This window comes from Triturus cristatus, chromosome 4_2, assembly GCF_964204655.1.
Source record: "Triturus cristatus chromosome 4_2, aTriCri1.1, whole genome shotgun sequence".
Classification (NCBI taxonomy): domain Eukaryota; kingdom Metazoa; phylum Chordata; class Amphibia; order Caudata; family Salamandridae; genus Triturus; species Triturus cristatus.
The window spans coordinates 38262104-38550461 of NC_140586.1; the positions used below are offsets into that span (position 1 = coordinate 38262104).

General features: G+C 45.9%; 3 protein-coding genes across 3 annotated transcripts; all 3 read right to left on the reverse strand.

Annotated features, from left to right (window-relative positions):
- Positions 1-2910: 2910 nt before the first annotated feature.
- CS (citrate synthase) lies at positions 2911-118201 on the reverse strand. The gene is made up of 11 exons (XM_085600330.1): positions 118049-118201; positions 97439-97486; positions 76928-77035; positions 70113-70178; positions 69839-69970; positions 68508-68696; positions 23978-24177; positions 14129-14258; positions 13946-14047; positions 6321-6530; positions 2911-4630 (listed from the first exon to the last, which is right to left on the reverse strand). Exons 1-11 carry the CDS (start codon positions 118085-118087, stop codon positions 4457-4459), a joined length of 1398 nt encoding a protein of 465 aa, XP_085456456.1. The 5' UTR covers positions 118088-118201; the 3' UTR covers positions 2911-4456.
- A 20376-nt stretch (positions 118202-138577) lies between these two features.
- On the reverse strand, positions 138578-197927 carry CNPY2 (canopy FGF signaling regulator 2). The gene is made up of 6 exons (XM_085600331.1): positions 197680-197927; positions 171403-171534; positions 167130-167245; positions 143476-143673; positions 140943-141039; positions 138578-139473 (listed from the first exon to the last, which is right to left on the reverse strand). The coding sequence occupies exons 2-6, from the start codon at positions 171500-171502 to the stop codon at positions 139430-139432; spliced, it is 555 nt and encodes a 184-aa protein (XP_085456457.1). The 5' UTR covers positions 171503-171534; positions 197680-197927; the 3' UTR covers positions 138578-139429.
- Positions 197928-229352: 31425 nt separating this feature from the next.
- SKIC8 (SKI8 subunit of superkiller complex) lies at positions 229353-264790 on the reverse strand. The gene is made up of 11 exons (XM_085600333.1): positions 264659-264790; positions 264101-264147; positions 263985-264012; positions 261118-261223; positions 259539-259711; positions 259213-259361; positions 258669-258762; positions 257941-258034; positions 253881-253973; positions 231641-231719; positions 229353-229582 (listed from the first exon to the last, which is right to left on the reverse strand). Exons 2-11 carry the CDS (start codon positions 264110-264112, stop codon positions 229493-229495), a joined length of 918 nt encoding a protein of 305 aa, XP_085456459.1. The 5' UTR covers positions 264113-264147; positions 264659-264790; the 3' UTR covers positions 229353-229492.
- Between the last annotated feature and the right edge of the window lie 23568 nt (positions 264791-288358).

Genomic DNA, 288358 nt, shown 5'->3' on the forward strand with positions numbered 1-288358 from the left:
GCGGGTAGAGATTATCATGAGTCACCCGTGAGAGTAACACGATAAACCATTGTCCTCTTGTTATTCGCCCTAATAAAAACATGTGAACTTTTATGCCAGAAGAACTTCCTGTACTACAACTTAAGCCGCTACCTTTAACCTCTCAAACGCTGTATCTTTTGGGACTAAAAATTATAACTAATACACCGTCTGTGTGGCGCTGTCCCTCCCCTGTGCCCAACAAAAGGCTGAAAGTACACACTGCCGAGGCGCACACGGGAATATATGTACTAGGGATTAGAAGAATAGTTTTGTCCTGTGGGTGCTCGGTAAATAAACAAACCCTTACTTTATCAGAATGGATGGACGAGGAAGAGATTGCTTCCCTTTTAAGGTCCCTGAAATATTTGCTGACCTCACGTTGCATTTGTGGTGTTCTCTGTGAGATGGGGAGCGCTGTGGAATTACACATTTCCTGTGAGGTCATATGACTGTGTGTGGGGCCCATGGTCAGTAATCCGTGAAATAAAACACATTAGCGTGACATGTCATATGTTGGCCTGGGGTGGAAGTGAGCTTTCCTCCTGTGACAGTTCCCAGAGGCCGTGATGCGTGCACGTAGCTGGTGTCTGCGGCTTGTGAGCGCTGCGAGACAAGCAGCGTGGCTTAGGAGAATATATTGTGAGTTTATAGGGAAATTATGAGGTTGCAGGTAGTTAATGCATTCTAGTAATTTAAAACAGTGCACACAAAAGTTTAAAATACGTTATGATAATAACATAAAATGTCTATCTGTAAAGCGCACGTTCAGCCCTAGGCGCTGATAGGAGGTGTTTATTGTATCCCAACTCAAGTGTACTTATTTCATTTTATTAATCTCTTAATGATGAAAGGATGAGTAAACCCGCCTGGATTTGAACCTATGGCCAGGAGGGCAAAAGCTCCGTGGCGTGAAAGCAGTAGTCCACGGAGACACTACATGCGGCTGTAATAATTAAAAAACTTTTTTTTTTACAAATAAACATTATGTGGGGAGCTAGAAGTCACCCACCAATCCCACTCCTCAATCCCCTACAATCATCCAAAATACAAACCCCAAAATTGAATACACGAGCAGTTTCTAAGCGCTACCTAGTAACACATCGCATGTCTGTCAGAGGTTCAACTGTCCCAACATATCCACACCTGGGTCGCCTATTTTTTTGCTCAGACTCCACGATTCAGATGTAACGTGTCCCCACAAAACACAGACATGAAGCGAATTCATTTACACACAACCATAAACGCACAGCTCTCAACCCCCTACCCGAAATCAATTGCAAACTGTTACGAAATCGTTTCAACACCGATCTGACTACTAGGGTGAAGAATGTGTACATTCCTAGATGAACAATCATTAATTTTCTGTGTTTTGCCCTTTTGGTGTTTTCAATCCCCCAAGCCCCCTCACATTCCAAAGTTATATTAAAATCTCTGAGTGTACCGCTCTGCGGGTGCATTTCTTTCTGCCGTTGTGTCTGTCCTTGGGACAGTGTGTGCCTTTAAGAAGGGAGAGCTGTCCCAGTGGAGGAGCAGCAGCTTGGGGGTTACAGCAGTTTATTTCCTGCTCAGTGTGCGCGCTGCTCCCCACCCCCTCCCTGTTGTTTGCACTGGGTTGTCTCGCTGCTAAGGGGGGGGGGATAACGTGCATACACTTGGCAGCGGCCCAGGGAGGAGTGTCCTCTCTCTCTCTCTCGCCGCAGAGCACACTGACATCAGGCAGAACCCACGTGGTCCAGCCTCATTCACAAAAAACAACAACTCTGCCTACCGCTCGATTCATATAACAAGCGCTTGCCATAACGTATTTGCTCGGCTTTCTCGCCTGCTAAAAGGTTTCTTGTCTTTATGGGGCCATGTGTATGGCCACATAAAGATAAGAAACCTTTGGCGACAAACGCAAAGCAGGCGAGGCCGTTCAAATGGGACGGCTGAAAAAGCCGAGCGAATACGTCACAAGCAGCTCTTTTCCAATGGCTGGCCACCATTTAGCATAAACGGTGATGCCAGCCAATGGAAATGGGGGGGGCGGGGGGGGGGGGGGGGGCTTAATACCCTTTACTAAAAAATCTCCACATCATTAAATCTCGCCAGCGAGACTGCGCATGCGCGCAGCCTACGCCAGGCGAGACCTAAAAAGGTTGGCCTGGCAACTGCAAGAACGCTGAAATGGCAGACAAGTAACCTTTAACAGAGCAAAGCCCTGCTGAACCAGAGAAAGAACAGCCAATAAAACCTGGGATTAAGGGGGCAGAAAAAGGATCAATATGCTTGGATGCACACCATGCCACAAACCTGTCCCACTGGAAGGCGTATACCTTCTTGGTGGAGGGACTCTCGGCTTGCAGAATGACATCACAGACTTCGTAAGAAAGGTCAGAAGTTGATAACTGTCGCTGCCTAATCTCCAAGCATTAAGACTGAGTTTGTGCAGGTTCTGGTGCAGGACCCTGCCCTGCTTTTACGACAGAAGTTCCACCCGAAAAGGCAGCTTGAACTGAGGAAACCTATGGTAATGCTCAGGAGCTTGGGATACCAGATTCTCCATGCCCAGTACGAAGCAATAAGAATGACTTGGCCGTGTCTGAGAACTCTGGGCAGGAGTAGTATTGATTATGATGAAAAAGGTGTACACGAGTCCAAAGCTCCACTCGAGACAAAAAGTCTCTGCGCAAGATCCACCTTGGAAACTCCAACAAGCAAAACTGCTGACATTGCTCATTCTTCTTGGTGGTGAACAGATCTATGAAAGATACATTTTTGGAGGAAGTCATAGGTTTTCACACTTATAAGTATGGTTGCTATAAAACTTTACAGAAACGCAACTATGTGGGAACGCTGTCTCCACAAAATGAGACAGTCCTTATTTCCCAGTACATCACACATTATGGATAGAATTATTAATAAAAACATTTATTTTGTGTTGAGCAGAACAACCTGAAGTCTGGAACAAACCAGAAAGCCATCCATTCTTTATACAGTGTTGAATTGTACAATAAGAGTATTCATATTAAACAGAGCCACAGGCGGATACTGAGTTTGGGAACATGTTACAGGAGTGTATTAATCGCTGCCCCTCCTGCAGAAGGGACGGCTAAAAAGCCCAAGCTCATCTGGTGGCACGGCCAGTCATGCACAAACTGTCCCACAGACTAATCCTGAATTTATCAGAGGTTACTTCAAATTAAGATTACAAAATCTACAAAGATTTCGCCAGAGTGAAAGGGGCTCTGAAAAGCAGTGCTCTAGACACAAACGCACCCAGACTCATTTTGACACATACAAGCTTAAATTCCCACATAACCAGCCATGCTGAATGATCTGGAGTCTCAAAACCAAAACCCACTACTGGTTTGCGGGACCAGTCAGTTGAGAACTGAAAGCTCTTGATTGAAGAGCAAGGGGCTAAAAGAATGTCAATGTGGGCCAAACTGGGCACACTGATATAGAGCAGCCAAGCAGATGAGGAAATAGAAGTCGTCAATACTGCAAAGGGGTGAACCACAGTAGGCGGATCATTTCATCAACATGGATGCCGCATCTGGTGCGTTTGCACCAGCATCGAGTCCAAGGGCAAAGTTCCTGCAAGTGGGAGCGGGTGAAGTCTATATTTGACATCTAGAAGAAGCGAGTTGGGCATGCTGGCTCGGCTATAAGCAATGTGCTCCTCAATCATTTAGCGTGCCAGCCCCCTCATCTACAAACCAGCAGATTTCTGCTAAAAGATCGGCTTCTGAATAATTGCCAAAAGCAGAGCGCAATAGTAATAGGCCAACTAATGAGCCCTAACGAAAGGCATACTGGGATATTCAAGCAGCATGTGAGCAGTACTTTGAAAACAAATTACGAAAGTGTGGGTTTTACTGCAAGCCATTGCTGCACAAAGTGAAGTCTGTGTGCATTTCCACAAGAGTGTAAAGTGGGAAAGAAAAAAACATTAGCATTTGTCTGTATAAAATATAGAAGATTATTCAGGTTATTCTGTTTAGTCATGAGGGCACCTGGCATGGACTGCAATCTGTACAGAATGATGTCACCACCCGTCATCTATTTAAAGGGGCAGTACTTGCCTTCATGAGCCAAACCCTTCTGGAGAAAACAACAAATACAACAAAACATATACAACCAGTCTGAAGCAGTGTGGAAGCCCGCAGGGGCAAGAGATTTGATAACTTACATAGACACCCCCTTCTGCAACACAGGAAGGACATTACTAGAATCAACCCCCCAGGGTAAAACATTCCTGGCCAGCCTACAGGGCTGTTAAAGAATCTCCAATATCCCTCTCCTTTATTTACACCATAAATATCTAACCCTCTTTGTTGTCAATACTCAAAAAAGTAATGTAAGCAGTCTTTGAAGGCCCTTGGAAGTGAAAGCTGTACTGTCTCTTTAAGTTCCCTTGATGGTTGGTAAGACTTTCCCCTGGACAACAGCATTAGCCAGACTTGGTGCTACTGACGAGCTTCATGAGGCCATCTGTGCTCATGGACTTGGGTCGTTCCAATGGGAAGCCCAGCGCACGGCTCCAAATAAGCTGAGCAAGGACACCCAAGGCCCGTGATACGCCGAACAAGACTGTATAGTAATTCATCTCCTTCATTCCATAATACTGCAGGAAAAGAGAAACCAAACATCAGGACCAGCATTAGACAAAAGTTACACATTAGTAGAAAGACATCACCATAAAACCAGCTATCATCAATGTAGTTCCAGCTGAAAAAGCAGACTGAAAGAAATATAATGTGTTTTTATTTGTAGGGACATCCCTGTAAGAAATACTGCACGTTGCTGGTCATTGTGGTTCATAAGAACTTGAGAAATTGTTGATTGCTTTGATGACTGGGGAAAACAAACAAGGTGAAGGGTTGGGGGGATAGATCAAGCATGTTGAACCAGATATGGTGGAAAAGTTAAAGACTAGCAGGAGGAACGACAGACTGGAGTATTGCAGTATGGTTCACGGAGCTGATGCAAATTTACAACAAAGGTGTTAATAGGAGGTCTTTACTATAGGCAAGGAGAGAGCTTGCTGAAATGTGTGTATGCTGTAAATGTGTGGTGTTAGTGGTTGCAGTACAGCAGATTTAAAAACAGTTTCAAGTCCACTCCAGGATTTATGGTTGACCATGAAGGAACACAGATGCAAGGGAAAATGACATAGGAGGAGGTATTGATACGGGTCAGCAAACAGTTGAGGTCGAACAGATTTTAGCATAGGAACGGAGGATCGTTCGGTAGCACAGGGCCATGAGGTAGGCTGATTATTTTGTCCGGAGATGAAGGTGCAAAACACTGAAGAGTCATTTCCAAATAAGTAGGAAATAACCCAAACACCGGTTTCTGTTATAAAATGAGAAGATAAGTGCTGGTGTTTAAAAGGTTAGGAGAGCAGTGGGGCTGGTGAGTTGGTTTGGAGCAGTATAACAAGGTACAAGGGAGTTTGAGGCGATAGAGAACAAGGAAGTATACTGGCTATTCACTGAAATAATAAGTAACATTAATTGAATTGGTCTACTGTCAAAGGTCACATGGAAATCAAGGTCAGACAGTTGGGATCCAACAGGCAAAACAAAAATGCTGCATGTAAGAAATAAAGAACAAATAGGGAAAGACTATGTTGATGAAGTGAAAGGCAGCATCTGAGGTCTTGATACTGAAATCGAAGGGCGAAAAGGGTAAGTAGTAGCAGCATTGCCAGCCTTGTGTGGTTCCAGTACTGATGTACAAGGGGTCAAGATTTGAGGATCAATGGCAGAATAGTGGGTGGGCCCACACTATTGGAACTGTACGTGGGTTTAGAGAAGTGTGTGAGTCTCAAATGACACTTTATATTGTAAATGCTTTTAATGTACGCAAAAGTATTAGTATATCGATACAGTAACAACCCTCTGAAGTCTCTAATTAATTTGTGTTGCCTTTTTAATAACATTTTAAGTTTTAAATGTGATTAATTTTGGCCCCATGTCACAGACCTTGTGCCACCTGTTCCGTTTTACTTGATTCTTCTATATGCAATGCTCTTGGTTTTAATGTATGTGATCAATTCTGGACCCATGTTGCACACCAGATGTTATTTGCTTTTACTTTCGATGTATGTATACTTATATGGTTGTTTAATGCATACCAAATAAAGTTTCTCGAATCGACAAAGGGGTAGTTCTGGGCACTGTTTTTTCACAGCCAGGTCTGTGTTGGAGTCTCAGCACTGCTGTTCGGTAAACTATATACAGGTTTTCAAAGATGTTTGTACAAAAGCTCGGAATTTCGGTCTCTGTATTGAACACCTTTCAGCTGCTCACCTGTAAGAGTACTCCGCTGTGGGCATCCACATTGGGCCAGGGGTTCTTGGCCTTGCCTTGCTCTAGTAGAACATCTGGGACTATCTTGTAAAGCTGAGATACCAGTTTGAACATGGGGTCATTTGGGAGATGTTTTAGGGCAAACTCTCTCTGGCAAGTGTAACGTGGGTCCGTCTTTCTAAGCACTGCATGTCCGTAACCAGGAACCACCTACAACAACAACAACAACAACAAAAAAGCAACATGAGAACTGGTCTCTGGGGCACGAGCAAGAGTCTATGCACAGCAAATAAATCTCAAACTTGACATGGAGCTGGAAGGGTTAAGGCCATGGCTAGGTTTGTGTCTGGAAGGCTGTGCATTGTGGCTTCAATTAGCATTTTGCAAGTAAAGAATTTTGTTCAACCACATGGACTCACTTAAATACTTGACAAAAAATAAAAAATATTATAGTTGAGATCGAGAAACAATACAAAAGCAAAACACCCAACATGCTAAATGGTATACAACCAGACGTTTGAAGATTGAGATTTTAACACTACCAGCTTTAATGATTCAGGTGAGCTACATGCCTACTTTGTCAACAGAGTTTCATCTCCAGTAGTGGGTGCGCTTTCCACGTAAGGCACAGTGGAATAGGCCTGGGAGAAATTGAAAGTACACCTTTACACCACATCATGTAATTACACACCATTTGTTCTAAAAAGTTACAGCGAAGTGCCTGCCCCTCGAAGTAAAAATTAAAATGCAAAGGCACAGGGATAACAGAAAGCAAGTGGCTGTTTTTTTCTTTTTCTCTTTGTTTTAGCACAAAATACATCTGTGCTCCATGAAGAAGTATGCTACCTTTTCCCTAAATGGAAGTTACTTTCCAATAGAGAACAGATCTACCCGTTAATTCCCCTTTACCAAGTTTCATCAAACTGGATCAGAAAGATTTTTCAGCAGTGGTTCTAAATGGTACCAGTTGGTCATGGGGTCTCTGACACGACTGAAAGCGATTCCATTAAAACACCAGCCACACTGGTGATGTCAGTACTACTTATTATGTTTCAATTCCAAAGAAGCAAGGATAAAAAGAAAAGAGCCAACAAAAGACACCCAGAGGAGAGGCGCTGGGATGAGGGTTAAGAATCTGCAGGAAGATTACGATTCAAGGACAAGATAATGCCACCCCTTACACCAAGAGCTACAGATGGAATGGCCTCTGGCCCGGCACTCAAGTTCTTGCATCAAAATGAAGACAGTAAAGTTTTCTGGTGTCCTCACATGTGCAGATATAGTGTGCTTACTCTAGCATGATTTGGCCAGATCATTTGGTGTTAGGTTCTTCGTCAAATCATAACTGCTTAATAAAAAGCACTATCCTTGTGCACATCTACTGTCTTTACACTTCTACCACTTTTAGACTCAGTAAAGCTAAAGTAAAGCAACATACTGTATACATGTTTTTGTTTAAAGCATGAGGAGTGGAGAACAACGATAGGAAAACCTCCTGAAACATGTAAAATGTATACTTTAACCAATAAGCGTGGCAGAAACCACATGTAGGAAGCCTTAGAAGAGAATGTTTAAAATTACCTACGCTATTCAGGCCCATGTAATTGCACTGAGGATAAACCTTTAAGGATGCGTTTTAAAGGACATAAAGGGCTTCAACTGCTCTCCCATTTAAAACATAAGCAGCAAATGTACTCTTACACAAAAGAAATAAAATATTTAGGAGGGAGAGAAGTAGGAGGCAGAAGGCCGGGAAGCTGGAAATACTGCCATGCCAAGCGAATTCATAAATGTATCAATTTGAGGAAACTCATCTATGCGCCAAAAAACCCATTCTAAAACCACACTAAAATAGGAAAACTGTACTGAGAGCATTTTAATTATCTGTGCAGGAAAGTGCCCCTTTGACATGGTCACCCCCACTTTTTGCCTGGTATCTGATACAATTTTGATAGAAGTACACTGGGTTCCTGCTATCCAGGTCCCCAGTGCCAGATCTCTTTCCCTAAAACTGTACAATTGTTCAACAATTGGCAATAGCTTCAGCACTCCCTGCAAGTCCCACGTAAATGGTAACCCTGGTACCTAGGGCATGGGGTACTAAAGAGGGTCCCCAAGGGCTGCAGCATGCATTTTGGCATCCTAAGAGACCCCTCAGCACTAACATGCAAACTGCCATTGCAGAATGCTTGCCATGGTGTAGAGAACAGTGAAGACAACATGCAGTGTAGGTAAGTCACCCCTACAGCAGATCTTACAGCCCTATACTCAGGACCACTGGAATTATGTGATTGTGCAGCCGAGATAATTGTCACATAATATAGATTCACGCATTTGCCACAATCCATTATCTGTAGATTTTAACAAAAAAAAATTTCTAGCTCAAACGGTTCAAAAGTTACTATAAATCCGATGACGCATGTTGCAGCGCAGTGGAAGGCTCTTTGCAAAGCTGGACTTGTCATGTTTCTACTGCTTATAACTATATCTGGGTGTTAAATTGGTACGAATGCGGTGCAACCACTGCCCCAGAGTGTTACCAAGTTTTAAAAAAAAAAGACAAACCCACGCATAATTTACTCATCGCGGCCGCATGATTTGGCCCTCTCCTGCCGCATATTTCCAGTGGCCCTGACTAAACTACATGTGAGGACATATCTGTATGAGCAGATACGCCCCAGTGATGTCTTAGCCCATTCTTCGATATTACAAGTGAACAGGGAAGTCATTTTGAGGAACATGTGAAGGGTATTGGTATTTCACGAGCTCCACAGCTACATGATGGCTTAGCCGAAACTAGAGGCGTTTGGTATCAAACATCTTGTATCAATAAACCCACACTGATTCCAGTGATGGATTTATTAATACATGCACACGGGGCACCTTAGAGGTGCCCCCTGAAAACCCAATGACTACTAATGTGCTGGATGTTGTCACCTTCTCCAAACAGAATGGCTAAGTAATCAGCATATCAATGCGACCTAAGGCTTCCCCAGACAGAAGAAATTCCACCCAGGCCCATTTGGCACCAGGGCAGGTGGGAAAATTAGCTAGTCAGGAGGCGTGTACTCCTTCCAGGCTAGTACCACCACTAGGGTGGGCTACCGGATGTGAACACGACTTTTAGAATTCCACCACCTTAGTTTGGCAGAATTAGGCTCTCTGGGTAAGGGTTATGCCCACTTCCCACATGGAGTGGTCATATAGTGGGTGTAGGCACCCTAAAAGTAAGTAGCCCATTGGCTACAACCCGTCACGCCCTGTAACACCCCAAAAATGAGCATTTAGGTGGCACCCACGACATCAGGAACTTAGATACGATGGATCAAGAAGATAGGACTTCGAAGAGCCGTGAGAAAAATGAGAACTTGCTGTGGACTTTTGGCACCAAACATTACCTGCTCCAGTCTTGGCAAACCGGACTAGCGGCTAGTCCTGCAGCTGAACAGTTTCCAAGAACCAGGGATACTGATAGTCCTTCACAAATTGCCAGAAAATCTTCCTTGGAGTAGAGGAGCTAATCCCCTGCAGTCTCGAGGCAAAAAAACGCAAAGTTCACTCTACCGAGTTGCCGCTCCCTGCCCAGCCTGACACCCAAGGCGCCCAGGGAGAGGACCCTGTGCTCCTGAAGGTCAGATCTGTCACCCTAAAATGTGAGAGGATACCAGGACCAACCGGAGCCACACAAGACCAATACCCAGGGTACCGGATCCCTTGCAGCAAGCACAGACCATGAGATTCCAAACCGGACACACATTGCACCAAGACCGAGCAGCCTTCAAGGGACATCAGCACTGCAGGGACCCACTTCCAGAGTGGTCCAGCAGCCCTGCTTTTTGCATCCTCAACCAACGTGACAGACAACTGCAAGTTTACAGGACGCACAGATGCCAGCTGACCTTTTCACTCTACACTAGAGAGCCACAGCCCTGGTACTGACGAACCAGCTGTGTCCCCTTGTCCCCGGACACTTGTTACACGAGACTCCCCGTTGGGAGCTCCCAGATACTCAAGTCCCCCTTTGCAGACTGTTTCTAGGTGGCCCCCCCACATCTTTCCACCGGCGTAGTGTGCACAGCTACCAACCCGACCGGGACCTCTGCAACTGGACGCCCTGGGGCAGGTAACTAGTAACTGCTGCTGGTACTTTGGACCTTGGCCCCCTATTACACTAAGGAAACCCCTAGAAACGGATTGGGAATAACTGTATGCAACATACACCTTTTCTCCCATAGGGAAGCATTGGGCTTAAAGACACATTGCACTGAGCTATTAAGTTACCTGTAAAAATTAATAACTATAAAAATACTTATTTGATAATAAAGTTCTTGGTATCAAAATTCATATAAAAATACAACATATTTTTCTAAATTGGTCTCGGATTTATTCTGGTTTCATTTATCGTCTCTGTGAGCACAACAAATGCTTAGCACTACCATCTGATAAGCCTGAAACCGCTCGCTCACACTACCATATAAGAGAGCCTTCAGTGTTATTTTTTGCCTTTGTAAACCAATAAGGGTTGCCTGGACTCTACACACTGTACCTCGTTTTCATCCAGTATATAAAGAGCCAGCTTCCACCAATCTGACAAGGGGATGAGGAGATACCCATTAGTTCTTGGCTTAGTATATGCAAACCTCATTTCAGACTCACCAGCGAATACAGCAAAAGTATTAATAATTTTCTAGATCTGTTACTTTACCCTGTAGTAGGCAAGTTGGTTTCGGACGTTTATAGGAAACCCACAGATACGAACTCCCGGCCGAATTTGACTGTTACCACCCTAGAGCACCTAAAGATAATCTCCCAGTAGGCAAAGTTCTACTTCTTAGAAGAAACTGCTCAAAACGGAAACATTCACTAAACCCGATGACCTACAGACTGCACGGCTGGGACAATGCTTCCTATCCTACTAGACTTCTGGAACAAAAAAACAAGGACCAAGAATAACAACAGGAAGGCCCTTTTGGAAATCCATGATACACCTTCTGTGGATAGACTGATTTTTCAACACGTTTTCAAGTTTCTCAAATAACAGAAAGAATCAATAAGCATCCGTACATACTCAACACAGGCACTTTATCATTACAAAAAACACTTTTTTCTTTATATGAAATACAATTTTAAGTGACCAACAGGTGCACACTTATCCCAGAAAGACACCTCCACACAAACAACCACCACTATGGTGTTTACCTAAAGTTGTGAGACATTATCTATGTGGTTCATTCTCCGTATGCAGATTCACAGAACCCCAGATTCAAATCAATTTGGGGCCCCACGCCTTCTGAGAAATCCGAAATGATTTCAATTATAATAGTGAAGGGGTGATCTGCATGAATACCTGCCCATGCCATTTAGATTACATAGGCAATATTACCAGAAAAGTACACAAAATAAGTCACTGAACATAGGAGCAACATTAGGTGCAAACACTCCATCACTAGTACAATAGAGACCGCGTGGATGACATCAAATGGAGTCGTTGATAAACACAGGTTTCATGGCCACCCAAAGGATGGTTTTAATTTCCTCCCAAGTGAAAAACACTGGGTTTATAGATCATGAATGGACACCATGATATTCCATGGACCTCTCTTTTTCACAGATGCAGTAGTAGAACCTGCTCAATCTGGTTCCGCTACTCATAACGCAAGGTTCAAAACGAAGAGCAGGATTTGTGTAATATACATTCACAACAGACCCTCTTGGGTGCTGCTGCCTAATGTGGAGGGTTTAGGTCTTATTCTTTTCCTGCATGGATATGCATTTACACAGAATAATAACTTTCCTGGTTGGAACCACTCTTCCCATAAGGATCTAGACCAGGAGCCTCCAACCAGTCGATCGCGTGCTACCAGTAGCTCGCAGACACCTTCAGAGTAGCTCACAGCCTTGAATTCATTTATAAATAAGCACAGGGTCACATTTTCCTTTTTAAGTTAAGGGAAGGCTGTGTTGAGTTTACATTTATATCAGGCTGCAGATAGCAGGGCCTGATAATGAGCAGAGCTCAAGTCATATTTATGACCCATGCTGGGGCACGGAGGTGAAAAACTAAAGCACTGAGGAATAAACACCCTTCTCAACTCAATATTAGAGCGTGAAAACATAACGATGCTTCTGAACACTTTTAAATGGGAGAACATTAAAATGAAAAGTTAGCTTAAAGATTAAGTTAATTCTTCATTTTAATTTTATCCCATTTAAAAGTGCTGCATTTACAAACAGCAGGACTCCTGCTCCCAGTGGCTAGTAGACACTGTCGTATTTATAACTGAGAAATAGTCTCTTTTTTAAATGGAAGTAATTTAATGTGAATAATAATATTTCTATGAAACATTAAGTCTTAATGTTTATCTCCATTTTCAATTACGTCAATTACATTTTAATATTTTAGGAAGCATGTTTCTTCACTTTAAATTCCTCCCATTTAAACACATGTCTTTATTTTCGGTTATAGATTTGACACCATGTCTACAGGCTACTGGGAGCAAGATGACTGAAGGTTTTAAATGAGACACATGGAAATGGAAGGACGGGAAATAGCACATCTGGGGTTTTCTTTGTCTTGTCCTCCCGACCCTCATCTGTTTTAGAAATGCCCTATATTCACCTGAAACTCTACTAGTATATATGTTGACGTATCTACTCTGGCTAACAAATTGATTGCATTTAACACATAGAAGTCATTTCTCCCTCTTTTTGAACCTCCACTGATACTGGTTCCATATGCATATATCCATTATCTTTTTCATGAATGCTTCGACATACTTTTATCACATAGAACCATGATCATGCCTAACTACAGTTGAGAAACTATTTTAATCCTTTGGGTAAGAGAAACGCGCAAGCCCGAATTAGGACGTGTGCATGTTGTGTCCACCTACCACTTACACCGTGGGATCTCATTGGAGTGCTCAACATTTTACAACTTATTGTTTTTCAGGTGAATTTAAAATCATTTACTTCCTTGTCCACGTTCAGGGAATATCAGCACATAAGGTATACAATCCTGCAGAATGCAATTACAACAAATTTGAGGGGGTCTCACAGATAGAAACATGCTGACCTCTCTGTATGGGTCGAAATAACACCCACTTTCCCTTTTTAATCTACCATTGGAAATATGAATAAAATTCCAGTTTTCACAATAGGTAGTTTGTTACATTTCCCCTTGCCTACTACTCCCTTTGACTACTATATACAGCCACGCCAGTTTTTCCATAGGAAACCACTCCTTGATTTGCTTCAGAAAAAAAACCAAAAACCAAGAGCTTCCATCTACTAGAGCACTGCTATTCAAACTCTTTCTGTACATGGTCTCTATTCCAGTTTCTTTGTGTTCAGCAGGAAGTGCTTTTGTGATGTAGTCAATGTTTGGAGGACATGCTGTCTGGCTTTTAATTCCTCTGTTTTCCCTCCTTTTTGTTAACTGTTCATGGCATGCTGGGAGCTTACGTAGGTGCAACATCTAACATATTGAGTCTGCCAAGTTTCTCCAGATTCAAATTCCATTACAGATCTCTGCTTTGAAGAATTTCCTCCCTGGTTTATGAGCTTTTTACAGAAACGCCCCAGGATTCACATCTTATGCTAGTCATTTGTATGTTTGTACTTACCCTGCCAGAGTTGAGGGTGTTCCATATGAATTCTTTCAGTTTTTCATCCGACACTTCTCCACCTAGTTCCTTCTGAAGGTTGGTTAGCCACACCAGCACTTCCTGTAATACAACAATGTCATGCTCAAGGCCAGGGACTCAACATAGGCTACGTTAGTCATAATTATTAGGACACTTGCATACCTGATTTGCCAGGCCATGGAGTGGTCCAGCCAGCCCATTCATGGCTGCAGAGAAGGACAGGTATGGGTCAGACAAAGCGCTTCCCACAAGGTGACTTGTATGGGCACTCACATTACCACCTTCATGATCACTGCAAAGAAAGACGCATGGATGATTAATGGAAGGCCACAGGAATTCACTCAACAGCAGATTAGGGCTAGCAAGCCATTTCGCCAGCAACTCCGAGTAGAGCTTATATCCAGTTTGCAAGCCATGTCCGTACCAAAGCAGGAGGTGGACTGCTGAACAAGGCACAGGTAAGAAGCATCACACATCTAATTTTGAACACGAATGTTCACCTCCAGCAAAATGACACGTCACACCAACTGACTAGCTTTACATAGAGGTTGCTACATAGCACACAGTATTCCAAACTGAGCCTTGCATTCATTCAGGGCATATTGGAGAGTCACTCTAATAGATATTCTATGTCAATCTACGTAGGCTTTGTATTATGCTTCTCTTTCTTTACTGAAGCAAATACAGCAGCTAATAACACTTTTAACTTGTATAGCCAGGAAGGACTGCCCCCTCCCCTGTATGCACCAAACACAGTAACCACACATAGTATAAATGTCTCGAACACCATGGTCCGTTCTCTTTCTTTGCTGCAGCGAGTTAAGTTCTAACATATTTCTTTGATTATCGGGACTGTAATGGCTGCTATAGATATTGATTAGTTATTGATTGTTGCGGTTATACGATCAGCGTGCATAGTGGTAATTTTTTTAGGGATTGTTTACTCCTGGCAGCTCGTGGAGCGGGAGCAACGCGCATTGCGCGCTCGAGGAGCAGTCCCCTTTCACTGGCAATTAACTCGCGCATGCGCGAGCAGCCGTATCGGCGAATAAACGGTGTAAGGCAGTGCCTCAGGAGAGCTTAGAGGGGTGGCTCCCTCCACAATATACATTCAGGCGAATTTAGACATTTAAAACAACCTGAAGACTGGGAACTGTAGTCAGTAACAGTCTAAGTAACACAATCGACTTTGTCACCCCTGGGTTGCCCTCATCCTGAACCTCCTCCACGCCTCCATAAGCACGATGGCGTACTACACCGAGGAGGTAGATCAATAGGCTGATTACAATGATTACGCTGAATATGAAGAGGTTCCATATGTGCACCAAATAGAGGAGCAGTTAGTAGAAGCTCTGAATTCCCATGTTCAGGGCTCAGTTAACAGGGCAATAAAAAGCTTTGCAACCCTTCACAAAACCCCTTAAAAGTTATGGGAGACATGCACTTAATGCATCATTGGGTGAACCATCATGCCACTCCTCAGCAGAACTCTTATCCCAAGTGGCGTCCACTGTCCTCAAGGATCATTGCTATGGCGGCTCCCTCCCTTAGGGCAACTCCTCTCTCATAAACCCAGAGGAGTCCTCTCCTGCCGCGCCGGACACATTAGGTTCAGATCACGACATTGAAATGCCCAATAGAACAGCTATGCGCAAACTGTGAGTACAAAAACCCATAATAAGAACCTGGTATTTGATCCTAAAAATATCATTCACCCTAGGTCAACGGAATGAGTGCCCTGCGTTGAGGTGGCGCACTACGTTCAGGAGAACCTTAGACAGGGTTTTGAGCACGAAGTACACACTACTCTGAAATCAGAATGTCCTAGACCCTCGCTTTTAGGCAAAGTGGCAAACACGCCAGAATTAGATCCTAATATGGCAGCCTTTATGAAAAAGTTTGCCAAAGACCCCAAGAAGGGCTTAGATAGGGCTTGGAGAGGATGCCAAGATAAGCTTTTAGACATATCTGGACCCCTCACAAAGATCCTGGACTTGGCAGTTATAGCTAAGGACTCCAATACCCCCCTTCACCCAAATGAAATATTGGAATGGGCACAAAGAGCAGTGTGCTTTTAGGGCAACGCGAACTGCGCCATTTCGACAGAGAGACTACGATCCTTCTTGATGAGAATAGATCCTTAACTGGAGGATATGGCCACTACCGAGGCCGGCACCTTGGCTAATGGATTGCTGTTTGGGGACAAATTCGTCAAATAATTGGGAAAATATGTGGCTACATTTTTGGCCCTAGACAAGGCCCAAGCTAACATTAAAAAGGTGTACAACTCTGGCCTTTTTACTAGGGCCTTCGGACGTTCGTCCGCCCCTTGGTGTTTCACCAAACTCCTCAAGCCAGTGGTACAATATCTCAGGGAGAGGGGGGCGAGACTTATCAGTTATCTTGACAACATCCTTATTATGGCACAGAGTGCAGATACAGTACTACTTCATCTAGCTTGGACGATCCAACTGCTACAGGATTTAGGGTTCGTCATCAATTCAGACAAGTTCATTCTGACTCCGGCCCAATTGATGGAGTTCTTGGGATTTCAAGTGAATTCGATAATAGCACAGTTGTTAATACCATTGAAAAAGAGAATCTCAATCAAGAAAGGAGTTAAGGAGAGCAATTGCCTCTCCGACTAAATCGTTGAGGATTCTGGCACGCTTAGTAGGCCTTTTAGCTTCCTCGATTCAGGCGATTTTCCCCGGTCCTCTCCATTACCAGGCCCTTCAGAGATTGAAGATCATGCATTTGTGCAAAGGTTTGAGTTATGCGGCGCAGATTCTGCTAGCCACAGAGGCCAGGACAGAAATATCCCGGTGGTTGGAACACATGGACGCATGGAATGGCAAAGCCATATTCGCCGATGGGGGTGGGGAGCCCGATGCGGTTTAGTGGAGACAGGGGGGGGCGGGCAGGGATAGTGGGGGGGGGGGGGGGGGCAGATGGTTCCTGGAGGAATTGAAACTACAAATAAATTGCCTAGAATTACTAGCAGGTTCTTTTGCGATCCGAAAACTTTCTCCAAAGAAGGCGAGTTGCTGTATACTCCTGCAGATGGACAATGTCTCAGCAGATACATCAATCGTCTGGGTGGCACGAGGTCTCGACTTTTGGTGGAAATAGCCAAAGATCTCTGGCATTATTGCCTGCTTAACCACATCTGAGTGACGGCGGAGTACATCCCGGGCAGTTCCAATGTGGTGGCAGACTGGAACTCTCAGTTCCTACGAGACTCCAGCAATTGGAGACTGCACCCCAGAATATTTATATTATTTATATTATATTAATATACGATTGGACAAAAAGTGGGGTCCATGTTCGATAGACCTGTTTGCGTCCAGACTAAACACTCAGCTTCCGCAATTTCTAGTATGCAAGATAGTGAGAGGTATCAGATTAACGAATCCTCCGAAACCCAAATATTCCACGTTGTGGGATGTAGATGTGGTACTTTGTTTTTCTCAGTAACAGGCCAACAAATGACGGCCTATCCAACAAACATCTGTCAGCATAGCTTACTTTATTGTTACGTTTAATCTTCTGCAGACGCGTTTCGGATGTACGTGCACTGGATTTAGAAGGTACAGTATTCACTCCTGCGGGAGTTTCCTTTACAATTTCAAGGAGAACAAAAACAAATTCCAAATCTATCACATATCCTGCTTTTCCACACCACAGCAAATTGTGTGTTGTACAATGCTTAAAATGTTATGAAGACTACTAGGGAACTCAGAAATGATGTAACAGGACAATTATTAATCTCATTGCAGAGACCTTTTCGCCCAGTCACTTCTGCGACTTTGGCTAGGTGGGTCACTTTTAAGCAGGTTTTGATACTTCGGCTTTTGGAGCTCACTGTGAGGGGAGCTAAGGCTACTAAAGCTCTATTGACTGTTTCTCATCTGGAGGACATAATGACTGCGGCAAATTGGTCTTCTGATTCAAGTTTTAAAACGTTCTATCACAAACCAATTGTTGATGTGGCATCTATTGAGGTCACTCAACTTTAAACTAACAGAATACAAAGCCTCCGTGGACTGACATAGAATAAAAGAAATTCTAGCTGACGCGTCATTAATTTTCAATTCTATTAAGGATACGGAGGAGAGGATTATCCCACCCTAGATTAGCATGTATATCATGGGGTGAATGGTTATGTTTATGACAGAAATGTGATTATGGTATTAATACATGTTAAGAGAATTGTTTATGGGTCTCCCGCCCAATTTTGTTGTTCAGGTTTATTCAGATATCGGAATATTAAGATTTATATTTTCTTTTCAGGAGACCAGTGCAAGCCTACTTGAAGGGTCTTGAGAAAATGGCCACAATTTTTTTTTTTAGTTTATTTATCAAAATAGCGACAAGTTTGGTTGTGACAGTTATCTCGAGTGAAGTTATGGTTCAAGTCGATGGACTGAAATCAACGAAGTTTGGGGTCGATGGTTCAAGTTACGGACTGTGTTTGATGATTTGCAAAGAAAGAGGACGGACCATGATGTTAGAGACATTTATACTATGTGTGGTTACTGTGATTGGTGAATACAGAGGAGGGGCAGTCCTTCCATGTTAAGCAAGTTTAAAGTGTTATTGCCTGCTGTATTTACTTCAGTAATGAAAGAAGCATAATCCTTCCCTCAAGTGTCCTTAATAGAATTTAAAATTCTTGACTTGTCAGCTAGAAAAAATATTTTCTTCAAAATTCTGCTCAGTGGTTCACTTCGATCTTGAAAAGATCTCCAGAGTGAAGTCTTTAAATAGAGGATGAAAAGCCTTCAGCTCCAGGAGGTTGTTCGATGGAGCCGGGCCTCACCCAGAGACGAGAGGCTTCTAATTTCCACCTCTCCCAGATGGCCATCCCAACCCAGAAGGGACACATCAGCCACTACTACAACTTCTGGGTGGGGCAGCAAGAGTGGTCTGTAACCGACTCAAACGCTGGCCCAGTAACCATCACTGCAAACCTTTCACTCTCCTCTGGACGTGGAAAAAGAGGTCTCCTTGATTGTTGGGCCCACTGAGACTTCAGATCCCACAGAAGAGCCCAGATATGCCACCTGGTGTGCTTGACTAGGAGGATGCAGGAGGCCATCTGCCCCAGTAGCCTCAGAGTCGAACTCACTAAAATCCTAGACAGAGACTGAAAGATTGGGGATCATAGACTGAATATCCTAGACAATCCTTTCCAGGGGAAAAGCACAAAAACGAACAGAACGAAAACGAACAGTGTCTAGCATGGTTCAGATGAAGGTGAGGACCTGAGAAAAAGTCAGATGTGACTTCGGCACGTTGATAGTGAACCCCAAAGATGAAAGAGGTGGCTGCCGACTGCCTGGGATGAGCTTGCCTTCAACAGCTAGACGTCAAGGTAGCAGAAGATTGGGACCCCTAATGTCCAAAGGTGTGCTACAACCACATTGTGAACATCTGAGTGGCAATGGTGAGATCACAGGGGAGCACTGTGAACTGAAAATGGTCTTGGACCACCATGAACCACAGGTAGTGCTGATGGGCCTGCTGGACAAATATATGCAGGTCCACCACCACCATCCACTCTCCAGGGTCGAGGGCAGTCAATACCTGGGCCAGTGTGAGGATCTTGATTTTTTTCTTCAAGGGGAAGACGTTGAGAGAGTGCAGGTTTAAAAAAAGGACAAAGGCCTCCAACCTACTTTGGCACTAGAAAGTAGTGGGAAACACGACAACCAACTCCTGGCGCAGGCACCCTCTCTATAGCCCCTTTGGCAAAAAGGGCATGCACTTTCTGCTGCAAGACAGACCAATGGTCTTTTATTAGTTGCGCTATGGACAGTGGAAGTTGCGGTCGAATGGCAATGAAGGGCAAGGTGTACCCCATCTGGACCTGCTGCAGGACCAAACAGTCCAATGTGATTATCTGCCAACCCAGCAAAAATCCCTGGATCCTGCCTACAACCGAGTGACTGTGCTCTACTAAGGGAATGCTAAAAAGGTTTGGCAGATGGGGCTTTGGGGACGATGGACTGAGTGCCTCGCTGACCTGGGCTGTGAGCCCTGCGGCCGCAAAACAGCTGTACACATTGCGGAGGCTGAATTGGCTGATGGAATAGGGTTCCTTTGTCAAAGATGCGAAAAGAACAGTAGGGCTGATGAGGCTGGTGAGCATTGTGGCCCTGTTCTCCTTGAACCAGGCCAGAGAGGGATTTGCCTTGCCCCTAAACAGGAGTTTCCCATGAAAGGGCATGTCCATAAGGGATAGTTGGACATCGCATGAAAAAAACAGTGGACTGCAGCCAGGTGGTGCAGCAGATAGAGACGCTGGTGCCAATGGCCCAAAGATGAAATTGATGGTGTACAAGTCACAACAAATTGGAATCTTGGCTGCATCATGACCATCCTAGATGTCTTGGGTCAGAACAGGTCTGCTATCGTACTGGACACCTGAGAAGATCTGAGCGACCAAACCCCAAAGATCATGGGGATAGCAGTCCAGGGGCAGTTAGCATTCACATATCTGAGGGCCAAGCTGGTGGAAGAAAATACCCTCTACCAAATGTCCCTACACATTAGGACTGCCTATCAGAGGGTTTGGCTGGGAAGGTATTCTGATTTGTTCGACTTGTAACCTGCCTCACTGAGCTATCAGGGGAGGGGCGCTGAGAGAAATGCAGGGCTGCCTGGAGCAGGGCAGTGATGTGTTGCAATATAGTGATTGACCGGGGGGGGGGGGGGGGGGGTAAAATCAGAGCAAGGTTTGGCCCAAGCCTCCAAAATGGTATCTGCAGGGCAGGATGGGCTCAGAGGATGTTTGTGCAGGCTATAGCACCTCTCTCAAGACATTGGCTTTGACCTCTAAGGTAGAGAGCTGGAGGGCAAAAAAGTTGGCTTCCCTGCGCAGGACTAATGCGTAAAAGTGCTCTTCTCAGTGGCAGGACCTGGGGGGTGAGAGGATGCCCGACTCAGGAGAGATATCAAGGTCACTGGCTTCCTGCAGGTCATCATACCAATTTTCCTCACGGCATGGTTGCCCTACTTCATCACCTGCATCATAATGGTCTGACTCCGTGCCAAATATGGAATGCAACGCATCTGCACTTCCTTGTGGAGGGTGGCATGTCCATTGGGGGAATTGGAACTTTGATGGAACCAGAACCCAGAGTTGGTTGAAGTCAAAGTTGTGCAGACTCTCAGAATTCAATTTGGCACCTCGACATCGGGCATTGATGCAGTCTGCAGCGGCATTGAATCCAAGCAATGGCATGGAGCGTAGCACTGGAGCACTGGAGTTGGAATAGGAGCCAGAGGAGGTCCACTGGTGGATTCGGAGGGTCCACCTGGTGCTGAGAGCAAACTTCCTGGCGGTATTCAAGATGGTGGACCTCTCGGCTCCTTGGTAAGGATCCCAAAAGTAAGAGCACGGCCTCTCTAAACTCTTCGATCTGCCTCCGTGTTGCAGGCAGCCCCAAAAACTCAGGTAGTGCAGGACAATTTGCAGTATAAACTCCCACACGGATCGACTTGGGGAGCGAGATCGAGAGGCATGGTGCACCCTTGCACCTTACCAGGTGAATCTGAGTGGCAGGAAGGGGCTGAGACCTGCTTGGATGTTTTGCATCCTTATTTCCGATTACCCAAACACTTGGAGCGTAATGACAATTGACCTCGGGAATGACTTCTGGTTAGGGAATGACTTCTGGTTAGGGAACGGAATTGGGACTGACTCCAACTTGGACTAGGCTCACTGCGGAGTCTTCCGGTGCTTGGTGACAGTTTCGCCCTGCTGTCTCATATGGCCTTCGGGTTCATCAATATGCAGTCACTGCAGGCCTTAGAGTCGTGGCTTGACCCCAGGCACCTCAGACAAACTGGATGAGTATCTACTACAGATATTTGTTTGCGACTGTCCTTACAGGGTTTGAATTTTGCAGTCTTGGGAGATTGACATTTCCCTGGCACACTGAAAATACTTGTCTCAGAGACAAGACGTAGTTCTAGATCCATGTCTGTTGGCATGGAAAAAAAGGAACTGACATCAGCATGCAGGAGTGGCAGTTCTATAGGCCTGCACGTAATTTTCAGAGTGGAACAGAGTCTCAGCCCAGTGCCACTTACCGGTGCGCAGAGGTACTGCTTAAAAGTTTTCCGATCCAGTCAGACGCCTGCGGTATATTCAAAAGGTGAGGAATCTGCAGTTAGAAGTCTCCATCAGAAATAATCACAATAAGGAGGTAAATCATCCTAATCATCTCTGGGTGGTGGTAATCTTTGATCAGAATGAGAGCCAAAAAGATAATGGAGCCTCTGACATCAAAACCGCTCTAGTAGGGTAATATAACTAGAATCTGGCTGTATGGTGATCAGCTGTACTTAAGGAATTTCATAGTGCAACATCAGTCGGCATCATGTTGAAGGTGGAAGGGGGTGGGGTGGGGGGGGGGGGGGGGGGGTCAGACAGCAAAACAAGCACTGGATCCTCCACCGCCAGCAGCGGTACCAGTATTTAAGTGGGAGAGACCTAGGAAAGCCATGGGGTCGAAGTGTGTACCAGAGCCGGTACAAAGCCCATAATGGGTCCAATGGGTTCAGTCGGCACTGAGGTAGGGTCCACCAGCGGAAACCAAACGGTTGGTCGCTGCAGATCCTTGGGGCCTGAAAGTATGCCACAAGGAGCTGGAAGCGTGTCAAATATAAGGAATATGGCCTTCTTTCAGGTCTCCAACTGTTGTCGCAGCATCGCTGGAGACCTGGAGAATTTAGGGTCAACAAGACCAAATAGGGAATTTAATCCGCAACTGGAGAATCAAAGGGAGACGGACAGGCATATTGACGCCCGCGTGCCTTCTCTTTAGCTCGAGAATGCAGGATAGTGTTTGTCCCACTTCGCCTTCTTGAGTTTGTTTGGACTTCGGTTTATCAGAGGACTTTGACCGCAAAGTAGACCTCTAGTGGGATTAATGGCAAGTCACTGAGGTGGGTCTGCGTCTTTGATTTGGATCGATTGGAATTTATGCAAGAACTTTGATTTCTTGTGCTTGGCGACATACAGCTTTGTTTTCCAGTCCCTCATCGCCTTTAAGTGCATGAGAAAGCATGGACTTGTGCCCCAAGGACCAGAATCACTTCAGGCGCACTGGATTTTGTTTAGAAGATGTCGGAAGCGTGATAAAATTGGGAGCCGAAATCCAGATTTGCTTAAAGACACAAAGAAAGGAACTGACATCTTGCAGGGGTGCCGCTTATGTGCTACCTAACATTGCTAAATTGTTATCTGGTCCAGTCTAGCGCATGGGGAATATACTTACGGTGAGGATTCTATGGCCAGATGTATCCATCAGAAAGAAGCCCACAAGGGATACAGATGGAAAATATATCCATTTGTGGAGTGCTTACGCCCAAAGAAAACAAGGAGAAAAACATGGAGGGAGATAAGCACACAGATGACAAAGCAACACGGAGCAGGAGGAGGGGGGAAAGAAGCAAACGAGGGAGAGAGCTGGAAAACACATGCACTCTTGTGGAATTCTTAATTAAAAAAAATAGTTCCCTAAAAGTGAGCAGTGGAGAAGCTATGCTCCAGGGAAAGAAACAACAAGATGAACAAGGCAAGCATTGAATGAGGAGCAAGCAAATGAGTGACAAAGGTAAGCAATGGGAGAGGCTTTAGGCCCACTGTAAGATCTAGTAAGCTTCCGATCGTTATTTTGCAACCAGATAGCGTGGGGTGTCTGGTAGGCTCGACCATAAAAATATAAAATACATTGACTCTCCAGAAATTCAAAATGGAAAGAACACAAAGCCATCTGTGTGACTTATTTCCTAATTAATAGCTAGGGGCTTGGGAAGCGAGGTGGTCCCAAATGTCATTGACTTTAATCAGACTTGGTCACATACTGGCACTTACCCACTTTGGCCAGAACAAAAAAGTTGAAGGCCACAAGTAAAGTCAAAGAATATAGCGCCAGAAGATATGGTGGCAAAGAAGGCAGATGCTTGTGTGGGGATAGTAAGGTAGAGGACACCTACCTGTGGATTGTGAGGTACATTCTCATCAGCTCTGTGAACTCTGGCTGGGTGTAACCCAACATGTTGGTGAAGTTGTGTGACCAGTCAAGGTTGGAGTCGATGGCGCCAATTCCGCTCCCCTCCCGGTACAGGTTGCGGTAGATCTTAGCAGCAATGCATGGCAGCTTGGCAATCAGATCCATGGAGTCCTCGTAAACCAACTATGAATAGAGGAGAGACAAATAATGCAAAGGACCCCGGTTTTATGTAACAAAAACATCATATATTTAAGGTAACTTTGAAATACCAGCAATAACATCAATTAGAAATGTAATTGCTTTTAAAAGGATGAACATTGTTACAGGCTTCAAGCCATGTACCGACTGTCCCCCCATTCCCAGTACAAAGCACCCAATACACTCACTTCATGTTCTGCCATTGGATTCTCTCACGTTTATAAATGAGATAATCAGAAAAACAGACTACATGAAAACCTGCCCATAAATTATAATATTTCCCACATACAACCTTTTTGGATTGTTTTAAAAAATAACCCAATCAGCCAAATCAGGCTCTTAATACATTTGAATGAAAAGATCACTCTTTAAAACAATTACTTAGACCAAAATGCCAAAGGAACACGTGCGACCAGATAGTACATGTCTGGTAGGCTGGACCTCAAAAGGGAGTTTAGAATGAGTAGCCTTTCTTCAGGCATATTTTCATTTATTTTAGGTTTTCAATAAGAAAAATAAATTCTAAAAAAAGTTTTTTGTGTTCCAGCCCACAGAAATATGGTCCCGTTTATGTTTTAGGAGAGCCTTCCCACAAGAGAAACTAGGATTACAGGTAATTAACGTTTTATTCCTCCTACAGTTGGTCCGAAGAGCACCAAACAAAGATGTGCAAAACCTATGAACAGTCAACTGTTTTTCCCCCAGATATTTGGTTAATCTTTGTCCCTGTGGTAAAGAAAGATCAGGCAGAAGTGACCGAGAGACAAGCAAGAGGGTAGACATCTTTTAATGGAAGGTGAAAACTGAGGCAAGTGATAAGCGCAGTAGTGGCCGGGTGATAGTGGAAATCTATTACAACAACAACACACATGCCAAGAAAGCTAGATGGTTTACCACCGAACTTCGAGAGTCCAGGCGCACCTGTCGCCGCCTCGAGAAGGCCTGGAGGAACTCCAAATCCACAGAAGCCCACAACAACTTCAAAGCCGACACCAACTCAGAAACACGAGGAAAACAGCGATCGAAGACAGAATCTCCACACATGCATACAACAGCAAAGAACTCTTCAACATCAAGGAGTTCGCCCAACCACCCCAGCGAGTCGACTGACATCCCTCCCTTGCAAGACCTCTACAACAAACTCAGCACCCTCTTCCACCACAAAATCAAGAACATCTACAACTTCAACGAAGACAACCAGCACACTGAACCATCACCAGCCACCCCGACACTCTGAAGCCAACGACTGACAGCTGGAAAGCACTCCCCACCGAAGACACACTGAAGACGAAGTCAATCCACTCCGGGCCCCCACCACATCTTCAATAGAGCTGTTGACACCATTGCACCCATGCTCCGCCACACCATCAACCGCTCCCTGGTGAACGCCTCTTTCCCCAACGACTGGAAGCACACGCTGAGATCAACCCACTCCAGAAGAAGCCCTCGGCAGATCCCACCGACCTCAAACACTACAGACCCATCTCCCTGTTCCTGTTCCTAGCGAAAGTCATCCAGAAAGCCATCAACAGCCAACTCGCCACCTTCATAGAAGAGCACAATATCCTCGACTAGTCCCCGTCCAGCTTCCGAAAAAACCACAGCACAGAAACCGCCCTCGCCGTAACAGACTAAATCCACTCCCTACAGGACAGAAGAAAAACAGTAGCAATCATCCTCCTCGACCTCTCAGCGGTCTTCGACAGTCTACCACCGCACCCTAACACGCAGACTCCACGACGCAGGGATACGGGACAAGGTCCTCGACTGGATCCGCTCTTTCCTCTCCGGCAGAACGCAACAGGTCAGACTCCCTCCTTTGCTCTCGGACCCTCACCAACCACCTGCGGAGTCCCCCAGGGGCCCTCCCTCAGCCCAACTCTCTTCAACGTCTACATGGCTCCACTCGCCCCCATCGTCAGAACCTACGAACTCAACATTGTTTCAAACGCAGACGACACCCAACTCATTCTCTCCCTATCCAGCAAACCCAACGCAGCCAAACACAACTTTCAAGAAAGCGTGGAAGCTGTCGCCACATGGATAAAAAGCAGCTGTCTACAACTCAACACCGACAAAACAGAAGTACTCATAATGGGCCCACACCCCGACGCCTGGAACAACACCTGGTGGCCCTCCGACCCTCGGAAGCACACCCACCCCCACGGACCACGCATGAAACCTTGGTATATCCTGGACTCGGAGTTCAAAATGGACCACCAGATCAACTCCGTCGCATCCTCCTGCTTCCACATCCTCCGCCTCCTACGTAAGACCTTCAAAATGGATCCCCCACGAGCACAGAAAAACTGTCACTCACACCCTTGTCACTAGCAGACTCGACTACAGCAACGTACTCTACGCCGGAACAAAAACCTCACCCGCAAGCTACAAAACATCCAGAATGCCGCCGCAAGACTGGACCTCACCCTGTCGAGACACTGCCACATCTCCCAGCACCTGCGCACACTCCACTGGCTCCCCATCGAGACTAGAATCACATTCCGCTGGAGAGGTAAGGGACAGGCATATTTCAGCTTGCAGTAAAGCTGCGGCTGTCTCGGGTAGAAGTTTTCAAAGAGCAGAGACTACAATCCTTCCCACTCTACACTTGCCAAAATAGTTTTTACGTAAAATGGGACCTTCATTTATTTTATTTGTACTGAACTAAGGTCACCACCCAGGCACTTCATAGCGCTTCGGTCCCCGGAAGTGGCAGCATCTGAACAGGTTAAGGGGTACACGATCCGAGGCAAGGCTGCTGAGACAAGAGCGCACGCACGCAGTCATCCATTTGAGACCTGCTAGTCTTGTCTGGTTATCCGGGGGTAGCACAAATCACCCTCTAGAGTCTAGAGTTTTAGGCAGTATCAAAGTTACGTTCGTTGTGCGTTAGTCTGTTGTATGGAGCTCGCTAAGATTAGAGTCGGCATGTTCCGCAAATCGTAGAGATAAAGCCGGCACACAAAGCGAAAAGGGTTGTTTGCCCCTTTCACAGATTTTCGGCGAGTCGGTTTCGGAATTCATAGCCAGAGGGAGTGGTTTAAAAGGTGTTGCGGTGCAGATGAGTGGACTATTAGTTCTAGGATGACTAGTGTTTCCTGGTTGGGCTCCAACAGCTTGGTGCGGTATCGCAGAACAGTCACGTGCAGATCTTGGTGCACACGATGCAGGGGGCTTAGAAATCTAGAACAAGGAACCGAGGCCAGGCAAGTGATGGAGGCGGTGTTTTTTGAGGAGGTGTCCCGTAACCTGGGAGCAGTATACGCGCAGGCGGCTAGAGGGCAAACCGTGCATTACTCAAAATCACACTTACAAGGTTATCGGAGTAATCAATGCTCCGCATAAAGAATACTTTACCCTTGTGGTAACCAAACAGAATATATGAGGTTTCCTCCACTCAGAACTTGTGGTACAGTGCCATCTTGTGGACAGAGACAGAACGAGTATGTCGCCTCGCAGCAAGAAGCCCGGTGGACCCTCAGGACAGTAACGCTTCATCTACTGGTACAGTCTGTAAATCTCGCTACAGATCATTCCAAAGAGAATGATCATTTCAAACAGGGCCAGAGCTGCGAGGTCCGAGGTTGAGGCCGGGGGAATCCTTATGCTCATGGTAATAAAGTTGCGACTGGAGAGGAAAATAGGTATATAGCATTCTTAAGAGAACGGGGCAGGATCGGACCAGGCAGACACCGTGAACTTAAAGCGCCTGCGCAGATCTTCAAACAAGCATTTGCAATGCAATATGTCTCGCATTATTATAGTTTGAGCTATTGGTGTTGCGTTATTTAGCAATGCCAATGGCTCAAACTTCAATAATGTGAGACCTATTGCATTGCAAATGCTTGTTCTTGCTGGTATCCTTGCTATGCGACTGAGTCCCAGCAGAGACAATCATTGACAGATGTTTCTTTGAGGTGATGGACAAGAGACAGCAGATTACAGTCTTTTGTATAGGATTGTAGAAGTGTTTGGTCTTCATTTGATTTAGGGGTCTCCTAAAGCTGGATTTTGCTCTTCAGACTTGCCAGTTTTTTGTTCCACTTAGGGATGCCCTCCCAGTTGCAGATATAAATATTCTTGTCTGGGCATTAACAATTACTTTCTAATATTAATAAGATTAGGGAATGTAAACCGCAGACTATGTGACCATAATAAGGACCTGTTTAATAAGGGAGCAGTAGAATATTTAATGAATGAGACTGAAGAGTATTTTTTTATGGTTGAATGAGACATTTTTGACCATGCAGGAATGTTTATGGTAGGCTTGTATGCAAGGTATTGGGGGTAGAGCGATGGGTGATATTAAACTGGCGTGTGGGAGTAGAGTGAAGAGGAATGAATGCAATTTAAAAGGAAGATTTTGGAACAAAAGATCAGAGGGGATTAAGACCCACCTGATTTCCGGCTAAGAGTGCTGGAAAGTAATACCAAATTACTGTTTGAAATCGCCGTGAATTTACCACAAAAGATCAAAAGTGCCTTGTGTCAGACAATAAGAGCATGGCGAAGAAATGGTTGCATTGCGTAGGAAGGGAGAAAAGAAGTAGATTTGTTAGAATGTGATAAGACTGGGGCAAAGAGACAAGAAAGATAGCTGAGATGTTTGTTCATAGTCGAAAAATAAGCTTAGTCTACTGATTTCATACACTGAACAGGGTGTAGGTGATTTTGAGAGATCATGAAAAGTTAGACAATTGATGGCAGAAACAAGCAACCGGCTCTCAGACGCCACTGTGGAACCCCCTGGTTCCATATGGAATTATTTTGGAATATTTATTAAAGTACTTGTATTCAAAGTATTAGAACTATGTACAGGTTAAGCACACAGACCTGTGGAGCTTCATGCCAAATAGATCTAGCAAGCATAGACTCAGAAGGCTACAACACACTGCGCCATGGGTGCATGCATTGGTTCTGTTAGAAGGTCTTGCATTAGATGCTGAAAGGAATATGCTACTTACCAGTATGCATCTGTTCTTGGCATGTAGAGCTGCAGATCTATACACTTTTGCATAGATCGCCATCTGGTGTTGGGCCCGGATGTTTGCAGTTTGTTTTTGTTCTTGGACAGTCTTTGGAAGTCAAGAGTTCGGTGACTCCTCCTTCGGTCCGTACTGTGCATGGGCTTCGGCTCCATCCTCAGATTGTTTTTCGCCAGCAGGGAAAAGATGGAGCGTAGTGATAATAGTAAGAAACCCATGTGTGTGTATCTAAATAAGATAGACTGGAACTGATACAGGTAGCCGGGGAGGCGGGTGGGCGTGTATAGATCTGCAGCTCTACTTGCCAAGAACAGATGCATACTGGTAAGTAGCATATTCCGTTCGAGGCATATGAGCTGCAGATTATACACTTTTGCATAGATTATATAGCAGTACCCAACCTTAGCGGCGACCACCGGTATCCGTTGCAGTGGTTTGAAAAAGTGTCTTTAGTACAGCCTGGCCCACACTAGCTTGTTGTTTAGAGTGCACGTCTACACAGTAATGTTTTGTGAAGGTGTGCGGTGCTGACCATGTGGCTGCTTTGCAGATGTCATCTAAGGGTATGTTCCCTAGAAACGCCATAGAAGCCCCTATCTTTCTTGTAGAGTGGGCTTTAGGTGGAACAGATAATGTTCTGTTTGCTTTTTGATAGCAAATTTGTATGCACTTTACAATCCACCTAGCTATCCCTGATTTAGAGATGGGGTTGCACTTATGCGGTGGAGAGAAGGAGACAAACAACTGTTTAGTCTTTTTGAAAGGTTGCGTTCTTTGTATGTAGTACAGTAAAGCCCTTTTAACATCAAGTGTATGTAGAGCCCTTTCCGCAACAGACTGAGGTTGCGAGAAAAAAACCGGTAATTCCACCGATTGATTAAGATGGAAGGGGGAAATGACCTTGGGCAAAAATTTGGGATTTGTGCGAAGTATCACCTTGCTGTGATGTATCTGTAAAAAGGGTTCTTGTATAGTGAACGCTTCTATCTCATTAACCCTTCTAAGGGAAGTGATAGCTACGAGGAAGGCTGTTTTCCAAGTGAGGAACTGTAGCTCACATTTATGCATTGGTTCGAAAGGCGGGCCCATTAGCCTTGTAAGAACTACGTTTAGATTCCATACAGGGGAAGGTGGTGCCCTGGGTGGAATTACTCGTTTAAGGCCTTCCATAAAGGCTTTAATAGCAGGCACTCTGAACAGTGATAAATGCTGTCTGTTTTGCAGGTAAGCAGCAATTGCTGCTAGGTGTAGACGTATGGATGAATATGCCAGGTTACACCTGTGAAGATGGAGCAGATAGCATATGATGTGCTGTATGGATGCATCTAAGGGGTCGATTGTATTGTTACGGCAGTAAACAACAAATCTCTTCCACTTTGCGGCATAGCATGCTCGAGTGGTAGGGCGTCTGGCTTCCCTGATAATGTTTATGCAATCAGGGGGAAGGTTAAGGTATCCAAATTCTAAGATTTCAGGAGCAAGATCGCAAGGTTGAGCTGAGCTGGGTCCGGGTGCCTGATTTCTCCATGGTTCTGGGTTAGGAGGCATGGGGACAGGTACATCTTTTGGTGTGGTACCATTGAGAGCTGTAGTAGTGTGGTGTACCACGGCTGCCTGGCCCATGTTGGAGCTACTAGAATGAGTCTGAGGGAGTGCTGTTGTAGCTTCCTTACCACTAATGGTATTAGTGGGAGAGGTGGAAAGGCGTATGCAAATTTGCCTGACCAGTTCATCCATATCGCATTGCCTTTGGACAATGGGTGTGGGTATCTGGCAGCGAAGCTTGGGCATTTTTTGTTTTCGTGGGTGGCGAAGAGGTCTATCTGAGGATGCCCCCACTTGTGGAAGAATGGGTGAAGAACTTGTGGATGCAGTTCCCATTCGTGCATTTGCTGCGTTTGTCTGCTGAGCAGATCTGCCATGGTGTTTTGTATGCCTGGGACGTGTTGTGCCAGGAGAAAGATTTTTTGTGGAATCGCCCATCTCCATATGCTCTGTGCTAAGCGGGAGAGCTGGGGAGAGTGTCCCCCCCCCCTGTTTTTGAATATAGTACATTGCAGTCATATTGTCTGTGCGAATTAGGACTGCCTTGGCTGAAATTTGTTTCTGAAACGATTTCAGGGCTAGAAAGATCGCCAACAACTCCAGAGGATTGATGTGGAGTAACCTCTGTTGTGGTGTCCATACACCTTGCACTGTGAGGTGTAATAGGTGCGCTCCCCAGCCGGAGAGCGATGAGTCCGTTGTTAGAATCACCTGAGGAACCGGGTCCAGGAACGGTCGCCCTTTGGAAAGGTTTGTGGTGTTCCACCACTGCAGAGAGCGATGGGTGCGACCGTCCACCAACACCAGATCCGTCAGCTATCCCTGGTTCCACTGGCGTGCTAGGCACTCTTGGAGTGGACGCATGTGAAGTCTTGCATGAGGCACTATGAAAATTCAAGACGCCATCATCCCTATTAGTTTCATGAACACTTTTGCTGGGAGAGAGTGCTGAAGAAGGAACTTTTGGCGCAGGGCTTGCATGCTTGCGATCCTGGCTGAGTTGGGATAGGCGATAGCTTTTGAGGTGTCTATAGTGGCACTGAGGTATGGCTTTGTGTGAGAGGGTATCAAGTGGGACTTTTGGTGATTCACCGTAAAGCCTAGCTGGTGGAGTAGTTGTATGGTAGTGTTTGTATTTTGTACACACTGGTGGTAGGACGCGGCTTTTATGAGCCAGTCGTCCAGGTAGGGAAAGACGTGAATGTTTTGTCTTCGGAGGTGTGCTGCCACTACTGCCAGGCATTTGGTAAACACCCGTGGTGCGGTTTTGACCCCAAAGGGGAGAACCTTGAACTGATAATGTTGGTTGTCCACCACAAATCGGAGGTACTTTCTGTGAGCCGGGTGTATTGGGATATGAAAGTATGCGTCTTTCAGATCCAGTGTAGTGAGAAAGTCGCCCTGACGGAGGAGTGGGAGAACTTGAAGAGTTACCATATGAAAATGGTCTGAATGGATGTATGCATTTAGAGGCCGGAGGTCTAAAATGGGCCGTAGGGTCTCGTCTTTCTTCGGTATGAGAAAGTACAGAGAGTAGACCCCTAGATTTTGCTGATTGATGGGTACCTGCTCTATCGCGTGTTTTTGCAGGAGGGAGAGTACCTCTTGTTTCAGAAGTTTGGTATGTTCTTGTGACATCGCACGGTGTCTGGGTGGAATATTTGGGGGGGGTAGAAGTTAGTTCGAGACAGTACCCTGACCGAATAATTTGGGTTACCCATTTGTCTGATGTTATGGCTTCCCAGGTGTGAAGGAAGTCCTGTAGTCTGCCCCCGACCGGAGTGGAATAGTCTGGGGGGGAGCGGGGGAAAGTCATTGTGTGGGCGGTGTGGCAGAACGGGCGGTGTTGGTTTTGCCCCTGCCTTTATTATTGTTTCCTCGATATCCACCTCTTTGGTAGCCCTTTGAGAAGGTATTTTGAGGAGGGGACTTGCAGGAAGTGGAGGAGTTATCGGAAGAGTAACCTCTGCCAGAGCCTCGAAAGGAAGAACGGCGAAAGGAGCATCTAGGGGTTTGTGATTGCAGGGTTCCCATAGACTTCGCCGTATCCGTATCCTTCTTCATTTTTTCCAGGGCTTCGTCTACTTTTGGGCCAAATCAGTGTTGTTGGTCAAAAGGGTGGTTTAAAATAGTTGCTTGGACCTCTGGTTTAAAGCCTGAAATTCTGAGCCAGGCGTGACGGCGAAGTAGGACACTGGTGTTTATAGCCCTGGGCGCCGTGTCTGCTGCATCAAGTGCGCATTTGATAGAGGTGTTGGTAATAATCTTCCCACCTTGTATGAGCTCATGAGCCTTATTCTTATATTTGTCCGGGAGATGCTGCATGAGAGCCTCCAGCTCATCATAGTGCGCTCTATCGTACCTTGCCAGCAGCGCCTGTGTGTTGGCGATGCGCCACATATTGGCAGCTTGGGAGGCAGTGCGTTTGCCTGACGCATCTAAAAGCTTGGACTCCTTATCAGGTGGTGGGGCCTCACCAGATGACAGAGTTGGAGCGCTTCCTAGCTGTGGAGACCACTAGTGAGTCTAGGGGCGCAGGTCCTTTAATATAGATAGGATCCGTGGGGGCTGCCTTGTACTTTTTTTTTCTATTCTGGGGTTTAAGACCCTAGCTCTAACGGGGTCTTTGAAAACCTCTGTGGCATGCTTGGTCACCCCTTTAAGAATGGGTAATATAGCGGTGGATTTGTCTGCTATGTCAAATGTGTCAAGAAGGAAGTCTTCCTCAACTGGATCACTATGTAATTCCACCCCATGGTAATGTGCCGCCCGTTGTAAGAGGTGGTGGAACCCCAGGTAGTCCTCTGGTGGAGACGGTCTGGATGGATAGAGATCATCCTGAGGCACATCTGGGACATCGGGATTGTGATAATCCTCCCATGGGTCAGGTGTTCCCGGAGGAGTGGGGTCCTGCGGGGCATCTGTGGGATCATAGAATGGATCTCCGTGGTCATCAGGGTCTGGAGACGGGGTTGGAGACCGGTGAGGCAAGGGTGGAGAAGGTGGGGGAGGAGATGGAGGGGGTGGAGGAGGCGGAGGAGGAGGTGGTGGGGAGGGTGCTCTGAACGGGGATGTGGCAGAGTCCTTCTGTTTTGGTGGTGGAGGAGGAGTTGGTTTGTCCAAAAGTCTTTTGACAGACAACATTAAATGTCCAGTCCTTGGATCGTTTGTTAAAGTCTTTTGAAGAGGATCCGGTGCGAAAAGCTCCTCCGGCACCGATTCGTCCATCGGTGCCGACGTTTTCGGAACCGAAGGCTTCGTCGGTTTATCCGCGCCATGCTTTCTCTGGATGTCCGATTTTTTGGTCAGCGCCGAGGCATGCTTCGGCACGGAAGCGTCGGTGCCGAGGGATTTATGTTTGGTCGGCACAGAGAGGCCAGGTTTCGACACCGATGGCTTCGGAACGGAACTTGTTTTCTTCGGCGCCGAAGAATGTTTGTCGGCGCCGCTAGGAGGCTGGCTCGAGCCCGAGCCGCCAGGAGACTTGTGATGCTTTTTCACCGGGCCCGAAGGTGGGGTGATGGAAGCAGTATGCTTTTCTTTCCCTAGGCCCGGAGGCGAAGGGGTAACCGGAGTCTCTTTCGGTATGGGCGTGGGAGGGGGTAGAGTACTCACGACCCTCTGCGCCGGTGTGATCTCCTCCACGTCGGAGTCGGCGGCCTCGGAAGCGCTGACGATATCTTCCTCCTGCTCGGTGTGCTGCTGTCCCGAAGCTCCGGTGTCTTCTCCGAAGATGTCAGGTGGAGCCGAGGTCGATGAGTGCGCCATGGTGCGTCGAGATAGTCGATCCCGAATAGTCTTTTTCGATCGAAAAGACTTGCAGGCGGGGCAGTCTCGGGCCTAGTGTTCGGGAGAGAGGCAGAGGTTGCACACCTGATGGAGGTCGGTGTGGGGAAATTTAGACCCACATTTCGGGCACTTCTTGAAAGGAGTCCTTTCCATCGGCCGAGACCGGAGTCGAGATAGGCCCGAAGGCCGCCGCCGATGTCTGGAATCGAGGAAGTGCCGAAGAGAGAGATGAAGAAGTCGATTCCGTCTAAAGAATCTCGATGGACGAGGATTTTTCGTCGAAGGTCGAACTGGAAAGGTTAGAAGCCGGAGCACGAAGTATTACATCCGAGCCCGATGGCGGGAAAAAACAATCTGAGGATGGAGCCGAAGCCCATGAGCAGTACGGACCGAAGGAGGAGTCACCGAACTCGTGACTTCCAAAGACTGTCCAAGAACAAAAGAAAAACTGAAAACATCCGGGCCCAACACCAGATGGCGATCTATGCAAAAGTGTATAATCTGCAGCTCATATGCCTCGAACAAAACCTTTCGGTCCCTAAACTGCGGATGCACGACACCTTTCCAATTAAGATTCAGCTTGTAGATGGATTCCTCAAATGGACTGAGTAATTGTAAATGGGACCCACTTAAACTGCTGGCTCTCATTTTAGAGCCTGTGGGGCCAAGCAGTATTGCTTTGCTATTCCCACTCAAGCCCTGTTGGTAGTTCTCAGCAGAATAGATTTGGGTACAGAAGAGGCATATTTCAATGACTGAGTGTTGTATACTATTATATCAGAGAGATCTGTAGTAGTTTAGCTCTGGCAGTGCACATACATTGTATATATGGTAATTTACCACGATTCTTAGCCTACCGGGGAAAGTTGGTAGTTTTACCCGTGTTGTAGAGGGAAGAGACCATCCTAAAGAACTGTTATTTGCTTGTGGGATTGGAGGATTTTAAGAAGCTTCGGGTCAAGGTGACAAGGAATATGCAGTACATATAAAGATTAAAAAAATTAAGCTTAGGAAAAGGAATGTAGCTCTATGCAAAAGACTCCCTCTCTGCATTGTGCAGAGGCTGCTATATTCAAAATTATATCACGCTCTAAACATAGACCACTTCAAAACACAGTACATAATACTAAAGGATTAATTCAGGGGGCTTCCAAAACTTATGAGAAAGGGATAATGAAAGAGAAGCATTACATAAAATGTACAGGACTTTGGCTCAGTACAGCAGTCAGCCATGAGGAGAAATACATTCATGAGGTAACTCCTTGAACGGTTATGGACAAAAAGTAATCAAACCTGTCTCCAGCACTTGAAGTGGCACATAGGACCATGGCGAACAAGATTAGGACAATTGGGGTGTAGGTGAAAAAACATTCCAAGGTTCAGTCCATTTCTTGGTGGGAAACTGAATGGCAAAATGGAGGGCTTTAATTGAGGGGATACAATGGGCATCTTCGAATTAGGAGACATGATAGACAAAGATCGGATTTAATCTTTTGAGGCACTCCAGAAAGAATTTGATTTGGGCCAAGAACAATTTCACACATGTCTTCAATCGTGGTAGGTACCTATGAGTTATCTTTTAGGTAGCCAGGAAATACCAAAATGCAGCCTGATGGACCAGGCTTTTGCAAGTAGAACTAGGAAAATGAAACACAGAGAGACTCCCTCCTTCCCCCAAAAAAGTAGTGAAGTAATTTTACACAGCTATATTACTTTTTCTTTGTTCAAATTTTGCCTGGTAAAACCTGGTGAGTTTTGCATGTGGAAAAAGGGGAAAACCTGAAGAGATCTGGTTGCTCTGCGGTGACCATGTTACACAACTTGACATAAGTAACCTTAACATGCACGATTAAGAATAATGACAACACCAGTGCATAGTGTCTAAGAATGTCATACCACAATGAAATGCCTCCTGATGAACAATGACTTCTCCATTATTATGCCTCGGGTGGTCCTGATTAGTCTAAGGATGCCCACAATAAGCCCGAAGTTTGACCTCAATAATTTGCCCATGGTTCACCATCGTCGGGGCAGTCACTATTATGCCAATGATGCTTGTCTTATAGGAATGATGTAGACCACTCTGCCAGGAATGGTCACCATTGTCCCAGAGAAGAACTTGATTGAGAGCGGGGGCATCAGGTACCCTTGTGATCTCATATGTACAAGTTTGCTCCTTGTGAGGGGGACACCACCAGGAACAGATGCAAACACACCCAGACTAGAGTGCATAAATGTCCACCTGTACACACGCGCTATTTCATGCAGCAAGTGGGACACGTGCCACAGCTCATGCTTAACCCCCCCCTACTTTTGGACATTTCCTACAGTCTGCAGGAACTCTCCACTCCAGCCTTCTCAGCTGCCACAGTTATAATTTTACGCACACTCAGTTTATGCGTCAGCATGGGAAGCTGAAATTGGTTTGACTGGCGGTCGGTCTGAAGGGTTAAAGACCCCTATACTAGGCAAAAAATAATAATCCCTACAAGTCAAGGGAGAGAGTGGTGGTTGCTTCTGAGATGGGCGGCGATGCTTGTTTTGAGGTGGATTTTGGTTTGTTTATGATGGGGAGGCTCTTGATGTGGGTATAGTTTCACATTCATTTGGCAATGCAGAGACTGGATTTTGTTTGGTACGTAATGTGATGTTTCAGTTTTCTGAATAAAGGAGGGGTGTTGGTTTCTGCCAACTTTGGGGAATAGTGTTAGTCTTTATTTATTTTTATTTATTGGTTTTTATTATTGGTCCTATTTTCTGCATGGAATGGAAAGTGTGTGGTAATTTATGGGTCTGTAACTGGTAAAGAGGCTAGTTGGAGTTTTGTGGGTAAAGGGGAAATGGTTTTGATTTCTCTTGGTAATGATGGGGCTAGAAATGGATTCCGATTAGGGACTGAAAACTTCATTGTTTTAATTAATGTAGTCTTTAGATGATTGTCACTTATTTTGATTAATCTAGAATAGCTGGTTTTAGTGTGTGTGAGACATGGAGACTGACTGGATTTGGGGTGGATGTCCTTCATCTTGGTAACAGAGTAGTTTTGATATAGACTGGTTTTGGGGTGGTTGCGCATTCTCTTGGAAAGATGGATTTTGATTTAGACTGGTTTCGGGGTGGTTGTCCATTCTCTGGCTAACTGAGAGATTGGTTCTGATTCGGACTGGTTTAGGGATGGTTGTGGATTCTATTGGTAACCGAGAGATTGGTTCCGATTGGAACTGGTTTAGGGGTGGGTGTGGATTCTGGTCGTAACAGAGGGATTGGTTCTGATACGGACTGGTTTAGGGTTGGGTGTGCATTTTCTTGGCAACCAAGAGATTGGTTCTGATTGGGACTGGTTTAGGGGCGAGTGTGGATTCTCTTGGCAACCAAGAGATTGGTTCCAATGCAAACTTGTTTAGGGGTGGTTGTGGATTGCTCTTATTTTGACTGGTTATGGGGTGGATTCTCTTGGTAACCGAGAGATTGGGTTTGCTTTCTGTAGGCGACGAGAGGGCGCTGGCAATTATGTTTTTGTTTAGTAGATTGAAGCATTTCTGGGTGGGATGTGGCTGACACACTGGAGGGGTTTGAGCGGGTTGTTGGACCGGTTGCTGCGCCTTAGATGGCGCTACAGGAAGAGGCAGCGGAATTCCCGCCCCACAGAACCTCTAAGTGCGTGCATCATGGACACCAGCGGGGCTATCCCCGCAGGGCCGGCAGGGGATCCCGGGTTGCAGTGTGTTCAGCACCATCCCCTGTCGCCGCCTCCTGAATGCCTGTAATAAGATGCAGCAGGCGGCAGTGTGGACGGAAGAGCACCCCCACTCCCTGATCCCTCCTCCTCTCCCCGGATCAAGCCGTGAGCTGCCGATCGCAGACAGGCTGCGGCTCACATGAGTCTCCGTGTACTGCTGCCGCACACTCAGCCCCCTTTGTCCCAAGCACTGCCCCGCCTCGGATCAGTGCCCCCGCGGGCTAGCACAGCCGCCGATCGGCTGCAATATGAATGGCCGAGCTGCAGCAGGCCAGGGTCTAGGTCTGCTGGCTTAAACAATGGGGCCTTTGCTGGCTCAGGGGGTAGAGCTGAAAACCGGGGCCGGAGGGCTCAGCTGCCGGGCCTCACTTCTCCCGAGCCGGGCCTTTACCTCACCCATAGCCGATTGTCGCACGTTCGGGTACGATGTTTTCAGATTAATGCTTTCTTTTCTAAGGTCTCTAATTCAGTCGAGATCTAGCAGATTTTACCTTTGGTTTTGGGGGGCGAGGGGGGGAGGGTGTGATGAAACCACAGAGTAGCAACAAAAGTATAGCTGGAAGTAACAAGCGCTCGCCATGACGTATTTGCTCTGCTTTTTCTGCCGACCCACTTGGACGGCCTCGCCTGCTAAAAGGTTTCTTGTCTTTATGGGGCCATGTGTTTGGGCCCATAAAGATAAGAAACCTTTTGCGACGCAAGGAAGGCAGACGAGCCCGTCCAAATGGGACGGCTCAGAAATCCGAGCAAATACGTCACCAACAGCTCTTTTCCAATGGCGGGCCACCGTTTAGCATAAACAGTGACGCCAGACAATGGAAAAGAGGGGCGGGGCTTAATGCACCTTACAGAAAATACCCCAGATCATTAAATCTCGCCAGCGAGACTGCGCATGCGTGCAGCCAACGCTAGCAAGACCTAAAAAGGCGTACATCCAGTGCCTAGACTCCCATTCAGAAGTGCCTTGAGGAAAGGTTGATGGCAAAAAGACTCGCTTCTGGCAGTAAATAGGTTCTTGGGCTGATAAACCATATGTTCATCCATTACAGGCACATTAAGGCTTTAGTACCCACCCGTTGCCCCCTCTGTGCCAGTGTAGTGGACTCCATGGAGCCCTAGTCAAACGCAGAGCAGAGTTAACCTTTCAGAGGACCTGGAACGTTTTGTTCAAAGAACAGGAGAAGCTGTCGGCATACGACCCTGCCCACTTGGCCGGTACAACCTTAGCAGCAGAGCAAAGGGACAACAAGCATTGGCATAGCCAATAGGTCTCACCTTTGGGACCTTTTAAGTGCTTAGCCATGCCTTTCGCCCTCACCCCTAGTACAGACAATGCGGTTTGCCAAGGAAGCTTGGTACCATCACACAAACACCCAGAGTAAACATCACCTAATCACAGATACATGTATTAAAGCAAGCGACTTACCAATATCCCACAAGCACAGGCAAAGCTGATAGATCTGGTATTAGCCTGCCCTCCTTTCGGCTATGCAAGTGCTTGTTTTGAGGTATTTTTTGTAAAACATTGTTCGGGAGCTGTCCTGATCAATACAAAAATAATACCACTAGCTTAAACTTATTTTACTACCGGTCTTGAAACCTGGACGACCCCACTCACTTCGATCCCGGGTGGCTGCTATAGGCTCGTGTCAGAAGGCACGGAGGCTCCGCTTCAGGTCTACGTGGACCCTCGCAAGGAGAGGAGCTTTCATGTGGTTTCTGAACGCCCCCTCTCATACCGGATATGCTGAGAAATAAACAGCATTAACTAACCCTTGCTTCAACGAGGAGAGAGAAAGCGATAATGCTCAAGTGGCTGAACTGCACACTGTGGAATCAAAAAACCTCAAATTGTGTGATCCTAGGCAGATATTGGATTCCTCTGTGCCTCATTTGTTCATTCTTTCACGAGCGAGCACCAGGAAATACTTCAGTTCAGAATATATTCTGTGCAAAAAGCTCTATTGTCTTTAATTTAATGGACTATAATGTTGCTCTAAATACAAAATGGATCTAGGCCAGCTGTCTGATGCCCCTGACAACTCACTTGCTTCTAGGTTCACTAATGGCATTGTCGTTAAGGGGGGGGGGGGGGGGGGGAGCATTAATGTTTAGAACTTCAAGTTAAAAAAACTTCCATTTAATAAATGCAGTAATGCAATCTAAAGCAGGGTGGTAAAACGCGTCAGGTGTTATGGAAATACACTGTATTGCATTTTGAAAGTTCCTTATTACATGTAACATGGATGTCTGTTGCAAGATTGTACAGCTGGCGGGTGCGCAGTGGTACTTGGCGCTGGAGCCCCGTGTGTCTGGCTGCATCTCGAGGTAGATGCTGCAGGTCCCGGGTGTTCAGGGACACGTTCTGCACAGGTAGGTGCCAGGTGGGATGTTCTTACCCGCTCCGGCCCCTGTCGCCCCTCCCTCGGGTGTAAGTGCTGCTGCCACCTCTAGGTGTGAAATACAGGAGCCTGCCCTTTGACCCTCATAACGATGGGTGACGCCCCGATTAAGTGCTGGTCTCCAATACAGTGCACCGCGGACCCAGTCAGCGCAGCACAGAGGCCACACTGACACCAAAAGAGAAGTCACCTGTACTATTCTAGAATGATCCACAAGAACTTGTACTTGGCACTCCGTACTTGAGTCCAGCCTCGCGCCTTTGTGAGAAGCTGGAGCTGGCCACATGCAGATGAAGTACTTTGCCCACGATCACACGTTTTGGTCAAGTGTGGAAATCCACGAAGAGAACTCCTTGTTTGGTTTCTGTATGTAACAAAATTTATGTGAGTACCTGTATTATTTATATCAAAGGAGCACTGTAATTAATCAGTCAATCTGGTTTCTTGTAAGCTTGGAGCAGGGCAAATTTAAAGCGCCAGCATGCCTATACCTGCACATAGTTGAAAGTATCGGCAGAGGTGGGAAAGGGTTAATGACCTGCACATGCTGCCAAAGTAAACAGAGACCGGGAACAGGTGGGTGGTGGTGGTGGTGGGGATCCGCAGTGAGATCTCGGCGTCGTCTCTCCAGTGTGAAAACCCAACAGCTGCATTCGGGCATGGAGGGTGGGGGGAGGGCTGCGAATAAGAGTTGGGGGGGGGGGGGGGGGAGAACGAAAAACAAAGACAGTGACGGAAGGGAAAGTTGAGGCGAGCTATATATGTCTGGCAGAGCATGTGCGCTGTGCTAGCCTCGACCTAAAAAGGGGCAAGTTCGGAAGAAAATAAAGGTGCATGGACGCTACAGTAAAAGCGTGCCGCGCTGCCAATTAAAACCAACAAGCAAAAGCAAGGCGCCTTGCGTGTAACCTGAGCTGCCACACTGCGCGCCGCTGCTTGCTCCAGAGAGCAAAACGCCGTGGGAGTGACACATTGTAAAGGAGATGGGACATGCACCTGCCTTTGGCCATTTGCGTGCTTTCATTATTGAAAGACACACGCAAAGGCCAATCCAATGTGTGGGAGGAGTCAGACCCACACAGAGAAGTGTAGAGTGCTTACAAGAAGCCTACCATAGAGCAGCGCATGCACACTGTGCTAGGCTCGACCTAAAAATGAAACCAAGGAGGAGGAGCAGGGTTTGAACAGGTCTACACGATACACAGACAAAGCATGACCTTCAGCAGTCACGTGCAGGTTACCGGGAGCGACTTCTTTCTAGGGCTCAATCCTGACAAACCATCCTCATTTAGCAGAAAATCAGGTACGGACCACCAAGTACATTAATTTATCCAGTGCTTTATTGTGGATTTCAGCAGCATGATGCGTTTAAACCGAGTTTCCCTGGTCTTGATCACACACACACATATATATATATATACACACACACATATAGATTACACACACACACACACATTTATATATTACACACAAACATATACACATACATATATCAACATACACATATATACAACATACATTTATAGATACATACACATACAACATATATGTATATATAACGAAGCCACAATCCTGACGAACCATCCTCATTTAGCGGAAAATGAGGAACGGACCAACAAGTACATTAATTTTTTCAGTGTTTTATTGTGGATTTCAGCAGCATGATGCGTTTCAACCGAGTTTCCCCGGTCTTGATCATACACACACACATATATATATATATATACACAAATACACACACACACACATATATATATACACATACATATATAAACATACATACACATGCATACATACACCTACACATACACACACACACACACACACACACACACACACACACACACACACACACACACACACACATATATACACATATACATACATATCAGTGGTGGCGCCACCCCACTGCTTTCTCGCAGTGCGAGAAGGCAGAAACATAAATGGTAATAACTACTGTTAGACCCGTCAGCCCTTTGGGTGGTCCCTCCTCATCATTATTTATTTTGTCCCACTTTTGCCTCAAACCCTGTTAGTATTTTTCCTTTTTGGGAACCACCAGACTTTTTAGTGTTGATGCAGGGTCAGGGAGCCATTTTCCCTACCCCTGGAACTTCTGTCTGAGGGCCTGAAACACAAAATGGTGGCCACCCATTGTCACCTGTGACATCACTGGAACCTACTAGTACCTTCCAGAACATTCTAGAACCCTGTGACAGTGTGAGGCAGGTTTAGAATGTTGGGAAGCCAGCTCAGAGTTGGCAGCTGGAGTTGGCAGTTGGCACCTGACTGGTGAAGGGAGAGCAGCACAACACTGAAGGAGGAAGGAGTGAGGCAGCAGGGGTGGAAACTTGTGCCTGGAGTGGGGTCCAGAAACCCACCCTTGATACTAGTCCCTACTGACTGAGCCCAGCCTAGAGCCCTGTGTGGGATAAAGTCAAGAAGAACCAACTCAAGGACCTGAACAGCCGGAACAGGCCTTGAAAGTAAAGAACAGCAAGTTCCTGACCTGTCTATTGGTATCTTCCTGGAGTCCGACGCCGAGAAGCCTAGAGACCTGGGGCCGGAGGTGAAGAAGCGGCGCTGACTGGAAAGCAGACGTCGTACCCGGAGCCGCCAGAGGTCGAGAGAGGGCGCCGACGGAGGTCGTGGAGACACCAGAGGTCGAGGAGGAAGTCACCTGAGGTCGAGTGTGCGGCGTCGACGGGGGAGTGAAGTCCGCCCTCCGGAGTCGCCGGAGACCGAGGTGAATCGTGCCGGAGGTCGGGAGTGGAGATCGCACTCCGGAGTCGCCGGAACCTGAGGAAAGGAGCACCGGAGGTCGGGAGTGGAGATCGCACTCCGGAGTCGCCGGAACCTGAAGGGAAGAGCACCGGAGGTCGGGAGTGGAGGTCGCACTCAGGAGACACCCGGAAGTAGGGAGATCGTGTCCCTGTGACGCCGGAGACCGACATCGAATCGAGGCTGCCCAGCGACATCGAGCCGAGGCCGTCCGCCGACATCGATCCGGAACCGCCTCACGGCGTCGACAAGAACTGACATCGAGCCGAGGCCGGCTAGCGACATCGAACCGGAACCGCCTCACGGCGTCGACACGACTCCGGCGGAGTCGGAAGTTCATAAAGAGGGCAGTAAGTGGAATAGAGGGCGCCTAAGGCCCTGTGGAGCCCTAAGAGACCATCCTAGGGGCTAGAGAGGTGTTAGGACCAGCCTGGGAGTGCCAGGGGTGGACTGAGACTGATACAGTGACCTGTGTGAGGGGTTGTGTAGTTTGGGAGAGCCAGATTCCTAGATTACCCTTGATCTACCTCAGTTTTAGCCTCAGCCTTATCCAAGTTAGGTGAGACACCCTCAGGCCATCCACATAACCACAAGCTGTGATTGGGCCAAATCAACCCTTAGTACCTCACAAATGTGACCTGATTTGAAAGTGGTCTGATGGCTTATATTTATTGAGAGTATTGTATTCTTTGTATTTATCCTATTTATTGTCTCACAGTATTTATTCCCTCGCAGTATTTATTTGCCTATGTATTTTATGCACATCTATTTATTCATTGATTATTTATGATCTGAGCTTATTTATTTGACCTACCCTTTTTACAGAAGAAGCTTTGTGTACTGTAAGTGTGTTTTTATTTATTTAACCTGCAACTAAGAGAAAACAAGATACACAGATATATTTTCATAAATTTTTACGGTGTAGTGTCGTTTTTGGAACGGATGCACGCATGGTTATTGTGAGGGTGTGACGTACGCTTAACACGGTGCCTGACCCCCGACCGCTCGAGCCAAGCTACCCCTTGTGCTGGGAAAAACCGGGTGACTGCTAACCCGGTTGCCCGGGGTTTTCTAACATAATTGGTGTTCAGCGGTGGGATAGAGCTGTGCTTGCGTCCACTCGACAATAACTGTGGGTAGTCCATAGGCCTACACCGGGAGTTCTCAAAGCGGACTTCCTAATTCTGAGTTTTGTTTTTTTCAAATTTACTCTGGTGGTGGGAGGAGGTATTACAAAAGGTACCCCCCTGCATAGCTTCTGTAAACACCTGTCTTCTATTCTGAGTGGGCAAAATGGAGTTTGTGTTGGAAGATTTGGAAACTTACACTGTGGCCCAACTCAGAGAGTTTTGTCAGCGAGAGGGGGTGTATTGTCCCCCGGGTGCCAAGAAGGCTGAACTCCAGACCAGCTTGAGGGCTTGGGGGGAGGCACGATGGGAAAGTAAGGCTGAGCAGGAGGACAGGGATGGAGAGCCTGTTAGCGAGGGGGCTGGGTTGTACCAACCTGAGGTGGGGAACCTGTTAGCGGGGCCCAGAACACTTTCCAGGAAGGGCAGCACTGTCTCTAGCGGTGGCTTATCAGAAGTAGAATTAACTGACCGGAGGGAGAAAAGACAGCTCACATGGAAGTTGGCGGAGCTGGAGAAAGAGAAGGAGGAACAGAGGATGGCTCACGAGTTGAGGCTGAGGGAAATAGATCTCCAGATCCTACAAGTCGGGGCACACACTGTTCCTAATGGTGGCAGCAAAGACAAAGAAATCACCAGGGAACCCAAACCCTATCTGCCAAAAGACATAGTAGCTAGCTATAGTGCAGGGGATGATATTGCCAAGTGGCTAGCGGCCTATGAGGTCTCTTTAAGGGCCCATGGGGTGCCAGAGAAGTACTGGGGAGGGGGATTGTACAAATACATGCCTCCAGCTGGTAGGGATGCATTATTGGCCCTAGAGCAGGATGAGCAGACCCACTACCCCACCATGAAAGTGGCGCTCGTAAGAAAGTTTGGACTAACACCCAAGAAGTACAGACAGAAGTTCCGGGGCAGGCACAAACTGGGCACACAGAATTGGGTGGATTTCCTGGACTATGCAAAGAAGGCATTAGAGGGTTGGATTCAGGGCAGTGAGGTGAGGGACTACGAGGGGTTGTTTGATTTAATGTTGAAGGAACACCTGCTCGAAAAATGTTTTCCTGAACTGCGTCAACACCTGGTGGATAGCAAGCTGACCAATCCCCGGAAGCTTGCTGAGGAGGCGGACATTTGGGCAAGTACCCGGGTGTCCACAAGGGGGACTGGAGGGGATACTCAAAAGGCCGGACAGGGCGCCCCCCAGAAGAAAGAGGGAGGGGAAAAGAAAAAGGAGTTCTCTAAAGGCCCCCAAAATAACTTCCAAGGAAAGGGAACAGGATTCACCCCTAGGGCTAACCCACCCAGAAACCCTAATCCTGGCCAGAGTCAGCAGCCAAGGGTTGCCCATTGCTTCGAGTGCGGTGGCGTCAGACACTATAAGGGAGATGCGAAGTGCCCGAAAAGACCACCCCCTCCCATTGGAGGAAAGGCCCCCGGAGTAGCTAGTGTAGTGCTCGGGGAGGAGATGCCCTTAACTAAGGGAAGGGAGTGGGCGGGTGTCACTTTAGTGTCCCTGGGAGAACGGGAGATGGTTCCTAAGATCCAGGTGCCCGCAAATACCATAAAGTATGGGCAGTGGGTCACCATCAACGGCCAAAGAGGGGAGGCTCTGAGAGACACAGGAGCCAGTATGACTATGGTACGTAGCCAACTGGTGTCTCCAGAGCAGGTAATTCCCGATGTACTCCACCCAGCCGCGATGGCTGACGGCAGAACCGGCCACTATCCGGTGGCCGAGGTTCCCTTTGAATGGGAGGGGGTTGCAGGTTCACTTCGAGTTGCCGTAAGCCCTGCCGTGCCGGTCGGTTGTCTACTGGGGAATGACATGGAGCACAATGCTTGGAAGGAGGTGGAATACCGGACTCATGCTGAGATGCTGGGTACACCTGACTGGGCCTGTGTTAGCACAGGGTCCGCGACTACCCGGAGAGGGAGTTTGTTTCGACTGGAGCCTGGAACAAAGGCACAGCCGGCTGCCGACCAAGGGAAGAACCGAGGACAGGAGGAGCCTGCCTCGGCATCCGCGCCCCGTGTGACGGATAGGCCACCGGAGGTGGTGGACCAGGAGTCCGCGGTGGGGGATGTTACCAAACTGGAGGACCTACCCATCCCGGCCGAGTGGCACGTGGAGGGAGGGCCGACCAGGGAGGAATTCTGCAAGGGCCAGAGGGAGTGCCCTACCCTTGAGGGACTGAGGCGACAGGCCGAAGCCCAGGCAGCAGGGAACGTTGAGGGGAACTACAACCTTTACTGGGAGGATGGCCTCCTCTACAGTGAACCCAAGGCACCCCTACATGGATCGTCACGAGCCTTGGTAGTCCCTCAACGTTACCGAGCCTTCCTACTGGAATTGGCTCACGAGATCCCCTTGGCAGGACACCTGGGGCAAGACAAGACCTTCGCCCGTCTTGTCCCACACTTTAATTGGCCTCAAATGAAAGTGTCGTCCGACACCTACTGCCGGACATGTGTGTCTTGCCAAGCCAGTGGGAAAACAGGGGTGAAGCTGAAAGCTCCCCTGGAACCACTTCCTGTCGTTAGCACCCCCTTTGAAAGGGTGGGCATCGACATTGTGGGTCCATTAGATCCGCCTACTACAGCTGGTCACAGGTTTATCCTGGTTCTGGTGGATCATGCCACACGGTACCCAGAGGCTATACCTCTAAGGACCATTACAGCACCTGTTGTGGCTAGGGCCCTGATGGGAATCTTTACCCGAGTGGGTTTTCCCAAGGAAGTTGTGTCCGACAGGGGGACCAACTTCATGTCAGCATACATGCGGGCCATGTGGAAGGAGTGTGGAGTGACCTACCGGTTCACAACTCCTTACCACCCCCAGACCAATGGTCTGGTGGAGAGGTTTAACAAAACCTTGAAAGGCATGATTAGAAGTCTGCCTGAAAGCCTGCGGAGGAAATGGGACGTCCTCCTACCCTGTCTATTGTTTTCCTACAGGGAAGTGCCACAGAAGGGAGTGGGCTTCAGCCCCTTCGAGCTTTTGTATGGGCACCCTGTGCGTGGACCTCTCAGCCTGGTGAGAGACGGATGGGAAAGAACTCCCAGAAAGCTTCCCCAGGACGTGGTGAGCTACATGCTGGCCTTCCGGAGCCAAATGGCTAAGTTGTGGAAGCAAGCTTCTGACAACTTGGAGGCCAGCCAAGCAGTAATGAAGGCGTGGTATGACCACAACGCTCACCCGGTGGAATTGGAGCCTGGCCAGAAGGTGTGGGTGATCGAACCAGGAGAGCTTAGCGCCCTCCAGGATCGCTGGTCAGGACCCTTTGAGGTATTGGAGAAGAAGGGTAAGGCTACCTACTTGGTGGAACTTAAGACCCCTCGTCAGCCCCTACGGGTGCTGCATGCCAACCGCCTCAAACCCCACCACGAGAGGCCCGAAGTCATTTTGATGATGGTGACTGACGGAGCAGAGGACGTGGAAAGCGAGCCTCTCCCCGATTTGTTTGCGTCTCAAGAGAAGGATGGGTCGGTGGAGGGAGTGATTCTCTCCCCATCTCTAACTCCTGAACAGCAGGAGGACTGCCGCCAGGTCCTGGGACAGTACTCTTCGTTGTTCTCCCTTGTTCCGGGTAGGACTCACCTGTGCGTCCATGATGTGGACACAGGAGACAGCCCACCTGTGAAGTCCAAGATCTACCGGATGACAGACAAGGTGAAGGCCAGCATTCACAGTGAAGTCACCAAGATGCTGGAGCTAGGAGTGATCGAACCTTCCAGCAGCCCCTGGTCCAGTCCGGTGGTGCTAGTACCAAAAGCCGCACCACCGGGTGCCCAACCGGAACTGAGGTTCTGTGTGGACTACCGGGGACTGAACTCAGTAACCAAGACTAATGCTCATCCGATCCCAAGGGCGGATGAATTGATTGACCGGCTGGGAGCTGCCCAATATCTAAGTACCTTTGACCTTACTTCTGGGTACTGGCAGATCTCTCTGACTGACGGAGCTAGGGAAAGGTCAGCCTTCTCCACGCCCAAAGGCCACTACCAGTTCTGTGTGATGCCCTTTGGGCTCAAGAACGTACCTGCCACGTTTCAGCGTCTGGTGAACCAGATCCTCACTGGAATGGAGAGTTTCTCTGCTGCTTATCTGGATGACATAGCAGTCTTCAGTAACAGCTGGGAGGATCACTTGCGTCACCTGCAAGCTGTTCTCCAGGCCCTGAGACAAGCTGATTTAACGATCAAGGACAGCAAGTGCCAGATCGGGCAGGGGTCGGTAGTGTACCTTGGACACTTGGTGGGTAGGGGAGCGGTGCAACCCCTCCAGGCGAAGATCGAGGCCATCATGGCCTGGGAACCCCCCAAGACTCAGACGGAGGTCCGAGCTTTTCTGGGCCTCACCGGATATTACCGCCGCTTCGTGAAGGGATACGGTACCATTGTGGCCCCCCTCACGGAGCTTACGTCCAAGAAACAACCTCGACGGGTAGTCTGGACGGAGGCTTGTCAGCAGGCCTTTGTAAAACTGAAGCAAGCCATGTGCGAGGCTCCGGTCCTACGGGCCCCAGACTTTTCCAAGGAGTTCATTGTCCAGACGGATGCATCGGCACATGGCATTGGGGCAGTGTTATCGCAACTCAATGAAGAGGGTCTGGATCAACCCGTGGTCTTCCTATCCCGGAGACTACTTCCCAGGGAACAGAAGTGGAGTGCAATAGAGCGTGAAGCCTTTGCAGTGGTATGGGCTCTGAAGAAGCTGCGGCCATACCTGTTTGGCACGCACTTCCTAGTTCAGACCGACCACAGACCCCTTCGTTGGCTGATGCAGATGAAGGGGGAGAATCCCAAGTTGCTAAGGTGGTCTATCTCCCTACAGGGAATGGACTTTCAGGTGGAACATCGGCCTGGAGTGGACCACGCCAATGCAGACGGTCTCTCAAGGTATTTCCGCCTTAGTGATGAGAACTCCCAAGGGGTTGGGTAGCTCTACCCACTTTCAGCTGGGGGGGGGGGGGTGGGGGGGACGCGTGTTAGACCTGTCAGCCCTTTGGGTGGTCCCTCCTCATCATTATTTATTATGTCCCACTTTTGCCTCAAACCCTGTTGGTATTTTTCCTTTTTGGGAACCACCAGACTTTTTAGTGTTGATGCAGGGTCAGGGAGCCATTTTCCCTACCCCTGGAACTTCTGTCTGAGGGCCTGAAACACAAAATGGTGGCCACCCATTGTCACCTGTGACATCACTGGAACCTACTAGTACCTTCCAGAACATTCTAGAACCCTGTGACAGTGTGAGGCAGGTTTAGAATGTTGGGAAGCCAGCTCAGAGTTGGCAGCTGGAGTTGGCAGTTGGCACCTGACTGGTGAAGGGAGAGCAGCACAACACTGAAGGAGGAAGGAGTGAGGCAGCAGGGGTGGAAACTTGTGCCTGGAGTGGGGTCCAGAAACCCACCCTTGATACTAGTCCCTACTGACTGAGCCCAGCCTAGAGCCCTGTGTGGGATAAAGTCAAGAAGAACCAACTCAAGGACCTGAACAGCCGGAACAGGCCTTGAAAGTAAAGAACAGCAAGTTCCTGACCTGTCTATTGGTATCTTCCTGGAGTCCGACGCCGAGAAGCCTAGAGACCTGGGGCCGGAGGTGAAGAAGCGGCGCTGACTGGAAAGCAGACGTCGTACCCGGAGCCGCCAGAGGTCGAGAGAGGGCGCCGACGGAGGTCGTGGAGACACCAGAGGTCGAGGAGGAAGTCACCCGAGGTCGAGTGTGCGGCGTCGACGGGGGAGTGAAGTCCGCCCTCCGGAGTCGCCGGAGACCGAGGTGAATCGTGCCGGAGGTCGGGAGTGGAGATCGCACTCCGGAGTCGCCGGAACCTGAGGAAAGGAGCACCGGAGGTCGGGAGTGGAGATCGCACTCCGGAGTCGCCGGAACCTGAAGGGAAGAGCACCGGAGGTCGGGAGTGGAGGTCGCACTCAGGAGACACCCGGAAGTAGGGAGATCGTGTCCCTGTGACGCCGGAGACCGACATCGAATCGAGGCTGCCCAGCGACATCGAGCCGAGGCCGTCCGCCGACATCGATCCGGAACCGCCTCACGGCGTCGACAAGAACTGACATCGAGCCGAGGCCGGCTAGCGACATCGAACCGGAACCGCCTCACGGCGTCGACACGACTCCGGCGGAGTCGGAAGTTCATAAAGAGGGCAGTAAGTGGAATAGAGGGCGCCTAAGGCCCTGTGGAGCCCTAAGAGACCATCCTAGGGGCTAGAGAGGTGTTAGGACCAGCCTGGGAGTGCCAGGGGTGGACTGAGACTGATACAGTGACCTGTGTGAGGGGTTGTGTAGTTTGGGAGAGCCAGATTCCTAGATTACCCTTGATCTACCTCAGTTTTAGCCTCAGCCTTATCCAAGTTAGGTGAGACACCCTCAGGCCATCCACATAACCACAAGCTGTGATTGGGCCAAATCAACCCTTAGTACCTCACAAATGTGACCTGATTTGAAAGTGGTCTGATGGCTTATATTTATTGAGAGTATTGTATTCTTTGTATTTATCCTATTTATTGTCTCACAGTATTTATTCCCTCGCAGTATTTATTTGCCTATGTATTTTATGCACATCTATTTATTCATTGATTATTTATGATCTGAGCTTATTTATTTGACCTACCCTTTTTACAGAAGAAGCTTTGTGTACTGTAAGTGTGTTTTTATTTATTTAACCTGCAACTAAGAGAAAACAAGATACACAGATATATTTTCATAAATTTTTACGGTGTAGTGTCGTTTTTGGAACGGATGCACGCATGGTTATTGTGAGGGTGTGACGTACGCTTAACACGGTGCCTGACCCCCGACCGCTCGAGCCAAGCTACCCCTTGTGCTGGGAAAAACCGGGTGACTGCTAACCCGGTTGCCCGGGGTTTTCTAACATAATTGGTGTTCAGCGGTGGGATAGAGCTGTGCTTGCGTCCACTCGACAATAACTGTGGGTAGTCCATAGGCCTACACCGGGAGTTCTCAAAGCGGACTTCCTAATTCTGAGTTTTGTTTTTTTCAAATTTACTCTGGTGGTGGGAGGAGGTATTACAAAAGGTACCCCCCTGCATAGCTTCTGTAAACACCTGTCTTCTATTCTGAGTGGGCAAAATGGAGTTTGTGTTGGAAGATTTGGAAACTTACACTGTGGCCCAACTCAGAGAGTTTTGTCAGCGAGAGGGGGTGTATTGTCCCCCGGGTGCCAAGAAGGCTGAACTCCAGACCAGCTTGAGGGCTTGGGGGGAGGCACGATGGGAAAGTAAGGCTGAGCAGGAGGACAGGGATGGAGAGCCTGTTAGCGAGGGGGCTGGGTTGTACCAACCTGAGGTGGGGAACCTGTTAGCGGGGCCCAGAACACTTTCCAGGAAGGGCAGCACTGTCTCTAGCGGTGGCTTATCAGAAGTAGAATTAACTGACCGGAGGGAGAAAAGACAGCTCACATGGAAGTTGGCGGAGCTGGAGAAAGAGAAGGAGGAACAGAGGATGGCTCACGAGTTGAGGCTGAGGGAAATAGATCTCCAGATCCTACAAGTCGGGGCACACACTGTTCCTAATGGTGGCAGCAAAGACAAAGAAATCACCAGGGAACCCAAACCCTATCTGCCAAAAGACATAGTAGCTAGCTATAGTGCAGGGGATGATATTGCCAAGTGGCTAGCGGCCTATGAGGTCTCTTTAAGGGCCCATGGGGTGCCAGAGAAGTACTGGGGAGGGGGATTGTACAAATACATGCCTCCAGCTGGTAGGGATGCATTATTGGCCCTAGAGCAGGATGAGCAGACCCACTACCCCACCATGAAAGTGGCGCTCGTAAGAAAGTTTGGACTAACACCCAAGAAGTACAGACAGAAGTTCCGGGGCAGGCACAAACTGGGCACACAGAATTGGGTGGATTTCCTGGACTATGCAAAGAAGGCATTAGAGGGTTGGATTCAGGGCAGTGAGGTGAGGGACTACGAGGGGTTGTTTGATTTAATGTTGAAGGAACACCTGCTCGAAAAATGTTTTCCTGAACTGCGTCAACACCTGGTGGATAGCAAGCTGACCAATCCCCGGAAGCTTGCTGAGGAGGCGGACATTTGGGCAAGTACCCGGGTGTCCACAAGGGGGACTGGAGGGGATACTCAAAAGGCCGGACAGGGCGCCCCCCAGAAGAAAGAGGGAGGGGAAAAGAAAAAGGAGTTCTCTAAAGGCCCCCAAAATAACTTCCAAGGAAAGGGAACAGGATTCACCCCTAGGGCTAACCCACCCAGAAACCCTAATCCTGGCCAGAGTCAGCAGCCAAGGGTTGCCCATTGCTTCGAGTGCGGTGGCGTCGGACACTATAAGGGAGATGCGAAGTGCCCGAAAAGACCACCCCCTCCCATTGGAGGAAAGGCCCCCGGAGTAGCTAGTGTAGTGCTCGGGGAGGAGATGCCCTTAACTAAGGGAAGGGAGTGGGCGGGTGTCACTTTAGTGTCCCTGGGAGAACGGGAGATGGTTCCTAAGATCCAGGTGCCCGCAAATACCATAAAGTATGGGCAGTGGGTCACCATCAACGGCCAAAGAGGGGAGGCTCTGAGAGACACAGGAGCCAGTATGACTATGGTACGTAGCCAACTGGTGTCTCCAGAGCAGGTAATTCCCGATGTACTCCACCCAGCCGCGATGGCTGACGGCAGAACCGGCCACTATCCGGTGGCCGAGGTTCCCTTTGAATGGGAGGGGGTTGCAGGTTCACTTCGAGTTGCCGTAAGCCCTGCCGTGCCGGTCGGTTGTCTACTGGGGAATGACATGGAGCACAATGCTTGGAAGGAGGTGGAATACCGGACTCATGCTGAGATGCTGGGTACACCTGACTGGGCCTGTGTTAGCACAGGGTCCGCGACTACCCGGAGAGGGAGTTTGTTTCGACTGGAGCCTGGAACAAAGGCACAGCCGGCTGCCGACCAAGGGAAGAACCGAGGACAGGAGGAGCCTGCCTCGGCATCCGCGCCCCGTGTGACGGATAGGCCACCGGAGGTGGTGGACCAGGAGTCCGCGGTGGGGGATGTTACCAAACTGGAGGACCTACCCATCCCGGCCGAGTGGCACGTGGAGGGAGGGCCGACCAGGGAGGAATTCTGCAAGGGCCAGAGGGAGTGCCCTACCCTTGAGGGACTGAGGCGACAGGCCGAAGCCCAGGCAGCAGGGAACGTTGAGGGGAACTACAACCTTTACTGGGAGGATGGCCTCCTCTACAGTGAACCCAAGGCACCCCTACATGGATCGTCACGAGCCTTGGTAGTCCCTCAACGTTACCGAGCCTTCCTACTGGAATTGGCTCACGAGATCCCCTTGGCAGGACACCTGGGGCAAGACAAGACCTTCGCCCGTCTTGTCCCACACTTTAATTGGCCTCAAATGAAAGTGTCGTCCGACACCTACTGCCGGACATGTGTGTCTTGCCAAGCCAGTGGGAAAACAGGGGTGAAGCTGAAAGCTCCCCTGGAACCACTTCCTGTCGTTAGCACCCCCTTTGAAAGGGTGGGCATCGACATTGTGGGTCCATTAGATCCGCCTACTACAGCTGGTCACAGGTTTATCCTGGTTCTGGTGGATCATGCCACACGGTACCCAGAGGCTATACCTCTAAGGACCATTACAGCACCTGTTGTGGCTAGGGCCCTGATGGGAATCTTTACCCGAGTGGGTTTTCCCAAGGAAGTTGTGTCCGACAGGGGGACCAACTTCATGTCAGCATACATGCGGGCCATGTGGAAGGAGTGTGGAGTGACCTACCGGTTCACAACTCCTTACCACCCCCAGACCAATGGTCTGGTGGAGAGGTTTAACAAAACCTTGAAAGGCATGATTAGAAGTCTGCCTGAAAGCCTGCGGAGGAAATGGGACGTCCTCCTACCCTGTCTATTGTTTTCCTACAGGGAAGTGCCACAGAAGGGAGTGGGCTTCAGCCCCTTCGAGCTTTTGTATGGGCACCCTGTGCGTGGACCTCTCAGCCTGGTGAGAGACGGATGGGAAAGAACTCCCAGAAAGCTTCCCCAGGACGTGGTGAGCTACATGCTGGCCTTCCGGAGCCAAATGGCTAAGTTGTGGAAGCAAGCTTCTGACAACTTGGAGGCCAGCCAAGCAGTAATGAAGGCGTGGTATGACCACAACGCTCACCCGGTGGAATTGGAGCCTGGCCAGAAGGTGTGGGTGATCGAACCAGGAGAGCTTAGCGCCCTCCAGGATCGCTGGTCAGGACCCTTTGAGGTATTGGAGAAGAAGGGTAAGGCTACCTACTTGGTGGAACTTAAGACCCCTCGTCAGCCCCTACGGGTGCTGCATGCCAACCGCCTCAAACCCCACCACGAGAGGCCCGAAGTCATTTTGATGATGGTGACTGACGGAGCAGAGGACGTGGAAAGCGAGCCTCTCCCCGATTTGTTTGCGTCTCAAGAGAAGGATGGGTCGGTGGAGGGAGTGATTCTCTCCCCATCTCTAACTCCTGAACAGCAGGAGGACTGCCGCCAGGTCCTGGGACAGTACTCTTCGTTGTTCTCCCTTGTTCCGGGTAGGACTCACCTGTGCGTCCATGATGTGGACACAGGAGACAGCCCACCTGTGAAGTCCAAGATCTACCGGATGACAGACAAGGTGAAGGCCAGCATTCACAGTGAAGTCACCAAGATGCTGGAGCTAGGAGTGATCGAACCTTCCAGCAGCCCCTGGTCCAGTCCGGTGGTGCTAGTACCAAAAGCCGCACCACCGGGTGCCCAACCGGAACTGAGGTTCTGTGTGGACTACCGGGGACTGAACTCAGTAACCAAGACTAATGCTCATCCGATCCCAAGGGCGGATGAATTGATTGACCGGCTGGGAGCTGCCCAATATCTAAGTACCTTTGACCTTACTTCTGGGTACTGGCAGATCTCTCTGACTGACGGAGCTAGGGAAAGGTCAGCCTTCTCCACGCCCAAAGGCCACTACCAGTTCTGTGTGATGCCCTTTGGGCTCAAGAACGTACCTGCCACGTTTCAGCGTCTGGTGAACCAGATCCTCACTGGAATGGAGAGTTTCTCTGCTGCTTATCTGGATGACATAGCAGTCTTCAGTAACAGCTGGGAGGATCACTTGCGTCACCTGCAAGCTGTTCTCCAGGCCCTGAGACAAGCTGATTTAACGATCAAGGACAGCAAGTGCCAGATCGGGCAGGGGTCGGTAGTGTACCTTGGACACTTGGTGGGTAGGGGAGCGGTGCAACCCCTCCAGGCGAAGATCGAGGCCATCATGGCCTGGGAACCCCCCAAGACTCAGACGGAGGTCCGAGCTTTTCTGGGCCTCACCGGATATTACCGCCGCTTCGTGAAGGGATACGGTACCATTGTGGCCCCCCTCACGGAGCTTACGTCCAAGAAACAACCTCGACGGGTAGTCTGGACGGAGGCTTGTCAGCAGGCCTTTGTAAAACTGAAGCAAGCCATGTGCGAGGCTCCGGTCCTACGGGCCCCAGACTTTTCCAAGGAGTTCATTGTCCAGACGGATGCATCGGCACATGGCATTGGGGCAGTGTTATCGCAACTCAATGAAGAGGGTCTGGATCAACCCGTGGTCTTCCTATCCCGGAGACTACTTCCCAGGGAACAGAAGTGGAGTGCAATAGAGCGTGAAGCCTTTGCAGTGGTATGGGCTCTGAAGAAGCTGCGGCCATACCTGTTTGGCACGCACTTCCTAGTTCAGACCGACCACAGACCCCTTCGTTGGCTGATGCAGATGAAGGGGGAGAATCCCAAGTTGCTAAGGTGGTCTATCTCCCTACAGGGAATGGACTTTCAGGTGGAACATCGGCCTGGAGTGGACCACGCCAATGCAGACGGTCTCTCAAGGTATTTCCGCCTTAGTGATGAGAACTCCCAAGGGGTTGGGTAGCTCTACCCACTTTCAGCTGGGGGGGGGGGGGACGGGGGGGGGACGCGTGTTAGACCTGTCAGCCCTTTGGGTGGTCCCTCCTCATCATTATTTATTATGTCCCACTTTTGCCTCAAACCCTGTTGGTATTTTTCCTTTTTGGGAACCACCAGACTTTTTAGTGTTGATGCAGGGTCAGGGAGCCATTTTCCCTACCCCTGGAACTTCTGTCTGAGGGCCTGAAACACAAAATGGTGGCCACCCATTGTCACCTGTGACATCACTGGAACCTACTAGTACCTTCCAGAACATTCTAGAACCCTGTGACAGTGTGAGGCAGGTTTAGAATGTTGGGAAGCCAGCTCAGAGTTGGCAGTTTGAGTTGGCAGTTGGCACCTGACTGGTGAAGGGAGAGCAGCACAACACTGAAGGAGGAAGGAGTGAGGCAGCAGGGGTGGAAACTTGTGCCTGGAGTGGGGTCCAGAAACCCACCCTTGATACTAGTCCCTACTGACTGAGCCCAGCCCAGAGCCCTGTGTGGGATAAAGTCAAGAAGAACCAACTCAAGGACCTGAACAGCCGGAACAGGCCTTGAAAGTAAAGAACAGCAAGTTCCTGACCTGTCTATTGGTATCTTCCTGGAGTCCGACGCCGAGAAGCCTAGAGACCTGGGGCCGGAGGTGAAGAAGCGGCGCTGACTGGAAAGCAGACGTCGTACCCGGAGCCGCCAGAGGTCGAGAGAGGGCGCCGACGGAGGTCGTGGAGACACCAGAGGTCGAGGAGGAAGTCACCCGAGGTCGAGTGTGCGGCGTCGACGGGGGAGTGAAGTCTGCCCTCCGGAGTCGCCGGAGACCGAGGTGAATCGTGCCGGAGGTCGGGAGTGGAGATCGCACTCCGGAGTCGCCGGAACCTGAGGAAAGGAGCACCGGAGGTCGGCAGTGGAGATCGCACTCCGGAGTCGCTGGAACCTGAAGGGAAGAGCACCGGAGGTCGGGAGTGGAGGTCGCACTCCGGAGACACCCGGAAGTAGGGAGATCGTGTCCCTGTGACGCCAGAGACCGACATCGAATCGAGGCTGCCCAGCGACATCGAGCCGAGGCCGTCCGCCATCGATCCGGAACCGCCTCACGGCGTCGACAAGAACTGACATCGAGCCGAGGCCGGCTAGCGACATCGAACCGGAACCGCCTCACGGCGTCGACACGACTCCGGCGGAGTCGGAAGTTCATAAAGAGGGCAGTAAGTGGAATAGAGGGCGCCTAAGGCCCTGTGGAGCCCTAAGAGACCATCCTAGGGGCTAGAGAGGTGTTAGGACCAGCCTGGGAGTGCCAGGGGTGGACTGAGACTGATACAGTGACCTGTGTGAGGGGTTGTGTAGTTTGGGAGAGCCAGATTCCTAGATTACCCTTGATCTACCTCAGTTTTAGCCTCAGCCTTATCCAAGTTAGGTGAGACACCCTCAGGCCATCCACATAACCACAAGCTGTGATTGGGCCAAATCAACCCTTAGTACCTCACAAATGTGACCTGATTTGAAAGTGGTCTGATGGCTTATATTTATTGAGAGTATTGTATTCTTTGTATTTATCCTATTTATTGTCTCACAGTATTATCCTATTTATTGTCTCACAGTATTTATTCCCTCGCAGTATTTATTTGCCTATGTATTTTATGCACATCTATTTATTCATTGATTATTTATGATCTGAGCTTATTTATTTGACCTACCCTTTTTACAGAAGAAGCTTTGTGTACTGTAAGTGTGTTATTATTTATTTAACCTGCAACTAAGAGAAAACAAGATAAACACAGATATATTTTCATAAATTTTTACGGTGTAGTGTCGTTTTTGGAACGGATGCACGCATGGTTATTGTGAGGGTGTGACGTACGCTTAACACGGTGCCTGACCCCCGACCGCTCGAGCCAAGCTACCCCTTGTGCTGGGAAAAACCGGGTGACTGCTAACCCGGTTGCCCGGGGTTTTCTAACAACTACCATTTATGTTTCTGCCTTCTCGCACGGCGAGAAAGCAGAAGTTCCTAGTTGGGGGTGGGCGGTCCTGCTCGAGTGCAGGGGGGGGGGGGGGGGGGGGAGTGGCTTGCCCACTGTTGTGGGTACTGACTGTTTGGTCGGCCCTGGGGGCGACCAAACAGTCAATATCCATAACAGTGGGCAAGCCATTCCCCCCTGCCCACGAGCAGGACCACCCACTCTCTTTTTCTCTATGTGAGAAAATGGCCCAGGTGGGGCACGCTCTGATGCGCCTCACCAATCACAACGCTGCCATTGCAGCGTTGTGATTGGCGAAGGGAGGGAGGGAGGCTGCCTTGCATGATCGCGAGTAAAGCTGCAGCCGGAATTGGAAAACGCAGGACTGGACGGCGGGAAGCTAAGGTGGCGCAGGACGGTAAGTTTAAAATGATTTTCTTTTTAAATTAAACCCCTCCCCCATCCCCTCCGCGACAACCCCATTTCCACCACCCCGCCTGTCGTGTCATGCCGTCCGCCATGTGTCACTGCAATTAAAAGTGTAATTAGGACACATCTAATTGCAAACAGTGTGTAATTCCAAACCTAGCAGTCAATGGGCTGCTTGAATACCACCCAGGATACGTGGCGCAGAAGCGCTGGCAGGCCCCACTGCTCGGTGCGGGTGCTCAACCCCACGGACCCCAGTTACTGCCGTGGGCCTAGCCGCGCTTTACCCACCACATCCTGTTTTCAAAAACAGAATCAGGCTCGCAGTAGGCTGGCAGGTAGATTTATTTCATTAGATATTTCGGGGTTACAGCGCTCTTCGTGGACTACTTCCTCCCTTCAGTCATTTTGTGAGAAAATGACCTTTCTCGCGAGCACAAACCTGAAGGAATTCTCCTTCTGTTAAGAGGCCGGCCGGACAAAAAACAGAACTGTGGAAAAAAAACGCTACTGTGAAATGCTAAAAATTTAAGCTGTGCTTACTGGAGGAGGGGGGCACACAGAAGCTTGAAATCGTTAAAATCATAATGTAACATTATTCAGAGGGTTGACAAATGTTAAATGGCATTGGAAACATACAACTTTGCTTTGCCATTTACCAAGCTAATTATGTGCCCACGGCTTTTTGTACAGCCAGAATTATTGCTAGGAATTTGGATTGCTCCTACAAAAGACACACGGGCATCATTAAATTATAGCTGTAAAGTTTTAAAGCATTAAACTGTAATTCATTAAAATTACAGTTTAATGCTTCCAAACGTTACAGCTATGAATTCCTTGAAAATTCAAGTCCTAAAGTTATCAATTTAAATTGTGTCTGCCTTTTGTTTTATGTGCTCTGTAAGAAGGTATTGAATAATTCTCAAAGCTTTCGGCGAGTGATCAATCTTTTTGGGAAAATGTCTCTCCTTCAAAGCACTATTACAGCACCGTACATGACGTCTGCCTTTTATTTCAAGGACAAGGGCATTGGAAGAGCCATACGCATTTTCTAAAGTATTACTTATGAGAGCATTAAGAGGGTGTTCTTTTACAGAGCCAATATTAAATTCTGAATGGATACAAGCATCTGTGCGCTAAAAGATAACAGAATTAAATTAAAATATCACTTACCAGCCATGTTTTCTTTATTCCTCACATGGTATATAAATGGGACCTTTTGCTTTCCGAGGCCCTTTCCTCACAGCCTAACGTCTCTCCCATTCCCTCTCTATCTTCCTCTCTTTCTCTCTCTGTGCCTTAGTCTCTCCAGCTCGTCATCAATGTGTCCCTTGTTCCCCCACTACCTGTTCCTTTCCCACCCTCCCTTTTGCAAATGCCTCCTGTGCTCCCTTTCCCTCATGACACATTTTCTTTTCTTAATGAAAACGTTTTTTGAAGGTCTGATAGCTGCAATTTTTTACTAGGTCACTTCTTTTTCTTTTAGTGCGCTTCCACACTTATTTAAAAAAAATGTTGCACCACTCCAAACTTGGCATCTGCCATCTTGGAAAAGTAAATTAAAAGTTAAAAAAAGATAGCAAAAATAGCCGAAGCATCATAACGCAGTGTGCACATGGATGGTGACGCATGTGCACATATAGAGCTTATACAAGCTTTTTTTTGTTTTTGGTGATGCTGTTCCATATCAGCAAACGTGCATTTTTTTTGTTTTTGCCAAATGCGGAACAGCGTTACCAATAAACTCAGGCAAAGCAAAGGGGCAGGTAATGGCATTGAAAGGGGAGGACATTGCTTTGCCAATGCTCACTGTGCAATGTGAGTCTCTATGCATGAAAGTATTTTGACTTGGACAAAAAGTGGAATGCCATCCAAAATTGTAGGGGTATAATAGATAAGAACGTGCAACTAAGGCGATGTTCACATGGATCAACTGAATCCCGTCAGTCGGTTCCTGCATCAGTGATGTCAGAGGGTGGAGAGTCATGTGATGTGACGAGAACATTGTGCTGTCCAAGCGTGATGGGTCATGGAACAGAACATTGTGGTGTCAGGGTTATAGGAAACAAGACAGATATTGTGATGTCAGAGGGTTATGGCACTCTGGTTTAGATGGTGCACTGTGGCTCACTTTGTCAATATTGTTTAGGAATGAGCATTGTTTTTATTCTGCAAGTATGATTTTGCTAAATCTTTAATTTTCGAAGTGCAGTGTGTGCGTGTGGTGTTTGCGCGTGTGTGTGTGTGAGAGAGAGAGAGTGTGTGGAGAGAGAAAAAATATATTTTTTCAGTGATATGTATGCTCCATCATGGTAGGGGTTCTGGTGACAAAGTACACAGACTTCTTTCTGTATTTGTTATACTGCATGTTTATTTCAGGTGCTATTAGCTTTATTAACGTATGTGTCTTTCGCAGAATAATGTTTATTGAAAACAGTATGAGAGACACTGAACAGTGCGGTTTGGTTGCAATTAGTAACAATACCAACATGTTCAGTTATGTTAGTCACAAGGTGGAGTTTTTCTGAATACTTTGAGACACCCATCTGTAGAAGATGGAGCATTTCTGGCAGGCCTTTGTCACTGAGCACTTGAAATGTTCTTATGGGGCAGTAAAACCACGGAAGACAGGATGCCTGGTCTGACGGCGTCATTGTGCAGGTCAGGCACAGCACTTTGTTCAGCCACTCATTGGTATTAACATTGGCGAGGTGAAAGTGGACATTTGCAAATTAGTCAAGAGGGGTTTCTGTGACCTCTAATTTGCTTGAAAATGCACCATTTGCCAACTCTTTTTTCAAATTTTCAATCTCCCCTTAGGCTGTTCGAGCTCGCTCGCTACCCTCGCATGCAACGGTATAGTATGACAATCATTTTACGCCTCACCAGTTTCAAATGTCACCAGCCACCACTAATACTATATATATTCACTTAAAAAACCATAGGTTTCACACATGTTATAGTTAGGTGGATATTTCACTCGTAAAAAACCAATGAAATTCCCCCGTTATAGTTAGTTCAGATAACTAACTCGCGCGCCCGCAATCCTCTGCTCATGACGTCACATATTACATCACTCATGACATGGTCAGTGGCATCACTCTTGACATCATCCTTGTGATAGAGTGGCGGTCGCGCGAGTTATAGTTATCTGAACTAACTATAACGGGGGAATTTCATTGTTTTTTTACGAGTGAAATATCCACCTAACTATAACATGTGTGTAACCTATGGTTTTTTAAGTGAATTTGCAAGGTTTTTTAAATGCTAATTCCTAACTATAACGTGTGTGAAACCTATGGTTTTTTCAGAGAATTTGTACGTTTTTTTAAATGCTAAAGTTATGTATGTATTTTTTTTTTTTATATTTATTTTACAATAAACTACGTATGAAATTATTTTTTTTATGGTTTCTTACCGTGCGCGCACCCCCGCGATTTTTTTTTAAAAATTGTTTTTTTTTGCCTTCGGGGTCCTTCAGGGACTCCCTGACAAAGGCTAGGGGGTCAGGAACTCTCTACCCTGCCCCCTTTTCACGTTCGCCACCTTCTTTTTCCACTCTCGCACTGAAAACAAACAAAATGGCGGCCGACACTTCCTGATTTCGACCGATTCGAACCTTGACTGACATGTAACCACCAATCAGAATTACTCTCGCGCACATTAGGGTGCGCGCACGGTGCGCAGCTATAGATATGTATGTTCTTTTAACTGCAATTTTCTCAGAAACTACTGAACAGATTGACTCCATATATGCAAAAGGCACATCCCTGACTTGAGGACTACCTCTCTGCCAAATTTCAAGTACCTTCGACTAAAGGTCCTAGGGGAAAACGCGTTTTGAGACCCCCCTTAACGAATCCCCCCCCCCCCCCCCCGAGACTTTCAGGGTAGGAGCCGAGCGCCCCATTAGTTTTGAAAATTTCGCGAAGATTCGTCAACCGGCGCCAAAGTTATTCAAAATAGAATTTTGAGATTTACTATGGAAACACGGTCCTAACTATAACTATCTACTGGCCAATAGAAAATAAATATATATATATATATATATATATATATATATATATATATAAATAAAAATTATCTACTGGCGGTCGCGCGCCGTGAAAAAGTTTTGTTTAAAAAAATATATTAAAAAATACATAACTTAGCATTTAAAAAACCGTACAAATTCACTGAAAAAAACATAGGTTTCACACACGTTATAGTTAGGAATTAGCATTTAAAAAACCTTGCAAATTCACTTAAAAAAACCATAGGTTTCACACATGTTATAGTTAGCTGGGCATTTCCCTAGTAAAAAACCAATGAAATTCCCCCGTATAGTTAGTGCAGGCAACTATAACTCACGCGACCTCAATCCGCTGCTGATGACGTCAGATATTACATCACTGTATTTAAAAAAACCTTGCAAATTCACTTAAAAAACCATAGGTTTCACACATGTTATAGTTAGCTGGGCATTTCCCTCGTAAAAAACCAATGAAATTCCCCCGTATAGTTAGTGCAGGCAACTATAACTCACGCGACCTCAATCCGCTGCTGATGACGTCAGATATTACATCACTGTATTTAGACACTTATTTACCCATGTCTTCTTCCATTCATCTTTAGCTATACATATATTACATTTTTTTTTTCTTTCAGAAAGACACATATGTCATCAGTGATGTAATATCTGACGTCATCAGCAGCGGATTGCGGTCACGTGAGTTATAGTTGCCTGCACTAACTATAACGGGGGAATTTCATTGTTTTTTTACGAGGGAAATGCCCAGCTAACTATAACATGTGTGAAACCTATGGTTTTTTAAGTGAAAAAAAAAAAAATATATATATATATATATGGTTTTTTCAGTGAATTTGCAAGGTTTTTTAAATGCTAATTCCTAACTATAACGTGTGTGAAACCTATGGTTTTTTCAGTGATATATATATTATATATATATATACATACACACACACACATATACACACACACATATATATACATACACACACATCTATACATATATACATACACACACACACACCTACATACACACATCTATACATATATACATACACACACACATACATATACACACATATATACACACACATACATATACACACATACATACATACACACATATACACACATACATATACACATACATATACACACATACATATACACCCATACATACACACCCACATACACACATCTATACACACACACATACATACACACATATGCACACATACATATATACACATACATATATACACACCCCTACACACACCCCTACATACACACATATACACACACATATACACACACATATACACACACACACACACATGCATACACATACATATGCATACACATATATATATACACACATATATATATATATATATATATATACACATACATACACACACACACACACACACACACACATGGTGGCTGCTAGATAACGGCAAACACCATTAGCTGTAATGAGGGGTCGTCGAAACATGCCCAAAAAACCCAAGAGGCCTTAGATAAAGCAGGCTAGCTGGGCTAACGTGACCAAGTAATACATACAACTTTAGACATAGCATAGGGACTAGTCAATAAACCTGTCTAGCCTTCACCATCCTCACAACTGTGCTTTCGCTTTTGTACACGTTCTGAAATAGTTTCACTTGCACAGACGTGCAGCACTGCATTTCCTTGTGCATCTTTTAGGTTCGAATGAGTACCATGAAAAGGCTGCTTGGAGAGGAAATGAAATGCTGGGGTGCAGGAGAGAGAATAAAACCAGCAGAAGACTGGGACTGTGCTACAACTGCATTTATGGCTGCCACCGGTCCAAGAGAAAACAGCCATTTCTTCATGTCTTAAGCTTCTGCAAAGCCAAACATTACACTTGAGTAGAACTGTATATAAAATAGTCTGTAATAATTTTTAACATACCCTTTCTATCTTTGCTTACTACAATTATGAGTCAGCGATCACCAATGCAAATCTAGAACAAATTTTAAAGTGCTTTCTCTTTGTATTTACTGTTTAAAGCATTTACCTATAAGCACACATTAATCATAGGCCTCAATAGGAGAAAAGTGTCCGGTTCTGAGGCAGTCACTTGGAGTCGTGTGTCTAGATCTCCATGCCACAACAAATTTGCTTCCCCTTTTTGAGGATGTTTTTTCTGGAGCAAAAGGTCTTTCACTGGCCCACCTTGGAGTAATCTGTTAACGCAGGACTGTGTTTTGAAGGCCTTTAACGATTTACTGTACCCAACAAAGAGGCCTAGATGCTTCCATAAAAACAAATTCCTAAAATGCAAGAGTAGGAATCCACATTGGCCAGTATGTTTCTTGAATACCGTGGAAAATGTGAAACCGCACCAGGCCTTTCAGTGCCACAATGTGCAATGGCTTGTTCAAACTTGACTGCCAGGTGGTACTTCCCTACACCTGCGATGTCACTCAAAAGTCTGAAGCGGTCACCATGCGCATCCTTAGTTGTAAGAAAGACCAGTGTCAACTAGTATCACAATGCAATCTCGGTCCACACCGGTCCTGGAGGCAAATAGCACCCCGGATCGGTCACTGAACAGGCTCCTCACCCAGCGTTCTGCAACGCGAGCTGGGTTCTCCCACAACCGACCCCGTGCACGCTTACCTTTAAGGTGTGTCTCTTCGCCTTTAGTGGCGTTAGAGCAGATCCGATAAGGAGTCACTGGTGCCGTCCCAATTGAAGACCTCCTCGGGTGCAGTACAGTTCAGATCACATAAATCCCGACGGCCGGCAGGCGGTTCCCTCACGTATGCATCCAAAATAAAGAAAACTCCTCTGTGAACCAGGCCCGTGGAGGGTGGTGCATTCGCCAGCGGAGACGAACTGGCAGTAAATTGTGCACTAAATTTCAAAAGACACGCACTCTCAGGCCACAGACTCAGGAAACGTTTCAACCAGCAACGAGTGGAGTGCATGCGCGCGCCACAGCGAGCCATGTGGTTTCAATTATCACTCCCGTGTTTGGGCACGATAATTGAAACCACATGGCTGGCGGTGCGCGTAATAGACACCAAAAGGCCATGGGCGGAGCAATGTGCCCGCCTTTGGCTAATTGCGTGCTGTCTTTAATAAAAAGATGCACGCAAAGTCCAATAGCGTGGCCCAAAAGGAAAAGCACACGCACGAGCGTGTGCGATTCCTAGCTCGATTTTGAAACCCCGTACAAGAGGTCTCTCGCTGCGCGAGCAGTGCTGCGCACTGCAACGCTAGGCGCGAGACCTAAAGAGAGCCGATTTTCCTAGGTCCGATAAATTGAAAAGCTCAATAGGATGGAATCCTCCTTTCGAGTTATGAAGTGGAGCAAAGAATGGTGGAAGGGTGTAGGACTGTTTTGACACCTTGGGCAGGAGTGCCGCCCTAGTTTGTAGCATCAGTTTGTCTGGAAAAAAGGAGGAGTAGGGTTGTTGGGACTGACCGCGCTTGCAACCCACTCACACGACTAGCTGATGTTAGCTCTATGAGAAAGACTGTCTTCAGGGTCAAAAGAAACGGAGGATAGTCATGCATTGGTTAAAATGAGGTACACATCAAGTAAGTGAAAACCATGTTAAGGTCCCATTGTCGCAATTAAACAATGACGGTTGATCTGGTAAATGTATAAAGGCTGGTAATGCCAACAAATAACCTTAAAACACTGGTCGCTGCACATTCTTGCTGGACTAAAACAAACAAATGGATTAAGACAGGCTTGCTTGGTGCTGCGCCCACTCAGACTTCAGATCCCACTGCAAGCCCACATATGCCATCTGGTATATTCCACAATCAGAACGGAGGAGATAAGGCCATGGAGCCTCAGAGCAGTTCTCACTGAGATCCAAGACAGAGGTTTATGCATCAGGATCACAGCACAAATTTCCTGGACTCATTGAGCTGGAGGAAATGCTCCAAGGAGCACAGAATCCAATACAGCTCTAATAAACAGGAGGCTCTGGAAAGGAATTAGGTGTGACTTCAACAGGCTGATCGAGAACTTCAAGGATGTGAGGTGGTTTGCCACTGCCTGGAGGCAGTTCACGAATGTCTTCAGTGAGTCAGCCCTAAGAAACAAGTCAGTCATCAAGGTATGCAAATACTGGCATTCCAAACCTCCTAAGATGGGCTGCAAACACAGTCATCACTTTCATGAACACCCAAGATTGAAAGGGAACAATGACAACTAAAAATTACCTTGGCCCACCTTGAACCTCCGGTAACACCAGCAGAACTGCAGGACAGGGATCTGAAAAAAGACATTCTGCAAATCCAGTCACCTGGATCCAGGGCAGAAAAAACTTGGGGCAGCGCGTGCATCTTGAATTTGTCCTTCTTAATAAAGAATTTGCAATGGCAAAGATCTAAAATAGGACGAAGGCTCTAGCCTTCTTTGAAACCAAGAAATAATGGAAATATGCTCTATTTCTGACACAGGACTCTCTCAATGGCTCATCTGGCATGGAAAACCTGAACGTCTTGCTGGAGGATGGACAAGTGGTACCCTGAAAGATGGTGTGCAATGGGAGGAATGCATGGTGGATCGGCCATGAACGGTAAGGAGTATCCTTGCCGGACAATCTGGAGCACCCATTGACCTGACGTGATGTTTCACCATCCTTGGAGAAAATGCTATTTCCTGACTTTAGAAGAGTGACCATGTACCAAAAGTGGTCAATTTAAAGCATTTCTTGTGGCTGCAACGGTGTAAGGGCATTGGGGGGGGGGGGGGGGGTGCTCTGTCCTGAGGACTTGGGAGTTGTCAGTTTGATCTACAGCCTCAAAAGGACTGGGGTATGTTGTTGCAGTAGGTTGTCCAGACGCTGTTAATTATGGAAACCCCTGCCTAAGCCTCAAATGGGGAATAAATGTTGGGGATACTGCCACACAGGTGCAAAAAGGAATAGTGAGCGTTCTGATTTTTTTTTTGGTTGAAAGGGGCTTTTCAGGGACAGAGAACCACAGCAAGCTTCTGTTACCTTGTGGTAGTACGAGATGCAAGAACATTAATATAAAAGCTTCAGAGAAGTCGAACATGTACATGTTTTCCTGACAAGTAAAGAGAAAGTTAATAAGCTTGGCAGAAAAGTTGAAATGTGTTTGAAGTTCATGAAGTTCACTGATTCAGTGGAATTGTTTCAATCATCACACAGGGGTTCAAGAGCTCAAGAAATGCCCCTTTGAACTGTACTTTGGGAAATAGGATTGAACATTTGGGTCGGAATGCGAGGGAGCGCTAGGGACCTGCGGTAAAGATCACCATAGGAGTCTGCAGTATTAGTAGATTCTTCAGCCCAGATTCATGCACCTTTCACCCATATTTGGTGAAAAGGAGCAACAATTAATGATATAAATTATCTTCCATAGCATTTAATTTTTTTTTTTTTTAAACCTGAAAATTGCTAGAGCTACTGAAAGCCGCATTTCTGTCTATACAGCATGTCATGAAATTCCCACCTCTCAATGTTACCCCATATAAAAAGTCTGTCAAAGAACAGGGGCTTTATCTAGGCAGAGCCCAGCAAAAATCCACATCCAAGAGGAGCATTCTTGCAGTGGTGAAGACAGCATTGTGTAGTTTTCTTTTGGTGAGCAAGACCATGGTTTTGGAATACTTAAAAGAGCAGTTCTTCCTTACCTCCCAGTACTTGGCGCGGTTGATCCCTTCGGCATAGCCTCGTGCGAAAGAGCTTTCACTGTTTAGAGCAGTGACTGCAGCGCTGAGCTGCGACATCGGGTGCAGGTTGGTGGGAAAATTGTCGAGCATGGTAGCTACGTGGGATGGGAGAGCTGCCCTCTTTGCCCATTCCTTGGATACCCAGCTCACCTATGGAGGCAAAACAAGCGCATCAGGGTTAACAAGACCATGGAGTGTGCCAGGCATGAATAGGGTATGCAGCTACTACAGAGTATTGAGGCATTTAACAACTGTGCCCACCTCAACATAAAAGCTATGGCCAGCAAAACTTGTGTAAGGATTTACCGGATACGGTAAAAACTCTGGGTAGTGTGTTTCTCTAAGATGCCATAACATCGTCCTTGTCCAGCTCTCCTCCTTTAGTGTATGCATTTCTACACTTTGATCGCGAGAGGTCAATGCGGTAGCGAGAGTTCTTGTGTTGGTGTCTTAATACCAGAAAGTTGTATTCAAAGTTCAACAGCCTATGCTGTTTATATGTACTCCTTGGTCAGGAGTGGGTAACACAGCAGTACGTTTACGTCCCCATGGTTTCTTTACGCCTGTACTACGCATGGGGTGTATTTTTGTTGTGCATTCGTACCTCTTATTCATAGATGGGAAATGTGGCAAGCTTAACTTCACATAGGGCTATATCAACATTTTAATAAAACCGAAAGTGGAGAATATTAGTCTGACTATGCCAGGATCATGGATGAAAAACTCAGTATTTTGCCAAAAGAGAGAAAAAATACAATTACTAAAAATTTAAGGATTATAAATTAAAAAGGGAAGACCAGAACAGTTTAGATTTTGTTTAATGGGTTGAGGTACCGTTTTCTATTTCTGACAAGACCAGGACTTAAAGTAGTAACAGTAAAAGAATGTGGGAAAACAAGTTGAACAAGGAATACACTGGACGCAATATGTAAACATTAAGAAAGGTGGGTATAAACAACTGAAGCAGTGCAATGGCGATTAAGGATATTGCAAAAAGCCAGAGAGAATGGATAGGGAAGAAAGAATGTGTACCCTATTTGGACAGGAAATGAGAAAAGGGGAGGGGAAAAAGTAGAAGATGGGAAGAAAAAAAAATAGTCAGGAAGGGCATTCAACCCGTTGGAATCATCAACTTAGTGGGTACTAGCCAGCATGAAAAATGTCAACAAAACCGTTTCACCACAACAGGATTCCGCCAGTCTGTTTTTGACTTAATTCCATTCAACCACGTTTTGAAACCTTCAACCTTGGGGGTAGTGAGGAGGAAGGGGGTGTAACCTTTCTTTCCTCACCTGCTCCTGCGTAGGGATGTCTCCTGTGACGAGCAGCCAGAACAGACCCTCTGGTAGAGGCTCTTCCCCTTCTGGTGCTTTTGGGAGCAACTGCTGGCACTCAGGAATGCTGTAGCCACGGAAACGAATGCCCTAGAAACAGGGGTGGAGAAGGACATTGTAGGATTTCACAATGCAAAGCAAGGGACATTATACTTGGCTGCTCTCCAACTAGGTTTGCTCTATATAATTATTACAGAGAATACAAAAGAAAAAAAGCCTGAGGGACGCTTACCTCATCGGGATCCAGGACCGATGTCTCGTAGACCAAGCCCTTCATACCTCTCATTCCGCCGTAGATCTATGGAAGACAAGAGGTGAGGCGCAAAGGTTACCAACGTAGGAATGTTTCTTTTACAGTAACAGCCCTAGGCTGGTACCACAGTTACCATGAGGACAATGCCTCCATAATGTACCCTTTGGGCAGCAGACACCTACAGAATGTATGAAGTGGAGCAACCTGTCCTACAGAGTATCCGTTGGCTAAATGTAGGTTTCTACAAATAGAGGTCACTGTTCCTCATTTTACAGCTAACAGTACTATATATTTTATCTGAATAACCAGTATCTGAGCTGTTTAAACAGTAATCCATGCTGTGTTCATTCCTGAAAGCTAAGTGAGCGGCAGCGAAGTCACCTATGCTGCATCCTTTATGGCTTTCAGTCATTGATGCTAAATAGCTTTTTGAAGTCTCTAAATACAGCTAGCCTTTTATGAACCCTGACAATAGTGCCCTTGCGCTAGCATTCTTAGAAAGCTTCTGTTAACCAGATCCCATTTAAAACTGGTAAAAGAACAAACAGTATTCTTAAAATATTTTGAATAATTCACAGCGAACACATCACTTGTAGGTATCGTGGTAAAGCAGCTTTTACATCGTCAAAGAAAATGGAACCGTATTGGGATAAACATGGAGTAGGGTTGCGTGTTGCGGAGTCCATGTGACAACATGCTTTTCATTTTTACATTCTAGCAGGCCTGGTAAGTTTTCTTGTGCAAGAGATCCATGTCACAGGCCTCAAGACAAGTTCTTTACATTTGGTTTTAACATGACAGACTATTGCCCTGCAACATCGAGTGCAGAACCTTAGCCACCACTATATCGTTAGGTATTGGTTTACTTTAACTCCTTATCTATTGACTTTGTCAATATATGCATCTTTAAGTTACATAGATGTGGAGTAAAGATCAGTAAATTCTACACTGACTTTGACAACGTAATGACAGTCTATGTAGTGCATTTGGTATTGCTGCAGGTTGATATTTTGTCACTCGATATCGTGACATACAACTAAGTTGACGTGCGGCTAATTAAGAGAGCTAATCTCTGTTCAGTGACTGAAAACGCCTAGTTTCAACGTGGGTGGCAACCGCCCCCCCCCCCCCCCCACAGCCATGATTTTAGTAGTGTGTAATGTAGTACTGGCCTTTTACCTGAACATCAGTGGGGAAATGCTGTGATAAATCTGTATAGTATGTCATGATTTATAACAACTTCCCCCCATAACCAGATCCTGCAATCTCTCAACCCCAATCCATCAACCAGATCCTGCAATCCCTCAGCCCCCCTCGACTAACTACCAGCACCACATAAGGCCCTCAGCTACCATGGTGTGTTGAAACCTCTAACGCAGAGGCAGTCAACACTATGTGATCCATTCAATTTGGAGCACTCTCGGTCAGCCAACTAGATGACCATGGCTAACTATAGGCCCATCTCTCTTCTACTGTACACCAATAAAGTCCTGGAAAAACAAGTCAACACTCACTTCGGTCACTACCTTGAGACCAACCTCCTCCTCAAATCCTCTAAGTTGGGATTCAGAGCTATCCACAGCACAGAGACAGCCCTCATAGCAGCCACGAATGAGACAGGCCTCGTCACAGATAAGCGAGACACATCAACCCTCATCCTCCTGGATCTCTCAGAAGCCTTCAACACAGTCTTCTACAATATCCTCCTCTAAAGACTCCACAACGCTGGAACCCGGGGTATCCACTCTGTCACTGGACGCTCTCATATGGTACGCCTGCCCCCTTCACATCAGACTCCATCTAACTGATTTGAGGAGTTCCACAGGGCTCCTCGTCGAGTGCCACCCCCTTAAAGGTATACCTGACTTCTCTCATATCCATTGGAAGGTGACATGCTCAGCATTGTCTCATACACTAATGACACCCAACTCATACTCTCCCTCTCAGAAGATGCACAGACCACACAATTCAACTTCCTAAGGTGCATGTCCAACATAGAAGACTGGATAAAAAGAAGCTGCATTAAGGTAAATGGTGACAAAACTGTAGTGGTACCAGTTGGAAGGCACACCTCTCTATGGACCCCTGTATCATGGTCCCACACCCTTGATGCTGCACCCATGCCAAACAAAGCCGGCAGTAACCTGGATATCGTAATCAACAGCCAAATCGCTAGGGCCAAACAAGTGAAAACGGCAGCAGCAACAACATGCTTCCACACGCTTAAGATGTTCAGAAAAATCTTCATATGGCCTCCACTCGACACCTGCGGTAAAGTGACTTAAGCGCTCATCACCAGACAAGACTAAGGCAATGCCCTTTATTTAGCCATGGGTGTCAGGCCCCCCCTAACAGATTTCAAGAGGATCAAAGAATAGCTACTAGACTCGCACTCAATCCACTTTCCCCCTCTCCCCACCACCTCCTCCCCCAAACACACATCACTAGACACCTGGCTGCCCATTCAGAAACGTACCACCTTCCCTCATCTACAAAGCACTACATAAATTAGCCCACGCTTACCTCAACAACCGCGTCCACCATGGCCCCCCTTTAAAGGCACCCCAGATTGTCTGGACAACTCCTCACCCACATCCTCTGCATTTGGCGCACGAAAATGGGAGGTGGTGCCATCTCCCATATTGCCCCCAAGACCTGAAACAAGCTCTTCATCCCCTTCAGAGCTTCCAGCTCAATCCTTCAGTTCAGAAGGATATTGAAAGCCTAGGCTCCTCTTAGCACAGCTTTCACCTTCTGGATACCCTCCCCGGTGATTAGCACACCATACAAATCCCATAACATGACCAGCCCCCTCATTCCCCCGGTTCCACTTCATGCATGTGAAGTGTGCATATACATAGTGGGGTAATCATGCTGGATTCTCGTTTTATGCGTGGCAACTCCATTGAGTTTAGGTGCAGTCAGTGCCGGTCTTCTCTTCCCCTACATGCAAGTACCCGACCTGTGCCCCCCACCTCTCCTAAAAGTCTTTGTGAAGCAGAGTGCAGATGTAGGGCTTAAATCAGCATCCTGGCTGGAGTAGAGGAACACAGGTTGGCCTATGACCTTGCCACAGAGACCCCAAACACAGGTATGTCCTCAAAGTAAAGCCAAGGTTACACACTATCTACCGGGAAGACGGGTTGTTCACTCAGCCCCTCCATCCTGTGCCTTGTATCACTGGAGAATAACTTAAAAATGGAATAACAGTAAAAAAACAAATTCCACCTGAAACAGGTTGTCACAGAGATGAGGTAGATTAAAAGAAAAATGCCCTTTATCTTAATTTGTTTCCCCCAAATATCTGAAGCCCTGCACACTGACGCAGAGAGGCAGAGAAAGGTGAGAATTCGAGACCGAATTCTTGCCAGTCTCCCTTCAGTTGGTAAAGCCTACACCCATAGGAATGGCACCAATGTTGATGCTCCCTGAAGGAAGCAGTCTGCCTGGAGCACGTAGAGTCTGCCTTGGACCACTGGAGACTGAGATCCAGTTATGCCCTTTCTGTCCTGAGATACTGAGTAGTGCAAGGACAACGAAAGCAAAATCTCCTGAAGTGGATTGATTTGAGAAGCATGCTCAAGCACCATCCCACATGCGTAAGGCTGATGCGTGTCTGCCTACCTTTGTGAGACATTAGCAAGCACCCCCTCTGCAGGCTGGCGGCCAGCTAGCATGTGCGACTCCTTTGCAGTACCCAGAGTGGAGACTTACCACTGCCATGATCCCGCCCGCACTTGCCTAGAGCCAACATCCTGCCACGTCAATGCCCACAGCACGCCCGGGATCTGGTTGGTTAGGCGTGAGTGTGGTGGGAGAAATGGAGCTCTAGAAGATTTAACAGTACGAAGGCAACCACCAAGCACATATATCCGAAGAGCAGGCATTACCAAAAAGTCGGCCCTAATACAGTGAGACGCTTGCATCTGCCACTGTTCAACACTGCAGTGCCAAATACAAATACCCGAGCCAAAGCAACAGCCCCCTGAGAAGACCACGAACATTCGCAAGAGACTGCATGAGCAGAAGATGTAAGCACAGGCACCGCAGCCTCAGGCAGATGCTGGTAATGGTAATGATTCATCCCTCACATCTCAGTGTATGCGGTCTTCATGCAAAGTACAGCATGGGCATATTTACTTACAATAATATAGTTTTATTCCTATTTTAACAAAAGAATAACAGTGCATGAACATATTCTTGCAGAGGCTATAGAGTTACTGTTTAAACTAGTTGTTCTGCCCCCATGCAATCACCTAAAATGAAGCCTTCGCTGCACCCAAACTGAAATGGCCTACATTCAGTAAGCTTGCAGTCGTAACTGGTCCTGTGTTGCCTAAGAAATCAGCAATGCTTGTTGCTAGGATTGTTTACCTGCCCTAACATCACACAGGCCACCAGACAATCGTCCTGATGCGTGCACTGTATTAAAAATCTGACAATATTTCTGAAATCCAGCTTAGACAATAAGAAATAAAAGCTTGCTGTTGTCCTTTTGGAAATATTGGTTACAGTTTTCACTCTTTAAACAAATTCACAAGAACAGAACAGAAATTAAAGCCAGGCAAAATATCACCCTGCAACTGTAATTATTTATTTACAACAGAGCAGAGTGACCAGGGAAGTTTCAAACGTTTCAGGATAGGACAATTGATCAACAACCAAAATACAAGTATTGCAGGAATCGATAATCATGAACCGCCAAATACAATCAGAAAACTTGGGTCGGCAAGGAAACACTGTATTGGAAAGAGTCGGAGAGGCTCAACAGTTAAATCTTTGGACATACTCCAGATACCCTATGAGAAGAATGCACACAGTGTGATCCATTGTTCAGAAATCTGAAAGCCAGCAGAACACTGGGGCCACAAAAACTAAGGCACAACTAGGTCACGCAGAGTAGACCGAGAAAGCATGCCATACTGCAGAAGGATGATATTTTACTAGGTAGATTATTTGTCTCCCATACAATACTAGCAATCCTCATTCAGACATGAATAATTCATCACTCTCCCCCCAGAGTGAAATTAAGGGTTTCTTCATTAGAAGATGCAGTAGTAGGTTAACCAACATTTGCCTAAACAAAGAATTCCACCAGTTCACTTAAACCGGCCACTGATTGTACATTGTGAACAACTTCTAATTTGTCCGATTAGCCTCAACTTTCCAACATGGTTAACGTGTGGGTATGCCTCTACTTGGCAGGAACAAGCCTCACCATTCAGGCTTGAGAGGGGGACTGGGACACGCAAACAGGGACTAGGCTTTCTGCAGCACCTTTACCTGGTGAAGCGAGGCAGGATAAAGTGTAACTAGTCCCATGTGGTTAAGCTAGCCTGACTCTCAGCATCCAGTGGTTACCCAAGTATTTGTGGTCTACATTATACATTCAATATGAAGATCAATTTGTACTAGGCTTTTGCCCCTTGTGCACCATACAGGACTCAGATTTAAGATGTACCAGTTGTAGTTTTCACTAGACCTAAATATACGCCCACCTTGAATTGTTTATAGTCACCACTACAAATTAAGTGCAATTTAAGGCATTGCAAGTTTAAATCCCTGATCCTTTGTTCACTTCTTGTGGCAAGTGTTTCTCCATGACTTCACTTGGCTGCAGGTCCTGGCCAAGCGAAGGACACATCCATTCAGGCTCAGAAGCCATTACTCTAGTCCACATTCATTAAGGCGACTGGCGGGTCCTTTCGCTCTCAGATTTGATGTGCAGGAGAGCCAGCTCCTGACGCACTGCAGCAGCCAAGAGTGGAGGTCGGGGCTTCCAGCACCGTTGAATGGACGTTGGCAAAACACCAACCGAGTTATTTCAGAGCCTTCTGTCGCGTTCTCACGGTGCCGGAGAGGAGCTGCTCTGCAGCCAATTTGGCTTCCGGTCACAAGTCGATTAAGGGGGGCGGCCTGGTCTTCAACCCTGTATTTAACAATTTTCTACAGTCCTTCTGAACCTGGTCAAATATAGGTGCACTTTACAATCAACATGTATCAATACAGTAGCATGGTGCTTAAATGAAAAGCGCATATTTCTTCTCATTTCACAGATGCACCTCACTAAAGGTTCAAAGGGCTAAGCAAATGCAGTAGACAGGCAGTGTTAAAGCACATTATAGAGTTCCTACCAGCGGATCTCACAGCACTGTAGAGATCATCTTAGCCAACAGGTTTTCTAAGCTCAGCACTACATAGAGCAGGTACGCTTCGAGCGGGTGCTCACCCTTTCTGTCCCATGCTTTGGACGGGAGGTGAGCGGGGAGTGGCTCCTGGAATGCACTACAGATCTCAAGTCGATGGGAAAATGAACTAAGGTGGGTGAATGGGACTCTGACGTGCACCTCATTTGGAGAGTACTGAAGAGGGGACTAGGCAAGACAGGATTAAGCAGCACCAACTATTGTTCTAACAATGGTTCATAAATGTTAAGAGCTATACAAAAACGAAATTCATGTTTCTGAGGACAGATCATGATCGGGAGAAAGAAAACTCAGATGTCAATAAATTATCTTGGGTCAGTAACCCCAACACTACTTCGTTATCAAGTTAAAACATTAGACGTCAAGCTGGTCAAAGCTGTGGGGAAGTATGTGGGGGTCACGCATGTAGAATACAAGCCCTTCATGTGATGGACTGCAAATGGTAAATTCCATGGAGGAGGCATTCAAATAACAGATGGATCAAACCAGGGGAAACGTCCTGATCTAAAACTGAAACCAGAATACAAACGAAACAAAAAAGGGAAGTTAAAAGAACTATGCTGCAGAGCCAGAACTTGGAGTACTCACCATGTCCACGGTGATCTGGCCAATGACCGTTGCACCATGCTGCTTCTTAAAGTTTTTGATCCTGGTCTGTTCCTTTGGAATTAATTCAGCCAGAACGTCTTTCAAATTCTGGAGGCAAAGATGAAACAGAAATACATTATTAACACACACAGAAGGAATACACAGACCAAGACCGGTTGTTTCTCATTAACAAAACGCGATAGGTGAAGAATAAAAAAAAAAACATTACCAGTTGTAGTTGTATTTCGTTGATGGATAACGTATGGGCTGAGTGTTTAGGAACCTTAAATGGTCCTGCTGATATTTTTCACCCATGGGAATGCACACTGGATTTCTGTTCAATACTTTGAACAGGGTTATACATTTACACTATGGAGTGATGCCTCTCTGCAAATAAGTATTTTTCTCAGATTGTCCTCAATGTTTTGGGGGTGGGGGGAGGACATCTTTCCTTCCCTAAAACCACACAGCTTTCTACTGCTATTCACTTGTGCCCTGTGGCCCTTTAGCCGTTCTTTACAAGATGCCGAGATTAAATTGTTTGTAAGGGAGAACACATCAATATAGTTGTTGATTACCTTTTTTCTAACACAACTTCCTGAGTTCCATTGCGCATTGGTAATCATTGCATTGGTGTATTTGTACGTGGAAGATTTGATTAAGCCATTGTGCATATGAATGGAGTTTAACAATTTAGTATTTAGAATGACCAGATGGTAGGCCTAACACAGAATCTGTATGATGTACACAGAAAACAATGGTTTCTTGAATAGGCACACATTGTTGGCAACACTATTTAAGAGACTTACTAAACATGTTGGACTTTGATAACGTGCAGACTTTATTGCTTAATTAACTGGATTATCTGAGAGAGTATGTAGGATTTCATCACGGACGGCAATAGACACCAAGTCCGATGGGGCTATTACTTATTTAATTATACATTTGTTTACAGCCTTGACAAAGTTCAGAGAACTAAGTCCATTCAGGCTCACTGTTCAGTGTTTTAAAATATCTGCCCTGAAGAAAAAATAATTATATTGAGTCACATTATTCATTTGGGTGACTGAACACAAATGAATATGGACAATCCACATTCTTATATTTTTAATTCTAGTCCTTCCTTTGGAACCAGGAAAGTTATGCATAACCACTCAGTACCGTCACCCGAGGACAAGGATGTGTCCGCACAGTAATTTTATCACGGTTGTCAAAACTCTAACATACAACAGCGAGCACTTCTTAGCCCAAACAGGCAGCTCATAAATTAATACTATCTCTCATTTAACAGAGAAAATATTAGTAGCTAAAGAAAGGTAAATAATGATTTTTAGCTGGTCAACTCCTAGAAAAGGGCACACGAGTTACTGGAAAAAACCCAGAATAAAGGACGAAGAAGGCCTGGCAAAGATGGCTGCTAGCAGTAGACCTCAAGCATTATAATGTTTCAGATCATTAAAAGGGCCCCTCAAAAAGGTGATCTCAGATACCCCACCAGGCGTCCCAGTCCTCACACTAATCATGGCAATGGCGCACTCACTCTCCAGACAGCCAGTCACAAATCCCATTTTAGGGGTCTGCACATCTATCAGTAGGATTTTCTATTTTAGGTTGAAGCTTATAACTGGTAAAACCCCACTGAAAGAAATAGCTCTTAATGGTGTAAGCACATGAACACTGATAAAAACCTGCATAGCACTAATTAAAACACAATTCAAAGGAAATAACAGACTGTCATTATTTTAATTTCATTCTGAAATGGTCAACAGTGTAAATGTGTTATACAAGAGAGTGAAGAAAGAAAAACTTTTATAAGATTAGTATGTTTGCATTCAGTTTTTTAGGGCTGTCACTACAATGTTTTTAGGATTACTTTTCCTTTGGTTTGTTCCGGTGATGTGTGCTTGGATTAAAGGCATAGAATTTAATTTCATACACTACAGAGAATCTAGGAGTATGTAAATCATATTTGATCTTTTGGCCATGTTTAACGCAATCACTGATTGATGAAATGGACGACTCGTAGTAATTTTGGCCAGTGTGTACTATCACACTTTTCCATGCACACAGAATGGGTAAAACCTTGTAATACACAAGGCTTCTTTGCTCAGCATTGATACCAGGCCAGCTTTACTTAGCATTGATAGCAGGCCAACTGCTGAAAACCCCGGGCTTTAAACAATGATGTGAACACCATGTGCAGGAGATAGTGGTGAAAACAGGACACAACTTTCCACATAAAGCAGCACAATAACAAACAAGCATTTGCAATGCAATAGGTCTCGCAGTTACGCAAGTTTAAGCTATTGGCATTGTAAAGGACAATGCTTTTTATTTATGTTTTTAAAACAAAAACAATATAAGGCATTGTTATTTGCAATGTCAATAGCTCAAAACTTGCGTAACTGCGAGACCTATTGCATTGCAAATGCTTGTCCTTTCCTGCAGAGGACCGATCTCGCCCTTGCCTCGCTGCTGTATGTGAGGCGGGAACGGTGCGAGGTGGGGATGGGGAGAGGCTGTGGGAATAAAATGGGGCACACACCCGGTGGACAGGTATCAGGGAGGCATTGCTCTTGACAAATATAGCTTTTTTGCCACCGTGCAGCCTACCTCAAAAAGCATGTGTGGCGCGCCACTATAGTTACACACGAATGACATTACCTCACCCACGTCATCCGCAGCTGCTGTGCGAGGGACATGGAAATCGGGCCACATAGCCCCATTCAAAACCTTCTCAACGGGAAGTATGACTCTAGAGTCCAACATATGCCTATGGGCCGAGGACCGCACCTAAAAGCATCAAAGGTTTCGGAGGAGCGATCTTGCGCTGCCTCGCGTCCCAGCCCCATGTCTTTTACTCTGTCCCAGGACATCGCTTAGAAGCATCATAGGTTCAGGTAGAGAGCTCTTGCTCTGCCTCGTGTCACAGCCCCTGGTCTTTAACACTGTGCTCTGCCCCCCCCCCCCCCCCGCCCTGCAATGAATGCATAGCTACGTGCTTCGCCAGCCACATAACTAGTATAAGCCGCTGTAGAATTGCTGCAATACCAGAATGCAATCAGAAGGACGTGACCTTGGAATATTTGAGTTTGGGCAAACACACCTGCAGAAAAGTGTGCACACATTTTGGGATGAAACTATGTATCTGAGTGGGGCCAGTGTAGTTTGGCTTACCAACAGTGCTTTAACTGGGCAGGTACTCCCAGGCACTGCGGGCCTGCACTCCCTGAGATTGAAAGGGCGAGTACCTGCCCTCTTCAGGAGGGGATTCTATACTTCCAGTGGGAGAGAGTCCCAGCACTTCTCAGGAGACACAGCTTCTCTTGGGGAGTGAGTACCTACACTTCTTTAACTCCATTTCAACCACTGCTTACCAAACGTTTTTGCATATTTTCGTGTTATGTTTGTGTTACATAATTAGGCACCGTTTTCACCCAAAAAATTAGCACTGGGGCACGGAAACATCCTACACACCAGAATGTAAGTGTCTGTGTGCAGCACTTTTTTTCTCCATTTTCTTTTAAAGCGCAAAACTAGTCTTTTGGGCCAAAATGGATCGGAAAACGCATTTCATGCTAACTTGTAGCGTTAAATACCGCTTTGCCTTTAACCTATTTTTTTTTACCAAATGGTCACATAATTAGGCAGATGCAAAGTCTGCATACCACTGATAATGAATGGTACACCTTTAAATACGTTTAGGCAGCAGTACCCCTGGTTTATAGTCCTACGAGGTTACAAGGTTCTGACAGAGAGCACTATAAAAAAAAAGATATTAATCATGTTTTCTTCTTTTTCTCCTCCCCGGCACAGAGCAATGAACAGGGCCTCGTCCTCAGTACTTGCAAGGAGGATACCAGACACCTCGAAGATGACCCAGGCAGGCAGGTTTCTAATTTTTTTAGGTCTCGCCTGAGACAGCGCTTTAGCGCTGCTCTGGCGAGACTTATAGTAAGCGACTTTTGGAAGTGGAAACGAGTGCATTTCAGGCCGCCAACTACAGTGCATGTGCTCCGGGCGTGCGCACCATTTGGCAGCCTGAAAGCATTCGTTTTCTTTCACTTTCGCGGCCGCACGCGAAAAGTGCTCACCATTTGCCAGCCTGCATTGCCTTTCTCCCCTACCCCCTCCCTTATCCCACTTCCTGCTTGTTGTTCTTGTTTTATTCTGTCTTTATTTCTAGAGCGTCCGTTGCTGCCCACGTCGGTGGCCTGCATATGTACCTGGGTGCTGCTGTGTGAGCAAGTTGTACACTTCACAGCCTCTTACAAAAGGAGTTTTCTTTTGCTCCTCACATGCAGTTAGGGTTTCAGTACCATCCGTCCGAAGGTGAAATGTATCAAACCATTTAAGAACAGTAGATGTTTCACCACCCAGGATAACGTAGGTGCTTCATGGCTGAATACTTATTTTCCTGTTTATTACTTCTATGTAGTAATGGCGGCACCCGTGCTTTAGCTTAAACATCTTAAGCTAAAGTCGGGTGCTGAGATTGCTTCAAAAGTAAAGAAATAGACAATTCTTTACTTTTGAAGCAATCTCAGCACCCAACTTTAGCTTAAGATGTTTAAGCTAAAGCATGGGTGCTGCCATTACTACAGAGCAGTAATAAACAGAAAAAAAGCATGCGCCTGCTTCGGCGATAACATTAGGACGTGTAGACTGGTTTTGTTTTCACTTTGTTTGCACTCGGCGACAATGTCCCGATATTTCTTGTGAATAGCGCTTTCTTTTCCAAGGAGAACCGGTTGTCATCTGCAGGGAAATTATAGCAAAGTTCATAAATAGGTCCAGCCCTGCCTCCACATGCCCTTTATAACAGTTACTTTCATGCTCAAACATGAGCGACAGCGCGGTACGTATCAGACGCATCTCTCTGGATGGACTCCCAGCTATGTCATGGTATTAATTTAAATTGGTTTTTTTTTTCAATGCTTTGCAAAAAAACAATCTTGATGATTGGCGATTAAAAACATGGACACAGGCCTTCCACTACAATCTGCTTTAAAACCCATATTACTCGTGACCGGGGCACTGACTGTGGTGTTTGCTTATTTTGAGGGGGGGGCCGAGGTTGGGCTGTTATTGACAGTACAGCTGTGCTCACAAAGCATAAGTGTTTGAAGAACTGAAAACTGGGGGAAGCCTGGAAGCAGGTGGGGGGGGATGGGCTGGCGCGGCCAACTTCAGCTTAGATTTTCAGGATTACTTGTGTCATATTTGTTACCTTTACAGATGCATCCTGCTCTCTCTCACCCTAAAGAATTTACAGGTGCTTAACAAAAAGGCCACAAACCCATCTGCATGCCACTGGGAATCCCAGCCATAATTGCTCCCTTTCCCAAGGCAACCCCCCTGCTCTGACACTTTATTGCCCTGGCTGTCTCTGAGGTCTCGGCGCCTCATTCCACACCGCCGCCATCTGGTTTGCGCTGTGGTTTACCCCTCACTGTGGGAGTCGAAGGGCCTTGCACCCAGGTGGGGGGCGCCCAGTGCAGAGAGCCACCCGTCTGCCTGTGATTAAAGAGGCCTGCTCATCTCCCGCGGGTGTCATTTTCAACACGGTTAATGAAACTGAAGCTGTATTCAAGAACAACACGCGTGGGGCCTAGGACTTCTCGGTGCCCCCTTGTGAAATATTCAACAACATCGCTGGTTCCTTTTCACCTTAGCCGGCCCCTTTCCCGCACCCGGCTGTAGGCTACATTTCTACATTGTCTGATGCAGCTGTTCATGATTCAGGTGACACTATGACCTCTGGGAACCCGAGAGCAATCAAAACAAAAGCAAAACAGCATCTGCAACTACAAAACGGCAACCTTCGGCAACCCAAGCGTGAGCTCCTGCAGCTGGGTGGTGGAAACTGCTGTGTATTGAATGAAATCATGATATATCCGCTGCTGGAGAAACAAGTGGTGGTCTTACACTTAAAAGGGTCCACAATGTGTGCATGTTATGAGCTACTGCGAAACGGTATGCATTATATATACGCACACACACACACACACACACACACACGCATGAACACACAAATGTTTTTTTGCAGAAAGAGCATCGAAATATATATTTTGCCAACATGTCACCATGTTACATTTTCCTTTGCATTCTCTGAAGAGCAGATCTTTTACAGTCTCATATATGTGACCTGATGCAGTCCTTTCAACGGAGAGATGGGACAGGAGCTCTTTCCCATGGACCTTATCCAGCAGCTCTCACCAGACAGAAATGCTATATAACCCCAAAAACGCAGCCATAATCAAATGTGGCCACCCACAGCCTGGCTGTCACTTAGTGCTGTTCGCGGGACCTCTGTGTTTCCCCTATTGCGTCCCTCTTGCTTTAGGTATACATGTGTGACTCCATTACCTGCCCTGCCCAAACATTTGCAGCTGCTGGCTGCTCCCGGGCCATTTTCCTGCCTTCCACCTCATCGTACCCTTATGGCACAGGAGGCCACGCGCCCACCTCAGAGCAAAGGGAATGTCACAGAAGCAGGACTTTGAGTGGGCTGGGTCCCTCCGGGTCTCAGACCTGGCATTAATTAAAATTGGACATTGAAACGGGTCCCTATCGGACCCTATATTCATGTCCTTAACTTCAATGACAAAAATACTGATTTACTTCTTAACAGTGAATTTAAAAAACGATAAGGTAATCTATGACAGAAATGTAATTCCTGTTTATATTTCACAAGTTTTCTTAAGCTTGCATTCCCTATTTCAGGATGTTGTACTTCTGTATTTTTTTGAGTCACTTCCGGGTGTTTATAACGGGCCACGACTGAGAGCTTAGGTCTCGCATTTATACGAGTTTGAGCTATTGGCATTGTAAATGACAATGCTTTTTATTTAAGTTTGGTTTTTTTAAAACATAAATAAAAGGCACTGTCATTTACAATGCCAATAGCTCAAACTCGTATAAATGCGAGACCTATTGCATTGCAAATGCTTGTCTTAAATTCCTTTCGAGTGCAGTCAGTCTTTCTGCGTGTGATGCTCAGACGGAGCGCAGGGATAGGAGACCGCACCTACGCCGGCCACTCCAAACCTGCCTACATCCTGTCCTCGCCGGCTGCTCGCAGCCTCCAGACTCTAGAGCGCACGCCTCCTCTCCCCGGCTCAATTATAAACGAAGGGCACGTGGGATGCATGCGCACAGCACGCGCGCGGTCTAAGCTGATTGGTGAAAAGATTGATAACTCTGCCTGAACCTTTCTGTCACGCCTCCCTTAGATAAGAAAGATGGTCACGACAGCCGCAAAGCAGGCTATCGTGTCCGGAGGGGTAGTCCGAAAAGCAGACAGGGTGTCAACCAAAAACCCTCTTTTCCAATGGGAAGCCAGCGTTTACCATAGACGCTGACGCTACCCAATGGAAAAGAGGGGCGGGGCTTAGAGTCCCTTTTACAAATGTTGTATTTACAATATCTCTCGCAGAGGTGGAGCAGTGCTCTGCGCTGCCATGCCCACGAGACCTAAAAACGAATAGCTGCAAGACATCCCCTTGTCCTGTGTCACACATTTGTATAATCCTCGATTTTAAGCCAACTGCCCTTTACAGCTAGGGTTTTTAAGCACATACTTAAAATGTTAATAGGAAACAGTCCAAGAACACAATGTGATATATTTGTAGAGAAATAGACAGTAATATATTACCAAGGCACGGTGACCTGGCACTGAGCAACAATGGGATCGGATCTTATAAGTCCTATTCAGCAAAGCATAACCATGCTTTTAGCATCTTACAAAATGGAAGTAGTTGGGTTAGAGGTGTAGCTGTAAGGGCAGGGAGGTCCAAAGCCTACCTACGGTGACGGAGAAAGCTCTGCCTCCTGATATGGATTGATGATATCTGGGGACTACGGGGAGTTGAGCAGCAGAGGCATAGGCTTTTTTGGCTATGGTTATAAAGAGTGGCTTTTTTCTACAGTAATAGGGGCCCTGCCCTGTCCCTGAACAGCTCTGAAAACCAGTGAGAAAGATTTAAATGTAATCCTTTTCCTAACTGGGAGTTGAGGGTGTTCAGAGATACAACTCCGAATCCATAACTAGATGGCAGGAGTATGCAGAGTATCTGTATCTACAACAACACATGCCTTCAAACCGTGAGATTATATAGTTGATATGGACTCTAAGGGCCTCATTACGATGGTTGGTAGAACAGCCACAGACAGGCCATCAGTGGCGGTCCTATCCGACATACAGCCCTTCGGTCTGACTGCTGTATTATGATGCAGGAGGTCAGACCGAAACCAACATGGGGAGGTGGGGGGTATGCGGATTTGGTGTACCGTCCGATTCTTATCCCTTGAATGGCCACAGTGCTGAGGCAGGCACCACCATCGGGGATTAGGAGTCCTTTTCTGACAGCCTTTTCATGGCAGTGATCGCCATGGAAACAATGTCGCAAAGGGACTTTGGGGGCCCCAAACTGGGGCCTTGTCCCTCCTGGGCCACTGCAAAGTGGCCCTGGGGCACATGTAGTGCCCTCACAAAACATCCATGCACCACAAGGTGCATGGCACACAGAGCATGAATATGCACAAAGTGCTCCTTAACACGGTGGCTTGTGCTGTGCCCCCTTTTTCTAGGCCACAGCACAAGCCACAGTTTAAGGAGCACTTTCCGACAGCCAACACAGCGGTCATATTGTACCTGGGCAGTCGGACCACCAACTGCTTGTCGGGTGGTCTTCTGACCGCCGCAACAGCAGTCCGACACTCCGATGACATAATTGGGCCCTAAGATTGGAAATCGAGTTAGCAAAAGAGGGGGCCTGGCCAAGGAGTGGACCAGAGAAGAACAGCGACAAAAGTAGGTGGAATGTTGAAATGAGCATTATTTCAGTTTTGTCTATTTTCAAAGGATTATGCACCATCCATTGGTGATGTGTAACATACAATCTACAATCTTTAAAATTGGCAGACCCATGGGAATTTTTGTAATCCAAGAAGAGGATTTGGGTGTCATGAGCATAGCTGGGGGGGTTTAAAGTGGAGCCTAATGGGATCCTCTGGTTTAAAATCAGACCGAAATGGGGACCTGCTGAATGCTTGAGAGCTGCCTTGAAGTTAGGATTAAAGGCATGGTCTTGGATCCCTGCTTCCATGAAGCGGTCAAGTAGCAGAGTGGTAGACTACATCAAATAGTGTGGAGAAGCCTAGCAGAACCAGGACCAAAGATGAGCCCTGGTCGCCTAAGCAGCAAAGGTTGCGCAGAACAGACATCAATCCTGTCTCAGTACTGTGGGCAAGTGGGAACATACAGGTCTAAGAGGGAAACTGATTTAATAGATGACAGGAGGGAGGGTAATGTTCCCAATGGTATGGGAGGAAACTTAGCAATTTGTAGAGGTGGTGTCTGAAGCAAGGTCATTTTCAGGTAGACTGGGTGTCTGGAAGTCCTTGCAAATATGTTTAATATTCTCACAAAAACAAGACAGACTATCGAAGAGGGATTGAAAAGGCACCAGCTTGGTAGTAAGACAAGAGTGTGAATGAGACAAAATATCTTAAACAGTTCCTTTGAGGGGTTACATGCTTTAGTAATTCTGGTGGAATAATAGGCTGCCTTGGCCTCTAAGATATGCTTTTTAGATGAGCACTGGGCATCGCTGAGTGTCCTTAGCTCATAAGTCATAGTGTGGACCAATGGAATTATGCTGCAGGGTAGAAACAAATTACGCAGCAAGAAAAGGCAAATTATGAAACGTAATACATACTAAGATAGTATTACTTGTCATTTTTACACATGTTTACACTGCCTGGGCAAAGGTTTCTCCTCATTAGTACTAATTTATCATCCACATGCAGTAATAAGTAACGTAAAGGTGAACAACCATTCAGCTTTTGGAAAAGAATTACCACTGTGCTGCAACATTTGTTGCTATGTTTTAATAACCTGGTTTTTCTGATCTAGAAACATTTTTGTAAACATCTGCAGATGTGGAAAAAACACAGCAGACTTGCATAATTCCAGTTGCCCTGAACCTAGTGGATTCTCCAAAAGTGCTCAATTTTCTTGCACTGGAGTTTGAACTCCTTCAGAGTAGGACTGTACCAGGGGGCGGAAGGAAATGGTCTCGAAGGAGCTCAAAAAGGTGGTGGGATGGGTACATAGGCTAGTCTCCAAGATGTGTGGATCAAAGCGGTCCACTGGTGGGATCTGTGTTTTGAGGGTGGGGGGGGGGGGGGGGGGGGGGGGTTGTTTAATTTCTCTGTAAGAAATAGAGCAAGTGGAGGTCGGTCTATGAGAGGGCCTGTAATGGGGAAATGTGAAAGGTTTTATGGAGATTAAGGCAGGCAGCATTCCTACAGCATTGAATATTTTTCACAGGCCTGGCTCGTGCCCAGAACGCTCGTACATGGTTTTGAATTTTATTCTTTTAAAATGGTCCCGCTTTTATTTTAGGTTTTTGATGGTAGTTTTATGCAACCAGTAGGTGCAGGGCCTAGGGTGCTAAGCACTGCCCCCAGGAGTTCCTGGACTTTGTTTGTTTGGCCCGCCCTATTTTCCCCTCATTGTTTGTGTTGCCTAGTAACATTACGCCATGCCCCCTCTGAGCCTGATGCATAGTGGCATTCATTAGGTCTCGCCTACGCAGCGCATGCGCTCTGTCTCTTCAAGACATACTGTACCGACAATAGGAGCTTCAAGCAACACCCATCTTTTTCATTGGTTCCTTTTACTGTCCTCTGTAAATGCCGGCTTTTGTTTGGTGAATAAGCTTAGTAGTCCCTCCTTTTGGACTTTTGTATTCTCTCATGAGGACTTCCACTGTTACATGTGCTCTTACTCTTCAGGTTATTTAGGATACTTTAAGAGCACTCTTTTTGTTGGCCTGCCTCTGCTCGTGTTGAGTGTTCGGATTTCTTTAGTTAGAGTTCACGGTCGATTCATTTCTTTCAGCATCATCCGTCACTTAATCTCCCTGTGCCCTCCATCCCCTCACACAACACGGATTTCCCAACAGCTCGCTCTATCGTGTTTGGAGCGGCTACTTGTCTTTGAATTAGTCCCAAAAAACACAATCCTGTAAGTGTTCAACAAGGGAATTCAACCATTGCCATAGCACGGATTGGCATCTGTAATTTTGTTTTCCTTCCTTCCTTCTTTGGTTTGGATTTGCCATTACTTAATTTTATTTGTGATGGGGAAGAGCAGACGCCCAGACTCAAACGCAGTTCCCCAGTCCCAAAGTAGGCAGCCCTAAATGTTACGCAACACCCTCTCAGACGGCTATAGACGGTGATGCATGAAGTTACCCCCTAGACATATTAAGTACAAAGATCACGCCCTTAAGAGCTCTGGAATGGGTTGTACGTTTCAACGCTCCTCTGTGCAGCACGTTCAAACAATACTGCATCCGGCATCAGGGCAATAAACACCGACTTTCATGGGCCCACCGGCTTCCCTACACCTCGCTCTTCCGTGAGCAGCACAAACTTTAAAGAAGCTTCAGTAATGTGTTATTTCAATTTTAGTTGTACAATATGGAAGTCGGTAAGTCTTTCTTGACGGTCTGACTATACAGCGTCTGTGTCTAGATTATTTTGTTCCAGGTAGCTAACTGTTCGCACTCTCGTCCAAGATCGAAATAAGGTGCTCCCGTTTCAAGTATCTTCCATATGTCGATTTCTCCCCAATGCGGTCTCCGAAGTGCCTCCTGATCTGCGAGAAGCTTATCCAGTCTCTCTGCTCTTCCCGCAATGAGGTGCCAGAACTATCAATACCTGTTGATTCTATTTAAACGTATGGCCAAGAAGTTTCTTTCTTGAAAGGGGGAAAGACAAGAACTTCTTCAGCCTCAAGATAGCATCTGTGAGCGAGGTAGGAGCAGGGGCTGCGTGTGGTCTCTTAAAGCTTGAGATGCAAGTGTAGGTGCTTAAATTGTCATTATTGATTTGGATCTCCCCAAGATGTGAAACTAGAAGCCCATTCAAACTTGACAGATCATATGAGATACTTGCCTCGAGTACTGCGATACATGTAGTAGAGAGCAATGCCAGAGATTGACGCTAATAATGTCGACGCACCGATAACCAGGATATGCATCCTGTACAATGTGGCAGACAACGGAGGCATCAGGGAAGCTGGAGCTTTAGGGCCATAACCCCCGCCCCCACCCCCCCCCCCCCCCGAGATTGCCTCCGCTTCCAGACACAGGTGGCAGCTTATCTTCTGTGCATTGTCTCCCTCCTGATTCATGTCCTAAGCCACACTCCCACCCCTCTTCCTTAGACTGCCCGCTGCCCCATGCACAGAACGGGGCGGATTCTAAGCTGCATGCATCGGTTTTTCTCATGTATAAATTATGATTTTGGATAGTCACTCAGTCCCAACCCTTTCTTTTTCTCAAAAAATGCTTCAGCATTTGCGTGTAAGTTTCCAGTTATTTGTTAAGAGATGTTGTACAGGAACTGTGCACAAACCTTGTTTAAGGACATGCAGTGCTTAGTGGCCAGTTTAATTTACAAACATCAGTCAAAAGTCATCCAAGTGCCAGGAAAGGAGCAAAGTGTGACAAGAACACAGTCTCGTAATTCATGGAGACTACAGAAACACAGGGGTCAGTATGATATTCCTTCGAATTAGTTGGGTCTGCATTTACATCTTCCCATTAGCCCTCTGCACTGCTGCACCACAGCACAAGCAGGCAAAAATTGTTTAAGGCGCTTTGAAGCCATGAATTTCAGGTTTGTACGCACAACTTCAATGAGGGATGGGGGCCCTGGGAGGCCGGGTCTGCTGCAGAGGTCATGGCTGCTGCTAGAACACACCCAGACCCACATGAAGATGGCGCATCCTTTTATTGCTTGTACACATGTAGTCTAATGGACAGTGCAGCCGCAAGATAAAATGCCAGTGCTGGCTTTCTGTGAAGAATTTCTGAATATAAAAGATTGCCAGAAAACAATGTCAAGTTTTTATTGAAGGCGCATCAGGTTAAAACACATTAGCATTTTCTTTAAAAGTCCAGGTTTGAACCAGTTAAAGCTCATCGCTGTTCAACGCCCTCTTTTAAATAGTACTGTAATGGTTGCAAGTTTTTCTAGAGATGTACTTTTACGTTATTTCCAGCACTCAACCTGCGTACTTCAATATACTATGATAGTTATGTCTTAATAAAAGATTAATACCCACTCTCCCTGGGGCCATCCAGATAGCCCACACCGGGTTTACCTATCTAGGGGTCTAAATCACCACAGATACGAGGCTCTCCTATCAGAGAGGCATTCAACGGGTACAATCAACTTTGCAGAAGACGCACAGAGATGGAAATCCCTACCCCTCACAATTTTAGGCAGAGCTGCCATGTTTAAGATGATCTCCTGGCCTCGTTTTCTTTATGCCCTACAGAATGAGTATTTCCCCATCCCATGTCAAACCTTCTGAGCAGTCGATGCGGAATTGCGCTCCCTTCTTTTGTTAGGGAAACAACAGAGGATCGCTCTGACGACCCTACACCGTAACCAGTACAATGGGTGGGGGTGGGGGATCTCGCTGCCAGACCTAGAGGCCTACTATTGGGCCGAACATCTAACTCCGGTTAATGATTGGATACATGCCTCAGCAGACCACCCCACCAATAGGCTGGAAAGGGACACTATGGTGAAGCGTACCTGTATGTATTATCTCTATGGGGGCGGGGGAGGGGACGACTTCTCCCAGCCACCCAAGTCACGTTGGAAGTATGGGATAGAGCATCGAAGGCATTGGGATGGGCACACAAACCTACTAAACAGATGCCTCTCTGGAACTGTCCCTGGCTAAAAGAAATCCATAAGCTGAAGGGCTTCACAGGGTAGGAAGCCATAGGCATATCTGTCATAGGGGATGTGGCAGCTAAAGAGAAACTGAAAAGTTTCCGCATGCTGCAAACAGAGTTCAGACTGCACACATCCCAATCCTTTAAGTATCTGCAATTTCGACATGCTTGGCAGGCGGAGAGCGCACTATCATCCTCGCTGCCTGATTATGCACCACTCGAAGGACGTCTACTGCAGGAACAGCTGCTGGGTAAGGCAGTTTCACTCACATACCGCACCCTGAATAACAACACACCAGATAGATTGGGTAAGCTGAGGGAAACCTGGGAACTGAACTTAGTAACACTCGAAAACATTGACTGGGAAGCGGCCTTGATGCATTCCCGAGAGGTCGCAATCAAGTCTCGTCTCCGCCTCATCCAATATAAGATACTACACAGACTCTACTATGATAGGACCCGACTGCACCGAAAGTGCCGCACTAGCGACCCTAGATGCCAGCGGTGTGGACATGAGCAGGGAGACTTCTATCATACTCTGTGGGACTGCACCAACATACAGACCTACTGGGGCAGGGTTTTGGGGGGAACTGAGCAAAGTTTTAGACACTACACTATAACTGGACCCCAAATTCATACTGCTGGGCATACCGGGGGGGACATAGATTTGGGTTGCCCACAGTACATTTTCGCCATGCTAGCCCTGGTGGTGGCGAAACGGGACGTAGCTCGAACATGGGGAGAGGCACAGGTGCCCCAGCTCAGGGAGTGGAAGAGGGGAATGAACATGTACATAGCAGCAGAAAGAGTCACCTACAAGGCAAGAGGATCCCCGAAAATGTTCCGCCGGGTATAGGGCAAATGGAGGACATATTATGGGTTCGAAGGAGGGTTCGGCGATGACTAGTGGGCCTTTTGGGAGCTCCTCCTTCACTCCAACCACGAGTGCGGATTCTCTTGTTGCCTGCCTGTCCAGAAGGGGATGATGCGTGAGATATTACTACAAAGTTGTGGGCTGGGGTGGGTCTTAGAGGCTCGAGTGGCCCGATGGGATACCAATGTGGGATTATTTGTGATACTGGCGGTATATGAATGCCACTGTACAACTGTACCTGATTTTGTTATGCTTTCTTTTGGTTGTTTTGGCACGATAAAAATACAAATATATATTTTTTTTTAAATTGGGGATTAATAATATTGTGTATATACTACATTGAAAGCTGAAACATGTAAGAGGTTTGCTGTGTGTTTATTTAGTATAGCACTATAAACCAGATAACTTACTTCCTTCGGGGTGGGGCTCCCTCGCAGTAGCACATGTCTGTCACTGCCGCTGTACCTCCTGTATATAGCCCAGGTTTACTTTTTGCTTCTGAACTTGGGGAAGCTCTGGGGTATATTCGCTTCTCTCAGCCAGTGCACGATTGAACAACATTTGTCTGTAGTAGTGACCGGAGTCTGCTTCAGTCTGCGACAACTTCAAACATTTCAAAGCCCCTTGACCTACAGTACAGTGTTCTGTGCATGTATGATTCCAGTACGGTTTTATTGGTCTCTTGAAGAGGTGCTGGTAACCACTGCACATGCAGCTACTGTTCACTTCCTGGTTTTCATTCGGTTTTCCTGTCCTTTACTTGCCCACTCATTCCTTCCCTTCCTGATAATGTAAATGAGTGCATGCCTGGAGGGGCTTGAAGTATTTAACACTCTTACAACAATCAAAAATGGAAAGGGTGTTACTCAACTTTGATCAATTGAATGATTACACTGTCTATCCTATGACAACAGGGAAGAAATAAAGTTACAAACCGAATTATTAGGTTTGACTATTCCAAAGTATATTGGAACGACATCTTCCTGAGTGCCTATGCACCGGTGTGTAAATACTTACTACTATGCAATGTGAATAAGGAAAGGATGCAAGAAAGATTTGAGTCCTGATGAAGGAGGCCTAATTATTATTGTTCCACCGAAACGCGTTGACGCGGAGTACTTCTGTTAAATTTGATGAAAGTCAGCGGTCACACAGAGACAGGGAAGCCATTCCCTGCGGGTTGCTGCCTATTATTGATTAAAATTAACAACCATAAGACAAATTACATTGTCTTTTTTTAGTTTTCCTTTCCAGAGATTTTGTCTTATGCATTTGTACTTATTGTAATCTAATATGTTTTTAACATTAACATTTTTATGTATGGTTTTATATGGTGATATATATATTCTTATTGAAGAAAAAAAACTTTTCTTGACAAGATTTATTAAACACGTGTAGAAGTGCCTATACATCCTGAGTTGAGCATCAATTGTGATCCTGTATGAAAGTGGATAATCTGGTACAGCTGCTGATTGCGAACAAACAGTGTGCAGGGATTGCCAAAGGGAAAATGTTTTTTTAACTATTGCGGTAACAAATGGAGACAAGGCGGTACCAAGGAGGTACTAAAAAGCCTATTTACCAATCAGAAGCCAGCATTCAAGAAGGCCAATGACAAATATGGGCGGAGAGTGGATGAGGCTTCCACAGCATACCCTTCTACAGCATGCCTCGCAGAGCGAGCAGACGCTAGGCTGGACTTTAAAAAAGGGTTTGTAAACACTGGAAAAACAGTTTTGTCTATTTTGGGGTTTCAGCAGTTGCATACAGACTGAAACACTTTCAAAAACGATGGGAAAACAATGAGAAAACACCACTGAAATCCACAAAAAATTAACACTGAAAGCAGGAAAGCATAACTATCAGTCAAGTCTGCAGCAACATCAGGATATGTAAGAAGCATCAAGCAATCTACTTAGAAACAAAGTCGGCACACAGAGTGGCCTATTGTGGGTATTCAGCAACGGAAATATTTTCACATAAAAACTGGGAGCCACGGATGAAACTAGAGGAAAGGAGCTGGCCCCAACAGTGCCAACCTTACAGGAACAGCATGCAAAATCTGCTCTTGATGAGCTATCGAGCACTCGCCTGCGTCATCAGTTGTAATGACAGCAGGGCTAGCTGAGGATTAACAAATGAATAAAAGCCTCAATTGGTCAGTGAAGAAAAAAAACTCAAGTGCATCTTTTCTCCAAGAAGCTAAATCCTGCACGGCTTAACAAGCTACTAAGATGAAGCAGGCGCATAATGTAAGCACAGGCCTATAGATGAAGGTAATCTCTGAGCATTAATGAAAGCCAGTATATCCTGACTGCGTATCCTCCGCGTCACAGGGAAATAGGGACCCTGGTACAGCAACGAATATGAGCACAATGCATAAGTATTCTAGAACGTTTTCAATTTGTCACAACATATGCCTTGAAATATTACTAGTCAACTGAGTATTTTTAGTTAAAAAAATTGGGTTACAGGTAAAACAAAAGTCCAAAAGCTTTGCTCCGTTTCGGTTTTTCCTCACAATACAAACATGTAGTAAATGACTAGACAAATATACTGAAAGTGAGGAAGCTGAAATGTTTGTTATCTTTTTTTCCTTAGATTAATACATTTGACAACTACAATGGCACAGTGACGTCGAGGTACATTGCTATTTATTTTGCGAAGCACTTCTGCAATTACTTCAGAAGCTTCACACTTTTTGGAATGAAACTCTTTATCCCTTTCCCACTCCCGAGACCTCACTGTCAAGGGTGTGGGGTCAGGATGGACTGGGGGTCGAAGTATCTTGGGCAATCTATATAACTCAGCACTCTGCCTGAAGAAAACCCTGCCCTTTTTAGGTCTCGCCTAATAGCGCGTATGAGCTGTTGATACAAGGGGTATTGTCAGGGCCATTGGAATTATGTGGCAGGAGAGGGCTAAATTATGCATAAGTAGTAGGTAAATTATTGGGCAAGAAAAGGCTAATTATGCGGCATATCGTGGCACCTTTTGTAATAGTATTACTCTATCATTTTGGCATTTTGAAACTTGGTAACACTGTCTGGGCATTAGTTGTACCAATTTAATACCTAAATGTAGCAATATGCAACAAGAAAAGTGACCTGTCTAGCTTTGCAAATGGCCTCCCGCTACGAAGCAACACGTGCTGTTGCATTTTTATTAGCTTTTGAACCGTTTGAGCTAGAAACTTTTTGTTAAAATCTACAGATTATGGATAATGTGGCATATGCAGCAAATCTATAATTATATGAAAATCGGCACAACACATAATTCCAGTGGCCCTAGATATTGTATACAGTAAAGGGCTGGGAGCCCGCCCATTAGTTACCATCTGCTGGCTTGGATTGCCATTCTTTTTGGCTGCCTCCTGATTTGACATCATATGCCTCAAGTCACTTCCTTTTATTTCACCTGAGCATGGACCAAGTACTAATTGATTTCATTTGATTAGTTTCCTTCCGCTGCTCACACTGTAATTCAGGGTACTTTTTTTCCATGCTGCACCTTTGGGTTGCTTTTAACTTCCATTCTACAAGTTTGTTAGTCGCTGGCCTTAATTTGTTTTGAAATTCAGTGCTTCCTTTTACAGCACCAAACAAACAGCACAGATTAAAGCAGTATGCATAACTGAAAGTGCTTGTAGGCGGTGCCTCTTCTCTGCATCTGTTTAAAGGGTACACTAGTCTGAAACCACACCTACATAGTCTTCCCAGACAGGCAGGCCAGTCACAAGCTTCAAGCCAGGCTGCCACTGGGCAACAAACTTTTTGGACACATCGGTGCCTTTCCAAACCCAACTTCTGTGGCTGTTTAAAGTGCCTCTATTTTGGCCAGCGCTGCAGCTACTCCATTTTTTTCCTGAAAAGCTGTGTCCTCAGTCTTTTTTGTATTCCACCACTTCTCTGGGCATACAAAGTAGGAGTCCGTTTAAAACGCTTCAGTTTTGTGCAGTACAGCAGCTACTTAGTCGCTGTTTAAAATCTGTGTCTAAATCCTCATTCTCCTATGTATTCCACCAAAAAAGCGCTTTCAGGTGCTCTATATTCATATGCACCTAGATGCAAGAGATGTAGCAAACAGCCACAGCTACACACTAGTCCACTCTACCTCACTCCACTCCGGCCCACCCCCCCCCCCCCCCCCCCCCCAACTTTTAGCCGTGCTGAAAAACAGCCTCACTGTTGTACAACAGGGCTAAAACATTGCCAAAGCCAATAGCTCTTGCATAAGTGAGACCTGTTAGTTTTGCCAATGCTTATTAACAACACTCATTTCTTGTTTGCTCACACAAATGTGTATTTGTGTTCTCACAGAGTAGACACTGAACCACTAAGAATCAGAATCTGTCTTTCCTCAGATCCTGTACAGCTCAGTGATCCAAACTAACGTACTCTTAACAATAAAAGGCATCACAGATTAGGGTAGCCATCAGCAGCACAGAATTTATTAAAGGTGTGTGTGTCTCCAGCAGGGCCACACAGCAATGCAGAAGATTAAATCCTTGCATATGTTCAATATTCACTAGAAAGGTAAATACTAATTTATGATTTAATCACCTCTTATGACAGCACTAAAAGTACAGCTCGATTTCCAATGAGGTCATCTCCTTGACGTGATGCTTGGCTTTTATTACAACTCTTCAGAGGAGCTTACTTTTCTTAGGGGGTGCAGACTACGAATTCTGCAAAATAATCACAATAGCAAAATAGCCATGTGCCTGTGTCGGCAAGTGAGAGGAGTGCAAACTACTGACCCAGAAGCATCGAGTGCAAACGCCATCAACAAAGATTGTGGCAGAACTGGGACAAAGCAGGACAGAACTTTCATAGGTCTTGCCTTCTACCATTGCGCTACGGAGCCTCACCCAAGGCACACATTGGTGCTCATTTATGTGCTGCTTTGTCCAAGCGCTGCCCCACACTGTACTGAAGTCTTTAAGGCTTGTGGCTTCTGGGATCAGTGGTCTACATGAGAGGTTGTCCCTTGCTGGAACACGTACCTGGGTATTTTATCATTTACATGTTTTACAAGCATTAAAAAAAAAAAAACTTCCTGCTAAGTAGGGAAACAGCTGCTGTTCTAATCAAACCAAGTATGTTTAAGATATAGAATTATAGCAGAGTAACAGTGAATTATGGGGATGTTTTTCACTGAGATGTTACGAATGAAACAGACAAGAAGCAAAGCTCGAGTTGTCCGTGATGTCACTTAGAACCCTGAAGGTGAAAAACATCCCCATAATTTACCAATTTATAATTATATGGTATGTAGGTCCTCTCAAATTATCTGCTAGGCAGGCTCTCACAAAACCTATCCAGAGCATCCTGAAATTCCTTTATGACATAGCAACAGTGCGTTATGAGATCTGTAACCCAACTTTTCATTGGGGCAAAGGTGACGCTCTTACATTTAAAATGGCGGTCGTTAGTTCAGTGAGTGAGGCACTGGAACTGTAGTATGCCACAGCTGTGGTTTCGCTTTATTAACCATTGTTGCGACGCACTTGCAGTGACTTATCGCTTTTAGAAAGGCCTGTTCATGATAGTGAACGGGAATTAGAAGCATATATAACTGCACTCTTAACACTAGGTAAGTCCTAATCCATGTTTAACTCCCTGAAAGCACACTCCCCATCAACAGCAGTAAAGGCAGGGAGCTACTAGGTATCAAGATAAAAGCAGCTTTGAAAAGGCTGTTATGTATATGGCTCTTTTTTGACAAACACCTACGGTAGGACCGGGTAATTGCGGTTACAGAAAAAGAAAACGTTCAAAAAAGACATTCTATTCATATATATATTTAGACACAATGAACTGGCAGGAAAGTATAGAGGTCAAGGCTGTGTAAAGTATGTTGACTTACCGTAGTGGAGCTTACGTGTCGAGCAGCAACGCCAAGGCATGGGAAAGCCTACAGAGAAAAAAAAAAATAATGAGGCATGGTCCGACCGACACAGTAAAAAAAAAAAAAAACAATTACCCTCTAGACTTCTGGTATCTAGCTACTCATGCACGCTCCTGAACCCCATATTCTGGTATTTTACTGCTGGGGTGCACGAGCGCCATTGGAAGGAGTTTACTCTCCAACAAGTTCTAGTGGTCAGACAAACCACCTGTGGTCACCAATGTGCTCTGTTTTAGAGGTTCCATTTATTGTACGTATTTTTATTGGTTGAATTCTAGATTATTACTGGGAGATTTGATTCAGTGCTACAGTAACAGGAAATTATGTCTCAAGAAGCTGCTACTACTCTATTGGTTAAACAGATCTGAGACATCTACTGAAGCAGGTAAAACAAAGAAGACAGTATCTAACAATGACCTTGGTCTTATCAAACTAAATACCTAGTATAAGTAACAGTCCGATACTTTAAGTTACAGATAATGTAGTACTACAATCAAGCAAGGCTTGAGGTAACCAACAAAGCTTCAAAAGGTCCACTGTACAGCCAAGGCTTGAACACACAACCTATGCCAGAGAACAACCTCTTCTGATGAGCGCCACACTTAAAAGCATGCAACACCAGGATATGGGAGTTACATGTCTATATGAGACGGTAACTGAACCCGAACACAGAATGACCTTGCATGCCCATGCTTGTCAGTATGAGATGGAAGACATGGGACACTAGGGCCGAAGCCACAACATGCACAGCAGTACTAGATGTTTCACAACCAGTATTTTTAACAGTTTTGTAGGTTATGAACCAGGACTCCGCCTGGAACATTGCAAGTGCCTGGTTGAGGCGAAGTGCATTCCTTTCTCGCTTGAGGACCACAAAGGCCCCCAGAGCTTTTAAGTTTATACTCAAGATATTTTGGTGTGTTCAGATAGACTAAGTGATACCTTCACGTTTAAATTGCCACCCTGGGTCAAGAAGAAGCTACTGAAGATTGCAGAGTAGAAACGGGATCTGATTTGTGCAGGTAGTGCAAATGCCTCGACGTGCAGCTGAACAGCCTTTTAGTGGGGCTAATCTTGATTTAGCAAAGTTTAATATCAGGGCATTTCCATAACTGCCCTGATGAGGCACACAGCTAGAACAAGGAGAACGGGGAACTCCTATGGGTTAGGAGAGTTTATTGAGATCCATACACACATTCATGTGCTCAATCAAGATCATGTCGCAACACTGTCAACAAAGGTGATTCTGCAGTAAAGGCAAGTGGAGACAGCGTTCTGCTCAAACCTAAAGTAAGTAACATTTAAGCAATCCTCAGTGAGCCACATGCACACTTAACAGTAAGAGAACAAGTATGAAACCCCGCGCAACACTAACACACAGTGTGTAGGTTCAAGAAAAGATCAGATTGCCCATCTAGACTTCAATTTTACGGCTGGTGAGATACGATGCAAACTATTATAGCACAGGCTCCTTAAACCTGAAGGACAAGGGTACTGACTAATGGTGGTAAAGTCTGAACACAGATGTAGTAGGACGAGCAGACCCGACTGCGGTCCAGGATACCGATAGCATCATCTATCTGGAGGATAGATGTTCACAAGCCTATGACTAAAGTTGGATTGTAAGTCACCACAGAGTTTATTTTCTTAGATGTATTTTTTCTGTTGTTTTGTCACACAGTATTCAATGAGATTGGCTAGAAAAGGGAAACTGGTGGGTAGTTATTTGGATCATGTATGCTGCTTCCATGTTCTTTCAAAGAGGCTTTACATTACCCTTTTTAGTGAGCATGGAACTATACCTTGCTTATGACGTTTACCTATAGGTCACTTAGTGGAGGGCTGACTGATGTGTCAATGTACATCATTGTTTTACCATTAGCTTTGGCTTCAATTACAGTGACACTGGTTTGCCAGTATAAAATTGGACCGCTAGCTGTCAACACTGTACAAACCCCCAAAATGGATCTCAACTTCTACTCAGAATGCTGATGTGCCTTTGCGATACTTAAGCAAGCGCACGGCTTTTGGAATAACATTGTAATGTACACTTGTACGGGAAGGTTGGCCTACTGTGTACTTTATGAACCCTTGACATTCTGCCCAGAAGTAAACGGCCTTTCAGAGGTCACACTTGGAGGCCGTCAAAGGCTCATAGATGACCTTTTAAACTCAGAGCACCTGCTTCAGGGTTTTGTTAATGGGGTTAGGGCCCATCGTATAATAAATAGACTATTACCACAAAAAAAATGGTCATAAAATATCACGTTATGCAATTTTAACGTTATTAAGGACAAGATATGATGGTACAGTCACAGTATTGAGACTTCCTAACTCGATGTGGCGTGCCAGCAGGTGCGCCAGGGTTGCAATGTAGCTCCAGTAGGAGTTTCCTCACGCCTCTCCAATAGATCAACTCTAAATCAACAGTTCCCCAATGAGCCAGATGAGTCAGCACTTCCTGAATGAGCCACATATTCAGAAGAGCTTCCAAGCGCCTCAGCAAAGCGTACCTCTCACCAGTGAACCCTGCACTGCAAATCTACAACCCACTGCCATTAAAAATGAAAAGTAACAAGTCCAACTAAAATGTATGTTGCATATCGGGAGGTCGAAGATAGTATGCCTGTTTATTTCGTTGTTTTTTGTGAAAATGCTAGATCCAAGACCTGACATCAAGAGATCGCGTGTATAGTAGTGCAATGGAAACATGATAGTAACTAGCAAAAGACACACAATTGACGGACGGAATGCAGAACAAATCAAAACATTCAACCCCAGTCAAGAGATCTGGGTTAAATCCATCATTCTTTTGCTCACCATGCCACCCCAGTTCAAAGAAATGATAGTAACTATACACATCCCACGGTCAATGATCTACGTATAATTCAAGTAGACTGGTTTGCAGACTTCTAAAGTCAGTACAGCATGGGACATGCCGGGCACTAGCCAGTTCAGAGTTCTTTCTGAGAAAACTGATGAGAATGCAGTTCCACATGGAGGGCGACCTTTGGCTGAAGATGGCCTCTGCAACCTGGAAGTGTCCAGTGCCGACTGGCTCAGAAACCAGATGGTGTGCAAGATGCATCTTACATTGATGAAGACGAGGCGGTTGCTAACCAAGATTACTCACTATCGCTCTACAGCTCAGCAGCATGTCCTTTGAGAATGTCTGTTTACACAACAACGTACATGGCTGCGGTGCAAGCAGGAGCAGGATAGAGCTAAACAAATCAACATCACTCCAGTAACCTCCACAATACCACAACCTGCGAAGCATGCACTTGCAAAAATGTTATATTAATAAACAAAAAAGTGGTTGAACTGGGATCTCTTGAGGCATATCTTGGAGTGGTTTGAGAACGGCACCTTGTCTCACACTAGCAACATGAAGCCGTGTGTGGGGTAGGAGTGAATGGGGGACATCCGTTGTCACCGGTGTGGCCTTCTTCCAGAAGATTCTGGGGTCAATAAATTACAAAGAATCCAACAAGTAGAGCTTCCCTGTGCTGATGTTGCCAGCCATCCTTAAACGCAGTCACAACCATCTGTAAAAGAACTGTTTCCTTAGGTTACTAGCTAGCTCCCCCTCTCATTTGAAGATCTTCAGGTGAGAATAAAAACAGCCTCCAATGCTCATGACTTAAAAGAGCACCATAGGCTCCTGTCGAAGCCCACTGATCAGGTGTCTTCTCTGCTGGGCTTCAGCAGTAGCACCAGGGAGCTCTCTATGCGAGCAGGCAGATGAGGTAACCAACACACACCAGATCGAAGGGCGTAGGAAGACAGCGAAAGCACGGTTTAATGTAACAGGGATTACCCAAGCTGCGAGTGCACCTGAGGACATGTGAAGGTGGAGCTGTGCTGGGCGCAGTCAGCTGGCACACAGCTGCTCACAAATCCATGAGAGCAGGCAGTGCTGGAACACCAACATGCAAAGCAGCTGTGGCAATTTTCTCAGATTAGCCCCCGGGGCTTTTGTTACTAGGGGGCAGTATAGCAGCACCGCTGCAAAATCAAGCCCCTAGCCTTCCAGCCTCCCAGGGATATGCCTGATGCCCCTACGGCCAGTCTGGGTCTGCCAACACGCACGTCTCCGAAGAATGACTTTTATACTCATACCGACTGCTGGCTGTAAATAGATCCAAAGATGCACCATTGCAAACATTCTGTAAAGGTTTGGACCCAGGGCATTACCTTTCATGAATGGGAAATCATTTCTTGTTGTACACATGAGGAGTTCAACTTGTTTTCAAGTACAGGGAACCCTGCTGTGCTCGGTGCAATAGAGAAGAAGTCAAGCGTATTAACAGTACAAAACACTAGAAGAATTCTGAGAGTAGGATGGGGCATGTGGGAAGAGAGTTCAGCCATATCATTAAGAAAATAAGGTCAACGCTTTAAATGTACCACAATACAGCACCCAAAAACGCATAAAAAACTATTTAAAACATGGCTAAAGTTTCTGAAATTAAAGCGTGTAGACTTTGTAATGCTTTGCTACCCAGAGTCTCACACCCTGCCTCTACATTCTTAGCTTGTGATGATCCCCATTTACGGTATTTTCATCACCTTCCAACTATAACACCGGTAAACACCTCCGTCCTACAATAGAGGCTCAAATTCTGTAGTCTAAAATTGGCTTGGACAGTGTGCGCACATAAGAGAACACGCAATAAACGTAATTTGGATTTATTCCTAAAGTTACTCGACAGGTATACTTGAGACCAGCCCCAAGCTGGCAATCTAGAGGGCAGCCATTGAAATTACAAGGCAGGAGAGGATCAAATTATGTGGCAGAAATTACTAAATTATGCGGAAAGAAAAGGCAAAATGTGGCATATTGCAGAACATTTGGCGATTGTATTACCTCATAATTTTGTCATTTTTACACGATAGCACTATCTGGCCAAAAGGTCTCACTTCATTAGTACCAGCCTGATACACAAATTCTGCAATCTGCAACAGAAAGATTAACCCATCAACCTTTGAGAAGGGCGTTCCACTGCGCCACAACACGCCTTTCTGCGTTTTTTAGTAACGTTTGATCTATTTGAGCTAGAAACATTGTTAAAATCTGCAGATTATGCAGCAGATGATGAATTATTTGGTAAATGCATAAAAATCCATAATTATGTAGAAACATCAAAGCTGCAAAGTGGTATCATTCCGGTGGCCCAACCAGAGTGATTGCCATCTGAGGGGAAGTTACAGCTTATTAAACTGTTATTTTATGTGACTGTACAGGGTTAGAGTCCAGATTTCAGCGGTTCAATCCAAAAGTTGGCATTACACCACAACAGACCAAAGGGTAGGCAGAATCGTGACGTGCCCAGTCACCTGAGCAGGAGGACGCGGCCCTGCAATTACGATGAAAGCAACACAAGGAAACTGTCAGTTCTTTTGAAATCTAGTTTTTACAATATTTCAATTTTTTGCAAAAGCATGGAGATGGCTTCTGGTAAGAAAGGCTGAAGGGACAAACCTGGTAGGGCTTGCCTCTCTGCCAGGGCTAAAAAGCCCTGGTCACACAGGGATGCAAACACCTAAAAAAATTACAGTTCTGTCAGGATACTGTGTAACCACAAATTTCAGACTACCACCATCAGTGCATTTAAATGCATGCCTTCTGAAGTACCATGAATAAACCTACACATATAGACTTAAAAAAATATATAAAACACTGACAAATACCAATAGATCCGTCTTTAGCAATTGTGAGGTAGTTTGTTTACTTATTTTGCAAACCTGCAATATGGAAAAACTGGGGAAAATATACAAAATTCAAGAGCAGTCCAGAGCCCCAACACACCAGCACTTGCACTGAAGTGTACTCCTTCTCATGTTCCTGTACACGTGATCAAACAAAATTCTGTCACTCGGGCAGCCAATGAATGAAGCGTGCTGACCAACTGCTACGTAACCTGAATTCACGGGGCAGTAGATGAGCTGGACAACGGATGAGAGAAACAAATCTACTTGGCAGAACCCTTGCTCAACTATCAAACGACAAAATCAAGGAGCTGCGCCAGTGAAATTGCTAGTGGTATATAAAGCAAGTAGGGCAAAATGTGTAGCTTTTCCATCCATGTGAAAACTTATGCACATATAGAAAAAAGTGGGCATCTCTATCAAATGACAAAATCAAGGAGCAGCGCCAGTGAAATTGCTTGTGGTATATAAAGCAAGTAGGGCAAAATGTGTAGCTTTTCCATCCATGTGAAAACTTATGCACGCATAGAAAAAAGTGGGCATCTTCCAGTTTGCACACCAAGGGTGTTCAGCCCTCAAGGGGGTTGCAATTTCTGGTGGGGTGGGGGGGGCAGAATGACGTTTCACAAGCTGTGGGGATCCCACAACTCCTAAACTGCAAAATAAATGTTTAAAGACACATAAGCTGCCACTGGAGATCAGAGAACAGTGAGGGAGGTTTAAAAGGGGAGCCAAGGAAGGTGGAAATACTGCTACTCACAGCTCCGATCTTTTGCCCCTACGCTCGGTTTGAAGAAGGCTGTGGATTATGTCCGTAAATTTTAGTCGAGTCGACCACTGTACAGGGTAATGAGCCTCTATTAGGCCATTATGTCCTACAAGAGTAACTTTAAGAGTTACGTTGACCCGTCAACAATCACATCTAGCCTAGTAGTTGGCTGCAGGGAAAGCACACATCACTTCCTGTTGCCGACAGCTTCAATGAACCTTCACACGAGTGGAAACAGGGGTGTTCGTTCTTCCACTTCACATGGGTAATGCTCTTCAGTCCAGTATGACAGCACTGCTGGCACTAAGGTGCTGATCGACCATGTCGGGTACCAGGTTCACGTTTATCCGTGGATTCAGAGAGAAAGTGTAATCAGCACAGGTTGTAAAAAATGTCCGAGTCCGACGGATGGCGAGCTTGATAGACAGAAGGTGGAGGGGAGGGCACCGCCCCCTCCTCGCCCACGGCTAGTTTTCGTGTGCCAGAAACGCGATGCCAGTAGGCATCATTCAGACGCGGACCGGCCTTTTTTGAAGGTGGATGACAAAGCCATTTACAATGGGATTTGTTGGCCCGTCTACAGGTTGGTTTGTTCCTGCACAACGTGCATTGTAGGGCCCTGGGTGAATAGACTGGTATGGTTATTCTTGGCAGCAAAGCTAGAGGAGCAGGGCGGATTACTGTGTGGAAGCTCAAGTTAATCTACTGTATTTATTCTATGTGCTGTGAGCCGCGCATGCAGAAAAGAGCTAAACAAGTGGACAAAATAAGGGCTGCATCGAAAGCGGCAACACTGCACAGAAGGGCAGACATTTTAAAAGCCAACCGCCTTTAACTGGCGACTCTGGGGGGCAGTGTGAGATCTCAGGCGGTTCCTACGTATGAATCCGTTTTCTATCAGAACTCTAATATCAGCAGGGAGCGAATGACAGCAACAGATTCCCCTACCGCAAAGAATGTAGGGATCTGAAAGAATAAGTGGGGCGATGTGTGAGAGGAGGATGCTAGACCTGTACAACAGGGGTGGGGGAATTATGCTTCAGAACCGTGACAACGAGAATGCAATTCTCGAGGCTGTGGTGGCACTGGCATACATGCCAACATTTAGGAAGGGGAAAGTGGGAGACAAAATAATAATCGCGAGAATGTATTTCTCCCATTGACTTCTATTGAAGGAGATGCAATATCAGACAGGAGTCATCCAAAATAAAGTACTTTGTGGCTTTCAAATCGGGACTCTCCCGCCTAATTCTGGTCTTTTGGCTTGTATGCACGGACTCCTCAAACACAAAGATCCCTGAATTCGGCTACCACTGAACATAAGGACACCCTTTCAGTTCTTGTGCTTGACGCACAAGGACGCTTAAACGCCAAACATTTTTTTCATATTTCTGAAACTATGGAGTACACTAGCCCTGAGCCAAAGAGAAGAGAACTACAGGAGGATTATACCCATAGACAAAAGGTGGTGTGGTGGAACCTGCTACCTATGTGAGCGTAATAATACACACTGCCCCTAAAATTAAGGCTCTGGCACTATAAACCTTGTTGTGAAGTAAGTTGATTAGTATGGCTAGAGCTCGGTTGAACTTGTCTGTTTGCTTCTGAACACTAACAGGGTTGCACAACTTGGCTGTGGCCATTAGAAGCTAGCCCATCAACTCCGGCCCTTTAAAATATGGTGCTGGTACATATGCCATTCTGCCAACCACATGGATCTATTAGGTAGAAACAAGATGGCTTGCAAGCTTAAGATTTGTAAAACAGTGGCTAAACTAGAAGCGAGAGGTCAGAACTGCCCTGGAGTTAGATTTTATTCTATTTAATTTGTTGCGTGGTATTAAATACCACTCAACAGCAATAAAATTTAGACCTATTTCCACCATATAAAATTGCTATCATGTTTGTAAAAAAAAAAATCTTCGGTGGATACTTGCGCTTTGGACTGCAGACTGCACATGATCACATTATAGCTCCTTGTGTTCAAAGCTTTGCCATGTAGCTGACCATAAAAGCAGTGTCTCTTTTAAAGCTACCTACAAACTACCACAGTACTGTTTTACCAGTTAACACCTTTCGCTGGGATTAAGAAGGTGTGGAGTTCATAGGGGGACTTCTCTGCTGGCACCCCAAATGGTGGCCCATGGGTCCTTTCAAATGTAACCAACTGAACGGAAAAGTGATCCAAGCTCTTCCACCAGACTTTTTGTCAAACTGGAAAGGCAACTATTTACCAGAACTCGTGTTCAAGACTGTGCTGAAGTTTAATCTTCACCAAATTCCGAAAGAGTTCGCGTCAGCCTCGTGCCCCTCAAAGCCCTACCATGTGCACAGTTCAATACTAGTGAAGATAGGATGTAAAGGGAGTTAGTTCACAATCCTCTTCAGGCCACTCCCCATCTATGTAATCAACTCAAAGAAGGAATTCAAAGTGCGTGAAACACTGCTTCCTTCTGCAGCACATATGTATGAAGGAGTTTGGCAACAAAGAAACACCATGTAGTAAGACCATTGAAAAATCAGCAATTCTTGTGCTTGGGTGGAGGGGGGGGGGGATTTGAAGAGGCAGCACATTTGAGACACATAGGATGAGCATGTTGCTGCAGATGCTTTAAGCATTCAGACTCCAGCCACACACAAACAAGTACACAAAAAGTGTTTGAGTTATTCCTAGTATCCCATCTTCATTACGCTTTACTGCTAAAGAGACTCATTTTAGAGAAGTTGAAAACTTGGTTATTCAATTGGGATTAATCATTATTGAGAAGGTCTGCCTTTGTCTTCACTAGCACCGGGATGCCCGTTCAGGGCAGCTGTTGTGCAGTGTACGTTCCTTCATTCATTCATTCCAAGCAGTTCTTCTGCTCAGACTTCTCCTAATGTTAGATGTGGTAAATCACAAATTTGGTGTCCGGCAGACTATGAGCTCAGGAGGATACCCGAACAGAAGGTCTTCCTGGGGTGGTTGGCCAAGGTAACTCGAGCCTGCAAAACATCTCGAGTAGAGGTCAACGGAATGTTGCGGTTGCCCATAATTGGTAAGTCAATGGCTCAGTAGCAATACATAGCACTAGAGATAAGCCAGGCCTAAGTCCCAAAAATTAGGTCACAGCAATGAAGAGTTGGAGAAATCCAACTAAACATCTCCTGGCACAAACCAACCCACCTGCTACTGACGACATAAGCACTCCGTACTTTTGAAAAGACTTGTTAGGAATGGGGTTTCTGGTTGGCTAGGAGGGTATGTACCTAAGCCAGACAAAACCCACCACTCTAGGCAGGGTAAGCTAGATACACACCTAGGATAACCTGTGCTCACCCTTCCAGTAGCTTGGAGCAGAACAGGCAACTTATATGAGGCAATACATTTGATATTTGTGCAACACACAAAGTTAAGCAATGAATAGGTCACAAAAAAGCTCCACACAGTTTTAGAAAAATAGGGAATATTTATCTGTATAAAATAAGACCAAGACAACAAAAATCCAATCAGTAGTGCTTAAATCAACTATACTCCATTTAGAGCCTTTACGCTAATTCTACTTGGCAAGAACAGCATAATAGCAGGGTTTATGTCGGGATTCAACACTTCTTTACTTGGTCTCAAGGGGGCAGGAATGCAGCCAAGTAACTTGCCCCAGCTGCCCGCAATGTTGCATGGTCAGCGACAAAGACGGCATGTACCCTGTTATGCACAGTACCTTTCAATGATGAATGCAGCCACCGTTCAGCAAGTCGCACAGTAGCCCCGCTCGAGGATGGAGATGAGGCACACAGTCATCCAGCTCTCCCTACTTCCGGAGAGTGCATGCCCAGCACGTGTCGGTTGTTTGGGCAACAGGGATGCAGGGCTGAGGCACACACGCTGGTCATAGCTCACAGCGGGGCTTGTAGTGAGGAGCGCTGATCCTCAAGCGCTCGGGAACACAGAGGCACTGGTCCTTTGAATGCCTGTGTCAACAGAGGCGCTGCTCCCGAGAGACTTCTCACGGGGGGGAGCGTGGATCTTGGGGAAAGCGTGGCTCTTTTAATCAACTGGGTAAAAAGGAACTTTGCTCCCAGGCACTTATCAAGAGGGGAAGTGCTGATCTTGAAGCAAATGTGTAGCAAGGAGCTCCACCAAGTGTAGAACGATGCCGGAGGTTGGGGTTAAGTACATGGCTCACTCATCAGCAGCAGGTAAACTGGCATGCTCCTACATAGCGGAGAACTTGTTCTGGCGGAATGGTGCAATGAGCTGGAATCAAGTAGATCAAAAGGTATTTGATGCCCATAAAACCTCAGGGAGAACGGTGGGCAAGCCAACAAGCCATTGGACTCACTCTGGGGCTTAGTCCCTGGTCCTATAGCAGGGAAGAGGTCAGCAGACAGCACAATAAAGCAGGGAAACAGTTCCTTAGAAAAGTCAGGCACAGCAGAGTGGCAATCCCGCAGCACAGCATCTGTTACTCCAGCAGAGTTTCTTCCAGGTACAGTAGTGTACCACTTTGATAGGGCCAGGGTCCGAATACTTCTACTCCAAAGTGCATTTGATGAAAGGGGTGACTTCAAAAGAGCCTTCTGAAGTGCACAAGGATCCTTTTCAGCTCAAACTGGCTCCAGACTACCAGTAGGGGGTAAATCACTCCTTTGCGTGGCGACAGGACACAACATATTCAGATGCAAGTGTGAACTACCTCTCCCTGCCCAGGAAGACTATCAGTATACAGATGTATCCCCTGTCAAACCCATCCATTCCCATGTTGTGGCTGTCTAGAGAGTATGCACAAAGTGTAGCTGTCACCCAGCCCATAAGTGTATTGGAGCTAGGTTGCAGGCACACAGAGAAAAGTTAACAGCAGAGAAATGACCACTTTCTAAAAGTGCCAATTCTAAAAAGGTAAAACTAAAGAGGATTTTTGATCACCATTCCAAAGGTATTAAACATGAAGTAGCTACTCCTTTCCAATCGGTTATGCATCTCAAATGGTATTTTAAGAAACTTGCAATGCTAGCCTATGGAAGGAATGGGCGTTACAGAAATGAACAATATGAATGGCAGCATTTTACACCTTCATGTACTCGTAACTGTTCTTTTTACTCCTCATAGCAATGTTGCGGCGTGCTGCATGATAGAGTGCTCTGCCCAAAAAAGCACGCATGAATCATTGGCAATATGTATGGCACAACCTTGCATGCCAAAATCAGACGCACAGCCTGGAAACTAAATCTCATTCTTAACAATAAACAAATGTTCATCCGATAATCTGTATTGAATCCATTAATTTTATTTAGTATTTTCAAGTTTATCCATAGTTCATCTATTCACTCACAAGGCAGCGTTATTCCACATTTTTTCGAATGCCACTGGCATGCCCATCCAGGCCTCATCAGTGGCATGCAGGGTTAACTGATTCATCATGTTTAGCCTCACATGTTTTTCACCCAATGCATTTCGGGCTCTACAGCCCTCCGCAAGAGTTAACTGGAAAAAATGGAATGAAACATACTACTGAGTTCCAATAAAACTGACATTGTAATAAACTTGGATAGAAAACCAATTAAAAAACATCCTTTTGTCTAAATAATGATCATTATGTATTATCATGGCTAGTTTTAACAATAATTCATCCTCATGTGCCCAACCCATCTTCGTGAATAACCATGCGAACTTGAAAAATCATTAAATAGACTTTTTTTTTCAAACCAAAAATAACCATCATGTATGAAGTACTGACGTGTACTTGCTTGCCCTTCACCCCGTAACCAACAACATAAGCTGTATAGAGCTATATCTTTCGTGCCATGGCCTAAAACATAATCATTAACATGACTGACTAACATTCTCATGTACCCCACCCGCCTTCGTAAATAACCACACGAACTCTGAAAGGAATTAGGCTTAAACTCTACCCTGATCTGCAAACCGACAATACTCATCATGCATGAAGTGCTAACGTGCACTTCCTTGACCTTCACCCCGTAACCAACAACGTAAGCTGTTTAAAGTTGTACCTTTTGTGCCGTGACCAGCAACATGATATCATCCACACTCCCTGCAGCCAGCAACGTACTCCTTCCCCGTTGTTTTACCTTCTAACACGTTGCACGTGAGTATCATCTATTTCAAGTTACCGTGGAGGGATAACCCACCCACGTGACTCAATAAGGAGTGGATTTAATTATTTTTAAAGTTCGCATGGTTATTCACGAGGATGGGTGGGGCACATGAGGATGAATTTATGTTAGAACTAACCATGATTATACATAATGATCATTATTTCGACAACGGGATGTTTTTTAATTCGTTTTCTATACAAGTTTGTATTAACCCCTTGAGTGCCCGCCCCTTTCCCCGCCCTGTGCCGGCCGTTGCATTAGCGGGCGGGGTTTATGACGAGCTGGTCTCGTCATGGGCACAGCGCAACCGCGGCCCATGAGGAGACCAGCTCGTCATGGGCACTCAAGAGGTTAAAGTGTCAGTTTTATGGGAACTCAGTCATATGTTTGATTTCTTTTTTCCCCCAATTACCCCACGACGAAGGGCTGTAGAGCCCGAAATGCATTGGGTGAAAAACAGGAGGCTAAACATGATGAATCAGTTAATCCCTATGTGCCACTGACATGGCCTGGATGGGCATACCAGTAGCATTCAAAAAATGTGAAATAACGCTGCCTTGCAAGTGAATGGATAAACTTGAAAATACAAAATAAAATGAATGGATTAAACACAGATTATCGGATGAACATTGGTTTATTGTTAAGAATGAGATTTCGTTTCCAGGCTATGCGTCTGATTTTGGCATGCAAGGTTGTGCCATACATATTACCTTATAGCAGTGAGAAATGAATTTAGCTGTTTGTCACCGCCAGGACATATACAACTTAACAGTACATGCCCTGCCTTTTAGTCCCACAACACACTACCCTTAGGGTGACCTAGGGCCTTTAAATGCCAAGTCTAAGTGGCAGTAAACTGTGCACACAAGCACTGCAATGGCAGGCCTGAGAGAGAGGTTTGAAAGGCTACTTGTGTGGGTGGCACAACTAGTGCTGTAAAGGCCATGGGTACAACTCTACAAGGGACTTACAGGTAAACTAAATATGCCAATCAGGTATACATCAATGAACCAAAGCTCATGCACGTTACCAATGGTTAGCTACGGCAAAGTGCTCTTTGTCCTATGGCCAACAAAAAGATACAGCAAAAAGGGGGGGGGGGGTACCCTGAGGATGACAGGTCTAACGTCCCTTCAGCTCAATACCAACTTTAACAAGGATGAATGCATTTGCAAAAATTCATCCCATGCGAAGGCAACCAGACCACGAAATATTATTTACGCCCATGCTGCTATGAATAGGAGAGTGGGAAATAGCCTTGTCAGAGGTAGTAAGTGCTATATAAATGCAAATTAGAGAAATAAATATTTGGAAGGGATCCAAAAATCCAAATATGCACTATGATTAATTATATTTAATGCAGACGCTAACCTGGACAAGCTACTAAGAGAAAACGATGAAAAACACAGACTGCCATGGCTGGGATTAGGAGATGGCACTCCATCCCACTTAATGATGTTCGTGGTTTAACATTGCAGCCCTATCCACGCTAGCTGCACTTGGTTAACGCCTTTAGTAAAGAATGTACTGCCGGGATCATTGCTGAGCGATAATCCCAAATCAGCAGCTACTCATTCATTTTTTAATAAAGGTTGCAGTCTACACATAACCGTGAATGCACAATAACAACCAGAGACGGATTTCCGTACAAAGAGAGCAACACAAATAACATTCATAAACGTGGCACGGAGTAAAAGAAATAAAGTTTTTGTGGCACGCACTGCCCAAAGATATTGGCTTAATCAATGCTAGGTGAAATTACAATCTAGCGAGCAGAAAACAATAGGCTTTTCAGATACAAAAGTATTCTCGTAGAAAGTGCTACTCGTATGCTCCAATTTCAAATGTAGAGGTGCTTGACGTACATACACCCAGGTAACAGTTGAGAAGTTGTTGGGTGCTGAATGTGTGGCAACAAATGACAATACTCACCTGCAAGGATTTCTAAAGAACTAGGCATGCCATGCAGGTGCATGTATTGTCCAAAGCACAGCTCATCTAAAAAGACAACACGGGTGTACCCGCTTTTGCCTGATCCATGCCTACAATTGAGTTCAAATATGCTTACTCTCCAAATTAAAATGACTCCCCCTGACCACCCCAGATTATAGTGAATGTCCCTGCACACTGCAAGCCAGCTTTACGCACATTAATTACCTCGACTCACTAAGAGTCTGACGAACCAGTAACAAAAGAGTATGAAGAACTGCCTCCGTGAGCAATATTTCAATAATAATGTTGTTCATTAGACTAATGGACCATAAAACATTGACCAAAAATGTAATTCAAACACCGTTTTAAAAATCAAGAATAACCCTTAAAAGTATACATGCTAAATATTAACAGCGCAACTTATTTATGATTTGAATTACAATACAAATTCGCAGCTAGGGGAATTCTCTTTGGTCCCAATGTAATAAATATTTAGATGCCCTCTGCACAGACCTTATTCCAGCTTCACTTGTGGCCAGTTTAAGATATGACTTTCGTGAAACTGTTGCAGATGAGCAGATAATATATAAACCAGTCTTGTGGACGGCATCTTTTGTACCGGAACAGGGGATTTCTTAACCATACATTTAAATTAAAACGATTCTCATATACAACTGGGCAGAACCTTTCCACATTTCACTGCAATCAAGGATGTAGGCAGTAATACAGATTATCAGCAATTTGGGGGTCATTTCTTCTAGAATTACAAAAAAACGCCTGTCTTATTCAGAAGCTAACAAATATATCTGTCACAAATGATCTCGAAGTGGCTAAATATTTTAAGCGATCCTTGTTAAACTGGAATGTGCTCAACTATTTTCTGGTGGTCAAAATGTGTCTCAATGTCATCGTAGTGACTCACTGAGTTAAAGATTCAGCACCTCGCTCAGAAAGTGCAGTAGAAATAAGTTCACGGATCTATGCGGCTCGAACATGCAAACAGTACATCGATTTATCATCATAAAGATGGTGCAGGGCAGTTCAGCAGGTAAGGAAAACTAAAATCTGCAAAAGATTACAAAGCAGTCCCGGGCATGTTAAAAGATTAGGTGTGTCTCGACGGAGTAAAAGTTGTACCACGCCCCTTTTAAAGACTCTCCTGTCTTATGCCTGGCTATTTGCAGGCACAGCTCTCATTTCAAAAGTCAGCCAAGTATTCTGCAAGGTCGCAGCATAAACACAGCAGCCAATGTTGGCTACACTGTGCAGCCCAAAAAGTCTGGAAGTGCCCTTGCACAACTGCCAACCAATTCCTAGTTTGCTTACAACTACATTCTACTTCGTGGACTCAAGAAGAATGAGTTCCATTTAGTAGCCAATATGGACACTCTTAATTACAGTTATTTACACTGTTGCACAGCACCCAAAATAGAAACCATGACTGTAAAAAAAAAAAATGCCAGCTAACCTTGGAGCTCATGAAAGTTTTGGGCGTGGAGTTAGTGGTCCTGGGGTGCCACAAACACGGTTCAACGATTAAGAAATTATATCTGGAGTAGCAGAAGAGATTGGTGTAGACAGTGTTCCAAGATGTCCAGGTCCTGGCAGGCCATTCTTTTGTTAAGGGTGATGGGTAGTTAAGCCTAGCACGCACAAACAGGATTCTGAATGGTTTCCTGTCTTAAACTGTGGAGAAGACCTCAAATTAGGGCAGACGAGTCACTTAATGCACCATACTGTGGCCATTGGTGTCTTGTCATACGTGCCAAGAGTGGGTGTGTTCACAGATGATCCTGAGACTATTCAGTCACAACACAATTATTTGCAGTTCCCCATATTGAGAACTAGACAAACCAGGTGTGATCTAAGACATAACTTAAATTTGTTGTATAGGAACTTATTTCTAATCATCAGCTGGACAGCGTTCCTCATTCTGGGAGCTCTTAAACAAAAAGGTACCTCCAAAGTCTGCTTTATAAAGGTCTGAATTTCCAGAAGGAAAGCTGCTGCACTGCTACGAGAGCAGGTACCACATAAGATGACTGGTTTTTGTGCTAGGTAATGAAAGGTTTTACATTCAAAGTCGTGTTGACAAAGGGAAGTGGTCTGTTTTCTACAGCACAAATTATTCCTAGACATAACTTTGAGGGCTGCTTTTAATGGAGCCTAGTGATCCCAGGCCCAGCCCACCCAGTGCTGCTGAATTCCTCTTTCTCCTACCTTCTTCTTGCTTTTCCCTCATTTTCACTGCTTTCTCCTTGCTTTTCCCCCGTTTGAGTGCCTTCTATTTGCTTTTCCCATGTTTTCACTGCTTTCTAGATGTTCCCCCACCCTAGTTTAGTGCCTTTTGCTTGCTTTTCCCCTCACTTCACTACTGTCTCCTTGCTTTTACCCATTTTTTGAGTGCCTTCTCCTTGATTTTCTCTCGTTTTCACAAGTGTTTCCTAGCTTTTATCCCCCTATTTTTTGAGTGACTTCTCTTTCCCAATGAGACTCAGGACCTGGCTGTTCGAATGAACCTCTGGGACCTGCAAGTGACTGGATACCCTGTCGGGTGATTAGCCACACTTTAGAAATCCTGATTAATTGGTGTATTCCGGGTATACAAGACAGTAAGGAGTCCGTTTTAAACTAGTCTTTTAAAGTATTATTGATTGGACAAATAATCTTCTGTTGGGATGAGGGTATAAAATCACTTGGTGGGGTGCGATTTGATGGACCCATTAACTGAAGCGCTTATGTTGGTTTGGAAATTCAGGCTTTTGATTAAGGTAAAGCTTAGAACTTTTGCATTTTGAACAAAGGTTGGCTTGCAGTCAAGTAGATTGATTGCATCAAGACAGGCTCACACGAGAGAACAGCAGGAACTCCATCTTCTGTGGGCTCATGTTGAGAAGGTGGCAAGACATTGCTGTTATGTAATTATTGCAAGTCTGCAATGTCCTCTTTGGCAGAAACTTTTGTGTACAGCTATGTTAGCGGCCTACAGAGGCAAGTGAGAGTTTCCAGGTATAGACTGAATAGTGTCAGGGAGAGGTTAGAGCCCAGAGAGATCTCTTTGTTTAAGACACATGGAGCTGAAAGGAGAGTCTGATAGTTTAACTTGCAGAGACTGGTTTGCATGATAGGATTCAAACCATCTCCGAACTGTAACAATGATCCCCATTCATTCTTCTAACGTGGTTAGTACTGAAGCACGGTGTATTATGTCAAATGAAGCCAACAGGTCAAGGAGAACGAGATGTCAAGATTTACCAGAGGCCGTACATTGCTGACATTTTGTAGTATCCATCTGTGCTGCAGTTGCATCTGAATCCAAACTGGAGATCATCGAACGGGTTGGGTCCTTTGATGGAATTTTTTTTGTCAGGAAGCTAAGGGCATGACAGTTTCACTAATATGAAACAAGACACACCTCCAGATCAACTGTGACTACTTCATACATTTTCAAGAACTTGAAAAGGGCCAGGTCTTACCAATTAGAGCAGATTATTCAAATACATTGTTTCCTCGCTGCATCCTGTATTGCCAGATTCACATCGCTCCTCTACCCATGTGATATTTGAAGCACCTATTCCTAACAGTATTAACGTGTTAGAAATGACCAACAAACTTAAAACCAAAAAATAAATAAATAAATACAAAAGTAACATATGCAAGGCGACAACTGTTTTTCAGAGGTAGAAGTCAGAGGGAGTTGAAGATAGTACTATATCAAATAAAACCAAACGGCTAGACCAACAGTTGACAACCTAAAAATACAACACGAAGATGTTGGACTCTTGGCAACAGATTTTTCTTTATTTCATGTTTTTTGCTTGCAGGAACGGATTTACTTCTCCACCCCACTTCAAATGTGGTGTGGCGATCAATAAATACCCTTCAGCCAGAGTCAGGAGGGACCTGAAGGCGCACCCTCTTTATGAAATTAGGTTAACCTATGAGAGATTCTACCTAAGCAGATATCTTCACAGACCTCAGCCCAGTGTGATGAGAGGGAGTGGGACAGAAGATGGTTCCATATTAATTACAAAACAATCTGAGAGGAAGACATGTCGGATATGCCATTACTTTTGGATGGTGTTCACCGATCTTCTGAGCCAGCCTGAATAAGTTTGTGAACAGTCTGAAGAGTACCTCTTGGTCTTGCGACAGGAAAAGGGGTGATAATCGGTATTTTAGCCAGGAAGTAGGCTCAGCGAGTTGATTTCCTATTTATGCCTTTGTTGGGCCCCAAGTTCAGGAGACTGATGCCAACAGCACCAACTCAGCATTCCATTTTATCAAGGTCAAAAAAGTGAGCAACTTTAAAGTGAGTAATGTACACACCTACAAGCAGCGCTCATAATCAGCAGTTATGAACTACATACGATGCATTACACAAGTTATTTTACTTTGCTAACCTAATTAAGGAACAATGGAGCAGTATGCAATTGCAGGATAGGTACCGGTTAGACATCATTTCCATATGTAGGGGAGCAACACCACTGGGGTGGTCATACCACTGCCATCTGAAGAGTGTTTTTTTCAACATTCATTATATTAGATGCAAGTTACAAATGAATTCTCCAAAGGTGTGAAAACGGGGGAAATAGTGATCCTGGATAGGTGTGGAAATGTTATGAAAGATGTTTCTCACTTCGGATATGTTATCAAAGGACTATCAATCACACTCGTCTAGTTCCATTTGAATCAAAAGACAAAATTAATTCTTCAGTAAGTAAACTGTCGAATTAAGAGCCGTCCAACCATCCCACTTATCGTAATACAGTGCTTGGAACGGAGTGAAAAGGTAGATATGCTTATAGGATCCTTTCATTTCCGCTAAACAGATCACATATCAAAATTAAACAGATGCCTTATGTGTTCTTTTGATACAAAGATGTGCTTACTGGATAAGATGGAAGCAAGATAATAATACATTTGAGGCCATTAATAAACACATAATGTTACTAACTGCCTGTTTAAAGTAATATGGCATATAACACTTGCCATTGATTAGTCCAGGATACAAGATGTATCTCTCTGTGTGTATATATTGCAGGTTGACTTAATGAAAATGGACATTGATAAAACCACAATGCGATCGTAAAGATTAATGCAGGTGTGAACAATAACTAGGATAACAAGCAAGTTCTGGATTACATCAGGAATAATATGCAACTACTGTGCTTTTAGTAATACTTCAAATCAATGTTCGATACTCATATGAAGGTGAGTTGAAAGGTATAATAGCCTCAACTCCAAGGCCCGACTTCAAATAAAAGAATTGGGTTGTATAATATTTACACTATGGCCTGAAAAGGTAGGCAACAGTGCTAGTGTCACATGTACCCTGTGCAAACACTAAGAACATTAGCCAGGGTATCCACCCTTAACTTCTCCAGTGTCATTCTTCAAGAACATTTAATTGTGCAGTGGAAGTGTCCGCAGAGAGACGTACACACACTGTAGGCTTAAGCAAGGACGATTAGCTCTGAGTCCGTAGCCCATCCTTCTGAAAGAAGAATCCTCTATTTGAAAAGATGTGCTACGCGAAAGACCCTCAGCCGAGCGACATTAACTAATTTCTGGGGCATTCAATATCGAGGGGGCTCATGGAAAGTCTTAGTTTTATTAATGTTATTCTCGAGTCCAAATGCGGCCATACCAAATTACAACAGTGTGAAGACCATCGTATCATGAACTCTTGTTAGACAAACCCAACTTTTTCAGGGAGGGCAATTCATGGTACTGTCTAGTGCTGCAAAGGAGAGTGGCTAGATCTGGGGGTAGTCCAGCAATGGAGAGGACAGCGCGAGAGGTCACCACAGTGGGACAATGATCTAGTGATTAAGGACATTTGGTGCTTTTTCCTCTCGGATTTCGTCTTGCGAGTGGCTATACTGTGTTATTCGGATACGGGCATCCGCTTTCAATTCCATTACACTCCTTACTTAGGGCTGTCTCTACTGCTCCCTCTGGCCTTGCTATCTCATCAATTTACCTTCCGCCCCAACTTCCCTTCTCCTTCTACAGCTCCTCCTCAGCCACCCAACTCCAGTACCCACTCTCACCCGGGTCCCCAGAAGCCGGCTGACGCTTAGCAAGGCCATGGTGCTTCGGTTCGGGTGCGCTGCAGACCGAGGACAAGGTTGAAAGGACTCCACTCCCAACCACCGGCTCCGCCTCCCCCAGCACACACCGGAAGTTCCGCCCTCCGCCTCCAGAAAGCGTTTCAAGCCTCACTTCACGACTCTGAACTCCGCCCCACACTTTCTACAATTGGCTGTGAAAACCCCTCAGTCTACTCTCGAAATGGCTTTTCCGTACGCAAAATCAGCCCCTCAGCCTTCCCACAAAAGGAGACTCCTCGAGTTAACTACGCCCTGGCTTCCGATCTGTATGCATATTGGGTCAAGTGTAAATGAGAGCGGAAGAGAAGGGAAAGTGTTCAGGAGCTAACGGAACAAACACTGTACCGACGACAATAGTTGAAATATGGAAACCCAGCATCATCTTTGAAAGCAAATGTTTACCTTATAATTGACAAAAGAAACAGCGTCTCTGACATATTAAGCTATTTATACATCATTATTTCACAATAGAAGTTATAGTATGCCAATATTGCTAAACGTATTATTCTGTATTTGTTTAGCAAATGTTTTCGCTTAGCTCGTGTCATTCCTTAAACCATGATTATCTAATGTTCTAAGCAAATTGGTTCGCCGTGTCACCTTGGTTTACGCAGACAAGCGACTGATAAATCTTTCCGAGATTGCTTCTTCGCTTACAGCGGCACTTTCTTCTAGTCTTCCTTTAATGTCCATGATTAAGGCGGGCGGGGATTCTCCTAATGTTTTGTGACGTGCCTCATTAGGTGATACTGCCTGGCACCTGCACCTGCCCTTCCCTCAGCGTTCAGAGGCGTGTCATGTGGTTTCCTTTTGAAGAGAAGGCGGCTGGGTCAGCAAACCCAAAAGAAAGCGCACGCGTTGACAGTGCCACTAGGTCTGGCTTTAAAGGAATGTTGTATGGTAATATGAAGAATTGATTATGTAGTTGTGTGGCAGCAAGTGACTGTAGAATAATATTGCTGTAGGATAATAGATCAGCTGCCAGTTGCACTGTAAAGCCACACCTAAAAACCTATAGGTTAATTACTACCCTCCTCCAGTCTGTGCTGCTGACAGAGAAAAACACCATAGTTTTTCTAGTAATCTAAGACACTTCAATGGCAGTACAATGTCATGTGTATGCCCCTGAAAGGTCAAGCTCACGCAGCTGGGTGGGGAGGGAACTTTCAGAGCTCTGTGTGGAAGCACACAACTTCTGTCCAATCAAAACATGTACACTTGGGTCCCAACATGTGGGCAGACACAACCTCACCAGCTGTGAGATTAAAATACTGGTCAATCAGGTAAAAAAATAATAATAATCCAAGTGGCAACCCTACTCGTCATTGCTTTTGCATACCTTTATTGTTGGGGGGGGGGGGGGGGGGGGAATGCTTAAACGCAAACTTTTTTTTCCTTGGTCTCACAGACACACAGTTCCTGTCACTAACAGTGAAGTTAGCCTATAATTGAAGTGAGCTAACCAATTGCCTACGCTGTATTGGGCAGATGGAAAATGTAAATGCCACAACAGACCAATGGATGACAAGAGCTGGCTGAAATCCCCTATAAAAACTATATTATATGTATAATTTTAGTAAAACCAAAAAGCATTGGCGCAAACCTTTTGCTAAATTCTCACTTTGTATTTTTTCAAGAAACCTATGGGCTTATTTACAAGCCCCTTGCGCCACCGATACGTCACTTTTTCCCATATTAAAAGGACACACCGGCACCGCAAGGGGCTTGTAAATAAGCCCCTTAGAATATAATCCCAGTCCACAGCGTGGGGTACACATCCTTTGGTATTGGAGTAGTAAGAGGAGCAGAACTTCAGGTGCACTAATGGTTTGGGTGCACATTAATTTGAACTGCACAGTTAGATAAATTACAAATGAGCATCAAAATACTCAGCAGTTACTTCCAACATTTATACTAGGAAACTGATTAATATTTCTTGATATCTAGAATAGGGGTCTAAAACACCTGAATTGAATTTCCTTGACGCCAGGCTGCCCATGCTTCAAAATAACAGGTTTGACAAGAAGAGCCCTCTACTGGAGATAGCCAGCGACTTAACACCAATTTTGAATCAACAATTGAATATATAGCCAACTCTAAAGAAGATGACCAGGCTTGTAATATCCCTGCAATATCTAGCAGGGATATTAAAAACTATTCTTGTATGGGCAGTCAACTAGCCCTGCTAACTCTAATACATGGCTCATGTGCTTGTAATGGCAAGTCGAAATCGGACATAATAATGGACTGCACAAATTATATTTTATTATGTAATGCTGGACCAGCAAAGTTCAGCTAGGGGATCATGGTCAACAAGCCAATTTAGGACCACCCTGAAGGCGACCATGATCCCCAATTCTCTACCTATCACAGTGCGCCTTTATGCTCCTACTAATATGCCCTGAAGGTTGCAATAATGTGTACGTATCTACAAACAGAGGAAGACTAAAGTGGGATCAGGAAGAATCAGGAACTGCTATGCCCTTACCTAATTTTATAGCGACCCTCATGGGCTCTATAGGTACTGCAGCATTAGAACCACAACAATGCACAAACTTGCACATTGGTGTTAGAGCTCACAGTCAAGCATTTTATCAAAATCACCTCTTTTAGGAGGACCATTAAAATGGACCCACCTCATAGGTTTGACAGCGGTAGTTCATTAGTTAGTTAATCACTTTTACCAGCAATTAAAAATATCACCCGAAGGCATATAAAAAGGAAATACAACAAAGCCATGCAGAGTAAGAGGGCAGAATGGCAATACCGCAGAAGGCAAGATCAACTTGGGACAGCAAAGTCTAGAGATTTTGCAAATGGTAGTAAAAAAGAATACTCTCCAAAGCCAGAGACCAGCGTAACTGAAGATTCCTGGTTCGTTCATTTTTTTCATCCTTGTATTATGATGCAGGAGTCCATGCAGAGAATTACCTTCATCTTAAAGTGTCACTTGAAGAACTTCCACAGATAAAGCCATTTACCTTATAAGAGATCCTACACATTTATTACACAGAAAAGGGACAGCCCCCGCCGGCCTCAACAAAATATCAGATAATCTACATAAACAAAGCTCATCCTATGTGGCTGATAAATCACCTTTGTAAGTCCATGCTACATGGTGCCCCTCTGCCAAAGTCCTGGCATGGGGCTGAAACTGTGCCTTTGCACAATAAGAGCAATAGAAATTACCTGGTATATTATCGCCTGTTAGAGAACAATCAAAAATCTTTTCATGCGTATTATTAGCTAGAATAGAAACATGGGCTAAGAATAACAAGATCTTATCACATTGCCAAGTGGGCTTCAGTTAGAACACTATCACCATAAATCTGGTGTTCAGGTGTTCTCTACTCACATAAACATATATTATATTGAGAAAACAGCCACCAGGTGGTGTGCATGGACCTGTGGTCAATTTTTGATAATGGACCCAGACTCTTGCTATTGAGCTCATTACACGCCCTGGGCCTTACATCTGGCCTTTTTGAATATTTTGCTAAGGATCAACAAAGGAAATGTTGTTGTGTGCCGGGGAAACCACAAAGCCATTCCCCGTCAACAAAGACATCTGCAAAGGCTGTTCGCTGACACCCATGTTGTTTTCCTTGTACACGAACCAAGTGGTAGAGACAGTTTAGAGCAGTGGTACTCATAGTACGGCCTGCGGGCCACCAGCGCCCCAGCAGGCCTTCCATGGCAGCTCGCGGACCTTGCAGGTAATGTACCCATGACTCCCCAGAGAGAGTGGGGAGGGAGAGGGAAAGTGGAGAGAGACAGACAGTGGAGAGAGAGAGTGGAAAGAGAGTAGAGAGAGAATGACTGACAGAGAGAATGGCTGTCAGACTGATCAACAGAGAGACTGACAGAGACTGACTGACCGACTGACAGAGGCTGACTAACAGAGAGAGATTGACAGAGAGAGACTGACTGACACAGAGAGACAGAGAGACTGACTGACAGAGAGAGAGAGGCTGACTGACAGAGAGAGAGGCTGACAGTGAGAGAGGCTGACTGACAGAGAGAGAGACTGACTGACAGAGAGAGAGACTGACAGAGAGAGGCTGACTGATAGAGAGATAGGCTGACTGATAGAGAGAGGGGCTGACTGACAGAGAGAGAGGCTGACTGACAGAGAGAGTGGCTGACAGAGAAACTGACAGAGAGACGGTGATGGAATTGGGGTCAAAGTGTGTATGAAGCTATGCAATGCCTCTTAAGATTGCTATTGTCTGCTAATAAAAATGTATTATCAAAATGTGCTCTTCGTAGTTGCATCTGCTTTTGAAATACAGCATTGTAGCATTGTCTAATGTTTTGAAACGGGTTTGATTTTTTTTTTTACTCTAGCTCTGCCCCCTGACCCTACCCCTACCGGTGCAGCCCTCGGCCACAAACCACACTGTAATTGTGGCCCCAGACAGAAAGTTTGTGAGTACTCATGGTTTAGAGCATGCATCAATTATGCATCAGTGCTAGGAGGGATCAGGATTGCAACCCTTCTGTTTTGAGATGATACTCTATTAGTCACAAAGCAGTACAGACCATACGAGATACATTTGATGATCTGTGCTGACAAAAGGGCTAAATCATCAATCCTGCTAAATTGCTGATGTTTAGACCAAGGAAAATGTTTTAAGAATAGCTTTAAATTGGACAAATTTCAGTGTGAACAGATGTATGTCTTAACATATCTTGACATTAGGGTATCATAAGCTAAAAAAAAACATATCGAGTTAGAAGAATCCCTTTGCGCAGTGAGCAGGTGCGACCACACGCTTCATGAGGGAGAAGTGCAGACTCTTGATATCTCCTGCCGTGGAGGTGTCCAAAGCAGAGTGCCAGAATACCTCCTTCTTTGGAGCAGAAATATGGGGCTTCCCTGTCACACAATTATCATGTAAAAAAAAGTGTTTAACACGCTTGTTGATATTACCTCCAAGCAGCCCCACTGCTTTTGGACCGTGGGAGTATGGATAGCTTCTCACTTGCTTAGTTATGACTGCTTTTTATTGGGTCAAGAGTACGAGGGACACCTGCGCTAAACCACTCACTATAGGGAGGTACTGCACAATGTTTTGGGCTTCGCAGGAAGTGGATCACTTGGTTGGTTCAGGCATGTTCGTATCTTGGTAGGGCAGATAGGTTTGTTAAATTTTTTTGTCCTTCCCTTAGTCTGTTACCACCAACACAGCACCTTAAGTCAAATTTGCATACAAATTATGGTTCCAGGAGATGCTCTCCAATACTACACTGGGAAGTTTTCCTCACTTGCAACCGTATACCCAAACTAGAGGGTTTTGTTTGGATAAGGTGGAACCCGTGCTAAGGTTCTGTATTTTAAGTTCAAGGATGGCATTTTACATTTCAAATGTTTTACTTTTAAGCGGGATGCTTTGTCTAGTCACAGAAAACTAGGGTACTGTTGCCAAAACTGGGTTGAAGACGAAATACACTTCTTGTCCCTTTGTCCAATTTATGCCTTCCAGATGTCAAAATGGCTCCGGCAACTGTGGAGAGCTCTAGGCATCCAGAACTTGAGGTTGGGACTGGACCTAGAAAAAAACATACATTTTAAGAACTTTGATGTTCGCAGTGTCACATTATCTGATATCTCCCAGGACAATCAGATGCTGTTTTATTGATCAATGACAACTATGTTTTTATAAAGTGTGTCTATAAATTTTCTTCATTGTGTTTGATTGTATTTTAAAGTTTTATGGGTTGTAACCTATACAGACTTACCACATTTGGTGTAAAGGTAGGTGTGTACAGAACGCAGTGATTAACCTTGACACAAGAATAAGCAGTTGTAAGAAATGAGAAATGGTGAATGAGGCATGCTGGTGGCTGCATATCTTCAGAACACCAAGTTAACAAACCATCTTACAAATGTTTGCGGTCTCAAATATATAAAACGTGTATATTGTATGGTTTCTTCAGCCTAGACAAACGAGAGGACCGAAAGTTTTACTGTGTACGAAGACAGACATAACATTTGGCCTGACTCTGATTCAAGTGTTTGCATTGACACTGAGGAAGCTTTATGACCGCACTTAACCGATAAAATACTTTACGTTGTCTGTCCCAAAGATAAGTGTTTCGCCAGGTAATCAAAGGCCTCCCTTTCGCCTTCCCCAGTACGAGCTTTTACAAGCCACCGATCCCACGTCTTAAGTACCAGTAAACATATATTCACCAAACATACTGCTAAGCCTGCCCCCGACTAATGAATGCATAACCCCCCAAAATGTATATTACATCTTAGTGCTCTTTGTGTAGAAATAAGGAAGTCCCCCTCCCCCTCCCAAGCTTCCTGGCAAACTCCGCGACAGGGGTCTTAAACCTTTACTTTCAGTTCATAAATGACATGGAGAGTAAAGACAGAAAAGCAACCCACAGGCCCGTCCACTTTTCTACATGTTGTAACCTATATACTGTATATAAACACCAATTTCGTCACCCTCCCTCAAGGGGGGGGGGGGGGCTCCCCAAACGAACCCTCGCAGACCACCTTGACTTTAATGGCGCTTGGCTGCATCCTGCTCATGTAGGACAGGCCCAGGCACGTAACTATGGAAATCAAACAAGGCACCACAAGCCCACTCTAGGCCCCAAGTTAGGGGGGAAAACATGGAAAGGAAGTAAAGGTTTTACAGAGTGACGCCACCAGGACACCTAGAAGCAAAAACGTGTAGAAGCAAAAATCTGTAAAGTGTTGAAATATCGCCCCACAAACGTACCTACAGGCACAGGATAACAGGCACCAGCCTCTGTGTTATACAAAGTGCTGCCGGCTCTATATTTACAAACTCCACAGGGTCTCCGACTTTATCCCTGCCAACTCCAGTGTCTCTCCCAGCTTCTCTCACTCAGGCCGCCACCCCTGCTTTCTCTTTACTTGGGCACGACATTCAGTCTCAAGGTTTCCCTTTGCTCACTCACGGGAATCCAGAAAACAACACGGACATTTTCCTGCAGCTGTAGAGGGCAGCGAGTACTAAAGTAAGTGCTTTCTATTTTCCATTTTGTTATAATATCATCAAACGTGGGGTGACGTACAAAGGCAGCTAAGAAAAATGGCCCCATATTATGCTGTAAGTAGTGGTTTGGTGTTCTGCTGACTTACAAGCGTGTAGCGTTCTTGCATGCCATGTGCTGCTTAGAATGCTCTGCAAAATATAACCTAGAACCATACATGAGAAACACAATATCGGACAACACGGGAGGAACACGTTTAATATCGGACAAGGAGGAGAAAGCCACACAATTCCAGATAACACTAGAGCAAACAACAAACTATCACACAACAAAAGCAATGTTCACCCAACGCAGGGCAACGGATGAGAAAACCACGTAACACAGGACACCCGAGAAGACAACCTCGGAATGCTGAACAATCCTGGAGGCAACCGCACCTCAAGAAAGGCAAAAGTAGGCAACCATGCTGCATAGGACTAAAAAGAGGAAACCGTTCAAACTTAGCACGACACAGCCGAAGCTCACTCAACGCAGACACTAGATTTTTATGCAAATGTTACACTCACTACATAGGACAGGGACAACAGCACAGCATAAGAATACAAGGGACAAATCACACATTACGACAATGCAGCCCATACCACTCAACAGAGGACAACAAAGCACTGTAGAACAGGGGAGACAACAAGGCACGGTAGGACAGTTCAGAAGATAATCACAAGGAATACCAGGAGACAACCAATGCTTTATAACTTAGGATGACGTTAGCTAAATGTAGGTCAACACCAGAGAACCAGGAAATGAATAGTACAAGAGACAACCAGGTAGAGGAGGATGTAACACCACAGAGGTCATCAGCAGTAGCTGGGATACGAAGGATTCAATACAACATTTCAGTCCCCTAGGAGGTGCACTGCATCTGACCTGGCCTTATAGGGCTTAAACCAGAGTTCTCCAAGACATCCATGTACTCCAACACACCAGGCAGTGCCACACATCACCAAAGGCCCTGTACATGGCCCACAGCTAAAGTGTGATCAGCCTAGGGAGGAAGGTGCTGGTAACCCCGGGGAGGAGGGTGCAGGCATGCCTTCGATACTGGAATCACCTGACTGTGCAAGGCCTGGCGCTGTTTGCCTTTCACACTCATTCAATGAGAAGTGGCAGCTGGCCAAGGTCACAGGGACCGGTGGTACACGCCCAGGGTTTCACAGAGGTCAGGCACCTGGAGCACTGGACTCCATTCCAGTGCGGCTGGTTAATAGGTAGATTTAAAGCAACGGGCTGTACCCAAGACTACAGCTGCAGGTTACTCACAAGATCATCTCTGAAGTGTTTCACTGGAAACTACAAGAAACTTACCAACAAGGAAAATAAATGCTTACAATACACTTTACAGTAAAATTCTCAAACAATATTAGCGTTTTTTCATGCCCAGCTGAAGGGAAGTTCTTAAAAATGTAAATACTCCGAGGTCTGCTAAAGTAACCAGGGCAATTATTTTTCTATTGCTGCAATCCTTAAATGCATTTTCTGGATCGCTCCTTCAGGGATGGCGAGGTTGACGATCTCACACCCCAGCCAGTCCAAAAGTAGCCCAAACATGTTGAGCGCCTGTTTAGCCCTTGAATAGTACAAGTGCACCAGCATTAACACTACACATGGCTTCAGTGGCGTAGTTGGAAGCTACAGGAATACAGCAGCAGTGTGACTGGTATGTAAGGGGGGGGAATGGGATACCATAACAGGATACGTTTTTCTGGGGGGGTGGCAGAGCAGGTAAAGTGTATGTGCTGAGTGACTGTCCATATAGGTGTATGTGCTGAGAGGCTGTCCATATAAGTGTATGTGCTGAGGGGCTGTCCATATAAGGACCTATAACAGAAAAGAGGACAACCCAGTAACCTCGGTAGGACAACTGATTAACACCACAAGGGGTCCCGATGGTGGAGGGGGCAGTGTGGCCCTCAACTTCCACAGCAATAGATTTAAAGAACACTTCTTACAAGTAAGGTTTGCTTATACTGGAAAGGTACGGGGAGCAAAAAAACAATGGATTTAGACCCAGATCTCTGTACTGGGGTGAATGTATGACAATGTTCTGCATCCTGTCCATCAATTGTTCTTTTTGCATTTGTCACCCCGAGTGGGACAGGTATGCCCAGATGTAGGTCCCGTGCTCTTCATGCCACTGGAGTCAAGCTATCCTGGCTGAAGAGGGGCGAAACCCTGAAACCGGTCCTAGGATGCTTGTTTCCAGTCCAGGGAAGACCTGGCCTGGCAGTTCAGGCTGGACTGTTCCCATTGGGCACAGGGTCAAGACTGATTTGCATATGGCTGGGTTCAAACTGGAATGGCATGGTGAGCACAAAAACCATGGATATAGGACCAGATCTCTGTACTGGGGTAAATGTATGACATTGTTCTGCATTCTGTCTATCAATTGTTCTTTTGGCATATGCTTTTTGGGCATTTATTTTCCACCATTTCACAGGAATATTGTTTGAAAAATAATAGATAGGTGATCCTTAAATAGTGCGCTGGTGCTCTACACAATGATAATATGTACATGTGACTAATGGGAATAATGTGATGTTATCTGCAACACTCGTATTGAGTGTGTTGAAGTCCACAATCAAAAAACACAAAAAAGAAACAGTCCACATTGGAAGTTGTCAACATTTCAACCCACAATGCAAAATGAAATGAATCAGACAAGGGTCATCGTCAGAACAGAGGGTTCAAGGAGACACAAGAGGAATTGTGGCAACAGTCCTACAATCCTAGGAAGTGTCTAAATCAAGGGAACATCACCCGGCTTGCTCCCGGAGATGGCAAGCAAGGAGGTAAGAGACTTGACTATACATGTCAAGGAGTTGGAGCGGGGAGTGGAGTTCCCAGCGCACTAGATCAATGATGTGTTATTCATGACAAAGCAAGTTGCCTCCTTCAAAATCTTGTCTTTATTAATTTTTGAAACAATATTCCAGTGAAATGGAGAATCACCTTACTTGTAAGAAGCAGGGCACAAGTCCTATAGAAAGAAGTGGGGGGACCGAGCAAGTAAGACAATATGCAAATGACCTCATGACGTAACGCTATAAAAGAAATAAAATAGTGCTACTTAAATTATTTGTGCAAATACTGGGACAGACTAACCCATCTGACAGTCTTATATTGTCTGCATTTATATACAGGTACAGAACAAAGGCAAAAGCATGCCTCTCTTAAGTACCTGTGAAGAGAAGGCAAGCGGAGTGCCTTTGTTTCCCTCTGTGGTATTTACATTTAAATGTAAGGTTCCAGGTGGCCACCAGTCAGCATATACAAACAAAGAAGGCCAGATGGCCCCTTAACTTCGGCCTAGCTGTAGGGGAAACAAGCATTAAAAATGCAATAGGTCTCGCAATGGTTTTAGTTAGAGCTATTGCCATTGTAAATAACAATGTCTTTTACACAAAGATAGATTGAAATGTTTCAAAATCTCAGCGCGCTTTCACGTCAACATTCTTCAGAAAAGTAACAAAATGCCCCAGTGCCCCTCACCCGTCCGAATACGGGACATTTGGGAAGTAGAAGTTGCAGTCGGACACGGGCAGGGATAAGCCCCAGATGCAGTACATTCGCCAGAAGAAATGCCTGCTGCGGCTTAGTTCCCCCTCCACCCCTCTGTCAGCAGGAAGAGCGGCTCTGTGAGCGGAGAGCCTTCTGCACGCTGAACTCCGTGCACCACAGAGGAGTCTGTTTATGTAGCCTTCAGATTTACTGCTCAAGTGTTTAGATCTGACAGAGGGGCACTCCCGCCTCGACACGCACCAGCTCCCTTCCTCTGCTGGTGCTTTTAAGTAAATTTAATTCGGCTCTTGGCCTCGCTTTAGAGGCGGTCAAGGCCCGGTGGGTATAAAGCGGGGCAGAGACGGTAACCGTGCCAGCCCTACGCCGAGCACAACAATGGAGAAAGGGTGGGGGAGGGGTGTATTTATAACCTCCGAGCCGTGAGCCGCCTGCAATGAGGAGGCTGTGCACCCAAGCGGAGCTATGAAAGGGGAGAGTCTGATGCCGGGGGTTGGGGCTGCAGAAGCGCTGGGGACAAGTGAAAAGCAAGGGATAGCAGAGGAAACAAAGTGGGGAAGGAACAATCAAGAATACAATGTAAGGAAGGGAGCACTGAGAAGTGTGAGAAATATATGGGAAGCGACTATCAGGGAAGCGAAAGAGGGCAGAGAAGAAGCAGCAAAGGGTAGAGACGGTGTAAGGGCCATGCTAACAGCAACAACGTTCTCCCACCTGCCAACTCACAGCCGTCTGCACCGGGAGCGCATTTCGAGGCGCAATGTACGGCCGCTCGTGCAAACTCGGACAAAGAACCGAGAATTGTATTGAGAAAAAAATACAGTGCGTCTTGACTAATGAAGGAGACTGTCTAACGCCGCACGTAAAAGATCCAGTCCGGGTGGGCGGGGCCAAAAGTGGATAGGGCGGTAACAAGGTGGGACTAAAAAGCCTCCTTTACAATAGAAAGCCAGCGTTTACCCTAACCTATGACGCAAGCCAATGGGAAGAAGGGGCGTGGCTTCAAGTCCCCTTCGGAAAGCGCATTGACAATAAGCCATCGCACAGCGAGGAGCACATGCGCGCTCCCGCTATGGGTCTGCGAGACCTAAAAAGGCTCCCTCGCTGCCTGCACGTTGCTGCTGGGAATGGAAAGCAGGCAACGTGCAGGTGCTGCTGAACGTGTCCTGGTGTCTGAAAATTACACCGGGGCAAGTTCAGCATATTTCTGTGGGGCCCAACTTCCTGGCAGGGGGGACGGCGTCCACCCTGTGAAAAGAGTGGGGGAGGGGGGGACGCTGTGTACCTGCGTGTACCCCCGACTCGAGCCCTGGTAAGCAGGGTTCTGTATGTCCATATAAGGACCAGAGGAAAGAAAACAAGTTACTTACCTGTAGCTACAGTTATCCAGTATTGGTATCTTTCATAGATTCACATGCCTGAATCATTCCCCGTCGCCGAGGCGGGAGTCTCGGTAGATAAAAAAGTAGTGCCAAAAAATAATTAGTAGTAGTAGTAGGCCCAAAGAAAAAAGGCTCTAAGGCCTATATCTTAGAAGCCTATCTACTTCGTTATGTAAAATAACCCAAGAGTTGGTAACAACCAATCAGACATCAGCACCCTTCTAGAACCCTCTCAGCAGAGCCAGCTCTCCTCAGATTTTCCTAGCACGAGTGGGAAGCTTATATCCCAAACATAGAGAACTGACTCTGCGGGGAGGAGGGTGGGTGCATGTGAATCTATGAAAGATACCAATACTGGATAACTGTAGTTACAGGTAAGTAACTTGTTTTCTTATCCAGTATTGGGGTATCTTTCATAGATTCACATGCCTGAATCAGAGTAGCAAGCAGTATGCCAAGCATACAGTCGTTTGCGGATGGTGGGAGACTATTGCTGATACACTCCCAATTACGCCCGCAAGTTGATAAGTAGAAGGCATAAGATGTTCTTTCTTAAAATCCAAACATGTATCTTACACAAAGAAAAGATAATGTAGCTTAAAATATAGCAATTATAAACAGCAAATTGAAAAAGCATAAATACACACCACTCAGGAAGTCGCTCATAAAAGTAAACATATATCTGACCTTAGTTTAAAAGATGTTGAAGTACGGCTTGTCCTACCGCTGTATCTTCCTGCAGAGTAGATTGCAGACAGTAGTGCTTCGTGAATGTGTGAACATTCCTCCACGTTGCAGCACGACAAATATTTTCCAAGGACACTCCTGCGAACAATGCAGTAGATGCTGCCATAGTTCTAGTGGAATGCGCCTTGACCTTCCTTTGTAATGGTTTATTGGCTTTATCATGACAAAAATGAATTGTAGAAGCCAACCATCTGGCTATAGTCGCTTTAGTCACAGCAGTCCCAAGTGTAGCTTGACCATAAGCTATGAGCAATTGATTAGACCGCCTGATGTCCTTAGTCCTTTGCAAGTAAAATTTCAGACAACGTTTTACATCCAGTGAATGTAACGCTCGCTCAGATGGAGTGGCTGGATTTGGGAAGAAAACTTTTAGTTTCACTGGCTCATTTAAGTGGAACTGAGTCGGAACTTTAGGGATGAATCGTGGATTTGTCCTGAGAGTAACAAAGTCTTTAGAGAACTGCAAAAAGGGCTCTGAGATGGTGAACGCTTGAATCTGACTCTTTGAGCCGATGTAAGAGCCAAAAGAATAGCCACCTTCCATGTTAAAATTTTTAGCTCAGCCTTGTGGATAGGTTCAAACGGTCTTTTCATTAATTGTGCTAGAACTGTGTTCAACTCCCACTCTGGAGGAGGTGCACGAATTGGTGGAAAAACACGAATAGCCCCTTCATAAATTGTTTTATTAATGAAGAGGAACAGAGCGAAGGCTTAGAAGTACTCTTCCTGAATCTTGATAGAGCCGCAAGATGAACTTTAATTGATGAGAATGCAAGCCCAGATTTGGCTAGGGATAACAAATAAGGAAGGATTTTTTCTACTGGAGCTTGTAAAGGATGGACATCCTTCCCCTCGCACCAATGACAAAATCGTTTCCACTTTAAACGATAAGTTTTTAAAGTACTTCGCGCGCGTGATTTAGATAGAATCTCACGGCATTCCTGTGAAATGGTTAGATCTTTGTATTCTAGGAAATCAGGAGCCATGCGTGCAAGTGCAGCGACTGTGGATCTGGATGGAGTATCTGACCCCTTTCCCTTGTCAACATCGTCATTGTTGGTATTAGACGGATGGAGCTGTGAGCTAGAAGAAGCAGCTCCTGGAACCAATATTGCCTTGGCCAACGGGGTGCAATCAGGATGAGGCGGCAATGTTCCATCTTCACTTTGCGGATCACTTTTGCATTTAGTGGTATCGGGGGGAAAAGCGTACGCACAAAGCCCTGACCATCTCATGGACAGGGCATTTCCTCTTGATCCCTGTTGAGGGAATCTGCTTGCGTAATAGCGGCATTTCTTGTTTTCCTTTGTAGCAAACAAATCCAGTGCCGGCTTGCCCCATGATTGAAAAATTTCGTCTAGCTGCTTCTGCTCTATCTCCCATTCGTGACAGCCTGCCAGCGATCTGCTTAGGTTGTCGGCCAACGTGTTGTGAAAGCCCCTGACGTGCTCCGCTCGTAAGGTTATCTTGTGTGTTGTAAGCCATTCCCATAGTTCCTGAGCTTCCTGCGAAAGGGACAGTGACCTCGTTCCTCCCTGTTTGTTGACGTAATACATGCTGGTCGTGTTGTCCGTCCGGACCAGCACTGAGGCCCCTGCAATCCTTGGGAGGAACGCTTGCAGAGTGAGAAAAATGGCGCGAAGCTCCAGTCTGTTGATATGCTGTTGGCGGTATTCCTGGGACCATCGTCCCTGAATTTGTAAATCTTGGAGATGTCCTCCCCACCCCTCCATGGAGGAGTCTGTTGTTACCACGAATTCTGGAGGAGATGTTAGAAAAGAAAGGCCCGGAGCCAGGTTTTCCATCTGTGACCACCAATGCAGAGAGACCATCATGTGAGGTGTTATCATGATGGAGTCGTTGAACGACCCCACGGCCTGTTTCCATTGTAGATGTAACTGTTCCTGCAGAGGTCTCATTCGGAGCCGTGCTAAAGGTACAAGATTTATTGTCGATGAACACATCCCCAGAAGAGACGCAAACCTCCGGACAGAAACTGACTTTCTTCTTGCGATTGAAAGTGCTAGCTTTTGTAAACGAAGCCGACGTTCCTCTGACAAGAATGCCTTGCATTGTCTGGTGTCCAGCATTGCTCCCAGAAACTGAATCCTTTGACAAGGGAGTAGTTGAGATTTGCTTTTGTTGAGAGTAAGGCCTAAGTTTGAGAATAGACTTAGGCATGCAGAAACTGCCTCTACGGTAGTCTGCTTCGAAGGGCCTTTGAGCAGCCAGTCGTCCAGGTACGGGAATACTTGTATTCCCTGTGACCTTAGAGTCGCTGCTACTGGTGCGAGACACTTTGTAAAAATTCTTGGAGCAGATTTCAGCCCAAACGGAAGGACTTTGAACTGATAGTGGACGCCAGCCACTACAAATCGCAGGTACTTGCGATGCTTGGGAAGGATAGGAATGTGGAAGTACGCGTCCTCCAGGTCCAGAGAAGCCATAAAATCCCCTTTGTTCAGGCAGCTCAAAACTTCGGCCAGTGTAACCATCCGAAAACTCTGCTTCTTTAGAAATTTGTTGGAGCTTGCGGAGATCCAGAATCGGGCGCCACTCCCCTGACTTTTTCTTTATGAGGAAAAATCGAGAATAGAACCCGGTTCCCTTCTGGGGCGAAGGAACCTTCTCTATTGCGTTCTTGCGGAGCATTATTAAAGCTTCTTTGAACAATAAGTGAAGACGAGGGGGAGGGGGACCCCCGGGCGGGGCAGTAGGAGGTTGTTTTAAGAACTCCAGGGTGTGACCGTTTCTGACTAGGTCGATGACCCAACGATCCGAGGTGATCTCCTCCCAATTGTGTGCAAAAGTTGTTATCTTTGCTCCCACTGGGAGAGAAGGAGGGATGACTGGCGTCCAGCGTAAATCATTGCTTCTTGTTGGCGTTGCGACCCTGATTGTTCGATCGCCTTCTTCCTCCCTGACGAGAGAAACTATTCGAGGAAGATTGCCTGTATGATGATCGTCCATAAGGCTGTCTATATTGAGATTGATATTGTCTGTTTTGCTGACTTTGATAATTTCCCCTTGATACAAAGCCTCGTCCTCTTGCACCACGGAAAGATCCCCGTTTGTATTGGAGAGCAGCTAGTGACTTAGCTGTATCCGTATCAGTCTTGATCGCTAGGAGGGCCTCATCTATATGTTTCCCAAACAAGGATTCTCCATCATAGGCCATATCAATGATTTTGGCTTGAACCTCTGGCCTAAAAGATGTTGCCTTAAGCCATCCTTGACGCCTAAGGACTGCAGCCCCTGCAAGTTGCCTAAAGTTGGTATTTGCAATATCCAGAGCACAGTCTATGATCTCTGATGCGGCTCGTTCTCCCTCTAGAAGTATCTTCCTTGCCTCTTGTTGACGATCTTCAGGAATGAGGTCTATAAATTCCGAGAATTCTGACCACATCTGGCGGTCATAGGGACCAAGTATGGCCAAGGAGTTTGCAGCTTTGATAGAAGTTGCCGCCATAGTAGAGAACTTCTTACCAATCAGATCCAATCTTCGCCCTTCCCTAGCCGGCGGCGTTGATATCGGCATAGCCGGATTTTTGGACTTTTGTTGAGCAGCCTGCAATATAACGGAATCTAGTCGGGGATGACCGATTAGACAAGAGGGCGTTTCTGGAGGAGCACGATATTTCTTATCAATACGAGGGAGGACCGCAGGTACGGAAGCAGGTGTCTTCATAATTTTTAACCCCCTCATTCCAAATAAAATCGATGATGGGAATTGCTCTGGTAATTTTCCTTTGCTCCTCTTTAAAATAATGGAGGAAACAATCCGTATGCTCCACAGTGACTGGTAGTTGAAACCTGACTGCGGCACGTTGCATTAAATTGTGAAAGCCACCTATATCCTCCGGAGGAGAATCCGATGGCTGCGGAATGGGTGGAGAAGGCATGGGAATAATGTAATCATCCCAAGGATCCAGAGTGGTGTCTTTATCCGGTACTTCACCTTCTTCGATATCTTCCTCATCAGAGGAAATGGTATCATGGTGCGATTGTGTTCCCGAACCAGCAGGGTGGAGCGGCGAATTTGGAATGTCCGTATGCGACTCTCCAGTCGGTTGTAAATTAGGAAGAGGTTGTTGTGGAGGAAAGCGTTGGCGGTAATCCGCCAGCATGGCCTGAAGATCTTGAATCAGTGTAGGCGGGAGATGACTCGTTTCTCTACGATCCCAATCCCTTGAGGGATGCCTGTAAACTGGTGTAGCAAGGCCTTCCTGGTAAGCATGCTCATGATAGTCTTCTTCCTCATCCACCTCTTGACACTTTATATGTAACTCCGAGGGGTGTCTAGCTATTCCGAAAGGACCCTCATCATCCTCCTCTTCAAAATCATCCCCTTCCGCATAAGAGTCCAAGATATGCGAAGGCAGCAAAGGAGAAATATTACTGTAATCCTGTTTATGAAAAGTTTTTAACTGAATATGCGTGTACGCAATAGGCGTAACATGAGTAGTTGGTGGAATCACTTTAAGGAAACCTCTCGTCGACGGGCTTCCCCTCGTCGACGGAATTGCTGCCTTCTGAGGCGTCGACGGGAGTGTCATCGTCGACGGGATTGTCATCGTCGACGGGAGCGTCATCGTCGACGGGAGCGTCATCGTCGACGGGAGCGTCATCGTCGACGGGAGCGTCATCGTCGACGGGAGCGTCATCGTCGTCGACGAGGTCTTCGCCGTCGACGGGATCGCCGTCGACGAGGTCTTCGCCGTCGACGGAATAGTCGTCGTCGACGGGGTCTTCGTCGTCGACGGGGCCTTCGCCGTCGAAGGGGTCTTCGTCGTCGACGGGGTCTTCGTCGTCGACGGGGTCTTCGCCGTCGATGTTCTCATCGACGATGTCGTTGACAGAACTTCCTTCAAGCTCGACGTCGACGCAACTGTCGACGGAGTCTTAGACGTCTTAGGAGACATGATAGGTGACGATATCGAAGTAGTGGAGACTGTAGCCGTCGACAGAGGAGCAGCAGAAGTCACAGAGATAGTATATGAAGATCCCACTGACAAAGTCTTAACCTGAGATTTACTCACGGTTTTAGTAGTTGAAGACTTCTTGGATCTGTCAGAGTCTTGTGACTTCTGTGAATGGTCAGAAGTTACATGAGAGGCCTTATGATGTTTTCTCCCTTCACTGGAAGAACTACCAATAGATCTAGCCCTCTTGCTAGATGTCGAGGCCCTGTCATCCTCCTCAGCCGAGGAAGATTTCAACCATAACAATACTCTTGCCTCTCTGTCCCTTAAGGTCTTAGGAGGGAAAGTCCGGCAAATTCTACAGTCCTTAGCAACATGCTTAGGATGTAGACAGTAAATACACTCCTCATGCTGGTCGTCTACATGGACCATCTTCTTATCACAGGTCCTGCAGGGTCTAAACAAAGCTTTTTTGTCAGACATTACTGAAGAAAAGAAGAAACTGAGTAGGCACTCAGGGAGACTCCCTTCCACACGACGTGCGGTGAAAATCTGAGGAGAGCTGGCTCTGCTGAGAGGGTTCTAGAAGGGTGCTGATGTCTGATTGGTTGTTACCAACTCTTGGGTTATTTTACATAACGAAGTAGATAGGCTTCTAAGATATAGGCCTTAGGGCCTTTTTTCTTTGGGCCTACTACTACTACTAATTATTTTTTGGCACTACTTTTTTATCTACCGAGACTCCCGCCTCGGTGACGGGGAATGATTCAGGCATGTGAATCTATGAAAGATACCCCAATACTGGATAACGGGGGTACACTGGCGTCAGGATAAACGATGCAGAAATAAGCAAGCAGCTGAAAAAAGGAAGTAGCAGAACTGAAAGTACAGCAACCGTAAACGGTACTAGAGAGGTTACCTGTGCAGAAGGGTGGACATAGGGCGCGGTTTATGAACATTGAGTACCAGGAGGAAGACAGGGACAGGAGACAGAACAGAGACTACAGTGCATGGAAAAAAGGTGGGGGAGAAGCCAGCACAAAGATTTTACACTATCTCTGACCCTTACTATGCCAATGTACTAAATTCACTGTATAGTCGAGGGAGATTGGAGACAGTTACTGTTCTTGTTGCCTAGGACCCAGAATCTGGAGTCACTGGAATAATTCTTCTTGCGGTAGCAGTTTTGGAAATGTTTTTAGTTGAATCTTTGGTCAATGTCCTCTAGTATAGATCAACAAACTACATGCAAGTGGAATTCTAGTGCCCGCTTTGAGTAACTCTGTCCCAGGGAAGACTCCCAACCCCCAAAAATGTCAGCACAAATAGTGGTTGCGGAGATACAGCAACAACCTCTTTCACCCTAACTACTTGACAATCTGATCTAGGGACAAAAAGGGGGGGTTTCACACTCCAGCCAGCCACTATTCTGAATTCAGAACCCAGTGGGCTACTGGACTGCAGACTCTCAGTGCTAATTACAGAGTTCCCAAACCGGAAGAGCCTCAGGAACACAAACATACCTTTGAGAAGTTTGGGCAATTCCGACGGTGGGGGGCATGTACGTTGGGCTTAGGACTGTGGCGGTGCAGAAAGTGCAGTACCCTCCACAATAAATTTAGCTCAAATCTCAGACATTCTCTGTCTGAAAATATTTCAACCTCCGACTGTGCTGAAGAACCCAAATATTTCAAACTGCATCCAAGTTCCTTGTAGGATAACCCTGGCCATATGCCTCAATGTTAACTAAAAACAAAGCTAAAAGCACAAGGGAGCAATACACACTTAGAGTTTTAGCTCTGGTTTTCTTTGAAAATGTAATACCTACAATATGTAATTCATCTGTCAAAAAGCCCATTTAATACGTAAAGTAATGAACTGCCCTGACATTTACTGTTATCTAGAGAGTGACACTGTTTCAGAGTTTGCAACCCAACACCACTTGCTGGGGCAAGGCTTCACTGCTCGATCCCCACTACCATGAGAAAGTCAAGTGCCAAAAGGGAGTACTTGGTCATTCAGTTTGACTGCACTTGTATTGTGGCCACAGGACACCAGCTGAAAATGATGATGTCAAATAACCTATAACTACCCTAGGACCCTCATTTACGGTATGAAGCACTATATAAAAACAAGCTATCACCATTACTTGGAAACATCCAAAGGCACTGGACTGCATTTCCATTGGAAGCTCTACCTGGCATTCCTCCATCACTAGCACAGACCCACACGTGTGGCATGTTCCAGCGCTCTTGAAGAACACTCATAGAACATCTCCTGTCTCCTGAATAAGTACACTTAAGGGCCATGCAAGATGGCCATCTACCCTCCCAGCACCCTGGGGTGCCACAGGCTTACCCCAAATCCCTGTAGAGCGCTGCAAATGATGCATAATTACATTGATAGAGGTTAAACCAAGGGATTGCGGAGTTAAACTACACCACCTTTAAATAACTTAACCGTAGAAGAGGGTGTGACCACACAAATCAAAATGTCAAGTACCATAAAACAAGGTTAAAAAGAAAATCTGGACACACCAGGAAATGGGGGCTAGGACAGAGACATTTAGAACAGCAATTATCACGGTACCAGATGTATATCTGTCAACTGGCACACGCTTCTCACAAGGAATCAGATTGGAACAGAGGCGCTGACTAATATTACACAGAAAAGTTCAGAAACACCAGAGACAGAACATGGGAGTGATTTCGGCCAGTGAGAAAGAACAGTGCTGGAGACAACAGCAACTCTACATTTTATGTACGAAAGTAACAGCTTTTCTGTTCGTATCCGGAATCCTTTTTCAGGTTTCTGTGACACTTGTACGGACTGAGCTACCAATGAAGGAAATGCCTGAGAGATGGACAAAAGAAGAAAACAGACTTTAATTTAAAAAAAGCAGTATGTAAAAAAATAACACCAAAAAACAAGTGTACAATAAAGAAACAGTATAAAGTTTAAGATGCTGGCCTGCAACAGACAGACTTCTTTAGATGTCTTGGCTATGTCGCTTCCGAGAGTGGAGCGAGTCTGCTTTCATCCACATGAAGTTGGCTGCTGGGCACCATGCTCCTGAGAAGTCCTGGTAATAACATCCCAATACACCACAGCAGATGTATACATACGCTGAAAGTGCAAACATGACAAGCGGGTACACACTGTGGAGCAACAATGAAGCGAATGTCCCAATGAGAGCGTGTAGGGTGACAACCAACTGTACTGGAGGCTGCGCACCACACACATTTCAAGTGAAGACCTCGGCCTGCAAGAAGCTGCCGTTGGAAAAGGTTTGATGGTCTTCCCGAGGTCGCCCCAGTGTGCAGCAGGTTGAGGGGACGGATCTCCAGACAGGGTAAGATGAAGGGTCTGTTCAAGTAGCTATTCGAGTGGAACCAGCGACCAAAAACAACAACTGCAGGATCAGGGCTCTAGCACAAAGCAAAGCAATGAAGGAAAGGCAGCGCTAGAGTCTTCACAGTTTGCAGCGGACACCTGAATATCAAACACCTTGATGGCCAAACCTTGAGGAATATGGAATACAAGCGATATTGAGGACTTGTTGTGGGGAAAAAAGGGAATAAATAGCTGTGCTTTTTTTCACTTCCTCTGAAATACACCATATGTTCCGATTTCCCCCCCAGAGTGCATCTTGATGCAGGACCCAGAAACAATTCGAGATGTTCAAAAATATAATCCATCCAGAGCAGAGGACTGCTTCATCACAGCTCATCGTGAGAGAGGTGGATCGCATGGTCACAAAGATCTGTAGAAACAGAAAAGGGATTAGTGAGGAGCACTAACAGCCACAGATGCATTATGCACTCAAACATGGTTGCCTTCAAAGTGTGTCAATTTATTTATGGATCATAGAAAATAAAAGCACAACAGCATTCATTTCAACAAGAGGCTTTCAAAAGAGAAACTACAAAGAAAGGTCTGGCTGGACCGTTCATCTTTAAGTAGCCAGGCTAGTCTGAAACATCACAACCGGCATTAGAAAGAAACAAATGCTAGCCAGATGTGCCTTTAACTATTGCCTCAATACCAGAACCAAAAAGAATACTAGCCCGAGGTAAAGTCCTGCTCTGCGAAATGCTTGTAAATATAAACATACACTTTCCACACTCTGTACATACTTGATGCAAACTCTAACACCTTACTTCACCACAGGAGGAAAACTGTATGTGTGCAAAAAAAGATCTGGCTAAGGGATGGGGAGGGGGGGTGGTAGGCTAAAAGCCCTGTCCACAGTACTCTTTGCTCAACGCATCGGGTACTGGACATGACTAGCACCCATCCATGTCCAGTACCGATGGGTAAGGATACATTACGTACCATGTGCCTAGCGCGCACATCTCAGAACATGGTTTGAGATCATGCCAGTGCTGGGCATGGCTTTAACTCATACGCACAGGGGTTTAACGGGGACCATGCCCTATATGCACCTGGCAGGGGGAAGCAACTTGTGCCTATTACACCAGACCCCTACATATATTCTTCTATGTTTTGTCTCTTTTGCAGAGCAACTAAACGCTCATTAGTGGAAGTCTTCAAACATTTTTCTCAGGACTGATGTCTCGTGTTTCAAGGCATCGCAAGTATGAAATTTGCAGAACAGGCTACACTACTGTGCATTTTACCACCAAAAATCTGACATTTTCAGGGGGATGCGATTTGTCGAACCTCAGGGGCATTTTCCAACATCCTGAGAGGTGTGCACTGTTCCTTCTTAGAGGCCTGGTGCGCTCCCTTTTACGCTGTTGTCTACAAGGAACCAGGGCATTACCTCTCAAAGCAGGTCCCACACACTTTCTAATGACCCAACCATGGTTTTTCTGGTTAAAACAATCAGTGATGTAGCCTTCAGTGAAAGTGAGGTGGAGATCTACCCAGCAGTTTCGAGATCGTCCAGCATACACATTTCATATGGACGTTGGTGCAGGAAAGACAATTTGCGACCCCAGTTGAGCTTACTCCCCTTAACCAATCAGTGTGAGGTTTCCCCAAGATCACATTTACATACATCCACTCTACATGTTTGGGAAAGCTTTGTGGAGGATGCCAAACTGCCCAATGTTATAAGCACTTCAAAGTTTTTCCTTTGGAAATATCAGCAGCCTTCACGAGGAGGCCCCGCTGGCTCTGTGGTGAATGCATATCCATTTAGATGTAGGGAAAGTGTGTCTAAAGCACACAAGGGATTAAGGAGGTTGTGTCCAATCTCAACCACACCTGTACGTTTGCTGCACAACCGGTCCTTCACATTGTCAGACTTGTGTGAGAAGAATTCTATCAGCTCATCCTCATACTCTTCCGCAATACGCTCACACTGTGGGAAATAAAAGCAGAGAAGGAGTTAATGTGTTAAGGAAGCATACGTTTAATCACACAACTGAATCGGCTTTAGCAGCCAGGGTATTTTATGCTATGTGTAATTCATAGTGCATCCCAACTTTCACTTGCTGGCCAGCATTTTAAGAGACACGGTCAGTGACTATTCGGAATTAGACGCCACGCCTGTATCTTTCCTTGAGTTGTGTGCCTTGATAAGACCAAGGGAAATATATGCCCAATGATAAAACACACACATGCTAATCCTTTGCTGAAAACACTGTATCTATACACATGAGAGCATTTTTTGCCACAGAATACAATGACATGGACTTTAGGCTATTTTTAGCTTAATTTATACAACACATTGCAGTTTAAATGTAACTGGATTGCGTTTTGTTATAAAGTTATGTTGACCTGTGTTTAAAAAAAATAATTAGAAAAGGGATGGAAAATTATAATATTATACAATTTCCTTTTGTATGAACTATTTTATCTGTGTGTCATGGACTCGAAAGGACAATACGACACATGAATTTAAAATGTGGTTGTATCCTTTCTCAATGATTATAATCTATAGGACACCAACCTATTCAGCTGCACCACAAATTTAGCTTTACCACCACCAGTGAGTAATGGTGTGAGGGCAAGTGTAACTTGCATGACTGAGAAAAGCAAAGGGCAAAATATTTATCTGTAATCATAATCCTTTGAAGTAGAGAACAATGGAATACATATACAATACAAAAAATGAATTATGGCACATAAAATTAATTTTGAAGAAATTATACTTCAGAGTATCTTATGTTCGGCGCATTGTTCTCATGGGTTCTTAACCAAATATCCTACGCATCAACTTCGTGCCACAAGTAACAGAGGGACATGGCCCTGTATGACATTAAAACAGAAACCCCTAGAAATAAGGCAGACAAAAGAGCCTATGACGGTTTAAAAAGGTCACATACCTACAGGTGTAAGCTGCACCCCCTTATAAGTGGAACACCACAGGGAGAGACACTGCCAACTATCCTGCTTAGAGGAGGGTACGTCCCCAAGACCTGCCCTCACATTGTGCGACAAACGGCCTATCCATAGGAGGTGGCGGTGATGAGGGTGCTACGGCATCCCCTCTTTTCTAGAGCTCTAGATATCAATTGGTTACAGCCCTTCAGTAACATTGTTGAGTACATGATTAAAATCCGATGAAATGGTTGTCGTACTCCAGGAGACCTATACCCAAACAATAGGGTTGTGACCTTTACAGAAGCACAGAATTGATTTGGTGTCCCACCGGAACAAATCCTGCAATATATCCGATTGACTAAAATAGCCAAGCCAGAGAAATCTAGGGGGAGTTTCCTAAAGCTCATGCTGTTACAGCGATGGATGCGTTGTTGGAGATCAGCGCAAGTCGCAGATTGATTATCCGCATGAACAAGGTCTTCAAAGAGGATAGAGTAAACCCCACCCCCTGTAAAAGTGTGACAGTTGTGAGATGAAGACTTAGGGGACTCTTAACAATGCAGAATGGAAAGACGGGTCCACAATGCCCACTTCAGCCGGCACATTTTCTCTATGGCACCTAAAGGACACCTATCAAGTTCTATAAAATGTACCCACATAAACCCAAGATATGGCCTTGATGCGGGAATGCAAAGCCACCTTTGCTCACATGTGGATTTGCGCTCGGGTCAATCACTATTGACATTATGTAGTGCAGACATTAAATATGGTGACAAATACCCACATATTTGCCACCATTAAACAATGCATACTACGAATTATACCAAAACATAAGGAAACTAGAATGCAGCAAATGTTTGATATGTTGGGCCTGGTGCTAGCAAAGAGATGCACAGCCATACACTGGGTCAGGCCGAAGGGACCAACAATAGCATCCTGGGAACGGAATTCGATAGAGTGGTCTTGGTCAGCGAAGGACGCAGAATCTCAGGACAGATGATAGGGGAATGGAAGAGATACTCTTGTGGTCTACAACAATAGAGCAAATGGGAGAGGACAAAGAAGAGCAGACTACTGTAGCAGTACCACATGATAGGAACTATAGATACAGGAGACATGGTACCTGTAAAGCTCACGCTGTGTGCGCATCTAGCGGTAAAATAATAGGGCTAGCGCACAACTCAAGTCCTTAAGGGATGGATGCATGCAAGATTTTCAGGATAACCACTGACAATATGAAGAATTTTTCATTTAAATTCATTGTGTACACTTATCAACCAGCCCCTTTGGCCTTTCAAAGGGCATCCATAGAGTGGCATCTATCAAAGCATGGAGAACAGTTTAATGGTCCTTTTAAGTTTTGTCTGGAAAGCAGTTAACTGCACAGCTGAAGCAGAGGGTGCATATGCTGAACGCCATCGTTTGAAGCCCAGAGGCCAATCATAGGTGTTCTCTGTCCAGAGCCACTCACCGCAAACTTCAGGCTGGAAGTCACGTCCTTGTCAAGCTTGGTGCCGGACAGATCCATCTTGGTGCCGTCCCGGGAAAGGACGCGCACATACGTCTTGCGTTGGGTGGACGAGTCCACCTTCTCCCCATAGTCTGCCATCTTCTCACAGACCCGCTCTAGGAGCTCGGTTAGGTGAGCTTCAGATCGTGCATACGGTACCTGCAGTTCGAGCAAGAAGGTGACCATGAAATGCAGGCAACATTCACACGCCAGCGCACATTGAATATGTTTGAAAGGCACTGCCTGCAAAGGAAAACTGAAAGCAGGCTGTCAACCAGAACGTTTAGTACTAAAAATACATTCAAAATATGGACTTCTTTGTTGGTTGCAGAGTGATAATTTAGTCAGACTGGTAAGACAAAGCATTGCTCACTTTAACACACCTTAAAATTGCCTCCCGTGTCCATTCATTTTTTTTAAATGGCTTTCCACTGCTCTCAGTTTAGCCAAAGTTAATATATTACATTTTGAGGACAAATGTTATTCCAACGATTCATTCTTGACTTGACGATATGTTTGAAGTGGCTAGATTTTAATAAATTATTTATAAATGAAATAACTTGCATCATTTTTTTTATCACATTTTGGGCCCTTTTTTAGGTTAATTGACGATCCGATCTTTTCGTATCTACTTATTACTGATAGGTCTATATCCACTTAAAGTTTAATGTTTACATAATCTCGTTTTGTTGCATACATTTATATATTGCTGAGACGACTGATCATTTATGTTTGTACAAGCGGTACTTTGAAATCTTTTCTTCTGTTCTTTCTCTCATTGTCCTGCTTATACTTTTATGCATCATCAGAGCTTTATGTTGCTGCTATGGTATTTGACTGCTGATCACCATCGGTTTTATTTTTAATTTTTTAATAAAGAATTGATACACAAAAAAGTGTTACGAAAACATTCTAAAACACTGAAATGAAGCTGTCTGTAACCATTAATGTATATATTAAGTGGTCTTATGTTGAAAAAATGCTTTACTTTCGTCTTTCAGTACCAAGAACACCAATTCAGCTAATATCTTAATTTCCAGCCCATTCAAATGATTACAAAAACACTCACTATATCATTTTTATTGCCAACGGCATCACAAACTACTCTTAATCATATGAACTTCAACCAGAAACAAGTATATATTGTATTTGTTTTTTTAAAGAACCATTTTCGGATGATATTTTGTAATTGGAAAAACTCCTAAAAAAAAAAAAAAGGCATATTGCTGCAACGCAGAAAAGATCATTAGAAATTAACCTCTCCATAAAATCCTAAGAATATTTTCTGCTCCTCTTTCAACCACGCCTGCTATTCAAGTTATGAGAAGGCAGACTTTCTCCATCTGGGCCAGGATAAGGACCAGCATCTCGACAGATAAAAGAATGCGCCAACCCACCTGCAATTCACGAAGAAGCTGAAGATGCACCCCTTTATGTAAGAATAATACTGAACATAATAGGAACTGACGGGCCATCTATTTTAGCTGTAACACTGACAAACTTGCAACACTGGACTCCCGCCCTGTTGCTTTACAGGAAGGTGTATACTGAGCAAATACCAATATATACACACATAGCCTCCTCAAAAGAAGACTCAGGAGTAACAGATGAACACCTATTAGTGAGGCAGTCAGTTTTCAGACAACCTCCCATCTCTGAGCTCACAGGGAGAGTTACATTTCTGTTCATGCAACAGCCCAAAGGAAACATAGTGAAGCAGAGATAAAAGGAAGTGATACTTGGTCACTGTGTCGTTACTGGGAAGTGAAAAAGCCAGTTTATATATATATAAAAATATTTTTCAAAACCCACATGTGCTTCACTTCTAAAAGAACGTCTCCAAATTTGGTAACATATTAGAGGGGTGTACTTGTGGCTCAGCATGTGCAATTCAGTTTTATAGGCTTCAAGATTCACTTGGTGTAATTAACCCTATAGCCTATCCAGAGGATCTCAAGATGCCCCCATGGTAGGTGCACACAACAAAAAATATTAAGCTCTGGGGTGCGTCTGGTTTAGGTAGAGAGCATTCGGCATGACATGCATGGATCAACCTGCAACATTCTTAAGTATTTGCTCTCTGGCTCTTCGCCTTGCTTTTGAGAGATTAACTGTGATTCGTCCAGAGCAAGATCCAAAAACAGAAGCTCCACCCGACTTCAGTCAAATCATGGCCTTCACCTCACCTTGGTTTTCAAAGCCCCGCCTTTGCCAACCGGAAGAGAGCAACTGCGCACAGAAAGGGTAGGCTGGAGACAGCAAAAGCATCGGCCAGGTGGGGGCAGATTCAGTGTGGCACCTCCCAGTAAGTCTACATGCGAGTAGGTGCTACATACATGCAAGTGGGAGCTACATACATGCAAGTGGGAGCTATGTAGCCTAAGCCCTCAGCAAGCAGAAAGAAGCCCCGACTGCCGAGGACTAAAATGAAAGATACAGAACAAGTGTAAGACATTGTGAAGAGAACCTGGACTTGGGGACAGTTCATGCTCTACCAGGAATTTAGGCTGTGAACCTACAGGGGTGTTAAGAGATCCTTACCACCACTGGAGCAATTTGTCTTAACTTGCACCGATTCTTATCTGTATTATACTTTACCAATGGGAACAACCAAACATATACCAGTCGGTCCCCATACTGTAGTTACTTACTTGACAACTGTGAACCATATTATTGCCCTCGGCTCTTTGCATACAGTATTAAGCTGGGCTGAAAGTAAACTACTTTTTCTTTTAAGTAGAAGCACTGGAAGGACAATATTTTATGGACTGTTACTACAAGTCTCACTGAGTTCTGAGTTGCTACCACACAACATTTCCTTGAGTGAGCTTTGGACATCGATAACCAAATGGTCAAATGCCAAAGGCATTCACTTGGTGCGCAATTTTGGGTTGAAGAGTAAGTTAAAGCCCCAAGACATCATTGGTAAAGGTGCTCATTGTTACAATTTGAGTCAGTAACTCCGGTTTGCCCTGGGAGCCCTAAAATATCTCCTGTAATCACCACCCAAGCCGAAATAAAAAAAACTATCAGTCCAAACGAAGGCTTATAGATACTGGATAGTAAAATACAATTCTACCCACCAGAATTAATCAAATCAACTCTGGACACCTGGTTGCACTAAGAGCTCTGAAGATCATAGCTCACTCCTGAAAAAAACACACCCAGAAGCCCTATTGCGAAAAAGTACACAATGAAAAAACATGTATTAAGGGGAAAAAAAGATCTCGGTATACTCTTGGATTATAGGGATATCATTCTCACTGACATGCACTAATGCATAAACAACACAATTTTGCTTACTGAAATGTCTTTTTTTTCTCTTTCAACTGGGTTTTAACGATTCTCCTGTTTTACATAAAAATAAGACACCAACGAAGGAATATCCATTGGATAAACACAATAGGGCAGCCCAATTTCCCCCAAGGAACTGAGTACAATGATGATCTCATACAAACTATATCCCTTGAGGAATTATTTACATCCAAATTAGTTCCACACTTTATCACGGTCACAAATGTGATCCATTTGATTAATTATAAAATTGAAAATTACAGTCACGGACGTATTCCAAAATACAAATATTTTTACTTCATTTATATTCAGTTCATTAGATTTATGTTCAACTCATTATTCAAATCATCCACATTTTATTTGCAGGCAAAGAAAGCTGTTTGGTTGGTTAGAAAAACCTCTTAACCTTATTTGGAGAAAGTCTCTCCCATTTGTTCCCTCACTGAGTATAGTACTTTATCTTACACCTTTTCCATTGAGTAGGTTAAGCAGTTTTTATTTTTTACTTTTTAGTTTAATAAGGATATCTTCCAGCAATCAGCAGCCAGACCTGCAGCAGTTGGAAAGCTCTTCTGAAGAAAACCATCCGGTCCCAAAAAAGGAGAGCATCGCGTGGAAATTTTTCACAATACCATCAGGGGAGAAAAAGGTGGTAGTGAGGAAGGTGCAACTAAACTCTGTCAAGGGGGACTGAGAACAAGTACTCGCCTGGCACGAGTTTAAAGCCCACCAAACGGACATTATCTTTACAGAATGGCTCCAGAGTCCCCGCATTTAATTAAAAAAAAAAAAATTTTAAACGAAGAATGTGCCTTGAAAGCAGCCAATTTACCCTCTCTCTAATCCACAGCCTCCAGGACCCAGTGGAGATTTAACAAACCCACCCAATGCTTATAACATTAAATCAATTGTAAAGCCAATGGAGCTCGCAAAGAGATCCCTGGCAACTAGAACTATAATAAATGTTCCTACAGTAGAATGTCATAACAGATATAATCCACTTATGCCATTGGAACCAGCTATGAGCGCTGCTCCAACGACTGGATTCAACGACAATGGGAGTACTGAAGGTTTTCTACCCCCTGTGATAACTTTGACTAGTGTTAATGATATTAGCAGAGAGGAGGTTAAGAACTTACTACTTTTGCTAAGGGAAGAAGTTAAGCAGCTAGGAGCCCTGGTGCAGAATCTCTCTACAAAGGCGGTTTCCTTACAATCTCAAGTCCTTTCATTGAAGGCAGGGGAAGGTGTGGGTGGTAGCCATGATAACCCTGCCTTAGTAGAGAAAATCAAGTACGACTAGCACAAGAGAGTGCCGCCTTTGGTGGGAGGGACTTCTGTGGCGAGGTGGGACTGGATAGGGTCTATAGAGTTACCGGTGCACCCCGTTGTACCTATAGCTGCGAGCTGCCCTAAATTCATTAATCCACGCTCGCTACAGTACTCCGATATATCAATCAATCAATCAAAGATAGCTTTATTCGATTTCATAGTAAAAACCATAAAAGCTCAATACATAAAAACAATCACGCATTAATAAAAATAGACAAATGGGTCCAGTTAAATACATCATAATAATAGAGCAGACTTATTAAACACAGAGTTGGAAAAGACTAAGCCATAGAAGATCTGCATCTGATTGAATATTTTAAAAATTTAGATACAGCATAAATAGTCATTTAATCTTCCAGCATAAGCAGTTTAACATAGGCTGGTCTACACTGCCTTAGACCCCAAATTTTTAATAATGGGATTAAGTGTCTCTTCCTCCCCCATGCATAAAATTTACAAAACAGAAGACTATGTATTGTTGATTGCACAGAAAGGTCATCGCATGGACATTTAATTAAATGTGTCGACCAATTATTTACATCAGGGAATGTTATCAACCTATAATAACAATCGGTTCTCAGACGAGCCAATAACATTCTATCGTAACAAGTTTGATCAGGCGATAAATAAAGCTGTAGACCGGGGCCCTGTAGGAGTAATTGATGTTGTAATACAGATTTTTTACTCCTTTCCTTAGACCACCGTTCATTCTCCAGGAAGACAAGGCAACATTCCTTAAGTTCCTTTCTCGTAATCAAGGATAATGAAGTAGGATTGTTAAAATATCCTGGAAGTCCTATATTGGTCAAAAAGACCTTTATGTATGCAAGCCACTGAATATGTTTTGCGCTCTCAAGTTTTATGCAATCAGATAAAACAGCTCTATTTAAAGTGGTAGCTGTTGAGGTCCATATCTTATGCCATAATAATAAAGGACTGATTTTAATCATTCATTCATTCATTCAGAAATCTTTATTTCGATCACAGATCATAAAAGATACATAGCAAAATAAGGACAATTAAAAAAGTATTAAACATGATGTGATCCAATGAATTAAGACATTAAAATGCATTAAGGGAAAAAAAGAAGTATGGTATACTGTGCTAAAATCTAACAATGAGTCAATTTATACAAGTCTTTTCAGGACGCTGCTACGGGTAAACCACATAGAAGTTAAGAATTTCGCAACTGCAAAAACGACAATGGGAGAAAGGTCTGACTTTAAAACCCTATAGGCTGGTTGGAAGGATCTGAAGCCCAAATTCCTAAGTAGCGGGACTAACCAGCGTTTCCTGCTCCTCTTGTAGCCCTTACAGAAAAAAACGGCGTGAACTTCGTCTTCTTTCGGATGAGCACAAACAGGGCAGGTTGCTGTGGTGGAGCATGGAGACCAAGACGCTGTGAAAAAAGCTAGAGGAAGGCATCCATATCTCCATTGAAAGAATAATTTCCTCGTTAGCAGAGGGGAGATCGCATCTAGAGTGCTTTCAAGGCAGTAGGAGTCTTTTGCTTTCAGGAATAAGTGGGTCAAGGATCCTTCACGGCTCTCGTTGATGGCTCTTGTGAGCATCAAATTGTAGTATGCTCTTGCGAGTGCCTTCTTTGAAATCTTTACACAGGATTTGGAAGGATCGGTCCATAGTTCCGGATAGCCCAGATCCTCAAACCTACCCTTGACATAGGTCAGCCACGGAATCCTCAAGGCGTTCCGCAGCTGTAAGAATTCCTGAAGTTCCTCTCTGTAAATTAAGAGATCGGAGCTACACCACAAACGCCTCCAAAAGGTTAGGGGTTTAAGACCTAGCTCCTCTGATATTGGTCTTACTCCCAGGTCTAATCTAAGGGGGAGTAATGGAGTGCTTTGAGGAAGGGCAGTTACCTGTCTCAGGAATTTGTTTTCGGTGGACTGTAACTTTGGGACATGAGTGTGACCCCAGATTTCACCCCCATATGTAACACCCGCCCTTGCTTGGGTTTTATATATATGAATAATTGGGGTCAGTGGACGGTAGAAAGATTTGTTCGCCAAGCGCAAAGTGCCACCCGCCAACTGTGCCAGTTTGATGGTCGCTTTGGCCTGATGAGACGTCCACGATAGATGTTCGTTTAACGTGATCCCCAAATATTCAATATTGTGCACACGTTCCAATTGTGTTGTGCCGAGCCTGGGTGGGGCACGATTCTGGGGCTTGGGGTTCAGAATCATGAACTTAGTTTTTTGAGGGTTGATTTCCAGTCCCCGATCGTTACAAAAATCTAGAAAACCATCCAAGATGCGCTGGATCCCCATAGGGGATTTAGACAGCAGCAGGGTGTCATCTGCAAACATAATTGCAGGCACCCTGCTGCCGGTTAATTTTGGAGCATCCGAGTTGTGAATCCTGTTTAGGTGGGCAACTACCCCGTTCACAAAGATGCAGAACAGGGTCGGTGCAAGCACACAACCCTGTCTCACCCCTCTGCGAACGGGGAACCTTTCGGTTAGTTTGCCACACCTTACGCGAGCGTAGTTATTGTGGTGAAGTCTCATCAGGATTGTCAGGATGTCAGTAGGTACGTCCAACTCTTCCATAACTCTCCATAGCCTCGCTCTGGGAACCAAATCAAAGGCGGCACGTAAGTCTACAAAGATGGTGTATAGACTGCCGCCCTCGATTATGGCTGTTCTCCAGTAGAGGAGATTTAACCTGAAGATTTGGTCTATGGTTGACACGCCCTCCCTGAATCCTGCCTGGTAAGGGGACAAGATTTCCATTTCTTCGATCCAGGCCTGCAATCGATTCAAAATCAGTCTACCGAACAATTTTTGGGATATATCGATTAAACTGATAGGACGATAGTTGGAGGGGAGCAAGGGGGATCCCTTTTTGAAGATTGGGACCACCTCTGCTCCCCTCCAAGTATCAGGCACCTCCAGTCCCCCGGCAATGGCATTAAAAATTAGTGTGAGATAGGGTGCCCATATCCCGGGTTCCTGCTTAAACAGGTCACCGGGCACCCCATCGAGACCAGGGGCTTTTCCAGCAGCTAACCCTTTAATGGCTTCCCTCACCTCTTTTTCAGTGAAAGCAACCCCGATCGGGCAGAATGAAATTGTGGGACCATCTCTGTTCTGTTCACCCCCACCCTCTGCGTACAGGGCTTCAAAATGGGTCTGCCATACCGTGGGGGCTATATTGGGCTCTATTGCGGAAGATAAATCCTCCGTGCCATTCGCCACTACACGCCAGAATTTACGGGAATCTCTGGTTGTTAATGCATTAGGGAGATTTTCCCAGTAATCGTGGTCCCATTCTGCCCTTGCATTCTCCAGGAGGATTTCATAGGATCTTCTCCTGGCGCGAATTTCATCTTTGTTGTGATGTTCCTTTATGGCAAGTAGCAAGTTGGCCTTGGCTTCCCTGCAAGCAGCATTGTACCAAGATGTCTTTGGTTTAAGGCCATTCCTTTGCCTTGAAGATGAAAAAAGATCCTGCTCTAGGGTAGTGAGGATGCCTGCATGTATTTGTGCAAGCTCTCCTCGCATAACGTCGTCTAAAACCCTAGATCCTAGCTGGAAGGCATCCTCCAGTAATGGAATTATCCTTTCATATAGGCAGGATATTCGTTCTGGGTTGCTGGCCAGTTTCTCCCACTTGACCTTCCTACGGTTATTTTCAAGTAGGAGGCCCGTTTTATCTTTAACCAACCCATTAATTCTTGGGTCTCTCCCAGGTAGACAGTAGGTCAATTCCAGGGAGTTGTGGTCACTGTCTAGCCTTGGGGTAACTTTAAAGTCCACTATTGCTGACCACATGAACAGTTTAACCATTATGTAATCCAATCTGGATTCGCTGCCGGGTTTATTAAAAGTATGGATACTTGGCGTGTCTGATTTAGTGCGACCGTTGCATGCCCTTAGACCAAGATTGAGGGTGAGGGCAGTTATCTGTAGGGCTAGTGGAGTCCAAGCCCGTGGGGAAGGTGCCACCGTCTCAGGTATGAGCCAATATGAGTCTTCTTCCAGAGAAGGACCATCACGTAGCCCCGGCAGTGGTTCATATTGAGCATTAAAATCGCCTCCTAGGGGAGGAGCCAAGATGGCGACCGGGACGGCAGCGTAGATTCCCGGCTCCGTGAACCTCCGCATCCCGCACGGATATCCTGCATGAGATCCTTATTCTGCGCTACGCGATCGTGTTTGTAAACGAAAGTGGCAACCGATCGTGTGATCCTGAGGTTTCTGACTGCAGTACCGCCGGAGAAATCAGCGATTGAACTTTGCGGCCCGTGCGGTCCCGAAGCCGGGACCTCGAGTGGACGCCTTGGCCGGGCGGCAGTTTAACAACAACGGCCTGTGGTGACTGGGTGGAGTCGGTCCGCCGGAGTGTTGCTCCCCTCGGCCTGCATTTTGCTGTGGTCGCTCCCCCCCTGCTGAGCGCTGCGGACCGAGGACATGCCCGGGTGTGCGATTCTCGGATTCTGTGGTGTTTGCCCCTGCCTTTGACTGTGAGCTGGCCGGACGCCGTCCCTGGTTCGCCCTGATCCTTGCGGGCTGCTCCCGGCTTTTTGCGGGAGCTGGTCCGTGGCGGAGACGACTATTGCCCGTGACCGCGCAACGGTTGCATCTGTTCCTCCCCCAGGATCCTTGTCTTCAGCGACGTGGACCTTGAGGCGTTGGTCCCGGGGTCCTGGCCCCAATACGAGTCGGGCCTTCCCAGCGGCCATTTTGTCACTATGCAGCCTACCATCCTGTCCGCTGGGACGCAGCGGGACTGGGGGTGTGTGACGGTCGGGAGTGTGGCAGAGCGATCGGAGAGAGCTGCCCTGGGGTACGGCGACCTCCTGGAGGCCCTTGGTGCCCTTCATTACTCCTTGGCTCATGGCGCCGGGGTCCTGGGGAGGAAGCTAGATGGTGTGGTATCAGCGTTGGGACAGTGGCGGCATGCTGGTCCACCAGTACACAGTGGCTTTCCACACTGCACACAGGAGGAAGATGTTGCGGCCCCCCCCGCGATTAGTGTACAGCCGGACACTCCGGACAGTATGCTACCGTGTGGTCGGCTCACTGTGGGCTTGATCTGCTCCGGAGGTATTGGACCTGAGCGGAAGATGGAGGCCTTGTCCCGTGCGCGGTCTCTGGCGGCCCAGGGACGATTCTGGCAGCGTGTGTCTCATTCGACTGCTTCAGCCTGTCTGGACCTTGTGTGCAGTGTAAATCCTGGGGCAGCACTGGAAAAGACGCCCCCCCATGAAGCGGTCCGTGCTGATGCTCAGAGACTTCCACCCCACCTGTGTGCGTCGCTTCCCGACTGTTTTTGGACACTCCTGTACCTTGGGACATCGGACATGGTGTTGGGTCGAGGGGCAGGCATGGGCAGAATTGCAAAGAGCGGTCAAGGCTGAGGCTGATCCTTCGGGAGTGGTCACCTAGTAGACAGGCGGACTCATGGTTGCGTGCTCTCATGGTTATTCGCATAGTTGGTGCATAATGCTCCCCACTTCCTCCCTCCTTTTTTGATATGATCAACTTGGTGCTGCTAATTGTTTGCCGTGGGGAGACTTCACCGTGCGGGAGGGAGAAGCCGGGGGTATGTTTTGAAGGCCCTCCTCCAGTTTTATTACATTTCTTCCGCCCCCCCGTCTGGGGGGGGCTCTTTCTTACTCCTTTTTTCCCTGTCTCTTCTATATTTCGGGTCTAGTTCCAGGGCGACAGGCACACTGCTGGGGGTGGGGCCATACTCATTCGCAGAGGTGCAGGGTGGGGGGATGGGGGAGGGGACTCTTTAGTCTTTATCTCTTTTTCCATGGCCTCCTTTTTCTTCTCTGTTTCTTTTTGCTTGTTTTTCTGGGATCAGCGCGGTACACCTCTCTTATCGTGAATCGCTTGCTCTTAATGTGTGCCACAGTTTCCGGGGGGTTCGCTGGGCTTTAGGTACGGGGACCTGTAGGCGCAACTATCTTTGATATTTCTCCCTATCCGTACTTTCCCGTGTCTGCGCCATTGATTCAATGTATTGCTGCTTGCTGCTTGCGTCTCTTATCCTAGCCCTTATCGCTGTTGGGAAACTGTTTGGCACCTGATCCTACTGTTTTGTTTTATCATAAAATGAAAAACCTTTTCTCTCCTGGTGTCCTACCTGAGCGGCTCATTGGCCGGACTATACTGTATTGTAGACTTTGCTCTCCGAGGTGCCGCCTGTGTTTACACGTGCTTTTATTGTTCTGATTGCTTAGCGGCCGGCCCCGGGGGGTTGTAGGCCCATACGTGTAAATGATTGAAACGTCAATAAAGGTTTTTCAAAAAAAAAAAAAAAAAAAAAAAATAATAAAATCGCCTCCTATCAGGCAAGCCAGTTCACTTGGGATACCTTCTAGGAGCTTGGCTAGCTCATCCACTGTGCCAGATTCTTTATGCATTGGAACCGGCCTTGAATAGATATTAATTACTATCAACTTCGATGAGTCTGGCCACTCGAGTGAGACAGCCAGTAAATCATCAGAAGCGGTCTCTAGATAAGTAGCTTGGCATCCTAAATCCGTGGCTACCCATGTAGTTAGTCCCCCAGATGGCCTGCCCCTACCCCCCCATTTAGCTGCTTTGAAGAAGGAGGCAAAACCCGGAAATGCTATTTCTTCACGCGCCCAAGTTTCTTGTAATAGAATTATATCCTTCGAACTGATATATGTACCCCCTTCTGTGCAATCTATCTTGCTAGCAAGGCCAGCCACATTCCATGAAATCACTATTATTTCTAGTGGTTGGGTGGAGGCCGTGCCCATATGAGCCAAAGTGGTGGTGGTGCACTCGTGGGGCCGCCGAAGGTTTGTGGGGACGAAGGACGTGCCCTTGGGGTTATTATCATGGAGGGGAGGGGAGGGCACGGCACTTGGGACATGTGCAGGATCAGCTGTGCCAAATGCTGAAGGATGAATATCAGCAACCAGGTCAAATTTGAGCCCATTTATGTGAGATATTTGAATTGCGCTCCCCTCATCAACCGCATGTCAGTCTACCATCTCAAGGCTACTAAAGCGGTTATGGGTAGATAGATGGGCGGGGTAGTGTATTCTGTGTGGCCCTGGAATTCCCCTCCTCTGTCCACCGCCTCCCCCCCTCCTTCTTGCAACAGTTTCCCAGCCGGCCTCACCCCCATAAGTAGGGAACTGCTCTGTTGGTCTTTCCCTATATGACGGATAGTTGTTGTTCTTCCTCCGTCTATTTTCCCAACCCTCCAACAGCTCCTGGTGATGCCTCCACCTGTGATCCTCCAGGTTGTAGAAATTTGAGGGGTAAAAGAATGAGAGGGGTAATGGTTGGATGGTGCTCGCAAAATTCCCATCAGCAGCACGGGTGCAAATAAATGCGGCTGCATTCGGATCTCTGAAGGTGACCAGAATGCAGTCGCCACCGATGGATTTCTTAGTGTAGCCCACCCACGTTGCCCTCCTAGCCATGGTTATATCGCTAGTAGTACCTCTCGGTAGCGGTCTGTTTACGGAGAGCCAATTGATTACTTTATTTATTAGTGAGATGGTGGATTCAGATGTAGTAGAATTTAATTCAGGGACCCCCACCAGAACCAGAGTGTAAGGTGCTACTTCTGGGGGGAGGTTTATGAATTTAGGTTTAGAAGTAATGTCAGGTTTCTCTCCAGTAGTAGGAGGGTCACTCTTAGCTTTGGCCGGAGGCTGGGTATTATTGTCTATCGGCGGGAGGGTTGATTTTGGGATAGCAGTAGCCGATTGTTGAATGGGAGTGGGGGCCATATTTACAACCACTGGTGCCGAAGCGTTAATTGGTACAGGTTGTGGGGGTTTGGGATTAATTTGCGGGGATTTATTAGTGGTTGGTGTGGGAGGGAAGTTGCCTTTGGTAAGTTTTGAACCTGATCCCTCGTTAAATATTTTGGTCCCACTGTTGACAGTTTTCCTTGAGTCTACGAGTTGCACGGTAGCCTTTTCAATACTAACTAGTCTGGCTTCCATCTTAATCAGTCTTGCCTCAAGAGGGCTCAACAGAGACCTAACTAAGGTACCTATATCTTCTAAAGTAATGTCATCTGAAATAGTGTCTGATGGTGCGTTGCTAATAGGTTGTGGTAGTGAAGTTAACTTACTCGTTCTAAGGGGAGATGGCGGTCCTAATGTATTCCCAGTGTGCTCGGAGGAAGCACCTATCTCCCTTTTGCCTCTGGCTTGCTTAGATTTCGAAGTTTTAGTCCTATGATCTACTTTATTTTGGAGGCCCTGCTTCTTTTTAGGAACAGCCCCTTCCCTGGTACCCCTGTTGCTGTCTAGGTTAGTTCCTGCAACTTTAGCTGTCTCAGTGTTCTCTATAGATGTAAGCTGGGGGATTTGCGTGGTGGGTAGGGCCATAAGGCTCATGTCCTCAAGGTAACTCGGGGCCTCAGTAGTAAACTCGGGATTGGTGAAATTAATGGCTGGGATAGGACATGTTGCCGGGTCTATACTATGGTTATTTGGAAGACCAGATCTATTTTCTGGGGTTCTAACATGGGCCATGGGGCCCAATGAGGACCTTCTTACCCAGTCTATTTCTTGTGAGATTCTGCGCTCGAGAACCTCTATTTCCTCAAACAAAAGGGAGCCAGCTTTGGCAAAGTAAGTGTCAATAGGTCCTTTAACGGCCCCAGATGCAATTTGTGAGGAAGTTTTGCTCCTGGTTTCCCGTGTGCACATTTTACTGACAGTTCAAATACCTTTGGATCCAGGCGAAGAGGGGGGGCCCGGACCGGACTCTCACGTACTCAAACGGCCCGCTCTTTGCCCGGTCTTCGCCCCGGACGCTCCTGCGCAGCGTCACTCTCCAGTATTTATATCCCAAGGACCAATGAGGTGTGTTGTGACAAGGTGTGGGCGGGGCGTTCAGGGAGAGCGGGGCCAGGTGACTCAGCCTCCGGGTCCGGGACTCCTGGGAAGATGAGTCCCGGTTCACGCTCGCAGCCCTGTAGCCTCACAAGCCCCCACGAAGCAGCCAGACAGGCAGGAGACCAGCAGCGGCAAGTGGAGGTGAGGGGGTTCCGCAGCGGGACCCGCGAAGCGGGTTCCGCAAGTCGTGAGTGTGAACAGCCCTCACACCGATGCAGCGCCAGCCAGAAGCATCAAGCAGCGTCCCACGAAGAGAAGGTCCAGGTGCAGTTTAAATTAGCAAGGTGTGGGCGGGGCGTTCAGGGAGAGCGGGGCCAGGTGACTCAGCCTCCGGGTCCGGGACTCCTGGGAAGATGAGTCCCGGTTCACGCTCGCAGCCCTGTAGCCTCACAAGCCCCCACGAAGCAGCCAGACAGGCAGGAGACCAGCAGCGGCAAGTGGAGGTGAGGGGGTTCCGCAGCGGGACCCGCGAAGCGGGTTCCGCAAGTCGTGAGTGTGAACAGCCCTCACACCGATGCAGCGCCAGCCAGAAGCATCAAGCAGCGTCCCACGAAGAGAAGGTCCAGGTGCAGTTTAAATTAGCAAGGTGTGGGCGGGGCGTTCAGGGAGAGCGGGGCCAGGTGACTCAGCCTCCGGGTCCGGGACTCCTGGGAAGATGAGTCCCGGTTCACGCTCGCAGCCCTGTAGCCTCACAAGCCCCCACGAAGCAGCCAGACAGGCAGGAGACCAGCAGCGGCAAGTGGAGGTGAGGGGGTTCTGCAGCGGGACCCGCGAAGCGGGTTCCGCAAGTCGCGAGTGTGAACAGCCCTCACACCGATGCAGCGCCAGCCAGAAGCATCAAGCAGCGTCCCACGAAGAGAAGGTCCAGGTGCAGTTTAAATTAGCAAGGTGTGGGCGGGGCGTTCAGGGAGAGCGGGGCCAGGTGACTCAGCCTCCGGGTCCGGGACTCCTGGGAAGATGAGTCCCGGTTCACGCTCGCAGCCCTGTAGCCTCACAAGCCCCCACGAAGCAGCCAGACAGGCAGGAGACCAGCAGCGGCAAGTGGAGGTGAGGGGGTTCCGCAGCGGGACCCGCGAAGCGGGTTCCGCAAGTCGTGAGTGTGAACAGCCCTCACACCGATGCAGCGCCAGCCAGAAGCATCAAGCAGCGTCCCACGAAGAGAAGGTCCAGGTGCAGTTTAAATTAGCAAGGTGTGGGCGGGGCGTTCAGGGAGAGCGGGGCCAGGTGACTCAGCCTCCGGGTCCGGGACTCCTGGGAAGATGAGTCCCGGTTCACGCTCGCAGCCCTGTAGCCTCACAAGCCCCCACGAAGCAGCCAGACAGGCAGGAGACCAGCAGCGGCAAGTGGAGGTGAGGGGGTTCCGCAGCGGGACCCGCGAAGCGGGTTCCGCAAGTCGTGAGTGTGAACAGCCCTCACACCGATGCAGCGCCAGCCAGAAGCATCAAGCAGCGTCCCACGAAGAGAAGGTCCAGGTGCAGTTTAAATTAGCAAGGTGTGGGCGGGGCGTTCAGGGAGAGCGGGGCCAGGTGACTCAGCCTCCGGGTCCGGGACTCCTGGGAAGATGAGTCCCGGTTCACGCTCGCAGCCCTGTAGCCTCACAAGCCCCCACGAAGCAGCCAGACAGGCAGGAGACCAGCAGCGGCAAGTGGAGGTGAGGGGGTTCTGCAGCGGGACCCGCGAAGCGGGTTCCGCAAGTCGCGAGTGTGAACAGCCCTCACACCGATGCAGCGCCAGCCAGAAGCATCAAGCAGCGTCCCACGAAGAGAAGGTCCAGGTGCAGTTTAAATTAGCAAGGTGTGGGCGGGGCGTTCAGGGAGAGCGGGGCCAGGTGACTCAGCCTCCGGGTCCGGGACTCCTGGGAAGATGAGTCCCGGTTCACGCTCGCAGCCCTGTAGCCTCACAAGCCCCCACGAAGCAGCCAGACAGGCAGGAGACCAGCAGCGGCAAGTGGAGGTGAGGGGGTTCCGCAGCGGGACCCGCGAAGCGGGTTCCGCAAGTCGTGAGTGTGAACAGCCCTCACACCGATGCAGCGCCAGCCAGAAGCATCAAGCAGCGTCCCACGAAGAGAAGGTCCAGGTGCAGTTTAAATTAGCAAGGTGTGGGCGGGGCGTTCAGGGAGAGCGGGGCCAGGTGACTCAGCCTCCGGGTCCGGGACTCCTGGGAAGATGAGTCCCGGTTCACGCTCGCAGCCCTGTAGCCTCACAAGCCCCCACGAAGCAGCCAGACAGGCAGGAGACCAGCAGCGGCAAGTGGAGGTGAGGGGGTTCCGCAGCGGGACCCGCGAAGCGGGTTCCGCAAGTCGTGAGTGTGAACAGCCCTCACACCGATGCAGCGCCAGCCAGAAGCATCAAGCAGCGTCCCACGAAGAGAAGGTCCAGGTGCAGTTTAAATTAGCAAGGTGTGGGCGGGGCGTTCAGGGAGAGCGGGGCCAGGTGACTCAGCCTCCGGGTCCGGGACTCCTGGGAAGATGAGTCCCGGTTCACGCTCGCAGCCCTGTAGCCTCACAAGCCCCCACGAAGCAGCCAGACAGGCAGGAGACCAGCAGCGGCAAGTGGAGGTGAGGGGGTTCTGCAGCGGGACCCGCGAAGCGGGTTCCGCAAGTCGCGAGTGTGAACAGCCCTCACACCGATGCAGCGCCAGCCAGAAGCATCAAGCAGCGTCCCACGAAGAGAAGGTCCAGGTGCAGTTTAAATTAGCAAGGTGTGGGCGGGGCGTTCAGGGAGAGCGGGGCCAGGTGACTCAATCAGATATGTATACTATATCTAATTCCTTATGGCAGACATATGTAGAAGTGGACTTGGGAACAGCTAACAAATACCGAAGGAAAATATTTTCCTTTACTTGGATTTCCCGGCAGTCTGCAATGCCCCAAATTCCAGCCCCATATGTAGCTGTTGAAACACATTTGGATTTATAAATATCTAATAAGATACGGACGGGTCTGCCTCCCAATTTATTTGCAAACTGTTTCAGTGCACCAATTGAGCGAACAAAAGTCAAATTCCTAGTACTAACTGCTGTTGCCCATGTGCCCCTTTTGTTAAAAAGAATCCCTAAGTAAGAGAAGGTGTGTGTTAATTCTATCTTAGACTGATTTAAAAAAGTATTACAAGGAACTTTATTCATTGATGTGCAGCTCATGGTAAAAGTTTTCCCAACATTAATTTTTAGGCCCCTGGATGTCATAAAAGCTGAAAAACTAGTTATCGCCTTTTGGAGGCCTATTTGGGTTCTAGCCATGATAACCGCGTCATCTGCGTATAATAAAATGGGAACGGCATCGCCATTTATTTGAGGATAATCTACTTCCTGTTTTAATAAAAAATCTGCCACTCCGTTTATGTATAGGTTAAAAAGAAAGGGAGCCAGAATACATCCCTGTACTCCGATATAGGAAATAGGACATTTTATTTCAAGATAATCATACACGACTGGCCAGGCCTAGCCCACAGTTTAATTATACAAATCCATATAATGTGCCTGATAATTCTGGTGATCAGACACTGCAAATGACAAGTGTCTTAAAGAATTCTAGGCACTCGCACAATTGCCTTTCTGTAATAAGGTCAGATCTCTATCTTGATGAACAGTATCTTCTACGAATGACCCTTATGACCGCATTGCAATTAAAATCAAGGGAAGAGGTATAGCGGAAGGGTTAGTTGACTTCTACCAACGATCAAATCCAACGAATGGGTCTTGCATTCGTTTTAAATTAAGGCCCCTCCGGTCAACTGATTCAACGTCTATTGAGACCCCCAAAGTGCTCCAGGTGGAGAAGGAGGTTCCTGAAATTCCATCATGGAATACAACGCTGGGATGGTCCCTAAAAACAGACATAAGGGCAGTAGAGGGATTTATTAATCATCCAGCACTGCCAGCTGATCACCCATTACCTAACCAACAGGAGATCGATTGTCCTCCCCCTAGGAAAATGGGGGTGGAATCTGTGAAACTGGAGAATAACTTTTGAGTTTTGGCAGCCAGATTCAAGTTTGTGTGCTGCCACAAATATTGATCCCCCTCTGGGATTGCACATAGGTCGGACCAGATTGTATTAAGACTACTGTCCTGGACCGTTGCAGGACTGGACCCAAGCTGGGGTAGTTTTGGCGATACCTTTCACGAGTGTGCCTCTTCCAGGAAACCTAGCTAGTTTTGCCACTTCATAGATCGGGCTTCCTTAATTTTAGTGTAGCTGCTGTACCATTTACCTCTGGGTCATCCATCTGGGGGTTAACAATCTGTATCAAAGTATCACTTGATATAAAAATAAAGGTATTAGATATACGATCCCTGGATATACTGGGGCTTCTCATTTACTCCGATAAGTTCCGTCTGTGAAAATGTTTAATTGGTAAAATCACTGTCCAAAGGGCAAAAAGGACTTAATAACCATGAATGCTGTGGGTGATTATTTGGAGCATGATGTTGTTAGTTATCCTTTGATAGCCACTGGCAACTTCAATATGCCCTTTGAACCCTAAAGAACCATATGCGATTTGATGAAAGAGAAGGATAGGGCTTTAAATATCCCTAAACTAACAACTCCTTTTATAAATAAATAAAAGACATCTTCAACAGCATTCCAACTCGGATTACTTGCACTTACACATGAGTTACGGGTGTGCAATGGTCGCTCACACTCGGATCGCACCCCTACACACATATTTAAGAGGGCCATGTGTAAAAGTAACATTGATTATATCCTGCTGGATTTACACTTATTGGTAAACATGGCGGATATGAGGGTTGTAGACAGTCGATAGCGATCATAACACCTGCAAGTTAACATTGACAGACATGATTTACAAGAATAATTTGCCAACATCTCCCCCGACACGAGTCCCATAATGTCTATTCATGGTTGCATGGTCGATCGCCTAAAAGATCATTTTTCCACGGTAGTTTCCTCTCATAAATGCACAGCTGCTGAAAGTAGCTGGTTCAATCCTTCGTGCAGGAAGCACAAGCCTGAATTAATCAAGGCAGTCAAGGGTGGGGTGGGGGGGGGGGGGTACAAAGGATGAAATAGCAGCTGCTGGGAAAAAGTACAAGCTCATTCAGGTTACCAGCAAGAGGGAGTGGGAGGGGCTAAAATGTCCTGATCTGGCCAACAATTTGAACCACAAGAAGAAAAATGAATTTTGGCACCTTTTTAGGTCTCGCCTGAGCCAGCGCTTTAGTGCTGCTCTGGTGAGAGTTTTAGTAAGCGGCATTTGGAAGTGCAAACTAGTGCTTCTTTGAGACCTCCACCTACAGTGCATGTGCGCCGGGCGCACGCACCATTTGTCGTCCATCCTGATCACTTTCGCGGCTGCTTTGATGTTCTCAGTGAGCCGCGCGGCCACTGAGAACATCAAAGCGGCCGCAAAAGTGCACAACATTCTACCCCCCTCCCTTATCCCACTTCCTGCTACACACACTCACGCACCACTTACGGGCGATCGCTGCGAAAGCGGCCAACGCTTTTGGTAACATGGCGCCCGCCGACTAGGCAATTTCTTTTATGTGCACTAATGCCCAGCGACAATTACTTATTTACTAACATGGCGCCAGCTCCGGGTGCAAATTACTTATTTACCAGCATGCTGCTTTACTCGCAGACAGGCAAGATCATTTATGGCCACGGGCGCCGCGCTTTATTTCACGGCACCCGCTTTCATGTAAACTCTCTTGGTCCACGTTTAAAAAGCAGCAGCGGCGCTGCTGATCAACTTTTGCTGCTACTGATCAAACTGCATGTTTTAAGAGATGGGTGGGGTGGGAGGGAGCCCAGCAAGACCGAGCCTCTGCCCCCCATTGCAACTGAACATGCTGTAAGAACTCCTCGCAGACGTCTCTTCCCACTTACTAAAGGAGACAATGACTTATTTGCTAACATGGCGCTAGCGCCGGGCGCCAATTACTTACTTACTAGCATGCTCCTTTGCTCGCAAACACGCAATACATTTATGGGCTCGGGCGCCACACTTTGTTTCACGGCACCCGCTTTCATGCAATCTCTCTTGTTACACTTTAAACAAGCATTGGCATAGCCAATAGGTCTCGCTTTTGGGACCTTATAAGTATTTAGTTTTGCAGCACAATATCCTAGGTGCAACAACATCAGCTGTTGCATGGCTAAACCTTGTACCTTATAAGTGTTTAGGCATGCAACAGTTGATGATGTTGCACCAAGGATATTGTGCTGCATAACTAAAGACTTAAAAGGTCCCAAAAGCGAGACCTATTGGCTATGCCAATGCTTGTTGAACATGGTAGCAGAGATCACACAAAGGTTGACGAGTTTCATATTCAACTGCAGGTATGGATTAAGCATTTAAAGGCGTATCTGCCAGCTGATCAGTATCCTGATCCCCATGATAATATTGCTAGGACCCCATGAAGTACAGAGGAGGGCAACCTGAATGTTTTTGTTTTAACCTTAGATGAGAGTTTGATGGCCATTTACTCAGTGAAGGAGGATAACGCAGTGGGGCTGGATAAAATCCAGGCTTATCTAGCCCACTCAGGACCATGTATTTGGGGTCCGTATATCAACCTACTTTCAAATGCAATCGCAGCAGGCTCGGAAATTTCTGCCACCTGGAGAGGGGCTGAAATAATCCCAATCTTTAAGAAAGGCACTAGTGATAATCCAGCTAATTTTCGACCCATTAGAATCATTGATACCGCCCCAAAAATCATCAGCAGACAGATCCTAGCAAGAGTCCAGGACTAGATACAAGAAGCAAAGGTTATCTCCCACTTGCAGGCTGCGGTTAGGGAGAAACCAGTGTGATCGATCAAGTGTACAGTTTCTCCCTCCTGGTCTGGAAGATTGTCTGGTTAAAGCAAGAGCACCAGTACATGGCCTTCTTAGATCAAAGGGCAGCCTTCAACCTGGTTGGTAGGGGGCAGTTATGGTTCGCTCTCCACAGAATGGGTTTGCCAGATTCATTTATATCTCTAATCATAAGATTATACAGCTATATCTACGCACAGGTCAGATTGGGGTGGGGGGAAATTTACTGATAGAATTCCAATTGAAAGGGACGTCCGCCAAGGTTGAGTCTTGGCACCAGCCTCGTTTACTCTTTATATCAATGGGGTGATTCATCATTTGCATAACTGTGACAAAGACTCCCTCAAATTGGGAGGTGAGAAAATCACTGCCCTTTTTTGCCGACAGGTGGTCTGCAAATTCTGCTAGAAAAATGTTCTCGTTTCTGTGATTTGCACAAGCTAGAATTAAATATTAATACTACAAGGTTCAAGACTTTTAACCCATCCAGGTCAGAGGGAAGCTATACATGCATGGTGTCCCTTTAGAGGGAGTGAATGAGTTTGATTATTTGTGGGTTCAACTGACAAACACTATCATTTTCAGTGCAGACCATGATGAGTAAGGCGCTTCTGCAACACAGGGCTAGGATTGAACTGAGGGCACTAAAATCTATCGTCCCTTATAGCCTGCATTGGAGAGCTATTGTGCAAAAACAGTTATGCTCTTTATCGTTCTGAGGTCCAGGGTTTTGGCAATACATCTCAGGTGACAACAACTGAGAATAGGTTTATCCGATCTCTCAGTGGCCTCACACTAAACACCACCTAGATTCCACTGAGATTAGACTTGGCACAATAATACATTTCACATATTGCGAACCTCAAACCCCTTTTGTATTGGCTAAGGCTGTGGTCGAGTAAAGATCTAGTTCAGTATCAACCATCACTCAAGGAGCTCAAAGACTAGATGTTGGGGGTAGGATACCCTGGCTCTAATGCATCAAGTCTTGGTTCATTAATCTTGACAGGAGTTAACTCTGAGATTGCCCATCCCTGAGTAGTAAGGGGATGGTTAAACAATTGAAGACCAGATAATGGGCATTTGTCAGCAGCAAGTGTTATCTAAAGCCCTCTTTAGGCAGTTTGACCAACAAAATATTGATGTTAAATTCTCACTGCTTTAAAAAACAAATCTGTTTATTACTAACATAATAGGGTACAATACAGTTCATACAGTTCCATTTCCTATATCAGGAAGAATATAGTTATAAATGTAAACACCAGATTGCCGTCATATTACAAGTGATCTATGGCACTCAGCTACACGCCCAGGGAACCATTACTCATCTATACATCCTTCTATGTGGGCCCTCCGCTGGGTTCACAGATTGACTCCCTCGATAGCTGTTCCATTTGCCTTAGACCGGTTCCCATTTCCTGGGACAACCCCTGTTCTCATACACTGTCTTCTCTGCTACCGTACACCAATCGAGGTCCTTCTTCCAATCTTGTGTCGTTGGTGTGTCGGGTGCTCCCCACAGCTTCGCAATATTGCGCTCCGCAATTACCAGTCCCAGTGTTTCCCAGGTTCTCTCATTGGTATTAAGTTTCCCACACATTTAGGAGGCGCCATTTTGGTGAACAACTCTCACTGCTTTTTGAAGAATTTCTTGACAATATTGAGCCACTGGACGCAAGAGCTTTATATCAGAAATGTAGATGTGGTATTCTTCCTGTAAACAAGTTTAGGAGCAGTTGGAGCGCTCAGTCACAAACATCCCCAAAATGTCCCACTTGTGCTTCCTCCCTTGAGACAGTAGCACACTTTATAAGTTTTGCCCAGTCTATGCTGGTATCAGGAAATCCTGGTTGGTCCCTACGCGCAGAAAGTAAGTTGGGAGAGAGGAACTCTGTGAATGCCCGTATGATTTTAACAGACAAAACTGATTTACATGTGTGCGCTGTGGCCAAATATTTGCACAAAGCCTGGAGGTTAAGACACAAGATCTGTGTGGAGTACCTGTGCTTTTAAAGGATTGACTATTAACATATGATCCGGACACAATTTTTAACATGCTCGATGCGGTTAAGAAACCATTTTGGACATGTATGACCAGATTCAGTTTTATATGTGATTTGTAACAAGACAAATTGAATTGTATTTACTTATGGGTTTATTTATTCCACTCTTTTTTAAACCATTGCAACTCAAAATTTTTTTTTTTACTGTTACTTGAACTGCAGCTTTTGCACAATTGTTCTTTACATTTTACCTGTATGTGTGATGGATAATTTAAACTGTTTTGTTTTTTTAAAAAGATTTTTTTATGGGCGCAATTGGTCGAAATAAAGATTCAATATATATTATATATACCAGTACAGGAACAGTGGGCTGGTTATAATTTGGCAGTGTGGTATCCTACTTCACTTCTTAAATACTGTCCCCCACCTTATAATTTGCAACCACAAGATGAAGGGTGGAATGCTTGCATTAATCTCAGCCACTGGCAATCGATTTGGCCACATTCGATTGTTTTTCACCCACCATGCCACTCTAAACAAAGGCCCACCGAATGCAAACAGTACCGACCCTGCTCCTCACTGGAACAGCCAGTCTCAAAATGCTGGGCAAGAACCCCTCCAGATGGAACCAAAAGCAACCCCAGACCAGTTTTGGCTAGTTCAGGGAAGAGGAACAGGCCTAGCAATTTGGGCTAGACTGTTCCAACTAGAGGACAGTCAAAACTGATTGGCATATGGTTACAGCCAACTGAGGCTGAGGCCAACATAGTGGTCAAAAGAACAAAGGGTTGGAATGCTACCCAGAGTGATTGCTAGTGGTTAGACTTATCGCAAGCATTCCTCCTATCATCTTTTGTGTGTTTTATGTAACAGTCTCAGTGGCCAGGTGTTTGCCCAGCGATGCGTCTCTTGCTCTCGGTGCCACTGGAGACAAGCTGCGCACAACTGATGAAAACCTGTCTTTAGATGCTTGTGTTCTGGGTCAGGGAGGACCTAGTCTGGCAGTTTGGGCTGGATTGTTCCTTTTGAAGCAGGATTAGGGCTGATTTGCATATGGCTAAGTCCCAACTGAGGTGGCATAGAGGGCACAAGAATAGTAGGTTGGAACGCTACCCCTAGCAATTGGCAGTGGTTCGACTTATTGCAAGCATTCCTCAAAATCATCTTTTGTGCATTTCATCTTCTAACTTAGCCACTGAGAGCTGCTGCAACTCTCCCTTGATGTGAAACAATTTGCGATCTTTGAGGAAGCTGGCAGCAGTGTCTCACTTTATAATGTTACACGATGGAAGAGCTCCCGACATTCAAACAGAGGAAATTACTCTACCTCAGACACCGACTGACTGCCATCAGGGTTTATCCTAAATGAACCCATCTGAATAGTCTTCTTGGGGTCCACCTGCGCGATATCCCACTCCAACTCATCCACAAGTGCTCGACATGCTAAAAGACAAAAGAAAGAAGGTGTGCTAGACCTGCTGTACACGGACACAGAGAGCACTGTCAAACTACTAACCCACAAGCCTCTCTGCAATCCCCGAGCTTATCATTAGCGAGCGGGTGAAGTTTGTACTCTAAATACTTTTTTCTCTTCCAATTTCTATCCCAGATTTGCAAATCCTACATTGGATTTGCAAATCCTGAGGGAGACAAAGGAGGGTCTGCGTGAACAACAGACGGCCCAAGACGTGCAAATCCAGCATAGGATTTGCGAATCTAGTGACAAAAATCATTTTACTTTTTATTTTAATACTTTGGGTGCCCTTTATCCCACATGGGTTCGATCGGTTCACCATGCCCCCTTATGTTGTTTTTCTTTTTTATGTTTCCCAATACAGTGCTCAGTGCACCGTGCTGGGTATTCACAGCTGAAACAGAAAAAGGTCTGTGAAGGCTAGCCAATTAGAATGTGGCGGATTTGCGAATCTACAATTAATGAAAGACGCAAAAGCTTTGTAGTTCAATGGGGCGCCTTTATTATTATTTTTTTATGGAGTTGTGAATCCTCCTTGGAGTTGCAAATTTCGATGATCCCCCAAATCAGCTAACCAGATTTCTCACAACTTTAACCGCTTCATGCCCAATTCAAGCTTCTTTTTAAGTGCTAATTCCTCGAAAACTACTGAACGGATTTACACCAAACGAACAAAAGCACAATATGTGAGAAAGGTTCTACCTTTGTCACAAATCTGGTGTAATTCCGTTTAGAAGTTTTTTTTCTGCATCAAAGAGAAAAGAATCCTATGGGACTTAACACGGGAGATGGCACTTTCGGAGCCTCCTACCCCCTTTTTTCCTTGGTCCCCGCTTGATGGATCTGCACAAATTTGCCATGAAGAACCCAAAGTGGATAAACTTTTTTTTAATTTTTTTTTTTAACGTTTCGTATAGATTCACTGACTAGCACCAACGTTCTTAAAGAAAGACTACCCTTCCTCTTGAAACTCTGACCTACCCATAACTTCACTGGAACTATTACACCCAGTGTTATTACATATAAACACAAACATACTCTAGCATCACCTTTCCCTACATACTATTGGTGATTAAGCATATTCTGGACCTGCCATCACCAGCATGTGCCTTGACCATGGTCACCTGAAGTTATTTTGACAGGCAATGTCAGAGTTGAAATGGCAAGGGGAAGCAAATGAGTATCCATAAGTGTGGGGGCTGGGACTCAGGGAGAAGGAAAGGATAAGTGTTTAAAGCTGGCTCTGTTTATGGTATACCACTAAGTGGTTATATCGTGCATAGAGTCCAGAGATTCCCCGAGAAGTGCACAGGGCTCAATCTAAACCCAAAGTGGTCTATTTGAGGTAGGGTGGGGAAGCAGCCTTAGGCCTAACAGAGGAGTGTAAGACATTCGTTATGCATACAGTGACTAATAAATGACACGACTCAAAAAGGAGATCCACACCAATTTTAGAAAAATTTGCATCTTTCAATATTTTGAGCCCAAGATGTTCGCAAAAAAATAAGTACATTTTTCAGGAAAAATACTTTAAAAAGTGGAAACTTAGTGCAATTTTTAGGCTTTGCAATGTTAACCTATGGGAGGAAAATAAGAATGCAGTTTCACAGTTAAGTACACAACTTACTAATCCAGTCTTTGGGGTTTAAGGATAGCACAGAGCAAGGTGCAAGTTGCGACCAAAGATGCACGGACAGGTGCGGAGGTCACAATTGAGGTTGGACGCCCAATGTAAACCAATGGTGACTGGGCGTGATTGAAGATGAGCTGCACGCAGGCGAGTAAAGCGCTGTCTAGGGTTGATCTCCTGGGTGAAACAGCAATTATATTGCATGCGTTACGACGCATGCGATTACATCAACTTGCTGTAGGGGGCGTGCAAACCTAAGGAATAGTATAATTTACTATTCCAATACTGTTGCGCACACTGGAGTTGGAATAGTAAATTATACTATTCTTAAATCCAGCGCGCCCCCTACAGCAAGTCGATGTAACGACTTGCATTGTAATGTACTGCGATGTAATAACGCAGTCGTTATAATGATCGTGTTGTAAACGCATGCCATGTAAGGTTCTATATTCATCTCCTGGACTTCAGAAGGTAAGCACAGTGGAGGCCACAAGGCAACGCCAAACTTACACCTACAGCAGCACAGGGGCGGCAAGGTGCAGAGTACCAACACAGCATTGGGCGCCCAATACTTTTCAAAGGAGGGGATCGGTTTTGAGCAAAGGCTGCAGGCTTGGACCAGGAGGCCAGACGAAGGAAACGCACAGCTGCCCAGGTAAGTAGATATGTTAGAGGATGTAGGGACACCAATGGTGGAGGTCCACAAAGCCCAGGGGCTTCGGTGCAGGAGTGTTCTTAGGCGACGGAAATCTCTTACCGGGCAGGTAGCGTCAGGGGGGTAGGGGTCTTCAAGCTGAGGCTGCAGGCGTCTAGGAGGAGTCAGGCAGAGGTTAGCCCACGGTGTACTCTGGCTCAGAAGCACTGGGGAACCTCCGCAGGGCAGATGGGCCACTTGGACTCGGACCGTGAGCGTCGGGTGCAGAGGTGGATCCGGAGGAGAGTTCGCAGTTCCTCAGGGCAGAGGTCTGTTTTTTTTGCAGACTGTTTCTTCTGGACCAGTACGCTGTCCATGGGAGATTAGGAGTCTTTCTTGAAGGTAGGCAGGCATGGTTTCTGGCGGTCGCTGGACTGCTGGGCGAGTCGCTCTTCTTCAGCACCATCTTTGAGGGCTGCAGAGAAGCCGGTGGGCTGGGGCCAAGTCAGTTGGTGTCTTCAGTCTTTGCTGCAGCACGGTTCTTCTTCGCAGGTTATCGAGATCTGTTTTCAGGGTCTGTGGGAGCCACCTAAATACTAGTTTTAGGGGCGTTACTGCAGAGTAACAGGTAGGAACCAATGTGTTCCTTACCTCGGGTGTCTACATTCATTATTATGCCACCCTCCTGTGGGAGGGGGCATAACCCTAGCCCTAATTAACTAAGTCCCACTAACTTCAAGATTGTGGCCACTGAAAAGTGTACTTTACTTCGCCTCCAGCACTTGAGGGATGGAGTAGGCGAAGAGGGGCACACCTCCTATTCTTCTTAAGTTTTCCAGCCAAAAGTGGGGGTTTAACTGTGGGCAGCCACCTGTTGCTAGCATCAGAGGCTGGGGTTGCATTACAAAGGTGACAGGCCTTTGAAAGTTCCCTCTCGAGCAATGTGCCCATCCTGGGGGAGGAGGTGTGACATCTCTGCCCAGAATTTGCTTTGTTTCTATCCTCAGAGAGGAGAGCTTCTCGTCCGAGGGGTCCAGAAACATGTCTGGTGGTAGCAGGATGCCTACTACCAGTCAGAGACCACACCAGGGTTGGTAGGTTTTTAGAGGGCACCTCTGAGGTGCCCAGAGTACATGTTTGAATAAATCCAACACTGGCACCAGTGTGGCTTTATTAAAAGGAGTGACTTGGTACCAACCACTCCTGGGTTCAGTGAAGCGTCATGGTGCTGGGGAACTCTAGTTGTTGAGTTTACAGTCCATGTACTCTTTATGGCTTCCCTGGCACTTTCAATATTAAAAAATAGAGACTTATGCAGATATGTCCATGTCGGAGATATTGTGCACCCTGCCTTAGGGCTTGTAATGCCTGCTAGAGGGGTGACTTACCTATTCCTTAGGCAGTGCTGGTTGGCATGGCACACAGGCAGTGTGCCATGTTGACTGTCGTTTTTCACTGCACCAAGACATGCAAGCTGCAGTGGCAGGTGCATGGCCTTGGTGAGCAGGCCCTAGGGGACCTTCTTCAGTTCTCATGCTATATGTACCATTTACTAGGGACTTAGAGGGAACTGAAGTTGCCAATCGTGGTACAGTTAAAGGGAATAAGCACTGACACAGGGACCATGGCAGGCAGGGACCCTGTACACCACAATCAAAAACATTTTCCAGACAAAAAGCGCGGTCTAATCATGTCAAAAGAGGCACTTTCTCACAATAAGTAACAGATTTTAGACTGAAAATTATTTTTCGAAGTTAATGCCTGAAACGCAATTCAAATGTTCCCATTACCTAACATTTTTAGGTCTTGCATGCAGATGGCTTTTAGTTTTAGGCAAGAAGGCAAAGCAGATTGTCTCCTACCTCCACAATGCAGGTCCTGGCCTCTCCTAGCAGATGTGCCCATCAGAAGAGAGGCCAGGAGGAAACCTAGGTAGAAAATAGAGCTCTCTCTGATGTGCATCTTCCTCCCGAAGACAAAGCAGCTGCTACAACCTGTGAAATAAACAGAACAGCGTCAACAAGAAGCACTGGCATCATAAGTCCAACACACCACTACCCTTTACCTCAAACCCTTCATAATCAAATAAGAGGTGGTATACCCTCGCTGAAAGGGCAATACAGTTAAATAGATGAAATCTAGTGTAGACCAACAAGGGATATTACACTTATGGGTACAAAGTTCAGGTGTTCAAAACCCTTCACCTTAAAATATGAAAAAGGGTATATAGGATGGTGCCTGCAGTAAGGTATTACAAGGTGATCCTCGGAGGGTAAATATGCAAGAAAACGTGGAACAGGAAGGCATGGGTGAAATGAAGGTTCACATAGAGCTGATATAAGGCAATGTGGGGTCCCCATAAAGTTGTTTGAGGCAATGTAGTACATGCATATATTGTACCAAATTTCCTCAAGTGATACTTATACACACCGCATCCAAAATGAAAACAAAACTTGCATGGAGAACACAGGTTCAGGGAACTAGAAACATGCTCAAATAAGACAACCAAGTTAGTAGTGCCCTTATATATATATATAACAGCAGGCAACGAACACAGATAAATCAATGCTCTAGAGCATTGCTTCCGAAACGTTTTAGAATCAGGACCCCATTTTTACAAAAGAAACTTTTGCGACTCTACTACCTTCAATGGACATGAGGCAGGGCCATTTTTTAATGCACCTCAAGCATTATGTGATAGCACACTGTCATTTACAGACAGCACGTTTTCCATTTAAAGGGCCACTAAATTTCCAAAGATATAGTTTTACTGATAAAACTATATAGCAAACATGATCCTCACCTGCTAGCCGCGCCGCCTCACAGATATGAAACCCCTGTGGGAGGGCACTCGGTTACACCAATTGGTCGGCCTTGTGAGTGTCTCTCAATGGGACCGCATAGGCATTACCTACTTGGGTGGCATTCATAAAGGGGAGCTCCTGATGTCCTTTCAAGAACTGCAGGAACAACATAGCTTAGCACATGCACAGTTTTTCCGTTACTTACAGGTGTGTCATGCCCTTTTAACTCATATCCCAGCAGACATACAGATCACTGAATACAGCCCCCTTGAAGCAAAGCTTCTGATGGGCCGCCTATGCAAGGGAGCAATTTCTACGATTTATCAGTCTCTGACAGTCAATGCCCCAGATCTCTTCTCGTATCTACACGAGAATTGGAGGACAAGGACTGGGGAGATGCTTGTCTCGCCCCACGGGACCTAGCTATTTATTCTAGATTACGGATAGTACCGTCTTCACGCTACCCATTTAGCTCTGTGACAATTGCAGTGGGAGGGAGCAGATTGGTTGTACACATTGCCAAGTTCCTATTGCCGATTTCTTTCATATGGCATGGTCCTGCCCGCGCTTAACGCCTTTCTGAGAAGGAGTGACGCAGGACATCTCTGCAGTCATAATATTGAGTTGGTCCCACGGGAAAGCGTTGTCGGAACTATTGGAGGGGACTGGTAAATCCCGTGCTGAGAAGATATTCATTGTGGTTGTGTACCTGGTGGCCAAGAGGGACATTACTCGCTGCTAGAGACGCACGGCAGCCCCCCTCTATGGAAAAGTAGTGGTGGGGCCTCGACAGGTGTGTGCGCCGAGAACAACCCATTTATGAGGCGGCCTGTGGTTGCCCTTTGAAAACACAACAAGAAATGGGGAGGGTGGTGTGCCCACTATGGAATTCCTCTAGAACGATAATTTGGTTGAGGAAAATCACTTGTGCCCAATAATTAAACCCAGAGATTTTTTTTCTTCAATTGTACTTATATGTTGATGCAGCGGTGTATTACTAAATTCAATAAAATGTGGTTATTAAAAAGAAACCTATATAGCATACAAATGATGGTTGGAAATTGGGTTTCTGTGAACATGTCTATCATTTGTGCATCACCTAGTAAAGTGTTGTTTTGTTGTGATATTATTAAACTCTGTTTCCAGCTTACTTCAGAATTACGAAAAAAGGGGGGCTTCATTTTTGCTTTCCTACCTGCTGAATACATACAGTTCATTTCCAGATATTTACATTTTGAATTTTTGTTTTTACAAAAATTAAACCTTGAGTGCCTTTCCTTCCACCTTCTCTGTACTCCAGCAAGATTGTCACATTATTACTTTAACAGCTCATTTCACTTTGCAGTCATAGAAAGAAAAGTAAACGCCAACCCCCATATTAAAATAAGAAACAGTTGTCAGAAGACACTGCCTGACACTGGACCTCTGTCTTTGAAGCACTGGCAAATGTGACAAAATAAACACAGAATTTAAAGGCATCTTTATTTATTGCTAGCTAGTGGTATGCTGTTCCTCATAAAGTGGTGCCTAGTCATTAAAACTCAGAGAACCAACCACCGTAATTAGTAATGATAGTGAAGGTGGAACCTGATGTTGGAGAGAGATTGGAGGGGATCCCTCTCTTTCGGAACAAGGGTCCTCACACACCCAGCAAGCTAGGTGTCATGCTTCATCATCTGGACCTGCTCGTTGGGTCGGTGCTGCAATACCAAACGGGCACCCGTAAAGGGGCTCTTTATCGGAGATCTTATGTTCCTCGCCGTACGATGAAGTGGGGGGGTGTGGCCTGTGGTGTGTAGATAAAGTGCAGTGAATGAGTGATTTAAAATAGGTGGGATAATCCAAATAACACTTTTATTCTGGCTGGCTATCCACCTCTATAAAAACAGAAAGAGTGGCAGCCTTCCTGACGTCAAGGTTCAGTTGAAGCTATGCTCATCTTTTGAGGTCAACATGTTTCTTGCCTCATGGTTATTTCAATCTGTGGCAATTCTTCAGGACCTAATCTGTGAACAGTGAATCTATCTATACTATGTGGTGGGGCTATTTGCTACCTACCACATGTATGCATTACGGTACAAATTCTCAGTAGTGTGGTTCAGTAACCTTAAAAGAGGGATATATGAAAATGGAAGCACCTCTGTAAAACCAGTATTCTGGTCACACAGTATTCCTCATTTGCTCTCTAAAAAAAGAACTCCTTTACTCTCCTATCCCCACTAGAGTGAGATAAAATGAAACGACGATCTAGGCACATAAAAATAGATAAAAGTGTGAGATCTTTATATATTGCTCAGACTTCCTGACTCACCAAAATTCAGCTCATGACTTGCCAGTGGGTTGCGATGCACAGTTTGGGAAACACTGATCTGGAGAAAAAAAATTAACAGACCAACTCTCTAGCTCTCACTCGGGGGGCGTGGCCAAGCCAGCTACGAAGATGGCCACCTGGCTCTGAAGCTCTGCTGACCTTTCCAGCCCACTAGCATATTCCTGCACCAAACGCCGTCCAGGAGTCCAGAATTTCGGCGTACAATGCGGCGTAAGACACGTTGACCCCGCCGATCCGTCAACTGCTCCGCTTGGTACCCGCAATCGTGATCGGCGGTGACGAGCAGCCACGGAGACACGCCCCGTCCCAGCACGAGTTTCGCACCCGGCCTCCCTCCTGGCGGGCAGGGCCGACAACAACCTGAATACGGTGACTTCACTGAGGCCTGCGACCTTCTTTAGTCCGGAGCAACGGTGAGACGCGATGCACCCCCGCCCCGAGTCTTGAGCTCTGCCCCGACCTGTGGCTGACTTCTCAGGCGGCCTGCTATCCCCGCACTGACGCGGCCTGGTCCGAGTCGTGGTGTGGAAATTTAGCTTGTAACTGAACATTATCTGCGCCATCTTGCCTCTCCCCAGCGCCACGCACAGCGAACGCACGGCCGCCATTTCAGGCACTCCACTCTCTCTCCCCGCTCATTGTCGATCGCCAGCGCGTCCCCCTGGCGCTGCAAGCATCCCCCCGCACGCCGACCACCCCCGCTCTCTCATACATGGGCCATAAACCCTCTCCTTCTGCGCGACCCTGCCATGGAATCACACCCCGTGCCTGACCAACACCTCCTTTCATCCCATACATGGTCATACATCCTTCCTGATAACCCCCATCCTCCGCGCCAGATTGTCCGAACCGATCCCAGGCCATCACCTAGCCCTACGGATGCAGTTTATCGCCCCTACTGTAAGGAAAACACCCCACATCAAAGGGATTACAGCAGATCAAAGCCCCTACCCCCTGAGACCCGACCGGTTGCACACACCCACGGGAATTGGCGGAATGTCCAGCTGTGTGATAGCCATCTCCTACTGTAGGAGGGGTGGGGACTCCCACTGAAGATATGTGTGGGAACGAGCTCGAAGTGGGGATTCCGAGGAAGTTCTTTCTTGTATCAAGACAATCTCAAGAATGTGCCATGTGTGATAAACCTGCAATAAAGTCATAAACCTGTGTATAAGAGGCCAGGCCTCAGAGATGCAGTTAGAGCACCTCGTGACGATACCTTGCTGTCTGATCTGATGTGTTCTGCTCCGACGGAATAAAACTTTGTTTCCTGCCTTCCAGTCTCCGGCGCCTGCCTCTTTATTGGTTTAACATCGAATGGTATAAGAGGCGATTACCGCCGGGCAATACTTGAAAGGTTATCGACTGAAACTGCCGCTACCGTTTAACAATTGGCGTCCCAAGCGTGGGGCCCATCAGCGACACGTGGATCCAGTGGGAGAGGTCCCGACGACAGAGTGAACGACTGCAACGATCGGGAGAGCTCCTGCCCGATAGACCCTCGTCTGGCAGCCGATCATCCGAACTTCACTGGTTCCGAGCAGACCTCTCTCTCGAGTGATCTACGGTCCTGACTGGGAACCATCAGGAGTGCCGCGGCAAATACGGAGAGTAGAGGACGATCGGGCGCTGGAGGCGGAAGACGAGAAACTGTCCACGCGGTCCGGGTAAGGTCGTGAAACACGACAAATTGCGAAATAATTGATTGATTGACTGAAATACTAGTATTGCTCATTGATTGTTCTCTTTGAGATATTCGCTGTCTACAAACGGGGAGGAGTAGAAATACTCGCTCTCTCTCCCTTTGCAGATAGTGAAGGGTAGGTAACGCAGACTTTTGTCCCCGTTGTAACCCGTCGTGCCTATCTTTATCTCCCCACTGATTGATTGTCCGAACATTGATTGTTTTGAAGAATAGTGCTCTTTGAGATATTCTCTGTTTGCAAATAACGTAGAATAGAAATATTCTGTCTAGTCTTTGCAAATAGTGAAGGGTAGGTAACGCAGACTTTTGTCCCCGTTGTAACCCGTCGTGCCTATCTTTATCTCCCCATTGATTGATTGATTGTCCGAACACTAGTTGTTCGATATTGGTTCTTTGGAGGTATTCTCTGCTTACAAATAACGAGGAATAGAGATATGTCTAGTCTTTGCAAGCAGCGAAAAGATAGGTAGTGCTGACTTTTGTCCCCGTTGAAACCCGTCATGCCTATCTTCTCCCCACTGATTGGTAGTTGGTTCTGCCCGGACCGCTTATTAGAGGTGAACCATCCGGCTCCTCTGGAAGGCACCCCTAATAAGGACATGTTCACTAAAATACGAACTAATCGCCGTAGTTTATAGCAAGCTATGGCATAAAATATACAAAGGGGGACCCCGAGAGTCAGTGGCCACTGGTAGGATCCTTTTTGACCCTACAAAACTAAAGAAACGCTAGGAAATAGCCTTTTGTGGGATATATGGAACTAGGGGAAGGAACCAAGCTCACGGTCAAGACGGCCACGAGGTAGCCCGGCTCCATCGCTCTCGCTGCCTAAACATGTCTGCCCTACCACCCACCCCGCCCAGTAGACACGACCGAAAGCCTGTTGATACCCACCATCGACGTCACCGAACTTGACTAGGATCACGCACAATTGGACTATGCCATTTTCCGATTACACTGTAACTAGATTGCAAATATGTACAACACTCCAACAAAGTAGTATGATTAAACATTTTAATAACTTATAGGTATAACAACATTCCGACAAGATGAACAGGATAAAACACGTTTTAAACAACTATTTACATGACAGTCTGCTGCGACCTGCATCCCAAAGCATTTACGTCCACGTGACACCGTCCTCGCCTCTCCTTCCTCGAAGTTGCAACATTGGCCTGTTTTGGGCGGTCCTTTTAGTCGGCCTTGGGCTATAAAAGCCATGCAAAAATCCATTGACATCAGTGGCGGACAACTGTGCGAATAGTCCGGAAGCCACACGCGGCGCCAAGACCCTGGCAACGCCAAGGTGGGTCTGCCACGTCGTGCGGATCTTCCCATTCTCTTCTTCTTCCTTCAATAACGAAGGGTGCCCTGGCGGGGGGAAGCGACGCGGACGGGCCTCCCCCGCCTCCCCAGGTGGAGGCTCGCCAGCAGATGAGGGCACCCCAGCCATTTTACTCGCCGGCCAGCTGAGTTGCACCCTGCCATTTTACTCGCCGGCCAGCTGAGTTGCACCCAGCCACTTCACTCGCCGCCCGGACGAGTTGGCGCCCCTGCACTCGACCACCGGACAACCACCCAAGCACGGGTTCACCAAGATTGCCACTAGCGCCCGACGCGAGGAGTGGGCCCCCGCAGCAGAGTGATCGGGGACCCACCCCGGTGGCGATACCATCCGAACTGCTGCTGTCGCTGCTACTGGACCCCCGGGGTGGCGGTTGATCTTTCAGATTCAGGCCCGGCCCGCTGGAAAGACGGCTCTGGACTCGGAAGCTTGTCTGCTTGGGCGTGGGCCCCACCCTTGGAAAAACGCCACCACAGCTTTGCAGATTCTGCGGGGGTCATTGGCCCTTGACTCCCGCGGACTTCCGGTAAGGACAAACCGCCGCCATTGTTCTTTGCCCCCGGGCGGCAGCCACCTTGCCTCCGCTTGGCGCAGTGAAAAAGACTGAGGCAGGACGTCGGCAAAAAGACCCGCCTACTGTCCCGCCCTAAGAACGGATCACGGCATCACCGTGAGACCGTGGTGACACCATGCTGACGCAAGCTTCTGTTTGAATTATCAGAAGACACCGCGGCCTATCCGCTCGGATCGGGTCCGGTGGAATCTCAACATGACCCGGTAGGAACCAAAACTGTACCTCCCCATCCCCGAATCACGATTCATGCTGTTCTTTTCCATCGATGCCAACGAAAGTTCTCGAACTACCGAAAGGAATTCTGGTCCGACAGCTAATTCATGAAAAGACTTAGACTGTACACTGGCCCGACCTCGCCCCAAAATGGCGCCGATGTAGGAGAGGCCTACAACTCCTTGTGGCGTTCCAGTCACGTGGCATTTGTGTTAAAAGGATATGTATGTGATGTTTCCACACATGATGAGCAGAGGGACGGGAAGGGTACTGACCGAGCATACGTACAACCTTACCGATTGCTGACCTACCCATTTTTATTTAGCGTTTTTATTCTTTTATGCTAAGATAGTGTTGCTCATGATACTCGACGCCTCTCACACCGTGGCCGGCCTGAATGGTTGTAGGCCCGTATTTGTATACTGACATTGTTTTAAATAAAGGTCTTCTAAAAGGGATTACGGAATCAGTGTCATGACAAATTATCTAGGTTGGTAAAGGTTTTTCTTTTGAATAAACGATTGTTACTCCCAATCAATAGAAAACAGATAATGCAGACCCCATTTACATGAATCTTTTTGATTAACGGAATTTGTGCCCGTCACACCTGTCTTTTCCAAGAGTTGTTAGAAAATGGTCAACCATAGCTTAAGGTATATGCCGAATGCAAGGTATGGTATCTTGCACCATAATACACAACCGATTGAGAAATGCATGTACGACCAGGGAACCTGAATTTAGGAGATGAATGAAATAGAGCATCTTTGTCTCGGGAGAAAAGAATAATAGGTCTGTGGTATTACCCACTCCTGCGGCTAGCCTGGTACGTGGTAAGTAGAACTTTTTCGTGTCTACGCGCGCTAAGGTACTTTGAATACTGCACATCCCCTCCCCTCTTTTCCCTCTCTATAGGTCACAACGAAGTTCCGACTGAAGTATGGAGTGGACATGGACCGCACCGTGTTCAGTATCGGGAAAAACATAGACAAACGTTGTGGGATAGTGCGTAAAGTGCAGACCACCATTGGGAACATGAAAAACTGTATGGTATGATTGTGCGTGTGTGCTACGATTATACGGTATGAATGCTTGGGTCGCTTGAAGAGAGTGTCATCGTATGATTGAAGTGCTCGTCCATCGATCAAAGGGAGGAGAGTAAAAGGTCCGACAACCCCCCCCCCCCCCCCCAAGATAAACTACAAAATACTGAAAATACGCAGCATGCAAAGGAAAGAGGACAGGAAAGGAGAGGTCCCCATACTCAACGTAGCCCTGAGTCTCCGTCTTAAGTTTCTGCGCTTGATGCATGTACTGTCACACCCTATCCGGTATTCGTGTGTGCGTGATCACCAAATTTATGTCTTTCCCCCGCTTGTGTTTTCTTACATAGAACAGACCCATGCTACTCCATGTTGTGTGTGCACCAAGTGGCCTATTATCGTACACATGTCTCTCTCGTTTTGTGCCGTACATATGCCAAATAGCCTACTTGATGCACACGTCTCCGTCTCACTCTCACTCTCTCCCTCCCTCACTCACTAAAGGCTTCCTTGCCCACTTTCTTTTTGAATAAATTAACGACACATACCTCCTCAGTCTGTGTATAATTGGCCTCAAACACGGTGGTGTTCGAACAAATTGACAGAAACAAAAACGACCGTACTTTACCACGTTACTACCTCTCCTTTCTGCAAATGTTGAGCTTAAATGGCTGAGAAAGAAAGGACAGGTAAGACGACTGATGTCTCCCAATTTTGCCCTCATCACGGGGACTATATGTCAGTGGTTTTCGTTTTAGAGCTTTAACAACACCATCTCCACCGCCCAGAATTGCCTCCACCCAATTACCCCAAACTAGAATGTCTAAGCACCCCGTTCTCCCAAAATAACCCCAGCCCTGTACTAGCCGTCTCAGAGTATTTCGGACAAAACAGCTGGTGACCTTATTCTCTAAAGGTACATTGCCTAAGCTGACGGGGGTTACCTATTGTCTCCAGCAAGGAAAAATGTTTAGCTTATGTCCCTCCCCGAAATAGATACCTATGAACCCATGACAGTAGCACCTCGCACTTTTTTCATAAACTTAGCAGTCCTCGGAGGAAAATGTGTATTAACAGAACTTGTGTTGAGATGAACGAGTCTCTACCGGAGAAGCCGGTTCGAATTTTTTTAATAGACCAGAAGGTTGACAGATGTCAGGCTTCCTGCAACGATTATAGGGCACAGGAATCGACACCTAGCAGGCCAGACGATGAACAGGAACACCCACAGAAACCTGCACCACAGCAATGATTAATAGACTAGTAACACACACCGACATAAGAGTTAATAGACATCAATCATGCAGCAACCGATAAAAGCATTTCCCCAACTACTCGGTGGTTGGGAGAGAGGATGAAGTGTGTAAATGTCTTCCCTGCCAACTCTCTAAGATTTTGTTTCTTGTACTCATTTAAAGATAACGTGCAGCCACCGGAAGAGAGGGGTCAGACGTGACGCACAGCCTGGCTACGGACCATGGAACATCTATGACATCGACCAAGGGGGAAGCAACGAAGCAAAAAGGGCGTGAGACGAGGCACCATTATCAGAATGATAAGCGATGGAACGAAGGGCTATCTCGAGGCCCCCTGCTCGCTGACCAGCGTGCCTGAAGTCCCAACCCGTCGAGCTCGATTGATGGGCTCAGTGCTGGAAGATTCTGCCCCCTTGGTCCGCTTTTTGATCCGACCCCACTCCACCCCCTCTTCCCTCGGCATCCCGAAGCACGTCACACCCTTCTCTCTCTCTCTCTCTCTCCCTCTTTTATATGGATTTTGAATTTGACTTAACTACCGAAGAACAAAAAGCGGGTACCCCGTCTCAAAGTACCTATGATGAACTGTGTTAGAGAACAGGACTGTGATCGGAGAACAACGAATGGTCACACCCTGCCACGTGAGAAATTGGATTTGAGCTGGACCTTAGCTCCACCGCCGGTGCTCAACAGTGCCAACAAAAGAAGAACAACAACAAGAGCTTACCAGTGATGGCTCTTTATAATAGGACACTGGAAAGAAGAACTCCCTCCCATGACTGTAACTAATGTTAAGTTGAATTCCTCTCTCAACCACCATTTTATATTAACTATCTTCCTATCGAGTTTTCATGATGTTGCGTCAGTCACTTCCGACTGTACACTGAGAAGTTAAGGAAATCTAACTTTGTATAATGACATTCATACAACACCAGCCATGCACACGACTATACTGACTATTTTTGATCAACACGAAGTCTGGGCCTTAAGTAATGTGCGAAATATCCCTTGTTTTGCCAGAAACGTTTCTCTCTTTTTTTTTGCTTTACAGTATCATGTTTGTGCTCAAACAAGCTCCCCTCCTCCTATCTCTGGGCCTGACATGCGGCACAGCTGATGTAATTTTGTATGTACTACCTCCTCGCCTACTTTATCAACTGTATGTAACTATGTACAAATGTGTCATATTACTCCTGCCTGCCCTAAAAACTCTGTATCTTTAAGGAATGCATAAAAACATTAACGGTATTATAGCTGAAGGGTTAACGGAGGTGAATGTCGGCCAGGCAAGCTGGCGAGATATGTTAAAAGGGAGGACTGTGGAAATTTAGCTTGTAACTGAACATTATCTGCGCCATCTTGCCTCTCCCCAGCGCCACGCACAGCGAACGCACGGCCGCCATTTCAGGCACCCCACTCTCTCTCCCCGCTCATTGTCGATCGCCAGCGCGTCCCCCTGGCGCTGCAAGCATCCCCCGCGCGCCGACCACCCCCGCTCTCTCATACATGGGCCATAAACCCTCTCCTTCTGCGCGACCCTGCCATGGAATCACACCCCGTGCCTGACCAACACCTCCTTTCATCCCATACATGGTCATACACCCTTCCTGATAACCCCCATCCTCCGCGCCAGATTGTCCGAACCGATCCCAGGCCATCACCTAGCCCTACGGATGCAGTTTATCGCCCCTACTGTAAGGAAAACACCCCACATCAAAGGGATTACAGCAGATCAAAGCCTCTACCCCCTGAGACCCGACCGGTTGCACACACCCACGGGAATTGGCGGAATGTCCAGCTGTGTGATAGCCATCTCCTACTGTAGGAGGGGTGGGGACTCCCACTGAAGATATGTGTGGGAACGAGCTCGAAGTGGGGATTCCGAGGAAGTTCTTTCTTGTATCAAGACAATCTCAAGAATGTGCCATGTGTGATAAACCTGCAATAAAGTCATAAACCTGTGTATAAGAGGCCAGGCCTCAGAGATGCAGTTAGAGCACCTCGTGACGATACCTTGCTGTCTGATCTGATGTGTTCTGCTCCGACGGAATAAAACTTTGTTTCCTGCCTTCCAGTCTCCGGCACCTGCCTCTTTAATGGTTTAACATCGAATGGTATAAGAGGCGATTACCGCCGGGCAATACTTGAAAGGTTATCGACTGAAACTGCCGCTACCGTTTAACAGTGGCAGCCGGCTGGGGGACGCTGCACGGCAGGCCTGTCCGGCGGGGGGTGGGGCGGGGGTAGGAACGGGGGCGGGCCGCGACACACTGGGCCCCTTTGCCCTCAATCACGCAGTAGAGAGACCCTTGCTATTTAACATCCCCATCGCCTCGGCCTGGAGCTGCTGCTGGGGGGAGCCTGAAGCGCGTTGTGCCTCCCTGTGCTGGGACAAATTAGTGAGATATCTGCGCCACCGTTGGGGACTACAGCGTCCATGAGAGCATTCACCCCTTGCTCCCTCTCGTACACCAGTGTACTGTGCATCCTGGCCCTGCATCGGGGCACGGCGCCCACCAGTTGACTGTGCTCCTCGCGCCTGAGGGCCCGTGCCCTTTGGGCGCTCCCCTCTCACCCAGCCACTGCCCTCTGGGTTGCCACCTGCTGCCTCTTGCTGCACCCACATAAGATTGGGCAAATTCCCCCAACTGAACCCGGGCACCAACTGCGCCACACCCCAATCAACAGCAACAGGGTCCACTCATAACGGACATTGCCATTTTGAATTCCTCCTCGCACATCATTAGGGAAAGGGCTAATAGTGGAGGGCACACCCGCTGAGGCCTGTGGGGTTACGGCAAAGCAGTTTTGACACGGCATGGGCCGCAAGGACCCAAAACAAAGGACTGCCATTTGAAAAACTAGTTGACACCGCTCCGCAAGGACCCAGCCATGGCGGAATCTGCGCACCAAGCGGGGCAAGAAGATACTCCCTCAGACGCAACAGCTTCCTTACTCCGCGAGATGCGAGCGGGTTTTAAGACAACCGCTTTGATCTGCTCGACAAAACCACTTCAAATCTGGGGGCCAAAATCCAAGTGCACGACAGACGGCTCGATGCAGCTGAAGCACGCATCTCCGACATGGAGAATGGAACTGCACAATCCGCCGAGCGTCTAGAAAGGGTCAAGCGTATTCTAAAGGAGGTGGCCATCAAAAATGAAGACCTCGAAGCCCGTAGCGGCTGCAACAATCTACGCATTCTTGGCGTTCCGGAGTCAACCCCCACGGGCCGAATGGATCCATTTGTCGAGACTTTGTTAATCAAATTATTCGGCAAAGACTCCTTTACTGCTAGTTGTGTAATTGAGAGGACACACAGATCCCTAGGACCTCGCCCCAACCCAGGTCTTCCCCCCCAGGCCCATCGTGGCACGTGTAATGAACTTCCGGGACCGTGCCGCTGCACTTCGCTTGGCTAGAGAAAGAGGTGACTGACTGGCAGGGCGCAAAACTGTCCTTCTACCCAGATTTTACAGCCATGGTACAGGACGCACAGCTTAAATTCAACGGAGTCAAAGCTACCCTGAGGAACTTGGGGTTGCGGTATGGTATGTTATACCCTGGCAGGTTAAAGGTGGACGGCAGGGCCCGTATCTTTGAAAACCCAACGGAGGCGCAGGAGTTTTGCCGAGTCTACAAACAGAACAATCTTCCCTCTAACAGGGCGGGATCGGGCCCTTCCCGACCGCACAGCGGATCTGACGCAAGTGCCTAACTGTTTTCCAGTGCTGGCACGGGAAAACTCAGCACCAAGACTCATGTAACTGGTTTCAATGTAATCTTGGGAATATGCTTTTTGACATTCTTGTATTGGCATTGCATTTAGCTGGTAGCTCGCCGGGGCGTTGCCGCCCCCATGGTGTATCCTTTGAGAATGGTTTGGTAAACTCTGGGGTACTGTTTTTTGAGATTTTAAATTTCAATGTGAAACAATTTGGTACGTCACGTTCTTCGTTACGTTGGGAATGGCCCTGCCCCGGATGGGGTTCGGCTGGGTGGGGGTTGCTCAAATTTAAACATCATGTCTCACGGGACGTCAGGTCGTTCACTGCTGTTAATAATTGTTTATTGTCGCCACAATACAGTGTTGAAATTGCTATCCCTGATAAATGGTCCAATTTGGTAACGTAGAGGGTCCCTCAGACCTCTTCCTAAAGTCCTAGAACGTAAGGGGCCTTAATGACAAGAGGAAATGTAGACAGGTGCTCCATTATCTGTTATGAGACAATGTCGATATCGCTTATTTACAAGAAACACACCTCCCCAAAACAGACACGGCACACTTTGGTGCTAGCTGGGGTGCACACATATTTTGCTAATTACAGTAATTACGCGAGGGACATGGCCATTGTAATACATAAAAGAGTTCCCTTCCACTTTAGCTCCATGCTTCAAGATGACGAAGGAAGATACCTAGCGGTTTCTGGGACCCTGCTGGGTAGGAATGTTACATTGCTTTGTGTTTATGCCCCCAACACAGATGCCCCAGACTTCTTTCATTCCCTTCACACACGACTCATGCGGATGCAGTCACAGACGTTAATTATAGGTGGGGATTTCAACCCATTACTCAACCCTGAAATAGATTGCACCTCTAGGTCTCCAGACGCTAAACCGTGAGCCCGCCGACCACTGCATGAGCTCTGGGACCGGTTCACATTGTTGGATGTCTGGTGCAAACGTAATCCAAACACCAGAGTAAACTCATTATTTAGGCCAGCACAACACCTGGACGAGGATTGATTATTGGTTGCTCTCCCCCGACATTTATGGTTGGTGCGCATCAGTTAGGACCCTTCCTAGTACTTACTCAGACCATTCCCCAGTGAAGCTACACCTTAAGGTACCCCCGCCCAGAGGGCTTTGAACGTCAGTGGCGCTTCCCTAGCCTCGCTTTGCATGATGAAGTGTTCAAAGAAGAAATACGGAAAGCCATAGAGGAATATTTTGCTATAAACACAGGCTTGGTGGACACGTGGGCAGTTTTGTGGGAGGGTTTTAAGGCTATTATCAGGGGTACATGCATACCTAAACATGCAGGAGTCCTCAGAGACCTACATAACACACTGGTGCGTCTAGAACGCAACCTTCAGGCATTAGATGAGGCCACCACAAGTCACCCACAACCCACTTATGAGGGCAGAAGGTTGGTGATACTGGAGTAATACAGGAAAACAGCTGACCAGGAAATGTTATTCTTAGGGAAGTATCAGTCAGGCCGACGATACGGCGAGGGCGAGAGACCTGACAGAGTTCTGGCCAAACTCCTGCACCCCCCATATCACAAAACTTACATCACTGAAATATTCTTCCCAGACGCGCACACACATACACCTCCACGGCGGACATTCAGAACACATTTTTGGAATACTTCTCTGCTCTATATTCCACCACCATAGGGAGTGATTACAAAGCACAAGAATGTTATTTAGACGAGATAGCCTTAGTATATCTCGAGAAATACATGCAGGATTTCTTGGCGGAATCCATTTCGGTTGCAGATGTAATATTGGCCATTGATACGATTCGTGGCTCATCATCAGCACCTGGGCTCGACGGATTTACCTGCGACTTCTACAAAGAATACAAAGAGCTATTAGCTCCAAAATTCATCGAGGTATATCCTGAGGCATTGGAGACACAGATTTTGCCCCCCACCTTCAGAGAGACAGTCATAATTCTCCTTCCCAAACCTGGCAAGGACTCCACGCAATGTGGATCTTATCGGCCACTATCCCTCCTAAATTTAGACTATAAAATCTTAGCTAAAGTTATTTCCAATCGGTTGTCCCAACTAATGGAATTCATAATTTCACCGGCTCAATCTGGTTTTGTGCCACACCGCTCCACTTCACTTAATCTTCGAACACTCTTTTCGGTCATTCATCGGATAAACCCAGACACTCCAGCAGCTGCCATCCTTCTAGACACGGAGAAAGCCTGACTCTTTAGAATGGCCCTTCTTTCTCTCTGTGATGAGGCGCATGGGCATGCCATTGGGTTTCAGTGGCACAACACTGTTGCATAACAAACCAACTGCTCGGTTACGCCTAAACGATTTGCTCTCATGTCCCTTTCAGTTATCCCGTGGAACCAGACAGGGCTGCCCACTGTCTCCACTGTTATTCATTCTGGCCATGGACCCCTTTCAGGAGCGACATTTACACAGGGGCCTACATTTGACACCGGCCCCCTCCTGGTTTCCCTGTATACAGACGACACGATCCTCTATGTCAGACACCCTCACGATAACCTGATCAGGGAAATCATTTGACTCGGTCGCTTCTAGGGATTGGGCATAAATTGGCACAAATCCGTTATATCTCCGCCGACAGCCAGTACCCAAAAGTAGGACTGCAAATTCCCTTTAGAATGGTGCACAGATTCAGGTAAATATCTAGGAATCCATATCCACTTAGACACCACTCAAATCTTAAGTCTGAATTCTGGGCGAGCAGTCGACAAACTCAACTCAAATAGAGAAAAGGCTGAGACTACCCTTATCACTTGCAGGCCGAGCGTTGATTCTAAAAATGGTAGTACTCCCTAAATTCTCATATCTTTTTAATAACATACCTATTCCTCTTACCAATAGTTTTTTTCAAACACTTCGTACTCTATTATCCAGACGGATTTGGGGTGGGAAACCTGCGCGAGTCCGATGGGCTGTCCTCACATTACCCTATGAGAGAGGGGGATATAATGTTCCAGATCTGCGGTTATATTATTTAGTGGCCCAATGTAGCTATGCTTATTCGTGGTATCACCCGGTTGCCTGAATCCCATATCTACGGCCAGAGGCTGACCTCGTTCTTCCTGGACAGCTCGTGGCTATTCTGCCCACGGGCTTCCCCAGAGATCCATTGGATATCCAAACCTTTTCCTCCATGAGCTGAGCATGGAAGAAACTTTGCCGGGTCACAGGTACAGAAGTGCTTTACTCCTCGGCTCTGCCCATCGTAAACCCCCGTTTGATTCCAATCTCGGGAGAGCGATTGGTTCAGCGCACTCTTGCCAAATTTGAACTCTAACGAATAGGTGACCTATTTCCAGATGGCCACATTTTTTCCCTGACAAAGACACCCGTTTACAAACAGGCACCATTATGGACAGGTTTGTCATGGGCCGCATCCGCTCCGCCCTACGCTCCACTTGTCCATCCTTCTCGGTTGAGCCTACCTCCTTCCCTCCTCTCACTATGGTGATTGAAAACGCAGACAACATACATCTCACTTCAAAACTTTACAAGGCATGTGCAGCACTGAAACCGGTTGATGAAAGCAAAATCCGTAGAGCATGGGAAGTAGATTTGGGAACGACAATTACAGATGAGCAATGGGCCAAATGTTGCTCGGTTACACAGGGCATCTCGCTGAACAGCAGACACAAGCTTCTACACTTTAAATTCTTACGCCGCACAAATTTCACTCCGGCATTGGCACACAAGATCGACCCTTCCAAGCCACACAACTGTCGTAAATGGTCCGCCCCTCAGGCCGATTTTGCACATCTCACCGGGACATGTCCGAAACTGCAACACTACTGGGAACGCATACATTACACACTAGGGAAAATGACCAATCTCTCTCTGACTCCCACCCCGGAGGTGGCCCTGCTGGGTTATACAGTGAACTTCCCTAAAAAGGTTCGGCGGTTTGCATCACTTGGCCTGCTGCTGGCGAAGCGAGAAGTGGCCATCTATTGGGGGCGCAAATCTCCCCCGACCGTCCAGAATTGGCTGCATAGTCTAGCATATTGTAATGTCAATAGTGAAATATACACAAGTGTGATGCCTAGCTTGTCTCGTCCCAGAGATATATGGGGCCCTTACCGGTCATACATTGAGGCACTACACCAAAACTCAGATCTGCAATTGGAGCAGGGCATAGTACCAGAGGGCGTGGGGTAGTCGTGTGTCTGCAAATGATACTGATCTATTGTATTATCGATGCGGAGTGACATTCATATATACGATTATTCAACACACAGAGCATGAATACGGGCTGGGGGTAGTGTTATCAGCAGGGATTCCCCTCTGGTTTCCTTTTTTTTACACGACACACTGAATGCAACAGTCTTTCATTGCCTGGTAATTATCTCGAGGATTGCTAACTGTGATAATCATTGATATGGATATGGCTTGACAATGTATACTGACGTATTGATGAACAACTGCATTTGTGTAATGTTTTTGGATTGGGAAAATAGAAAATAAAGTTAAAAAAAAATAATAATAAACTCTGTAGCTCTCACTCTAGGTCAAACTTAAACACTTTACACCAAGACATCCAGCTGCATGCATTTTACTCAATCACTCATGAAAGGACCCAGAAAAGACCAAGGAATGTGCATAATATCCCACCCAACAAGACAACCAAAGATGAATTCCAGGACTCAACTGCATGATGGAAGTTAGGCAGAGGACCCAAGACCAGACCGCCCTGCGATGCACCAAAAAAGCCATTAACAATTTACCCTTGGACTAGTTGGACCAGCAGTTCACTTGACCCAATCCCTGCCTATCAGACAACAAAAAGACTCAGCCACCCCATCTCTCAAGCTTACCAGTTACAATTGTGAATAGCTCATCCCATCCAGGTATTTTCTTTTAACTCTGGGACTTTGAGTCCTGGTTTATAATGGATTAAACTTGATTAAACCTAGCATATAATGAAACAAGCATTTGCAATGCAATAGGTCTCGCATTTGCGATAGTTTGAGCTATTGGCATGGTAAATGACAATGCCTTTTACTTATATGTTTTGAAAACCTGCAAGTAGTGCGTAACACACAACGTACTTAAAGTAGGTGCTTACGAGAAGCAAGACTGGCAGTAAAAGAGGTGCAGTTACTGCCAGAATTGCTTCTCGTAAGCAAGTACAAAGTACGTGTTTACGCACCATTTGCAGGTTTTCAAAACATAAATAAAAGGCATTGTAATTTACAATGCCAATAGCTCCAACTCCCGCAAATGCATTGTTCTATCAATCAATTAGTAGATTTGCAGAGCGCTTCTGGTCACCCGGGAGGGTATCCAGGCTCTGAGGGTGAGTGGCAGAGAACATTTATGACTACATATCGAGTGCCTAAACTCACCAGTGACTGACAAGGCACTCAGTAATAAGACAGACCTATCTAAGAGTTGGCAGGTAATGACCGGTACTCCACCCATTTCTCTCCACATCACTGGCTTCCACCCTGCCTGCTCTCCAGCTAGAACTGGATTTCCTTGTATTATTGCTCTATTTATGGTTCCCTGTTATACTATTCTGTTCTCATGTGGTTTGTGTTGTTGTGTTTTCAGTGGTGGCTTGTGTTTGGTTCCAATGAACGATGTCATGGTGATTTTTTGTTTTCTAATTGGCATTAAACTATTTTTGAGGAGCGTGGCCAGGTTATTATTTTATTTTTCTTTGCATTGCTAACTTTGGGGTGTTACACAAGAGTTGCTTTAGCCCTTTAAAATATCGATTCATTCGCATTTCAACTCGATTTACAAATAAAAGTATCTGCAGACAGGTTATTTGTGTTTGTTTTTATCCACCGCATGTCCTGTGAATATCGGCTTCTGATATTGCACACTCAGGGCATTGTCAGCTTCTGTTCTCCCTGAGCACATTGCTGTCTTATACCCCGTCCTGTGTGTACACTGTGCATATCTGTGAGAGACACTTCATTTTTTCGTCCAGGATACTGTATTTGATGTTGTCCCTATGTACACTATGAGTATCGGCATCTAATATCCCTATGTGCACTGTGAATATTGGTGTACGATATCATCCCTAAGTGCACTGTGAATACAGTGTCCGATATCGTACCTATGTGCACTGTGAATGTTGGTTTCTGACATCATCCCTATATGCACTGTGCATGGTGGTGTCTGATTTCATGCCTATGCGCACTGTAAATGTTGGTGTCTGATATTGTCTGGTTGCACTGTGAATGTTGGTGTCCGATATGGTCTGTGTGCACGGAATATTGATCTCCATCATCCCTATGTGCACTGTAAATGGTAGTGTCTGATATCATCCCTATGCGCACTGTAAATGTTGGTGTCTGTTATTGTCTGTGTGCACTGTGAATGTTGGTGTCTGATATGGTCTGTGCACACTGAATATTGGCGTCTGATATCATCCCGACAACAAGGGGTAACAAGTGCTATACAAATGCAAACCTTTTACCTCTCTTCTATCCCTTCACTATCCTTCTCACCCCAAATAACTGACTAATATCCACCACTCAAATTACTTTCATATTTCACTGTGCTAATTCACCACTAATTTTTTATGCGTTTCCGGAGTAGTATGCTACTCGCTAAAAAAGCACTTCAACACCCCATCAGGGGTAACAAGCACTATATAAATACAAACTTTGTTTTCCCTCTTCTATCCTTCAGAATCCAAATAACTGACTAACGTATCCAACACGTAAATTGCTTTCATATTTCACTATACTAATTCAAAACTAATCCTTTATGGGTTCCGGAGTAGCATGCTACTCGCCGAAAAACATGCAATTACAATACAATTCTCTGAATATTGGTGTCTTGTACTGTCTGTATGTACTATGAATACTGATGCCTGGCCTAGCATTGTGCGCTACAGATATTGGTGTATGCTAGGTTGGGTGTCTACTCTGAATATTGGTGTCTTGTACGGTCTGTGTGTACTATGAATACTGATGCCTGGTTTTGCTACATCTTGCCCTGTGAACTGCAAATATCGGTGTCTTCTATTGCCTCTGCGAACTCTGAATATTGATGTCTGATCTTGCGGTTTATGTGCACTGTAAATAGTAGTGTTGGATATAGATATCTGTACACACTGAATATTGATGTCTAGTCATGATCTGTGTACAGTGAATGTCGGTGTATGGTGTTCGCTGTGCGCCATCTGAATTTTAACATATGCTATTGCTCTGCAGGCTGTCACTATTGGTTTCTTACAATGTTTCTCAGTGTACTTTGAATATTGATGTCTGATCGTGTTCTTTGTGTGCCTTGTTGATATCAGAGTCTAATACTGTTCTGTGTGCATTGTGCATAGTGACATATGATATTACTCCTTGCATTGAGAGTATTGGGGTCTGGGTTTCTTGTGTGCACTGCAAATAATGGTGTATCATATTGTCTCTTTCCACTGTGAATATAGATGTTTGCTCTTGATGTGTGCACGCTGAATAGTGAGATCTGCCAATGTTTCTGTGTGCACTTTTAATATTCATGTCTCTCTGTGTACACTGAGAATGTTGGTGCCCGACACTTGTGTACACTGTGGATATGGATGGCTGATATCGCATTTACTGCACTATGAAGTTTGGTGTGACATACTGTTTATGTGTATGGTGAAAATTGATGTACGATCTTGCTTTGTGAGTAAACTGAAAAATATTGTTGTTTGATAGCAGTGCACTAGCGCTGGGTACAAACAAATGAGACGTCAGGCTGCTAAAAACATCAGAAGCACAGGCCAACGAACAGACAGGGCGTGTGGTTGAACCGAAGACCTCTCCCTGACTCGATCTGCCAGGACAGGGTTATCACTGAAGCTTCCCTCAAAGACAAACAAGCATTTGCAATGCAATAGGTCTCGCATTAATTAAGTTTGAGCTATTGGCATTGCTAAATATTGCAACACCAATTGCAACAAAGGTCTATAAATTGTAGGCCAAAAAAATGTGTATTTATTTTTGTAGCAATGGTGGCATGCTGCGCTTTAGATGAATATGTTTAAAAGTAAAGTGCGCCTTACTGCGATTGCTACAATAGTTAATTGTGGATGCGTTAATAATTGATGTGTGCACTGATGGCTGGTGGTGTTAGTGAAAGGATCTGAAAAGAACTGGACACTCACAATGAGGGCCTGGATGTATTACATTTTGTGAATGCCATAAACCACATGTGTGCTGGTGGGTACAAAAGGTACAAGTGGCCTATTATGAACTGGTCTGGAATTCTGGGTGGGTACTGGCATGTACTTGAGAAACATTTTCAAGAAACTAGCCATGATGGTAAATACATCTTAATACGGAGTTTAGTTCCACAGTTTTCTCATTGATAAGCACTTTAAGCAAAAAGTGCTTTTATTAACTAAATCAAGGGTACACAGTCAAAGTATTGACCGTGTAAGTGTGAAAGCCTGAGCTGGCCCCTTCGGATAGAAACTCATTACCTGATAATCACCTGGATATGTCATCAGTGGATGCGTATCACACTGAGCAACCTTGACTTCATGATTCTCTCCTAGCATAGAGCAGAGTGAGTTGACAGCATATGAAATGTGTGGTCACAGCACTAGGCGCTCACCACTGAAAGAAGAATGAACCAGTCTAAAATTACATGGATGGCTCTAGTTGATAGGCAATTGAATCAAACTCGTGTTTTCCAGACAGTAGGAGGCAGGAGTGTTCTTTACTGAACAGATTTTAGAATCAGATCGCGCAGGGTTGTTCGCTTCAATCTAAAAGGAGTAATTGGAGATATCTAAAGCTGAAAATCATGAATAAAATATCCCAGCGTCTATGGCACATCTTGCAGACATTTTTCCTGTCATTGTTGAAAACAGCTTGTTGGCAAAAGACACTTCTCCATTCATTACGTCGCAACGCTGTCACTTTAAATGCCATGTGCCAACTCTGGAAGAGATGAAAAGTTCCATTAAATGTTTTCCTCAGCAAACTTCCACGCTATTGAAGCATTTTGTGATGAGCGAAGGAGGACGCAACCTTTGTTTCAGAAAACTTTTCATGGCAATTAAAGCTAAGACATAGCTTACAAGTAAAGAAAACAAATGTTTAGCTGCTGCAGAAACGTTTTCTTTCAAACGATAACTTTAACTGTCAAGCCTTTCTCGCTGAGCACGGTGGCTGGCAAAGCCAAACAGTGGCTGAATCATTCCTGGCTGACTTGAAATTCATTCAATGGAGTTGAAAGGTTGTGGAAGTGTCGAACGTTATGGAAAGTGAGGGAAAGCTGTTTAGGAGCTATGACGTTTCAGTTCTTCAAGGATCTACTATGGAATATCGAAAGTAACAACATCCCGGTAGACGAATATTGAATACAGGATATAACAAGAGGCACTGAAGCTGACGAGGAGGGAGTGGGAGGGGGGAGTGGGGGCGGGCACAGTGGTGCGGGCCCCAGTTGTAAAAGGCAGGGAGAGGGCGAGATTGAGAAAGGGAAAGATAGGGATCAAAGGAAACAAGGACGACACCTAGCTAGACAATAACAAGCAAGAAGGGGGTGGCAAATGGTGTGCACTTTGATGTCCTCAGTGGCCACGCGGCTCACTGAGGACATCAAAGCGGCCGTGAAAGTGATCAGGCAGTGCTTTTCAGGCTGCCAAATGGTGCGCGTGCCCGGCGCACATGCACTGTGTTTGGAGGCCTGAAAAGCCACTGTTTGCACTTCCAAAACTCGCTTACTATAAGTCTCGCCAGAAAAGCGCTAAAGCGCTGTCTCAGACGAGACCTAAAAAAGCCCCTTCCCAGGCTTTATCGTGCTTTTGTTTTTCTGCTTATTAGCGCAAGTCAGTGAGGTCTTTGAGACACAGAAGGCAGTAGGGGTACCTGGTACGCTTATGCATTCGGTAGGGCCAGCATCAGCATCCAGTTACAAGATCGGGTGAACAAATGTTGCCGATCAAAAGAAAACAATCTGAGGGGGTAGGGGCAGTGCACAGAATAGACCAGACGACCTCCAGACACTATGGTAAACAGTAAACAAAGAGGGAGGGGTAAGTGGTTGCAACAACTATGATATTGCATAGTAAGTAGACCTGCTGACTTTGATCTTGGGGACCCGGGTTCGAACCTCGGAGTAGGCTCTACAAAAGTATGCAGATGGCATTAAATAAATGTAACAAATATAATTATGCAATAGTCGAACCTGTACAGTTACAGGATCGGGTGAAACTGTTGCTGGGCCGAACTCAGGAGTCGAATGGGCAAGGAAACAAAGACGGAGGGGGGAGTGCATGGAACAGGCGCCTTTCAAAACACCTCTTATGATGAGCAGGAAACAAATGCTGTGTGTGTTTTATGGGGAGCGAAAAGCGTGCCTGCGACAGCAGGTACGAAAAACTCATTTAAGAAAATAGAAACAGAAGACTGTAAACAGGCCCGGTTCTAGCGGGACGGCCGGGTGAGCCAGGCCCACCCAAACAGGAGCCTTGGCCCTCGCAGTGAGGGCTTGAAGGCAGGCGCGCAAAGCACACGTTGTGTGTGAGAGCCCGGGCCGAGACAGCTTCACACACACACACACACACACACACACACACACACACACGTCTTTAAAAGACCATATACATGTTAACGAGGCTTGGTTTATATTTTCACCCCTTCATCTCCACATGGCAAAGGCGACAATGTTCTGCTGCGTGGATATTTCTTTTTCTATGCAGCGCAGGAGAAAAGAAGTTTGTTTATTCCTTATACCTTTCCTGTCCCCTGCAGCTGCTTATCACATCAGGCTGTGACACAAAGTTTGACTAATGGAGTAGGTAAGAGAATGTGTTACTATTTGTTTTTCTTTTTAAAATATGCACAGGCCTACGAGGACACATACTTTGTGTGTGCTTCATTTAAACAGTTTTTATCATTATCATGGCCGATGCAGGACAACAATAAGACAATACAAAATGCCCAGATAACGCTGGTGATAAAGGATCCTAATGGAGAGCAATCATTTGTCTGTTAGTAGTTTTTAAATGCAGATGAACTGTATTTTATGTGGAAGCTCAGTGGGTTACTGCCTAAGTCACAGAGATCCTTGTGTTACTTGCAATTCAGAAGTTACAATCCTAACATAGGACAGTGACCAAGGAACTGTCATTAAAGAGCTGCATACAAACATGAATGATATAGTTAGAACTTCGCTTTCTTTTTTTGTGATATAGTCAGAACTTCCCCAGTCTTTCATTATTCTAATATTGCTAAAATGAGTATGTTTGGGCAGATATACATTTTAATCAGTAAAGCCAACCCCCCGACCACTGGAGTATGCTTTAAATTCTGTGTTTGTGCTTCTGCAGACCTAACCCTCTTAAAACATACTGCCCACCAGTATGGATGACATGTCATTCCTACACCTTGTAATCCTCATTGGCTTATGTGACATTCCCTGTAGACGATTTACATACTTGTATGATTCATTGTCTCTGTATAATGTGTGCATGGTGTAAAGTACTGACACACACTACACTGATATGAGTAGCGCTGTGCAACAAACGAAATGCATATGAGAGACGGGCTACATAAAGAGGAGGGGCACTGGTGGAGAGTGGCAGTGAGGGAATCCGACGAAGAAGTCATGGGGGGGAGCTAGGGAGAGATGAGGGGTATTGCTGGAGGGTGGCAGTGAGGGAGTAGGTCATGAGGGGGGTGGGCTATGGGGAGATGAGGGGCACTAGTGGAGGGTGGCAGTGAGGGAATCCGAGGAGGAGGTCAATAGGGGGGGCCATGGAGGGATGAGGGGTACTGTTGGAAGGTGGTAGTAAAGGGTATTTACGGAGAAAGAGGTTATTGGTGAGGCGCCAAAAAAGACTTTCGCATCTGCGCTGAAGCCAGCCCTGTCATGGCCTTTCTGTTTTTGTTTATTTAATTAGCAGTCAAGTCATAAGGGCTACTGTGGAACATACTTTAAAGTGCGTGCTAATTATATTTACTGCTATATTCAATGTTTTAAATTTGAAGGTGATTTTACTAATGTTTTTACCAGGAAAAATGAAAGTGGGGCCCGATGGTGCCTGATATGGGGCTGGGGCCCAAGGTCAGTTGTCAGATAAGGTGCACTGGTGAGGAGTAGTGGATAATCAAGCCTGTAAGGGAGTGCGCTGCAGTGTCCGGGGTCAGGTGGAGGTAGTAATGAAGAGGGTTTCTCCCTGAAGGTTCGCACAGAGGGAGCCTGAGAAGTGTCATTTGCCTGAAACTCCCACCTCAGAAACCTCCTCTTCCCATCAAAGTAACATTACATGGAAAAAACACTTTTTGAGAGTGATAATATTTAGAAAGAGATTTGGAAGAGAGTGCATTTTACTGGGCCTTGTAAGACTAAGAAGAGATAAAGGAGGACCCTAAAGCAGGCCTGCCTAGACATATATGCGACAAATCGAGACCACAGTGGCCCACCCAAATGCACCCTTGGCCCACCCAAATAAAAATTCCTGGAGCCGGGCCGGACTGTAAATAAAGCATTCCGAGTAACAACACATGTAAAAGGGCCAGTCTTCATGGGAGGTATCTACAGAAGAGAGGAAGGTACCAAGAAGGGACTACTAAGCTTCTACACGAATCAAAAGCCACCATTTACAAAGGCCAGTAATAGGATTCAATTGAAAGGGTGGGCAGAGTTTGAAGTCCATACCCGAATACAGTTGGTCTCACAAAGACGCGTAGGCGCTGCCTAGGCTAGACCTAAAAACATACTGGAGGAGCTACGCAAATAGATACTCGAAAACTTGATCTGCACCACAACACTGCTAGTCAAGGTTTGTGCACCAACATCAAGAAAAATTCTCAATGAACAAGCCTCCAAACCTAGACATATACCGCTGTATCTCAAAACAACGCGCTTGTTAATGCACTTTTAGCGAGTCCCATATAAATACGTGTTCCCTGCTGGTATATTCATACTCATAAGTACAATGCTAAAAGATAAACTGCAAAACCCATAATGCAACATGCGGCTGACTACCAATTGTTGCGTCTGCCACAGATCGACTTGATGCTCCTTCAACTCACGACTATCCTACAACGTTGCTGTGGGGCTTAAATTCATAAGGAGAGCTGGGAAAACAACTATAAACATCTCCCTAATTTTCCCAGTACCCCGGGAACTGCTAGACGTAACAAATAAAAACATTTTACTTACCTTCTAGCACACCCTCCTAACCCGGTAACTTCAATCCCGGAGCGGTGCCTGCTTGATTTTAATCCAGGCCCCGCCCCCTCTCCACCCAGCTGGCGACCCAACCTCCACGCTATTTTGTCCTGGGGCTGCCTTTGGCTCGCCTATATCTACATCTCGGTCTCTTGGGAGAACCGGACCTCGCCGTCCGCCGGCGCGAGGACCGGGGACTACTTTGTAGCCGCTAGTAGCTACACTGCCAAGCTGCCGTCTTGTCTTTTCCCGGCCCCTGCTGCTCCCACTGACAGGCGCACAGAAGCCAGTCCATACAAGAGTCAGACTAGGACCCCACACTGCGTGGCGGATCCGTTCCACGTGTACGCGAGGGAGAGGCGGGGCTTGTACGAGTGGGTGAAGCCATGCGAGGAAAAGCCGCTACTGATGCAGGAAACAGAATGTTCAAGTCTGAAAATGGGCGGGATTAGCACACAGCCAGTGTTGGTTCCTTGTTAGACAAGCCTTCTGGTAAAAGAGAGAAACAATCATTGGCAAAGCCAACAGGTCTAGGAAATCCTTTAGTACATCCTTTTATTTTATTTTTTTATTTATTCAATGCGATTTTATATAGCGCGAATATTACCCGAAGGTGTCAGAGCGCTTTTCAAAAGAACCAGTTGCGTTACATAAGGATTTTGGATTACATGAGTTACATAAGAGATACAAACAAGCATTGGCATAGCCAATAGGTCTCGCCTTTGGGACCTTATAAGTATTTAGTTATGCAGCACAATATCCTTACTGCAACAACATTAACTGTTGCATGGCTAAACACTTATAAGGTCCCATTGGCTATGTCAATGCTTTTTTTTCTTTTTGAGGTAATATATATCCCTTAATATCCTGCGTGGTGTGTGTTGTCGGTTGTCATGGGGATTTTTCTCTGGACGAGGTCCATGAATAAATACTTGGAATGTTGCTATAGTTTTTACCCAGCAGATGGCGCTTCTAGCCCACATAAAGATATAGTTATATTTAGCTGCATTCTAGAACTGGTCATGCCTATCACAAGCCAATTTTCCATAACAATGTCAAATAAACAATTAAACAGCGTTTTAACCCCTTCAGTGCCGCCCCTTTCCCCGCCCTGTGCCGGCCGTTGTATTAGCGGGCGGGGTTTATGACGAGCTGGTCTCGTCATGGGCACAGCGCGACCGCGGCCCATGACGAGACCAGCTCGTCACGGGCATTGAAGAGGTTAAAATGAATGGTATTATTTTAAGTCTGCACCATGTAGGTTTACTTTCCCACAAATTTCGAGTCTACGGGAACTGAAGTATAATACCAAGCCTACTGCATAAACCCACGCTTAGCAGGAGAAATCCGGTTTTCTTTTACACCTGCGCTGCTTTCAGAAGAAACTGTCAAAAGCGAGAGCACTGGATCTCCTCTCACATTCTGCGATAAGGGTCTCTAGCCATATGAAATCTACGATAGTGCATGGGGAGAAAGTTTGTCCGGAAAGTCGTTGGACTTAGTTCTTTGACAACATTCGACCTGAGGAGACGTGACAGTTGAGGAACCTGGAGGAGAGTGAAAGAAAAGATGCGCTGTGGCTTTTTCAGCATGCGCCTCGAGCTAAAAGTAACAAGCCCGTCAGGGAGTGGTGCGCGCGTGCTCGTGTTGCTGGTCTGAGTAGTGCGCCCGCGCTCGTGTTGCTGGTCTGAGTGGTGCACGCTGAAAGTTTAAAAATACAAGCCTGGGAGTTCTGTGCGCACGCGTGCAAAAAGGAAATAAAAAAAAACACGTGAGTGGTGAGCGCGAAAGTGAAAGTTATCGCGTGCTGTAAGGGTGCCGCGAGCACTTAATCAGCCATGACAGAAAGCCAGATGGCGCCTGTGCACGTCAACACACGCGTAACCGCAAGCTTTAGGCCATGGTGGGATTTCTAAAGCCCACTTACTAAATGTCTCGCCAGACCAGCGCATGCGCTGGTTCAGGCGAGACCTAAAAACAACATGCTTCCAACCACACACCATACATGGTGCATAGGAAGCGCTTCAGTGCCCCACCATAGATGTAGTGTGTGCTCTATACTGCAATGCAATAAATTACAATGTAGAAAATACATTTCCCCGATTTTCTTTTTCAAAGTCTCCCACTTTACCGTTTTAATATGCTGGCATTGATAGATGATATGATGCTGTAAATCAGCAAGGGTTGGGCTTATGAAAAATAAAAATGTTTCATCTGATGATTAAAACAAATAATGCGCCTCCTTGTACCTTTTTTATGGACAGAAAGACATAACGAAACTCATTTGGAGTGCCCACAGTGAGTAAATTACTTAACCAAACATGAAGCTAGTCAGTAGCAAAAGTGTAACAGAAGTAGGACTAAAACTGCACGAACCCATCGGATCGTCTTAAACCTGGCGGCCATGATATATTGAATTTCCTATAATATGAATTACTCGTAAATAATGTTTTTTTCCAACACAGTGAAATGTTAGGTTAATTATCAAATAAATAAAGTGAAATAATTAGTTTACATACGATGCAAAAAATGAATACATGTGTTTTAACTTGTTGACCTCTAACATACGTGTAAGGAACGCCAATGCTCTAGTTGACTGTTTAAACAGTAGTTTTACTTTTGGTTGTCGTAGTTTGTGCTAACTTTATAGTAAACTTGCAAATTGCCTTCACCGTGGTTGGTGTTCCAGGTTTGTACGCGAGCACGACCCTGCGTACTCCCATCTGAGCGTGATGAGCTGCAATAGAGTGCACGAATGAGCTACTCAGGAAGAGTGGCGCCAGTATTCAATTCTGAATCAGTGGAAGGTAGCGAGATAGAGAGTTGCACGCTCGAATGCCTTACTACTGAATAAATGAGGTAAGTCAGAAAATACAAGAAGATATACAATGTGAACGGAGGCTCTGGGTTAAAAAAAACAAGCAGGAAGTGGGATAAGGGAGGGGGTAGGGCACGTCGCGCGCACTAAGGCGGAGAGAGGCACGTAGGCTGGCAAATGGTGTGCACTTTCGTGGCCGCTTTGATGTTCTCAGTGGCCGCGCGCTCACTGAGAACATCAAAGCAGCCGCGAAAGTGATCACGCAGGCTGACAAATGGTGCGCGCGCCCAGTGCACAAGCACTGTACCTGATCCGCCTGCAGCCTTTGGGAGCACTTTCAAAAGCCCCTTACTAAATGTCCTGCAGAGCATCGCTTACGCGATAGCTCAGGCAAGACCTAAAAATTGCAAATGTACAAGTTGTAAAGTCACTCAAGGAAGAGATACAAACAGCTAAACTCTAAAATCACATAGGAATGGTAGTAAGTACAAAAGTCTACTACATATACTAGTGGTTAGAGATATATATACAAATTGCAAATTCACTCAGGATTACATTTTAACAGCGATTAGGCTTGGACAATTATATATTTACAGAGAAGGAAATGCTTGCTATCCTTCAGCCAGGTATTCAGGTGGTGTTGCACTCAAAGGTGGTGGTCTTGGGTCTGGAGGGATCCCCGAGTTGGAGATGTCCATAGGGGTAGAAGGCCAGATGGTGGTGGGGGAAGCAGCATGCTGGATCCCCGGGCTGATCTTGAGATCATGCTGATCTCCATCTTGTGAATAGAGGAGGGCGCTCAAGGACAAGCGGAACTGTGTCATGAAGTCAGGTCTCCCGTCTGGCTCAAGCACCCGCAGTGAGGCCCCGGCAGGCCCAACGCGCCAAAACCGCGTATAGGCATTGTAAGCGGCAGGCGCCATGTTTAAGTCCCAGGTTCTGCACAGGTCTTCAGGCGCAGTGAGGGCTTATACGCAGCCACTACTCTGGGCGGTGTGTTTCTGTATGTCAGGGCCCTTGCTTCATTCCCTCTTGTGCATCTCTAGCAGGGCGACAAGTCTCTTGTCTCCCGTTGTGCTCCCCTCATCCATGCTTATTTCCCATGCAGTGCCTGGTCGCGACGGCCGCCATCTTAAGGTCAGGCAGCTAGGATCTAGTCAGCCCACGCTGCCTCTCCCATAATCAGGGTATCTCGAGGGGCACACACTCTCAATATCAAGGGGGGGCTCAGCGTCAATGGGCTTCCCCAATCGCCAACCTCAGCAGTCTCCTACTGGTGCACCCCTTTGTAGTGTAGTTCCTATTTCCCTTATGGGCTCTGCGCATTGGAATAATATACACTATAGTTGTGGCATAGGACTGAAGTCAGTATGCCTCTATCGAATACATTAAACTTAATTACTTTGTGTGCCAGCTAACTCGGAGGCCACTAGAAACTCCTTGAATAAACAAGAAGGGAGTAGTTTTTGGCAACCGCATAAACATGACAACTTTGTTTCCCTTAGAATCGGAACATGTCTCAGAATCGTGGAAACAACAGATAACAGTTTCACTCAGTCATTCGTGCATGCTTAGTTTTTTCAGAGTTACACAGAAATAGATAGACGGGCGTTTCAATAAAAGGATTTATTTAACAGTCTTGTTTCTCGTGTAAGAGCTATGAGCTGTTACAATCGCAAGACAGTATGCGAGATATAGTACTACAGCGTAAACAGTAAGCAGAAATAATACTGCAACAGCATTGTCTTCTAGCTATGACATATATTCATTTACACATACATAAATAACATAGGCTCAAAAGTGGATACTCGTTTTATGCTTCTAAATAGTTGTACCCCAGTGTACCTAACCTAAGTGTAGTACAAGGTAAGAAGTAGGTGCCGTATTCTATATTATGGTAAGCTATAGTTTTGCATATGCCAAGAGTCCCTCTAGGTTCTAGTCAGCTCCATACCTTAGAATGAGAGAGGTGGGAATCTCTTTCCGGGTCTCAAACTCTAACACCCCGCGAAGGGAGTCAGAACACTGGAAGTTGGATTCTCTGCGAGCAGGGATGACAGCGTCTGGTCAGTGCGTCAGGCAGGGACTCGAATTCTTCAGAACTTGCCGTGGCGAGCCGTATCGAGCTGTGCAGCCGAGCCGTGGTTTGCCATGGTAAGGGAAGGTATATTTATACCTGGAAGGTGTTTAGGAATGTTAGCATTGACGTAAAGTCGGGTATAGGAAGACGTCATGAATGAACCCCTAAGGAATAGTAGTTCATCCATAAAAGATGAGTTCTTGGAGAAATCAATAATCCTAGCTAGGGAAAGTCCCAATGGCTTAAGGGTCTGGTTTCTAAGAACTCATTGTGACGTGGGGATGGATGGATGTAGGTGACCATGCCTGTATTTGGATAGCATGGCTAATGCCTAAATAAGGACTGGGATTCTATGCCTAAACAAGGGCAATGCGAATTGTGCCTATACAAGGACATGATTTAGGAAAACCTATGTACGGACATCTAAATCGAAACACAACACCTTTAGTTGGATGAAGGAAGCTGCCCTCGGTCTCGGAGCTGGGCGCCTTGTCTCGTCTCATCCTCAGGTTACCCTCCGGCCTCTGCTCCTCACATATTGCTACCGCAGCCTCGGGGTCCCATTAGCGTATGCTGCTGCCCTCCTCCGTCACCTGATTTGGCCCAGTTAGTGCGCGATTCATATCCGCCCTCAGATTTCGCTGGCCGCCGCCATCTTAAGTCCGGGCTGCTCCTCCTGCTCCGATCTTCTCTGCACTCCGGGGGATGGGAAACAGCCCTTAACTCCTGAGTTCACCGCTGCCTGTTACACCACAGCTCATTCCCCACGCTTGGGTGCACTTTGGTACCTTTATGCTCCCACTAGCATCATAGACAGCCACGGGGACGACGGAGCAGAGGAGAACTACGTCCTCTTGGCTATCTTGCCCTCCATGGTTCATCCACCTTTAGCAATAGCAGCCGCCAAACAACGATTCGCAAAATATTGCCACTCAGCAATCACTGCCACCAGTGTGGGTACAAATGGCCCAAACTGCTTTAAGTACTGTATAAAACAAAAAAGTTATACTAACTTGAAACCAAATCCTCTCTTCAGCTCCCAACTGGAGCCACGTTGCTCATGGCATCCTCTGCAGTTTTCAGTGGTTAGTTGAGGGGTAGTGCAATGCGGGTCCAACCCACCAAATGTAGCCTCAGTCTCTCCCTTGGGTGACAACCCAAATCCTTTGACAACTTTGGTACCAGCAGCCCCTCCTAGCAATCGGGGTTGCCACAGTATCATAGCTGCCAAGGTTTCAGATTGCTATGTGGGACATTTTCACAATTTCAGAGTATTTATGAGTGACATTTTAACGACTATGAGTGACACTTTCTCTGGAGCAAAATCAAGCTATGAAGACGAGGGAAACATATAAATATCAGAAATTAAACCCATTTAAGCAAACATAAACTCTAAGTTAACTGCTGCAAAGTGTAAGAAATATGAACCACTTCCATTTATCAGACTCTGGCCAAAATTGAGGAACATAGATCAAGTGGTCTGGAAGACTTTCATAATGTAATTATAATCAGCTGGGTGACTTGTAGACCCACTCCACTGCCGTTGGCTGCATTGGAAAGCTGGGAGTGGGAGGCACTCATGTAGGTCACAGCTAGGCAGGTAGCTGTAATTTATTTTAGGCTTGCCCAGTGCTCGAGAGGTTGTTGTCTATCCGGTGCGCTGCCTACAGCTCTTTAACCATGTTCGTTGCACAGCCACAGTCCAGTCAGTGGCTAGTAGTCACACGCCCACCCAAAAGCACTCGAGTTAGTCAGTGGCTATAAACGCAACTGGAAATTGAGCAGAGCAGAGACAGACTGCGTGACTCAGTACAAGTGCTCAGAAACCTCAGAATGAGGCCGGAATGGAGCACATTTGTTAGTGGGTCTCTGGGAAGGCACTGTGATTGATATTGAAGATGGCCTAATAACCCGAAAGTAATCTGTGCCATTTAATTGGACTCCGTGATAAACCGGACACAGTTTACGCTATTTAACAAGACGCTCTGATAAACATACGTTCCCTATGCAAAAAAATGTCAGTTGCTCTTGTTTTTTCAGCAACCAGCACTAGGCATTGTGGGACCTGTAGCTTCACTTGTCGTACTAAAAGCCTTCCAAATTACGACACTACTAGTACTGTTGGTCGACAAACACGAATGACTGAGAGCCAAGTGACAGCAGTGCATAAACGGGACAAAAACGTGCTATTTCACAATAGGACTGTGAATGCAGCTGCTGCATTCCGATAGTTTTCATGTTGGGGGGTTTGCCGTGCTAGCTGCCTTGGCCTGGCAGACTGAGGGTTTCTCTATTGAGGAAGTGAAGGATCCGCCTTCCTATGCCGCTTTTGATTTCTTTTCCTCTGGCCTGTGAGGTGGGGAGACCTGCCACTCTGGAGAAACAAGGTGGTCCGAAGAGGGGGCTCCTTTCCCTAGAAATAAACAGATCACAGGCTGCTTCAGACACCCGCTCCCCAAGGTTCCATCAAGAAGAGAGACACCTGAGACACAGCGGAACAGCTGCAAGGGCGGCTTTCAGCACCTCAACTCGGCACACACCAACCTCTCTCTCCCACTGGCCATGACTAGTCACATGAGGTGATAGCAAAGCCTTCCTGACCTGACTCTCCACACACGGCAGCAATTGGCAGGTCTCATTGGGCGCAAGCAACGACCGCGCTGTGGACCGTTGCTGACTGACTGTCTCCTGCAACAGTGATTCTGCTCAGACCTCATCATCATGGCACACACGCTGGTGCCAGCTCAGCCCTGATCATGGCACAGGTCTTGGTTTTCCTGAGTGATGGCCCCTCACCCAGCAGGGAGACTAGTAGGCTTCCCCCCCCCCCCCCAGTCCAGGTCACAGGCAGAAGTCTTGAAGAGCTTCACTTTCTCACAAAGCCCATCTGGGTGCTTGGCAGATGACAACATTTGGGGTCTCAACCTCTCCTTCTTATAGTCCATTTCCAGACACCAAGGTGTAATTTAGAGTCTGAATTTTTATGTTGTGGTTCTGCGTCTTTTGAAGTGTACTTGCTAAAGACGAGACCAATTCTGGTGACACATTTAGGAACTGCATGAGTGCAGCAGGTAAACAGGTGTACTAGCTGCTTGAAATTAACTCATCCAAGACAGAGGTTATTCTATTCGAGAATAACCCATCCTTCTAGTCCCTGGCCTAGTGGCCATCCAATTTAGGAGTACTCCCCACCCTGGTGTCAAAGGTAAAAACCTCAGCGTGATGCTGGATACCAACTTAAATACAAAGAAAAAGTTAACAAGGTCACTTCTGTATCCTTTCATGCTCTCAGAATGATTAAAAAAAAATTGAGAGATACATACCATTCGATCTTTTAAAAACAGTGGTAATTGCCCTTGTACTGACAAGACTGGACTACTGTAATAGCCTATACTTAAATCTTCTAATGGGTCCACTGAAGAAACGTCAGACTCTCCAAAACGCTGTGCGCGATTCCCTCTGAAGATCCCTAAATTCCACTCAGCAAATGCAGCCATTAGCAAATTCCACTGGCTGCCAGTTAGGCAACACATTGTCTTTAAAGCTCTCTGCATGGCCTATGAGACCCTTCATGGGCAAGGCCCCTCTCACTTCAAGAACAATCTAAGGTGTTACAAGCCCGGCAGGACCCTGTGCTCTAGTTCTGCTAAAAATCTGATGGTTCCAGCTTTCAAACATATCTCCTGAGGTGGTAGACATTTTTTCAGGTCCACTGCCCTACTCTGGAACCACCCTCATTTTGAACTTAAAAAAGCTGCCTCCCTCTCTATTTTTAGAAAGTCTCTGAAAACATAGCTCTTTGTACAGAAATAGGTTTGTATGTGCTTTCTGTGTCCCTGTCTCGCAGAGAGCCAAGATGCCTTCAGGTATTTGCTCGGGCTTAACAAATATTTTCATTAATGTATAAATACACTTTTCTCTCTCTTCTTCCTCTTAAAAGGCTGTCTATCACAGTAGAAGAAATTCTGAAGCTGATAGTCCCACAACACAGGCCATGGGAGTGACTAGAGTTCACACATGGATGTTAGCCATAGTGATATATGCATCCAAACGTTAAGGTCAATCCCGGGCTCCCAGCCAACTCTTTATGATTCCCTTATCAGTCCCATCAATCAATCAATCAGGGAATTTTAAGCGCCCTACTCACCCGTGAGGGTCTCAAGGTGCTGAGGGGAGGGGTCCGCAGATCTGTTTAGCCGAAGAGCCAGGTCTTGAGGGTCTTTCTGAAGGTCTTCAGGGAGGGGCTGCGTCTGATGTCTGCTGGTAGCTCGTTCCAGGTCTTGGCTGCAATGTGAGAGAAGGATCTTCCGCCTGCTCTGGCTCTGTGGATGCGCGGTGTTTCGGCCAGTGCGAGGTTGGAAGATCGGAGGTTTCCTTTGGGTACGTGGAAGTTGATTCTGTCGTTGAGGTATTTGGGCCCTTTGTTGTGTAGGCATTTGTAGGGTGGTAGCGAGGACGAGGACTTCTGTCTTCTCAGCGTTGAGCTTCAGGCAGCTGTTGGTCATCCAGACTGCGACGTCTTGCATTCCTTTCTGGAAGTTGAGTTTGGCAGTGGTGGGGTCTTTGGTGAGGGAGAGGATGAGCTGGGTGTCGTCGGCGTAGGATACGATGTTGAGGCCATGTTGTCAGACGATGGCTGCGAGGGGGGCCATGTAGATGTTGAAGAGGGTGGGGCTCAAGGATGAACCCTGTGGGACTCCGCTGGTGATTTTCGTGGGGTCGTAGAGGAAGGGTGGGAGTCTGATCCTTTGGCTTCTTCCGGTGAGGAATGATTGGATCCAGTCCAGGGCTGTACCTTGTATGCCTGCGTCGTGTAGTCTGGCGACTAGTGTGCGATGGGAGTCGTTGTTGAAGGCCGCTGATAGGTCAAGAAGGATGAGGGCTGTGGAGGGCCTTGGTCCAGGAGGGTGCGGATGTCGTCTTTGGCGGCGAGTAGGGTGATCTCTGTGCTGTGGTTGCCTCGGAATCCAGATTGGGATGGGTCGAGGACGGCGGTTTCTTCAATGAATCGTGTCAGTTTCCTGTTGACTGTTTTCTCTGCAACTTTGGCTGCGAAGGGGAGGAGCGAGATGGGCCGATAGTTCTTGAGGTCGGTGGGGTCAGCTGTGGGCTTCTTGAGCAGGGGCTGACTTCAGTGCGCTTCCAGTCATCTGGGAAGGTGCCCGTTTTGAAGGTGGTGTTGATGGTGCGTTGTAGTTCGGGTGAGATGGCGGCCGTGGCTCTGTGGTAGATGTGAGGGAGGCAGGGGTCAGTGAGGGCCCCCGAGTGGACGCTTTTCATGGCCGCGGCGATGTATTCAGCCGTGATCGGTGTCCAGTTGGAGATGGTGGGCTGGCTGGTGTTTCTGGGGGGCGGGTGGCCATCTGTGGCACCTGGTGGATGGTCGAGGAAGTTGTCGTAGAGGTTTTTGATCTTGAGGTGGAAATAGGTTCCAAGCTTGTCGCAGAGGTCTTGGGATGGGGTGATGTCTGTGGCTTCGCTGCATGGGTTGGTGAATTCTTGAATGACACTGAAAAGTTCCTTGGAGTTGGCCAGGATTTTGTTGTGGATGAAGTTCCTCTTGGTGGCTCTGATCTGGTTGTGGTAGTCCGTCATGGCGTCCTTGTAGGTGGTGTGGTTTTCGGTTGTCTTGGTGTTTCTCCAGTTCTTCTCCAGGTGTCTGCAGGTGTGCCTGGCTTCTTGGAGAGTGGTGGTGAACCAGGCAGCTTTCCGGGGGCGTTATCTGTCCGGGTTGCATAGCGGGGCAAGCTCGTCTGCGCAGTTGGAGATCCTGGTGTGGAGTTCTCTGGCTGCGTCATTTGCTTCGGGTGCCCAGGTGTGGTTGACTCGAGTGAGGGTGGAGTTAAGTTGCTCATCTGTAACCTTGCTCCAGTTCCTTCGTGGTGGGCATGGGGCTGGTTTGAGTGCCTTGGGTTTGTTGATGGTGAAGTGTACGCAGTGGTGGTCGGTCCATGGCGGCTGCGTTGTGTGGCTGAATTGGACGCTGTTTCCTGCCGCAAAGATGGAGTCGAGGGTGTGTCCTGCTCTGTGGGTTGGTGTGTTGACGAGTTGTTTAAGTCCAATGCTGTCGAGGTTGTCACAAAGGATAGTGGAGTTGAGGTCGCTGGGGTTGTCGAGGTGGAAGTTCAGGTCTCCAATAAGTATGTAGTTTGTGGAGGCGATGGCGTGGGGTGCGCTGAAGTCGGTGATGGTGGTGGAGAAAGGTGTTCGGGGGCCGGGGGGTTTGTAGACGAGGGTTCCTCGGAGTGTGTTTGGGGGTGGTCTGGATCTGGAAGTACAGGTGTTCGGCGGAAGGGAAGGTTTTGCTGGAGGTGGTGAGGCGGAGGGTGGTCTTGTGGGTGATGGCAAGGCCCCCTCCTGGGTATTTGGGGCGGTCTTTCCTCTGGATCTTGTATCCGTCTGGGATGGCGGTGCTGATGTCGGGGGTGGAGGATGAGTTGGTTCAGGTCTCTGTGAAGAAGGCGATGTCGGGCGAGAGTCGAGTAGGTTCCAGATTTACATGGCGTGTTTGTGTACGGAGCATACGTTGAGGACGATGCATTTTAGGGTGTCGCCGGTGCTGGCGTCGGCTGTGTTGGAGGCCGGGTGGCGGTGACGGTCTGGCAGCAGTGGAGGCAGGAGAACTGGCCGTGGGTCGTGTTCGGCGAGGCCTGTTGGCATTCTCTAAGTCTTCCAGGGTTGAGTGCGAGGAGGGTGGTGGTGTCGTAGCAATGGGTAGTGGGAGGTCCAGGGTTCCTGGCGCTGGCTGCGGTCGGGTTGCAGATGGGCACAGATGGTCTTGCCTTTGGCGCGCCCACTGCGTGCGTCTGCTGCATGACCGCACAGCGGCTGCCATTAAGTAGGGGAGGAAGGAGAGGCTGGGAGGCGGGAGCGGGGTAATTCAAGGGGGGAATTCCCAGGGGGAATTCCGGGGGGGGGGGGGGCTTTCTTAGATATGTCCAGACCCTTTCTTGTGATCTATCAATTAAAGAGCACCCTTTTGAAGTGTACAAGGGGAATGTCTCTCTGTTTCTCCAGTGTGTCCAACCCAGCTCACAGGAATGCAGCAATCCACGAATCTGTAGGGGGGATTTCTCTATTCCTCGTGTCTTCACCAGGCAGGCCTGGGCTTCCCAAAATGGAGTCACACACGTAGGGGGGCAAGAGGAGGTTTAAGGACCAGCGTGGGTACACTCCCCACTCTTAATTATGAATGCACAGAGAACCCACGGCTCCAGATTAGTAGTCAAGAAAACCAGTGTGAGCCACAAAAACCAACAGCAGACAGGACAAAATGGGGAATATCCCTTTTAAATGACAACTTCCCTCACACACTCGAAGGGGTCATGCTTCATCATAGGGGTGCATGCTCGTGTCGGGACCTAGTCACGGCATGGGCTACAACCCACTCTCTACGAGAAGGGTGCTCAGGGATGTTTTGTTTTTGGCACATGGGTTGTCCTAAAAACCCTATGTAAGCGTGAGGTGTGAACAAATGAGGTGCAGTGCTGAATATGTGAGTACGTTAAAACTGCCTAAAGGGTAAGCAATATACTTTATTGAGCTAGCCTGTGACTGGATTAAAAAGCTGTGAATGAGAAAACTATAAAGGCTTCCTTAGCTAGATCAACATGTTTCAGCCGCAATGATCTATTCAAGTATCTCAGCTTTCATCAGGATCTGTGTAGTGCAGCTACTGCCAAACAGTGTCAAAACAAAAATAACGTCAATGTGTTTATACTGAACCAGATGGTTGTTTGCTCATTCTGGTCCACCAATTGAGCCTGTAATGAAAGCAGACAGAAACGTTGTGTTGGATATCTGGCCACAAGCATCTTGACATACATAAGCCTTAGACCTAATGTGGCAAGGCTCAAAACACTACTACAAATTGATCAGTAGTGATATGTGGCACTTACCCAATTGGTGAGGAAGAGATGCCACAACTATCCAGTGCTAATTTTAGCAAGTGATACAGACGCCAACCTAAAAAGAGGAAGGATGGCGAAATAAAATCAAAGCAGGAGAGGAAAAAGGCAAGTAAAAACCTATGCTCACTCATCGTTCTCTGGAAAAGAATAGTAAAGTTTCCAGAGTTGCACCTAGTTTGAGTGGGCTCTTAAAATAGCTTAGGGGTCAGAGTGGATCAAAGAGACGTCTATGGGACATTGCTCTGACTGGGTTGAGGTGGAACACCGAGATCGATCCTAATAATCTAAGCACCCCATGTAGGGGTGACCAAGTAAATGGCTTATGACTTTCTGCTTGAGTAGGTGAAGTATGCAAAAACAACAGTTGATGGACAGAATACAGAACAATGTCATACATTCATCCCAGTACAGAGATCTGGACCTACATCCATCGTTTTTTTACTCACCATGCCATTCCAGTTCGAACCCAGCCATATGCAAATCAGTCTTGACCCGGTGCCTCATGGAAACAGTCCAGCCCGAACTGCCAAGCCAGGTCCTCCCTGGACTGGAAACAAGCATCCTAGGACCGGTTTCAGGGTTTCACCCCTCTTCAGACAGGATAGCTTGATTCCAGTGGCATGGAGAGCACGGGACTCACGTCTGAGCATACCCGTCCCACTCGGGGTGACAAATGCAAAAACAACAGTTGATGGACAGAATGCAGAACAATGTCATTCATTAACCCCAGTACAGAGATCTGGGCATAAATCCATCGTTTTTTTGCTGACCATGCCATTCCAGTTTGAACCCAGCCATATGCAAATCAGTCTTGACCCTGTGCCTCATGGGAACAGTCCAGCCCGAACTGCCAAGCCAGGTCCTCCATGGACTGGAATCAAGCATCCTAGGAACGGTTTCGGGGTTTAGTCCTCATCCACAGCTTGATATTATTGTCACAATCATTTTTAGTTCAATATTTAAATCTCGATATTCCCGTGGAAAACTTGTTATTGCTATTTAGCACCTAAAAACAGGACCGGTGGTAATATGCAGCACGGAAGGGCCACGTTATGCAGCAGGGCTGGCTAAATTATGCAGCAAGAAATGTCAGGTTAAGTGTTAATGTTAATGTCACTGGGTATTTATAGAGCGCACGGCTACTCCCAGGAGTGTCCCGGCGCTACAAGGAAAAGGAGACCAGTGACAGAACAAAACTGTACAGCCCCACAGCCGCTGATCAGTTATACAAACAGCCAAGTTTTAAGGCTGCGACGGAAACTAAGGAAATCTTCCTCCTGACGCAAAGCAAGAGGCAAGCTATTCCAGAGGCGAGAGGCCACTACCTGGAAAGAACGTCCACCCAAACGAGAGCGAAGAAACCTTGGGGTCTGTGAAAGAAAGAAATTAGAGGACCTCAGGCTTCGAGATGGAACATAGAGCTGACATCTATTTCTCAAATACGAGGCCCCAATGTTATGGATGGCCTTGTAAGCCAGCACCAAGGCATTAAAGTTTACCCTCTTGCGTACTGGGAGCCAGTGCAAGGACCTAAGGTGAGGGGTCATATGGGTCCTGAAGTCAACCATAAGTATGGCTCTTGCCGCGGCATTCTGTACCACCTGAAGGCGGCCGATAAGAAAGTCCGGCAGGCCAAGATAGAGAACGTTGACATAGTCAAGACGCGACAAGATCAGTGCTTGGACTACTATCTTCCTGTGGGATACTGAGAGTAACAGAAGAAAATTCCGCAACATTTTCAATAAGCTAAAACAAGTACCTGCCACAGCCTGGACCTGGGATTTCATGGACAGATCCTTGTCCAGTTTTACCCCTAGATTCTTGACCGTAGTGGCTATGGTGGTGGGAGGACACATGTTCGAAGGCCACCATTCGCGACACTCATACCCAGTATTGCAACCGAACAAAATGATTTCTGATTTCTCCGAGTTGCAGAGTAGTTGGTTCTGTTTAAACCACTCAAATACTGCAGACAAACATAAATTGATCACACTCCTGTTGAGAGCCTCGTCCTTACCATACGTGAACAATAATTGTGTATCGTCGGCATAAGAGACAATTTTGGCGCCAAAATGTTCGGCCAATGGCACCAGTGGGGCCATAAACACGTTAAACAGGGTAGGACTTAAAATAGATCCCTGAGGGACGCCAACATTCATGGGCAAAATGGATGCTGTGAAAGGAGGGGACCAGACTGTTTGCTGGCGATTTTCCAGATAAGATCTGAACCACTAAAGGACCGTGCCTCCGATACCACATCCTTGGAGTCTACCCAAAAGTAGTTCATGGGGAAAGGTATCGAAGGCAGCGGACAGGTCAAGCAGTATCAAGACTGCCTTCCCACCTTTGTGCAATGTGGACTTAATGGATTCTGATATTTCCAGGAGAGTGGCATAATGCAGCACATTGTGTGGCAGCATGATCTTACTTCATCATTTTCACACATGCTAATGTCTGGCATCGTTCTCGTTAGTATATTATAGTAATAGAGCAATCATTACCTTAAAACATAACCCTTACTCATTGCGCCCAATACCAAATGCTGGCGCCTAAACATGTCCAACTACAAACCAGTCGCTGCCACATAACTGGCAGGTGGGGAGGGTGGAAATGGGGTCGTCGCAGGGGGGAGGCGGGAGGGGGTTCGTTTAATAAAAAAAAATTATTACATAAAATTTAGCTTACCATCCCTGCTCCTGCTCCTGCCGTCCTGCGTTTTCACTGCAGCTCTCGTCAGACATCAGCAAAGGCAGCCTCGCTCCCTCCCCTCCAGGCTCCACAAATCACAAGTGGTGAGGCGCATTGGAGCGCGCCCCACCCGGGCCATTTTTTCTATGTAGGCTGCTGCACAGCATCCTACATAGAGATAAAGGGAGAGTGGGCGGTCCTGCTCCGGGGGAGGGGGGGGGGTGGCTTGCCCACTGTTGTGAATACTGACTGTTTGGTCGGCCCTGGGGCCGACCAAACAGTCAGTATGCACAACAGTGGGCAAGCCACTCCCCCCTGCCCTGGATCAGGACCGCCCACCCCCAACCAGGCACTTCTGCTTTCTCGCCGTGCGAGAAGGCAGAAACATAAAATGGTAGTTATTACCATTTATGTTTCTGCCTTCTCGTACAGCGAGAAATCAGTGGGGCGATGCCCCCACACCCCAATGGGGGAGCCGCCACTGTTGCAACAGATACCCAGATTCCCACAGAGTATCGTCAGCATGTGATATTATTTTGAAACCAAAGGTTTTAGCGATAGTAGATGGGGGGGCCCACACAGATGTTAAACAATGTGGGGCTCAAACAAGAGCCCTGTGGGAACTCCTTGTCGATCAACATGGGTTGAGATATGAATGTGTCCAGCGGAATCGTTTGAGTTCTATTCTCCCAGAAATCTTGAAGCCATTTTAAGGCTGTGCCAAAAATACCAATCCCATGCAGCCTTTGAATCAGCTTGGTGCGGGACAGGTTGTCAAATGCTGTGGAAAGTCCAACAGCACCAGCGTAGATGGAATTCTATTAAGGGAGAGTCTAATTGCATCAGTGACTGCAACCAGGGCAGTCTCACTACTATGAAAGGGCCTGAACCCGGATTGCGATGGGTCCAAGATCTTATTCTCCTCAAGATAAGCCAAATGTTATTTATCAGACTTTCCAACGACTTGCCCAGGAGCAACGAGATAGGACAATAGTTTGTTAAATTTTTAGGGTCAACATTGGCCTTCTTTTGTACAAGTTCAACATGTGCTGATTTCAAAGCCTGAGGGATTTTCCCAGTGTCCACTATAGATTAATCAATGTCCTGACAGCAGGTGCGATCTGATTAGAAAGTAAAGGTTCTAATCCTAGGAGGACACAAATCTAGGGGTGAGACAGATTTGGTTTTCTCTGAAGTCTTCTGAATCTGCTCGAGTGAAGAGCATTCAAATTTTTCCAAACTGCAAACACTATTATGAAGGGGAGAGTTGTAGTTAGGCACCTCATCAAACTGGTCAACCAAGACAGTAAAGTTCTGATAGATTTACTTTTTTTTATCCTCAAAGAAATTTGCAAGAGAATTGCATAATCCTTGCAATGGCGGAATAACCCAAGAACAGGCATGAGGTTTTACAAAGTCATGGAGGAGTTTAAATAATTCTTTAGACGGGTTTCCTCATTTGTCACACTGCAAAGTCAGAGCAAGAAAAAACACCAAGCTCCATCGGAAGACAGAGTCAGATATTTGATCTCTGCTTTGAATGCACAGCAAATGTGACAAGACCAGGACAAGATTTAAAGCCACACTTGCAGAAAATGAGCACTCATGGAGGAATACCGTAAATAAGCTTATGCTGCACAGGAAGGACGACCTCAAGCAGGACAGCCTAAAACAAAAAGACAGCAAATAGAAAGCAAGCAAATGTGAGTTACAAAAGACAAAGCCAATGGTACGCAATGGGCAGAATGCATTCCCAGGGAAGGATTGAGATTGCCCCAAAGAAGTAGTCAGCAAACCAGACATCCGTCCGATAGGCTTTGACCTAAAAATGCTATGAAATTAGGGACTCTAATGTAGGATTTGGTTAAGGGACCAATGTTACTGATCTTTCCCGCTTTTGATCTAGTTTGATAGTGCAGCTTTCACCAGACCTTATGTGCTCACCTTAAAAAGGAGCTTTCATTAGCACTACAGAGAGAGGCTTTGTTGGTTGTGAGAAAATGGGGTTCTGTTGCAGTACCCCCCTCCCCCACCCCACACACACACTTCTTGCCTTGATTTTGATGCAACTTTGACTGTAGAGTACTGGGTCCCTGCTGTCCAGGTTCCCAGTACCAGTGTTCTTTCCTTAAAACAGTTCCACAATTGGCACTTCATGCACCTGTAAGTCCCTAGTAAATGCTACCTAGGGTTATGGGACTGAAGAGGGTCCTCTAGGGACCCCTCACCTAGGCCATGTACACAGCCACTGCAACATGCATGCCCTGGTGCAGACAAAACAACAAAGATGACATGGCACACATCCTGTGTGCCATGCCAACTAGCACTGCCTAAGGTATAAGTAAGTCACTGCTCTAGCAGGTCTTACAGCCCTAAGGCAGGGTGCACTATATCACAGGTGTGAGCATATCAGCATGAGAAGATATGCCCCTACAATATTTAAATATATTCTTAGATATTGTAAGTGCCAGGGAAGCCAGAGAGTACATGGGCTGGAAACTCGACAGCTCGAGTTCTCCAGCACCATGATGGCTTCTCTGAACCCATGAGTGTTTATTACCAAAGGTCGCCTCTCAATGCCATGGAGGGATTTATTGAAACATGTACTTGAGGGCACCTGAGAGGTGCCCCCTGAAAACCTACCAACTCTGTTGCAGCCACAGACTAGCATTAGGCAGCCTGACACCCCCAGATATTTTCAGGGACCCTGGGCAGAGAGCCTCTGTTCTCTAGGCCTAGAAACAGCACATCCTGGGCGGAGGGTTCGCACCTCCTTCCCCAGGATGGCCACAGTGCTTGAGAGGGAAGCTTCAAAGGTCTTTGTAATGTGACCCCCAGCCTCTGCTGCTAGCCCCCAGTTTACACCCCCACTTTGGGCAGGAAAATCGGTTGGAAAACAGGAAGAATCGGAGGTGTGCCCACCACTGCTAACTCCACCCCCTAAGGTAAAGGAGTACACCTTTCAGTCCCCGCCATCATGAAGATAGCTCCTCCAATCAGGGCTAGGACCATGCCGCTTCCCACAGGAGGGTGGCATAATAGTGGGAGTTGTCACCCCAGGTAAGGGACCCCATCGGCCCCTACCTGCTACTCTCCTGTAACACCCCTAAATCTAGTATTTAGGGGGCTCCCTCTGACCCTGAAACTAGTTCCTCCCGACCTAAGAAGAAGCACGAAGACACCATACAGCGAAGCCCGGAGACACCTACTGACTTGGCCCCAGCCCTACCGGCCTGTCCCCATCTTTAAAGAACCTGCAAAAGAAGGAGATGCCAGTCCAGCAACATACAGAACCAGAGGAAGACTGCCCGACCTTTGATAAAGACAAGAAATCCCAAGGACAGTGGACCTGTCCCCCAAACAATTTCCACAAAGGACTCTGGTGCCCTCCAGAATCACACGTCCTGACCACTCTGCATCCGCCGCCTCCACCCCTTGTCCAGCTGGCCCACCAATCTAGAACAGGTTTCCCAACGATCCTGACCTCAAGCTCAGCTTTGGCTGACCGCCCCTGGGCCCAACGATGATGCCTGGAGTCGGAAACCAGAGACTCCACCCTACCGCGACCGGTAAGAAAAATTGCACCAGAAGGCCTTGGAGAGCTCGACCTATGACCCACAGCATCTCAAGCTACCCTGCTGTCGATGGTGACCTCCAAGCAGCCTCTGGTTCGATGACTGCAGCCTGTTTGTCCAACAGAGTTTCTCCTCTAAAAGCAAGTCTTTGCACCCTGCCACCCCTGGTGGTGTATGTTTGGTGCTGCCTTGAGCCCCCCGTGCTTGATCTAACTCCTGAAGCTTGGCCCCTGCAATCGATTTACTTACCTGCAAGCAGCGTGGCTTCAAGCGTTCCCAGTCTCCATTGAAACGCATTGGGCCTATCTTCAAATTTGACCTCTGTACCCAGCCGCTCCTTAGCTGCTGGTAGTGCAGACTTTGTGCTTACCTGTACCTTGGCCTCTGCTGCCCTTTAACCTTAAAGACTGAATCTGTAAGTTGGGTACTTAGCCGTAAAACCGCATTGTTGTTTCCTCCATAGGTTAACATTGAACCGGTTGAAAATTGCACTAAGTGTTGACTAAACTATTTTTCCTGAAAAAAATACGTATCTTTTGCGAGATCTTGGTCTTAAAATTAAACAAATCTTATTTTTATACAATTGATGTGGATCTCCTTTTTTGAGTCGTGTGTCATTTATTGATCATTGATTGCACAACAAATGTCTTACAGTCCTCTGTGTTGGGCCTAAGGCTGCTCGCCCACAAATAGATCACTTTGGGTTTGCATTGAACCCTGTACACTTCTGGGGGAATCTCTGGACTCTGGGCACATAATAACCACCTAGTGGTATACCATATACAAAGCCAGCTTCCTACATTGGTGAATAGAAGTATATATTTTGATTGGGACAAAAGTTGTGAGCTTCCACAGAAAAAGTGTTTTCCCTCCAAGCAGCTATAATTGTATTTGTTTATTCAGGTGCATGATCCAGCAGTGTTATGGCTGCCTAGACAAGGCTCACTAACATGCATAAAATATCAAGCCTATGCAGAATGGCGCCTGAACCTACAGTTGCACCACATGGCACTGTTAAAGAGTCCTAGATAAGCAGATAATTTAGAGTGTTTGCTTTTCTCTGGCAGCAGCACATGGGATGCCTAGTACCATACTAATCCACAGGCATTTTTAGGTCTGCCTTTACAGCACGGCTGTCACTGTCCTTATTGGAGCGACAAAAAATGTTTTCAGAGTACTACTGAGAGAGAGGAGTCAGCTCCACCCACATGTTGGTATCCCAAAGTACAGGATTTGATTGGACTAAAGTTGTGTGCCTCCAGCAAAAAGGCTGGAATTGCACTTTTTGGCTTGTGACAAAGTTTATACTCAGTACAGCAGAACTGAGTTGGTTATCGTGGCAAGGCAACGATCATGGCTATAATCCTGATCAGTTAAATAAAAAATGTTACAAAGGCAATAGTCATGATGTATTGACTGTTAAAAGCATATGTTAAAGGCAATACTCATTTAAGGGTGGAGTGTTATTATTCTGTATTAGAGCCTATGTATAAGTATGTTGTTTCAAGAAATATCAGATTACCGAAGTAGGCAAGGGTTTTGAAGTTGGTTAGCCCCTCTGACAAACTGTGAGTACAGCAGATTTACTCCAAGGTAGAATCCTTGTTAAGCCCTGTCAATAATGTTTTTTGCTTTGCCAACAGTAATTGTGTATACATTTGTAATGTTATGACTGTAGTCCTGATAGTTGCCTTGTGGGAAAGCTTTTGCTCGGGTACAGTAGGCCTGAGCTGATAACGGTGACAAATCAAAGATAACACCGATAGTCCTGATTAGCGTGCAGGGAAAAGTTATGCAATAGGTCTCTTGTCTGTTTAGTATGAAAGATTAATACAAAGGCAGTAGACCTGCCTTATTTGTGGTGAAAAGCATTTGTTAAAGCCAATAGGCCTCTAACAGTGAAGTGTTATCACAGGTATATGGTTAAATATAAGCAGGGCCACTGGAATTATACGATGTGCGGCCACAGCGATTTTCACATAATATACTTACCACATAATCTATCGTCTGCTGCTTAATCTGCAGATTTTAAGAAAAAATGCGTTTTTAGCCCAAAAGTTACTAAAAACACAGCAGCATATTGCTTATTGCTATATTTGGGTATGAAACTGGTACTAATGAGGAGCACCCAATGCTCACACAGTGTTGACAAGCGTACAAAGTACAAAATAATGAAGTAAATACTAGTTAAAAAATGTGCCGCATTGTGGCACATAATTTGCCTTTTTAAACTATAATTTTCTCAATCCTGCACCATAATTTGGCCCTCTCCTGTCATATATTTCCAGTGGCCCTGCATATAATCTCACAGTTTTTCACAGGTGAGTGTTATGGTGTTAATCACCACCTCTGACAAACCATTTGAGTAGAAGACTTTCACTGTGATGATTGTTAGGCCCTATTGAGATTGGTTGTATATTGTTTTGCAAATACAATTTTAGACATATTTGTAAACTTCAAGACAAGTTCCATGTAATGATATAGCCACAATTACCGTCCAATTAAATTCCTCGGGAGTCTTGTACCAGAGTTCAAGCTTTTTTAACAATTGCACATCAGCCCAGCCAAAGCGTTTCGTCCATGAGGACTTCATCAGGTTTGGATTATTCTACAATTCCTAATGTTTCGTAGTGTGAAGAAATGTCAAAAAGCAGATGTCTGGGAAGGTTCAAGATAGTGTGTTGGGCGGTATAGTGCCGCCTATTAAAGCTCATTCATCAGAGTTGTTATTCCGACTCACAAGCAAACGGCTTGCATCGGGATGAGATTTCTTCACACTATGAAACATTAGGAAATGAAGAATAATCCAACCCTGATTAAGTCCTCATGGAAGACACGCGTTGGCTGGGCTGATGTGCAATTGTAAAAAAAACTTCAATTAAGTGGATTTGAACTCGCATACACTAATCCATAGGAATGTAATTGGACGTTAATTGTGAACATATGTGGATATAGCATTGCATGGAACTTGACCTAATGCTATTAATTGAGCTAGATTGATTATATAACGGTATGTTACTTTTCATTTGGTATTTTTGGATATGCACTGTGTGCTTTAGAAAGTCTCCAACATAATATAACATCATATAACTTAAAATAGCATAACATAACACAAGGTGAGCCTACGCCCTGTGGTGGCAATGCATAGATGCTTAGCCATAGACAAGCTACAGCATTTAAGACTACATACTGTGGAGGTCTGCACACAAAGGTTTGTGGCAGTTTTGCCAGATGACGAATATACATTTGTAGAGGGCAACACATGCACTAGAGGGTGACGAAGCATGCAAGTGGTAGTATCAGAGCTACATGGGGAGCTGGTCACATGGGTCTAAAGGAAAGAGAGCCTACCATACGGAGACTGTGTATACAAGGGCTTGTGGGGGTTGATCACATATATACGCCACCAAAGTGTGACCATACACCCGGGGTTGGCTAAGGGTCTGATCAAAGGTGCACCAAAGTGTTATCCTGACCATAGAGTGGCTATAGACAGAAGCTTGTGATTTTGTCAAGACATGCAACAAGGAAGGGTCTTGCACCCTAGAGGTGGTTGCACACAGACTAGTGTAGTAGTAGTCACATGGATGCACTAAAGTATGCACCTGTACCAGAGATGGCTGCACAGTGAAGCTTGTGGTGGTCTGGTCACCAGAGTACCGGTGGGCTAGTCAGCAACATGGGAGGCGATGCATGCAGCAGATGTTTGGGTTCTGGTTAAATACACATTATGTCATCGTCAGGAGAAGGCTTTGGCGCACCATGATCAGACCCTGATAAACCTCTAAGGTTGAGCCTGTATCCTAGAATTGTTTGCATACCAATGACATGCGGTGGGGCAGAAACCCAATGTCTTCATACTTCTTTTGAACTCTTCTGTTGAGCTAGGAGTATCTTTTGACCACATTCTATATGTTGCTTCATCAGCCAAGACTAGTTTTAAAAAAAGAGGTCTTCATTTTTTTCTAACAAAATGGCGTTGACACACAAACAAAAAACATGGCATGTATACCTATTAAGACCTTTTAAAACAGCATAAAGACACATTCCCTGAAATAAATCCTAAATAAATGTGATCTTTTTAGTGGCGCTGGCATTGCCACTACAGCTAAATATCACAAGAAAGAAGAGACAAGGGATTGAGTCTTCTCTGACTCCCTTAACAAGATATAAATCTCACACGACAGAGAAAAACTTCATAGCAACAATAGATATACTATACTTTAGAAACGGGAAATTCAAAAGAATTCTTAATACTGCCCTCACACACTTGGTAGTGTCATGCTTCATCATTGGGCCGCATCATACACCAAGGTGCAGACCAACACACTGGATGGAGCGCAATTTTTTTTGAAAGAGAAGATGAAGGATAGTGGTGCGGGCAGAGTGTAATAAAGAAAGGCGAAAACACAAGAGTGTCACTCAAATCATAAGAGAAAACAAATTTTTCTCCTGGCAAAAGGGACCAAGAGAGGTGCAGATATAATTATAAAACTACCTAGGGGTTAACCCGTAACTCTTTATTATATGTCAACCTCTGGCAGGGTTAAAACTATCAATATGGGGTATTCAGGGCAGATAACGACCCTTCTATCCCCACTGCAGTTACCAACATGTTTCTGCCAGCTTTTTATGCGCCAAACCAGGTCGCTCTGGCATTCGTCAGGGTGTTGGTCCCTATTTATTGGTCTGTACCCCTATTAGGGTATTTCATTACCTTTTTACTCTGTATATGTGGGCTTTGCCCCAACGTCACTCTTTTCTGGAAATTTTCAGGAGGATTCACAATTAAGAGTTTGCGGATTAATATTCTAAACCCGGGACTGTGGGGGGGGGGGGGGGGGGGGGGGGGGGGGGAAAGAGACACTCCAGTAACCCCTCACACGTCCTCCGTCGACACCAAAGCACTACAGCAACATGTTAATCTGGTCTATTCGGGGTCTACAATGGGCCACCAGCTCATTAACTAACAGTGTGGCTCTATGAGCTCAAGAGTTTAAATTCTATTTAACATGAATACAAGACTGTCAGGAAGATATTCCTTAACGTAATTTATAGGGGTTGTGGGATACGATACCTGCTTAGCTGAACAAAAAAATCTGCATGTTTCTATCAAATCTCACTGAATTTCTGCCAGCAGAAATAAAATTATTTCAGGAAAGCTAGCAGATAAATGACTTAACCTACCTGAAGTAATTCTTTACTTTCTTCAGATAAATGATTAATTCATATGAAATCTAGAATAAAGATGCACATTTGGCACCATACAAACACCAAGATGAACAAACATTGGCATAGCCAATAGGTCTCGCTTTTGGGACCTTATAAGTATTTAGTTAAGCAGCACAATATCCTTGATGCAACAACAGCAACTGTTGCATGACTAAACACTTATATGGTCCCGAAGGCGAGACCTATTGACTATGCCAATGCTTGTTCTCTCTTGTACTAAGTAAATTTCTAATGAAAAAAAAATGTGCTGGCCCCCAGAAATTAGTGCAGCACGCTGTTCAGGACTTTAGGGGAGCTGCGCTGCTTTTACTGTGAGTGAGAGAGTGAGTAAATACCCTTGGCCAGCACTCTTTACTTCTCGGCTGGCAGCACAATCTCTTTGTGACATGGAGGGATTCACAGGAAACCACAACGTAGTGGTGAACTACTTTTAGAGTTGCGGCCATGATACTGGATTGGATGGAGGAATTTACAAAAAACAAGCATGAGCCAAGCCAATAGATCTGGTCTGGATTTAAAGTGTCAGCGCATGCACTGCAAACGCAGGAATGCATTTTCATGCGATAAAACATTAAAGCCAGACCTATTGACATGGTAGTGGTGGTAGTGGAGATATTGGTGGTGGTTACACCAGTAGTGTTGGTAGCATCATTAGGGGTACTGGTGGTGGTGTGACAATGGAAGAATGGGCTGGTGGTGGGTTTTGTTTTAGGGTAGTGGTAGCGTTGATACTTATTGTGATGGAATTCATATAATGTGAGTTTGTAAAGTAAACGTTCGCCCAAGTCTTGGGCCTTCTGGCTCTGAAATAACAGAGGTTTATTGTTATCCAACTCAATGTTACTCATTTTATTGATGTCGGAAGGAGGAAAGGCTGAGTGGACCTGCTGGGATTCGAACCTGTGACCATTAGGTCAAACACAAATACCGGAGCTGGATGTCTTAGTCCACTGATCCACCAACCTGGTATTAGCGGTAACACAGTTGTCAGAGTTAGTGGTATTTGTGGTGGTGGTATCCGTCATGGCAGGTGGTGGTGTGATATTGGTAGTGTTGCTGATGGTTGTAGGGTGTTGTGATTTAACTGGTATGGTGTTATTGGTACTGGTGGTGGCAGTATTATTATTGGTCGTGGTGGAGCTGGTAACATATTGGTAGCGATACTGGTGGTAGGGTGTAAATATTGTTGATGGTGGTATTGGTGATGGTGTATAGGTGATGTGTGGCATCAGTGATGATGTAGTTCATCGAGGCAGTGGAGATATTGGTGGCGGTCATATCGGTGTATTTGTATTGGTTTTAGTATTGATGGTATCTGTACTGGTGGAGGCATTATTGCCAGTGATAGTGGTATTTCATGTTTACGAGAGAAAAAAAAAAATAATGTGACAAAAAGTCTGGTGGTTGAGTGGACAATTTAGATCTAAAATAGTCCCTTGTGCACACATTCCATTGGGGGTGGGATGATATACCAAACAGTCAATAGCACGAAGTCAAAGAAAAATACTCATCTCTGCATAGCCAACAGCCGCTCTCTGTATATCTTATATAATTGACAGTAAAAGGTGTGACACAAACTAAAGTTATTTGGAGCCAGGTTTAAAGGAAAAGGTGGGACGAGGCTGCTCAAATGTAGAGGGAGAAAATATCAAAATGTTCTTTCTGTAAGAATGAAAGAGCGTGCAGCTGCAGGTGTGCACAACGCAGAGCCTGTGTGCAGCTTCTCGCAGGCTGCAAGCAGAACATGTTCATGGTTTATCTGCAACAACGGGCGCTGGCAGATGGGCAGCTCCGATAAACGTCACTTCAAATTCCAGATAGGGATGGAACAGAATGCTGCAGATATGACACGTCATTCTATCTCGGGACAAGCTGGGAACCAGTGCCAGGACCCTAGAGAAAAGCCTTCCGGGTCAGTATTTCCACAGATGGGCCATGTGCCATAATCCTGTGACGAACAGCCAGCAAAAGAAACCCAACTTACTCATACAGGAAAATACGTACACATTCATTACACAACCTGGGAGGCCTGCATGTTGTTTGTGTATCAAAAGTTTGAAATATTTACAGAAGAAAACTGCAGATTCCTTATTTTAAACAACTGATTCCCCATGTTGTCACCATAAAAAACAAGCACTCGTGACATTCGACAAAACAACACATGTTTATGGAGACACCAAGACGAAGGTAAACATTGGCAAATCCAGTAAGTTTGCTCTCGGCAAACCTGCAGTTTTTAAACAAACATTTGCAATACACATTAAAACTGTAAAACTAATACAATGTAAAAGTAAAAAAAAATAATTTTTTTTAAAAACCACCTACCAACAAAAGGTGGCATGAATGTTTTACAAAAAAAAAAAATTATATACAGGCACTGATGTTGCCTGTGAGTAAGATGTTATATTTGTTTGTATTGAGTTGCTTAATGAACCTTTCAGCATCCCCCTTAGTGCCATTCCAGATAATGAACAGGTCATCTATGTAGCGAAGCCACATGATGACCTGTTGTACAGAGGTTATATGTTTAACGGAGGCACACTATGTGATTACCACGTCCAGCATTGCATACCTACCTGGGTTCTATCAGTTGTAATTGTATGCTTTCAACACATGTGTATATTCATTGTCTTGTATATACTTAATTTGGTTTTTCCTTCCCCAGGCTACACTTAGTTGGTTCGGTCTCTGTGTAAATGAACTCAATTTGAATACATCTGAACCATATGCCAGGGGATGGTTTTGTTTCCTTTTATACAGAAGGGTATTTTTTACCCATTCAATAATGGCCGCCGTGCTTGTATTTTACACTGCGTTAATTGTCCTATGTCTATTTCTCTTTTTGGAACGTGACAAACTTTATCAGTGTGTGATTTTGACAGCACTTCACACGTGAACAAGGCTTTTGCCGAAACGCGTCGTGTGCATTAAACTGGTTATTGGGAATTCTGTGTTTGCCTTTCCTCCCTGAGAGCGTATTCACTTGACTTTTGTATCTTTGGAGATATATATATATATATATATATAAAGAAATAATTAAACCACTGCACAAATAAATAAAAGCCGATTGGCCTACCAGCCTTGACACTGAAACGAATACAATTTAGGTGGATGTGCACGCGTGCAAGAGCAAAACACGGTCACTCACAGGGAAGGGGAAGGCTGTAGTGGGCTGGCAATGCCCTAGGCTTTAGTCTGTGGGGGAAGGAAGCAAAATGCGAACAACACCTCAACAAACGAACGAATGAAGAACGCGGTTTGAAGGCCCCTCTATGTATGCACCTGTGCATTTTATTATGATTTTTATGTTGGAAACATGACCCTGGCAAAACAAGCCAGCACAAAAAAGGAGGTTGAAAGATGGCAAGTGTGGACGGTGGCATCTGCTCTTAAGTCTAAACTGGCTGCTTTCATATGCAGAGACTCCAAAAACTACACCACTGATAGTGAAGTTTAGACCCCAGGACACAACATGCACTATAAGCAAGCACTGGCAAAGTCAATAAATGTGGCGTTGGCAAGCTGGTGCAAAGGGTGTTTTAATTTTTATTGCAAGCATATGGCATAAATATAAAAAAAGAATAAAAAAAAAAACTTGCCACTGACTAAACATGGTAGTCAAATGCTTGCAAAAGAAAATTAACCACCAAACACGAAAGGATGACTAATAAAAAAAGAATACAGAATCTAAAGAAAAAAAAGGAATTGACTAAATATTGGACCAGCAGCTACAGCACTGAAGTGGATGTGTTTTTTAGGCGGCTTGCACATGTGATCAGGAAAAAGTGCAGTTACTCGAAGTGCAGGAATGACAATGGCTGAAATAGCCTGATCCACTGCCCCAAAGCAGTATGTGGCAGAAGGCAGGAGCAAAATGTGAATGACACAAACAGAACAATGCATAAACAGAAATGACATTAAGGCCCTCTAGACAGGCATTTATTCTTTATTTAGGATTTTTTTTTTTTAATTACATGAGGCTGGCATGACAGAAAGCTCACGCTCGGTCAGGCGTAAAAAGACATAATTGAAATCTGGCCCAGTGGCTGGCATGAGGCAGTTTCAAAAGCGCCGACGACAGCAGAAACAAACCAGCGCCGCCTCTACTCCAGTACTAGTCTATCGTAAGCTGCTGGTCCCACAACAGACGTCGGAGAAAAAGACCAACGTTACAAAAAGAGCAGAGGCTGAAAACGACACAAGCCGCATCGAGGTTGGAAGGCTGCGATGTTTTCCCATTCTCAAGTACGTCTTAATTCAAGCGCGGCGGAGGAAAGACACATGGCGCTGCGCGCGTGCACGCTCACGTGCACGCAAGCTTTAGGCCACAGGCAGCACTTTGAAAAGCCGTACACTAAGGTGCCAATCACGATCCGGTAAAAAAAATTCCCGTACGACTCGTATCCGGTCTTTTTACCGTACGAATCGTACAAGTGCCGTACAAACTGGTAATCACGATTCGCATGGTAAAAAGCCCATACGAGTCGCATTGGGAATAATTCCCCACACGTCCTCAGGTCGGAAAATGTGTCCGACACGTCCTCGGACGATTTACCGTACAAACGTGAAAAGCGAAGTCCGACCGTGCAAGTACGATCCGTCCCGGGCGTCCGATTTTACAACCGTATGGTTAAAAGACCGTCCGCACCGAACTCCTATAGCAAACAATGGAGACGTCCAAACAGGTGCCCGGTACGCGCCGAACCCCCCCCGGCCCCCGTATATTCGCGTCGACCCCCCCCAGCCCCCGTACATTCGAGTCGACCCCCCCCAGCCCCCGTACGTTCGAGTCGACCCCCCCCAGCCCCCGTACGTTCGCGTCGACCCCCGTGCATGTACACCCGAGTACGTGTCGAACTGTACGTGTCGTACCCCCCCGTGCATGTACACCCGAGTACGTGTCGAACTGTACGTGTCGTACCCCCCGTGCATGTACACCCGAGTACGTTCGAGTCGTACCCCCACCCGTGTATGTACGGTGCGAACCCCCAGTGCGTAGCATAGCGTAGCGCGTACATACACAGGTGGGGGTACGACTCGAACGTACTCGGGTGTACACAGGGGGTACGACACGTACAGTTCGACACTTACTCGGGTGTACATACACGGGGGTCGACGCGAACGTACGGGGGCTGGGGGGGTCGACTCGAACGTACGGGGGCTGGGGGGGGGTCGACTCGAACGTACGGGGGCTGGGTGGGGGTCGACTCGAACGTACAGGGGCTGGGGGGGGGGGGGGTACGGCGCTTACCGGGCCACCTACTCTGGTCGTTTCGCGCCGTACTTCGCTTTCCGGCACTTTTTGGGTGCCGTGAAAATATTGCCATCCGGACTGCTGTCGGTTCGAATCGTACTTCCTGGGTCGTGAAACGCTGCCTGGAAGCGTCCCGACGTCACGTCGCAGCATTCCCGGATCACATTCGTATGCATGTTTTCGTCGGTCGGTGTTTTTTACGATTCGTACGGAAATGGTGTTTCCGTGCGAATCGTAATTCCATGTTTGTAATGTTTTACAACCGGGTACGAGTCGGACGGAGAATACGCTCCGTACCCGTTTTTTACCGGATCGTAATTGGCACCTAAATGTCTCGGCCAGAGCAGCGCATGCGCTGGATCAGGCGAGACCTAAAAATGGGACATCAGGGCCTCTTCTATGCGTCGGGTGCACTGTCTGTGTGCACCATGGCACATCTTTAATTAGATGCGGTGGGCGCAAACAGGTACAGTATGCCATATTACAAGTAATGTGCTGTCTTCAGGAGGATCAGCTGGTTGAAGCAGCCAGTCTAACTTTCTCTGATTAGGCAGTAACCTGCCTACACTTAAGAGGGACAGAGAACGCCCTGCAGGCGGGTGTAGTGAGTGACTGCACCTGCCTGTAGCAGGATGTCTGGGAGGTACACAAGACACCTGTTGCTCCCTGAAAAGGGCTGCCCTCAGTCAGTTTACTAACAATTTGCCACCTTTTTGTAGAGTACAATCAGTGCGCCTCCTAAGGGCTTGTTTACCTCTGCGTACACTTGAGAACACGGGCACAGAGGCAAAGTGATTCCCTTATTTACACGGGACTATGCTCTATGCAAACCGGTAACACCCTCTCACGATAGCACGGGCGCTACATGTGCACCAGCTATGTTGGAGTTACAGAAGGTGCCGCACAAGTGTCTGCAGCCCCTTCTGGAATACTCAGGGCCCCGAGGGTGCACAAAATGGGTGCACACGCCTGTTGCACCCCGGGGGCACTGTGTGTAATACAGCCCCAGAAAGATAGTGGGACAAGTTGCATCTCCCCACTGGCCAGAAAGTGTTTTTTTTTTTTGAGGGACAAGGTTGAACATAATGTGGCTGGTTACGTCTAAACAATTACTGTCACGACGTATCGCAGAAGACTAGAAAAAAGAAGAGATTTCACACTTACCTGGTAACAACCATTGAAAACTATTGCTTGATTTGGGAGGAAGAAAACCCATAGAATTAACTTTAAAAATAAGACTGCAAGATATAGTGTCCTTGTAGTGGTTCGAGAGTTGGCTACTCAGTTACTGTGTCTAAGAGTATGTTTAGCATGTGTCACTTGAAACAACAAATCCAAAGGGCCTTAATTTTGGACATTTGAGGTTTAAGGCATAACATATTTTACCTTAATAAAATGACTGTGCTGTGTGTGGGTGTCTGTGGGGTACTTCAAATTGTACTCCTATGCCATACTGTAAATGAAATCACAATAACAGTTATATAGGAAGATCAGCATTGATCCTGGCCGTGGGGTGTGGTATCATTCCAATGATAAAATACGGAATCAAAGATAGTAGTGTGTCATACTCCTAGCAACTTGCTGATTTAATTGTCACAAACATATGTGAATTCTTAAAAAAAATGGCATAAAAAGTGAAAATGTAAGATGTAGTTGCTATCCTTCATTGTACACTAGTCTTAAAGACTAAGGGACTGGGAAATAGGGCAATGCTATGGGTGACAAAGATATTGAAGAGTGTGGCTACCAAGGCAAGAGTTATTTCTCAGAATTGATGTGACTTAAGTCTGTAGCAATAGTTTTTGTCTCCGAAGTTGCACAAACGTAGCAGGCAGATAGCAGGTCACTTTGATATCAGAAACTCGGCCTGCAAACAGCAAGCCACGTCCTCAGTTAAAGATCTTCCACGCTTGTTCCACAATACAGCAGACCAATTCCTCAGTTTGTAGTATATTGCCTCAGTACAAGAATCACCCCAAGTTCACATTGTCGTAAGACTGAAGAGTATACAATTAATGACTACTACAGTGACAGCAAATGAATGCCACCAACAGCAAAGCAGATTTCTGTGGCCTACTTGGGACATAGTAGGGACACCACACAGGTATTCTTGCCAGTCGTTTTGGTTTATTATGGAACAAAAACATGCTTGTCCTTGTGGCACCAAGCACTGAATGACAAGAACTTTTATATAAAAAAATAAGTTGTGTCCAAGTGGATGCAGTGACAAGTCCGAACATGATAGTCTTAGATTGGGCAGTCATAGACGTGGATCTCCTGGTCATCTCCGACAGACACGATTTTTGAACCATTGCCATTGTACTGCACGCCCCAAACCTACAAGAAAAAAGAAAAAAAAGGGCTGAATGCTTCCCTGCAACTGCACAATCTGGAAGCACCACTGGACTCGGAACAAACTGGAAACATTGAGGCAGCTGACAGAATAGCTCAAGGGTTGATGCAGAGCACATTTGGAATACCAGCTGGCAAACTCAGCCTTTCACCCATTATGGTTGATCAAATGTAGACCATGTAGGTAGAAAGTCACATGCTTTATTAAGCTCCAATAAATAATTCGGTTTGGAGCATGCATGCACAAATTTCCATCATTATCAGATTATCACTCTACAAAGAACAAGCTTGTTAAAAAGCATGTTTATTCACACATTAGTCAAATGTTTTCAGTACATTGCTATTATATTATATTGTGAACAAGCGGTTCTGTTATGTTCCTTTTTCCTACTTAATAAACTTTACTTTTAAAACTTAAAAAAGATTGTAATACCATCTGTCTTTCTTATAGGGCTACCAAGGCAGACTGCCCACATACCATTACCAACCCTATGTCACTACCACAGGGTACTCAGTAAACCTATACCCCAGGCAATTTATAAGAAACCCCCACACAAAACAAAAATTGGATACTGAAACGGACCCAGGAACAATGAACCCAGTCATGGTTTGCTAAATAGGAGGGGCATCTAACCCTTCAACAAACATGGTAAAAAAAAATCCAAGAATCCTCCTAGACATGGACCTATCTTTGAAACCCGAGATACAGTTTACTACTGACATCTATGAATAAGCCCAGAATCCTAACAAGGACTTTTCCCTATGCAGATATTCTACAGAGTGGGAGCCACATCAGTCCCACTCCCTTACCGTGAATAAGCAAAGAGGCTTTACCCAGGAACAGAAAAACTTCTCAAACAAAATACATTGGATCCAAAAGTCGGCACTCGGGTGTTTATGCATCTTAAACTCTGGGACTTCACTGTCATCTGCTTTGTGATGCTTCTTTGGCTTTCCGTTTCATATCGGATTATCTTTATAGTACTGTGCGTAATGTGTGGACACCCACAGAAGTCAGACCACGACTGCTTTAGAAGTGAGGTAGTTCCTCCAGACTTCAAGCCAGCAAAATCTTCCAACTCGTACAAAACAACTATCTTTGGGAAATCCATACAAATTTCACTCTTGAAGCTTTAGATCCTTGCGTAAACAACCTGTGGACTATATCAAAGGAAACTTTTTCACAAACAAACACACAAACCAACAATGGAAGACTCCTGGCATGCTTCACCATGAAGCCTCCCAAGCTTCCCTGACACTTCACAGCAAGAGTTTTGATTGAAACAATTGGGCCCCACCATGCTAGAGTTAATTTTTTAATGTACCTGAAACAAACGCTGCATGAGAAGCAGGCGCTATCCAGTTTCGCAAGCCTTTGAACATTAGCAAACGTACTAGGTTTGCATTGACATGAACAGACACGTATCCGGAACTCATGCATCAAACCCTAATCTTCTCATAAATGGACTAATGCAACCACAAATTCTCCCAATCAAACATAAAAGCCTGCTTGCAATTTCTCCAGAAAGTGTTGATTGCTACAATGTCAAAGTAGCGATAACTACATGCCATACAAGGGTATACAACACGGAACTACTTCGGCAACCAATCCTGCGTTTTTTTCCAGCTTCAGAGGGGACATGTTTACAAAGACCTCTCCATTTTTTTTTTTTTTTTTTTAAGTGATGTATGGAACGGTTCTCCATTTTTTTTTATTTTTTTTTGATGTATGGAACGGTTCTCCATTGTGTATCTTTTCACAGATAGAGCTGCAGGGACTCAAAAAGCAGCCAACAGCTTCTCAAACAATTCCATATCCTCGGCGATGGTGCAAAACAATATTTCTATGCACACCGTACTTTCCCTGATGCAATAAAATAGCAAAATGGAAAGCAATAAGGTGCTTCAGGTGAGATCAATGGCCATCTCGGAGCTGAAAGTGAACCAAGCACTATTCAACTGAAAGCTTCAAAAGGTAGTGCATGCACCCCCAGGACCAAAAAAAAAATAAACATAGGGAAGTAAGTGAAACTCAAAGCATACCTGATCCTGATGATCGAAGAAAGTGTGGATACACGTCCTGGAGGCAACGTCCCACACCTTCACACTTTTGTCTGATGAACTAAAAGCAAAAATTAAATATTTAAAAAAAAAATGTAATCTAGTCTTCAATGATCAAAACAGGAATTGTCGTAGCTGGTCATATTGCATCCTGTGAGCATACTTCAAAATGCACTGTCCTGCATGCTACAAACAGTAAAGACAACTTTCACTGAGCAGCAGTTGGGGTTTTAAAATAAAAAATTTAAAAATGACCCATATACTTTGTGGATTTTAGTTAAGTGAGGCAACACACTTTTTGGAATTTAAATAAATAATTTTTTTAGCAAGAGAATTTACAATTCTAAAATATGATCGGATTGTTAACGTGCAAGACAAGCACTTGCAATGCAATAGGTCTCGCACTTGGGAGAGTTAGCGGTATTGGCGCTGTAAATTACAATTTCTTCTACATATGTGCTTTGGTTTGGAGTGTAGTGGATGAATGTGATGTGGAGAGGAATTATGTGGGTTGTATAGGAATTGTTAGTTGTAGAGTTGTGAGGGGTGGAATTTTGTGGTGTTAGAGTTGTAGGTTAGAGTTAGTGGCAGGAGTAGGGTTGGGTTTAAGGTTTGGGTTAAAGGTGAAAACTAGGGTTCGGTGAGGCACCGGAAAAGGTCTTTGAGGGTAAAGGATAGGATTAGGGTGAGTGATATGTCTGATTTAAGAGTGAAATGTGGGGTTACTGTGACGGATAGAAGCAAGGTTAGGAATAAGGTCTGGGTTAAGGGTGAATGCTATAGTTATGGAAGGAAATAGAAGCAGGATTAAGGGTGAAGTTCAGGCTAGAGGAGGTTTGGATCTGGGTTAAGGGAGAAAGCTAAGGTCAGATGAGGGATAGCAGCAGGTTTAAACATTAGGTCTGGGTTAACGACGGATTTAGTTCCAGGGAGAGTTTGAGGTAATTTAAACGGCAGGACACAGTTAAGATTAGGGTAAGGGTTAGTGTTGGTTAAGGCTCAGTGAGCAATCGAGAGAAATGAAAGAAAAAAAAACGTTACAAAGAAAAGTACATTCAAAACGAATCTGAACTCAATGTACATGTCAAAGATTAGCAATTTCGATGCATTTGCAAAATAATATTTTGATAAGTAAATGTTATTTTGAGTGATTTACTTAAACTGTTCACCTAGTTCTGGCGCCAGATCAATGCAGCAAGGGCCAGGTGGGTGACAGGTAAGGGAGTGGGTACCGCCCATGACCACAGATGGGCGCTACATGTGACTGAAGGCGCTGTGATGTTATGCCTGTGTATAGACTTGTCAGCCACAGCACAATGCTCGCGCAGCCCTGTAAGGCTCGCCGGATGACAGAGGCACTGCAGTGCCGGAGGATGGGAGCCCACAGCAGGTCCAATAAGAAGCGGTCTTGGGGGCTCTTGATCTCAGCGCTGCACATATGCATTACTCATAGGGAATGAGGTAATGCCCTGCACAGTCCGGACAGCCGGCCCTCTGCTCCAAGTGCTGCACGCGCTGCTCTCCGGGGACGACATCAAGTCCTCCTCAATCTAAACCCAATTACGAAAAACTGAATCTGGAAAGGAGTGCCAGAGGCGATCAAGCAATCCGGTTAAAGGTAGAGAGGAAGGTTGAGAAGTGGGCAGCGCTAGGACCCAGAGAGTGGCGTGCACAAAGCTGGAAAAAAGAAGATAGAAAATAATAAAAACACAACGACTGCAAACCCACCACATGCCCTGCGTGAGCGTCATGGGCCAGCAGAAACAACTTTCTTTCATTGAAGTATATTTTCCCGCCCCAGAAGCGGACGTGTTATTTAATTTAGCTGCTAATCTGGCAGCATGGACATGAACCAATATCTATCTAATTAAAAATAATTTAAAGTGATTCTTTTACGGAGATGCAGTGTAATCAGCGGTAAGCGTGAGCAGTAAGGGAAGGGCATAGGAAGGGATGTTCTCTCCAACGAGCAGCGCATGAGACTTCAGAGCGCTGTGTGGGTCGCATTTGCACTGGAAAAGGAACAAGCCCGCGAGTGGTGCTCACGTGCCACAGCGAGCCATGTGGTTTCAATCATCGCGCCCGTGTCTGGGCACGATAATTGAAACCACATGGCGGCGGTGCGCGTAATTGACACCAATAGGCCATGGGCGGAGCAATGCGCACGCCTTTGGCCAATTGCGTGCTGTCTTTTATAAAGATGAATACCTCTGACACCATGGATCACAATATCACTTTGATCTCAGCAGATCTATTTATTGACTGCGGGTTGAATATAATTTCATATATTTAGTTGACTTAGTGAACACTTTCTCAATGTGACAAACATAAATCTCCAAATATTCACTTTTTCGACAATACAGTGTGACAACAAAACACATATATATATATAAATTTCTCAGTGTGACAATGAAATGAATTTCACTTTTCCAACAAAACATTATAACCACGTACCTAAATGTGAAAAATTGATACATAAATCGAAACAGTACTCAGATATCCTCTTTGTTAGATAGAGTGGCATATAAAGTCATTATTGCCTCCACGTTATATGATTGGTTCGGTCCTAGAATGTAATTAGAGAAAAATGTATTTTCCCAAATTGAAGCTAGAGAGCGTTGACTAGATATTTGAGTTTGGCTCTTCACGGGGCGTTATTGTATGGTTTTATCCCCAATATATTTTCATGTTCTGTAAGCCGACGCGTTTCGACCTTTCCTGCTATGGACCTTTTATTGCCTTTCTAAGGTCTTCATCAGGGCTTGATTATTATTCCATGGGACATCTTTTTCTGAAAAAATCAATAATATATTTTTGTCATAAAGGAATGTGATATTTAAGTGGTTTTTAAGTGTACTCTATTAATTTTCTGAGCATTCACTTAATTGCTTTATTAAAAGGCTGGTTTAAAAAGGGAACTTACGTGCTGTCAGATAAGAGTTGCTTGCGCTATCTTTTACCTGTGAAATACAAGGGAAATATTTCTATGTCACTGTCAGCTTTCTGGCGCTATATATTCCATGTTTGATAAAGTTATAACCTTACATTTGTTTCTTTAATTGTGGCTTCACGTACCTTCCCTTTCCTTTTGGAGTTGTACTGTGTAGGTCTTTTAAATATTTACTGGCTTCTTTGTTGATCTATTGGATAAAAAGGGGGTTGAAAAAAACTGAGTTGGGCGTTTATGTGCAGACTGATTTTAATAGCTAATTACCCCGTTTGTGATGTCTCATGCGTGGGTCTATGGACACCAATTGGTGCTCTAATACGGCTTTTACAAGACGTGCCCGTTGCCCTTTTTTTTATGGCAATTTGTGCGGCGAGTTTTTCTGTCCAGTTGTGATCGGCATGCATTCGATGGTACAACGTGACTATGTTTACAGCGAGAGACCGTGTTAAGCAGAGCTGCCGTGTTTGGTTTCAAAGTAACCTGGTTTGGTGCTTCGCGGGACTATCGAGCACACGTGATATTCCATGCATCCGTGCAAATTAATTAGGAGACCCTGAATTGAGTTTTTCTGTCCAATTGTGATCTTCGGTGGTTCAACGGGACTTTGTTTACAACGAGAGGCCATGTTTAGTTACAAAGTAACCTGCTTTGGTGCTTTGCGGGACTATTGGGCACACGTGATATTCCATGCATCCGTGCAAGTTATTTAGAAGTCCCCGAGTTAAATCGTTACAAGTATTGTTCATACCGGTTTGGCTCTTTGTCGGTCAGGGTTGTTTCCTCTCCTCTGCACTCTTCGTCTCTGTCCTTCGTCGTTCAAGCGCTTCCTCTCTCGGAAGTCGATGTTGATAGGAAGCGTTTATGGTTGCCATGACGTCACCACGTATGCGTTGCGTTGTTATGGCAACGCTTTGTTCCTGCTTCTGCGGCTGCTTTTTTCTTCGTGTAATTTATTGACAACTACGAATTGTCCTCGCTAACGTTTTTGGTCGCGGTGTCCTGTGTGGGGGTTCTGCTGGTTTGGGATTTGTTTTGATGTTCCTTGCTGTCTGATGTTATGTGCAATATAGTGGCTTCTTTACTGCCCACCGGTTGCTTGATTTCTCAATTGAGGACCTTCGAATTAGCCTTTGAAATTGACCCTTCTTTGTAGCTGTTTCAAGGGCGCCCTTCGCAGGGTGTCTTGCTTGCTCTTTGTAGATATCCATATGTTCAATTTTTAGTTTGCATTTTCGCCCTTCTGTGCACTTCTAGACTTATCCATGAAGTTTTCATAAAAAACCTTGTCACTATCCTCTTTTTGTTCTTTTGGTTCGTGGAAGGTACGGGGTGTCTGAGATGAACCTTCAACTCCGCTTCTCAGAGAGGAAGTTTATGTTATTCTCCTTCTAGGTGATATGCGTTAATTCTGTCATTTCATTCATTCCGTTAACAATGGTTCCCAGAAACATAATCATTTTTGCTTCACTTTTAGATAGGATTGCATCAATGTTGGTCCCTCGAATGTGGCGGAGGACTGTCCATTTTAGGTCTTTTGGGCTGTGGTTTTTTTCAATGCAGTGATTGACCATGGGGGCGGTCAATACTTTACACTTTATCCTGGATCGATGTTGGGAAATGCGATTTTTGATTGGTTGTGTAGTTTTCCCAATGTAAGCCAATGGGCATGGACAGGTGATACAGTATACCACATTGTGGGTATTACAGTTTGTGAAGTCTTCATGTTTGATGTATTTTTCTCCATACGTGAATCTAGTTCCTTCTATGGTGCTGTCGCATGAAGTGCAATTGCCACATTTTTTGTGTCCTTTTATGGGCGGAAGTGAGAGCATGGATCGTAAATTGATTTGTGGTTGCCTTATGGTCGTATTTGCTCGTACCAACTTCTCTCTGATGCTCATATTTTTCTTCAGGGCAAATATTGGAATCTGTGTGAAAGATGGTATACTGTTTATTGTGTGCCAGTTTTTCCTGATAATTTTTTGCATTTCTGTGGTCTGACCTGAGAAGGTGGTGACACATACAAGTGGTGTGGTTTTTTCCTCTTTCTTGGTGGTGAGAAGCGCATCTCGTGGCGTGTACCATGCTCGCTTCAGCGCTCTTTTCAGTAGTTTTTTTGGGTAATTTCTCTCCACCAATTTCTCTAGTAATGTTGTTGCGTTCTTGAAGTAGTCTTCTCTTTTGGTGCAATTTCGCCTAATCCTTAAGAACTGGCTAAAGGGTAGGTTCTCTCGTAAATTTCTTTGATGAAAGCTGGAGAAGTGCAGGAAGGTGTTTCTATCAGTGGTTTTTGTGTACAGTGTTGTATAGATGTGTCCCTCTTCGTGTTTGATAAGGAGGTCTAAGAAATTCATTTCCACGTTGCTGTGACTGACGGTGAATTGAATGTTCGGATTTCTATCATTCAGCCAAGTCACGAAATTCTCAAGTTGTTGTATGTTGCCTCTCCACAGTAAAAACACATCATCGATGTAACGACGCCATATTTTGATATGGCCGTCGTGTGGGTTATTGTTGAAAATCCATTTCTCTTCATAGAGGGCCATAAACATTATGGCCATCTCTGGGGCAAATGGACAACCCATCGCGGTGCCCATAATCTGGAGAAATTGAATGTCATTAAAGGTGAAAAAATTGTGCTTCAGGCATATTTCCGCTAGTTGTATTAAATAGATGGTGGGTGGAACCTCACCAAAGATGAAAATAAGGCATTGGAACAACTAAAAGCAAACACAAACCTTATCATAAAGCCGGCGGATAAAGGGGGTGGAATTGTCATCTGGCCCCGAGAAAAATACGAGTTAGAAGTAGAGCGCCAACTAGCCGATCCCAGATACTATCGGAAGACAAAAGAAGACTGGAACAGAAAAATCACGGACAAACTCACTCCAATCATACACATTGGAGAGGAAGAAGGATGGCTATCCAAAAAAGAAGCAGAATTTTTAATAAACAAGAACCCCCGGACACCTTTAATGTATGTTCTCCCCAAGGTGCATAAAGATTCTCATAATCCACCAGGCCGCCCGATTATTTCGGGAGTCAACTCTATTCTTGAAAGACCGGCAAAATACGTGGACACCTTTTTAAAACCTTTAGTCTGCAGTATTCCCAGCTACATTAAAGACACGACGCAAGCCATCAATTTTTTGGAGGATTTCCCGTTTGAAGAGGAAAAAGAACTCTTGGTTACCCTTGATATTGTGAGTTTATACTCCAACATCCCCCAAGAAGCAGGTCTGGAAGCCATGCAAATATTCTTGGACAAACGCAGTAGGCCACACAACGTACCCACCATCTATTTAATACAACTAGCGGAAATATGCCTGAAGCACAATTTTTTCACCTTTAATGACATTCAATTTCTCCAGATTATGGGCACCGCGATGGGTTGTCCATTTGCCCCAGAGATGGCCATAATGTTTATGGCCCTCTATGAAGAGAAATGGATTTTCAACAATAACCCACACGACGGCCATATCAAAATATGGCGTCGTTACATCGATGATGTGTTTTTACTGTGGAGAGGCAACATACAACAACTTGAGAATTTCGTGACTTGGCTGAATGATAGAAATCCGAACATTCAATTCACCGTCAGTCACAGCAACGTGGAAATGAATTTCTTAGACCTCCTTATCAAACACGAAGAGGGACACATCTATACAACACTGTACACAAAAACCACTGATAGAAACACCTTCCTGCACTTCTCCAGCTTTCATCAAAGAAATTTACGAGAGAACCTACCCTTTAGCCAGTTCTTAAGGATTAGGCGAAATTGCACCAAAAGAGAAGACTACTTCAAGAACGCAACAACAGGAGGAGGAGCCAAGATGGCGACCGGGACGGCAGCGTAGGCTCCCGGCTCCGTGAACCTCCGCACCCCGCACAGATATCCTGCATGAGATCCTTAGCCTGCGCTATATGCCCGGGTTTGTGAACGCGAGCGGCGACTGATCGTGTGACCCCGAAGTTTCTGGCAGCGGTACCGCCGGAGAAATGTCCGACTGAAGTTTGCGGCCTGTGCAACCCTGGAACCGGGACCTCGAGTGGACACCATGGCCGGGCGGCAGTGCAACAACAGCGGCCTTTGGTGACTGGGTGCGGTCGGACAACCGGAGTGGTCCGAATATCGGCCTACGTTTCGCCGTGGTCGTTCCTACCACTAAGCGTAGCGGAACGGGTGCGTGCCTGAGGTGGCAACTCCAAGACAATCCGGCGATTGCCTCAACCTTCGCTGTGAGCTGCCCAGACGCCGCCCGTCACTCGCCCCGATTCTTGCGGGCTGCTCCCGGATTTTCGCGGGCGCTGGTCCGTGGTGGGGACGACTGTGGCCCGTGACCACACACCGGACACATTATTTGCCTGCCCCCGGAACCCTGTTTCCAGTGACATGGAACCCGAGACGCTTGTGCCTGAGTCCCGGTCCCGATCTGGTTTGGACCTACCCAACGGCCATTTTGATAGGACAGTGTCCACCATCCTGTACACTGGGTTGCAGCAGGATTGGGAGGGTGCGACTCTGAGGAGCGTAGCGGAGCGAACCCCGGGAGCTGTACTGGGGTACGGTGACCTTCTCAAAGCTCTCGGCGCCCTTCATTCCGCCTTGGTTCACGGCGCCCGGGTGTTGGGGAGTAAGCTCGATGGAGTGACATCAGCGTTGGAACAGTTGCGGCCTGCCTGTCCCCAGGTACGAGGGGATTTCTTGCACTGCACACGGGAGGACAGTGTCGTGGCCGCCCATGTGACTAGCGCACACCCGGACACTCCGGAAAGTATATTAACGTGCGATCAGCTGGCTGTGGAGCAGGTCTGTTCCGGAGGATCTGGACCTGAGTGGGGGGTGGTGGCCCTGTCCCGTGCACGGCCTCCGGCGACTCAGGCAATATCCAAGCAACGGTCGCCTGCCCTGCCTGATTCTGCCTTCCTGGACCTGGTGTGCAGTGTAAATCCTGGGTCAGTACTGGGAAAGACGACCCTCCATAGGGCTGACTGTGTCGATCTTCAGAGCCTTCTACCCTACCTGTGTATGTCGCTTCCTGATCTTTATTGGACGTTTCTCTGCCTGGCAACATTGGACATGGCACTGGGTCGAGGGGTATGCATGGATGGGTTTGCAAAGAGTGGCCAAGGATGAGGCTGACCCTTCAGAGGTAGTCATCTAATAGGAGGGCGGACTCGGGAGTTGTGTGCTCTCACGGCATAACTGTTAGTGTACTAAATGCGTAATGCTCCTTACTTACTTTGACAGGGTCGATTTTGTGTTGTTTATTGTATGCTTTGCGGGAAAACATATGGTGCGGGAGGGAGAAGCCGGGGGCAAGTTTTGCAGGCCCTCCTCCAGTTTATTAATACTCTCTCTACCCCCCCATCTGGTGGGGGCTCTTTTCCTACTCCTTTTTCTCTGTTTCTTCTATATTTCGGGTCTGGTTCCGGGGCGACAGGCACACTGCTGGGGGGGGGGGGCCGTACTCATCTGCAGAGGTGCAGGGTGGGGGGTTGGGGGAGGGGATTCTTTAGTCTTTAACCCCTTTTTTTCCATGGCCTCCTTTTCTTCTCTTCTTCTTCTCTGCCTTTTTCTGGGATCAGCATGGTAGACCTCCTTTGTTGTTAATCACTGCTGTTTCCTGAGTGCCATAATTTCCGTGGGGTTTCCTGGGTCTTAGGGCAGGGGGTTGCAGGCGCAAATGGCCGTGATATTCCTCTACATCCTGAACTTCCTGTCTCAGCGCCATTGCTTAGATAGACTGCTGTTTATTGTTTACGTTCATCATTCGGCCTGCCATTTTTCGCTGCTGGGAAACTGTTTGGCACCTGATCCTTCCATCCTCTTCTATTATAAAATGTAAACCTTTATTATCCTGATCTCCTAATTGGGCCGTTCAGAGACTGAGAGTATGCTAGTGTCGAGATTCTGCTCCCCGAGGTGCTGACTGTGATAGAATTGCTTTCTGTTATTCTGACTGTTTGGCGGCCAGCCCCGGAGGTTGTAGGCCCATACGTGTAATTGATTGGAATATCAATAAAGGTTTTTCAAAAAAAAAAAAAAAAAAAAAAAAAAAAAAAAAAAAGAACGCAACAACATTACTAGAGAAATTGGTGGAGAGAAATTACCCAAAAAAACTACTGAAAAGAGCGCTGAAGCGAGCATGGTACACGCCACGAGATGCGCTTCTCACCACCAAGAAAGAGGAAAAAACCACACCACTTGTATGTGTCACCACCTTCTCAGGTCAGACCACAGAAATGCAAAAAATTATCAGGAAAAACTGGCACACAATAAACAGTATACCATCTTTCACACAGATTCCAATATTTGCCCTGAAGAAAAATATGAGCATCAGAGAGAAGTTGGTACGAGCAAATACGACCATAAGGCAACCACAAATCAATTTACGATCCATGCTCTCACTTCCGCCCATAAAAGGACACAAAAAATGTGGCAATTGCACTTCATGCGACAGCACCATAGAAGGAACTAGATTCACGTATGGAGAAAAATACATCAAACATGAAGACTTCACAAACTGTAATACCCACAATGTGGTATACTGTATCACCTGTCCATGCCCATTGGCTTACATTGGGAAAACTACACAACCAATCAAAAATCGCATTTCCCAACATCGATCCAGGATAAAGTGTAAAGTATTGACCGCCCCCATGGTCAATCACTGCATTGAAAAAAACCACAGCCCAAAAGACCTAAAATGGACAGTCCTCCGCCACATTCGAGGGACCAACATTGATGCAATCCTATCTAAAAGTGAAGCAAAAATGATTATGTTTCTGGGAACCATTGTTAACGGAATGAATGAAATGACAGAATTAACGCATATCACCTAGAAGGAGAATAACATAAACTTCCTCTCTGAGAAGCGGAGTTGAAGGTTCATCTCAGACACCCCGTACCTTCCACGAACCAAAAGAACAAAAAGAGGATAGTGACAAGGTTTTTTATGAAAACTTCATGGATAAGTCTAGAAGTGCACAGAAGGGCGAAAATGCAAACTAAAAATTGAACATATGGATATCTACAAAGAGCAAGCAAGACACCCTGCGAAGGGCGCCCTTGAAACAGCTACAAAGAAGGGTCAATTTCAAAGGCTAATTCGAAGGTCCTCAATTGAGAAATCAAGCAACCGGTGGGCAGTAAAGAAGCCACTATATTGCACATAACATCAGACAGCAAGGAACATCAAAACAAATCCCAAACCAGCAGAACCCCCACACAGGACACCGCGACCAAAAACGTTAGCGAGGACAATTCGTAGTTGTCAATAAATTACACGAAGAAAAAAGCAGCCGCAGAAGCAGGAACAAAGCGTTGCCATAACAACGCAACGCATACGTGGTGACGTCATGGCAACCATAAACGCTTCCTATCAACATCGACTTCCGAGAGAGGAAGCGCTTGAACGACGAAGGACAGAGACGAAGAGTGCAGAGGAGAGGAAACAACCCTGACCGACAAAGAGCCAAACCGGTATGAACAATACTTGTAACGATTTAACTCGGGGACTTCTAAATAACTTGCACGGATGCATGGAATATCACGTGTGCCCAATAGTCCCGCAAAGCACCAAAGCAGGTTACTTTGTAACTAAACATGGCCTCTCGTTGTAAACAAAGTCCCGTTGAACCACCGAATGCATGCCGATCACAATTGGACAGAAAAACTCAATTCAGGGTCTCCTAATTAATTTGCACGGATGCATGGAATATCACGTGTGCTCGATAGTCCCGCGAAGCACCAAACCAGGTTACTTTGAAACCAAACACGGCAGCTCTGCTTAACACGGTCTCTCGCTGTAAACATAGTCACGTTGTACCATCGAATGCATGCCGATCACAACTGGACAGAAAAACTCGCCGCACAAATTGCCATAAAAAAAAGGGCAACGGGCACGTCTTGTAAAAGCCGTATTAGAGCACCAATTGGTGTCCATAGACCCACGCATGAGACATCACAAACGGGGTAATTAGCTATTAAAATCAGTCTGCACATAAACGCCCAACTCAGTTTTTTTCAACCCCCTTTTTATCCAATAGATCAACAAAGAAGCCAGTAAATATTTAAAAGACCTACACAGTACAACTCCAAAAGGAAAGGGAAGGTACGTGAAGCCACAATTAAAGAAAAAAATGTAAGGTTATAACTTTATCAAACATGGAATATATAGCGCCAGAAAGCTGACAGTGACATAGAAATATTTCCCTTGTATTTCACAGGTAAAAGATAGCGCAAGCAACTCTTATCTGACAGCACGTAAGTTCCCTTTTTAAACCAGCCTTTTAATAAAGCAATTAAGTGAATGCTCAGAAAATTAATAGAGTACACTTAAAAACCACTTAAATATCACATTCCTTTATGACAAAAATATATTATTGATTTTTTCAGAAAAAGATGTCCCATGGAATAATAATCAAGCCCTGATGAAGACCTTAGAAAGGCAATAAAAAGGTCCATAGCAGGAAAGGTCGAAACGCGTCGGCTAACAGAACATGAAAATATATTGGGGATAAAACCATACAATAACGCCCCGTGAAGAGCCAAACTCAAATATCTAGTCAACGCTCTCTAGCTTCAATTTGGGAAAATACATTTTTCTCTAATTACATTCTAGGACCGAACCAATCATATAACGTGGAGGCAATAATGACTTTATATGCCACTCTATCTAACAAAGAGGATATCTGAGTACTGTTTCGATTTATGTATCAATTTTTCACATTTAGGTACGTGGTTATAATGTTTTGTTGGAAAAGTGAAATTCATTTCATTGTCACACTGAGAAATGTATATATATATATATGTGTTTTGTTGTCACACTGTATTGTCGAAAAAGTGAATATTTGGAGATTTATGTTTGTCACATTGAGAAAGTGTTCACTAAGTCAACTAAATATATGAAATTATATTCAACCCGCAGTCAATAAATAGATCTGCTGAGATCAAAGTGATATTGTGATCCATGGTGTCAGAGGTATTCATTGTTATATAAGTATTACCCAGATTCCGGCCTCTGAAAACCTTATTGAATCCCCCCTCATATTATATACTCGTCTTTTATAAAGAGACGCACGCAAAGGCCAATAGCGTGGGCCAAAAGGAAAAGCACACGCACGAGCGTGTGCGATTCCTAGGTCTGTTTTGAAACCCCCTACAAGAGGGGTCTCGCCGCGCGAGCAATGCTGCACACTGCACCGCTAGGCGCGAGACCTAAAAAAAGCTTTGGATACAAACATTTCCCGATCTAACCACAAGATGGCGGCATTATGCACAGAATGAGATTGAAAGAGCTTTATTCCGGCAAAACTTTTACACCGTGGATGCCATACAAAGGATTTAAGGCTGTGTTCAGTAAATTGTTTAGTTTTAAATAAACCCTTAATTCAGCTCAAATTAGCATTTTAGACACTTTGACCTGTACCAGGGAGCCTGTTATAGACTGAAAACGGCCAAGCAAATGCTAATTAGTGTACCACAACTAAATGAAAATGAAGCAAAAGATGAAACAAGTGTTTGCAAAACCATCAGTCTGCCTTTAATTCACCAACAAGCGTAAAAAGACTGGCTTTGCCAATATGTTTTAGCCCTGTTGTACACCTGCGTGGCTGCTGCTCAGAATGGCTAAATGTTAGTGGCGTGGAGTGTAGTGTCGTGCTGTAAGGTGGAGTGGGATGGAGCGTCATGGAGGGAGTGGGATGGAGTGTCATGGAGGGAGCAGAATGGAGTTCAGTGGCAGGGAGTAGAGTGTCAGAAGTAGAATGGCATAGTGTCCCCTGGAGTGATGTAGAGTGTGTTACGTGGAGTAGAGTGTTGTGGAATAGAGCATTGTGGTGCAGAGTGTTATGTAGAGTGGAGTAGTGAGTTGTAGAATACCGTAGGGCACAGTAGGTTGCCATTAAGTGGAGTGGCATAGAGTGGAAAAGTGTAGGCAAGTGGAATGTCAGAGTGTAGTGGCATAGAGCTTAGTGCATAGAGTGTCAAAGTATCACAGAGTGGAGTGGAATACAGTGAGAGTGGAGATGCATAGAGTGAGGAGTGGAGTAGTGTGTTGTAGAATAGAGTGGAATAAAGTGGCACAAAGTGGCATAAAGGGAGTTCGGTAGAGTGGAGTAGAGTTGAATGGAATAGACCATCATAGATTAGTGGAGTGTCGTAGAGAGGCCTAGAGTGAAGTGGTGTAAAGTACAGTGGTGCAGAGTAGCTGGCGCACAGTGCAGTGGCGTAGAGTGCATTCGTTTTGAGTAAAGTGGTGTAGAGTGCATTGGTGTAGACTGGTGGAGTAGACTGCAGTGGTATAGAGTATATTGTTTCAGAGAAGAGTTAAAAGGCGTAGTGTGTTGTGGTGCAGCGTAGAGTGCAGTGGTGTAGATTGCAGTGGGGTGAAGTGAAGGGGTGCAGAATAGATTTAGAGTTGGTGTTGTGTGATGTGTGTTGGCGTATAGTTGAGTGGTGTAGCGTAGAGTGCAGTAGAATACTGCAGAGAGGTGCAGAGAAGAGTAGCATTGAATGCAGTGAAGAGTTGACTAGAATGGTGTAGAGTGCAGTGATGTAGAGCGCAAAGGTGTAGGGGCGTGGCGTGCAGTGGTGTCGAGTAGTGTTGAGTTCAGAGGCAGAGAGTGAAGTCTTGAAGAGTAAAGTGGAGTAGAGTAACGTAGAGTGCTATGACAAAGCGCAATGGTGTAGCGAGCACTGGCAGAGTGTTGCAGAGTATAGTGGCTTAGAGTGCAGTGTATTTGGTGTAGAGTGCAGTGGAATAGAGTGCACTGGTTTTAAGTGAAATGATGATGAGCGCATAGGCGTAGAGTGCAGTGGTTTAGAGTACAGTGCAGTAGAGCGGAGTGGAGTACAATGGTGTGGCGTAGAGTGGCACAGCATAGAGTGCAGTGGCACATCATTTTTAGGTCTCGCGAGCCAAAGGCTCGAAGAGACATTTTATATGTGGGATTTTCAAAGTGCTACCCACAGTCTTTTGGCTGGCCTAAACCTTGAGTGCACGATCACATGCACGTGCACAGCTGCTCCTCTGCTCATTGCAATCCCCCCTCCCTTCTCACCCAGCCCTTTGATGCTCTGCTCGATTACTTTCACTTTTGCCGCTTTGATGTTTGATCGCAAACGCGATCACTTCAGCTTGTTTTTTATTCTCTGGACAAGCATGGTTCCTTTAAGACGTCCAGATGGCTTTAGGAGGGCGGACTATTTTATGGCTACTCATCATTATTACCTCGAACAAAACAAAAAGAAAACATGCTGCCCCTTAGGTGGGCTTTGTCATTTGTCAGCCTAGCGCCATTTCTGGTAAGGACAAGTTCGGGGCGAGTGGGGTACAGCTGCCTTCTTACTAAAGTTCGTGTCTCCCTAGTGGACACATGCTATGGGAAGGACGCTTTAATTTAAAGATTGCACCTACAAACGCCTACCAATATTGTACCGATTCTCGGAGATGCTTTCACGTAAGAGCAGATTTCCGAGCACGCTGACACCTGATATATGTGAGCAGCCTGTGTTTTTCAACATGCGCACCGGCGGGTTTACAGTACTAACATGCCGCTGCCTCTGCATGGGTGCCGCTGAGTGACACTGCTGTGACCTCTGCTGACGAAGAGTTTGTTGACAGTGCACACTCTTGGTATCATCCTGAAGCACTGATAAGAGAAGGGAAAACAAACAACCGAGAGACCCTCTAGCACAGCGTGACCAGGTCACAGCAATAAAAGCCGGCACACCTTGCATTATAAAAAAAAGGGGCGCTGCATTCCTGCACTGCCTCTCCTTGTCCGTGTCTTTACGCCGGGCACATAAACAACCAGCCCGCGGGAGTGTCCCCAGACAGCTTGCAGGACACAAATCTCCTATTTCTTTGTTCGTGTGCTTGATTGTCATGTGGCACATTACGTAAACTTTGCACCAGTGCAAAAGAATTGCACATTGATTTTACACGATATTTGTTCCTTGCTTCACTCGGAATTAAACAAAGAGGTTTTCCTGCAATCATGTTTTTGGAAAGATGTTTGCATTGGGCCAAAAATGGAGTAAAGTGTTTTGCTCTATTTTTGTTACTTGTAAGATGGAAATGTGCAAACAGGAGGCTAGCCATCACTGGTGCAGACACAATTTTGACCCAGTCCTTTCCAGATAACATAGACTGCAGGGGTGAAATGTAGCCATTTACACTTGCACCTGGACACACGCTAACTGTATAATCTGTAAATATCGGTGAAAAATTGAACCAGAACCATTAAACCAACATCACTGTAATTCGACCTAGGTTTTACGCCATATATTTTGCTTGTTATTATATGCATATTTCCACCAGGACAAAAAGCAAATGAAATAAATAGAATGTTCTCATTTTTTTGATTTTAAATAAAGAAGAAGATAAATGCATTTTGCTCCCATTTTGAACTGTAAAAGATGAGACGATGTTTGAGGGGAAAAACAGTTTGCATTATCTCAGATTGCATAAACTCCTTTTTGTCTTAAGCAAAAAGATTTAATGAAATAACATTTGGAGTCAAATCTGCTTTTCTCCAGTCCCGGCTATACAAGAAGGAAAACGGTGTAAGTTGCTTGCCACCACACTGCTGCACGCCGCACAATGCTACACGAAACACTGCTGCACGCCACACACTGCTGCACGCCTCACACTGCTGCACGCCTCACACTGCTGCACGCCTCACACTGCTGCATGCCGCATACTGCTGCACGCCTCACACTGCTGCACGCCACACACTGCTGCACGCCACACACTGCTGCACGCCACACACTGCTGCATGCCGCTGCACGCCACACACTGCTGCACGCCACACTCTGCTGCACGCCACACACTGCTGCACGCCACACACTGCCGCACGCCACACACTGCCGCACGCCACACACTGCCGCACGCCACACACTGCCGCACGCCACACACTGCCGCACACTGCTGCACGACGCACACTGCTGCACGCCTCACACTGCTGCACGCCGCACACTGCTGCACGCCGCACACTGCTGCACGCCTCACACTGTTGCATGCTGCTGCACGCCTCACACTGTTGCATGCTGCTGCACGCCACACACTGCTGCACGCCAGACACTGCTGCACGCCACACACTGCTGCACGCCACACACTGCTGCACGCCACACACTGCTGCACGCCACACACTGCTGCACGCCACACACTGCTGCACGCCACACACTGCTGCACGCCACACACTGCTGCACGCCACACACTGCTGCACGCCTCACACTGCTGCATGCTGCTGCATTACTCACTGCTGCACACAGCACACTGCTGCACGCCGCACACTGCTGCATGCCTCACACTGCTCCAGGAAACACTGCTGCACGCCGCACACTGCTGCACGCCACACACTGCTGCACGCCACACACTGCTGCACGCCACACACTGCTGCACGCCACACACTGCTGCACGCCACACACTGCTGCACGCCACACACTGCTGCACGCCACACACTGCTGCATGCTGCTGCATTACTCACTGCTGCACACAGCACACTGCTGCACGCCGCACACTGCTGCATGCCTCACACTGCTCCAGGAAACACTGCTGCACGCCGCACACTGCTGCACGCCACACACTGCTGCACGCCACACACTGCTGCACGCCACACACTGCTGCACGCCACACACTGCTGCACGCCACACACTGCTGCACGCCACACGCCACACACTGCTGCCCGCCACACTCTGCTGCCCGCCACACACTGCTGCCCGCCGCACACTGCTGCCCGCCGCACACTGCTGCACGCCACACACTGCTGCACGCCACACACTGCTGCACGCCACACACTGCTGCACACTGCTGCATTACTCACTGCTGCATGCTGCACGACACTGCTGCACGCCGCACACTGCTGCACGCCACACACTGCTGCATGCCTCACACTGCTACACGAAACACTGCTGCACGCCGCACACTGCTGCACGCCGCACACTGCTGCACGCCGCACACTGCTTTTATGCGAGTTTATGCTACTGACATTGTAAATGACAATGCCTTTTATTTGTTTTAAAACCAAAACATAAATAAAAAGGCATTGTAATTTTACAATGCGAATAGCTCAAACTCTTATAAATGCGAGACCTATTGCATTGCAAATGCTTGTTATTTTAAGAGTTTTATATAGCGCGCAAACTAGACCCGAGACATCAGGTATCAGAGCGCTTCACATGAGCACCTGTTTCGTTACCGAAGGACACATTCATTTTTGTTAGGCACGGGGAGATTAAGTGATTTGCCCAGAATCACAGGATGTTGAGCGTCGTTGCATAGACTCGAACCCGGCTCCCCAGCTTGGAGGTCGACACCTCTAGCCGGAAGGCTACATCCTCTCCCCTGTACAGTACAGTGACAGAGCGCAGTGGCGTACAGTGATGTGGAGTAGCACAGAGTAGAGTGCAGCGGCACAGAGTGCAGTAGAGTGGAGTGGCATTGAGTAAATTGTTTCAGAGTGAAGTGGTGTAGGGCGGAGTGGTGCATGGTAAAATTTAGGGGCATACAGTAGTGGTATAGAGTGCAGTGACATAGTGGTGGCATGGAGTGCAGTGTTGCTGAGTAGAGTGCAGTGACAGAGTAGAGTGGTGCAGAGTAGAGAGGCATAGAGTGAAGTGGTGCAGAGTACAGTGTCGTAGAGTGCAATGGTGCACAGTAGATGAGTGACATGAAATGTAGTGGAGCTTGCATTGGTGTAGAGTTGTGAGTAGAGTGTAGTGGCATAGAGTGCAGTGGCGCAGAGTAGAGCGGCACAGATTTCAGTGTTGCACAGTAGAATGGTATAGAGTGCAGTGTAAAGTGGTAGAGTGCAGTGTAAAGTGGTAGAGTGCAGTGTAAAGTGGTAGAGTGCAGTGTAAAGTGGTAGAGTGCAGTGTAAAGTGGTAGAGTGCAGTGTAAAGTGGTAGAGTGCAGTGTAAAGTGGTAGAGTGCAGTGTAAAGTGGTAGAGTGCAGTGTAAAGTGGTAGAGTGCAGTGTTGTAGAGTGGTGCAGAGTAAAGTGGCATAGAGTGCAATGAAGTAGAGTGGCATACAGTAGAGTAGAGTGGCATACACTGCAGTGGTGCAGCAGAGAAGATTAAGTAGAGTACAGTGGCATAGAGTGTTGCAGTGGATAGTGGCGTACAGTGCAGTGGTGCAGAGTAGAATGGCGTGGAGCGCAGTGGTGTAGAGTGCATTCGCATAGAACAGAGTGGCGTGTGGTGACGCAGGATAGATTGCAGTGGCGCAGAGTGGTGTAAAGTAGATCGTTTCAGAGTAGAGTGCAGTTGTACAGAGTGGCTTGGCACAGAGTGCAGTGGCATAGAGTAGAGCGATGTAGAGAAGAGTAGAGATTAGTAGTGGTGTACAGTGCATTGGCATAGAGTGCAGTAGAGTGATGCAGTGCAGAGAAGACTGTCAGAGTGCAGCAGCTATAGTAGAGTGGCGTAGAGTGCATTGGCATGGAGTGCAGTGGCGTTGCACAGAGTAGAGTGGTGTAGAGAGCAGTGGCAGAGTATAGTGGTGCAGAGAAAAGGGTAGCATAGGGTGCAGTGATGTACAATGTAGTGGCATAGAGTGAAGTGGTGCAGAGTAGACTGGCGTAGAGTGCAGTGGCATAGAGTGCATGGGTTTAGAGTGCATTGGCCTTGAGTGCAGTGATGCACAGCAGAGTGCAGTGGCAGTGAGTAAATTGTTTCGGAGTGGTGCACAGACAGTACAGTGGCGTAGAGTGGATGTAATGACAGTACGCTACCACAACATGCATACTTCACTTTACCCTTCTCCACACCACTGCAGTCTACTCTGCACCACCCACACTACGCCACTCCACACTCCGTCACTGCACTGTACTCTGCACTACTTCACTCTATTCAGCACCACTGTCCTCTTGGTCAATGCACTCTTACACTACGTTCCTATGCGCCGCATCACTTTTTGCCACTGCACTCTACACCACTCTGCGTTACTGCACTCTGCCAGTCTACTCTCTAACACTGCACTCTACTCTGTACCACTCCACAACAGTGCACTTTATGCCAATCCACTCTACGCCACTGTACTGTCTGTGCACCACTCCGAAACAATTTACTCACCGCCACTGCACTCTGCTGTGCATCACTGCACTCAAGGCCAATGCACTCTAAACCCATGCACTCTATGCCACTGTGGTTAAAAAACAAACAAAAATAAACACACAGGTGATGGTTGTTTTCAGTTCATTTAACAATATTTTGAATTAAGAGAAACAACTGCATTCCGTGCCTATTAGTACCAGAGCACAAGCGAAAGCAGGAGCTAATTTTACATCTAAAACTGTGGAAAAAGAAGCATATTTATCTCTAAATTTCAGAAAGGTCATTAAAACTAGTTGTTGTAAAGGTATTACCGAATTGTGGTACAACAGCAAAGCTTCAGACATTTTGTAAATGACACCATTAAAGGGGCAGTGCTTATTTTTCCTAAATGGCAATAAAACATAGCTCCACTGTAAATAATCAGTAGAATGCAGTTCTGTAGGTGCTTTCTCTGATGCCCTAAAAGTTCTTCTAACTCTTTAAAGAAGTAAGCTTTTCCATGTTGTTCGATGCCACTAAAGAAGTTATAACAGCGTTCCTGATATCACCCGGTAACACCTCCCCAGAGCTCCCAATAGTGGGGCATTGATAACTGCGGAGAAAGAGGTGGCAAGAGAAATAGCAAGGAACAAGGGTAAGGCCCCGACGATCAGCTCAGAAATGAGAAATTACTAGGGGAATCAATAATGCGATTCCTAAATCATTCCCAGTATTTTACTCATAGGCTCGCCCTGCTTTCAGCAGGGAGAATAAAAATCCACGCGTGAGCGTTAAAGGATAGTAAAGAGTTTGTAGGGTTCAGGAAAGGCTGGCATAAAGGGGTAGTACGGGGTTTTTGAGGTTCAGGGATGGGTAGCATTAAGGGGTTTGTAGGGTTCAGGGCAGGATGGTAAGAATTTTCTTTAGGTCTCGGGATGGTTATTGCTAATGGGTAGTAAGTGGTTTTAGGGTTCAGGGAAGGTTAGCATTAAATGGTGGCAAACGTTTTTCAGAGTTCAGGGAAAGATAGCATTAAGGGGTAGAAAATAGTTTTACGATTCAGGGAAGGGTAGTGTTCCGGGTAGTATGGAGTTTTATGGGTTTCAGGGGAATGTAGCATCAAGTGGGTAGTACGTTTTTTTTGGGTTCAGTGACTGATAGCGTTAAAGGGTGGTAACAGGTTTTTAGGGGCCAGAAATTGATAGCATTAAGAGTTAGTAAGGGCTTTTTCAGGGTTCAGGGCTGGGCAGCATTAAGGGGTAGTAAGGGTCTTTATGGTTCAGAGGTGGGTAGCGTTAAGGGGTAGTATGGGTTTGTAAGGCTCAGGGAAGGGTATCATTAAGGGGTAGTAAGGGTTTTTAGGGTTGAAGGACGAGTAGCATTAAGTAATAAGGGGTTTTAGGGTTCAGGATGGGTAGTGTTGAGGTGTATGTTTTTCCGGTTCAGGGATGGGTAGCATTAAGGGATAGTGTGGGGGGGAGATTTAGGGAAGGGTAGCTGTAAAAGCACGGGTAGCTGTAAAAGCCCTAAAGAGGTTTTAAGGATCGGGAAGGGCAGCACTAAGGGGTAGTATGTTTTTTTTAAGCGTTCAAGGAACTGTAGCATTAAGAGGCAGCAAAGAGTGTGGAAAATTCTTGCAAGGGGAGCAGTAAGAAGGTTGGGGGTTTTAAGGTTCAATGAAATGTTGCATTAAGGTGTAGTAAGGGGTCATGGAAAGCGTGCATTAAGGGATCATAGGTATTATTAGGATTAGGGGAGGAGGAGCGTTAAGGTGTAGTAAGGGTCTTTATGGTTCAGGGATTGGCTGTGTTAAGAGGTAGCAAGGAGTTTGTAAAGTTCAGGAAAGGGTAGAGTTAAGGACTAGCACAGGGTTTTTTATGGTCCAGGGAAGAGTAGTGTTAGAGGATACTAACGTTTTTAGGGTTCAGGGATGAATACCATTAAGGGGTCATAAGGGGTATTTGGGGTTCAAGGAAGGGTTGCTTTAACGGATAGTGAGGTTTTTATGGTTCAATTAAGGTAGAGTTAAGGGGCTGTAAGATTCTTAGGGCGTAGGGAAGGGCAGCATTAAGGGGTAATAAGATATTTTTAGGGTTCAGAGATGGGTAGCATTAAGATATAGGGGTGGTCAGGGTAAGCTAGCGTTAGAGATTAGTAAGGGTCTGTAAGGTTCAGGAATTGGAGGGTAAAGGGAAATAAGGGTTTAGCAAAGAATACCTTTAAAACGTAGTAGTGAGGGCTTTTAGGGTCCAGGGAGGGTAGTAAAAAGTATTTAGGGTTCAGAGTAAGGGAAAAATAAAGTAGAGTTTTAGGGTTCAGGTTATGAGTAGCGTTAGGAAATAGTAAGGTTTTTGACTCAGGAAAGGGAAGTGTTAAGCTGAAGTATAGTGATTTAGGGTTCAGGGAATGGTAGTGTTAAAGGGTAGTAAGTGATTTTGAGAATTCAGGGATTGGTAGCTTTAATGCGTAGTAAGGGGATTAGGCTTCACACAAGGCTAGAGTTAAGGGTTAGTAAGTTTTTTTTAGTTCTCAAGGATGACATAATTAGAGGAAGTAGGTTTTCTGGGTTCAGGGAAAAGTAGAATTAAGCAGTAGTAAGGGTTCTTAGGGTCCAGGGATTGGTACTGTAAAAAACATGAAATCAGGAATACAATTTACTCTAGCTTTGTTCTCACCAACACAAATGTGTACATTTAAAGAAAAATATACAAGCATTTTTTCTTTGGAAGAAGCTCCCCCCTTCACCATCAAGATACTTTGTCACACTAGTCTCTATCTGCAAGTTTATACTGTGGCCACATGTCCCATCTCACCATGAAATATAAAAAGCAGCTCGATTCTAGATATTTTGAAAAAGAGTACAATGAGAAATTACAGAAACGTTCCAAAACAATGGGCATCTCAGGGTTTTATTTTGAGGTCATTACTGAATGTGTTGCGTTATTGTTGAATTAATAACATTTCCAATGAATGGAACATTTCTATCCATCTAGTGACCTTGTGTCAGTATCTGCTTACATATCACCCGGCCAATGACTACACTACCAGGGTTTGGCATGAATTGTAGTGGAATGAGGTGCCCTTTGGGAAAATGTATTTATCATTATTTGTATAATAATGTTTACCCTTGACCCTTCCATAATGCTCCAGGATAACTTTGGAAAGCAATGAATACCAAAATGAATAGAAATGACAAAAGACAAAGGAATAGAGGCTCTAAATTACCTGGACACGAAGTGGGCATCGTCTGGACAAAACGCCACACTAACTACCCAGGATCCATGCCCACTTAGGGTCCCCGCCAGGTTGGCATGCTGCCTGTAGGTGGAAACAGAGGAGCATTATTAGTAATGCGGGCAGAAATGCAGCAAACCATAAGCAATTGCAGGAATTCTTATTTCAGTTTCAACAGCACAGCTGCTTATTTCCTGTAGGGGCAAACTCATTAGTTCATCACACTAACAGCCTTCGGCTACTACTGATCTGGAGCTTTGGTAATAAGAAACAAGGAGGATACAAGATGCACACTGGCCTCTGAAGTCACTGGGATGCACCTTGAATGGCACAATTTACAGAGAAGGACTGGCCTAATGGCAAAGCAGAGGATTTCATGACAGGCCAGCAAGGAAAGGGCACATTGAGTAACTTATCAGCTACCACACATATGTGGTTTATCCAACACCAGCCCTCCTCCAGCTGTTTTCAGTTAATTGCAAAAAAACATTAAAAAAAACACACACAGAACATGAAACCAATGTAAAGCGATCAGCATTAACAACTAGTTATTCATTTTAGATACTATAAGTCGGATTGCGTAGTGCTATGAAGAACCCAATTTCAACACAACAAAGGAGCCACCTGAAAACCACCTCTGAATAACTTTGAGACTCAGCTCCTCTATTAATAATATAAATACATCAATAACCACACTGACATGATTAGCAAAATACTGATGATTGCTCCAAAGGATGGTTTAAAGAAAAGGTTCTGGTTAATGTGTTTTAACACACCTTGTAGGTTTATGTGCAACTCTCCATGTATAGAGTTGCAGAGTAGCTCAAACTGTAATGTTGCTGCTAGCGTTGCTCAACATTTGCGGCAGGGCTAACCAGACTGTGAAAAGACATCCTAAACATTCCTACATCCATTTCAACAACTATACAACTTGCTGTCAAGTGGAGGACCATCTATAATACACACTATTAGACACAGCCTCATTGGAGACACAGCACTCCAGCTAAACACTCCTGGCTCCAAACGCGGTACCCAAACCTTTAAAGAAAACTCTGATGCTGTTGAGGAGCCCCTGGAAATTCAGCACACCCTCTTGAGTAATTAAGCCTAAAAGGAAGCTGCACCAAGCTCCATAGAATCAGGACACCACAATTCCAATTCTAGATATTCATTTGATGACAAAAGTCCTAATTACATGTAGCAAGGTACTGGGGTTATTTTCTACAAGGTAAAATCAGTTTGTGTGCAAACAAATCACCCCAATACCTTGCAATTACAATAAAACCCCATGGAATCTGGAAATATCGAATGGGCCCAATTGTTCCGACTGTGAAACCCCACAGAATCCCTTATTTCATATACTTTTATTGCATATATTTACCACCTTCTGTGGGCATGTGGTAAATGAATGCAGGTGCCAGTGAGTGGGGTGGGGAACAGGAAGTTTCATTTAAAAAAAATTGTTTTAGCAAGTGTAGGAACTGTATATTTTTCTCCCTGTTAGAAATAAAACCGGCATAAGGTTGCTGCAGACAAATTCTCATGCAATTTTGCAGGACAAAAAAAAATCCTACATATATCTATGTTTTTGCATTTGTCTGGCATACATTCTTGAGTTAAATAACTGCTTTTAAACTCTAGAGTGCCGGTATAATTCCTCCTCTGATTGTGGTCATGGAAATTATATTTATATATTCTGGTTCTTCCACATCCTGTAAATTCGTATGCGAAAAAACCTAACCATTAATAATCAAGCAAAGCAAAACTAACTCATGCAAGGATGCGCTAATTGTGTTTAGTCCTACTTGAGGGCAGAGGGTTAAAGAAAAGTGGTACTTAATTAAGTGAACTAAGCAAACTTTTACTCAAGCCAAATGGAAATTTAATACACAAAATGAATACAATAAGAAATGAACGACAAAGTGGGTGCCAGTGAGAAACGTGCAAGGTGCTCTCTTAAGTCGGATGATGGCAATCACTGTGCATAACAAGTAATAAAGAACAGCACGGCCCCTTAAACTCAATATACAACTCTGTGGATCTGCATGTAAGTCGACAAAATTTCAATCCTACAGAAAATATAGGATCATCATTAGGACTTGATAATTTATGGAGGCTGGGAGAAAGGTCCTGCGCAATAGAAAACCGCCAAAGACCTTCATTCATTTCTGTACCAGTTCCTTTCTTATAACACACACACCACACCTCTTCAGTTCACACTCCATTGGCACTTGTGCGGCTTCCACCCTGTATTTCTGCTTGTTGAAACCTCCAAAACTCTCTTCAGGCTCCATAAAAGATCGAGCACTGATGATGATCCTACATTTTCTAAAGGACTGAATAGTCGTTGGCTTGTATACTGAATTGAACGAGCTGTACTGTTCTTTGTTACCTGATACGCACACTGATCACATGTGTAACACTTAAAAGAGCACCTCGCGCGTTTGCTACAGGCACCCACGTTGCCATTCATTTCTTCTTGTATTTATTTTTTGTATTAAATTGCCATTTGGCTTGAATATTAGTTTAATTAGATCGCTTACTTAGGGACCACTGTTCATTACATTCTAAACATATCCAGGCTTATAGTGATTCTAGGGTTTCTTGTATGCTTGTTAACTACCGACCCGAGGGCTGGCCACAGCAGGCCTCCAAAAATCCACTCGCAATAGCGAGTGAGATTTTATCAGGTGGAGGTATTTTTAGCATTTACTCGTCCGTGCTGGCGAGTTAACTTAAGCTGAAATGAACAGGTGTCCTGTTAATTCAGAAAGTAAATGAGCAATAAAGGCAACTTTATATCTTGTTTTTGTCTTGACACATTTGCTGTCTGTTGAAGGACAGAGGTTAAATGTCAGTTTGTCTTTTTACCAATTGTTGCTTATCTGTTCCTGGAAAATGGTGTTTAATTTTCTCTTAATATAGTTAGTGCTTTTTGTCAAGTGAGTTATCTGACAATAATTGTGAAACAAAAGGCTATAAAATGTCAGTTTTTTTCTAACACATTTACAGCTTGTAAATGAATAGTACAAGTATTTCAAAATATATCGGGAATTATGAAATAACTTTTTTTTTTAATTCTTAAGTGTGATGCAAACCGAGATTTACATAGGAGCAAAACAAACATCTTTACTTGATGATATGCAAATGACAAATATATGCAGAAACTCGATTTCCAGGCATTGTACACTATATAGTTTTAAAACCATATGTCAATGGGAAATTCTGTGGCCATTTCAATGTAAAATCTGATGACTGCAAATGACAGTGTGCTGCTACTTTATGCTTTAGTTATGTATTAATTAAAAGTGACATTTTTTAAACATGATTTGAGAACCATTCCTACCCCTGCACTGATGACAATGCAGTTAATGAACTGAGGCAAGTCAGCGGTCATGTGAATCCTATCTGTGGCTAGATTTGTATTATATGCAGAGCAAAGGTTCAGTCTAATAAATCAAATAAAATAGTTTTCTGTACAGCAGACATGCTGAACTCGCATATTTGAAGGTGCTCTCTATATGCGATAAAGAAGAAAATGTCATCTCAGTTAATTAAAATACTTGCCCAGGATCACATAATTTGAAACCAGTTTATGGGGCAAGAGCATTAATATTTTGGCAAGTAGATCATTTAAGTAACTAGACCTGCAGGTCTAGTAACATTTTTTTGGATTTTTCGAGGCCTGCACAGACCCACTCACAATGATTGTAATAAAAACACTGGTGTCCCAATGACATGGAGTTTGGAAACTCTCCTTACAAGTATTAAAATCCACGATGTGGGCTGCTCCAGCCTTAAGTATCTTTACCACTGGTTAATGTGGTCAGGGTTAATGTGATCAGGACTATGCTGAACATCAATCAAAGTTCAAAGAAAACAGTCTGAAAGGGGAAGACGGCAGGCTTCACTCTGCAAGGGAACAATCCTAGCCGAAAGAATCCAACACTCAAAAGGAATGGACACTGAGCCCATATGCAACATCTAGCAATTGTGTCACCCTGCACCTATCCCAAATGCATAAAATACATCTAACCCACTCAAAACCTACACATCATAAATCTTGATATATCCATCATCCGAAGCCGTGACCAGCAACTGAGAGTCTGGAGAAAATGTCAGCGATCGAATGGGCATAGCGTGTCCTGCAGAAGGAGGAGGAGGAGCCATGTCATTAAAACTGCAATTCAAAAGGTAAATTAACCACAAATTGCACACCCACATCAACAGACAACTCACCTCAAACCAAATACCCCAAACTGTTTTGGTCCACTCTAAATGCCCAACACAAGTTTCAAATTGGCGGAGTTGCCTTTTCAGAATTGTGACCCAGGCACCCAAATGCACAGATGAGGTGTCTTATTTCAGATAAAAACAGAATGATTTACACCACCACAAAAGAGGAAAAGACACATAAGAAGACAAGACATATGCACATATAGACACACACATTTATCAGGGCTGAAGCACTCCATCTCACAGGAACCACACAGACCCAAACTCCCTCTGCAAAAACTCAATTTTAGACTGGACAATGTAACACCTACTCCATTTTCTGTCATATACATTTCTTCTCAGACAAACAGATAAAATAGTTTTGAGTCTACCTCCACTCACACCCTTCCCCTAAGAGAAGTCCCTGCTGAAAGGACCATGCACAGCTCACTGACCTTCTTGGTCATTGGTGCCCCATGCCAGGTGAAAACAGCACAATGACATGTACCTGCTCCCAGGCAGGAATTCCATAATCTCTAGTAGAGACCCGAAGTGGGAGCTCACCTTCCAGCGTGTGGAGGAGTTTTCCTGTCGCTATGTCAAAAATATTGATGATGCCATCAATGGCTCCACTTGCCAAGTACTTTCCATCCGGACTCTACAGATTATGGAGAGAGAGAACAGGATTATTGATACAATCCAGTGAATGGCATGTGATTGAAGCCTTCTTCAGCACAAAACCACAATCAACAAACGAGATACTATTGATAACATTTTAAGGCACAAAACCCATTTTTACATTACCAACCATGGCTGAATTATGTGCTAACATTGAGGTTTTAATAAGGAATCCCAGTTCAAAAGTGCTTTAGTCTTCAACATACTCCGAACACTCTAAAGTGCTGTCTGTGCTTTGAAACTACAGTTTTACACCAACTGTGACTAGAAAATCCAACTGAGACGAGAACAGCCCAAAAGTAAGATGTGGGTTTGATATACAGCAGCTTTATGGAGATCATTATGTTTGTGATGAACATCGTGGACTTTACTAGCTTGTCCAGATGCAGAGAACAGCAGAACAGTCTTAAAGAGCAGAAAGGTCTCTTACGTATGCGATGCTCAAGATGAACTTCCCTCTGGTGTCCAAGGAATACTCTTTTTTTCCTGTCTCCACGCCAAAAATGTTCACCTTACCCACGTGGCTTCCTGTTGCTACAAACTGAGAATCAGGCGAGAATGCCAGCGACCAGGCATCAACTATGGAGAGAGGAGGAGTGATGCAGCATAAGCTCATGTATTTATGATCCCATCACCAAACAAGCCTTGTGCAATCAGGAAGTCTCAAGAGAGTAAACGTATGACCCGGTGATGACGAATTTCCCCAGCAAAGCCAGAAATTTACCCAACATAAGCAAGATGAGAAGAAGCACTTACCAGGCCCAGCGTCAATAGAGCGGATTTGCTTGCCGTTTTCAAGGTCCCAAAGACGAATGTGGGCATCCAGGGAGCTGGAGCACGCTAGGCTCCCCGTGTGGTTTATGCCCACGGACACTACGCCCAGTTGATGGCCTTCCAAGCTCCACTGCAGATCTAGGCGCTCGTCAGCCCTACCAAAAAACATATGTTTTACTGGTTGAGAAGCAAGATCAGGGTACACTCGGTAGAAATCATTCCTGTCTGCCCCTACGCCATAACACCATGCAAACTCCTAACATTTCCCTCAGTGTTAATGATGCAAGGCACCTCATAGCTATTTCAGAGCACATACTAATCTTCCCTTCCACCTCCAACATCAATGTAAGTTGGTGAATTACCTTCAGGAGGCCCCACCTTAAAGACTGATGGCATCTGTTTACTTACGTAACAAGTGTCACCAACCCATACATACGCACGTACAGCCCTTGGCCCCCATGGAAAGCAGTTCAAGGTTCTCTCGATGCATAACAGGTACAGCATGGGTGGCAGTGACTGAGGATGGATAAGAGTGCAAGTATACTGTGAGCACTTGTGCGCACACACAAAAACATACACCCATGCATGGAAGAGCACAGACGACACCAGTGGAGGCTTAATTCACATAAAAAGGGCAAAGTATGCACATAGCAGTGCAAGATGCCATCACACGTCATAGCTACAACACTAACGGCAGCAGAAAAAGGCTTTAACCCCATTAACACCGTGAAATTAGTAAAAACTACCCTGAGAAAAAAAATTGGGTAAGCAAAGAGCAGTAGCAGTGACCATTTCTTTCATATTCAAAGAAAAGTTAGATGCAGCAGCAGTGCAGACACTCTTCTCTCCAGTGGCAGCTGCCTCGGAACGGGGGTGGAACTTCAGGTCTGTTAGAACACCGGAAGCACTCAGGCTTCCTGGCTCTACCAACCAATCATGACGCTTCAGAAGCAGCATCCAGATTGGTCTGAGTGCCCTGTTTGGACGCTCAGGCAGCGCCTGGGGAGGCTGGGCATGTTCTCCACAGGGCTGTGCAACACAGCCCAACGGAGAACATGCCAAGTGCACATGACGGTTTGCCTGGCCCCAGAGGGCCAGCCAAACTGTCATGTGTACTTAGAAGAGTGCGATCCACTCCTCACTCCACTTGGTGTCACAGAGCCAAGACCCGCCCCCACCTGGCTCAGAGTGCTGCACAGAAAAATATAATGATAATAACGTCCGGTCATCATTTTATTCTTCTTCTAAGCACTGCTTAAATTGCAGTGGGGCGATGCTCCTCCGCCTTAGCGGAGGAGCCACCACTGCTTCTCTCCCACGCAGACAGTCATACACACACAAGTAGCAGAACAAGAGCATCAGAAGAGAAAGCTTCCTTCATACAGAGTATGGGCCAAAGTTGGCTAGGAACAGAAAAACAACCAAAAAGCATACTAACTCAGTGCTGCTCTAGGAACTCGGTAGATTGGTTTATTGTACATAACAGGTTACATGCAGAGCAGGTTAGTGACCTCTTACTGTAAATCAAATCAGAGGCTGGTATTTGTAAGCATAGACTCACCATCTCCAAACTTTAACCAGGTCGTCCAGTGAACCAGTGATTACTGTTTCTGTGAGGTCTTTAGAGCTTTTCCCCCAGGCCACCGACCAAATGGCATCATCATGGGCTACAAGGCAGAAAGGACTGGGATTCATTTCTATGATGACCTTACATGCAAATTACAGCCCACTGCATTACAACCACTACCTCTAACAAACCACCACCCATGGCTACAACCTCCACTGGGTTAAGGGAAACTGGGGGCGGTGTGCACCTGAATATTCCTGATCACAAGCATTAATCAGGTATGCTTCCAGCAAATGAGTTCAAATGTTCTTCTACAATTGTTAGTAACTTTGGTGAATTCGGTGCCTTGGTTGTGCAATTAACATCTTTGTTTAACTAAGCAATAAGTACAGTCAGAAAATTACAGCATTTTGTCACATTATGGTGACTTTAACCGTGATCTTGAGAGGAGCATGGACAACAGAGGAGGGTGGCAGAAACTCGTGTGAAAAGCAGGGGGCTTCTCTATAACGCTGAAGTATGACTACAAAATAGGAGGGAAACAGACAAGCCACCTCATCCCGTATGACCCCTCCACTCTTCCCCAAGAGCATAGGTCAATAAGTTACATTCATGATTCAGAGAGACGTTACTCCAGATTTAAATCCTTACAAGTCCAAATCAGTCTTTTGTCTTTCATAGGTTGTTACATCAAGCATTACTGCATTAGAAATCAGTTACACAAACGTAAGCATCTTGAAGCAATTCAGTTTGTGGCTTGTGCTAAAGGGTCAGCATTATTATGAATACAATATCAGAGAGAAATATCATTGACACAGTTGGCTTTGATATTTGAGTCCTGAGTTTGTAAAGCGACTGTACCCTTAGTGTTACAACAGCTGGCGCCAGAGCCGAGTAAAAAATGTAAGGCAAATCGCTCTAGAGGCCCCATATGCAAGACGGCATGTGTTGGGAAGAAAGGAATAGGGGATGCTCTTGGGTGCTGAAATCGTGCATTTGAGAGAACAATGTTACAATATGTTTGATATTTAATATTTTGTTTTTTGTGTGTCAGGCTATTTTCACTAAAACAAACACTGACAGTGTCAGTGATCTGCTGGAAGGAATCTCTCTCTAGAAATAGAATTTGACACCTATAGCTTACACCCACTATCTAAAGTAACTGCATTAACCTGCTGATTTTCTAACTTACTATGAAATGTAGGTTGCTCACAGATGCCAGGGGTAAGAAGGTTAACCCAGAGGCATCACTCTAGGGCTGGAATATGTGCCAAAAGTATTACATAAAGCTTTACAAGAAAGAAACCAATGTCATGCAGATTAAACAGATATCTTCAGTGAGTACATAACCTCATGTTTTAACATGTAATATGAAGAGCCTATTTACAAGGCCACTGGAAATATGCTATTGTGCGGTTGTGGCGTTTTTCCGCATAATTATAGATTTGCCACAGAATCCATTATCTGCTGCATAATCTGCAGATTTAAAAAAAATTGTTTCTAGCTCGATCAGTTCAAAAGGTGCTAAAAGTGCAGAGAAGTGTTGCAGCGCAGTTGAAGGCCATTTGTAAAGGTTGACTACTGGTCACCGTTCGGTTGCTTATTGCTAGATCTGGCTGTTCCAGCTGGTACCAATGAATGACTACCAATCCCCAGAGTGTTAAAATGTATAAAAATAAAATAATGAGTAATACCATCACAAAATGTGCCTCAGTACACTGCATAATTTGTCCAAGACTGCATGCTTCATGTTTAGCGTACTGTGTAAACCAGCATTAGGAGTTGGTATTTAACACAATCTGTAGAAAATCTACAGATTTAGCTGGTCCTGAAGAAGGCCTGCTGACCCTGAATCCCACTTTTAACAGGCTGAAACATGTTGGCCTTATGGAGCTATAGATGTTAGGGGTCATTGCACTCCTAGAACATCACACTGTTTCTATCCCAGCTAATGGACCATATTAATAAACAAGAATTATGACCCAGAAGGCTTTTTTAACTTGCACGTAGGTTTTTAGTAAGAGCACTGCTTACAAACCAAGTTGAGCCCACCCACTCACCCTAGGTGAAGTGGGTGAGGAGCCGCTGATGAAGCATACCACTTGTGGTACTAGTGGGCGAGGATGCTACTGATATATTCATGAGATGCAAGGGTCGCACAGATTCACCTGGGTGCAGATCCAATTTGATATACATTGATACAAGTTAATTTAACACTTTAAATGTTAGAGTTTATCTGTTGTGAGGTTTTCCCTCCCTTGTGGACTGTCTCTTTTGTGTACCGTGCCTCTGTAGGTCTGCCGTCTGAAGCCTATAATTGTAAATGAGGTGTAATCGAAGAGAGCGCGGCTGTCTGAGACCTGAGCTTGTAAGCCACATTTCACTAAGATTATCAGATATTTCCGTGCCATCAAAGAGCACAGCTCTCCTGTTCTGAGTGTTCATTTAGAAATGGAAACGCGGAATGGACATTTACATGGTGGCCAAAAAAATGACCTACCGTAGTAGAGGCTGCTCAAGGATTTACAAAATCTTGGGCTGGTGGAGACCTACTACTGTTCGCAGTGTTCATTTAAAAATCTAATGCGGTCTGGAAGTTGTTACTTTGGTGAATTTCAGGATGAACTTGCACAAAAAAGTATTGCAAAAGAAAAGCCCAGGAGAAGAGCATTGCATACTGAGAGCTATGCAGTTACTTGATAACTTTATATTTAACCTCAGCGATATCTCTGCTCTATAGGCCTTGAACTTGTAAGAGTTGAGTAACATGAAAGTAAATTACTTTTTTGCAGTGGAATGATAAACAGGGGGTGTGGCACTCCTAGTGCCCTGATAATAACGTGCGTTAAACTGCAGCTTACCTTGCTCTTGCTTGAAGAGAATACTATACTGCAGAAGGAGAAAAGAAGATGGAATGACTTGAGACTGTATACGAAAGTGGATAAAAGACACACGCACGCAACTGCACAGGCCTTACCTGGGTGCTCATCGTTCCGTGTACAGCGTTCAATGGATAAAAGTGATCTAAAAGAAAACACATGCCTTAGACTGACCTGCTTTCTTGATGTTGGTACAAAATGCAGTTTGGGGATCCCAAAGAGAATTCTGCCAGGTCAAGATACTTATAAAACAGACGGCCTGAGCCGATTCGATACTTATTCCTCAGCCCCCCACGCCCCCCAATAAAACTCGGCTCCCATTAGCAACCCTCTTCTTGCCTGATGATAGCGTCCCAAAGTTCTATTCAAGCATAAGGCTGCCTTCTTTACAATGCATGGTTTCATGTACCACATTAGTGCATTCAGGGACTTGCATTCTTGGTTACTTCAAGTGACACACTTGGACTGAAGCCATAATTCGAAGACATGAAGTCCAAACAAGAAAAATAATTTAAACGTGATTGTCAATAATCAAACTTAAGGTTTCATTCTTTCTGGCTGTCCATCTTCGAATATCCTGCATGCAACACACCGATAGATAGCCTATTATCCCGCCCGTTCGCTACTTTACTGATCTCGACATCAACCCAACTCACTTCCTGATCATCCAACAACCTCGCTTCATAAGCAGGTCCTCTTCATTCAGACTTCTCTCCTGCCATCGAAATAAACGCAACCCCCGACAAACAAGTCAAGGAAGCGCGCCTGCGCCAGTCGCGGGGTGTATGACGTTTCAGTGCGCCGTTTCCATAGAGATCGTGGCACAGACTTCTGTTAGAGGAATGTCCTAAGCAACGCTACTGAATCGTGATGTTTGCGTTTGGAGTACACCTTATTCTCTGCTTCTAGTCTACAGTTACAGGCAGGTGCGAAAAAGGGACTTAAGGTTGCCACTATACACAGAGAAAAATACTGACCAATTATTTATATTTTAAGATTCTGCAAAAGCCTGAACATGATACTTTAATGTGGCATTATATAAACTCGTCCATATTCATTTTAACTTGAGTTTTTTGCTTTTGTTTACTTTATCAGCCAAGAGCCATTAATAGAGCTCTAGAACCCATTTAAAGTGCTTTCTTTTTATATCATCTGTTGTACGTATGTGATGATAAGGAGAAAAGTCCTGACTTTGAGTTATTTTTCTATTTTTTTGTACCGTGGGACATTAAAATACAGGCCATGCTGGTGAAAAAACGGCCAAATCCTAGACTTGGAAGAGTCAGCGCAATGGGGGCCTCGGGGGGAGCAGAGCGGAGCGGTCTCCCCCCGGGGTCATTCGCCCGAATGGTACGGCCACAGGGTGAGGTAGGCGGCGTAGGCGTAGCGTGCGCGCGAGGCGTAGGTTAGATAAGGAGGTCAGGGGCGCGAGCGTAGAGTGGCGTTTAGAAGCAGTTAGGTGGGGGACGTTTGTTTTCTCAGGCGCTTTAGTCAGGAAGGAGCGCGTGTTTTGCCGGTTTTTCCTCAGAATTCCCCATGGCGTCGGAGGCGGATTTACAAGCTGCGCTCCAGCTGCTGCGTGAGGCGGGAAAGGAAGACTGGCTGTCAAGTGCAGCTCCGGCCACTGGGGGCAACGCGTCGACAGCGCCGAGGGGAACACCACGAAAGGCGTCATTGGGGGTGAAGTCGGCGGTGGCTGCTAGTTTAGGTGAGCCAGTTCGCCGGGTGGGCAGGTCAGCTGGGAGGCGACCTGCTGCAATGGGCGGGAGGAGGGGCATGCGCTCGAGAAGTTTGAGTGTGCGTTCGGAGGCCCCTTATGTAAAGAACAAAGTGGATAAGAAACGTATTGTAACTCAAGTCCTTTATTCTTGGCCAACACAGCTCTGGACGTGGAGCGCAAGTACAGCAGCCGCTCGGGGTCACCAGCTGTCAACTGTCATCTGCAACTGACAGTTCGCAGGTCACAGCTGGTGAGGGGACAGCGGTACGGTGTCCTCGCAGGGACACGTCATTGCAAATAACACTACGGTGTCCACCGGGGGACAATGGGCATACATAACACATCTTCCCCCTTTAACAACAGTTTGGAAAAAAATAACATATAACAACTAACAATCCACCTAGTCACAAATGTAATCGCTAAGTTTCACGGGAGGTACAATCCTTCTACCACACCTGCTGGTATTGATTGGTTGTGACTCATTGTACCTGGGAGTGGGTGGCAAAACCCTGACTACTCTACTTGAGTCTGCGCCAGTGGTGGCAGCACGAATTACAACATTAGGTGTGTGTGCCACCGGGTTGAGTGCCTCAGTGTGAGATGACGGCGGGTCATGCAAGGTTTCACTGTCGGAGGAGTCAGACAGGGTACTGTGGTGTTTATTGCCACTGTGCACGTTGGTGGGAACTTCTTTGGTGGGCTTGCATACAGAGAGGGCAGAGAGGTGCCACACCTTGCCATCACTCAAAAGAGCTGAGTTACAATATACCTTGTCAACAATCAGGGGCGGGGAGAACCTGTTCTGACCTTTCATAATGTGGCCGCTTCTCTTCACCTTAACAGTGTCCCCGATTGAGAGTTGCACTTCTTTACAACCGTGTTTTTGGTCATACCTATTTTTTGTTTTGTTCTGCCCAAGCTCAACTTTCCTTCTTACTTGGTCACAAGACCAGTGCACTCTTTTTGCAGCTACAGTCCACCCTATATTGTCTTGTGAGAGTGGTGTCCTGCCTCGCATGAGTACGAATGGGCTGTGACCAGTAGAGTCACAGGGCGTAATCCTGTAGGCCCATAACGTTTTAAGGATCTCTTTTTTCCAGCATAGTCTGTTGTTGTTGGACAACTGAATTATGCCTTTCAGTACTCTATTAAAGCGTTCCACAGCGCCGTTACCGGCTGGGTGGTACACTGATGTGGTTTTGTGCTGGATTTGATTTCTAGAAGTATAGGCCCTGAATAGGTCTGACAGGAACTGTGGTCCGTTGTCACTGGTTATTTGTTTGGGGAGCCCCTCACGTGTGAACACAGAATCTAGAAATTCAACCACAGTCTTAGAATCTGGCCTGACTGTAAATTTGAGTTCTGGCCATTTGGTAAAATGGTCTATAACTACAATTATATACCACTGCTCATCTTTTTCCACTATGGGGCCCATAATATCTATCCCCACTCTTTCCCATGGCATAGCTGGGCAAACTATGGGGTGCAGAGGTGGTCTAAGAGTGACTTGGGTCTTGTCGGATTGCTGACACATGTTGCAGTTCCTGACCACCCTTTCAACATCTACGCTGACACCCGGCCACCAGTAACTTTCTTTGACTCTTCTTTTGCTTTTGACTATGCCTAAGTGCCCTTCATGACATATTTCAAGGATACGTTTCCTTAACGTAACTGGGGGTACTACTCTACTGCCCCTCAAAAGTAAATCATTCTCATGTGACAGTTCCTCTTTCACCTCATAGTAATGTCTCATTGTTTCAGAGAGTTTATTCTTATGTGTCCACTCTCCTTCTATCATCTTGAGTACCTGACCGATGTCTTTGTCCTTTTCTTGTTCTGCAAGCCATTCTTCCTTTGAGATTCCCTGTAGGTTGTCATCTAAGCTGGCTATACAGTACTCCTCCATTTCTGTTGTGCTGTCGTGGTTTTCCTCCCCAACAGGCAATCTGCTAAGGTAGTCTGCAACGACGTTTTTCACTCCGGGGACATATTCTGTATTATCATTAAAGTCAAAAAGGCGTACAGATAAGCGTGCCAGTCTTGGTGATGCTGTATACAGGCCTTTTGTCGTGAACACCTTGGTGAGTGGCTTATGGTCCGTGCACAGTGTAACTTTGTTTCCCCACACATAATTACGATAGTGTTCCAAGGCCCACACGCATGCCAAAGCTTCTCGTTCGATAACGGAGAATTTTTCCTCCGTTGGTGTCAATGATCGTGATGCAAATGCTATGGTGTACTGTATTCCTCTGTCGTCTTTTTGAGTCAATACGGCTCCAAGTCCCTTCGAACTTGCATCCGTTGTGATGGTGTTACAGAGCAAAGGGTCAAAACCTTGTAGAGGTATAGCATTGCATAGATAATTTTTTACTGAGTTGAACGCAGTTTGACACGTGTCACTCCAATTGAATTCACTCTTTATCTTCAGTAGTTGTCGAAGATCATACGTTTTCTCAGAAAAGTTCTTTATGAACTTTGCATAAAATTCAACAAGGCCTAAGAAAGACCTCAACTCCTCCTTGTTTTTTGGTACGGGAGAGTTCTTGATTGCATCGATTAAGTCCTTCTTAGTGTAGATTCCTTTACCATTAATCTCATGCCCCAGATAGTTCACTGATTCACAAGCGAATTTGCATTTACTGTACTCAGCCGTGAGCCCTTTAGTTTCCAAAATTCCTAGTACTTGCTCAACTTTGTTATTGTGCTCCTCCTGTGTCTTACCCATGACAAGGATATCATCCTGAAACATCAGAATACCAGTGACTCCTTTAAATATGTTGTTCATTAGTCTTTGGAACATCGCTGCTGCGGATGCCAACCCAAATGGTACTCTTGTGAATTGGAAACACCCAAAGGGTGTAATGAACGCCGTGAGTCTTTTGCTATCACGATGCAGTGGTACCTGGTGGTACGCCGATTTTAAATCAATAGTTGAAAACCACCTGACTCCTTTTGTGTTAGCTAACATTTCACTTATTTTGGGTAATAGAAATTGTTCAACTATAATATTTTTGTTCAGGTCACGTAAGTCCACACATAGCCTCAATTTTCCGTTTGGGCGTTTGGCTACGACCAATGGTGCAATCCATTCGCAGGCTTCTACCTGTTCAATTATGCCTTCTTTAAGGAGTTTCTCAATTTGTTTTCTTACCTCATCTTTTATTGCAAAAGGTAGATTGCGGGTCTTGTGTACCACTGGTGTTGCGTCTGGTTTGACTATGATTTTATGTTGGTACCCCTTAATTGCTCCAATTTTGTCTTTGAAAACATTTGGAAACCTGAGTAAGATGGATTTGTTGTAGTCATTTGTGTCTTGTACCACTAGTACAGGCTCAGACTTGCTAGGGTCCAAGATGATGCTCAAGTTACCTTGGTCCATCCATCCCAGCACCGATGGACCAACGGCAGATACATAGAGTTTTCCTTCAGACTCCCTTCCTTTATAAGCAAAATTTAGTTTTCTGTATCCACAAACGTCGATCGGTTCTCCAGTGAATGACTTTATCAGTATGTCTGCTTTTTCAAGATGGCTACCTATACATGGTGTGAATTTTTCTTCCCATACCTTTTTGTTCACAATTGTATATGGTGAGCCTGAATCGGCTACAATGCTGATTTCGATGCCTCCGATGGCCATATTGCAAAAGGGCTTCTTCTTTTTAGTTACGCCACCTGTGCTGACCTCGTTTATTTGTTCTTCTTCGATGCTGAGGACACACATGTTGATGTCGTCTTCTTCTGATGCATCATTTTCATAACCTTCTGTTTCATTGATGTTTTTCACGGTGCGTGCTTTGCGTCTGCGACATGCTTTTTGGAAATGTCCAATGACCCCACAGTATGTACACTTTACTCCTCGCGCAGGACACTTCCTGTCGTCTGCCCAATGCGAATTATCTCCACATCTGTAGCAACTCCGTGCTCCGTTCACCACAGGTTTATTGTTCATGCTTTTTGCAGACTTGTTCCACGTATATTTTGAACTTTGTTTTACATGAGTCACCTTGTTCACGGTACCACTCTCTTTCTTTTCGTTGCTCTCTGCTATGACGGCCTTTGCGCATCGACCTGTCAACTCTGATTTCCTGGTAACGTCAATTATGTTTTGGAGTGGATACTCCCCTTTAGCCCAGAGACTGTCTTGGATGTCCGCATTTGACCCTTGCATTACAATTTGGTATCTTATCAACTCCTCGTGCAAATTTCCAAAGCGACAGTTTAAAGCCAATTCTTTTAATGCAGACACATAGTCGTCGACTGACTCTTCCTTTCCTTGCTTTCTGTGGAAGAATTTGTATCTATCTACACCAACGCAAACATTTGGTTTGTAGTACGCATTTAAGTCATCAATTGCGTTAGAGTAAACATCATCTTCTCCCTCCCCTCTTGCCTTCTTGTTAATGCTGTTGTACACTTTTATTCCTCCTGCACCAAGGCAATGTAATAGGAGTTTGTATTTTTTCTTAGGAGTAATTTCATCATCATCATCAAACTGCGAGATGTAGTTGTTAAAATACTCCCTCCATTCTTCCCATTTTAGTATAGGGTCGCCCTTACCTGGTAGAAATGATTGTGGAGGGGAGAGATTCCACAAGTAGCCTGATGCCATAATGGTTTATATGTATGTGTTTATGTATTTTCCTTTTATGGTTGCTTTATTTAGTGAAATAGTTTCTTTAGAAAATGATGTTTTTTTTTCTTCCAGGATGTACCTTTATTTGTATTACTTCCAGACTGTCCAGCGCTACACTCGCGTTGCACTCGTGGTGTTTATTGATGCCTGTAACTTGCTTCTAAGGCATTTGATTCATTCGCAAGCTGCTGGGGTTAATTTCGTATGCGTTAGTGTGCGCGTTGCCAAGGTGTTTCTGTACACTCCTTTGTTTACTTTTTAGCTTTTCAAAATGGCCGCACGTTTTGAAGCGTAGTGCGTCACCCCGTAGGCTGGGCTCCTATTGGTTCTAGTTGAATTCCTCTACGCGTCAGCTTGCAGTGCGTCACAACAATTTGCTTGGAACGTGAAACTGACACAGCTGACAGTTGGATTTCCGTTGAACTGTCATTTCACGTCAGTAAATTACTGGTGCAGCTTTTCTCCTCAGACACGCTGTTTAAGTTTTTTTCCTTTCTACGCGGTGCACCAGTAAGAGTCTAACATCGCTTTCACACACAACACACCACAGCTTCCTTCTTGTGCGTTTCTTCAGGGTATTACTTATTTTAAATTCCCTTAGGTTTAAACTCGTAACGATTTTTTTTTTCTTCCCCAATACTGCGGCTGCTTAATCTCTACAGTATACTCACAACGTTAGTTTTGTCGTGAGTTTTTTCTTTCAGTCCTGTAGCATTTTCTTTTGTCAGGAAAATTTCTTTTTTTTTTTAAAAGTTCTTTTCCGAATGTGGGTTCCGGTGTTGGCGCTCGTCGCCACTTTGTAAAGAACAAAGTGGATAAGAAACGTATTGTAACTCAAGTCCTTTATTCTTCGCCAACACAGCTCCGGACGTGGAGCGCAAGTACAGCAGCCGCTCGGGGTCACCAGCTGTCAACTGTCATCTGCAACTGACAGTTCGCAGGTCACAGCTGGTGAGGGGACAGCGGTACGGTGTCCTCGAAGGGACACGTCATTGCAAATAACACTCCGGTGTCCACCTGGGGACAATGGGCATACATAACACCTTATGTCGCAGCGGTGGAGAGGCTCCCCAGCGCCATGGGGAGGGGGCGTGCACTGAACAGAGCTAAGTCTGGAAGGGGCAGGAGTGCTTCCAGGCATGACAGGTGTGTTGGCACAGAGAAGTGGGCAGTGGCCGTCACGAGGGCTGCACAGTTTGGGGAGGAGCAAGGACGGATGGGTTTGGGGGAGGAGGAAACACTGACCGAGCGGGCCCCCCCCCGTTTTGTTCAGCAAACATATGTGGAGTGTCAGCCGGCTCCCCCATACTAGGACCAGGGGAGTGTGTGGGTTTGGTGGCTTATTCATCCGACAGCGAGGAGGATGAGGCGCACGATGGGCCAGGGGGCGTTGCGGGCCAGCAGAGTGTTTTCGAAGAAGCAAGGGAGCCGGTAGTGATAGCCTGGCGTGGGCAGGTGACAGGCAATAACTCGGCAGAGTGCCCGGTTATGGAGGTTGACCGACATGTGGAAGGGGACCCACTAGATGGGGTGGTCTTAGAGCTGGCGGAGGAAGGTGGTGAGGGCGATATCGGTGAAGATGGTGACTTATTTAGCCAGGTTGGTGTCTCACCAGTTTTGGCAGTGAGCCAAAAGGGCCAGGACCACATGAGCCGTTATGACATGCAGTATATTTTTCCTAAGGCACGGCAGAGGCCGGGTCTAGTACAAGACAAGGATAACGTTGGGGAGGTTTCTGATGACGGTCAATGGGTATGGGTGCCGCATTCACAGATGCCGGCGCAAAAGACGCGGGAGGCAGCCGTGGAAGGTCCTCCCACGGTGAGATTTCATACGGCTGTCTGGGGGCAATCCAGATCAGAGGAGACGTCGTTTAGTGGAAGAACCAGGCCTACGGCTGCGTCGAGGGTGCAGTTGGCATCGGCGAAGGGAGCTAGAGTGGCTTCCGGTAAGCATGTTGACATGAGGAGCGGGTCATTTGCGGACTTTGGCGTTGGCAGTTGTCCCTTAGAGCGGGGGCCGCCTGTTGACTGGAGATGTTATGATGGGGGGGTTGGGGATGGTGAGCGCCCTAGTGGTAGTGCGCAAGTTGAGCAAGATGAGAGAGAAGAGGATAGGGAGGAATTTAGGAATGTAGGAGATATGGGTTCATTGGTGGACTATGCGGTCAAAGACATGGCCCAGGATATATAGGGATCAAAAAGGGCACGGGGGGGACTAGAGGGGGCAACATGTTCTGTTTCCTCGTTGCAGCAGTCTGGAGCGGAGTTGCAGGCGACGGAGAAACAGCGAAAGAAGACTCAGCATCATAGTATGCCAGCGGATCTGCGGGATAGAGAGGCACAGCTGCCTAAAGGTAGGGTGAAATGGTGGGATGTTTGGGGGAGGTAAAGGGCTCAGCCGGGTTTGGGGGTGGTGGGGGTAGGAGGACAGGAGAATATGGAAGTGTCACGACAGGAAGGCGTTCCCAATAGGGCGTGTCCATGTGAAGGGGTAGTGGGGGTCTCTCAGGGAGTCCCGGGGTGGGGGAAAAAGAACGAAGACAGGTTTGGTGCCGCAGGGAAAGAAGTAAGTGTGGCTAAGCAGACGCGGCTTCCTTATATGGGTTTAGCGATGCCCCTTGGGTCTCATTTAGCAGGTAAGACAAAACAAAAAATATGGAACCACGATTTTGTGGATGTATTTCGCCTATTACATAGGGACGTGCAGGCCCCGGAAAGATCTAAGGAGGAGGAATTGGAGTTGTCCAGGCGTCCCAGAGTACCACGTAATGTGGATAATTGGACATCAGCGTTCCTTATTTTTGCAAGCATTTATGTGGAGCGTTATCCTGAGAGGGCGGCATCGTTATTAAAATATATGGACGTAGTGCGTAAAGCGCAGATGAATTTTGGAGGGTACTCATGGTTGAATTACGATGAGGAGTTTAGAGCCCGGATGAGTGTTTGCGTGGATAAACCTTGGGGTGAAATAGATTCTGAATTATGGCTCCAATGAATGTCATCTGCTAATCCTCCCGCAATGACACATGACACATACTGCAAGTGGGTTACCGGTGGCTTATCGGCCTTTTCTTGGGCGTCCCGCCCTTCAAGGGGCGGGAATGGTTGGTAGAGGGCAGGCAGCAGGGTTCGGGGCTTGTTGGAACTTTAATAGAGGCTTTTGTTCCAGGCAACTGTGTAGGTTTCACCACGAATGTTCACAATGTGGGGGAAAGCATACAGTCGCCTAGTGTTTCAGTACGGCGGTGGGCTCCGGGGGCCAGAGAGGGCAGGAGCACGGGGGGTCAGCTAGAGGTAGGGGAGCACTTGTCCCATTGGTTCCAAAAGGCGCCTACCCCAATTAGTTTGGAACATTTAGTTCCATGGTTAAACGAATATCCAGATCGAAGGGCGGCAGCAAAACATTATTGGGGTTTTTTGGAAGGCTTTAAGATCAGCTACCAAGGGCCACGTAGTCGGCGTTGGGCAGATAACTTAAGATCAGCAGAAGAGTTCCATGACATTTTGGGTCAGAAGTTGGCAGAGGAAGTGGAGTTGGGCAGAGTAGCGGGCCCGTTTGAATGCTGTCCTTTGGAGAACCTCATTGTTTCACCCTTAGGTATCATTCCCAAGAAGGCAAAGGGGGAATATCGTATGATACAGCACTTATCCTGGCCAGAAGGACAATCTATTAATGATTACATTGCGGCACAGGATACTGCGGTCACATACACGTCGGTTGACGAGGCATTACACATGGTTCATTCCCTGGGGGAACGGACAAAACTAGCAAAGTGTGACATTAAGTCCGCTTTCAGACTTTTGCCAATCCATCCAACAGATTTTGAACTATTTGGGATGTGTTTTGATGGATGCTATTATGTGGACAAAGTACTCCCTATGGGATGTGCGGTGTCGTGTGCACTTTTTGAGCAGTTTAGTACTTTTCTGCATTGGGTACTTTCTTCAAGTGGAGTAAGAGGTGTGGCATGTCATTATTTAGACGACTTTTTGTTTATGGGACGTGCTGGTACACAGGACTGTCAGCAAACACTGGACAGATTTCAGAGTATGGCGGAGCATTTTGGAGTGCCCTTAGCACAGGAAAAGACCGTAGGGCCAGTGACCAGGCTTACTTTTTTGGGGATAGAGATTGACACGATGGACATGATGGCTAGATTACCAGCGGATAAGTTGGGTGAGATACGCGCTTGCGTGGCCAGTGCCCTGGAGCATAATAAGCTTGAGCTCCGGCAAATCCAGACGTTGTTAGGATACCTGAACTTTGCTAGTAGAGTGGTGCGGGCGGGCAGGACCTTTTCTAGGGCTCTAGGTATGGCATTGTCGGGGGCATGGCTGTCCCACCATAGAGTGAGGTTGTCCAGATTGGTTAAAAAGGATTTACAGATCTGGCTGTCATTTTTGGATGACTTCAATGGTGTCCCTCTGCAGTTCATTGACGATCAATACCAGTGGCAGATTCAGATCTATTCGGATGCGGCTGGATCGAAAGGTTTCGGCATTTTTTGGGATGGGCGTTGGTATTCAGAACCTTGGCCCGCGCAGTGGTTGAGTGAAGGAAGAAGTATCACTTTCTTGGAGTTTTTTCCTTTACTGGTTGCGTTGACACTTTGGGGGCAGGAGTTTCGGAATCGGTCTGTCCTTTTTAATGTGGATAACATGGCAGTGGTTAATCTCATCAACTACCAAAAGGCCAGGGATGTGCGAGTGTTGACGTTACTGCGTGCATTCATGTTGCTTTGCTTAAGGCGAAATATAGTTTTTAGGGCAAAATATATACCTGGTACAAATAATGTGATTGCTGATGCCTTGTCCCGGTTCGATTGGCAGCGTTTTCGAACATTGGCGCCGGGAGCAGCAGACAGAAAAACGCCTATTCCGGACAGGATTTGGGAGCTAGGCGTGAGAGAATAGTTCAGCTGATTGAAAGCTCAGTGGCACCATCCACAAGGAACGCATACAGAAGAGCATGGGCGGATTTTGCCAGTTATGTACGGTTGGTTCCTAGTAATCAGTTACATGAGGTGAATGTACCTGTAGTGTTGGATTTTGTTTTGGATTTAGTGGACAAAGGTTTGTCTCCGTCCACCATTGGGGGAAAGTTAGCAGGCATTTCATTTTTTGGCCAGTTATATTGGGGTTTTGACCCAGTGGCCGGCATTTTAGTTAAGCGCATGTTAAAGGGGTTGGGGAGGTTGTCGGTGGGAGCAAAGAGTGGCCGAGCCCCTATTACATTTTTGTTGTTGCAAAAGATTTTGATGGCACTCCCAGCATGTTGTTATAGCCAACAAGAAGTGGCTTTATTCCGCATTTGTATGATATGGCTCTTTTTTGGGGCTTTCCGCGTATCCGAATTGTTGGGTTTGAAGGGTCAGGGAGGTTTGAGGTGGGATGAAGTGGTCCATGAGGGTGATCGAGTGAGAATTTGGCTACGGAAATCAAAAACCGACCAGTTGGGGAAGGGAGTGTGGATTTTTCTTTATGGCAGTGGCAGCAGTAATTGTTGCCCAGTACAGGAATGGGTAGATTTCCAACCTTGTGTACAGATGAGAAAGGGTTTTATTTTTATACACTTGACGGGGAAGAGACTGTCGGCGTCACAGGTATTGGCTGTGTTGAGGAAGGCACTTTTGTGGGTAGGGGAGAATCCCGGGGAGTATGGGACACATTCGTTTCGAATAGGGGCGGCAACTGAAGCAGCCCGTTTGGGATTGGGTTGGGACGCCATCAAAAGTATAGGCAGGTGGAGATCAAGTTGCTGCACCAGTTATGTTCGTAAATGATGTGCATTTGTAAGCTATTTGCTCATTATGTTTTTCCACATAGGTGATGTTCGAGGCCTGTCAGGCAAGCAGCAAGTGTGGTTGGTAGGCCACTCCTTTATAAAATGGGCTGCTATATTTGCGGAGCAACAGCTTTACGGCAGGAATCTTGGAATACCCAGCAGGGGGCACGAGCTGGTATGGAAAGGACGCGGAGGCATGAGGTGGGATGAATTGTTTCCTACTCTTACACGCATGAAATGTGTTAGAGGGGCTCCAGCGTTTTTAATACTGCACCTTGGGGAAAATGACCTCGTATCGCTCTCTGGGTTGTCATTAATAAAGCGAATGCAGCTCGATTTAACTGTTTTGAAGAACAATTGGCTGGGTACAAGAATTGCATGGACTGAGTTTATTTACAGGCGGCGCTGGAGGAATGCAAGAAACGAGGGTGCAGTGGACAAAGCCCGGAAAAAGGTGAATCGCGCAATGAAAACATTCTGCAGTGCTATGGACATAAAGTATGTTAGCCACTCAGACATTATAGGCAAGGATGGCCAATTGTTTCGTTCGGACGGGGTACACCTATCACAATTGGGCCTTGCGTATTATTTACTCGAAGTAAGAGATTGTTTGGCCACGGAGTTAGCAGTGGATTTATGGGGAAATGTTTAAATAAAAAAAAAAAAAGTGGGGTCTGTTTCCCTGGGAAGGTGGGGTCCAGGAAAACTCTTTGTTTTCCTGGGGTGGCAAGATGGGGGAGGGTAAATTTGGAGCGGATTTTACCCAACCCTCGTTATTGCTAAGTCGTTAAAGAAAAGGGAAGAAAAAGGATTGAAAACAAAATATGGAAATGCAAAAGTAAACATTGGTTTTGCTTTGGAAATGTACAGTTTGTTAGGCATAGTGTTAATAAAATGGTTTTGGCCCAAATTGTGAAATTGTTCTAGGAAGTTAAGTTGCCTGAAGTAATATGAGTTACCTCGTCCAATAAAGTGGCCTTTTCTGCTATTGAATTACATGTGTAGTGTCCGTTATTTTGGGCGATGGGGGCCTCGGGGGGAGCAGAGCGGAGCGGTCTCCCCCCGGGGTCATTCGCCCGAATGGTACGGCCACAGAGTGAGGTAGGCGGCGTAGGCGTAGCGTGCGCGCGAGGCGTAGGTTAGATAAGGAGGTCAGGGGCGCGAGCGTAGAGTGGCGCAGCGGGTTTAGAAGCAGTTAGGTGGGGGACGTTTGTTTTCTCCCACCCTCCCACCCCCAAAAAAAAAAATATATATATACATTATATAGTTACATGAAGGGACCAGGAGGGTTGGATTTGGGGAGGTGTGTCTCGCCACAGTTGGACAGGTACTCACTCAGGCACGTATAGTTGTGTAGGCAAGATGGGGGAGGGTAAATTTGGAGCGGATTTTACCCAACCCTCGTTATTGCTAAGTCGTTAAAGAAAAGGGAAGAAAAAGGATTGAAAACAAAATATGGAAATGCAAAAGTAAACATTGGTTTTGCTTTGGAAATGTACAGTTTGTTAGGCATAGTGATAATAAAATGGTTTTGGCCCAAATTGTGAAATTGTTCTAGGAAATTAAGTTGCCTGAAGTAATATGAGTTACCTCGTCCAATAAAGTGGCCTTTTCTGCTATTGAATTACATGTAGTGTCCGTTATTTTGGGCGAGACACAAATCTGGAGATATGTTCATTGTGCTGATAGTTCAAAAGTGTGCCAAATAAATGGCAGTTATTAGCGTATGTGTAAAAAATGTACTTTGCCTTTTTCAAAGAAAAACAAGGACTGGACAATAATTTATTGAGTGTTGTTGCGTGCCACTAAATGGCGATAACTAGCCCACACCACCTCCCCTGAAAAGACCCTGAACTGCTTTGCTTTGCTACCCTGAGTGAGTCAAGCACTACAATGGGGTGCTTGGCTCCCAGTGAGGAGACAATTGTAGACCTGGGTGCACACTGAATGCAGGTGCATGAAAACAGTGTCCACTGAGCTGGGAGCCTGCCAACTACACCCATAACATATGCAGTGCTTGAAATGGGAGTAAAGAAGTGTAGCTGTTGACTGTTATCTCCCATGAGATTCTTTTGGGCAGGCTCAGGAACCTAGGCATACCAGGTCAGGTCCTTTCTTGGTTTAAGTCTTTCTTGAAGGTTATGACGCTATTGGTCTTGTTATCACCCTTTTCCTCCTCTGCAAAACCTCTGAAGTGTGGAGTGCCACAGGGGGTTGGCTCTGAGCCTCACTCTTTTTAATATTTGTCTGGAGCCGCTAGCGAGTCTAGTTAAAACTTGGGTTATAGGGTGATTTCCTGTGCGGACGATACCTAATTGCTTCTATCCTTCCATGAGAAGGATTCTTATGCCCTCAACTCCTTTAAAAGGTGCTTAATGTCTGTAGGAGATTGGATGACTAATGATTGCCCCAGGCTTAACTCTGATGAAACAGAAGCCCTCTTTTTCGGTTCTTTGAGCCATCCCCGAGGCCTTCGGAGCTCTTGGTTCATCCCCCCGTACATCAACTACCAGGAATCTTAGGATAATTTTTGATTCTGATCTTTCCTTTGCTTCTCAAGTGAAGAATTGGCCCGCTGTTTTGCCACTATTAAATCTCTAAGGAGAATGTTACATCTTGTGCCCAAGACAGACATAAAACCATCGTTCACTCTTTAGTGACGTCTAAACTGGACTATGCTAATAGTAATTATCTGGCCTTACCTGTCTACTTACTGTGTCATTTATAGATTGTGCAAAACCCTGGTGCTTGACTGATTCTGAAAACTCCAGCTTTTCAATCAATAACGCCTCACCTACGACATTCATTGGCTTCCAATTGTCAAGCAAGTTGAATTCAAGGCTCTAACTTTGGCCTTTAGGGCCTTGGACCTCAGAGGTCCTGCATATTTAAAAAATCAGGATTAAGGCCTACTCTCAATCCAGATCTTTGTAATTTAGTAGTCAACGACTACTTCAGATTCCTCTGGTGCGCAAACACGAAGAGGTGGAAGATCCTTCGCATTCCTTACTGTAAAGCTTTGGAATGCCCTTCCAACCAGTCTTTGGCTAGCTTCCTCTGAAGCGATTTTTAGAAAAAAATTCAGAAAGCTTTTCTTATTAACTCTGCTATCTAATTTCTCCTTCTATACTGACCTACGCTGCTAGCACTGGGATGCTCTACAAACATTTTTGTATTGTATTGTATAAGGCAAGCCTATTGTTTTGTCAAGGAGTTAACACATTAAAATATAAGGCAATGTTATTGGCTTAATCAATGGGTTACCACTTTGTAAGACCAATAATCACATGTTAAATATAATCATCTAATTACCAGAATCAGTAATCAATTTAAATGCAATCATTATTGTCAATAAAAGCAGATCAATGTATATCCAAAATTACTGTCAGCAATATATTTTCAATAAAATCAACATTATGTGTCTGAGGGGCATATGTGTGAAGCCTTTTTCCCGTTCGCAAACGGGCCGATTCTCAGAATCGGCCTGTTTGCGAACGGGAAAAAGCCTTTTGGGATGTATCATACCAAAGGCCATCGCACAATAGGGAATCGCAAAATTTGCGATTCCCTATTCTGCAAATGCATTTAATGAATCGCAAATTGCGATTCCTTAAATGCAATTCTGGAAGCTCCAAAGTTGTGCGATTTTGCTTTTAGAAATCGCAATTTACCACTAACTTCAAGTTGGTGGTAATTTGCGATTTCTTTGAAAAATGCACTTTTTTGCATTTTTCAAAGTGCCATGTGGCGCGTATGTGCGCCACATGTGCACACATGCTTATTTCAGGGGTGCAACAGGGTGTCCTTTTGACACCCTTGCACCCTTGAAATTGCACTCACAAATTGCAAATGCCTTCCCATTCATTCCTATGGGCCTCTAGGCCCATAGGAATTATTGGGAAGGTATTTCTTATTTGCGAATCGCAATTTGCGATTCACAATTAAGGAATACATAGGAATCGCAATTAATATTGCGAATCCTACATACATTGCCTTTTGCGAATCCTTAATAGCGAATCGCTAAAATTCGCTATTAAGGACTCGTAAAACTCTTTCTTGATACATATGTCCCTGAGTCTTTTATATTCACCTTTAGGCCAAATAAAACTCAGTCTTGGACCAGCTTCTAGAGGTCCCTGCAATTTCAAGATGTAAAGAAAAAGCTCCAGCCCAGAGTGCTTGAAAAACATTGAAAAGTTTTCCCAGGTCATGCATTCCAGAACCTGGGAGATATAGGGTTGATTCTTTAAAGTTGACCAAGTGGGACTGCTGCACTCTGGCAGCCCCTAAACACTTCATTGTCAATGTTGGTCTTGTCCTGCCCTTTCTTGGGGCACCACAAGGAAGGAAAATATGCAAATCGGCCACTTGTGGGGCATTATGGTGTGCTCCAGGCTGGAGAGAAACAAATATTTTATTAGCGGCTCCAGCCTCTCTAGTTACCTGCTTGGCTTTGTAGCACACATCTTTTTCTTCCTTTTATCTTTCTACTTTTGTTTTGAATAGGTGCCCTGGTCCCACCTGGGACGGGAAACAGCATTTACAACACTGTCGGTACAACGCGGTGCCATTACAGCGCGGTCAGTACAACGACCACGTTGTTACTATGCATACCATTACAACGACTTGCTGTAGAGGGCTTTAGGCGTTGGATTTTAAATCCAACCCCTTCCATACTGGTGCACAAACTGGAGTTGGGATAGTAAATTACACTATTCCAAACACCAGCGCCCCCCCACCCTACAGCAAGTTGTTGTAATGACTTGCGTTGTAATGGTACGCATGGTAACAATGCGGTCGTTGTACTGACTGGGTTGTAAAGGCCTGCGTTGTAAATGCATGCATTGTAACGTCATATCTTCCCTGGGACACCCACAGCAGTGCGCTCATTGGGGTAGCATGGGAAGCCCACTCCCTTACTGCCCTGCTAGTTCCCTGCATGGCCGGATCTGTACAGTTTGGGCACAGGAGCTGCATTGTCACTCTCTCAGAGGAGTAGGGCTGTATAAGGCTGCCCCCACTTAGTCTTCTTGTCCCTGGTATGGGGTCCCAGATCCATGCCCTTATTTTTGGGAGCCCAGGGATGGGCTTGCACTGGCCTGGGAAATGGGTTCCCTGGGCCAAGTATAAGTCTGGGGAGGGGGCCCAAACGCAGACCTCCTCCCTTGGCATAAATCATCAATGAATCTTGTGCCGACCCTGGGCACTGGCCCACCCCGGGGTTTTCTTTGGAACTTACAGTGGTGCCCTACGTGCTCCGTTTCATTGCACAAGGGTCAAATTCTTACCCCATGCATATTTCATGCCCTGTTTAGCCTACTTTTATGATCTTTGGCTCAGTTTACTCGTGGTGGCCAGCCCTAGCAACCTGGAGTAGAACTCCTGGCCTCATAAATGGGCTCAATTGGTGGGGAACTGATTTCACTTGCTCCCTGTACCAGCTTTCTCCTTTGCCTGGCTCCTGGTGTTCCTTTACTTCTGCTGGGACACAGAAGTGCAGCTCCACCCCTAGCTGCCATCACTGCCATGGAATTACCCACCAAACTTCAAAGAGGAGCTCTTCCTGTGTTGGCACCTAATACCTGGACTTCCTCCTTTGTTCAGTTGGCCTTGGCTATCCCAGCGCAGGTGCAGTGTGACAACTAATTACCGGATGCAAATATTCTTTCTTACAGCTTCCTTTTCAGGAACTGAGTCAAGCACTTGCTCCTTTTGTGTGAGGAGGTCTTTAATCCCTCTGTTGGAGAGGAAAGTAAATACCCTGGCCCAGCAGAGGAGCAAAAGACATGGAATCTGAAGCTGAGCCAGAGAAGCATGTCAATTCTGGATAACCCATAAGATGTGCATGTAGGTTCTGGAGACCTGCACATTCAAACTTGGTGTGGATATTTTACCCCAGGTTGACACCTCACTGGACTGTTTAGGCCTAAGTGAAGTGAAACTACACGTTAAGGCAGATTTCACCCATGTGTATAATACAGTGACACACAAGATAACACAGTAAACCCATCTGACCTATCTATGAGTACCCACTAATATATTACGGCCAACTCCAGGTCAGCATCTATCCTTGCAGAGTCCCTTCTGAGCCATGCTATCTGTACACAATTACTGGGCTGCGCACAATGGTTCTCCCATGTGTAGACAACAGACATAAGCAGATGTGTGTGCACTCATCTTCATGTGTATCCAGTATCCACATGTAACCATTCCAAATCTCATTACCCTAGCTGTGTGGCCTCATCTTAAAACGCAGTCACTGGTGGTAAACACACCCAGTCCAATTAGCATGTAATTACCATGAGTGAGACTCAACTATTGAGACTCCCCATAATAAGTCTAAAAAATGGGAGATCTAAAAGTGAAAAATCTGGGTGAATTAAGTGGGCGGAACCCATTTCACTACATATGCCACCACCAGCTGGCACTACGGGAAGAACTACTCAATGCTCATGGGTACTCTTGGCAAGTTAGCGGTTACAAGTGCCAGTGGGTTCAGACCAAATATGCAGTTTGCCAGTTGTCCACCACCACATATATCTTACACTGACCTTCTGACATCAAGACCACTCACCTAAGTTAACCATGAGGCCACTTCTTCCCACAGGGAACCCAAACTGCCTTAAGAACCCTCCTGGTTCTAGGTCAAATTCATCCAGGCCTCTAAATGTCTACATAACCTGAGCAGGTCTAGGCCCACCCTTGCCCCAGATCACACAACAATTCGCCTACCAAACTCTTACCAGCAAAGGTTCAGTATCTCGGCACTGATACCTTCACAATAGACAGGTCAAAAACCTGTTCCAGTGGTCAATGGCTATTCCCCCTCTGGAGAATACACAACCCAGTACCTTCACTTATCTGGATTCCTACGCCCTAAGGATGGAGATTAAGGCTCCTCCCAAGAACTCTGAGCTTCACCCACAACACCTACATTGTGGTCTATAGCTGCCACCACCTTTATGTGATAAGTGCCTTTCCTAAGGAAAGCGCAACCCACTTACAAATCTAGGTACTCTCCTAACACCCTTGTTACCCCCGAATTTGAGGCCCATAGATAACAACTACAAGTGAAAAGCAGTGATTTATGAAACTTTTAAAATGAAGCGATTTATGAAAACCTTTGAAAACTCATAACTCTAGTTCCCTTCATCAGATTTGTGCCATTTTGGTATCTTCTTAAATATAAAAATATATACTATTGTCATAAATTGGAGTGGGAGTTTTATTGTGTTGTGCTTCCTACTTATAGGCTGTTTTGGTACTGGTGAATTCTTTGCAGCTGTTTTCTTGACTGCTCTTTGCTAGAGCTACCCAGAGGTTTAAATTAAAGTAACCTAACTGGATATGATACAGAACATTGACATTATTATTTGGTGAGATTACCCAACCTCTCAAAGTAATAATCTACTTTCTCACAGTCGTCGCCCTGAATACACGTGAAGCTGAGAAGACACTGTGGGCTGTGAACCATGGAGAGTGAGAGCAACTACTTCAACTCGTCAATCTGGGAGCATCGAAGGCCTACCCCTGAATTCCAGAATAAATTTACCACAATGGAGGAGCACTGAGGATGAAGGGCACCTGGACTGCCACTTCTGCCGCTTTCAGCCGGCTGAGCACAGTTGGGCTACCGAGGTGCGCCCAGACACTCTGAACAACCACTCTGCAATAAAAGGTAAGATTGACAATCGGGCTGCTGGACCCTGGGGAACTTGCTCTGATTGACTCACTCCAGCTCTGGGACTCGGGAATCTTTGCAACTGAGTCCCTGTAGAACCTCTGACACTTGAATGTCTTAGTGGGGCCTAGTTTGGATGTTGCTACACCTGAACAAGGAATAGCCATCAGTCACAAGCGGAGATGTGGAACTGGAAAGCGGATCCTGGTAACGCTAGTGGGCTTGCCTCAAAAAGGTTGTGTATATTATTTGCAGTGTGCTCTATTGAAATTTATGTTAGTAGAAAAAGACTCCTTTTTACATAAACGCAATTATTTGACTAGACCAGCAGCTGCTGCTTGCAGAAGAAATCAGTGACATTTTGGTCCTGAAAAGTTTACTATGTGATGTGTTCCAATCATGCACCTATGAAGGGGAGTTTTCAGACCGTTCATGTCTATCAGAAGTTTATCAAGAGAAAATTCAAGAATGATACACTGTTTTTGTAAAAGAATCGTGACCTGAACTTTGCTTTTGTGCACCATACCTAAGGCCAGAAGAGCAAGAGTGAGGGGAGCTCTGTAGGGAGAGCGGCAGTAGAACAACAGCAGCAGGAGAGCAGTTGTTTGGTGTTCGATGATCTTGCAGCTGAGAGGAGCAAGAAACTGAGAGGAGTGTTATGTCCTGCGAGACACGTTCTATTGTCTCGACAGGCATAGAATTTAGAGTCACTCCCCTATGGGAGTGGGCACACTGGCACCCCCACACGCATCCCTCGCAGGCGTCACAAGTGACGTGAGCCTGTTAATAAAAAGGCTCGAGTGCACGTGCTCGTGGCCAGTTCCAGTAACACAGTATCTTGTCTGCGTGATAATTATCCCGGCATGTGGGCCTAGGGCCCGGGACACAACAAGGAGCAGTGAAAGGAGCCACGACGTGCGAGCGGCAGAAGAACAGCCAGTCGTTCGGTGCTGCTTGCCGGCAGTTTGGCGGTCCCGCAGTGGTCGCAGTCATTCCCCTGCTGAGTTGAGGCTTAGCAGGCTCCGGTGACCTTCCCCATGCTTCGTGCCCTATGCTATCTTTCAGGGCTGGACTGGGAACCCAAAGCAGTCCTGGCAATATTCTCAGACCAGGTCCTGAAGAAGAACTGCCTGCCCCCCAGAGGCTGGAAATGCTTGCCTGCTGCTTTTGTGACTGGGGGCTGATATTGCAGCACCACTGCAAATTGGCCCCCAGTAACAATACCCGCCACTACCACAACAAAACCGCCCCCACCTTTCCAGCCTCCTGGGTAAACGCCCGATGCCCGGTACAGCCAGTCTGGCCCGCTATCTTTTGCGGGCGGCGGGAGTACAGCAAGAGCCCAGCAGTGGGTGGGAGAGTAGCAGGAGAGCAGCACGAGAAGTAGGTGAGCAGCGGACACAAGCGCACATGACTACATGACTATAAGGTGACTACATGGTGCTACTGACTCAGGGTGATCTGTCCCAGCACTGGAATACCGATATTCCTGAGACTCCCGGGTGGAAGCTTGGAGCACTAGGTTCGTGTGGAGCGTGGTGAGACGCGAAAATGGCCCGCTTAGTTATGGGTGCAGCTCTGTGCTTAATTTGTGACGCAGCTTTCCAGTGCTCAGCACCGGCACTTATTTCACCGGGCCGGGGGTCTATGTGATTTTTCTCCTCCAGCAGATTGATGGCCCGGTAATTATTAAAATAATTTCCTGCTCTCCTGTTCTGTGGCTGCTTCCTGGTATGTTTCATAGGAAGTCCCACTCTGGTCCAGGCATACCGAAAGTGAAAGAGCGTCATCATCACGTTAGTGATGTCATGTCGTGAGCAGATCGCACCTTCCTTTCACAGAGCATTGATTCATTTCCCTTGAAGAATGGCTGAGGGCGGGCTTTTGGCTGAGCTGGGGCATGGCAGGCCGGAAGTGTGCAGGACTGCTAATAAACGTTTTACAATATGCAACGTCCAGCATGAGTGAAAATATGCGAGCGCCGGTGCCATCAATACAGGTATAATTTTTATAAATTAGATTTAATTTCTTCACAAAAGCAACAAGAGCCGCACGCACAAAAAATAGATAACTATCTGGCATTTAGACACGTTCTTTTACTCTCCTGTCTCCTGTGCTGAGGGCCTGCGCTTCAGATTTATTGCCTTGTAAAATCCGGACGATGGTTGATGGTTGCCAGAGGCTTCGCTTGAGTCTCATAGTTTGGGTTCATAGCAGGATGTTATGAAGATGAAATCTGTCAAAGTATTATTTTTCTTCCCTGCCTTTCTGAAATTAAAAGAGTGGGAAGCATGCATTTTTATCAGCACTGACCTGGAGCTGTCTCTAATGGTGTATTCGAAGTGCTCATGGCCCACCACTAACTACGGTGTGCACATGCTGCTCTGCACTCAGTCTAGGTCAGTTTGTGTTGGTCGGTGCTTAAAATATTTCTTTTTGTGGCTTACAAAGGTTGAAAACGTATTTCTATGCCTCTAGGCTATGTTTGGCACATACGCATATTGCAATGGCCTCACTTTTTACCTTTTTTTTTAATACATTAAGGATGCGACCACGGGTCTCCAATGCTAGAAGAATGTTGAATACTTTTGTCCTTTTGCTGTGAAAGGAGATAGTTATGCTATAAAAGAGCACATTAACATAGCTATTTAGATCGCTATTGGGCTAACACTGGCATATGTGATTTCTTGGCATTTGTGTGACCATTGTCTCTGCAAGTGTGTCCTTTCATTTCATTTCCCCTAAATTCAATTACTAGATAAATTAACACAACAGCTGAAACTGATTGATCCAAACATACATGGCTGTTGATTAAAGTGTCCAAATAGCAAAATGAGCAATAGGAAGGTGTGGAAACCATTGTCCGTCTCCATAATTAAAACCACCCCTGACCCCTTACCCTGTATGTAATTGGCTTATTATAAGATGGAAAGGGCTACCTGTTTTGAAAAAAGAATTACCATTTAGGAGATGAATAGAAAGAGTCATAAAATACTTTTTTGTTCTTCCACCACTGTTGCCTCTTGAGGACTGTAGAGTCATTCATGTTGTGCAAATGATTCATGCACACTTGTTAAAATGTAGAATGGTTAGGATACACTACAGGCAGACCTGTGCAAACAAGCCTGAAGTGGACAAATTATAAAAGATAGCTGTCATTAAAAAATATGAAATTGTTTCTATCTTTACGTGGAGTTAGTTAATTTGTCATGTATTTTTCAATACTCAAGTCAATGTGAGTGGTTGAATTAAAGAGTTTTCTAAGTCAACGTGTTGCCAGCGCCGGCTTTAGCGCTCCTGGCGCGCGATGCATCAATCTCTTTTGGCGGCGCATGCACCAAGCTTAAGGAGGTGGGAGGAAAACACCATGGTCACATACACTCTGAAAGAACTAGGCCTTAGAACTAACAATGGCATATGCTCTCACAAATGCATGCCCAAATGGCACGCCACCAAGCGTGCTACTCAGGAATATGGTGTCCTAAATCGCTATTGTGTGTCTTAGACAGCACAGCTATGCATTCATGAGGCAGGCCAAGAATGATACAGCCCTGTCGCCCCTAAACTTTACATAATTAATTACTCTATTTTTAATAAAGCAGAGGTGTACACTCTTCTTGCTGTTCCTCAGTATCTGCTTTTCTTCCTACACTTCACACCTTACTCCTTCCCTTCTCTCCATTCTTCTTTCACTTTCTGCCCTATGTCCACGTTTCCTCTTAATCGCCACCTCCCCTCATTAATTGCTTATCATTTTTCACCTTCTCATCTTTCCCTTGGACACTCTTTTCACGCACTCCCCTCTGTCTGTTCTTCCCTTTCTACCTCTTTCAGTTTTCCATTCTCATCATGTTCCACTCCAGTCTTGCACTCCCTCGCTCGGCTTTCCTCACTTCTCTTCACATTCTTTGTCTACTGTATCTATCTTTGCCTTCAGACCTCTCCTCCTTCCTCATTCTCCCATTTATGTTTTTGCTTCTTACACATTTCTTTATATCCACTCCAGGAATCAGTGTTTGTTCTCTGGGTAAATGTAATCTTGGTATGCAACTCAGTCTTTCATCTTTCTGAGGTCAATAAAATGTGTGCCTATGAGCTGGATAACAACATTTTAAAATCGGTGTCAAGGCCCCCTTTGGTTAATATGTGCTTTACAAACAGTCATGGTATGTTAAGGACATAAATGTATTTCAATCTTTTGTTTTTCAATTTCTTTGCAATATCACACTGTCATTATTCTCTCTGTCCTTCCTTGACCCAGTAGCGTTCATACTCGTTTCCATTCCCATGACCGCCTTTCTTTCCTTCGTCCCATCTTTTTCTTTTTCCTTTTTATCTTCCTCTGCACCTCCAGACATGACTCCTTTACCCTCTTGCTTCCTTACACCATCATTCCATTCTTGCTTCCTCACACCCTCATTCAATCCCCATCCTTCCTCCCTTGGTGCATTTATTCCTTCTTTGTCCATTCTTTCCTTACTGTTATTTTCCTCCTTCTTCTTTAATTTCCTCCTTTCTTATCATGAACTCTTCCT

Coding starts and splice junctions, on each gene's coding strand:
- CS (XM_085600330.1), bottom strand. CDS start 118,087: ATGGCCTTGCTAAGCGTCAGCCGGCTTCTGGGGACCCGG. Junction 77,036..97,438: donor GACACGTAAGCTCCACTACG/GTAAGTCAACAT, acceptor CTTTGCCTCCAG/AATTTGAAAGACGTTCTGGC. Junction 14,259..23,977: donor ATGTACCTCACAATCCACAG/GTAGGTGTCCTC, acceptor CTTTCTTTGCAG/TGATCATGAAGGTGGTAATG.
- SKIC8 (XM_085600333.1), bottom strand. Junction 259,362..259,538: donor CTCTATTGACGCTGGGCCTG/GTAAGTGCTTCT, acceptor CTCTCTCCATAG/TTGATGCCTGGTCGCTGGCA. Junction 258,035..258,668: donor ACTCCTCCACACGCTGGAAG/GTGAGCTCCCAC, acceptor CTCCTTCTGCAG/GACACGCTATGCCCATTCGA.
- CNPY2 (XM_085600331.1), bottom strand. CDS start 171,502: ATGCACATCAGAGAGAGCTCTATTTTCTACCTAGGTTTCCTCCTGGCC. Junction 143,674..167,129: donor GCAGTCAGTCGGTGTCTGAG/GTAGAGTAATTT, acceptor CTCGAACTGCAG/GTACCGTATGCACGATCTGA. Junction 141,040..143,475: donor CTTCCAGCCTGAAGTTTGCG/GTGAGTGGCTCT, acceptor TATTTCCCACAG/TGTGAGCGTATTGCGGAAGA.